General features: G+C 40.0%; 1 protein-coding gene across 2 annotated transcripts; it reads right to left on the reverse strand.

The window, feature by feature from the left end:
- Nucleotides 1-45,719: 45,719 nt before the first annotated feature.
- Nucleotides 45,720-243,552, reverse strand: fndc1 (fibronectin type III domain containing 1). 2 transcript variants are annotated; one of them, XM_063056027.1, is made up of 22 exons: nucleotides 243,394-243,552; nucleotides 198,413-198,604; nucleotides 198,149-198,235; nucleotides 140,209-140,397; nucleotides 139,841-139,939; nucleotides 137,653-137,776; nucleotides 123,575-123,765; nucleotides 115,878-115,985; nucleotides 114,301-114,489; nucleotides 108,378-110,177; nucleotides 104,383-104,501; nucleotides 104,118-104,229; nucleotides 103,394-103,813; nucleotides 100,409-100,492; nucleotides 86,821-86,946; nucleotides 83,192-83,422; nucleotides 73,591-73,702; nucleotides 70,604-70,683; nucleotides 65,703-65,732; nucleotides 58,811-58,972; nucleotides 48,606-48,728; nucleotides 45,720-47,776 (listed from the first exon to the last, which is right to left on the reverse strand). In XM_063056027.1, exons 1-22 carry the CDS (start codon nucleotides 243,455-243,457, stop codon nucleotides 47,646-47,648), a joined length of 4,773 nt encoding a protein of 1,590 aa, XP_062912097.1. In that variant the 5' UTR covers nucleotides 243,458-243,552; the 3' UTR covers nucleotides 45,720-47,645. The 2 variants fall into 2 exon arrangements, with proteins under 2 accessions (XP_062912097.1, XP_062912098.1); XM_063056028.1 differs by lacking the exons at nucleotides 198,149-198,235; nucleotides 198,413-198,604.
- Nucleotides 243,553-257,564: the final 14,012 nt, after the last annotated feature.

Raw genomic sequence — 257,564 nt, forward strand, 5'->3', positions numbered from 1 at the left:
GGAATTTTCATGGACTGTTGGAAAACACCAAAATTGTTACTCTTATTTCAGAGTTTACTCAAAATCCAGTAGAACTCTGCCTGTTTCTTTGGCACTAAGCTGGAATGTAATTATCTGGCATGATAAATGGGCCATGCGTGCTCACTACAAGTTGAAAAAGCATGTCATGTGGAATTGGACTAGTCTTTTGGCATTCATGGTATAGAGAGTTGTGCAGCATTAAAACAGGGTCTTCAGCCTAACTCACACATAGATAGACTATGATGCCTATCTATGCTAATGCTATTTGCTTGCATTAGGTTCATATACAGTACATCTACTCCTTTGCTACCAAGCTACATGTCCAAATGCTTTTTAAGCACTAGAGTAACACTCGCTTCTTCCATCTCCTCAGGCAGTGCATTCAATATAACCACACTCCAAAAAACACACCCTTAGGGCTTTAAAATTTCTCTCCAATCTTTCTAAACCTATGCCTTCTCATCTGAGAGACTCCACCTGAGGAAAAAGACTTTATCTACTATTCTATGTCCTTCATATTTCCATAATTCTCAGTAATGTCACACCTTGGCCTCCAATGATCCAGTAAGAATAAAGCCAGCCTATCCAATTCTCCTCTTAAATTAATCTCTCCCGGCATCCTGCTGAAGTGTTCTACACTGCTCGTTTTGGTGCCACATCTTTCCTGTAATGTGATGATCAGAACTGTACACAATTTTCAAAGTGAGGCCTGACCAATGTGACATCCTATCTCATTGCATCAGCCAGGAAAGGCAAGAATGCCGGCTGCCTTTTTCACTACACTATCTATCAGTGCTGCCATCTTCAGAGAGTTATGACCTTGCATCCCAATGTCCCTTTGTACATCTACACTCACGGTGTCCCTACCATTTACTGTGTATATCCTACTAATATTTGATGCCCCAAAATCCATTTTCTTACATGCATCTGGATTAAATTCCATCTGCCACTGCTCCAGCTGACTTTCCAACTGATCTACTGTATGTGCCTCTGTATACTTTCATAATCTTCTTCACTATAACCTGCTCGATCAACAAATTTACAACTCAGTCCAACATTTTCATCTAAGCCATTTATGTATATAACAATCAACAATGGACTGAGCAACATCCATGTGGTACAATACTGACTACAGACTTCCAGCAGGAAAACATGCTTTGATGACTTCCTCTGCCTCCTTTCAAGCCAATTTTGAATCCAGTTGACTCCCACGTGTTCTCATCATGAAATTCTGGAAAAATTTATCAGCTGTAACTTTGTCAAACCACATCTACTGTCCTACCTTCATGAATGGCAGCAATGCTTCACTACTAGATGAACTCAACGCCTTCTATGCATGCTTTGAAAGGGAGAAAGCAACTACAGCTGTGAAGATCCCTGCTGCACCTGATGACCCCGTGATCTCCATCTCAGAGGCCAATGTTAGACTGCTTTTAAAGAGAGTGAACCCTTGCAAGGTGGAAGGTCCCGATGGAGGCTCCGAAAACCTGTGCCAACCAACTAGCAGGAGTATTCAAGGACATTTTCAACTTCTCACTGCTATGGGCAGAAGCTCCCACTTGCTTCAAAAAGGCAACAATTATACCAGTGCCTAAGAATAATAATGTGGGCTGCCTTAATGACCATCGCTCGGTAGCACTCACATCAACAGTGATGAAATATTTTGAGAGGTTGGTCATGACTAGACTGAACTCCTGCCTCAGCAAGGACCTAGACCCATTGCAATTTGCCTATCGCCACAATAGGTCATCAGCAAATGCAGTCTCAATGGCTCTCCACACGGCTTTAGATTGGACATCACAAACACTTACGTCAGGATGCTGTTCATCAACTGTAGCTCAGCAATTAATACCATCGTTCACACAATCCTGATTGAGAAGTTGTGGAACCTGGTTCTCTGTACCTCCCTCTGCAATTGGATCCTCGACTTCCTAACTGGAAAACCACAATCTGTGCGGATTGGTGATAACATATCCTCCTTGCTGACAATCAACACTGGTACAATCAGGGGTGTGTGCTTAGCCCACTGCTCTACTCTCTATAGACACATGACTGGCATAGGCATAGCTCAAATACCATCTATAAATTTGCTGACGATACAAAACATTGTTGGTAGAATCTCAGGTGGTGACAAGAGGGTGTACAGGAGTGAGATATGCCAACTCGTGGAGTGGTGCCACAGCAACAACCTGGTACTGAACATCAGTAAGATGAAAGAGCTGATTGTGGACTTCAGGAAGGGAAAGACGAAGGAACACATACCAATCCTCATAGAGCGATCAGAAGTGGAGAGAGTCAGCAATTTCAAGTTCCTGGCTGTCAAGATCTCTGAGGATCTAACCTGGTCCCAACATATCAATGTATTTATAAAGAAGGCAAGACAGCGGCTATGCTTTATTAGGAGTTTAAAGAGATTTGGCATGTCAACAAATGCACTCAAAAACTTCTATCGTTGTACCGTGGAGAGCATTCTGACAGGCTGCATCACTGTCTGGTATGGAGGGGCTACTGCACAGGACCAAAAGAAGCTGCAGAAGGTTGTAAATCTAGTAAGCTCCATCTTGGGTACTTGCCTACAAAGTACCCAGGACATCTTCAGGGAGCGGTGTCTCAGAAAGGCAGCATCCATTATTAAGGACCTCCAGCACCCAGAGCATGCCCTTTTCTCACTGTTACCATCAGGTAGGAGGTACAGAAGCCTGAAGGCACACACTCAGCGATTCAGGAACAGCTTCTTCCCCTCTGCCATCCGATTCCTAAATGGACATTGAATCTTTGGATACTACCTCATTTTTTTTTAAATTTCTGTTTTTGTGCGTTTAAAAAAAATCTATTTAATATACGTAATTGATTTACTTGTTTATTATTTTATTTATTACTATTTTTCTCCTCTGCTAGATTACGTGTTGTATTGAACTGCTGCTGCTAAGTTAATAAATTTCACGTCATATAAATCTGATTCTGAAAACATTCTGAATATTTTTGTTATCTCTTCAAAAAAACTGAAGTGTGTGAGACAGTTTCCCCAGCACAAAACCATATTGACTCTTCCTAATCACTCCCTACCTTTCCAAGAGAATATAAATCCTGTTCCTTACCTTTTTTTCCCCCAATAGTTTCCTTACTTCTGATACAAGACTCACCTTGTCCCTTTGCAGTTTCCAATTGGTCATTCTGAATAAGGGGACAACATTATTTGTCCTTCAGTCTTCCGGTACCTCACACATGGCTCAGGAAGATGCAAAAATCTCTGCTAGAGAGCCAACAATCTTCTGCTTTGTTTACTCGTGGTACATGCCGAATACTCTGAATAAGGTATTTAAATTAGAAGCCCATGCTCATTGTTGGATTTCTCTAATTATTGCATTTGATATATGATAAACTAGGGTATAGCAATTTATGTTACAGACTATTTAAAAGGATTCATCCACCACTTGCATGGTTCATTTATACCTGATGAATTCTCTGTGCTGTCTTTGTTTCAACTACTTGGGCAGACCACAGGAGAACACTAAAAATAGGACAAAGCTAATGATTCCTAACACGGGCAAGGACAGAGAACAGCATTGGACAACATCTGTTCAAATCGGTTCCTCTACAGCATGTCCCATTACAGAGGACATGCCATGACCTGGACACAATGTGTAGAGGAACAAGATGTTAGGTAGTATCAGTTATTATTGAGCTTAGTTGCCAGAATAGCTCATGGATGAACATTTCACTGAGCATTTCATTTGAGAAAGATCTTGGATACAAAGACTCACCATTAGCATTGCTAACTGCAGGTAAAGCTAATAGTGTCTGAAGTGATACTAATCCTCTTCACCCATCCACCATATTCACTGACCAACATGTCCTCCGTTTTCAAGCAGCCTCAAGATTTTAAAATACTCACCAATGCTTTCCAAATACCTATGTTCATTCTACATCCTTTATCTTCCCATCTCTACAACTGCAAGAAATTTCTGCTCTTTCAGTTCTCGCCACATCCCTGATTTTTATTGCTCTGCAATTGGTCACCCTACCTTCAGCAACTAAGGTCCAAAGATCTAGAGTTTTCTCCACAAAACTCTCTGCTTGTTTTCCTTAAAATCCATCACTGCTCTGACCAAGTTTTGTTTCATTACACATCTGTGAAGTGTCATGATCTTTATATTAAATATGTGTTTTATGCACAAACTGTTCTCATATGAGCTAACATCATGTTTTCTCTCTGTTTCTCTCTCACACATACACACAGTCAGTCATATATGAGCGTATATTTAATCTGCAGTTGGAGAAGAAAGCAGAAACAGTGATTCAAGCAAAAGTGAAGTCCGTTAGTAAAATATTGATATATGGGAGAATATCTAATGGGTGTTTAGCTTTCTATGCATTACACATAGTGCAATACTTTAACTTAAATTTCAATTCTGTTGAATCCAGGATCTAATTAAGGAGTTGAAGTGAGAAGTACAAAGTGCTGAAAGATTCTGCTTGGCCTTTTGAAGGAACCTATTAATTAGGTAAGCTTGGTATCAGAGGCTCTTTTCTTCATCCTTAATCTGAAGGCTCAGCAGATGCAAAAAAAAGACATCAAAATATTGATGTTACATTGAAATAATATGACTTGTTTTGTAATAATTGATTGTGCATTGTTAGAAAAGATGCTGAATTTGTATACTAATTTAAAGTACTTGTAAATCCATAATTATCTGAAAAGTTGGTAAAGAACAAAACTGAGCTGTGAATTAATTGAGTAGCAGAAGGCCTGTGGGGAGCATAAGGAACAGGTCACACCAGCTCAATTGAAGGCCCATTTCTTTGCTGCAAATTTGTAATTTATTTCCAGTTCATCTATGTACTAAAACAATCTATAGTGACTGATACCAAATGAAAACCAGATGTTTCCCTTTCAGGGAGCTGGTGATTCATAGGTTGACCTATTTTTTGCAGCATTATATTGTTCTGACCGACACAACCAGACATGAAATGGAGGTAGAAGCTAACTGTGTTACCAGTTTTGTTGGCTATTGTGAGTTTGTGTGTACTACAGCTGAGTCATATATGAATTAATTCATTGTAGTCTCAGTTAACCTTAAATACAATGTTTTTTAAAGTACAAATAAATAGTTTAAACATCACTTTAAAAAAGTTATAAGCTCTAATATGGCAGACGAGAAACACAAGGCATGGCTGCCAATTACTGACATAAAACTGTGCTTGGGTCCTGCCAAAATCCAAGAGAAAGGAAATGGATGGTCTCATCTGGTGATCATAGTCTAGGTCTGTGAGCCATAATTCAGGCACCTGGAAAAGTATTTAGTTGTTAGGAGAAAAAAAATGCTTTTTAGCAACTTTTTCCCAGTTTAGGATTTTCCCTATACAGTAATCCAACAAAGCAGACTTCAACAGAAATTTACTTTCTCACTTCTCTTTATGGCACAGCTGTACCAGTGTTAACTCTTTTAATCTAGGCCTGGGGTTCATTTTCACTTCCTGGTTTTTAGCAGAAGTAAATGACTTATCTCAAACTATGTTCCTCTTATGTCTGAAACTCCAAAGGTACTTAGTCCATTATCTGTGCTAGAAACCTGCAAATGGCTATTCACATTTCAATACGGTGCTGAGGGAGTGTATCTCAAATAAATGCTAAACTTTCAGAACTCTAGAAAAGTTCTCAGGGCACTCAGCAAAGAGGGACTGAGTTCATCCCTTGCCCTGTCAACATTTATCTCACAAGTAAGAGAGCTTTTGCAAGTTCATGCTTCCAGCATTTATGGTGCAAAACAAAAATTTCCAAGAAGAATTTGGGGGAAAAAAGTCTTAATCACCACTCTCACCTGGTAATATCTCACTCAGGCAAATTGTAAACTGAAGTATAACACATATTTACTATGAAACACAAAAGATACCTTTCTTTGATGGCTCTGTTAGCTGGATGTGAAGTAAGTGCAATCAATTTGAATCTACGTCTAACCAGAAACTTGACTAGAAACCAAGAGTAGAACTTATAATCTCTTACTCATAGAGCCACAAAGGTGATTATAATGGAGAGTTTAATAAGACTTTACTTCTGAGACCAAAATTGAAAAGCATGATTGTATTTGATCAGATTATACAAAGTTTGGCCAATTTAGAGGTAGATGCTCATTCTAGAAAAATGGATCATAACTTTAAGTAGAAAGGAAAGTTAAACATTCATTTTGTTATCAACTGGTCCAGATAAAAGTGCCCTGTCCTTTTAAGTCAAGGAGATATTTAGTTTAACCCTTAATACAGGACTGGGATCACAACTTTGGACAATACTTCAGTGTGAGATTGGAAAAATTCAAAATGATTAAGAGGGACTATGGTTCTGGGGAAATTAAACTGAGGGTTCTACTTTCTTGATGGCAGAGAATTAAAAATCCACCAAAGGACAATATAAACAAGAATATGATACTCTCCCTCCAATAGCACCAATATTCCCGACACCAAGAGTACATTAATACCCAGAAACACTGTTAATTTGACCCATTGTGTCCTGTAATACAAAAAAAAATTACCAGGAAAATGGGGATTTTGGAGTAGTCTCTTGGAAATTGGCCCTCCAGGACTCACACTACCAGGTTCAAGAACAATTATTACCCTTCAACCATTAGGCTCTGAACCAATAGGGATAACTTCACTTGCCCCATCACTGAATTGTTCCCACAACCTACGGACTCACTTTCAAGGACTCTTAATATCATGTTCTTGATATTTATTGCTTATTTGTTTATTATAATTCATTTTGTTTTTGCACCGTTTGTTATCTTTTGCACAATTGGTTGTTTTGTCCACTCTGCTGGGTGTGGTATTTCGTTGATTCTATTATGGTTCTTGTATGCCTGCAAAGAAATAAATTTCAGGGTTGTATATGGTGATGTGTATTTGTATTTTGATAATACATTTACTTTGAATTTTGAACCAAAGAGTCCCTGCTCCTCTTCTACTGATGCATATTTAATGACATCCAAGGCCTCAGGCTAAACAGTCTCATGATCAGCTTAATAACATTTTCATTTTTGAAGTTATATCACCTTATGCACAAACTGGATGAGTTTCTCTCCAAGAACAACATCTACATTCAAGATGCCCATAAAGCATGCCTGGATTTCCTGTGAAATGAGATTGAATTATTCCAATTTAGGCTGATACAGATGAATGTTTTGTGTGATTTTAGGATAAATAATAAAAAGTGAATTTTCATGAGTGATCAAACTAATCTTTTCCTTTTAATTCTATGGGTCATTTTAGTAAATTTTCCATTTTGTTTCACAAGACTTCTGGTATTAATCAGTGCTGAAACGCCAGCAACTAATCTGGATGGAACTGGCACAACAAAGGATGCACATGGCGGGCTGCACAGTAAATGGACTGGTTGCTTTTCTAATTGAAAGTGCATGGGGTTTGCAGCTGAATCCTTCCATTGGAAGGTTTGCAAATTATAAATCAAGTCACAACAGGGTACTGGAAATGTTAAACTTCTTCTGTAGTATTGATCAGTTCTGGTAACTATTTGGAACATGGTTTGTCTCATACAGTATGTATTTTATGCTAAGTTTATGGCACAATTATGTTTTCAATCTGAAAACCCGATTAGAATAGCTAAAAATATCTCTCACTTGCATTGCAGAGTAGGCAAAATGATTTTTTTTTATGATCAAAGTAAAACTGATCAACAGTGGCTCAGCTGAATTTTGCTTCCAATGCATTTTCATTTACTTAAACAAAGTCGGAGTTTGCAAGGTGCAGTGAATGCCATTGATCAGATGAATGTGATGATGCAGACATTTGACAGAAGAGAGAGCACTGCAGAGAGTGAATCTTCATTGGCTCATTCTGCAGATGTCACATGGCCTTATTCGATTTACTGCTACAGAAGAGAAACTGTTCTGTTGTGGGCTCGTCCTTTGAGGCCATTGGTACTGGATTTAAACTTCCTCAGCTAGGTTTGAGGTTAGAACTGTGCAGCTATCAACTGAACTGTTGAAGAGGGCTCCAAGTTTTGAGCTATGACCTGATCTGAACCAGCATACATGTATGAAAGAGCCAGTGGACACCATTGGTGGCAGTTCAGGGTTTTATTCATTCTCAGGCGGATTGCTGCAAATGTTCCATCTGAAGCTGACTGGACCACACCTCCAACTGACTGTGCAAGGGCAGTGATTGTTCTCAAATCTGAAGATAAGACTTTGAAATCTTCAGACTGAATGGTGATTCCTTGCAGCAGATGCAAACCCCATGGAATTAACATGTGCTTACAAAAAACATCATGTGCAACACATCTTGCATTGGTAAAATATTTCTGTGAGAAAGGCACTAAGTGTCCCTGTAGCTTAGACTCTCATTGAACACGTAGTGCTCAAGAATATAAACAGATGGTTTATTTGAGGGTTGTTATCGAGCTATCCTTACTGTTGAGAATAAATTTCCAGGAGAATGTAATACTGCCAAGGAAATGTCCTTTCAGTTATGATTAATGTACATTGTCTATTCTTCTTGTGACCATTTGCACTGGAGTTCAAACTTGCTTCTCAATGCTGTGCACCTCTAACAGAGCCAGGCGGAGCTAGAACACCAAGATATGCATCCCATCAATGGCTTCAGCTGAGGACATGAAGACATACCATGCCACCACAAAGACAGTTTATGAAACACAGATCTAAACACCTACAAATGCAGCAAGGATTTCCTCACAATTTACACTTCTCATTAGGTGGCCACATCTATCTCAGTCCATTCTCAAATAGTTCAGGTGAAACAGCTTGTAGCTGTGATTCTGATCTATCGGAGCTTTTGATCAAAACAACATATCCTTTGCACATTCCGAAAAATATTGCAGAATGCATTAGATAGTAAGCACCTTAAGCCAATAACAAGATTTATTCAAGCACCATTCAGTTCTGACAAAAAGACAGAATGTTTACTTAAAAGAGGTAATAAATTTTGTTGCAAATACCAGACTTCCTAACAATTCAAATGATCCCCAGTGATATAGCTCTGTCTGCCTTAATTTGGGGTCGGGGGGAGGGCTGGTGTGTGACAAAAGGTTCTGATTAAAGATTTCTGCGGAGGAAAAAGTGGCAATTGCTGTTTACTTATGTCAGTCATTGTGAAAAGACATATTTGATTTTCCACTGTTCAAAAGGGATATGAAGTATTATTGCCACATCATACAACTGAACAGTACTGACCTTACATCTGTAGTTGAACTGGGAATTACCAATCCCTAAAGTGTTAGGGAACCATTCCAGATACTTCATTTCTGAAATCTGCATCATTTCCTACTTCTCATGGTATCTTTCCCACCCTCTCCTCCCCCCTCCCCCCCACACATACAGTCCTGGCTGTTTTAATAATCATTACAGTCTTTACAACCTGCAATGAGCCCTTCTATCACATTTTCAGCAGCAGCAATACTTCCTTTAGTAAGGCCCATGAAATCAGAGCCTTTTTGAAGAGAAGCATTACATTTAACGAGTAAAATGTTTCACTATGTTTTCCAATGAAAATTATATACTATTTCGGATAATACCGTATTGTATAAATGATATTACAGGTTAAATTTTTCACCTTGTTCTAATTGAGCAATTGCTATTCATTAGCATAGTGAAAATGAAAAAGACAAGACTCATTAGGCTCCCACAAATGCTGCAGAATTTCACGGGTCTTTCCTTTCAGTTGTAACTAGATCTTCAGACATACCTAAATTCAAAGTTGAAAGTAAGTTGATTATCAAAGTACATACTACCATGAGATCCTAACATGGGATTCATTTTCTTGCTGACATTCACAGTAGAAGAAAGTAATACAATGAAATCAATGAAAAACTACACACAAAGACCGACAAGCAATGCGCAAAAGGCACACTGTACAAATACAATAAATAAATTAATATTGAGAACATGCGTTGTAGATTCCTTGAAAGTGAGTCCACAGATAGTGTTCAGTGATCAGTTCAGTATTTTGGTGAGTCAAGTAATGCTGGTTCAAGAGCCTGATGGTTGAAGGGTAATACCTGCTCTTGAACCTGGTGGTATGGACCCAAGGCTCCTGCAACTCCCTCCCAATGGTAGTAGTGAGAAGAAAGCATGGCCTGGATGGTGGGAGTCTTGATGATGGATGCTGCTTTCTTGTGATAATGCACATTGTAGAAGTGCGTACCGGTGGGGAGGAAATTTCCTGTGATGGACTTGGCTGCATCCACCACTTTTTGAAGGCTTTCCCATTCTTGGGCATGCCAGTTTAATGAATTAGGATGAGGCTTCCCATGACATTGCTTTATTTTCCCTTAAGTTGGACATCTGAGTGCTATATTATAAGATTCACTTTAAGCAAAAGTCAAAGGTAGCTGCACAATTGGTCACTCTGAGAAGTATGCATCCAGCATGAGTGAAAAACCATGCAATTCTCAAATTCAAAGACTGACAGTTGCACTCCAGCCCACTTTGCTAAAAGAGCATCCACTGATGAGTCTCCTTGGCACATGCTCAGGTCAAGTGACCCAGGGCATTACAAAGCTGCATCATTATTACACCAAATACTTCAAGTACCATTTGCCTGTTGTGTATGTGGAATGAAAAATCGACTTTCATGCATTTACAAGGCAACCATATATTGTTAGTTAGACTATGAAATCACATAGTCTCAATGTTGTGGATTCAATAAAACTAAACTATGTACTAAATTTAAGTTGTGTTGTGGATTGTGTGCAGAAGATCCTAGGAATGTTGACACTTTAACAATTTTGTTTCAAATCATTGCCTCCTACCTGACTGTGGTTTACCATCAATAAAGAAAACATGGCTCTGCTTTAATAAATAGCAATAAAGAGCAAGATCTACAAATGTTACATTTGCATCTGGAAGAGGAATATTGAGGAGTTAGGAAGGAATAATGAGGGAAAAAGAAAAAGTGGATCCAGGTAGAAAGTTATGTTGGCAGGAGGTAGCAGAAATGATTATGTTGGTGAGCTGGATATACATGAGATATCGGAGCTCTGTTTTGCATATGGAGTAAGTGAAAATGTTGCTGAGACCAAAAGTCTGAGGGGACAGACAAAATAGAGGAAAGTGATAAGAGGAAGTTAATAAAACTTCAAGGAGGACCAGCGACAAACAGCAGCGAGTATATTAGAGCCATGAAAGACTTGAACATTTTAATCCATCATCTTCACAAATTTTTATCAATGTATGTAACTGACATGTGCATCCACGAATCAGAAGAGATGGTGGTCAGAAATGTAATCAGATGCAACTTTCAGAGTTTTCTGAATTGTGATCATTTGGTGTGTGGGTTGCCAGCAGGCTGCAAGTTACATAGGTGGCGCAAACAGGAGACCTTATTATGGTTATCACATGGAGTATCCACTTAAGCCAGTCCAAATTTTTACTTTGAATTGTTTACTTTATAGCATGTGGACATTGTTTGCAAGATCAGCACTTACAGCCATCCCTCACTGCTCGAGAGATAATGGTCAGTGATCTTCATTACCGCAGTACTTCTTGTGAAAGTACTCATAGAATGTTTTTGGGCAAAGTTTTAGGATTTAGTCCCAGCTGCGATGAAGGATCGGTAATATATTGACAAATTGGAATGCTGTATCAGTTGGGAGGGAACCGGTAGGCAGTGGCGTCTTCCTGTTCTTGTTGGTGAGGGAGGTGACTGTAGGAAGGCGTATTAGAGTAGCTGAGACAGGTAAGAGCAGTGCATCTTGTAGAATTTTGTTGCATCAGTTACATCAGTGTATAACTGCTAAGGACAGTTATTCCTGTTTGCTGTTGATGCAAAGGAGAAAAGTGGAGGACAACAAAGAGGTGGAGTTGTCAAAATTAAATGGATTCTATTGTTTTCTTCCAATGTGAATTACCTGCAAAATATCAGTTCAAGATGCAATCAACAAATTGCACTGTTAATAACAACAATCTGGTTGGTCTGTATTCAAAATATCTCAATTATTTTCACTTGTGCAGACTAAACTAGTGTTAAGCAAGAGGGACTCTTTCAAGTTCTAGTGAAGAGAGATTGTTGGGCTGCTAGAGGAGACATACGAGTGGAGTTACCTTTCCCAAGTGTGAGTCAAGCTCAGGGCATGTGATCATGTGTATTAATTGAATCAACCACTTAAGCAGCATTTTCCAAAGAACTGAACAGTCCTAGCACTATTCAAATGGGTCTGTGCACTTACATGTCCAAGATAATCAGTGTTCAGGAGGTCGACAGATGACCAGGCTTACAGATGTGTTAACACTGGGACTGTCAGCTACAAGTCAAGTAAGGTAACAATAGAGAATGAGAAGTCATAGTCACATTTTCATAATATGCCAAGATGAATAAAGGCATTCCTTTACAAGAGATCATGGTGATAACTCTTCCCATACTATTAAGCACAGTGAAAACTGTACAGGTTGCGGTGGACCAGCACAGGAGTCAACTGAGCCCATGTGAAGAGAAGTGCACAGCCTGGGTCAAGGTTGAGAGAAACTAACAAAGAGAAGACTTTCTAGAGAAGAGAAAGCTAAAAGATCCATTCAAATATGCAAATGCTGCAAGCACAAGAGATTGAAAGAAGATCCAACAGTGTGGAGCCAAGGAATAAAATCTGACAGCATTAGAACACTCACAGAGAGAAAGTTGTGGAACCAGTTGCCAGTCAGGAACTTTACTGAAAATGCAAATAAAGGAGGGATAAATAATCCCCGATGAGGAATTTGATACTAAAACAAGGTGGAGTGAATCAATTTTGTTGTCTGGAAAAATTGAATTTTCAGAGTCTTTTGCAGTGATCAGATTGGAAATGAATCTTTGTGGTCTGTTTCAGTAATACAACATTGTCAGTATGTTCAGAAGGCAGCAGTACCAATGTTAGAATGCACCAGAAAATGGAAGATGAAGAGCCACGTAAGGTGGTTACTTCAGGATTGAATGCATTTAGAAGGCAAGAGTCAAGGTGCAACAAGAAAAGCTGAAAACTATAATGACTGTGTTGTGGGTAGTAGAAATAATCGAGAGAGGGATGGTAAGAGCTAGTGATCTCCCATCTTTGAAAGAGCCAGAGAAAAGGGAGAGTTCCAATGTTCATGGAAAGCCAAAGGGAGATTTGTATATGAAGATGGGATGCACTAAGAAAAAAAATTAAGAGATTATTATAGTTGAGTCTGACATATTTTTGGAATATTTTAGAAATATATAATTGTGATTACTGTAGTCATTAAAAATCACTCTGTAGGCCTGTAGTTTACAAACATTTGGAAATATTCCTTATATATTGTCTTCATAGATATTCATTGGTACAGGATATGAGATTTGTTAGACATGACGCCCTTTCAAGAAGTCATCATTTGGGTTTGTTTCAGAGACATGATGTTAAAAGGTTTAGTTTTTATGGCACCAGAAACCAACGTGACTAACTGCGATGTCCTGTAAACAGTTCATGAAACAACTTCTTCTCATTCTTCTTTTAAATATACTTCTACTACTAATCTGTGTGTGATTGGAACCCATAATTTACATTTTGATAATGTGTTTTGGGGTCAACTGAGCTTTTACTGTCTCTAAGGGTATTTAATATGGTTGAGAGTGAGGTTGGGAACGAAGTGTGTGGCCTAATGGTGGAGCATGAACCCATGATTAGCTTAAATTCTCAACCAACTCATCAATTAAAGTGTCGAGCAAGATTGAAATCAACAAGGATGAGAGCAGAAGGCAATCATGTGTTCAGTGCCATCTGCCTGCATTTGATCAGTCTCCCTCTCCGCTGCCGGAGGAAAGGGCAGGAGTCTTGGGGGTCATGGGCAAAGTTTGATCGGCACTGTTTGTGGATTAGACTCATTTTTAGAGGACGCTGCAGTTCATGTTATATGTGCTTCTGATTTCTCATAAATCCTTTTCTAAAATTGCTGCTTTGTGTGTAGGGCAGACAAGCTCTGTGACCTGCAGTCAACCAACAACAGTGCTAAATTGAACTGAGCTGAACAAAACTGAACATTCCTAGACTGTTTCAAGGACTCTAAAGTTTGATGTTCTGTGTTATTCGCTCTTTTTATGCGCGTTGGGTGTTTGATGTTTCCTTCGAACAGATTTCACGATGTTTGTTTTGTGGCTGTCTGAGGGAAGACGAATGTATACTGCATTCATACTTTGACAATAAACATACGTTGAAACTTTGAATCTTTATTATGCTGTACTTGAGATCTACTTGGGTAACTTTAGAGTGATTGTCTATGTTTGTATGCATGTGAACAGTTAATCTCTTGTGCCATTTTACATTAGAAATAGCTAATAGAACACCTTAATGTACTTAGAGTTTGGTACTTCTGTTACTTTGGATAGGAAAAGCAAAGTAGTATATTGGTATGAACATACTTTATAAGAACTATGATTATTATAGATATGTAGTATGAGTTTTGATACACTGTTATGTAAACCATTTTTGTTAGTTAAGTGACATCAGCAAAGGATATCAGAAGCTCACTGCTTGTTATTTAAGAGCAATATCGAGGATCATCTATGGACATGCACTATCGATGAATGAATACATTTCTGATGAATCATCAATTCTCCCTCCAGCAGCTCTGACAAACTGAGTGATGCTAGCATTTTCTGAAGTTTCTCTACTTTTCATTTCTATATCTCTGAAAATGAATTGAAGTTTTTCATTTAATTTTTTTTCTAAACCCTTGCAAATTTTCATTATTGCTTATTTTGGGTTGCACAGATTAATTAAATGGCACTGAACCACACAGGCTCAACGTGTTTAACTAATACCGGTATTTCAAATTTTATTTGTTATTGCCAACTCACTTAATTTTATTCACAAAATACTCTGCAGATGCTGGGGTCAAAGCAACACTCACAACATGCTGGAGGAACTCAGCAGGTCAGGCAGCATCCGTGGAAACGATGAGTCGATGTTTCAGGCCAGAACCCTTCGTCAGAACTGCAGAGGGAAGGGGCAGAGGCCCTATAAAGAAGGTGGGGGGAGGGTGGGAAGGAGAAGGCTGGTAGGTTCCAGGTGAAAAACCAGTAAGGGGAGCAGGTCTGGGTCAGGATCTGGTCGAAGAGTTGAAGAGAGACGGAGATCACAGAAGGGGAGCAGTGAGAGAGGGTCTCACTGAACTCCCGTCGAAAGGAAAATTTAACTTCGTCTGGGTAGGCATACCTCGAAGAGACTTCACAGCAGAGTAGCGAATCATAAACACAAAATACTCTGCAGATGCTGGGGTCAAAGCAACACTCACAACACGCTGGAGGAACTCAGCAGGTCGGGCAGCATCCGTGGAAACGATGAGTCAACGTTTCGGGCTGGAAGCCTTCGTCAGGACTGCAGAGGGAAGCAAGGCATAATTTTATTTTATGCCTTGGATAAAGGACGGGAATTTAAGGAAGCAGCTTCTGTTATATGGAATCTGCACTAAAATTAACAAGAACAGCAGAAAACTGGAGCATATGAAGGCCACCTGGTTTCTCAATACAATCGTGACTGATCGGCCCCAGAACTCAAATTCACTTCTGTGCCAGTTCCACACATTTCAAAAAAATGCTCTTTCTCCTCTTCAAATATCTTAAATTCATCTTAATTTACCTTCAAGAATTCTTTAATGGCTGACATCCCATCCTTAAAGGCTCAACAGGAAGTTTATTACCTATATTTTTTGGGTGAGATAGCTTTCAGCGCTGTTTTGACAAAAATACACCCATTCTTCTGCTGCTGTGGATTTTGAGCTATGTGAGTAATGCACTAGCAGGGATCTCCAATCCAAACACACCTTCTCTGATGGAGAGATGACTCCTGCTGGTTGAATTGTTTAGCAGCTTTAAGGAACTTGGAAAGAAATAGTAATAATGCATCAAGTCTATCATCTGGAAATTCATGACAATCAGACAGAGAGGTTCATGACAAAATACTGCAAAAACAAATTGGCTTCCACATATACTTTACTGGACAACCACACAAACTTAAAAAAAGTCACTCAGTGAACACACCTGCAGTCTTTTCAATCAATTTTAACTCACCATATAAGGAAAAAGAGTACAGTTTTCCACCACACTCTAATATAACAGTCAACACCTCAAACAAATTCCCTAATATTACGCCTAAATTAATTTTTTGGAAGATCTGGCTCATGCCCACTTGTTTTGAACATAATGTTGTCATTTGAAGTTCTGTCTTGGAAGTCAGTCTCTCTTAACAGTTTTCTAATACAAAGATCAAGTGATCAGATATGTTAAATGCCCAATCTCTTAGCATTCTTCTCCCTAATCTAGTTGCATTCCAGTTATGCACCACACACAATTTTGTATTCAATGCCCAATTCCTGACATCTGCCAACATTAAATTCCTGTTGCGTTAAATTCCTTTTCCTATCCTTAGTTTACTTAGTCTGCAATATATCAAAATAAAAAATTTTAAAAGGCATCAACATAGCACATTCTAGATCTTCAAAATTAATAATAGATCACTTCACAGGCAATATTATTTGAATGTTGGGAAATGTGGCAGCAAATACGCACACATGGTGGGATATTAGCAACAAAATAAATTGCTCTTGCATCAGCCAGAGGGCAAGGAAACTGACATTATCTTTGAATTGCGGCATAGCTTCGTTTGCATTTTCCGATAGGGTCGGATGGTGTTTCAGTTAGGGTAGTATTCCATCAGGATCGCTCAGTAACTTTACTTTAAATGAAGTACACCAATTTCTACAGTGTGACTCAGCATAACCTTTTGCTCACATTGGCTGAGTTAAGAACACTCTCAACAGAATGAGCCGAGAAAAAAGCTGCCAATCGGGATGCTTGCAAATAGAGTCGGAAGGAACTATTTTCTGAACATCTGCTAAGTGACTTTGGGAAGAGTGTGTCTGATGATTATGCTGGACAAGATGTTACCTGTGGATATGAAATGCAACTGCTTGTTTACATTTGAGGTTTTATGGGTATGGTCTTGAACTTCACTGAGCTTCAGAGTAAAAGTACATTGTTTTAGCTTCGTATATTGACCAAATAGGCGAGGTGAAGTTAAAATGATGCTAAACTGCTACTCCTTCATGTTCATCTACGAAAACAGCTTAATTTCTACCTTTGATGTCTCTTCTTTTCCTTTGCAGGATGGATTGGATTCTGTTGAAGACCCTGACCTGGAGTTACACTTAGACTACAGGTTCTTTGCAGTGGTGGGACCCGCTCCTGAGGACTCATGGCCGGCTGCTTTTCAATATCCCAAGGACGTGGTCAAGAAGACGAGCGCGCCTTTGGGGTTCCGAAATTTCGTGACACTGTGGACGGGCTGATCCTAAGCCGATGTTGCCAACTGAAGCATCACGGGAGAGAACGGAACATCCGGAACAGTGGATTAGCTGTCGAGGGCTCTGTACTCAGCAAGTCACACACACTCTCTCTCTCTCTCTCTCCTGTTGATGGGTGAAAGAATGTTAATGATTCTCCAGGTGGAGAACTCAGGGGGAAAAAAAGCGGCGCAACAGACTTTTAACACCGTAAATCAGCGCGTTGTTTTGTTGTAAATCCCATCCTGTTGTGAAAATGGGCACCTGTTTTTCCCTTTATTAGGGAGAGAGAGAGAGCCCTGTGGCATGTCCATTTGTCAGGTGAATAATTAGTTTAGTTCTACTGCAGATCGTGATCTTTATTGGGGGCTTTGCTTTTGCATGCTTGGTGGGTGAAGGGTGCTGATGCTTTTTTGCGCAAGTGGGTTGGGGAGTCGTTACTTTGCTGCTGCTTGTGCATGGGAGGGGGGACTTCAGGGTTCTAATGTTTTAACTGTCACTTATTCTTTGGGGCACTTCTGTTTTCGTGGATGTCTGAGAAGAACAAAAATCTCAAGATGTATATTGCATATATTTCTCTGATATTAAATGGAACCATTGAACAAAACAAAGTAAATATTAACTGATCCATTAAAAAGAATTAGGTAATATCTGGCAGTAGAGAAATAAGCAACAGAGTAATCAAATAATTGTAATTTTGGGTTGGAACTACAAAATATAAAACTATTTTTTGTAGGGATTATTCTGTTAGTAATTCAATGCAGACATGAATCATCTCAACAAACCACCAAGAGCTACACCAGTTCCATCTACTTAAAGTGGTATTGTGGTTAATATTAATAAAAATAAACATTTTTAAGCTTCTGTGTTGGAGGTGCATACAAGCATTTTGTCTTATGGAAAGTGTGGTAAATGCCACCTTGCTAAAACCAGAATCAGGTCCATTACCACTGACAGTTGTTGACAGAGTTGTTGTTTTGTGGCAGCAGCGCAGTACAATATATTAAAAATTACTATCAGTTACAAAAATAATAGTGCAAAAGAGGAATGATGAGGTGGTGTTCATGGACCATTTAGAAAAATGATGGTAGAGGGGATGAAGCTGTCTCTAAAACACTTGGGTGTGCATCTTCAGACTCCTGTACCTCCTCCCTGATGGTATTAACAGAAAGAGGGCATGTCCTGGATGATGAGAGTCCTTTTTGATAGATGCACTTTATTGGCTAGAAAAGGACCAGAGAGCATGCCACAAACGGTTCACTGGCGGCTTTCAGAGTCTGTGGATTGTAAAATGCATGTGCAATGTTGATTTGACATTTGTACCAGCAACTGTGTATGCCAAACCCCAGCTTTCATCACCTTTTGAAACATTGCAGAACTGAATACTTTCTCATCTTGATCAGGATAAAGGACACTTCACATCTCCAACAACTCATTTACCTCACACCTCTTCTCTGCCAATGCGAGAATTTAAAATGATCAGGTAAAGCTCTCCGACTCATTGACACATCAATTATAGAAGTTTCTGGAGCCTCCTGTGGTCAACTGAAATTTCAACAAGTCCTAGGGAGCGAGATAGCTTGTAAAAATTTTCCCAGAAACAAAGTACATCTTCCTCTTGAATGTACATGTATGAAAATGGACAGAGCCCACATGTGGTTGTACAGACGGCAAGAAGAGGGAAGCAATGGAATGGAAAATCATTTTCAGTGGGAAACCATGGAGAGCTGAGAGTTTCAGGAAACAATTCTCTTCACTTTAATTTCAACCATGTCAAATGACTGATATGACTTAAAGTAACCAAAAACAGTTCACAGGATCCTTTTAAAACAACTACATGAGGAGGTAAGAGGAGAGTCATGGAGATGGTTTTAAGAAGCAACTTAAAGACAGGATATGTAGACTACCAGAGGGGAACAAACTCCAGAAATGGAAAACTCTAATGTTCATTGCACAGCTAACATAAGAGGAGTAATTACATTTGTGAATGATAAGACACCAAAATTAGGGCAGTGCAGATATATTAAGGGTATAGACCTGCAGAGTGATGGTTGATACAGCAAAAAGATATGTCTATGAAGGTTCTCAGTTATTCAGGTGATTGCACATCAAGCAGTAGTAAATCAAGGCAACTGGACTTGCTGTGTTGTCTAGAAGACATTTCACCACTCATCCAGTTGGCTTCTTCAGTTCTGATCCATGGTGGGTAGTTTTCCGGCTTATAAACCCTGTTTATGAGCCAATCACATGAGGGTCTCCTACACAACACAGCAAGTCCAGTTGCTTTGATTTACTACTGCTTGATAGCCAAGAGTTACATTGGCGGATGGGGTTTCGGTGAGGCAGATTTGAAATTTTTATGAATACAATAAAGTTAAGGTATTGGTAAATTGAGAGCAGTCTAGATACGACAGTAAGCACTACCTTCTCCCCGAAACCTCAGATGCTCTGATTAATCAAGAGTCTAACAACCCCGACCTTAAGTATACCTAATAACTTGGCCTACACAGCTATCTGTGGCAATGAATTCCACAGATTCACCACCCTCTGGCTAAAGAAATTTTTCCTCATCTCTGTTCTAAATGGACATCTCTCATTTCTGAGGCTGTGCCCTCTGGTCCTAAATTTTCCCACGATAGGAAACATTCTCCCCACATCCACTCTCTCCAAGTCTTTCAATATTTGATAGATTTCAATGACATTCCGCATTCCCCCCCCCCACCATTCTTTAAAACTCCAGCAAGTACAGGCCCACAGCCATCAAACACTCATTCCTGGCATCATTCTTGCAAACCTCTTCTGGCCCCTCTCCAATGCAAGGGCATCTTTTTTTATAGATAAGGGCCCCAAAATGCTCGCAATACTGCAAGTGTGGTCTGTCCAATGCCTTATAAAGCCACAACATTACATCCTTGCTTTTATATTATAGCCCTCTCATAATGAATGCGAACATCACATTTGCCTTCCTTACCACTGACTTAACCTGTAAGTTAACCTTTAGGGAATCCTGCATGAGCACTCCCAAGTCCCTTTGCACCTCAATTTTTTGAATTTTCTCCCCATTTCAAAAATAGTCCATGCCTTTATTCCTTCTACCAAAGTGCACAATCATGCACTTCCTTACACTATACTCCATCTGCCACTTCTTGACTATTCTCACCATCTTTCTAATCCTTCCGCAAAAACATTGCCTCCTCATCACTATATGCCCCTCCACATATCTTCATATTATCCACAAACCTGGCCATAAAGCCATCAATTCCTTCATTCAAATCGTTGACATACAATGTGAAAAGAAGTGGTCTCAATACAGATCCATGTGGCACAACCAGCAAAGGTCCCCTTCATTCCCATTCTTTGCCTCCTGCCAGTCATCCAATCTTCTATCCATGCTAATATCTTTCCTGTAATACCGTGGGCTCTTATCTTGTAAAGCAGGCTCATGTGCGGCACCTCAACTAACACCTTCCGAAAATCCAAATAAACAACATCCACTGACTCTTCTATGTCTAGCCTGCTTGTATTTCCTCAATGAACTCTGTCAGATTTGTCAGGCGAGATTTACTCCACAGGAAACCAGGCTACCTTTTCTCCTATTTTGTCATTAGCCTTCAAGTACCCCAGAAACTCATCTTTAATAATACTCTAATATCTTCCTAGCCACTGGGGTCAGGCTAACTGTCCCATTATTTCTTTTCTTCTATTCCCTCCCTTCTTAAAGAGTGGAGTGACATTTGCAATTTTCCAGTCCTCCAGAACCATTCCAGAATCCAGTGATTGTTGCAAGATCATTACTAATGCCTCCACAATCTCTTCAGCCACCTCTTTCAGAACCCTGAGGTGTAGACCATCTGGTCCAGGTGACTTATCTACCTTAGGACTTTCCAGCTTCCCAAGCACCTTCTCCTTAGTAATGGCAACGACACTCATTTCTGCCCTAGCACTCTCCCATTTCTAGTATTCTGTTGGTGTCTTCCACAGTGGAGACTGATTAAAAATATTGATTAAGCTCCCAGAAACTCCAGCCATTGCTGTTTGCCTTCATCCCTGTTGTTAGAAGACTGCTTCAATGCTGTGGAAGGGTTGAATGCCATTGTGGTGGTCAATTAGGGAACCACAAATAAAACAACAACAAGTTAAGAGTCCATAAGACATTCAATGTGTCTGCGAGTCCTGTGGAGGCTGGGGGCTCGGAGGTGGCCTGTACTGGGGTTGGAGGACTGACTCTATGTGTGAGCGGGTGGGTAGCTGGGAGGGAGGAAAGGGGCTTGATTCTCTGTTGTTGTTTTGTTGCTGTTGTTCTGCTGAACCATGTGGGCATGCTATGTTGGTGCCAGAATTATGGCAAAATTTGAGTGCAGCCCCCAGAGCATTCTTGGGCTGTGTTGGTTGTTAACATAAATGACACATTTTACTATGTTTTGATGAACTTGTGATAAATAAATGAATCGGAATTTGAATAATATTGAATCACATAAGGAGGTGGGAATATGAGGATAAAGGGTTAACAATGTTTTTTTTAAATGAGTAGGCAATGATATTTACTTATAGGGAAGGTTGACCATACCCAAGCACAGCATTGCAAATGTGAACCAGGAATGGAAAGGAAGCTGGGCAGTGAGAATCTTAGTGAGAATAGGGTGAAAGAAAAAGGAAAATGGGTTTCAAGGATAAGTTTGAAGAAGATGAGGACAGAACATTTTGAAAGATGTCTACTTAACATCAGGGTGGAGGAATATTAAGTTTATTTTGTGGGCAAGGAGGGTAAAGGAATATTGGACTTCAAATTGGGACTGGCAGTGAAGTTCTGAGGTTTAGTGATAGATTGTTGAAAAGAATTGGGTGTTAACCCTTGTTAGATTAGGGTCCAGATTGTTCTTTTTGACTGTGTTTTCCCTTGTAGCATTAGCTTTCTTTCTCGGTTACTGGTTCTATACTTGTGTAAATTTCTTTGTCTGTCAGTTTCTCAGACTGACCCTGTCTAACTTGTACTATGATGAACATCTAATAAAACAGCAGTAACCATTAGATTTTCACCTCATTCTTGACTTCCAAACAATCTTCTTCATAAAATCATCTCCAAATCTAACACCCTGCACTCTGATATAATCCTGGAAAAGGGAATGGTTTTAGCATATAGATGCAAGACCCTTTATGTCAAACCACATATCCACATTATCTATAACTTGGCATCCACTGATATAAAGGAGCAGAGAGGACTCTTCCAAAGGAAGGTTAACCTTCATGCATTGGCTGTTTAGAGTTAAAGCCAGAGAAATGAGCAACATCTTGTAGTTTGTAATACACTGCTGCATCAAGGATAACACCATAGCTTCTTTCTGAGAGGTGGCTTATCCTTATTCTTTTCCCTGGAGACAATAAAGATTTGCCTGCCCACGTAGTTTCTCCACAGTTCAAGCTTTGTATTTGCCTCGTGACCTCAGGAAATGTACAATATGATGCAAATAAATGAAAATATTGCAGAGAGTACCATATGGCGTCATTCTGTAGTAGTTCTTTGTACCAACTCACATGTTAAGACTGGACTGGCTATAGAGTGACCAATAATTTACCTCTCCTGACTTGGATCTGGAAACCCCACTTGTACAGTTGGTATGGAGAGACAGCAGTCTTACTTCAAGAACACATCATGGAACACATTGCCTAGTGCTGAGTAATTCTTCTGCATCAAGGAGAACCTGGCAACAACTTAGCTAAGTAAGTTGTCAAGATTGCTGTATAACCGCAACATTATGAGGAAACAGCCCTCGTCATCACTTATCAGAGGTGGACAGAGGAAAGAGGGGAGGGGTGGAGGACACAAAAAAAAACCCTTATGGAACACAAAGTTTAAGGATTGCACAAGTGCTCTTCCTTGCAGACATTATTATGTATTGCCTTTCCTCCCACTGTCTACCAAAGTGAACACTTCAATGCATTAAAGTTAATTTGCTGAGTGCCAGCCAAATCTATTGGCCTACATCCTACTGGAATCTGTTCTTTTCTTTCTTGCTTTTTAGTTCATTTCCAAGTTTGACTCATTTGCAACTTTTGAAATTATAAATATCCCAGTTATGAAACTTTGTTCCCAACACTGATCCAGGAAATAACATCTCAGTTCAGGCTCTTAAACAACTATTGTTTGCCAACATATTGTATCTTCCATCCCTCGGCCAATAATGTATCAATACAAGCATTAATTCCTTGGATGTCATTTTTTTAAATTTGAAACTCCATGTACGTACATCACATGCATACCCACATTATTGATGAATCAAGAATTCCATCAGTTTAAGCAAAGATGAATTCCCTTTGGCAAATTCAAGCAGGCTTTCATTAACCTGAAGCACTTGTTTATTTTGCTTCAGCTATCATTTTTAAATGTTATCTCCCCTCTCAGCATAAAACTGGCTAGGCTACAGATGCTAAGTGTGTTTGAGCAGAACTGGAACATTCCCAGTCTTAATCTGGCACAATTTCCATGAAGGTGGTTAAAAATTGGGGACAGGGCCTCTCCAGCTTAGGGTTCTTCCTATTAAGACTACATGAACCTTTTGAATAGATCTTAAGAGATAGGAGCAGAATTAGGCCATTTAGCCTATTGAGTCTACTCCACCCTTTCATCATGGCTAATCCATTTTCCACATCAACTCCGTTCTCCTGCTTTAACCTTATTCTCCTGCCTTCCATTTGCCACTTCTTTGCCCATTCTCCTACTCTGTCTCGGTCGTTCTGCAGCCACCCTGCTTCCTCAACACTACCTGTCCCTTCACCTATCTTCCTATCATGTGCAAACTTGATCAATAAGCCATTAATACTGCCATCCAAATCATTGACAAATAAGGTGAAAAGAAGTGGCCCCAACATCAACCCCAGTGGAGCACCACGTCGCTGGTATACAACCAGAAAAGGCTTCATTTATTCTCACTCTTTGCCTCCTGCCAATTAGCCAATGCTCTATTCATGCATCTCTCCTGTAATACTATGGGCTCTTACCTTGTTAAGCAGCCTCGTGTGTAGCTTCTGAAAATCCAGATACACAATATCCACCAATTCTCCTTGGTCTATCCTGCCTGTTATTTTCTCAAAGAATTCCAACAGATTTGCCAGGCAAGATTTTCCCTTAAGAAAACCATGTTGACTTTGGCCTATTTTATCATGAATCTCCCAGTACACTAAGAGCAGATCCTGATTAATTGACTCCAACATCTTCCACTCAGGTCAGCTAACTGACTTATGATTTCCTTTCTTCTTCCTCCCTCGATCCTTGAAGAGTGGAGTGACACTTGCAAGATTCCAGTCCTCCAGAACCATGCCAGACTCCACTGATTCATGAAAGATCATTACTAATGCCTCCACAATCACTTCAACTGCCTTTTTCAGAACACTGGGGTGTAGTCCATCTGGTCCAGGTGACTTATCTACCTTCAGAACTTTCAGCATCACAAGCACCTTCTCTCTAATAAGAGCAATTGCACTCACTTCTGCCCCGACACTCTCGAATTTCCAGCATTTTGCTAATGTCTTCCAGTGAAGATGGATGCGAAATACTTATTTAGTTCGTCTGCCATTTCCTGTTCCCTATTACTACCACTCCCATGTCATTTTCTAGCAGTCCGATATCTACTCTCAGCTCTCTTTTACTCTTTATATATTTGAAAAAACTTTTGGCAAAACTTCTAAATGGAGAGAAAACACAAAAAACTGAGGTGCATAGGAATTTTCAAGTCCTTGTGCAGGATTCTCTCAAGGTCAATTTGCTGTTTGAGTCTGTGATGAGGAAGGTAAATGCAATGTTAGCATTCATTTCAGGACTAAATTATAAAAACAAGGACGTAATGTTGAGACTTTATAAAGCACTAGTGAAGCCTCACATGGAGTATTGTGAGCAGTTTTGGTCATCCTTAGAAAGGATGTACTGAAACTGGAGAGGGTTTGAAGAAGGTTCATGGAAATTATTCCAGGATTAAAAGGCCTCATCTTAAGAGCATTTGAAGGCTCTGGGCCAATATTCACTGGAAATCAGAAGAATGAGGGGTGACCTAATGAAACCTATCAAATGGTGAAAGGCCTTGATAGAGTGGATGTGGAGAGAATGTTTCCTATGGTGAGAGAGTCTAAGACCAGAGGGCACAGCCTCAGAATAGAGGTCGTACCTTCCCCAGAAGAGATCCCAATGATACAGAAATCTGAACCCCTGTTGTGCCCCCTGCACCCATCTGTTCCTCAACCACACACACATCTGCCAAATCATCCTATTCTTTCCCTCACTGGCACGTGGCACAGGCTGCAATCCAGTGATTACTACCCTGAAACCTTTTCGGCTTTCTACTTAACTGCTTATATCTTCTCTTCAGGACCTCCTTCCTTTTCCTGTCTACGTCATTGGTGCCAATATCTTTGGTCTTGTGTCTACTCCTCTAGCTATGGAATCCCCCATTACTATTGCAGTCCTCTTCTCCTCCTTCCCTTCTGAGCCACAGCACCAGAGATCTGACTGCAGTTGCCCCCCCACCGGTATGTCATTTCCACACCCCCCCAACAGTATCCAAAATAGTATACCGGTAGTCATTACTGAGGAGAATAGCCATTTGGGTACTCTGCACTGGCTACCCATTCCTTTTCCCTCTCCTGCCAGTCACTCAGATACCTGTCTCCTTCAATTCAAAGGTTACTAACTCTCCATGTAGTTCCTATCTATATCACCTCCTCAGTTTCCCATATGAGCTGAAGGTCAACCTTTTAATTCTCCCTTCTTACATATGATGTTTAACATGTGCAGTATCTCCATTACCTCCTACTTTACTGGGATATTGCTTTCTGGTGGAAACTATTCACTTCATAACTCTGTTACTCCCTCTGCTTCGACAAACAGATATCATCGGTCATATCAATAACATCAAAGGATCTAACTGCTGCATTATTCACAGACATTTGAACTTTTCTCAAGGCCAAAGAACTGAACCCTACTCTACTTGGCCACAGTTGCAAATCATTACTGAGATGCCAAGCTCTTTTTTCAAGGCTAAATGTGTGTCTTTCTGGATTGTCATGTTTTATAGAATGAGTGCATCATAATAAAAGAAAGCATCCAATCAATCAAATCATTGTTTTAACAGTACCTCCTAAAATTCAGCCAAAAGGCATGTATAGTGTGGCTGGTTGTATTTCAGCTGAGGTGGAATTTGGAAGTGGTGCAAATAAACAAATCACAAACTGGATGCTGCCAGCCAAGAATTATAAATTTAAAGCGGCAAAAGAGAATGGCTTATGCTTTTGTATTTGAGCATAGCTTTTACATATTTTGCAGTTGGCCTGACCATCACACTCGTTACATTATCTACCATTTACCTAGTGCTTGCATAGGTAACCAAATATACTTCAAGTGCTAAGGAATCACGTGCTATATTCAGTATGATCCTGCAATCACATTTCCTTGAGGCCAATTGTTGCTGTGTGATTTTCAGGAAAATAGATAAATGTGCCAGGTCTCTAAATAGTGGAAAGTAAGAAGAAATAGTTTCACACAGAATGATTTTAGCCGCAAATGCCCACTGGGGAGGAGATTAAAACACCATGTTTTAAAAGGAAAATGGATGAGTATCATAAGAGTGTAGATGTAAATGAATCAGAGAAAGGTAATTAGATAAAATAACTTCAGTTGAATATTGACTATTACAACAAACCCAAGTGATCAAATGCATTGTACACATCTTCCATAACAAAACTGGGTTCCTAATTCACCTGTCATCCACTCAAATTAACTTGTATTAAATATTTTCATGAGGGTGAATACAGTCATTTCTACAACAGTTTTGCAGACTCCTCCAGACAACTTTAAAAAATCTTCAAAGATTATTTCTGGGGCAAACAGAGCAAGAAAACTGCTGAAACACTTTTCAAACTTCCAACAGGAATGGAGCATATTGTTAAAATTAACTGAATGATCAGTAAAAGCTTTCAGCACATTATTCCCCACATCATGTAATGCTCTTTATTCTTTGTTAACAGAGCATTTACTAGAGATTGCTTTCTTACAAACAGATTCCTTTTCTTATTTCCATGCTATTGTTCCATTGATATAATAAACACAACTAATTTACCTCTTATATCATCTGTCATCATTGCAGCTCTTGCATTGGTTGACAACCCTGTTCTCCAAACCATCGCCTCTCTGAAAGCCAATCAATTGAAATGACATTAAACAAATGAGTTACCAAATGCAATAACTGAGGCAACAATTGATTAGCGGTGAATAACTTGTCATCGGAGAAAAGGCTTTTTATTAAATGACCTGAATTTCATATTCAAAATTCCCACAATTCATGGCCTGATTTAATTCTTTTTTGGAATCAGTCATTTGCAATAGCTGATGGAGGTCCAATGAAGTAGATGTTATCAGATGTTATAAAATTTCACAGCATATTGGCACAGCTGCCTAGTAAAAGCAATGAAGGAAGAATAAAACAAAAGAAAACAGGAGAAAGAAATAGAAGGACAGAAGAGCCTCTTAGACTGCCCTGCCATATGATAACATAGCAGCAATTCTAAGTCTTGGCTTCAGTTCTACTTTCTTGTCTGATCTTCAAGGCGATTGATTTGTCTCTGCATCAAAGATCTGTGTCTAGGCAATGAATATATCAAATGATTTAATCCCCAGTACACTGTGGGTTAAGAATTCTAAGATTCATAATCCTAGTAAGGAAATGTCTCACCTCCTTTTTGAATGTACAGTTCCTTATTTTAATCTTTACCACCTAGTTTGAGCTTCACCTCCAGGAGGGGAAGTATTCTCTCAGCATCAAACTCAACAAATTCCCTCAGAACTATTTGTTTTCAATAACATTAGCTCTCATTCTTCCAAAGCCCAATGAGTAAAGAGTTAACCTGTTCAATTTTTCAACATAAGGCATCAAACTTGTAACTTTCTTTGAAATGTTTCTGAGGCAATTGAGACCAAACCTATACACAGTATTACAAGCGTGGTCCCTATCACTGCGACAGACTTTGCAATAAAATGATTTAATCTCCAATACACTGTGGGTACACTTCTTTCTTAATCAGTTGCACACAAACTGTGAGACAATGTGAAAACCATTCATCAGACAGCATACTGCAGGTAATTACATGTAACTGAATATCTTTTACAATAAATATAGAATTTCACTCTATAACTTTATTTAACCTCAAAAAATATTTTTGTTTTGGGCCCAGGTCATTAAGTGACAAAAGACTATAGTATCAAAGACCTTTCTTATAAATTGAAACAGCAGTCAATTTCCTCTGAGGAACAGATTAATGGTGTAGCCATCAGGGATTCCAGTTCTTCTCTGACTTTAAACTTATGCTTTTATCACAGTGAACATAGGAATTGTCTCTGTACCAATTACGTATTGGTCCAGGGCCACTGCAAAGTCCCTTGACACAATTTCTGCTGCTCATTTTGTTGGCCTGTTGCTGAGATCTGTTTGAAGTTTAAACTTGGTTTTCTTTAGCAGTGTTGTTTCAATGGTTGACAAACATTCCATCCCATTCCTGCTGTCAATTAGTGATTTTCTTCACTGCTCTCCTCATCTTTACTCTCTATCTTCTCCATAGTTCCCAGCAACAGACAACATGTTTTCTGGTTTCTGGTCTGAAAGGTTGCGGGGGGGGGAGTTGTGGTGGAATTGGGTAGCAGGGGCTAATTCACATTACTCCAAAGTCCTTTGGTATCCTTTCAGTTCGGAGCTGGACCTTGGGCACACTTCTATCAAGGCACACCAGGGCCAGACAAAGGATGCTAGGTTCTTGAAAGGGAAGGGTATTTTTCCGCATACAGTTGCTGGTCCTGTGCTGCATTAAGTGAAAATATAACGCATAGTGCTGTAAGGTTGGAAACACTGATGTAATTGCTCTCCACCCCAACTGCTTTTTGCTTCACTTAGAGCTAAGTATTCTCCATGGGGAGCAAAAAGGAAAATTTCCCCCAGTAAGAGGCCTTGGCCACAAAGTATGCATCGGTATGACTCACAGAGGCAGATACTGGTCAAGTAGCTCATAAATGTTCAGCGTTCTATGTAGAAAAAAAATTCCATGCATTGTTTCACTAAACGCAACTCATATTTCACTTGGACATTTTCCTTTTTAATAAAGATAAAGCAATAAAGCAGCAAAGCAGTCTGCAGCTTTTATTTGGGTCATGAACATTTAATAAAATTCTGCAGAAAGACTTTGTGAGTTGGCTTGAACATATTACAAGGCTCTTGATATACATAATTTTCTTATTAAATCTTGCCTGTATGATCTGAAAATCTCCTTAATCCCATTAATACATTTCTCTTGTGTTAAAATGAGGAGTTTCTGCAGATATGAATTTTTCTGTCTCAAAATGGTTTTCTGTAACAAAACCAAATGACTCTGGAGAAGTTTTGATGAAAATTCATACCTCGTTCCTTTCACAAAAGATTCTGACTGACCTGCTGAGTATTTTTATTATTGGAAAATTCAAAATAAATGCATAACGAACCTACTTCCCGCATTGTAATTGTTTATGAAAATTCATCTTTTGGAGCTCTGGTATCTTGCCCATGCCAAAGTAAGTTGAAGTTAAATTATTTTGATTTAAGTAGAAAATATCCAGTTTCAAAACACCAAAAATTTGTTTTACTTCATATTTGTCAAATTATTAACACTAAAGGAAACACTAAACAAAACCTTGCTCAAATCTCAAAAGTACAATTAAAACAGCTGCTTTGATCTTAAAGACCCCTTTCACATTCTGCTCCTTCAAATATTCAAACAATTCTTTCCAAATTACTCTATGTTCCTCTGATTGACAACCTCCTGGATTTAGCCCTATGATGTTTCCATCTAGTTTGCTTTGGGGTGTGGCAAACTTCTTGCTCTCTATTTCGTTCATATAGCTTTGGGCAAAATGCAGACAAGTTGTACTCTGCTACATATCTAAACTCCAGAGAGTCATTACAGGAAATTTCAATTAACAATGGCAATTAGCCCCCTAAAGCCAGCCCCTGATCAGCAAGGCAATGTGCATCATTGACAGACCGACTGCCTGCTTCCCAATAGCCAGTCAAAATTCACCCACGAACCCCTAGTGTTTGTCCTTGCCAAAGTAAATGAAGATTTCAATTATTAACTTAAAAAGAATACCTCCAGCTTCAATTCTCCACCAAGTTTCTCTCAAAGTAATAACTGAAGCAGCACAAAACAATGTTAACCCAAGCCATGCCTCCAGGCTCTTAATAATGTCACAAGACTTGAAATAACTGAACATCTTAAAATAATAAGGGTTACAAATCAACACGATAATGATTATTAAAAACTATATAATTAAAAATAATTGAACACAGGAAAACAGGAACAATTAAGGGCATTCAAACATATTGGTTTAAAAACTAAATACAATAAAATTAACTCAATTAACTCAAAAATCATTTCCTGAAACTTACCTCCCTTTGTCTCAGGAAAACATTGTCAGAGTGCAGCTGGTAAGATTGTGATGAATGCCCCTCAGGAAGTTTAAGACTTCCGTATTTACAGAAGTCTTCAATTGTTTTCTAATAGACACCCTGTGACAATCTTGACTTCTTTTCCACAAATAAGGGAAATTCACTTTTTATGGAATATACTCATAATTTTGGAAATCTTTATGGAGTTCCCCACAAATCTGAGTTTCAGTGAGAAAAAGTTTTGTTTACATCCCTCCATTTCAGTCACCACTGCATACTTTGCATAAGGTTAATATTGTTACAGATCAATAGATTAACAGTTAATGCCTTATCTTCATAACCCAGTCCATTTCTTCTGAACAGAACTCAGGTTGTCAACCATAGTTAACAGAGTTAAGTCAATGTGCTTTGTTCTTCATTTTTCACTTCTGGCTTTGACTTTAGTAGTATCTGTTTGACTGAGGAGTTATGTGTTCTTTTAACTCTCTTGTCATCAAAATACATTTCAGATTAATGTGGGAGGACCATATTTAGATTTCTTTAACTGTCCTACTTGCATTAGATTAATTTCACAGATAGGCAACTATGTTTTATATTTTATGAATCATGGGGTGAAATCATCTCATTTCAGAGTCCAAAGACCTGGGCAGCAGCTCTTCAACTACACCTGGAGATGGCTGGGGAGGGAAATGCCTCTGTATGAAATCATTGTCCCCTGACTGTAGTCTCCATTAAAGTCAAAGATATGTGTTTGGATCAGAAGGATTAAGTGGGACAACAAAGTTCGGGACAAAACTAGGTAGTTGGTTACAGAAGAAGCATATGTCAACACGTCTGCCACCCTTCAAAAATAGGTCATCATCTGGGATCAAATTCCAATTGGAAATAGTGGAAGTAATGGAGATTATTACATACCAACCATAGACTCCATGTCTGAAGTAATATTGTTGAGAATTGAATGTTCTCAATAATGCAGCACGTAAAATAAACCAGAACTCAAGAAATTAATGCTGGTATTACAGTCTCATTGGCAATATTTAGTCAGCTAGATGCTGTTTTTACCGTGTGAATATACTGTGCACCATCTGCCTTCACCAGAGATATTTTACCCAAATTGTTAGCGCAAGCCTTTAACCTGTAGAACGTGATGAGTGTGACATTACAACAATTAAATTATCAGATTAGCCATCTCAAAGTCAGACCTAACAATCTACAGATATAAATACAGCTGTGGAATTTAAAATCAGTCACTAGTCTGGAATTGCTGAAAAAGCAGCACCAAAGGTCTTCAAGGGAAGGGAAATTTTCAGCCTTACCTGACCTGCCATACTACAGCACCAGGGTCACTTATAAGATGGCAGAGATTCTCAAATACCTTGTGAACTCGTCTTGTAGGCCACTCACTTGAAGTGCAGAAAGGATTGCACAATAAATGCTGGTCTTGCCACAGATACCAAGATACTAAAAGATGATTAAATAAACACACTAAAATTTACAGTTCAGTTCTGACTTAAGATTTAAAATTCTGGTTTCCTAAATTTTCATTTGCAATTCAAATTAAAGCTTTGCTGTTTATGTGGCTGTTCCACCGGTCCACATTGCAGGTTCTTTTGCTGGACAATGGGCCTAGTACATCTGTGTTTTTGTGTTTGAATATTGATTACATGCCACAGATTAAGCATTCCAGAGTGAAGAACAGATGTTAGGACATGAGAGTCACCTTCCAGATGCAGATATATAATGGCACAGGACAGTGAACAAGAATGTTAATTTATATTGCATTCAAAATGTTGCATTCTTTCCAGGGTAGTGAAAAGATCCAAGTCCAAGGAAAACTCTCTATAGACTGGAGAAATACTATGCAAAAAGCTTGTTATAATTGGAGACCAATTTATCCACAACAGCTGCAGCTAGGCTTATATTACAATCCTAAATTCACAGTAGCCATGTATTTTGTTGTTTGCATAGCGTCGAGTTCTATTTGCAAAATATCAGTAAATGAAGGTGTCCACTTGCCACATGTGTCATCTCCAAGATGATTCTAATTCTTTTCATATATTATTGAATGTAACTGTCATTGCTACACCCTTCTTCATCAACGTTCTGGGTTCATGACCACAAACTAACTTGACCAGCACTTAAGCACTATGGTTTGGGCAATATAAGTGAGACTCACTTTCTGATTCCCCATACTGTTTCACCATACACAAGACAGAAAACAAGAACAATGAAGTGCCACTCATCTACCTGGGTGAATAAAGATGGAATGATAGTCAGGGAGATAGCACCTAGGACAAAATAGTCTATCATCCCATTAAATCACCTTGAATATTCACCCCTTCCACCATTCGCACACCATCAGCATGACCATCTACAAGACAATCCAGCAATTTACCAAGTTTTTTTTTTAGCAGAGGCTCACAGCCCCACAAACATGACCAATTGGAAGAGAAAGCTGCAGTGCGTGGGAACACCATAACTTGCAGGTCCCCTTCCAGAAAGCATACAATATCACCCTTCTTTTGCTGCTGGCTGGCAAATGTTAACACTTCTGAGCAAACAACACAAAGACTGCTGTTAAGAAAGTGGCTCACCTCCAAGTGCAGTTCTCGTTCAGCATTAATGCCAATCTCACCAGTGAATCCCATAGCCCATGAGTGAATAATTAGTATTCCATTTTAATGAGATATGGAGAAGCACTTTCCAGGTGCAGACTATTACTTTATTTGAGTGCTAACGTGCAGTCCTTAACAATTCTCTGATTAAAGCTATGAGAGGATGTAACATATTGAGATCTCCATAAATAAAATTAATCTTATGCAGCCCATTCACAAGTAAGAGCACTAACCCCCACCCCCCCACAAAGTATCTTAATTCATTTAAAAATCTTAAAGGTGAATTAAATTTACTACTTTAATTTAATTAAAAAAAACTGTCTCACCTGGTCCACGGTTGAAAGATAGCAATGGAAAACAAAAGACAATAAAGGATCATAAGTATCATTACATGCATTACGAAATGCCCTCATCAATAAAGCACATGACTGCTTTATGCTATCTTCTAACAGTGTTACTGTGCTATATCACACAATGCGGGGGGGTGTGTCTCAGATTCTTGATTGGTCAGGGCATGAGGGGATACGGAGAGAAGGTAGTAGATTGGGGCTGCGAAGAAAATTGGATCGGCCATGATGAAATGCCTGAGCAGACTTGATGGGCCAAATGGCCTAATTCTGCTCCTTTATCTTATGGTCTTAGGAAAGGAAATTCTCTGCAACAGTAAAACAGTGAAAAATTTACACAGCTGGGCCAACCAAAGCTTCTTAACTGATTTACAACATTTAATAATCTAATCCAAGTTTCTTATTCTATTTCCCACTTCTGAATATGGTCTTGAGCATCAGAAAGTTGAGGTCATTTTTTTCCCACTCTCTCACCCAAATTTCAGATGAAACAGAAGTATGTCTTTCACATTTATAAAATATCTGAGAATAATTGTACATTTAAAAACATGAATCATCAGAAATAAAAACAAGATGCATTACAGTACCTCTAAGAATAATTGAAGATATAAAACCATTTGGAATTCACAGATGGAAACAAAAGGATGGCCCGCTTTGTTCATAAAACATTACCACACAAAACAAGATTTTGTGGAATCTTTAACTCATTGGATTTTTACAATGATTATTTCTGTGAATGATGTGCTGAAGCTTTATAAGGCATTGGTCAGACTACATTCGGAGTATTATGATCAGTTTTGAGCCCCTTATCTAAGAAAGGAAGGGCTAGCATTGACGGCCCAGAGGAAGATCATGAGAATAACCCCATGAATGAAAGGGTTAACTTAAGAGGAGTGTTTGAAGGCTCTGGGCCTATACTCACTGAAGTTTAGAAGAATGAGGAGGAACCTCTTTGAAACCTATTGAATATTGAAAGGCCAAGATAGAGTGGCCGTGGAGAGGATGTTTCCTATAGTGGGGGAGTTTAGGATCAAAATGCACAGCCTCAGAACAGAAAAACGCCCCTTAGAACAGAGATGTGGAGGAATCTCTTTAACCAAAGGGTGGAGAATCATGGAGTTCATTGCCATAGATGGAGGCCAAGTCATTGAGTATATTTAAAGCAGAGTATGATAGTTTCTTGATTAATATTGGCATCAAAGGTTTTGGGGAGAAGGGAAAAGAATAGAATTGAGAGAGATAATAAATCAGCCATGATAGAATGGTGGAGCAAACTCGAGGGAATGAATGGCCCAATTCTGCTCCTAGAGCTGACTGACTAAATAGTATAAATGTAGCTGAAATAAAAGCAGCATTAAAAGTATGTATATGGAGACAAAATTCAGTGATCTCTTGTGACACATGGTGAACCAAGGTGCATGATATTTTATTATCATACTTTATTTTCAATAAAGGATAGTTTATGATCATAGATTATATTACTGAAATGGTGAGCCGGATGCCCAATAAAAGGGAGTAATTGGTGGGGATAAAAGAATGACCAGGAAGTTGTAAAGCGAACAGTCTCTTCTAAATGTTGAAAAGGGATGGGAGGAGAAAACACCTCTGGTAGCAAATGAAGAATTTTGAAATTGAAAGGGATGATCTATTGAACCTGAAGATTGGTAGAATGAAAGGAGAGGATCGGAGGACTTTTGTCCAAGAGCAGAGGTGTTAAAAATCAAAGGTATGGAAAATAGATGACATGTGGTCAAGGAGTCTTCAACGAGAAAAACTTCAATTAATTGTAGTAAAAATACACCTGTACCTGGATGGATACAAGATAATTTCCAAGTCACTGAATAGCCCTTGGAGTACAGTTAAGTCAATCATCAAGAATTGGAAAGAATATGGCACAGCTGTAAATCTGCCTAGAGCAGGTCGTCCTCAAAAACTGAGTGACCTCGTAAGAAGGGGACTAGTGAGGGAGGCCACTTAGAGACCTATGACAACTCTGGAGGAGTTACAAGCTTCAGTGGCTGAGATGGGAGACACTCCGCATACAGCAACTATTGTGTGGGTGCTTCACCAGTTGTAGCTTTATGGAAGAGAGGCAAAGAGAAAGCCACCACTGGAAACAAAACTCCCATGAAATCTTGGCTAGAGTTTGCCAGAAGGCATGTGGGAGACTCTGAAATCAGCTGAAAGAAGGTTCTATGGTCTAATGAAACCAAAATTGAGCTTTTTGGCCATCAGACTAAACACTATGTTTGGCATAAACCAAACACTACACATCATCAAAAACACAACATCCCAACCGTGAAGCATGGTGGTGGCTGCATACTGCTGTGGGGATGCTTCACTGCAGCAGACCCTGGAAGGCTTGTGTAGGTAGAGGGTAAAATAAATGCAGTAAACTACAGGGAAATCCGAGAGGAAAACCTGATGCAGTCTAAAAGAGAACTGTGACTTGGGAGAAGATTTGTTTTCCAGCAAGACAATGACCACTAGAATAAAGCCAAAGCTACACAGGAACAAATTAAAAACAACAAAGTTAATGTCCTGGAGTGGGCAAGTCAGAGTCTTGACGTCAATCCAATTGAGAATTTGTGGCTCGACTTGAAAAGGGCTGTTCACTCACAATCTCAATGCAATCTGATAGAGCTTGAGCAGTTTTGTAAAGAAAATTGGGGAAAAATTACAATGTCCAGATGTTCAAAGCTGATACAGAGACCTTTCTTTTCTTTTTTTTTCTTTTCAAATCTTTTTATTGTATATATAGGAAAAATAACATGAGTACATTGAAGTAACAACACTTACAATCCCTCAAAAAAAACCATCATCTTAAAGATTGAAAACAAAATTTTGTAGTAACAGAAAAAAAAACCTACTGAGCAGAAAAGTGAGAAAAAAAAAGAGAACCCATTAAGTGTACAACCCCAGAGCCATGTGTCATACAAAAAGCTTCTAAAAATAAACACCAAACCGCCAGCAAGAAAAGAAGATATACTAAAAAAATTTACAATTAGATCGTGGAAAAATTATATCAATTAACTCAAATGATAATAACGAGCAAATGAGCCCCATCTTTTCTCAAAATCAAATAAAGGTTCAAAGGTTGGACTTCTAATTTTCTCCAAACTAAGACCGAACCATTGTGACAAAGTGGGAGCTGATGTATCCCTCCACTTCAACAAAATGGCCCTCCTAGCTATCAATGTAACAAATGCAATAACATGTTGGTCAGACACAGATATACCATGAATATATTGAGGAACTATTCCAAAAAGCACAGTTAATTTATTAGGTTGTAAATTAATTTTAAGTGCTTTAGAAATTGTTGAGAAAACTGACTTCCAGAACTGTTCCAATATAGAACAAGACCAAAACATATGTGTCAGTGTAGCTATCTCAGTTTTACATCTATCACAATGACTAGCAACATTAGGAAAGATTTTAGAAAGTCTCACCTTTGTCAAATGATAATGATGTACAATTTTAAATTGAATCAATGAATGGCTAGCACAAATTGAAGAAGAGTTAACCAGCTTCAATATCCACATCCAATCCTCCGTCATAAAAGTCAAATTAAGTTCCTTTTCCCAATCCTGTTTAATCTTAGACAAAGGACGCTTATCCCATTGTGATAGTAAATTATAAATTCTTCCAATAGAATCCTTAATCAAAGGATTCATACTCATAATAGTATCTAACAAGTCAGCCTCCAATATGTAAGGGAAATTACGTAAATATATTTGTAAAAAATGTCTAACTTGAAGGTATTGCAGAAAGTATGAGTATGAAAGAGAATATTTATCAATTAATTGTTCAAAGAACATCAATCTATCTTCTTAAAATAAATCCAAAAAAGAATTAATACCTTTATTTTTCCAAGGTAGAAAAATGGATCACTCAAAGAAGGCTTAAAAAAGTAATTTCGGTAAATTAAACTACAAAGTTTAAATTTTTTAAGATTAAAAAAATTGCGGAACTGGAGCCAAATTTGTAAAGAATACTTAATCACAGGATATAGGTTTAAATTAACAACTTTACCTAATTGCATAGGTAAAGGAGCCCCCAATAATGAGGTTAAATAAAACTGTTTTACAACATTTTGTTCCAGGTCTACCCAAATTGCCCGATCACTCTTATCAACCCAGTATAACCAAAAAGACATATATCACAGATTAACAGCCCAATAATATATTCTAAAATTAGGCAAAGCAAGACCTCCATCCTTTTTCAAATTTTGTAAATAACATTTACTAAGTCTTGGTCTTTTATCATTCCAAATAAATGATAAGATAATAGAATCAATCCGATGAAAAAACTTACTAGTCAAAAAAACAGAAATATTTTGAAATAAATATAAAAATTTCAGTAGAATCATCATTTTAACTATATGAATACGACCAACAAGTGAAAACGTAAGTGGACTCCATCTACTAAATAAATATTTCATAGAGTCTACTAAGGGAACAAAATTAGCTTCATAAAGATCCTTATATTTTTTAGTAATTATAATACCTAAATATCTAAAGAGTCTGAAACTTTGAAAGGAGTATTATCATATATAGAAACAGAATCATTTAAAGGAAACAATTCACTTTTACTAAAATTAATTTTATACCCTGAAAAACCTCCGAATTCATTAAATAATTTTAGCAGGGCAGGAATGGATTTGTCAGGGTTAGATATATAAACCAATAAATCATCAGCATAAAGAGAGACCTTTTGCATGGTCTCATTCACAAATATCCCATGGATATTTTTAGCCTCACGAAGAGCAATAGCAAGGGGTTCTAATATTAAATTAAACAACAAAGGACTTAATGGACAGCCTTGCCTTGTCCCCCGTGAAAGCTGAAAAGAAGGAGACCTACAATTGTTAGTAACAACAGGAGCAATAGGGGCTTTATATATCATTTTAATCCAATTATTAAAATTAACACCAAAGCCAAATTTCTCTAAAACATTGAATAAATATTTCCATTTGACTCGGTCGAACGTTTTTTCAGCATCCAAAGATACAACACATTGTGGAATTTTAGAAGAGGATGAATATATAATGTTAAGTAGTCTCCGAACACATGAAAAGGAATAGCGACCCTTTATAAAGCCTGTTTGATCTTTACAAATAATTTTACCCAAAATATTCTCCAACCGATTGGCCATTATCTTTGACAAAATCTTAGCGTCAACATTCAGTAATGAAATAGGTCTATATGAAGCACAATCGGTAAGATCTTTATCTTTTTTAAGAATTAAAGAAATAGAGGCCTCATAAAAAGTAGAGGGTAAGTCACCTTTCACAAAAGAATCCTTAAACATTTCCAACATATACGGAGAGAGCAACTTCCCAAATTTTTTATAAAATTCTACGGGATAGCCATCAAGTCCTGGGGACTTACCAGATTGCATTGAAAAAATAGCTTTATGAATTTCGGCTTCAGTAATTTGAGCATCGAGAATCTTTTGATCCTCAGCTGAGATTTTAGGAAACACAATCTTTCGTAAAAAAAGCATTCATTTTAGAGAAATCTAACGGACATTGAGATTTATATAGCTCAGCATAAAAGTCTTGAAAAATCTTACTAATTTCCTCATATTCCTGAGCTAAGGTTCCATCTTTCCTACGAATTTTCATGACTTGCCTTTTGGCTGCAGCCATTTTTAATTGAGATGCAAGCAGTTTATTATTTTTATCTCCAGACATATAAAATTGGCTCTTTAACTTAAACAAATAACCTTCAACGGGATGAGTTAATAACAGGTTATATTGTAATTGAAGTTCCACCCTTTGTTTAAATAAATCAATATTGGGGGAAATTGCATAAATATTGTCTAAATCTTTAATATGTTTTGAAATTCTATCTAATTCTGCTTTAGTTTGTTTTTTAAGTTTAGCTGAATAAGAAATAATCTGACCGCATAAAAATGCTTTAAATGTATCCCATATAACTAATTTAGACATACCCCCTATATCATTAAAAAGAAAAAATTCTTTTATCTGGGTTTCAATGAAAGTGACAAAGTCAGAGTTTTGCAACTATGTCTGAGACATGTGCCAAGGTGGGCGGGCAAGAGTGACATCATGAAATTCAAAAGACAAACTCAGAGGGGCATGATCAGATATAGCAATAGCGTCATATTCGCAGCTTTTAACACTAGGCAAGAAGTGGGGATTGATTATAATATAATCGATCCTCAAATATCTTTTATAAACGTGTGAGAAGAAAGAATATTCTCTATTGTCGGGATGAAGATACCTCCACAAATCAATCAACCCAAAATCAATCAAAAAGGAATTAATAAATGACGCGGATCGATTTGGAAGTCGCTGATTGGTTGAGCTCTTATCAATCATAGGATTTAAACAACAATTAAAATCCCCACCCATTATAAGCATATATTCACTTAAGTCAGGCAGTAAAGCGAATAACTTTTTTTAAAAAAAGCATCACCTAAGGACCATACAAATTAACCAAAACAACTTTTCTGTTACAGATTGTTCCTTTAACAATTAAAAATCTACCATTAGAATCTGATTCAATATCCTCTTGAATAAATATATTTGGTTTAATGAAAATAGACACGCCTTTTGTTTTACTCTGAGAAGTAGAGCGGAATTGCAAACCATTCCACCATCTAAAAAATCTATTTTGATCTCCTGCCCTGATATGTGTCTCTTGAGCAAAAATTATATCAGGTTGGAATCGGTTAATAATTTTAAAAGTCTTCTTTCATTTAATAGGATGATTCCAGCTACGTACATTCCAACTTATTATATTAATCCGTTTGAACAGCATACTGTAATTTCATTCTACTTTATACATGCACAAAGCACATACCAATGCAGGATGATCAAAGATGGCGGCGATGAAGAATACAACCAAATAGAAAACATGCATGCTCCGGAACCACCCAATGGGAAAAAACTAACTCTAAACCCACCCACCCACACCGGGAAACCCGAAAAAAGGCAAGCGATCTACGATAGAATTCAAAGCTGCTGACTGCTCTGTCTATGTTTTCTTTCCCTCCCCCCAGTTAGTAAAAAAGTAGAGTGACCTTGTGAAAAAGACAATAAAGTCTCAGGAGAAAAGGTATTTACATTTCATCGACTGATAAACAAGAAAGAACCAAAATAATATTGTCTCTTAGAGAGAAAAACCAGCGCCATGTTTAAGTTTAATATTAATTCCCTAAAAAAGCTTTAAATTCAATTATAAAATGTTATAATAGAACAGAAAAATATATAAAAAGCCCTTTTAGTAGGAAAAACTACCAATTAGCTACGAAGTATTAAATTAAAGGAACAAATCGCCTTATCTTCTTCCCTCAGTCATAAAATGTCCAGAAATCATTTGAGCAGAGATACTTAAACCATAAATCTTTCCAAACGAAAACCAATAATATGCAATAAAGAACAACTCCCCGTGTTCTTTAATTAGTCTCTTGATGAAATATACAAGTGACCTTCATAAATCTTCTTTCCAAAATGCGAATAATATACAAATAGCCAAACAGCTTTTCAGATGGATCATTCAACAGCGGTGTTGGTGACAGTGGCAGGCAAAGCCTGAACAAAATCCAGTGCTGCTTTAGATCAAAAAAAAGTACGAGGAGGAGAATTAGGAGGGAAAATTTAAAGTTTTGTCGGATACCTCAAAGACGGGAAAAGATTCTTATCATATGCTTGTTTCATTACCAGGGCAAATTTTGATCTTTGTTCTATTATCTCTCTTGGATAATCTTCGTAGAAGCGGAGCTCAGATTCCATAAATCTAAAAACTCTTCTGTTTTCTTGCCTATCGTATTATTTGATCTTTAATTTTAAAGTGATGAAAGCAAACCAGAACAGATCTTGGTTTACTAGAGTCCTTCGATTTCGAGATAAACGCCCCGTGTGCCCTTTCTATAGCAGGCAGCTTTGATAGAATGGTAGGAAATAAAATTGGAAAAGCTTACCAAAGTAAGCCATTAGATCTCCATCTTCAGCTCCTTCCTGCAGCCCAACAATTCTTATATTCCTTCGTCAAAACCTAGTTTCCAGGTCTATAATCTTATTTTGATATCTTTCTAAACGAGTTGTATCTTCAGACAGCTTTTGCTTAGTTATCTTCAATTCCTCTTCGTGTGAAATAACTTGAGTTTCCAGGTCTTTAAGTTTTCCCAAAAATGACTTCATTTCATTACTATTCTTTTCCAGTTGGTCTTTAATTGATCCATTCTGATCCTTAATTGAATTTAGTATCCGAACGATATCTTCAGCCCACGATGGCATTTCATCAGATCTTTACTTTTGCACCTTTCCTTTCCCATTACCTTCATCACTAGGTTCAGGTAAATTCTTCCCACTTCTTGTAGACATAGACATATTGATCACCCTCAAGAATCAACAAGTAAAAATTTAAATTCAAAGCTTAAATTAGGGGGAAAGAAAGAAAACTAAGAGCAGCAGAAAAATACTGCTATTCCATTGGCAGACGGGGCGGTCCTCCGATACAGAGACCTATCCACACAGACTCAAGGTTGTAAATGCTGTCAAAGATGCATCTACTAAATACTGACTTGAAGGGGGTGGATACTTATGCAATCAATTATTGTGTATTTTATATTTGTATTTAATTTAGATCACTTTGTAGAGATCTGTTTTCAGTTTGACACGAGAGTCTTTTCTGTTAATTAGTGTTAAAAAGACAAATAAAATCTACTGTGATTCAACGCTGTAAAACTATAAAATACAAAAACTTCCAAGGGGAGTGAATACATTTTATAGACACTGTATGTTTCTCTTTTCTGCAGTTTTGTTTTGATTTTCATTAACTCAGCTTGTCCAGGCAGGAGCCCATGCTTACCTACCCTTGTTTACTGGTGTTCTCTCACCAACCACCCTCCTCTTGATCCCTCTCACTCTTAATCCCACACTGAATTTCAACTCCACTGCCATCCCACACCTTATCCTCTTCAGTCATGAGAAAATGCTCTCAAGTGCTCTGAACCTTACACAATTAACAAAAACTGCAAACCATGGCCAAAGAATTGAAAACAATCTAGGCACAGTCAGTCAACCCTGCAAAAAAAAAAACATTCTTATATCCATCAGAGTCATACCAAAATCAGGCACATAAAAAGCACTGCCTTTTGAACACTGGTGGGATCACTCTGCTACAAAGAGAGAAAGGCCTGCCGCTGGGCCCGGAGAATGTTACCCAGGTTTTCTGTGTTTTGGATATGGACTTGGACTTTAGAGTTTTTTTTCAATCTTATAGATTTTTTTCAGTCATATAGCTTTTTATATTGTATTTTCCCCAATCTTCCTCCTTTGTTGTGTGCGGGGAGGAGGATTTGGGGTCCATGTGCCTTTTCGTTTTTGTTCGTTTTTTTGTGCGAGGAGGAGGGACTTGGGGGTTGATGATCATGCTGCCATTCTTTTCTTTCTTGGCTGTGTGGAGAAGAAGAACTTCAGAGTTATATACTTTGATAATAAATGAACCTTTGAATCTTTGTACTAATCAAGCAAGTCTCAGACACTTTCACGCCAGAGTTCTACACTTCATTATTACCATCCCAGGATACATCATGCCCAGTTGGTAAAATAAACTCTCCTTAGCTGCCAGTATAGAGTACTCCTCCCAGCAATGACCTGTTATGTCCCCAGAAATATTTTGATGGATGGTTATGCCACACCTCAGGGTTTACAAGTGATTTAAGCTGTCAATTTCCAAAGATTGTTAATGAAAAATTTTTGATAGAAATGTAAACACTATCTAAATGTTTTGAAATCCAGATTTAGTAAGCAAAGAAGAAACATAAATAAAATTACGGTAACAAATATGTTCATTTTAAATCAACTTGTTTAAAAATTGAATGAGCTATAATAGGGGTCGGCAACCTTTTTGCCTCTGTGGGCTGGATCGCGTACTAATGAGCAGACGGTGGGCCAGATAAATGCCATAAAAAACTTGAAATATGGAAATTATCCATTTAAATACATCTAGTTATGTTTTGCCTCAAATTAATGACTAACACATGCTAGAAAATCATTTGTGCTTAACCAAGGATGCCAATTAGTAATCAAAGAACTCAGTTTAGTTTTTCTGTCCCACCATTGCTGGTGCCCCATCAGTTGTGATGCCAATTAGCTTCGACACATTAAGTTTCATTTCTGACATCATTTCAGCAAAGCTTCAAAAATGTCTGCTCCAGTAACCGTGTCCTTCATAGGAATTAATTGAATAAACTCTTCAAAAATTTGAAAAGTTGAGGTCACTCCTCGCACAAACACTGCAAGTTGAGCAGTGTCTCTCAAGTCTGTACTCTCATCAAGCGCAATTGAAAAACAAGCAATTCGTTGCAGGCAACCCTTAAACAACTTTTAACATCTGCTGACATTTCTTCAACTCGCAATGTGATCGTTCTTACTGACAGGCTGATAGATGCACATAAAGATTTCTTTTCAGGACAGTAAACATTCTACTACTGCCAGTAAACACTCTTTGACAAACTCTCCATTTGTAAAAGGCTTCATTTTTTCTGCAATACGTTTTGAGACTTCGTAGCTGGCACGAGTATTTCATTTTCACTGCTTTTTCGGCACTCAGTGACTACCTTCCTGCGTTTTGCATTCATTGCCATTGGAATTTTTTTCTTTGATTTTATTTCGAAACGCGAGTTATTCAACAAGTGTCATAGCACATGTAAATATCTGGATATTTAGCGTGGATTTCTTGTTAAAACCACCCAGAGCCACCTGCCAGCCTGGACCCTGGGCGCCCTCCCAAGACTATGGTCAACACACTCCTAGAAGACAGCAGCGCGGCTAATGTAGATGAAATGAACACATTGATGAGGGAGAGGGAGAAATGGAGAGTCCGTCATCGTGCCCGACGCCGGCCCCCTAGGCCTGAGTCAACATAGTAGTAGTCGTCTTGTTAAAACACAGTAACTCTGTTTCTGTTTATAAATTTGAACGATCCCATCTGAAAACCTGCGCGTGCACAGACAGTATCTAATACATATTAATAGGGTAGTCTGCCTTCCCAACATTTGTATATACTAGTGTTTGGTTTGGAACAAAACGGAACCTGGGGCCAGTGTAACAAGACACCATGCATGTCCATCAGTGTGGTCGCGTGAAACACTCAGAATAAGGAAAAATCGCTTGTGGGCCAGTTAAGCGTAGTATCCCAATATTTGCTCGCAGGCCATAAGTTGCCTACCCCTGAGCTATAACTTGCTCATATTCCCTGCAGACATTCCTCTCTACGACAACATATGACCTGTCACAGATCCAATCTGACACTTTTTCAGTGGACCAATTCCTCAGGGTCACAGCCAAGTTTGAAAAAGAGAGCTGAAAATCTGAGGGAATTTGGGGCTTCAGCATTTCTATGAATGGCAAAGTGCTAACCTTGGCAATTCAGGAAAACTGCACATCACATTGGATAATCCAAGAATTCCCTAGCCAATGTTAGAATGAAAGGTTTTGCAGACAGATTCCAATGGCTCAAGAAGGTGGCTTCCATCAACTTTTCAAAAGTAATTAGTGGCAAAACAAATACTGACCGACTGTAGGTCACATCCTGCAAACAAATAAAATTAGGGATTTAATAGGGAAATTAAATCTTGTTTCAGCGGCTATTCTCATATCACACAAAATACATTGTATGCTTTGTTTCTGATTTCATGACTTTAAGTGTATGTTCAATTGCAGCTTTACAACTGAGACCAAGATGATTAACTTGAACCTGACAGGACTGACCAATTCTCCATTGCTTTAACACCAGCCATGGTATTCTGCATGATTCCTGAGCAGAATATCCAAAAAGATAACTTCTTGGGATCAAATGCAACCAATCTCTTAAAATTGATTCTGTTAGTGCCATAAGCTGGGTTTAATTTCCAGGATCTTAGACATCAACTTCATGGGATACAACAGAAAATTGAATTAGCATTAAAGATGATTCCCAACGCTTTGGATTAAATGAAAGACAAGCTTGACACACAAAGTGTGATGCAAAATGAAGTTTAAATTGCAAGAAATCCATTCAACCATCACAGTCAAAAGGACAATATATATTTCTAAAAGAATACATGGGCTGCTTATTAAACACATCATAGACTGCATCCACGTAATGAGCTGATTTCCAAAGATTCATTGTCTTGATGCAGTTTATAATTGAAGCATTTATTTTGACCTAACATCCAAACTGCTATTTTAAGCAGATTTGCTCATTTTCAAAATATGTTTTTGTTTCAAGTGCAAAATCTAACAACATATTTGGCACATATCCTGGCCAAATGAATGCTTTTCTTCATTAATGCCTGAGATGCACAAATTGGAAAAGCAAAAAAGCCTGTGTGTAGATTTTCTGAATCCTATTTATAAATGTTTTCTAATTGGATTTTTAGCTATAAAATATACATATTTTAGAAGACTTCTCATTATTAAAGGTGTTTACTTTGCATATTAAATCTTCATAGAATGAAAGACATACAAGAGGCACATCAGGATTCAAGAAGCTAAATTCCCTGATCTAATGGTTCCCAAGTGGGAAGTTATGCTGGAAAAGCTTGTAAATGGTTGAATTCATTCTTCAGTGTTGACTACACTCTAACTGAATAAGGCTGCTTGTTGGGACAGTGAATTAAATTTTACACACAGCAATTTATTTTTGCGCCAGCGCAATGGTTTGCCATACAAGGAGCCATAGCTGATGTCATTTCACTATGTAGCTCCATTTTGTGCCATTTCAAAACAGCATAATTTCATTGCGCCTGCGCAAAAAACAGCCTCTTAAACTACTGTGCAACTATGAAAATATGCACCAGGAATAAAATATGCAAAGCTCCCTTTACACTGGTGCCACAGCTTGCAATTCAAGTCCTGTCTATCCAGCACATTTATTTCAGACAAGAATGGTAATTTGTTCTACAGATGTTAAAAACGTTTTAGTGAACGGCTAGTTTACTGTAAGGTGCAAACGAAAATGAGCATTGAGCAGATTGGTACAGTGATGTAGAAATTAATTTTCATTTCTGACTTTGTTCTCAAATTACTAAAGAAAGGAAGTGATGAAATGTCAAATTCAAGTGCTTCTGTAATAAGCTCATGACTTATGTGGATATGGACCTTACCTGCTGTGTGCATGCTTAATTTAGTTGTATTTTATGACAGTCTACCATAGACCTTCAATAAAATGCACTGCCTATCATATATGGAAAAACTGCATGAAAAAATCATGCAGGAAACAAAGCAATGCAAGATTTACCTTCGGGATTTGGCAATTCTAATTTGCTAACTTTCACACTAAAAACGTTATTAAAAGCATAGGTCACATAACAATGCTGAGTAATTGTATAAAGCGATGACAAAATCTGTTATAATTTTAAAGCACAGCAGTCTGTGACAATGAATAAAATCAAAAGATCAACAATTGTGACTGTCAAAAAATGAAATTCTATAAAGCACCATTTTTCTTTAATAGCTCAATAAAATTCTGTAATGCACTGACAGATTTATATAGAATAACGTATTAAACACTATTTGTCTTATAAGTGCAGTTCAATTAGGCTGCTCAAATGCCCAGCTGGAACATTGTTTTGTTTCACAATGACTAGATTTAGATTTGTTGATATGATCAGCAGTTGCTTACCTACTGGTAGAGAATGGAAGCACCAAAATTGAGTGTAATAGTGTTGGACACATTTTACTTAAAAGCCTGGATGCTCTATTTATATACAGATATAAAAGAGGGATATCTTATATATTCCAGTACATTACGGAAGAAACAGTGTTTGAAATTGTGGGAAAAAATCTTGAGTATTCGATGATTGCTCCATTTTCTTTGGAAGGAGCTCTCCCAGCTCTTAGTTAATTCACCTTATGCACGAGTTGCCCACTCCTTCATAAGCAGTTTCCATGAAGTTAGCTCATTACCATCTCCCTGGGATCGGTACTCCACATTCATACCAGCCTACATAGTAATTGGATGTCCCGCCATAATTCCCGACTCCACCAATGAGGCCAAATGACACCGGCTGTTGACGATAACTCCGATAATAACCTAAAAATCCACATCAAGAATTGGTCACTGAATGAGAAGATCAGTATCAATGGAAACATAAGTGTTATTTCCTCTTTGTTCATTGAAGTCAGCTTAAGAGCTGAGATAAAACTGAAATCAGTTTGGATGGATTTAATGAATTTCCACTTTAAATGTTAAGGGAATACTTAGGAGGTCAAGCAGCATCTGTAAGGAGAGAAACAGAATGGTGCAGGTCAATGATGCTTTGTCAAGGACCATTGATGTGAAATATTCACTGTTTCTTTCTTCACATTTGCTGCCCAACCTTGTGAGATGTTCTGACAATACATAGCAAACTGTTCTGGTTGGTTACAAGAAAAAAAAGTACAAATAAATAAAAGTCAATCTGTACATTCTAATGCAAGCAAAAATGAGAAATATACTGCACTGACACTAACACACACTATGTGTAAATTTCAGAAATCATCAGAACATAAAATTCCTTAAAATGCTTCATTCAGTTTTTCAGTTGTTACCTAAATCAGTGCCAACCAAGGATATTTCAATTAATAGATATCAACAATGGGCTTAAACAGTCTTGTTAAAAATACTTTTATAAAGTGGGTATGCTACTTCTGTTCCAGTTCACATCCTGTTGTATCTGGATACTGATACTGATTCTCCCTCATTTGAACAGAGCCCTGGGTATTTATACTCCAAGGCTGACCTTGGTTGATTAACAGACAGATCCTCTGCTTCATTTGAAACCAGTGCATTATCACAGGATACACGTTTCCCAGACCACATCCTAAATACGTACAATTTCTCCTCAGCTTTGGAATTTGCAAAGTAGAATTTGACTGATTACCTGGGATGATAGGCAAAGATGCAGGATATTCATGTGTCCCTGTCCTTCCCTCCAGGAAAGAATCAACAAACTGGCAGTGGTCCTCCCCTTTTCCCCAAGCATCACCAATGCTGTAAAACGTATCTGAGAAAGAATTGCAAATAATTCTGACAGTTAATTTGGCATTACAAAGTTTCCGCCCAATATTAGAGCACAGTGAAGCAATTATCAATGCTTTGTTAGTTTGGCACTGTCAAACCATGTGAACAAAATAGTCAAAATGCAGTCCTCTTAACTCTCAGAGCTGCTTGACATTTTATTTTAGTTATTAGTTGATAGATGGAATAATAAGTAGAAAATTCCCATATTATGGTGAACTGTTCTTGCTCTCAGACATCAGCACAAGTCAATGGAGTGTGGTGTTTCATTCAATTGCCTGTAAAGCAGCAAAACACCTTTAAATATTGGCTAACTTATATCAATTTTTTCTAACAGTATCTTTACAAGCTTCAAGCAGGAGATTATTTTTTATCCAACCAGTCCAACTATTCTTTGAATTAATTTGGTATATTTTTCATAAAATGAAATACTATTTGCCGACATGAACTATCCAGTTCCTTTCTGATATGCATAAAGATTTCTTGTTCCGTTGTGTGTGCCAGCAATATATTTGATCTTTGAGTGAAATGAGACTGCTATATTTCCTTTTTCTTAAAATGATGCCATTCTTGCAATTATAGAATCTTGGACATTTATAGAACAAAAATAATCTATTCAACATATCAAGGCTATGCTAGCATTTCATCCTAGTTCAGTAATACTGTAGCCTAGAACAGTCTTTCTTTCTGGAATGCAAAACTTCACTGAAGTACAGGACTGGAAATGGGGCATGAATGCTGTTCAAAGTACAACTCTTCAAAACCTGAATCTTGATTTGGCAGTAGTCAGCAACATTATTATTAACTTTTATGACTTCTTACCTCTACAGTTATTAAGTTTTCTTCCCTTTTACATATGATTTGCTAAAAAGTTCCTGTCTTTCCATGTACTCAATTCCCAGCTCAATTCTACTATTAAAAGATTATGAAGCAAAATTTGTAGTTACCTTAACCACACCACAATGTAAGCAAAAAAGACTAAATCCAAGAATGCTAACTTAATTTCAATAATGCTCCACATGTCCAAAGTAAGATCAAAAATCAAAGTTCAATGTATTATTAAAGTACATACATGTCACCATTTACAACCCTGAAATTCATTTGCTTGCAGCCATACACAGTAAAAACACAACAGAAACATATTAGAGTCAATGAAAGACCACACCCAAACAGGATAAATGAACAACTAATGTGCAAAAGATAACAAACTGTGCAAATACAAAAGAAAGAAATATACAAATGTTTGTAAATAAATAGCAATAAATATCAAGAACACAAGATGAAAAGTCCTTGAAAGTGAATCCACAGGTTGTTGGAACAGTTCACTGAAGGAGCCTGGAGGTGTGGTTCCTGGGGCTCCTGTACATTCTTCCTGATGGCAGTAGTCAGAAGAGAACATGGCCTAGGTGATAGGGATCTTTGATGATGGATGCTGCTTTCTTGTGACAGTGCTCCATGTAGATGCACTCAATGGTGGGGAGGGTTTCACCTATGATGGACTGGGCCATATCCACTACTTTTTAGAGGATTTTCCATTCAAGGCCATTGGTGTTTCCATATCAGGCCGCGATACAAACAGTCACTATACTCTCCACAACACATCTATAGAAGGTTGTCAATGGACTAATATGAAAGGCAAGCACCAGTTCTCAAAAAATCCTGGTTAACTTTCAATCACTGTTACCTCAAATAATTGTTATAACACCATGCAAGAAATTAAAATATCAAGGAAAGTCATTTGCTACAGGCAGCATTGATTTAAGAATAGGGTGATTTCATGGGAAAGATTTCATTAAATGAAATTTCAAAGGGAAAAGGGTTGGCAAAATACATCGTGGGAATTTGGCTACACTATAACCTTCAGCAACAGCTTTGTGTGCTATTTGCTATAGTATAAGACAGTTCTGTAAATCAAAATTTGGAGAGCCAACAATGTTTTAGTGAAAATACAAGTACCAGTAAATCAAGACCATTAATTAAGCACATGTCTTGATAGTCACAGGAGACATTTTTATGCATGAATTCATCTACATGGATATTCATCGACATGGACAAAAGGATGACAAAATGTCTGCATTCATCTATTCTTCAAGTGACCTCACTGCAATGTTATCCTATATTGTCAAGTCCTGGCTGCATCCTCCAAAATCACCTCTGAAAACTCTCTAGTAATATCATAAGCATGCTTTAATATTGAGGTATGGGAGTCTAGAATTAGAGGGCATAATGAGAAGGAAAAAATTTGAAGGAAATCTGAAGGTTAAGTTTTTCCACAAAGAGAATGGTGAATATTTGGAATGAGCTCCCAAGATAATGGCAGAGGCAGGTACAATTATAACATTTAAAAGGCAATTTGACAGGTACCTAGATAGGAAAGGGAGGTTAATGTGGGCAAAGAACATTTATGTAGAGAAATTATGGCAGGCATGGATGAGGTGGGGTAAAAGGGCCCATTTCTACAATTCTATAAATAGGCTCCAACATATCAATACAAACTCAAGGACCACTCTTAACACTGGCCCAACCCTTGCCTCTGGCCCTGATAGCCTGGCCTTTCCAATCTAGCCCTGTGCTTAAATCAGCTTAACCTTGGCTCATTCCTCACTCTTAGACCCAGGCCATGCAGCTTCAATATGGTCTCGTGCCTGAGCCCTGCCGCCTCGATTCAACCTTTCCAATCAGACCCGGCACTTAAATTGGTCAAACATCAGCTCATTTCTCACACTCGGGCATGGGCTTCACCGCTTCAACTCTGCCTCGCCTCATCTCAAATCATTACCAAGTCCACTGTAGCAATGGCCATATATTGGCTCATTCCTCACTCGCGGTCCCCACCACCTTGATTTCGCCCTTACAGGCCACGCTGCAACCATCCTGCACTTTCGAGACTTCAGTTCACACCGCAGAAATCCCAGGTCATGCAGGGAGGTTCAAAAGCTCAACTTCAAAAGGGAATTCACAGGCTATTGACCGGCGAGGTTTACTCGTCTCTGCACTGCACTGAGCTGAGGTCTGCAGCTAATGGGCTCTTGGATCATCTGTGACTGGCTTAGTGGCTGTGAACTCACTTTTGTGATCTTCAGTTCTAGATGTCATTTGCTTACTTTTCATTGTTTGCTTGGTTTGCTCCCTTTTTGTCTCATCCTTTTTAATGGGTTCTATTGTGTTTCTTTGTTTTGAGCCTGCCTATAAGGAGATGAATCTCAAGGTTGCATATAGTATACATACAGTGCCTATAAAAAGTAATCATCCCCTTTGGAAGTTTTCATGTTTTATTGGTTTACAACATTGAATCACAGCGGATTTAATTTGGTTTTTTTTGACACCGATCAACAGCATGTCAAAGTGAGAACAGACCTCTACAAAGTGATTTAAATTAATCACAAATATAAAACACAAAATAAATGATTGCAGAAGTATTCACCCCCTTTAATATGATACACCAAATCAACACTGGTGCAGCCAATTAGTTTCAGAAGTCACATAATTGGTTACATGGGAATCATCTGTGTGCAGTCAAGGTGTTTCAATCAATTATACTAAAAAAAAAGTTATCTGGAAGTAAACACGAGGAATTCTGCAGATGCTGGAAATTCAAGCAACACACATCAAGGTTGCTGGTAGCCTCCACCTGATGGCATGAACATTGACTTCTCTAACTTCCGCTAATGCCCCACCTCCCCCTCGTACCCCATCCGTTATTTATTTATATAAACACATTCTTCTTCTCTCCTGTCCAGCTCTCGGCTCTATCCCTCCCCCTCCTGTCTTCTCCTATCATTTTGCATCTCCCCCTCCCCCTCCAGCTTTCAAATCCCTTACTCACTCTTCCTTCAGTTAGTCATGACCAAGGGTCTCGGCCTGAAACGTCGACTGCGCCTCTTCCTATAAATGCTGCTTGGCCTGCTGCGTTCACCAGCAACTTTGATGTATGTTCCTTCTTCTCTCTCTCCTTTTTCTCCCTCTGTCCCTCTGACTATACACCTTGCCCATCCTCTGGGTTCCCCCCCCTTTTCCTTCTCCCTGGGCCTCCTGTCCCATGATCCTCTCATATCCCTTTTGCCAATCACCTGTCCAGCTCTTGGCTCCATCCCTCCCCCTCCCATCTTCTCTTATCATTTTGGATCTCCCCCTCCCCCTCCCACTTTCAAATCTCTTACTAGCTCTTCCTTCAGTTAGTCCTGACGAAGGGTCTTGGCCCGAAACGTCGACTGTACCTCTTCCTAGAGATGCTGCCTGGCCTGCTGTGTTCACCAGCAACTTTAATGTGTGTTAGTTATCTGGAAGGTCCAACTGCTGGTGAGTCAGTATCCTGGCAAAAACTACACCATGAAGACAAAAGAACGCTCCAAACAACTCCGCCAAAAGGTTATTGAAAAGTACAAGTCAAGAGGTAGATTCAAGAAAATTTCCAAGTCACTGAATATGCCTTGGAGTACAGTTAAGTCAATCATCAGGAAATGGAAAGAATACGGCACAGTGTAAATCTGCCTAGAGCAGGCCATCCTCAAAAACTGAGTGACTGTGTAAGAAGGGGACTAGTGAGGGAGGCCACCAACAGACCTATGACAACTCTGGAGAAATTACAAGCTTCAGTGGCTGAGATGGGAGAGACTGCACCTACATCAACCGTTCTCTGGGTGCGTCACCAGTCGCAGCTTTATGGGAGAGTGGCAAAGAGAAAGCCACTGTTGAAAAAAACTCACATGAAATCTCAGTTAGAGTTTGCCAGAAGGCATTTGGGAGAATCTGAAGTCAGATGGAAGAAGGTTCTGTGGTCTGATTAAACCAAAATTGAGCTTTTTGGCCATCAGACTAAACACTATGGTTGACATAAGCCAAACACCACACATCATCAAAAAATACACCACCCTTACCATGAAGCATGGTGGTGGCTGCATCCTGCTGTGGGGATGCTTCACTGCAGCAGCCCTGGAAGGCTTGTGAAGGTAGAGGGTAAAATACTGGGAATTCCTGGAGAAAATCCTGATGCAGTCTACAAGAGAACTGCAACTTGGGAGAAGACTTGTTTTGCAGCAAGACAATGACCCCGAGCATAAAGCTGAAGCTACACAGGAATGGCTTAAAAACACAAAGTTAATGTCCTGGAGTGGCCAAGTCAGAGTCCAGAGCTCAATCCAATTAAGAATTTGTGGCTGGGGAATTGAAAAGGGCTGTTCACTCATGATCCACATGCAGTCTGACTGAGCTTGAGCAGTTTTGTAAAGAAGAATGGGGAAAAATTGCAGTGTCCAGATGTGCAAAGCTGATAGGGACCTATCCACACAGACTCAAGGCTGTAATTGCTGCCAAAGGTGCATCTACTAAATACTGACTTGAAGGGGGTGAATACTTAAGCAGTCAATTATTTTGTATTTTACATATATCTGGCTAACATGAGAGGACACAGTTTTTAAGGTGCTTGAGAGTAGGTACAGAGGAGAAGTCAGGGGTAAGTTTTTTTAAGCAGAGAATAGTGAGTGCATGGAATGGGCTGCTGGCGATGGTGGTGGAGGCAGATACAATAGGGTCTTTTAAGAGACTCCCAGATAGGTACATGGAGCTTAGAAAAATAAATGGGTATCTGGAGGTCATTTCTAAAGTAAGTACACTTTTGGCACAGCATTGTGGGCTGAAGGACCTGTATTGTGCTGCAGGTTTTTTATGTTTCTATGCTTGTAATTAATTTAGATCACTTTGTAGTGATCTGTTTTCACTTTGACACGAAAGTGTCTTTTTCTGTTGATCAGTGTCAAAAAAAGCCCAACTGAATCACAGTGGATTTAATGCTTTAAAACAATAAAACATGAACATTTCCGGGGGGGGGGGAATACTTTTTCAGGCACTGTACTTTGATAATAAATGTACTTTGAACTTTCAAGTTGGAAAGGACTGCAATTAATCCCAGACGATGTTTACTCAGTGGGGGTTGGCCACATGGGTAGCTAGTGGGAAAAGGGATTGTTTTGCTGATGGTGTCTTGTTTTGTTTTATTGTTGTTGCTGCTTGTGTTGTTCTGCTGAACATTATGGGCATGCTTTGTTGGAGCTGGAATGTGTGACGATATTTGCAGACTCCCCCCAGTACATCCTTGGGTGTGTTGGTTGTTAAAGTAAGCAGTGCATTTCACTGTACATTTCAATATACATGTGATAAATACAGATAAATCTGAAGATCAAGCCACATGATATTTATTTTAAATCAATATAATGTCAAAATATGGGTAGGACCAAAGCAGATAAACATATTATTTGCAGAAAATATGTGGAAGTATTCAGATGAAAAGGTCATTGATCTAAGATGTTAACTTTGTTTACTCTGCATAGATTTTCCCTCAATCTTCTGGGTAGCCACAGCAATATCTGGATCTGAATTACTGATGATGCACAACTTACATAGAGAAACTCTGGGTAAAACTAACGAAAGAAATTAATTTGACCTTCAAATGGTATTCATCAATCAACTAAACTGTTGTGAACTCATTCTAATGATGGGCCATATTGCGTCTTTGGAGAAGGTCCAGGGAGAGTTAGAAGAAAATTCTTCATTTAAAGATTATTGGTTATTTATACAGGCCTTTTAGCTTACCTTAAAACAGTACAAAATAGGAGATATTAGAAATTTTAAAAGGGCAAAATAGCATAATAAATCCCAGTTTTACAGAAAACCAGAGACACCAAGGTTAAACATCGGAAGAATTAAATGCATTTTGACAACTCTTTTCCCCCATACAGTGATAACTGTTTAGAATATACTGAAGGTTCCAACTTGATGGTTACAAGTTTAGAAATCACATTATATAGGTGTGTGACATGAGAGATGACATTTGATTTTCCAGACACATTTATGTAAATTGAAAAACAGTGATTTCACTTTTTTCCCCCACTTGCTATCTGCCTCTGGTTTATTATCTCTCTTAGGAGATTAAATGAATACATGGGAGGGGATGAAGGGTGAATTGTTTGCTGAGTCTGTCATTCCTTTGCCTGTTTGTTAATTTCATATATTTGGACATATCACAAACTTTTGTTAACTGTCAACTCCAATCGTAAATTCCATTTGCAGGAAATACAGAATTACTGAGAACGTGCCAATTATTGTAACATATTGCTGAAGTCAGATATGAATCTCAGCATACAAGAGAGTGTTAAAACCATTTTCGAAGACTCACATAACTCTTTAGCTTTGCACAAATCACTTCATTTCACATTTCCACTGCAGCTGTGAACTCTGGATTTAAGGTCTCTGTCATCGGGCAGCGGATTAATATACAAACTGCAGCAAGAAAATGGGGGTGGGGGCAGAGGGTGCTGGCTGGGGAAGTCATCAGAAGAATCGTGTAACATACAAATACATACAAGATACCAGCAAAAAAAGGCAAAAGGACGAAGCTTTTTCCTGATTACATGACACTTGCTCCTACTTCATGACAAAGTACTTCAGAATTATTAATCTTTCTGCTCTGAAGGAGACTTGAACTTTTCTCCACCACTCTCTGCAACATTGTCTGCATATTTCTTGTTGCTTCATCTATTTAAGGAGATCATTTTTCTTAAGTTTATAATGCACCACCCCACATGTCATCTTTCAAAAAAAATGTGTTAGAGAATCAGTAGCATGGAAATAAACCATCTGGGAAAGCTTTCGGGTTCAATAGTGTCCTTTCCCACTTGTATCCAATTAATCACATCAACATTTTTTTTTTAACTCCTTTCCATCTGCAATTGCCTTATGTTCTTTTGACTGGCTTTCAGTAATTTTACCTATCTTTTCTTTTTTGGTAGCCAGTTCCACATTCTGAGCATTTTCAGAAGTGTAAGGAAACAGTAAGAACTTGGAGTACATATGCATAGATGCCTGAAAGTAGCAGGCATGTGGGCTGGAAAGAAAATGTGCGTCCTCAATGAAAATCTTTATGAATCAGAGAGGTTGTCAAAAACAGCAGCTATCAGCAGGAAAGTGGATAGTTTGGATATTATGCCTCAATATGCACTGCATATTTGCTTTGACAAATTCTGCACAGAACAGAGGTCCACCATTAAACACCACTTTTGGCTTTGCTTGAACCAATCAGGGATGGAAGACATTAGTTCTATGGACACACAGTTCAAATAGTCCTCAATCACTCCAGAGTCCCTCATGCCAATGCAGATGAGAATCCAAGATCACTTTGATGTGGACATGAAAACATTGTGGCCATAGGCTGTGCTTTTGCTCAATATGGGGCAAAAAATTATTCAAGTCACAGACTAGAATCTTATGAAACGTTACAATGCACAATTCTAACATTACAATGAGAACAAAAGAGATTAGAGCATATTTCCAGAGCTGAAGAATTTTCAGCTCTGCAGAAAAGAATTTCCTTGAAGAAGTAGGAGACTGACAGAGCATAAGCTGAGTTGAACAAAATTCTATGACAACTTGGGTGAAAATAATGAATTTATTTCCACAGTTGGAAGTTTAGTCATTTGGTGATGTAAATTTTAATTAGAGGAGGGTTTAACGGGGAGTTCAAGAAAAAATATCATGCGTAAGTGTTGGAGAGCTGTGGCCCCCTGCAAGTTGAAAGGGCACTGGAGGTTTTGGGTAGTCATCATGGGAAAGAAAAGTTTTTATTGTGCTGCATCCCCTGAACTCAGTTTTTCAGAATCTGAAGGCACATTACGCCTAACTGCCTCTTCCTTTTCCCGATGTTTCTATGACTCCTACCATCTTTTGGCTTGAGAAGAAATATGAATTTGATTTCTCTACTGCCATGAGGAGGCCAGACTCAGGTTAGAGAAGTAAAACCTCATATTCCTCTGAGTAGCCTCCAACCTGATAGCATGAACGTTGATTTCTCAAACTTCTGTTAATTTTTACCCGCCCACACATATATTTTTTTCCCATTTTCCATTCTGGTTACCACTCTCATTCCCTTCTCTTATCCTCACTTGCTTATCACTTTCCTCAGGTCCCCTTCATCCTTCCCTTTCTTCCATGGTCCACTGTCCACTCACATTAGACTGCTTATTCTTCAGCCTTTTATCTCTTCTACCTATGTTATCCCCTCCCTACCCAGCCATCTTCCCCTTCAACTGGTCTCACCTGCCAGCTTGTACTCCCCACCTCTTATCCTGGCTTCTTCCCCTTCCTTTCCAGTCCTGATGAAGACTTTGTTTGGTGTTTGGCACAGACCTTGTGGGCCGAATGGCCAGTTCCTCTCTATACTGTTCTATGTTCTATCTCAGGTTTTCTTGAAATTACTTTGCATTCGTTCTCATACTTTTATATTATTTTTGTAAATTGGTTAATCAAACAATGCAGCCTACACGAAATAAATTGACAGCAATGAATTGCTATGTCTTTCAGACTGGGCAATGCATTAATCATGACATCTACCTTTCAAGGACTTTTCCCATAATGTTATCCTCAAAACTGAATAATCAAAGGAGGATGAGCAACTTTTACTTTTTAACTTTACTATTATCCTAATGCTATTACTTTTCTGCTTCATTCCTGCATATCTTGCTGGCAGGGAATGGAGCAATAAAAATCATGTGCATGTAGAAGGGATTAGTTTAATTGGTCTACACAGTCGTTGTGGGCCTTGCTCCATGTTCTATTCTCTGCAAAGACAAGAAATCTATTTTCCACTTCCACTGCTTGCCAGACTTGCAGAATTCTGATGTTAATTGGTTTAACCAAACAACCACTATATTCAAAGAGACTTAACCAAGCATCTGATATAGACCAATCTATATGAACATCCAGGGTCGAGCTACAAGCATACATATACAAATGCTAAACTATATCTATATTTCTGATAAATATGGATATACTTTACATACTCAACATCTTCTTTGATATGCAAGCATCAGTGTAATCACACAAAGCCAGCTGTTTCTGGATATGAAACATTATATGCCTACATCATATTTATTTATATATATATATATTATAGATAGATAGGTAGAAAGATAGATAGACACACACACACACCTGGATTTCTGAGTATGCTTGTTTTTCTGGAGAATAAAGAAATTACACTCAGAGACAAGCTTTGAAAATGCTCCATTGTTTGGTTACCTCTCAGTCCTTCAGACAGGAAGATCTTGTATCGCAGAGAGTTGCAAAGTACCACACCAACGAACTTGCGATACCAAGTGCGCTTCACATACTGCTTTCCCATGCATTCGCTGGAAGATGCCTCATACTTGAATGTATAAGGAATCCAGATTGGTTCGCCTCCTGTAAAGAAGAAACACGTGGTGCAATGTTTCTCATATTACTGGAATCTGGCACAAGTCACTGCCTTATCTTGGTGAAGGGATAAGCTTTCACTATCCATTCCTTTTATGAACCAATTACAATAATGGAAAAAAATCACCATTTGTTGTGTTATCTTGGAAATTAGATATAGATTGGTTCCTTGTACTTTGAGGGATGATTTGACCAAAACAATTTCTAGGACACAGCCAACTCAAAATTATACAAACTAAACATATGCTAGCCTGTCCTCATATCCACAACAGCTGGCATGCTGAACTGAAATAAAATGGCAAGCTTGATTTAATTTTCTACCAACTGACAGTGACCAAAATCAGCACAAATTACTTGGACGTATTTGCATAGAAAGCTGTTTCTCTTTGTATTTCTTCATGGTTCATTTTGGTAAACCAACATGTTTCTGTTAAATGTCCATCGATGGCCTCTTTCACATGCTTTTGCAAACTGGATGAAGAACCAGCTGGGTTCTGCCATAATGCAGACTGACCAGTTTACTCTGCAGCAAACTAACTTTCCTGAAGAGACTATGAATATGCACAAGAAATGATTGCAGCTTTATTTTGTATCCCCTTCTGTGGATCCCGCAGGTCGAGATATGCTTTCACTTACCTCAATCCTCATCCATGAACCCACTGCAGTAAAAAGTGATGAATACACATGAATGACTTATTATAATATGGGGAAGCCATTTCACACAAACTGGTGTTGGTAGAGTAAAACTTCGATCCTACAGCAAGAGGTCTAAGATAAATGGATTGAAACCACGGCTTTCTTCAGCCCTCCTCTCTCATCCCTTCACAGTGAAGTAATTTATGGTCAGTTAAGTGATAGCAAGAGTCATAATATGAAACTGATTATTCAATATGCAAGGAAGAAATACAATGCCTACATCAAAAATATAATTACAAAAATGCTTGGTCCATGGTACAATGGGGTTCTTCATGAAATGAATATTGAAATCACCAAGTTGTCTGTTGTGCAGCAGACAGAACAGGCTTGTGTTTCATTTGCAGTGAGTCACCCAAATGAGTTCCCACCAGCATACCCTCTCTGCTGGGCTTCTGAGTTTGTCTGCAATTCACTGACAGACTTTTTCTGCTATTTCAAAAAAGCATGGATTTAGATCAGTGAATGGAAAATTGCATTCAAGTGCCCATTGATAAAGTAAGATCTTCTGATTTTGTCTAAATTTAAACATGATATAGTTTGGGAAAACCACTGAAATGTAGTAGGGGGATTGGTCTCTTTCCAATTCAATAAAGTGGATCTTCTAGCCATTAATGTAACAAATGTATCATCTGACTAGCTGAAGAGGATAACAAACTGTATTCCATCATTGGTAAACCAAAAATTGCAGTAATAGGATGAGGTCGTAAATCAATATGCAAAACTGTTGAAATAATATCAAAAATATCTTTCCAAAATGTTTTCAAAAGAGGGCAAGACCAGAACATATGAGTCAAAGAAGCTACCTCAGAATGACATCTGTCACAAACAAGATTTATATGAGAGTGAAAACGAGCTAGTTTATCTTTAGACATGTGGGCCCTATGTACCACCTTAAATTGTATCAACATATGTTTAGCACATATAGAGGAAAAGTTAACTAATTGAAAGATTTTCTCCCATTTCTCTATAGGTAAGTGAAGTTGAAGTTCCCTTTCCCATTCATTCTTTATTTATCAGATGTACCTGGCTGTATTTTCATAATTATATCATAAATAGTTGCTATTAAACCCTTCTGACAAGGATTTAAACCTAAAATTTTTCCCATGATATCAGTTGGATATGAAGTCGGAAAGGTAGGTAGCGTAGTATTTTAAAAGTTTCTAATTTGTAAATATCTAAAAAAAAAGGATCTGGGCAAATTATATTTATTAGACAACTGTTCAAAAGACATGAAACAGTTATCCAAGAATAAATCATAAAAACATATTATACCCTTCATTTTCCATATCAAAAAGGTTTGATCCATAACAGAGGGTGGGAAAAAATAGATATAATAGGGCTTGATAAAATAAATTTGTTCAAACCAAAAAATTTACGAAATGTTTAAATTTAGAAAAAAATCAGAAGTGTCACTTTTGATCCTTTGGTTAAATTTGAAGAGACCTGGAGGCCATTTATTCAACACTTCCATATGACGTAGCTTGCCCTTTCCAAATCCTTTTTATTAACCTAGGATATATGGATAGAGGAGCAGAGTTAATGACATTAATGATTGTATTCGATGTAATATATTAGTCCAGCCTTGTTCTGTTTTGTTTAGATCAGTTTTCGGTTCAGTTTAGTTTAGTTTTTTTTACTTTGGGGTCTTTTTCCTTGATATTTTTTCATTTTTCTTTTTATCATGGTTAATTATATTAAGAGTTTGAGAGGTCTAATATACTTGTATTATCTGTAGTTTTTACTTGCATATGTCAATTACCAATAATGTAATCCCAAACTCTTTGTATTAGGACTGTTACTATATTTATGAATTTGAAAATTAATAAAAAGATTAAAAAAGAAAGATAAAGTAAGATCTGTCGGTGATCAGTAGCAATGCAAGGAACTAATACAATTCCAAATAAAAGCTCATTCTGAAACAGAGTAACAAAGGAAGAACAGCTGGACAGGTTAGCAAAGGAAGTTGTTGGAGAAGGGCTTTCTTGAGGTCCCATGGAAAACTTAGGAGAGGTCATGACAAAAGACAAATCTGTCCATTTAGGAAATAATAAACAAAATGAAAGAGGAAAGATACCATCAGAAGGGATGCTGTTTGAGGCCATTAATTTGTTAGTATACCAGAGAAAAGACTGCCTTTGATTGTTGCTTGGAGGATTAGAGCAGAATATGCTAATACAAGGCAACAAAAAAATACTGTGGGACAATGGCCCTATCAGAGAATGAGGAGGATTTTTCTGTAGCTCATAAAGAGAAAAGATCCTCAACCGTGTGTTTGAAGATCAGAAAGGTCTTGGCAATACATTTAGAGAAAATTTATAGGATTTCTTCCAACTTCCAGCAGGATAAATAAATATTGCCTGGTTCTTGTGGTTAACTTCACAAACTGAGTCAAGGCTTTTCAATGCAAAGCAGTTCCTGCTCTAACTCCTGCAAAAATCTTGGGGTTGTGAAGGTATTCTACAATGGACTTTGATGAGGGAAGCCACTTTATTGGACAGGTAATGCAAGGACTTGAAACAATTGGGAATTGAAGGGAAATACACTCAATCACAACCCAGTACACTTCGCAAACTATGTACACTGTTGCCACTTTATTCGGTACAGTAGTGGAATCAGTGTGGTCTTCTGCTATGTAGCCTATCTACTTCAAGGTTTGACATGTTGTGCATTCAGAGATGCTCTTCTGCACACCACCGTTGTAACAGATGGTTATTTGAGTTACTGTTCCTTTCCTGTCAATTAGACCATAAGACAAAGGAGCAGAAGTTGGCCATTCGGCCCATTGAGTCTGCTCCGCCATTTTATTGAATTGAAACCCACCGAATGTTGCAAGGACTAGATAGGGTGGATTGGAGAGGATGTTACCTGTGGTGGGGGTATCCAGAGCTAAAGGCCACAGCCTCAAAATTGAGGGATGACCTTTTAGAAAAGAGGTAAGGAAGAATTTTTTTTAGCCAGAGAGTAGTGAACCTGTGGAATGCTCTACCACACACTGCGGCGAAGGCCAAGTCCGTGGGTATATTTAAGGCGGAAGTTGATAGTTTCCTGATTGGTCAGGGCATCAAAGGTTATGGCGAGAAGGCAGGTGTATCGGGTTGAGTGGGATCCAGTATCAGCCATGATAGCATGGTGGAGCAGACTTGATGGGCTGAATGGCTTATGGTCTTATGGAGACAAATCAGTGTCATAACACAGATAGATGACACAGTGTGAAGAAGGCATATGGTGTGCTCTAGTACAAGGGAGGGAATGTCATGCTAAGTGGTACAAAACATTGGTTAGGCAGCACTGGGAAAGCCCTAATGAAGGGACTCTGCCCAAAACATTAACTGTTTATTTCCCTCCATAGATGCTGTTGCACCTGTTGAGTGCCTCCAGCGTTTTGTGTCTAATGCTCTAGATTTCCAGCATCTGCAGAATCTCTTGTTTTATGAGTGTGTTAACAGTTTTTCTGGAAGTCTGCTATTGTTAGCAGGTTGGCTATATCAACAGTGACTCATCGGGATATTTCCTGGAACTGACACATCTCCATTTGTTAGAAATAGGAATCTCTTTCTTCATTTAACTTTATCCAACTGTCCTAGTCCAACCACGTTGATGCTAATGGCCAAGAAAGTATACCAGCTCCTTTACTTCCTCAGAGGCTAAGGGAATTCAGTGGTGTCTCTAATGACTAACATCAATTTTTACAGGTGCCCAGTAGAAAGCATGCTCTCTGGATGGTTCACAGTATGGCAAGTGCTCTGGCCAGGACCACAAGAAACTACAGATCGTTATGAAAGCAGCCCATCATAAAAACCAGCTTTCCCCCCATTGACTGTCTACACTTCCCATTTCTTTGTCCACATACACGCAATTCCTTCAGGCTGTGTGTTCCGTTTTTATGATTTTAATTTGGAGTAGAGCTTCCACCAAACTGTTTCAGGTCCAAAGTCAGATTCCAGTTATAATTTAGCAAGCTGGTACTGACAAAGGTAGTTATCCAAGAAACTATATTTAAGTGGAGAGAGTTATGCTGAATGGGTTTATACAGAGGTCAGCACATCACGTATGGTGTTAAAATTAATGGACAGAAAATTGCAGAGAAAACACTAGTTCTGCACTATGATGATGGAGCTCAGCATATGAGTACAAGGACTAGGCTGGAATATTTGGAAACATCTTCAACTTAAAGTGCTAAGATGAATCATTTTGACTTTCTCTTGAGAAGCCCAGCATGACAAATACATTCCTTGGCCAAGTAAATTCACTTCATGCACTATCAAGAAACAGCTGAGTACACAGGATACAGACAAAGCTAGGGGCCACAATAATCTCGAGGCTGCAGCATTAATGTTTGTGCTCCAGAACCAACAGAGTTTCAAGCCAGGCTGCTTCAGATAAAACCATGACAGCCACTTGGCAGCACGAAATATTGAGCATAGAACAGCACAGCACAGAAAATGCCATTTGGCCAATAATGTAATGCCAACCTTTTAACCTGCTTTGAAATCAATCTAACCTTTCCCTACCCAGAGCGCACAATTTTTCTATCATCCATATACCTATCTGAGAGTCTCTGAAATGTGCCTAATGTATCTGCCTCTACCACCACCCCTGGCAACACATTCCACACAGACACTGCTCTGTGTAAAAAAAATTACCTCTGACATCCCTCCTATACTTTCCGCCAATTACCTAAAAATGATGTCCTTTTATAATAATCACTTCCACCGTGGGAAAGTCTCTTTGATCTACGACTCTTATCATCTTGAACAGTGTTTCTCTTCCCCTTTCTCCTGCCCACATCCACACACAAACACTAATTCTGCATTATGATGATGGAGTTCAGCACGCAAATGTTAAATACTAAACTGGAAGATTTGGAAACATCCAAAAAAAAACGAATTCAATACACCAATTAACACCCATCAGCTTGCACTCAATCATTGGCAGAGTGATTGGTTTCATCAGGAGTATCATCCATTAATTGCCTTCAGTTCAAACCACAGGCCATGAATGAACAAAGCAGCTGCATGCCAGAGATGGGAGTGAGTATGTCTGTCCTCAATATGAAGATCAGATGTGACATCACACAAGCTGATAAAGACGGGAAACAAAGGAAATCAGCAGTTAAAATTCTGCCCTGGTTGAATCCATAGCTTGGATGACTGTCATTTCTGGTGACTATTAATTTCAGCATCAAGTATTACTAAAGGAGTCCTTGGGGCATTGTCCATCTTCACCTGCTGTATTGTACCTCCTTCCATCCTACGATCAGGAAATCAATGATTAGTGTTTGCTGCAGGGTGTTTTACTTCTACTGGAAATTTCCATTTGGAATGAAGCAGAAGCAATACCTCAGAAAATTTATGTTGAAACTAACAAGAGGTAACTAACAAACACACCAAGAATGCTGGTAAGTGACCATCACCTTCAATATAAGTTAATTAATTCTCCTTGAGAAGCAAAGGCAGCATCATCACCATTAACATCCTTGATTACTGCTCACCGGGCATTTCAGAACAAACATACTGCATAAGCACAAGGGCAACAAGTCTGGGTATTCTGCAGTCAGATTTCACCTTCAAAGCCTTTTCATCACCTTAAACACAATTCAGCAACATTATGAGAACTCTTTAGTTGTCTGCACAAGTGCAAGCAAAACAATATTTCACATGCTTTATCTCTTTGATAAGTATCCATCCACAATCCTTCACACACCACCAGGAGCATTCCTGAAGCCTTTGAATTCTACCAGCTGGAAGGACAAGTGCAGAAAGAACATTGCCAACTACTTGTGCACGGACCGATATGACCTGGAAATATATTGCAGCTCCTTCATGGTCACTGATCAAATTCCTCCAACTCTCTTGCGCTACAGCAAGTACAAGAGCTGAAGTGGTTCAAGATGTTCAACATTAATGCTGAAAGGCAAGTGATGCCCATTTACTGTGAATGATTAAAACAGAAATTGCTGTGACACAAATGCACAAAACAACTAATTCAATAGTTTGGAATTTTCATGCTTAGGGGCACTCACCAGGTGGTCTGACAATGATCAGTGGGTCATCTGTGGGAAATAGAAGAAACGTATTTAGTCAAAAACAAAGCAGCAATTTAGTTTCATGAATGAAATAACTGTAAAGAAACAAATCATGCATGAAAATGTGGGAGTTGATAAAATAAAAACCTTAAAATTTACATCAGTCACTTTCTTGTCCTATCTCTATACCCCGATTCCCGAATACAGAAGAATATTTTGACCTCTTTCTTTCACATCAGTTAAGTTCCATTAGAATATGTTGTTGTTGTTGCTTTTTGCACCTTGTGGCATATCGGGTGGGATGTTTTTGCTGTTTCCTTAGCATTTATCTGGTTTTTATGAGGCCGAGTTGCTAGCTCGATGTTCAACCCCACATGGATGGAAAGCGAGTAAGGAGCCAACCGGACTCGAACCCGGAACCACTCTCCTCCAAGTGCAGTGCAGTTGCCACCACATCACCAGACGGCTTACTAAGCTGCCTAAACATGACATAATCTTATGAATACTTTGAAAAGTATGTACAGTACTATGTTAAAGTCTTAGGCTAGAGGGCCTAAGACTTTTGCACAGTACTGTACTAATTTTATGTACTTCACTGTATTGCTGCCACAAAATAAAAATTTCATGATATATGTGAGCGATGAAAAACTTGATTTTGACATGGGTCTCTGTGAGTTGGAAAGGGGGAGGGAGGAGGGAATCATTGTTGGGAAAAGGGGAAGAGAGCGGGAGGGAGCAGGAAGTATCAGAGAGACATTCTGTAATGATCATTAAACCAATTGCTTGACATTAAGTGACCTTACCGAGTGTCACAGGGCTAGGTATATCTGCGCTTGCACCACCACCACCCATTCCCAGCACTCCTTCTCTGCCATCTGTCCCACACCCCTCCCATGGCACACCACCCTTACCATTCCCAATATCCTTTGCTCCTGCTGGATTTACAACCTCTCTCTCCACTCCACATTGTTAAATACAAAGGTCTTACACACACTAGCTATATCTATGTGTCTAAAACTTTTGCACTTTACTGTACCCTTTGATATTTTATACTTTAATTAGTTTTTGATTATTTTATACATAATGTAAATAACACAAGCTTTTCTGCCACTGAATTTTCAGATGTAATAATTCTAAATATATGATTTAGAATCAAAGGGGAGATTGCTGGATCCTGCTGTTTATTCCAGCACTGGACTTTGAGGCGAGTGGTCTCAGGTTCAAATCTGGCCAGCAATTTGCATAGTTTCCATTACCACATACTGGAGAGTTACAACGATACCCTACAGAGTGACACAAATAGTTTATTTTCACTTAAATGATAGACTCCTTATCCTCAAGGACTTCTGGCAGGGGTAGGCAACTATGACTGATAAGGGAAGGTAAGGACTGCATAAAAGCCAAGGAAAGGGCTTATAAGGTAGCAAAAGTGAGTGGAAAGTTGGATGATTGAGAAGTTCTTAAAATCCAACAAAAGGCAACTAAAAAAGTCATAAGAAGGGAAAAGATGAAATATGAGGGCAAACTAGCCATTAATATAAAGTGGGATACTGAAAGTTTTTTCAGTTATATAGAGAGTAAAAGGGAGGTGAGAGTTGATATTGAACCACTGGAAAATGATGCTGGTGAGGTAGTAATGGGGGACAAATAAATGTTGGATGAACTTAATAAGTACTTTGTATCAGCCTTCACTTTTGAAGATACTAGCAGTGTGCCAGTGGCCTGTGAGTGTCAGGGAACAGGAGTGAGTGCTATTGCTATTATAAAGGATGTGTCATTGCTATTATAAAAGATAAGTGCCAGGCAAACTGAAAGGTCTTAAGATGGATAAGTTATCTGGACCAGATGGACTACATCCCAGAGTTCTGGAAGAGGTTGCTGAAGAGATAACAGATGCATTGGTCATGATGCTTCAAGAATCACTTGATTCTGGCATGGTTCTGGAGGACTGGGAAATTGTACATTTCACTCCACACTTTAAGAAGGGTGGAAGGCAAAAGAAAGGAAATTATAGGCCAGTTAGCCTAACCTCAGTGGTTGGTAAAGTGTTGGAGTCTATTTTTAAGGATGAGATTTTGAGGTACTTGGAGACTAATGATAAAATAAGTCAAAGTCAGCATGGGTTCTATAAACGGAAATCTGGTCTGTCAAATCTTCCTCAATAGAGTTATTTGAGGAACTAACAAGCAGAGTGGACAAAGGAGAGGCAGTGGATGTCATTTACGTGAATTTTCAGAAGGCATTTGATAAGGTGCCACACATGAGACTGCTTCACAAGACAAAATCTTCTGGTGTTACAGGAAAGATACTGGCATGGATAGAAGAATGTTTGAAAGGCAGAAGGCAGCAAGTGGGAATAAAGGGGTGCCTTTTCTGGTTGGCTACCAGTGACTAGTGGTGTTCTTCAGGGGTCAGTATTGGGACTTCTACTTTTCACTTCGTTTGTCAGTAACTTAGATAATGGAAATAATGGCTTTGTGGCATTTTTGCAGATAATACGAAGATAGGTGAAGAGGATAGGTAGTGCTGAGGAAGCAAAGGGATTGCAGCAGGACTTAGACAAATTGGAAGAGGGAGCAAAACAGTGGCAGATGCAATACAGTGTTGGGAAATATATGATAATGCATTTTGGTAAAAGGAACAAAAGTGCAGACTATTGTCTAAATGGGGAGAAAATTCAAACATCAGAGGTGCAGAGGGACTTGTGCAAGACTACCAGCAAGTTAATTTACAGCTTGAGTCTGTGGTAAAGAAGGTAAATACAATGTTGACATTTATTTCAAGGGGAATAAAATATAAAAGTCAAAGAGATAATGCTGAGGCTTTATGAGACACTAGTCAGGCTGCACTTGGAGTATTGTCAAAAATGGCCACACATCTCAGAAAGAATGTGTCATCATTGGAGAGAGGGCAGAGGAGGTTCACAAGGATAATTTAGAGAATGAAGGGGTTAACATATGAGGAGCGTTTGGCAGCTTTGGGCTCACTGGAATTTAGAAGAATGTGGGGGAATCTCATTGAAACCTATCAAATGTTGAAAGGACTAGATAAGGTGCATGTGGAGAGGATGTTTCCTATGGTGGGGGTAACCAGAACTAAAGGGCACAGCCTGAAAATTGAGGGGCAACCTTTAGAACAGAGGTAAGGAGGAATTTATTTAGCCAGAGTGGTGAATCTGTAGAATGTTCCGCCACAAACAGCTGTGGAAACCAAGACTGTGGGTGTATTTAAAATGAAAACTGATGGTTTCCGGATTGGTCAGGGCATCAAAGGTTATGTCAAGAAGGTAGGTGTATGGGGTTGAGTGGGATCTGGGATCAGCCATGATGAAATGGTAGAGCAGACTCGATGGGCTGAATGGCCTAATTCTGCTCCTATGTCTTATGGTCTTAAATTCACTTCTTCGCTCTCCAGCATCTCAACAGCCCTCATGTTCAAACTTCTACAAATATAAATTTCAACAAGATTATCCCTTGCTTTCATCTCAGGACTCAGTCTGTTGAACTTTTGTGCTGCTGCTCAAAGATGTTGAAAATTGTCCAGACGTCAAATTTTGTGATCAGTGCTTTCAGAGCCCATACCTTGCAGCAGGTGCATACATTTAGCAAATCCACCAAGTCCAAAGATGGCCAGATAAGTTGTAGAATTTTTAGAATTTGACAGGGTGATTTCATCAATCCTGCCAATGCTGCGAGGACAGAACAAGCAGGGTGCATGAAGTAAATACTGTGCAAGGATCTTGAAATTGCTTCATTTATCCAAATGATAATATAACTTGAACTGTTATGTGGCATTTAGTGCAACGTTATTACAGCACCATCCACCCAGGTTCAATTCCACCATGGTCTCTAAAGAGTTTGTACGTTGTCCCTATGACCATGTGGGTTTCCTCCGGGTGCTCGGATTTCCTCCCACATTCCAGATAAATACAGGTTGGTAAATTAGTTGGTCACATGGGTATAACTAGGCAGCAAGGAATTGGGCCAGAAGGGCCTGTAACAGTGCTTTATGTCTTAAAAAAAACCCTAAAAATTCATGTTTTTAAATTCCGTCTTTCCTCAACCCAGGGAATAGCATATTGGCCACAGTTATTGCTTATTTCCGATTGACTTAACAAAAGGCTGCCTCCTCACTGCTTAATCTTGTGACTTTGCAGCTTGCACTTCAGCCTAGGTTTTTCTGCTCCTACTCAAAGGGTCAGAGTTGCTTTCCTTGTGTCATATTCAATTATGTAAAGAAGATCCGACTGGTGAGACACTTTGCAATGGAAAATATACTCTGCAGAGGAAGGCTGGCATTGCTAATTTGATGCTACTGCAGGTGCACTCATGATGCACCAAATTTCAGTGGGGGGGGTGGGGGGGGAAGTGGCTAAATAAGAACTTCCATTTCCAGTAGTAGTTGCAGGGAAAAGAAAGAAAGATAGCCAACTTACGTTTCTTTTAATGAGTTATTAATAATAACTTAAATAACACATCCAATCCATTTCACACATGGACAGAACAGGCAGGTGGCAAACATACAATCAAGTGGAGAGGGAGGAGGTAGCAGGGAAAAGCAATGTCCAGAGCTAGTCGAAGTTTCATTAGACTAAGTGCTAGTCGCAGACATCCCTGTAGCCATCCTACTTAATAACCAGTTCCAGGAAGAAAATTCAAGCGAAGTGTCAACTTCACAAGCTGGGTTTTGCATAGACCAAAATGGAGAGGATAACTGGATCATGTGCATCACACAATTTAATCAGAAGGTTCTATACAGTTTTCATAATTTGCTTCATTAATGTTAATCAATAAATTCAAGGCATTAACTTGATTTCATAGCTTGTCCGGTTTGATTTGAATGAAATTTTGGTGGCAAATATCTATTACATTAACCAAACAAGAAATGTCATACATTACCTGATTCAGTAACAAAAGACAAGGCTTCACTAATGGGACCATAACCATATGGATTTTTTGCTTGAATTTTAAAATAATACCTGAAAAATAGCAAATATCAGCAATTATTTTGCTTGCAAAGCTAGGCTACATTCTACACCAGCTCAAACTGATAGCATATTGTATAGCATCATTCCAAACTCTAATTTTAATTTGGCAGAAATGATGCAAGTTAAAAATTCCACCAGAAGCACACGATGCACTTTATTTTCCAGAATGTGTCAGTAGCAGGCAAAACCCACTAACATAAGTAAACATTTAGAAAATGCAGGCATTTAACTTCAGACAAAATTCTTTGAGCACAAAATTCAAAGCATTTCTCTTTCCTTCACCTCCAACATAATGTTGCTCTGTGATGGCTCCAAGTGAAAACCCTATTTGAATCACTCACTCCATCCTTCCCATTCTTTCTGACCTCCAATCACAGCCCTACCTCCTAACTTAGTATGAGATAGTTGCTCATTTAAAGTAATACTGTTGCATGCTACATTTCGGAATTTCAGCCTAACCTGTTTGGTTAGTACAAGATCAAAAACTGAAAATGAAGCTACCCTCTTAGACTAAATTGAGGCCTGCTTCAGTGTTAGTAAAGGGGTCCAACCTTACTTAGCCACAGTTTTCAACCCCAGTGCAGTTGTCGTCTTGCAGAAATATTCTTTGCATTGCTGACTGCAGACCTATACTCATGTCCCCCATTGGTCAAGCTGTTACCCAATCCATCAAATCATTTGAAATCTACAGTTCCCCAATTCAAATCCATAGTTCCATGAAAGAGACAACACGGTTAGATGGGCTGCTGAAGAAAGCATTTGACATGTTTACTTTCTTAACTTGGGGCACAGAATATAAAGTTGAGATGTTTCATTGTAACTTTGCAAAGCATTGGTTAGATCACACTAACAGATCTGGTCAACACACTATAGCAGGGGTTCCCAACCTGGGTCCATGGACTTCTTGCTTAATGGTATTGGTTCATGGCATAAAAATGTTGGGAACCCCTGCATTATAGGAATGATGAGATTACAATGGACAGAGTTAGGTTAGAACAGGATGTTGACTGAATTGGAGGACTTCAGATATGGGGACAAATTCGAGTGTGGGTTTACTTTCCCTGAAGTTGAGGAGGCTGGGAGGTGATCTGATAGATGTATATAAAATTATGAGGTATAGAGGGTAGATAGACAAACTCTATCCCATTGTAAAGGTATAAAAAAGAGGCTATTGGTTTATGGTGATGGGAAGAAATTTTAAAGGGATACGAGAGTATTTTTTTTAATGTTATGAACATTGACTATGATAGCTAATCTCAATGCCAGAGGAAATGATGGAATTAGATATAATCACTACATGAATGGACATTTAGGCAAGACAAAAATGAGATCTTGCAGCTGAGATACATTATTTGATCCACACTTGTTTCATTGACCTTGAAATCCTTCCATGATTAATAAAGCATCCATATTGAGCTCAAAACTGTGAAAATTTCATAGTGAATCAATCGTAAAGTACAAATGCAAATCACAAAAATCCATATTAAATTAACATACAATTTAAAATCTGAGGTTCATTGTAGACCATAATATACAGCAACTTTCATCATAAAGATCATGCTAAACCAAGTCAGCATCAAACACTGGATGGTAAATCAAAAAAAAGCTTTGTCAATGTTGCACTTTCTAAGAGTAAAATGTTTTTTTAATTCCGAGTTTTTTTGTGCATTTTACTCCGAGTAAATGGCCAAAGGTCTTTGATAATGCTTCATGCATTAGATTCCATGGGAAGTCAGATTGCATGGGATCCAGGGAGAACAAACTAATTACTGGATATACACACTTGACTTGATGGTCGGAATCATAGGGTGAAGGTGGAAGATGGTGGATGATTGTTGTTTTCATACTGGAGGCTCACGACTGGAGGTGTTCCTCTAGGTTCGGTGCCAGACCATTGCTATTTGTCATTTGTATCAATAATTTGGATGAGAATGTGTTTAGTAGGTTTCCAGAGGATAGTAAAATAGATGGTGTCAGAGACGATGAAGATTGTTGTCAGGATTTTGAGAGTTCTTGATTAGCTACGTAAGTGGGTGAAGGAATGGCAAATAGAGTTTTATTTGGATAGTGCAAAGTGCTGCATTTTGGGAAAACAAGTGATAACAGATCCTTTCACTGTAAATGATAGGGCCTGAAAATGGTCTTGTAAGCAATTAGGGTGCTGAAGGCAACTTTTGCCATGCTGCTCATCATCAGCCAATGCACTAAGTACAGAAAGTGAGTGGAATAGGATGTTGTACAAGACATTGGAGAGACGACATTTGGAATATCGTGTTCAGTTCTGGTCACTCTATGAAATGAACGAAGCCGTTAAGCTGAAAAGATTGTAGAAGTGATTTACAAGGATGTTGTTGGGACTCAAGGACCTGAGTTACAGAGAGAGAATAAACAGGTTGGCATTTTATTCATTGGAGCATAACATACACCTGTACAAGATCAATCCTCATTGGGTGATCTTATGGAGCTGTATTGAAACATGAGGGACATAGAGAATGTGAATACGAACAGTCCTCACCCCCATAGTTGGTGTATCACAAACTAGAGGACATAGGTTTAGGATGAGGGAAGAAAGATTTAATAGGAACCTGAGAGACAGTAATTTCACCCAGAGATGATCAGTACATGGAATTAGCTGACAGAAGAAGTGGTTGAGGACACTTAAAAGACAATTGGACAGGTATGTGGATAGGAACGTAGGCAAAGGGACTGGCTTTGGTGAGAATCTTGGTCCGCGTGGAACAGTTAGTGCGCAACTAAATATGATGGGAGGTGGTTCTTGTGGTGTGAGAGTAAATGAGCCAAATGATCCATACGACAAATGTTCATAGGAATACAGGAAAATGATCAAAATTATAAAATAATGTTTTCTTATTGATCGCATGCCCTCTTTAACCTTACCTTGTGTTTGGCTTCAGATTTTCAATAGCTAAATGTGTGCTTCCTACTGTAGGCTTTGCTGACCAATTGTCCTGCAAGATGTCATCATAAGAGGCACTATAAACAAGGTAACCTGCAATTGAAATTACAGGCAGAAGTAAATGCAACAGAATTTTCTCTATTGTAGCCAAACATTTCCATTTAATTAAAGATATTTTCCATACAACTCTGAGCTCAAGGTCCCAAGTTAACGTTTTCTGGGTTAGATTAGCAATAACTGTGTGAATTATTGTCATTTTAGAATATACTAAAATAAAACACATACTACGATAGCTTAATTAATTCAGTCAACTATTCATCCTGTTGTTAATACAGCAGACACCACATTAGACATCTATTGTATCCATGGTGGATTAAGTCCAACGTATTTACTTTTGTGAAAGGAGAGAAAAATCTGCATCTGTCAGCATGATAATCTTCAAAAAAAAAGATGCCTACCTGATTTATGCAATGCTCTTTCCAATCAGAAAAATCAACAAGTTTTAATTTTGTTTATTTATTTAGCTATACGGCACAGAGTACGCCTTTCCAGCCCTTCAAGCCACGCCACCCCAGTAACCACTGACAAACACGATTAACTGTAATCTAATGACAGGACAATTTACAATGACCAATTAACCTACCCAGTACGTTTTTGGGCAATGGAGGAAATTGGAGGACCTGGAAAAAACTCACACAGTCCACGTGAAGGACGTACAGAGACTCTTTACAGAATGGCGCCAGAAATGAACTCTGAAATATCCTAAGTTGTTATAGCGTCATGCAAATCACTATGTTAACCGTGGTCTTTTTGAGACTCACAACATTGTTTGTGCACTTATCTAGTAGTTATCATAGAAATTACATATTTTGACAATCTGACTTTCTTTGTAAGCATTGCCTGTTGTTCTCATTGCCTATTGGTCAAATAGACTTAGAAATTGGCTTTTAAAACAAAGACCTTTAAATTGCATTTGCATTCCAGCTGGCTAAGTATTTTAAAGGAAATAATGCTAACTCTGAAAATGAATGACAGACCAGAGAAAATGTGATTAATTAACACATGGAAAATAAAAAGTAAAAAAAAAGTTTATTTTATGACATCCTCAAAATACTTCTGACCAGAGTGTGATGAATTAATTCACTCTGAAATGCAGTCACTTACTAATTAAAACAGAAGAATAAATTTCATCAAAAAAATCTCAGTAACTCCAGCTGCAGTAAACCTGATTATCACTAGATTCCTATCAAATACTATTTTTAAAGATGTTTTCACCTCACCTTTGGAGCCTTTTATGCATGTCTGCTATAATATTGGCCAGCCCACAATGAGTAACATTGAGCCGATTGCTAGTGAATGAGAACTTCCCTCTGTTTATTCATGATTGGGATACAATAACAGAATATTAATTGCCATCACTGGATAGCCCTGTTTTTTGTGGATAGGACATAGGACATACTCAAGCAATGTCAGAGGTGAGAATGGTCAGAGTTTATCCTTTAACATAATGCTACCATTAAAGCACATTCTCCCATTGCAAAACTCAATTTGAAGATATGAACCTTGCAAAACGTTCACAATAAAATTTGTTAACTTTTGACTTTGAATATGAATGAAGTTTAAGTTGGGCAACGTTTCAAAAACAACTTCAGGGCACATTACAATTCTAATCCAGGCTGATTCATCAATTCTTACGAGTAATCAACTAACTTCAGTCAGCCTTGGTAAACTTGGGAATCACAAACAGAACATTCAAAATTCCCAAATGTGCTGTGATGCCAGAGGAACTAACACTGCACTCCAATTCCACCGGTTATGTTAAGAAATCAAGGGATTTTCTTCTTCTTCTTCAGCCCATCACCCCTACTGGGGCACAGGCCACCAACAGCAGCTCGGCAGATTCCTATGTCCTAGGCCAGTAGAACATTGATCGGCCCTGTGGCTACCACTTTCCCTACACAACTTCATGCATCTTAGAGGTAAAGATTCTTCCTCTCCCTGGGTTGAGGTCTCTGGAGTTTCTGTTGGCATTTCTGTAGTTCTGGGTTTTTACAAGTTTGCTAGCCCTATGCCTGACCTTCCTCCTTTCACAACCAGGGAAAAGCCAGAGGTCATACATACAAGCCTCCAACGCCTAAATAAAAATGTTTGATTTAAATTCTTCTATTAGTAGAGTTACAGATCACGACAATACAAAAACAGGCCCTTTGCCCCATCTGGCCTGCACCAAACTGTTATTCTGCCTAGTTCCATCGATCCGCATCTGGACCAAGCCACTACATATGCATCCCGTTCATGCACTTATGCAAATTTCTCTTAAATGTTGCAATTGAACCTGCATCCACCACTTACAGTAGCAGCACCTTCTGCAGTTGCACCACCTTCTGAGTGAAAAAGATTCCCCTCAGGTTCCCCTTAAGTATTTCACCTTTCACCCTTCATCTATGACCGCTAGTTCCAGTCTCACGCAACCTCAGTGAAAAAAACCTTCTTGCATTTACCCTATCTATACCCCTCAATTTTGTATATCCCAATTATATCTCATTTCCATGCTTCAGGGAATGAAGTCCTAACCGATTCAATCTTTCACAGTATCTCAGGTCCTCAAATCCCAGCAAAATCCTTAGAAATTTTCTTTGTACTTCTTCAATCTCATTGACTTTTTTCCAGTAGGTAGGTGATGAGAACCACACACAATACTCCAGATTAGGCCTCACCAATGTCTTTTAACAACTTCAGTATAACATTCAAACTCATGTATTCAATACTTTGATCTCTAAAAGCCAATATGCAAAGGGACTATTTATGACCCTGACTACCTGTGACAACACTTTCAAGGAATTCTGGATCCATATTCCCAGCTGCCTCTGTTCAAGGACACTCCTCAGTACCCTATCATTTACTGTGCAAACCTACCCTGTTTTGCCTTTCCAAAGTGCAACACCTCACATTTGTTTATATAAAATTTTATCTGGTACTTTTGAACACATTTTTCCGCTGGTGTTGATCCCACTGCAAGCTTTGATAGCTTTCCTCGCTACCCACTATCCACAATCCTGGTGTCATCCGCAAATTTGCTGATTCAGTTTACCACATTAGTATCCACATTGATATACCACATATGTTTACCACATATACCACACTGATATAAGTGACAAACAACAACAGACCCAGTACTGAGACCTTTCCTTGAACAACATTATTTGTCCTCCAGTACCTCACCTGTGGTGAAGGATGTTTTAAATGCCTCTGCCAAGGCTCTGTAATTTCTGCACTGGCTTCTCACAGGGTCCAAGGCAACACTTTGTCAGGCCCTGCGGAATGATGCACACTAATTTTCCTTAGGACAGCAAGCACCTCCTCTTCTGTAATCCAGATACAGTCCATGACCTCACAATCACTTTGCCTCAGTTCTATAGACACTGTGTCTGTATGCAGAGGTAAAAAAAATCAATTTAAGATCTCCCTCAATCATCTCTTTCAGCTCCCTGCATAGATGACCATGCTGATCTTCAGGTGGACCAAATATGTCCCTTGCTATCGCTTTGCCCCTATTGTCTCTGTAGAAGCCTTTGGGATCCTCCTTCACCTTGTCTGCCACAGCAACCACATGCCTTCTTTTAGCCCTCCTGAATTCCCTCTCATTGCTTTTGAAACACACCATATTCTAATAGAAAGTAGACACCAGTACAAGGCAAAGATGAAGCTGCTCCTATTTTTTGTCCAACTAATTAAAAGGTGGAAATCAAGAAACTCAAGGAACTTGCATAGTCAGTGTCTACTTCTCTACATTCATTCACTTGATAATTTATAGCACTAGAAACCTGGTCAAACATTCATTTTCATTCTAAACTAATGCTCCAAATTAATGGCAGCAAATTGTTCACTTCCACTGAGAATATTGACACACTGGTATTTCCATAAGGTCATAAGTCATGAGAACAGAATGAGGTCATTTGGCCATTAAGTCTGCTCCACCATTCTATCATGCCTGATTTATTATCCCTATCTATGCAAATGACCTACTTTCTCCCCATAACCTTTGACACCCATTGATTTCCTTTCACCTCTGGCTGAAAAGTTAAATGCAAAATCAATATACAACATTATTATGAGATTTCCTTCACCTGAATCCAACCTGTGATAGATAAACTTGGAACTTTCTCTTATGCTTGGTATTAATTCCAAACATGCAAAGAAAACTCAGGGTGTAACAGAATTTGTCAATAAAACACATAAAAAATTTTAAGAAAGCAAGATGTACTGTAGGAGGATGTGCTCAGGTAAAATGATCGATGCCAGTTTAAAAATTACTACACTTCAAATAAAACTTTTTATGGTGATGAACAATTTTGGTTTGGAATCGGAATCAGAATCAGGTTTACTATCATCGGTATCTGTCGTGAAATTTGTTAACTTTTGCAGCTGGAAGAAAAATAAATACATAAAAGATCAATTACAGTATATGTAAATTGAATAGATTAAAAATCGTGCAATAACAGAAATAATATATATTTAAAAATTGAGGTAGTGTTCATGGGTTCAATGTCCATTTAGGAAACAGATGGCAGAGGGGAAGAAGCTGTTCCTGAATCGCTGAATGTGTGCCTTCAGGGCATGCCCTAGGTGCTGGGGGTTCTTAATAATGGATGCTGCGTTTCTGAGACACCGCTCTTTGAAGATGTCCTTTGTAGGTGAGTACCCGAGTTGAAGCCGACTAAATTTACCACCTTCTGCAGCTTCTTTCGGTCCTGTGCAGTAGCTCCCCTATACCTGACAGTGATGCAGCCTGTCAGAATGCTCTCCACAGTACAACTATAGAAGTCTCTGAGTGTATTTGTTGACATACCAAACCTCTTCAAACTCCAAATGAAGTATTGTCGCTGTCTTGCCTTCTTTATAGCTGTATCGATATGTTGGGACCAGGTTAGGTCCTCAGAGATCTTGACATCCAGGAACTTGAAACTGCTCACTCTCTCCACATCTGATCCTTCTATGAGAATTGGTATGTGTTCCTTCATCTTACCCATCCTGAAGTCCACAGTCAGCTCTTTTGTCTTACTGATGTTGAGTGCAAGGTTGTTGCTGCGACACCACTCCACTAGTTGGCTTATCTCACTCCTGTACGCCCTCTCATCTCCACCTGAGATTTTACCAACAGTGGTTGTATCATCAGCAAATTTATAGACGGTGTTTGAACCATGCCTAGCCACACAGTCACATGTATATGGAGAGTAGAACAGTGGGCTAAGCATGCACTCCTGAAGTGCACCAGTGTTGATCATCAGCGAGGTGGAGATACTATCACCAATCTGCACAGATCGTGGTCTTCCAGTTAGTAATCGAGGATCCAAGTGCAGGGAGAGGTACAGAGGCCCAGGTTCTGTAACTTATCAATCAGGATTGTGAGAATGATGGTGTTGAATGCTGAGCAAGAGTCGATGAACAGCATCCTGACGTAGGTGTTTGTATTGTCTAAGTGGTCCAAGGCCATGTGAAGATCTATTGAGATTGCGTCTGCCATTGACCTACTGTGGTGACAGGCAAATTGCAGTGGGTCCAGGTCCATGCTGAGGCAGGAGTTCAGTCGAGCCATGACCAACCTCTTGAAGCATTTCAGCACTGTAGATGTGAGTGCCACTGGGCGATAGTAATTACAACAGTAACGGAGGAAAACTCTGATAAATGTAAATGGGGAAACATGGGAAGAGACTTCAATAAAGCAAAAACAGCTGTGCAATCAAGTTGGGTTGACACTAGACATTAAAGCTGCTCAGTGGATTGATCTATGTAATTCTTACCATTTTCTTGATAAAACAATATTGTTGATTATAAGTAACATTTATTTAATAAGCTTTAAAAAAATCAACACCTTTTTTTAAAATTTTCAAAGGCACTGTTGGTTTCTTAATTCACATGAAAAGACTTATTACCTTGCATTTGTGAGGCTGAATATATATGACATTATTTTCCAAAAAGTATTGGGGAAAAGGTCTTAATTGAAGATCAAAGAAAACAAATAATAGACCTAACCTATTGTTTTCATTCAGGGCCCCAAACAGTCCTTCTATGGTGAAACAACACTTTATCTGCAAATCCTTTGAGGTCATCTACTGTATCCGGTGCTCCCTCCTCTACAGTGGTGAGACCTGACACGGATTAGAGGACTATGGAAGACCTGGTGATCAGCCATTTTAATTTTAATGGAGGCTATTTTTCAACTGACCATGTGAACATTGTGCACTATTTTGAAACTTAAAGATCCTTTACAGATGTGTGTTTGGGATGAGTAACATTCGTCAGTGCAGAATTGCAAGTTAACTGAAGAAAAATATCAGCAGCATTAGGTAATATCTTCTAAGATTAAGCAGAAGTAGTACTTATTACTGTCAATTTGACTTGATCTAAGTTTCATGTTTGCTGGATCACTTTTTATCCAGAGGCAAGAATGTATCAAATTAATGAATAATCCCTGGATTGTGGTAGTTTGAGAAAGAAAAAGAATGACAAAGCAAGAACTTAGACCAAGAACCAACTAATTCAGAAGACAAAACTTTTGCCTGTTTTAATTACTTCCCTTACTGTCAAATCCAAAAGTGAATGATTACTTAAGCTGTAATGACATAAGTAATGTTAGCCATCTGGAAAAACTTTAAAGATTTAACCAAATCTGTTCTGGAAAAACTTACAGAAAATTAATAGAGCTCTTATTAACTTCAAAAGCATAAATATTTTTCACAAATTTGTTAACTTTTTCAACTTGCCAAGGTCAACAGACTTCTTAGGGTTGTTGGCTGAACTTTTGGCACCTCTAAACAGCAATATATATTACTGACAGCCCTATGATCTGATTTTATGATTTAACCTTGTTTAAATTTCCCTTTCTCCAATGGTCTCATTTCCGTATGGGGTCTCCATTTTATTATAGAAACATGTGGCAATGTTTCTTCCATGAACTTCAAAACAACTAGGAAATTGCCAATTCTGGGAAACTGAAATAGAAACAGAAAATGCTGGAGATACTCAGCAGGGTTGGTCAGGATCAATGAAGGGAGAAACAGAGTCACTGTTTCAAGTCAATGACCCCTCATCAGAACCGGAAAAGTAAAAAGACAAATGTATTTTCAGAGCAAGGAAGGGGTTGAGGGAACAACTTGCATGTTTGTGATTGTGTGAAAACCATGTTTTGTGGCCATTTTCAAAATTGTTCATGGGATCCATGTGAGAACAAAACACTTCTTATCCATGAATAAGTTTTAAACTGATTTTATTGTTTAGAATTTTCCGGTTTTTGGAGCTTTTCCTAAAATTAACATTTTTATTTTTTCCTCATAAATTGTGATGTATATTCACTTTCCAGAGTCAGAAGGTATTTTGCTAAACTCATATTTTTAGCACAGCAGAAGAAAATACTTATGGTTCAAGATGTTCTTTGTTAATTTTTAACAAGTATAATTTAGCCATCTTCTAAAGGAACAACGCCATCCAGACTCTTAGGAAACCTATTGTTAACCTAGTCAATTAAAAACAAATCATTATTCTGTAACTCAAGGTTCCTGTCCTTTAACCTGATCAATGTGGTTGTGAAAATATCACATGAAGACGAGGTTATCACTAGACAAATGACAAAAACAAATGATGTAAATATTAGAAGGCAGTGAGGGTGGGGAAGAGATACAGAGATTAAGTCAGAGTCCACTCCTCAGACCCGACCCAAGAAAGATCTCTTCCCAGAGCCTTCTTTCTGCATCAGACATGTTCATTTGCAACTCTCTCACTTTATTCCTTACCATCATTCAGGGCCTCAGTCAGTCCTTTTACTATGTGTGAGGCGACACTTTATCTACAAGTCTCTCGGGGTTATCTACTGTACCTGGTGCTCCTAGTGCCTCCCATTCTCATTATGACATTGTTGTCATGGTCTCCTCTACTGCCACAATGAGACCTCTCTCAGATTGGAGGAGCAACAATGCATATTGCATTTGGGCAGCCTCCAACAGCTTCATGAACACTGATTTCTCTAACCCAGTAATTTCTCCCTTTCCACCTCACTTTTCATTCCACTTTCTGGCTCCCCCATCATCCTATCTCTTCTCCTCACCTGTCCATCACATTCTTTTGCTCTCTTCTCCTCCTTCCCTTTCTTCCTTGGTCTACTGTCCTCTCCCATTCCATTTCTTCTTCATCCTTTTACCTCTTTCACATATCTCCTCCCAGCTACTTACTTCATCCTTCTCCTCCACCAGTCAGCTACATCCCCCGTCCCCATCCCAACCTTGTCTGACCTGCCAGCTTTCCCTCCCCCACCTCCTTATTCTGGCATCCCCCATCTTCCTTTCCAGTCTTGATGAAGGGTTTCAGCCCAAAACATCAAATGATCATTTATTCATCCCTCTCTATAGATGCAGATTTCCAGCATTTACAGAATCTCTCAAGTTTATGATTAGCAGTACATTCCGACAGAGAAACAAGAGGCTGTAGATGTTGGAACCTGGAGCAAAAACTGAGCAGCATCTGTTTGAGATGATGGAGGGGAGGGTTGGTAGGAATTGTCAACATTTCAGGTCAAGACTCCCCATTAGTCCTGATGCAGATTCCTCGCCTGAAACTTTGATATTCCCTTACTCCCAACCACAATCTTGACACTGACAAAAACCATGAGCTACCAAGAGTTGGAGAATTTGAATTGAGTTTGAAGGTTTTCCATCTTATGGCACCTTCTCATTCAATTTCAAGAGATACAATATCTACTCTTTCCACTCCTCTGCTCCTGCTGTTGTGGAACTCAGCAATGTCTTCCAGGTAATACATCCATTTACTTGTATTTCTTCTATTTCAATGTGCTGCATTCATGATGTGCTGGGGGAAGATGAGATGAAATAAGAAGCTGAGACATAATAGGTGGAAAAGGTGAAGAAGGAGGAATCTGATAGGAGAGGGGATTGTACCATGGAGAAAGGGGAGGATGAGGGGCACCAAAGGGAGGTGATGGGCAGGTAAGGTGCTCAATCATTCATCTTTGCCTTGTTTCCTCTAGAGTTACAGTATGTATCTCAATGCTTTCCTGATCAACTTTCCATCTTCATCTTCATTCTTAAGTTACACCCCGATCTTAAATCCATCTTTTCCATAACCAAGTTTTTCTTCTCATTTTTGAAGAATGCTCCAGTCTTCAATTCAAACTGTTCAACAATGGCAGCTGTGCCTTGAGTTGCTCGACTCAAGGCACAATGAATCAATGGAATTTTCTCTCTTAAACCTTTCTGCCTTTCTCTTCTCTTTTAAATATTCATGAAAACATATTTTGCCAAGTCCATTGCTACCTTTTGTAAACATGACATATGATTCAGTCAAATTTTTTCCTGATAAACCCACCCAGTTCCTCAGAACCAGATGAAATAGGAATGCAAGTTGTTTTGATAATGTCTCTCATGTTAAAAAAACTATTATTCTACCTACCCAATGACTCCAGTTCTATTTTTATGTCTCACTCCATTATCCCAACTGGGATATTTGTTTGGGAAATAAAAGCTTCTATTTTCTCGAAGTACAAAAATAAATTTAGGAATAGTTAATCTATACCTGTCACATATTCATTCTTCTGCGGTTTCGCCCAGTCAAGGATTATAAAGGAATGGCAGCTTTCTACAGCCACAACAGTAATGTTGCGTGGAGGTTGTTCAGGTGGCAAGTTCTTTCCCTTCAGGTCTTCTGGAATAATATCCACCAATGAATCCACTTGGAAGTGTTCCAGTGCCTCCGTCAATGAGCAGGGAGCTTCTGGATCTTTGCTGATATAATTCACATGAGCAGCTGCAAGAAGGTTAAATAAATGAATAACGATCACTCAAAAGAAAGCTCGTCCTCTCAATAATATCATATATACACAAGGTAGCTATTATTTATAATTTCACAAACAGTATTTATGGTTGAACCCTCTTATAACAACTTCCAAATGTCATTTTCTGTTGGACTTCAACTTTTGAAGAAAACATGATATACTGGAACTTATTGAATTGACTTAATGTCCAAATTCACCACAATAATCAAAGGCTTTTGATGGATCTTGGATGAGAAGCCATTAAAAGGCAAAACTCTGGATTCAAACCAAGAAGGCTCAGTGTGACAACACGGCTTTGAACATAAAACTGCCTCTGCATGAATAACCAGAACAAGCTTTGTGTAAAGACTCTGTGAACCAGCAAGCAAAACTATACATTTTTATTTGTTCTGAATTGCACAAGAATTTTGAAACCAATTAAGCACTTAACACTTAAAACACAGCTAATTAAAAACATTCAGCTTGCCTAATTAACTGAAAAGATAAAATTTACCTTGTACTTGTCTTACAATTTATCTTTACTTAAAAATTAGGATATTCAGCTGATTTGTATTCCTTCACTGGACTTCATACTCAAACACAATTTAAAGAACCCAAGCAACTGTTCAAAAGTCTGATGGTGGAGGGGAAGAAGCTGTTCCTAAATTGCCAAACGTGGGTCTCAGGCTCCTATACCACCTTCTCAATGGTAGTAATGAGAAAAGGGTATGCCCTGGGTGGTTTGGTACCCAATAACAGATCCCATCTTCTTTTGAAGATCTCCTCAATAGTGGGGAGAGTGGTGCCCATGATGAAACTGGTTGAGACTGTAATACTCCATAGTGTCTTGTGACCTTATGTACCAAAGCCTCCAAACCAGGCAGTAAAGCAACCAGTCAGAATGCTTTCCAACATACATGAATAGAAATTTGCAAGAGTGTTTGGTGACACTCTTCAAAATCTCCTCAAAATCCTAACAAAGTAGAGCCTTTAGTGTGCCTTCTTTGTGACTACATCAATATGTTTTGCCCAGAACAGATCCTCCAAGATGTTGATACCCAGGAACTTGAAGGTGCTCACCCTTTTCACTGCTGACCCCTCAATGAAGACTTCCCCTTCCTAAAGTCCACAATCAATTACATGGTCTTGCTGGCATTGAATGCAAACTTCTTGTTGCAAACTCACTCAGCCAGCTGATTTATCTCACCCCTGTATGCTTCCTCTTCATTATCTGTAATTCTAGCAATGAGAGATGTCACTGGCAAATTTACAGATAGAGCTTAAGCTGTGTTTAGCCACACAGACATCAATGTAGGGAGTGTAGAACAGTGGGCTAAGCACACATCCTTGAGGTGCACCTGTATTGACTGTCAATGAGGAAGAGAGGTCATTACAAATCTGCACTGATTGGTCTCCCTAGATAACTCCCTAGGTATCTAGACAGGTAACTCCCTAGATATCTAGACACTACAACGCAGAGCAGAGAGGCAGTGAGTTTGCATCTGCCATAGACCTGTTGTAGCAGAAGGCAAACTGCAGCAAAACCAGGTCCCTGCTCAGGCAGGAGTCAATTTTAGCGATGACCGACCTCTCATAGCACTTCATCACAGAAGGTGAGAATGCTACTGGGTGATAGTCATTAAGGCAGTTCAGCTTATTCTTCTGGGGCACTGGTACGACTGCTTCCATTTTGATGCAGGTTGGAACCTCAGGCCACAGCAGTGAGGTTCAAGATGACTTTGAACATTCCAGCCAATTGGTCAGCCCATGTTTCCAATGCTTAGCCAGGTACATCATTGGGGTCTGACGCCTTATGAGCGTTCACCTCTTGAAGAATGTTCCTCTTAAAAACTAAAAATGTGAAATACAAACGTTTGTAAATACATATAACCATATAACAATTACAGCATGGAAACGGGCCATCTTGACCCTTCTAGTCCGTGCCGAACTCTTACCCTATCCTATTCCCGCCGACCTGCACTCAGCCCATAACCCTCCATTCCTTTCCTGTCCATATATCTATCCAATTTAACTTTAAACAACAACATAGAACCTACCTCAACCACTTCTGCTGGAAGCTCATTCCACACAGCTACCACTCTCTAAGTAAAGAAGTTCCTCCTCATGTTACCCCTAAACTTTTGTCCTCTAATTCTCAACCTATGCCCTCTTGTTTGAATCTTCTCCACCCTCAATGGAAAAAGTCTAACCACGTCAACTCTATCAATCCCCCTCATAATTTTAAACACCTCTATCAAGTCTCCCCTCAACCTTCTACACTCCAAAGAATAAAGATTTTATGAGAGTGGAAGCAGATGGAGTGCAATACATATTAAATATGCCTTCTCTCACAGTTGCCTTTACATGATTAAAACTGAGATCACAGATAATTTAGTTTTAGGCTAGATTACTTATTTTTTCATCCATTATTTTTCACACCCTTAGAAGATTCCAAAGCACATGGATGCAAATTAGTATTGTTCAAGTGTTGTCATTGTTCTAATGCACACAAATATATACTGTGAATGAAGCAGATTCAAAATATATAAAGGCAGTCTTTCACTTCCTAAGTATATATCAATTAGAAGCCCTTGGATAATCAGTTGTTCATCACCTCGTAAAGGACATTCCAGAAGACTGAATTTAATGATGACAATGTGTTTTGGTCAAATGGAAAATTTCTGCGGGCTGGTTAAAATTGATTACATATGTTTATGGATGAAAAAACCATGTCTTTATCATAGCAATCTTACTGTCAACCCTATAAGTTCTGATCCACTCAAACTTTATGAACTGATGCACTTTTGACTTGTCACGGGTATATTTATATAATTTTATCACACTTATTAAGAACAGGGCAAGAATGGGGGTGGAGGGGAGGGGACTAGGAGAGACAGACAAAAGGCACAAAATAGTATAGAATGTAGAAAGAAGCAGGGGGAAGAGCTGGGGAGAGGAGTGTTAAGAAAGTGGAGGAAGAAAGTGAGAGGCTTAATTGCTTAAGCCTTGATTACTGCTCTGCTTTTATTAAAAGTTTTATGTATATTTCAAAACATTTCAATAATAGAGAATTATGTAACATTAGCAATTTTGATTGTTGCAGAACATGGTGTGAAGAGCTAGTAAGGGTTTTTTCCCTATTTCGTGCTGACTTGTTTTGAAGACAGGCCTCCCACAAAAACCACACTGGTGAGAATGGTTCTGCTGCCAATCAAGACCTCATTTCCAGAAATCACCCAAGTGGTTTTAAGAAATTCCCAAACAGATCAGCATAAATTAGGTCATCAACAAGCACAGATGGTTCACAGGTGAACACAATTTAATACAGGTGAGTAAATGTGAAAAACATTCACGCACATTAAAACAAACCTTTAAAAGTTATACTACACACCTGTGAATCGTCTTTTTCCTGCCACATCAAACTCGGATTGTGGAATTGCACTGAATGGCCTAGCAAACTCTGTTTCTGTTGGAGACTCAGCTGTTGTAGGTGTTGCCGTTGTAAATAGCTGAAATCCTAGGAAAATGCAATAAAAATGTTAAACTGTTTATGACATCAAATCATCTAACACCTGATAAATTTATCAAGAATATTAGACCATGTTGTAGGTGGTATAATTTATAAGTATGCAAATTACCCAAAAGTTGATGGTTTTAAGGATAACACAGAAGGTTGTCTCAAGCTACAGCAGTATATAGATCAGATACAAAATTAGGCAGAACACTGGCAGATGGAATATAATTCCAACAAGTGTGAGGTGAGGTATTTTGTAAAGTCAAATTAGAGTAGATATATACAATGATGCTAGAAAGTTTGTGAACCCTGTAGAATATTCTCTGTTTCTGCAAAAATATGACCAAAAATGTGATCAAATCTTCACGCAAGTCCTAAAACTATATGAAGAAAACCTAATTTAAAAAATAACACAAAAAACATTATACATGTTCACTTATTGAGAAAAATGATCCCATATTACATGTATTTGTTGGAAAAAGTATGTGAACCTTTGCTTTCAGTAACTGGTGTGACCCCCTTATACAGTATAAACTCAACCAAACATTTCCGCTAACTGTTGATCAGTCCTGTACATCGGCTTGGAGGAATTTTAGGCCATTCCTCCTGACAAAACTGCTTCAACTCTGGGATGTTGGTGGGCTTCCTTGCAGGAATTGCTTGCTTCTAGTCTTTCCACAACGTTTCTATAGGACTAAGGCCAGGACTCGGCCATTCCAAAAAAAATTTTTTTCTTTTCAAACCTTTCTGCTATTGATTTACTCTTGTCTTTTGGATCATTGTCCTATTGCATTATCCAACTTCAATTAAGCTTTAGGTAACAAACTGCTACCCTGACATTCCCCTGCAAAAGGTCTTGATACAATTTTGCATTCAATGTTCCATCAACCATTGTAAGCTGTCCAGGCACTGAAGCAGCAAAGCAGCCCCAAACCATGATGCTCCTTTCACCATGTTTCACAGTTGGGACAAGGTCTTGGTATTGCAGACATCCCACCCTGCAAAAACTCATTTCAGGGAGGTAGCACCACCATTCCAGGGAGGTAGCACCCCTGCCCCCTGCAACCCCATATCAGCACCCCCCCATGACCTCCAACGGTGTATGTAATACTTTGTTTAGTGATTTTGTCTAATCTGTAAACCAAGTTGGGTATATGCAGAAAATGTGACATTAAATTATGTACTTATATTATATTATCATGTTTATTCTATTACAACTTATGTCCAGTCTATTCCGCAATTTAGTTTTCGTTGTATTCATTGCAGAAAACTCCGCTTCGCAGCGATACGATATTAGAAATGTAAGCAACGTTTTCAGTGCTTCCGTGGCTACCTCAGGATATTTAGTCTTGACTTTGAACCAGAATGCCCGCAGAGATGTTATGTCAAACATACTTTTCAGCCCACCGTCATTTGCAAGCTCGAGGAGTTGATCTTCCCGCGCTGACATGAACGACGCACGGGTGATGACCTCACATGCGTTCAAGTTCAACAGTGCATGACAGGGAATGAGGAAAGGTGCAGCTGACTAATATGGTTTCATATCGCCAAATCATATCGTTTCCTCGTGGCCCGGTGGCTGGGGACAACTCTTAGCACGAAGAGAGACCAATCAGGATGCTTGCTCTCCCTCTCAAAAAATCGATTTCCGTGATATTGTATATAATTTCCGGGCATCAGGGAGCCACTATCGATATGCGGGAGACTCCCGCAACCTCCGGGAGAGGTGGGATGTCAGCTATTGGTGTGCAGTGCCCTTTTTCCTCCAAACACAGCAATGTGCATTTCTGCCCTAAAGTTCAATTTTTGTCTCATCTGTCTACAGAACATTATCCCAGAAATGTTGTAGAACATCCAGGTGGTGTTTTTCAAACTTCAGATGTGCAGCAATGTTTGATTTTGGAGAACAGTAGTTTCCTCCATGGTGTCCTTCCATGAGCACCATTCTTGTTCAGAGTTTTCTTATAGTGGAGACCCGAACAGAGATTTTAGTAATTTCTAGAGATTTCTGCAGGTCTTTTGCTATTGCCCTTGGGTTCTTTTTCACCTCCTTCACCATTGCTCTTGATATGATCTTTGCAGGATGCCCACTCCTAGTGAGAGCAGCAGCAGTACTGAGTTGCCTCCATTGGTAGATAGTTTCTCTTACTGTGTACTAATGAACACTCACGTTTTTAGAAATGCTTTTGTAGCCTTTTCCAGCTTCATGCATCTCTACAATTCTTCTGCTGAGGTCCTCTGAAAGTAGTTTTAATCAAGGCATGGTGTACATAAAGAGATCTTTCTTGAGAAGAGCAGGCTCTGTCAATAACCTGATTCTGTGTGCCTTTTGTTTTTAATATAGGGCAAGGCACCTGTACAACCCACACCTCCAATCTCATCTCATTGATTGGAACACATGACTCCAAATAGTGTTTGTAGAAGGCATTACCCCAGAGGTTCCTATACATTTTCCAACAAATACTTGTAATATTGGATCATTTTTCTCAATATATAAATGAACAAGTATAACGTTTTTTGTTGTATTTATTTAATTGGGTTTTCTTTATCTAGCTTTAGGACGTGTGAAGATTTGATCACATTTTGGGTTATATTTATGCAAAAATATAGAAAATTCTGCAACATTCACAAACTTTCTAGCACCACTGTATAATGTCAGGCAGCTACTGAAAAGGCAGGTTGATGGAAAGGAGGAGCTTGGGGCGGAAGTCCAAATTTCCCTGAAAGTGGCAACGTAGATACGTAATACCCCGGTTCATATTTTTTACTGTTATGCTGTTCTGTGCAAGCTGCTTGTTTGGGTTACTCTCGAAGATAAGAGATAGGAGAATTGTGTGCCATCCAATTAGGATGGCCAGATTAATGGAAGGCTTCTCTGATGAGGGACACTAAGTTTGTGCTTGGGGCTTTGGTTCAAGAGGAGGAAGAGAGAAGATGCCGGAGAGAAGAGGTCATAGGATTCGACCCGGAAGAGGGTCATGATTTGACGAAGCCCAGGGTGAGATCAAAGGAGGATCGGTGAAGGGGAAACTGTGAGCTCCAACTTGTGCACATTAGACTGCTTCATTAAAATGGGCCCTTTCCCTTTTTTGTTGTTCTCTCTTTACCAACCCTTTAGTCAAATTAAGAATTATAAAGCTAAATGTTTTAATTTTAATCACCTCACTATAGGAAGGATGTGGAAGCATTGGAAAGGGTACAGAGGAGATTTACCAGGATGCTGCCTGGTTTAGAGAGTAGGCATTATGATCAGAGATTAAGGGAGCTAGGGCTTTACTCTCTGGAGAGAAGCAGGATGAGAGGAGACATGATAGAGGTATATAAGATATTAAGAGGAATAGACAGATTGGACAGCCAGCGCCTCTTTCCCAATGCTCAATACAAGAGGACATGGCTTTAAGGTAAGGGGTGGGAAGTTCAAGGGGGATACTAGTTTTTTACTCAGATAGTGGTTGGTGTGTGGAACGCACTGCCTGAGTCAGTGGTGGAGGCACATACACCAGTAAAATTTAAGAGACTACCAGACAGGTATAAGGAGGAATTTAAGGTGGGGTGTTATATGGGAGGCAGGGTTTAAGGGCCAGCACAACATTGTGGGCCGAAGGGCCTGTACGGTACTGTACTGTTCTATGTTCTAATTGTATGTGGTGTGCTGTCTGTTTTATCGTGATACTTATTTGTAACAAGAGTACGAATCACGCAGCATCTACACAAAACGGGGTCTCGGGGTGGACTCATATCTCAACCTCACACGTCTGGCGGGGCCAGAATTGTCTTCCCTGGACTTGCACAGCCGATGGAACCAGAGTGTTTCAGATAGATAAGAGGAAGGAGGAGAATGGCGTGTTTGCACTCATAAGTTTGGGTACAGAATATAAAGGTTAGGGCATTATGTTCCACCCTTATGAAACACTGGATATTTCTGTTTCCCACACTACATAAAGGATGCGTTGCGCTGGAGAGCATGCAGAGAAGATTCACAAGGATGGTTCCTTCACTCAGCAATTTTGGTCATATGGATTGTATATGGTGTGCTAGTTTTCACTGAAATAAAGGAGGGTGAGAGGTGACCTGTATACAAGCTCATGAACGCTGCCAATAAGGTGAATTGTCAGCTTTTTTTTCATAGTCGAGATATCAAAAATACAAGGGGAGAGATTGGAAGTAAGAAGGAGAATCTTTAAAGGGCACTTGAGGGGTAAGTTTTTATCTTACACAGAGAACAGTTGGTATCAGGAATTTGCCTCCAGAGGTAAACTGTCTCTACATTTAGACCATAAGATATAGGAGCAGAATTAGGGCATTTCATCAAGGCTGATCCAATTTCACTCTCAGCCTCAATATCCTGTCTTCTCCTTGTATCTATTTGTGCCCTGACCAAACAAGAATCTATCAACCTCTGTCTTAAATGTACACACAGGCTTTACATCCACAGCTGCCTGTGGCAAAGAGTTTCACAGATTCAACACTCTCTGGCTAAAGAAATTCCTCCTCATCTCCATTCTAAAATGACACCCCTCTATTCTGATGATGTGTCCTCTGGTCTTAAGACTCTCTCACCTGAGGCACCTTAGGAAATATCCTCTCCACATCCACTCTATCAAGTGATCCTCAACTGATTCTCCTGTTTGCTATCTCCTCAAAGAATTCCAACAGATATGTCAGGCAAGATTATCCCTGGAGGAACCATGCTGATTTTGGCCTATTTTATCATTAGCCTCCAAATACTCTGAGTCCTCATCTTTAATAAACAACTCGAAGATCTTCCCAACCACTGAGTTCAGACTAACTGGCTTCCTTTCTTTTGCCTCTCTCCCTTCTTGAAAAGTGGAGTGACATTTGCAATTTCCAGTTTTCCGGAACCATTCTAGAATCTAGTGATTTTTGAAAGATCATTACTAATGCCTCCACAATCTTTTTAGCCACCTTTTTCAGAACCCTGGTGTGTAAACCATGTGGTCCAAGTGACTTATCTATGTTCAGACCTTTCAGTGTTCCAAGAACTTTCTCCCTAGTAATGGTAACTTCACAGACTTCATAACCTCTGACTCCTGGAACTTCCACCACACTGCTGGTGTCTTCTACAGTGAAGACTGATGCAAAATACTTATTCAATTCATCCGCCATTTCCTTATTCCCCCCCCCCCCCATTACTACCTCTCCAGCATCGTTTTCCAGCGGTCCAATATCCACTCTTGCCTCTCTTTTACATTTCATGTATTTGAAGAAACTTATAGTATCCTTTTTAATATTATTGGTTAGCTTACTTTTGTGTTCCATCTTTACCTTCTTAATGACTTTTTTAAGTTTCCTTCTGTTGGTATTTTAAAGCTTCCCAATCCTCTAACTTCCCACTAATTTTTGTTCTATTATATGCCCTTTCCTTGGCCTTTATATTGGACCTGACCTCTCTTGTTAGTCATAGTTCTGTCATCTTGCCTTTAAAATACTTCTGCCTCATTGGGATGAATATCCTATGCCTTCCAAATTGCTTCCAGAAATTTCAGCCACTGTCACTCTACCATCATCCCTGCCAGTGTCTTTTCCAATCAATTCTGGGCAATCCCTCTCTAATGCCTTTGTAATTCCCTTTACTCCACTGTAATATTCATACATCCGACTTTAGCTTCTCCTTCTGAAAACTCGGTGAATTTGATTATATTATCATTACTTTCCCCTAAGGGTTTCTTTACCTTAAGTCCTATAATCAATTCCAGTTCATTGTGCAACACCCTATCCAGAATAGCCAGCACCCTAGTGGGCGCAACCACAAGCTGCTCTAAAAACCCATCTCGTAGGCATTCTAGAAATTCCCTTTTCGATTCTAGCACCATCCTGATTTTCCCATTCTACCTGCATATTGAAATCTCCCATGTAACATTGCCCTTTTGGCATGCATTTTCTACCTCCCATGGTAATTTGTAGGCCACATCCTTACTACTATTGGGGGTCCGTATACAACTCCTATCAGGGACTTTTTACCCTTGCAGTTCCTTAGCTCCATCCACAATGATTCAACACCTTCCAACCCTATGTTACTTCTTTCTACTTATTTGATTTCACTTTTTACCAACAGAGCAAGCCACCCACTCTGCCTTCCTGCCTGCCCTTTCAATATAATATGTATCCTTGGACATCAAGCTCCCAGCTTTAATCTTCTTTTAACCACGATTTAGTGATGCCCACAATGTCATACTTGCCAATCTGTGACTGTGCTACAAGCTCGTCTACCTTATTCCGTATACTGCACGCATTCAAATACAACTCCTTGAGTGCTGTATTCAGCCTTTTAAATTTTGTCCGCCTTTGACATTCCAGCTCATCCTGTTGACTGCAATTTTGCCCGATCATCAGCCTCTCCTTGCTGGGAGTTTCACTACACACTGCCTCTGTTTATAAACCAATTACCTCATCATCAGCACTATCACTCTGGTTCCCATCACCCTGCAAAATTAGTTTAAACCCTCCTGAACAACTCGAGCTAACCTGCCTGCAAGGATATTGGACCTCCTCAGGTTCAGGTGTAATCCATCTCTTTTGTCAGGTCATACCGTCCCCAGAAGAGATCCCAACGACACATAAATCTGAAATCTTGCCTCTTGCATCAGTTCCTCAGCCACGCATTCACCTGCCAAATTGTCCAATTCTTACCCTCACTAGCACGTGGCATAGGCAGCAATTCAGAGCTTATTACCCTAGAGGTCCCATTTCTCAGCTTTCTACCTAGCTCCCTAAAATCTCTCTTCAGGACCTCCTCACCTTGTCTACCAATGTCAATGGTGCCAATGTGCATCAAGACTTCTGGCTGCTCACTATTGCCCTTGAGAATGTCATGGACACGATCCAAGACATCCCTGATCCTGGCACCAGGGAGGCAAGATACCATCCAGGTGTCTCTATCACACCCGCAGAACCTCATCTCTGCTCCTCTGACAAGGGAATCTCCTATCAACACTGCAGTCCTCTTAAACTCTATGCTCTTTTGAGCCTCACCAACAGACTCAGTGTCAGAGACCCAGTCACTGTGACTCCCCCCGATGGGTTGTCCCTCATAATGGTATACATATTTTTGAGGGGAACAGCCACAGGTGTACTCTGCACTGGCTGTGCATTTCCCCATTTCCCCTCCTTCTCCTGACAATTACCCAGTTACCTGTCTCCTGAAATCTAGGGGTGACTACCTCTCTGTAGCTCCTGCTAGTACTTACTCATTCTCTGAAAAAGACCATAAGATATAGAAGCAGAAGTAGGGCATTCGGCCTATCAAGTCTGCTCTGCCATTCAATCATGGGCTGATCCAATTCTTCCAGTCATTCCCACTCTCCTGCTTTCACCCCATACCCTTTGATGCCCTAGCTAATCAAGAACCTATCTACCTCTGCCTTAAATGCACCCAATAACTTAGCCTCCACAGCCACTCGTGGCAAAAAATTCCACAGATTTACCATCCTCTGATTAAAGTAATTTCTCCACATCTCTGTTCTAAATGGATGTCCTTCAATCCTAAAGCCGTGCCCTCTTGTCCTAGACTCCCTTACCATGGGAAATAACTTTGCCATATCTAAACTGTTCAGGCCTTTTAACATTCAGAACATTTCTATGAGATCCCCCCTTATTCTCCTGAACTCCAGGGAATACAGCCCTAGAGCTGTCAGATGTTCCTCATATGGTAACCCTTTCATTCCTGGAATCATTCTCGTGTATCTTCTCTGAACCCTCTCCATTGTCAGTATATCCTTCCTAAAATAAGAAACTGCAGACAATACTCCAAGTGCAGTCTCACGAGTGCCTTATAGAGCCTCAACATCACATCCCTGCTTTTGTATTCTATACAGTACCTCTAGAAATGAATGCTAACATTGCATTTGTCTTCTTCACAACCAACTCAACCTGGAGGTTAACCTTTAGGGTATCCTGCACAAGGACTCCCAAGTCTCCGCATTTTGAATGAGTCAAAGGGTGTTGAACTGCAGCTCCATTTCCTTAATATATTCTCTCAGGAGCTGCAATTCTGTGTACCTGATGCAGATGTATTTATCTGGGAGACTGGATGTCTCCCACACTTCTCATATCCCACATACAGTATAGATTCTATACTATAGAACACTGTCCCTGCAGCTACTCTCACTCATTTACTATGCCTTAATAAATGAGGAATGATGGGGGGGGAGGGGGGGGAGAGAGAGGGGGGAGAGAGAGAGGGGGGGAGAGGGGGAGGGGGGGAGAGGGAGGGGGGAAGAGAGGGGGAGAGAGAGAGGGGGAGAGAGAGAGGGGAGAGAGGGGGGAGAGAGAGGGGGAGAGAGGGGGAGAGGGGGGGAGAGAGGGGGGGAGGGGGGAAGAGGGGGGGAGGGGGGAAGAGAGGGGGAGAGAGGGGGAGAGAGGAGGGAGAGGGAGGGGGAGAGAGGGGGAGAGAGGGGGAGAGAGAGAGGGGGAGAGAGAGGGGAGAGAGAGGGGGGAGAGAGAGGGAGAGAGAGAGGGGAGAGAGAGAGGGGGAGAGAGAGGGGGAGAGAGAGAGGGAGAGAGAGGGGGAGAGGGGGGGAGGGGGGAGAGGGGGGGAGGGGGGGAGAGAGGGGGGAGAGAGAGGGGGGAGGGAGGGGGAGAGAGAGGGGGGAGAGAGGGGGGAGAGAGGGCAACTTACAAGACAATGCACGTCACCTGAACCTGATCTCCCCTAAGCCTGAAGACCCAGAGCCCCTCCAAAGACAGGTACACTTCAAAAGAATGGCCACCACTCCATCCGCACCCAAACCACTCTTACTGGCCCTCTCCAATGAATCCCTCCTGCTGATTGGTCGCACCTCAAATCAGAAAAACCACCACAAAACTCTGCCTTCAAAATCTCAATTGCTGCCCTGATTAAAAAGCAGCTCCCTTCTTGCACCCCTGATGTGGATTGTCTGTCCAACTCAGAGAAAACTGGTTCAAAGCTCTGCTTTTTATATCATGAATATGGACCTGACTGAAAGATAACTCTTTTTACGCATTGCCACTTGCTGATTCGTTGCTCCTCAAATCAGAAAAAGTGCCACGAAATGCTGCCTCCAAGATCTGTCCCTGATTAAAAAGTAGCCCTTTTCACAAACCCCTGGTGTGGATTGGCCAATTTAATAAGCTCACAGTCCTAATGCAGGTAAACGGGATGGGATCTTTCTGATAGATGTAGATGAACATAGGTGGCTAAAGAGTCAGTTTCTATGCTGTACAAATCAATGAATCTAAACTATTGACCATTAAAATAATAAATGGAAATAACCTTCCACTGCAGTAGAACATAAAATAAATGGACTTACTACTTTAAAAATTTGGCCACGTTTTTCTTATTAATATATTTTTTCCAATTCCATAAACCTCCAAAATGCTAAATATTCCCATGTAACTGAGTGATAAGCTCTCATTCCTCTTGCTTCATGTTGACCTACTGAGATACTATCAGTTTGGTAATAAAGATAGCTCATTCTTTTTTCCAATAAAAGCCTCTTTGTTCAAGAATCCGATGCTCTATTTCTGTTTGCATTAAACATACTTCAAGGAGACCAAGTGTAAAACAATCATCAATAATTAAAACATTCAAATATGGCAACATTCATGGAACTATGACATAAGCAACACACATCAAAGTTGCTGGTGAACACAGCAGGCCAGGCAGCATCTCTAGGAAGAGGTACAGTCAACGTTTCAGGCCGAGACCCTTCGTCAGGACTAACTGAAGGAAGAGTGAGTAAGATTTGAAAGTTGGAGGGGGAGGGGGAGATCCAAAATGATAGGAGAAGACAGGAGGGGGAAGGATGGAGCCAAGAGCTGGACAGGTGATTGGCAAAAGGGATACGAGAGGATCATGGGACAGGAGGCCCAGGGAGAAGGAAACGGGGGAGGGGGGAAAACCCACAGGATGAGCAAGGGGTATAGTCAGAGGGAGAAAAAGGAGAGTGAGAGAAAGAATGTGTGTATGAAAATAGATAACAGATGGGGTACGAGGGGGAGGTGGGGCATTAGCAGAAGTTAGAGAAGTCGATGTTCAGGCCATCAGGTTGGAGGCTACCCATATGGAATATAAGGTGTTGTTCCTCCAACCTGAGTGTGGCTTCATCTTTACAGTAGAGGAGGCCGTGGATAGACATGTCAGAATGGGAATGGGATGTGGAATTAAAATGTGCGGCCACTGGGAGATCCTGCTTTCTCTGGCAGACAGAGCATAGGTGTTCAGCAAAGCGGTCTCCCAGTCTGCGTCGGGTCTCGCCAACATATAAAAGGCCATATCGGGAGTACCGGACGCAGTATATCACCCCAGCCGACTCACAGGTGAAGTGTCGCCTCACCTGGAAGGACTGTTTGGGGCCCTGAATGGTGGTAAAGGAGGAAGTGTAAGGGCATGTGTAGCACTTGTTCCGCTTACAAGGATAAGTGCCAGGAGGGAGATCAGTGGGGAGGGATGGGGGGGACGAATGGACAAGGGAGTCGCGTAGGGAGCGATCCCTGCGGAAAGCGGGGGGGTGGGAGGGAAAGATGTGCTTAGTGGTGGGATCCCGTTGGAGGTGGCGGAAGTTACGGAGAATAATATGTTGGACCCGGAGGCTGGTGGGGTGGTAGGTGAGGACCAGGGGAACTCTATTCCTAGTGAGGTGGCGGGAGGATGGAGTGAGAGCAGATGTACGTGAAATGGGGGAGATGCGTTTAAGAGCAGAGTTGATAGTGGCGGAAGGGAAGCCCCTTTCTTTAAAAAAGGAGGACATCTCCCTCGTCCTAGAATGAAAAGCCTCATCCTGAGAGCAGATGCGGCGGAGAGGGAGGAATTGCGAGAAGAGGATGGCGTTTTTGCAAGAGACAGGGTGAGAAGAGGAATAGTCCAGATAGCTGTGAGAGTCAGTAGGCTTATAGCAGACATCAGTGGATAAGCTGTCTCCAGAGACAGAGACAGAGACAGAAAGATCTAGAAAGGGGAGGGAGGTGTCGGAAATGGACCAGGTAAACTTGAGGGCAGGGTGAAAGTTGGAGGCAAAGTTAATAAAGTCAACGAGCTCTGCATGCGTGCAGGAAGCAGCGCCAATGCAGTCGTCGATGTAGCGAAGGAAAAGTGGGGGACAGATACCAGAATAGGCACGGAACATAGATTGTTCCACAAAGCCAACAAAAAGGCAGGCATAGCTAGGACCCATACTGGTGCCCATAGCTACACCTTTAGTTTGGAGGAAGTGGGAGGAGCCAAAGGAGAAATTATTAAGAGTAAGGACTAATTCCGCTAGACGGAGCAGAGTGGTGGTAGAGGGGAACTGATTAGGTCTGGAATCCAAAAAGAAGCGTAGAGCTTTGAGACCTTCCTGATGGGGGATGGAAGTATATAAGGACTGGACATCCATGGTGAAAATAAAGCGGTGGGGGCCAGGGAACTTAAAATCATCGAAAAGTTTAAGAGTGTGAGAAGTGTCACGAACATAGGTAGGAAGGGATTGAACAAGGGGGGATAAAACCGTGTCGAGGTATGCAGAAACGAGTTCAGTGGGGCAGGAGCAAGCTGAGACAATAGGTCTGCCAGGACAGGCAGGTTTGTGGATCTTGGGTAGGAGGTAGAAACGGGAAGTGCGGGGTGTGGAAACTATAAGGTTGGTAGCAGTGGATGGGAGATCCCCTGAGCGGATAAAGTTGGTGATGGTGTGGGAGACAATGGCCTGGTGCTCCTTAGTGGGGTCACGATCGAGGGGTAAATAAGAGGAGGTATCCGCGAGTTGTCGCTGTGCCTCGGCAAGGTAGAGGTCAGTACGCCAGACTACAACAGCAGCCCCCTTATCGGCGGGTTTAATAATAAGGTTAGGATTAGTGCGGAGGGAGTGGAGAGCAGAGCGTTCCGAAGGAGTGAGGTTGGAATGGGGACGAGGTGTGCGGTGAAGTTGAGACGGTTGATGTCCCGCACTGGGACTCCTGGAGGTGGCAGCAGAGGGAGATAAGGTGAAGACAGAATAATGAATGCTTGCAATCATTAGCCAAGGCACAGACCATAAGAGTAAGAGGTTTCTTCATAACTTTAAAATACATTGCTTAAGCCACAGCTGGACTAGTGTTTACAGTTCTGGTTACCACACTACAGGAAGGATTGCCCCGGAGAGGGTGCAGAGGAGACTGAGAGAATGTTGTCTGGGTGGAGTAAATCACATACAACATCTGGATAGGCCGAGTTTGTTTTCCTTAGATTGCAGGAATCCGAAGGGGGGAAATCTGATAGAAGGTGTACAAAATTATAAAGAGCATTGATAGTGTAGATAATAAGAAACATCATTGCTTTTGGAAAGTAGTAAGAGGTTTAAAGTGAAGTAGAATGTCCTGAGGAAGAACATTTTTACCCAGTGGATGGTTGGAATTAGAAACTGATTGCTTGTACAAATGTAGTGATTCCCTGACATGGCAAGACTCCATTTTTCTCAGCTCTCTTGAAGATAGCAATGCTTAAAGTATATGAGTTTGTGGTGAACTAGAACTCAATTTCTCCTCTTTGCTAAAAGAATTGTTGCTTCTGACAAGTAATTGCTGAATGAATTGTGAAACAGCATTGTTTTCGCAACCACTATACCACATGTCAATTTGCCAGATTAGAAATCTGAATCAGGAACAAAACACCCAACAAAGCCTTTGTACTTGATCTTTGAAGGCATTCGATTGGAACTCATTTCCACCTGATCTTATCCCTGATTTCATTTGTGCCACAATTCTTTAACCTAAGTAAGAGAATAATTCAAGATTTCAGCAGAAACATGGAAACAAGCTTGAACATATCCAAGTTGTTTCTACAATGCAACATGAAACGAAATTAAGAACTGATGAGAACTATTTCAGCAAGTAAAGTAAAATTTATGAAGGTGCAAATCCAACAAAATAGTCATTTAAAGACTTAAAATTTGGTAGAAGTTTTATTATATTATTATATTTCTTTGCTTTAATGCTTATTATTGACAAAATGATCCTAATCTCATTCTCTCTATTTTATTCCAATCTACTACAAAAGCAATTTCTTACCAGGCACACTAAGTTAGCAGATAATTCCTTCAGCTACTTGCACCACGTCAGAAGGACACTGATTTCTTCTGATTGACATACAACTTGCATCTCCAGAAGTACAGAAATTCCAGAAGGAAAGGAAGATCAAACAAACTCAGCAAAGGAAATTGAGTAGTTAAAAGTTCTAAGCATGAACCAATCCCCTGTTGATCCTAAAGCCAGCAGGGATTTCAAATTTGTGATCTTGTCCTAGTGGATCACTTCAATCATGTTCTGCAACAGTTTCTCAGAACAAGCCTGTCCTGATAAATGTGTTTGAAACACTGAAACTAAAAGAGAGGCATTTTTAAAATAAGCAAATACTACATTTGGACTCCTAATTTAAGTACATATTCTTGGTAGCAATGTCGAAGAAAACATACAGAAATTTTAGTACAGTAAGTGCAGCACAAAACGAGAAATACCCACACCCAGGCAGTACCTTCAATAATGTCTAAAGAATCCAGAAATTTATCTTCCATGGAAGCTGTTGTCATCAGATCAGGTCCCATCCCTGAAGATTCTTCTATTGAAGTTGTGCAAATATACAAAAAAAATTGAAGTGACAATTTGTATTGCTGTAGGCCAGTACAAGAATTTAAGACTCATTGTAAACTTCTGTATGGTATCAGTTACATGTTCTAATTAAATTATTCTATATACAGTACTATGTAAAAGTCATGTCTGTCTGTCTGTCTCTCTCTCCCCTAAAACCTTTGCACAGTACAATAGTAATTTCATGCATTGCACTGCCAAAAAAACAAATTTCATAACATACGTGAGTGATGATAAACCTGATCCAGATATGGGTCTCTATCGTAGATTGAGAGTGGGAAGAAGGCAGGGAGAGGGGAATCATAGTTGGGAAAAGTGGAAGGGAGAGGGATGGGAACGGGAAGCACCAGAGAGATATCCTGTAATAACTAATAAACCTATTGTTTTGAATCAAATGACTTTGCCTAGTATTCTGTAATGATCGACAAACAAATTGTTTTGAATCACGTAACCTTGCCTGTTGTGTTTGCAGCTGCACTACAAGTTACCCCTGGCACTCCTCTGCCACTTATCCAACACCCCTCCTATGGCACTCCACCCTCGCTATTCCCAGCAATCTTTGCACCTGCCAGGTTTACAAATTCACTCTCCACCCCACGTTGACAAATACAGTATTGTTCCAAAGTCTTAGGCACCCTAGCTATATATATGTGCCTAAGACGTTTGCACAGTACCGTATTTTTAACAGAAACGTAACTATTTTGAATAAGCCAGTTATGATTTTCATAGAAGTATATATTTACTGCTTTTGCAGCACATTTTTGATTTTACAGACTAGATAGTTTCAGTGGACAGCTCATTTAACTAGAAACAGTTTATTCACCACCAGAAATCCTGCAAAATACTCTTATGATAATCTTCAAAAACAGAGAATGATTTTATTCAGATTTTACTCTCAGGAGTTACAAATACATACCCAGTACTTCTCCGTACTTGTAAGAACAGCTGGAATATTCTTTCCAGGTGAATATTTCATCAGAACAATTGATAACTTAACTCTTTACAAATGCTGATTGACCTACTCCATTATATTAAATACATCCTGCTTTGATTCAAACTAGAGATTTATTTTCTTGTAATTAGGATTTATGAATTCAATTCTGAAGGAACCTAGTTGATATATTGAACTACGTTGATTGTTTCAAGGAAACTCCTTTGAGCTGATTAATGAATGTAACATGGATGGTCAGCCTAACAAATTCTGTATTTCCACTAATTAAAACCAATAAGAAACAATTACATTGTATGGTATTAATAAATTTTCCTCTTTGGAAAATCTAATGAGCGAAAATATCATGCAGCTGTCAAACTATATTTGGGAACTTCTTAACTAATGTTTATTGATCTCCTGAACAGAATGTTAATTCTCTGTTGGCAATGTACTCACTAAGGAATAATTGTCAATCAGTTCAGATGGCCTGCAGCCCTGGACTGCCCATGTATGAATTTTAATTTAAGAAACTGAGTCTTAAATATTGTATTTGAACTGGATATCTTCCATTTCTCCTTGCAAGACATGCATTCCATCACCTTCTTGCCCATTCACTTAACCTTTCTATATCACTTTTTAGATTTTTAGTATCCTCCTTATACTTTGCCAATCCATCTAAATTTGCATCATCAGCAAAGAGAGCAAAAGTACACTTGTCAAATAAGTCATTAAAATAGGCTGAAAATTGTTGAGTTGCCAGCCTTGATCTCTGCTACACAGCACTATTCTGATTCTGTTTTCCATTAGCCATTTCCATATTCAAGCCAACTTGTAGAGTTCTTTGTCAGTTACATGGCATCTTATCTAACACTATCTGAAAAGTGAAATACTTCATAGTGATAATGTGTGCATGTCCAAGCCAAGAGCAAAGTTTATCAGAATGCTTTAAAACAGAAACAGCCTGGAGATATTTGCCATTGTACTGCTGGAATGCCAGATCTTGTAACTACAATTACAGCACATTAAAATTGTTTGTATTTTTAAATATTACCATTCACAGGCTTTAATTAACAAGTGTCTTCTGGCATCACTGTGTTTCAGAGTTGAACACAGGAAGCAATAAATGTGTAGCAATTCTACAAACTCTTTGTGTGAAGAAGACACACAGAGTGCTAAAGTAATATCTTTTCAATATTTGGACCAGCCAAATAATAGTTGGACTTTTGTCTGAGAAAGGAGTGGTGTGCCGTTACACTGGAAATCCCTCCTTATTTTGTTACATTTACAAAAGTATCTTCCATCCCCCAGTCTTCTTCTGTAATTCATGAATTAAATCACTTAAAATTAAATGAGATCATACCAAAACAAGTGTTCAGTTCAAACAACAATTGTCTCAGGTAATGAAAAAAACATAAATGCTCAGCTTTCACCACCATGTGTGAAAAGAGAAGTGAACATTTCAGGCCTATGACCCCTTCATTAGAAATGCCAGAAAATTTTTTATCTCAGACTGCCTACACCTGCATTAAAAAAAAATTTAATGTCTACGGCATCTATGTTGCTTAACATCAGTTTCTTGAATACCTGTGCAAGATTATACTGATTGAAACAATCATGACAAATTATGAGGCTCTTCTTATTGGGTACCAGTTGCAGCAATGGAGTGATTTTGCTGTTATTCGCCTTGGAGAATGCCTCACTGAATTCTAATCTGCTTCACTGACTTACTGAACTTAATTCAATAAGGTTCTGAGATGGGAGAAATCACATAAAAATTCATATTGGCCTGAGATTAACCTGGACAGCTAGATGCTGAAAGGACAGATAAACACAGTACTGAAAATAAAGTATTTGCAACCATTGTAAGAATGAGGGAATGCTCAGGAAACAGGGGAACAAATTACAAGACTGATTATACTTTTGACTTTCACAATTTCTCACCTTCAGTGTCACATTCAATTTTTCCAGCAGGTCCCAGAACAGGATAACCATTTTCATCCAGTCTCAAAATACTGCCTGGTGGGCATGTTGGAACTACAGTTGTGGGTTCAGTTATTAACTCAGTTGTAGTTGGTTCTGGTGTGGTGGTTGTAGTCAATGCTGTAGTGGTTGTAGTTGTTGCTGCAGTGGTTGTGGTTGTTGCTGCGGTGGTTGTAGTTGTTGCTGTGGTGGTTGTCGTCGTCGCTGCGGTGGTTGTAGTCGGAACAACTGTTGTTTCTGAATGCCAAACAAATCCAACGACAGGTTTGCCTCCAACAGATAAAACTGGCTTATCTTTTGGGCCATCTAAAGGCTTACTATCTCGCCCATGTCCAAACAGAGCTAATCCGTCTGGACTCAAAATTGGGGTTCCTTCCTCATCTGTAATAGAAGACAGAAAATGCGCTGGTCATTATAATGCAAGATCTTGATTAGCTACAAACTAGAATATTTGCATGTAGCCTATACAATATCCCAATATTGAACACACCCGATGAACCATATAAGGATATATTTTCCAATAAAAATGACCTGAATTTATCACAAAACCAAACAGCAGAAAACACCAAATCTTATAATTCTACAAAAAAAGTCCATCAGCAATGTTTGCTGCTCGCATTCAGTATTGACATATTAAATATCAAGGTAGGATTTATTCAAAGACCTGGAATGAAACTGCACAAACCTAATACTGTACGCCCATCTGATCCCAATTGTACTCGAAGTGGATTTCCCTCTGTATCTTGGAGGATTTTTCCTTCAGGATTCATCAAAATTCCACGATCAAGGTCCACAATCTGTTTTGAAGTTATTAACCAGTTAGTCACAGTAGCAGCTTTTGCCTAACGAGCCTGATGACAGCATGCGTTATAAATTGACCAGCCCTTTATTTGACTCACATCATTGGTGACTTGATATTTGCAAAATCAATTGTGCATGAAATACTCAACCCATTTAGTATCTTGAGGGCCTGTGATGACCCGCCGCCCCGCTGCCTTTTCATTACTGGCTTTGCTTGACGAAACTTTACTCTCTCTTTCAGCAGTCAAGTTTGGCCTCCTATTTTTCCCTGTGTAAAATCAAATACGACAAATATTTTAATTTCATATATCAGCAATTCAATGTTTATTAAGCAGTCATTTAGAATTTTACTTGATTTATCAAAGAAAACATTAAAAAAAAACCTCACTGCAATATTAGACCCTCACTGTGTGCTTAGACTGGAAAAGCATCAAAATATCTTCAAAAATGGGGACTGTTCCCAAGACTATCTGCAGTGAAATCGCCAGCTGAGGAAAGTTGTGATGACATAGGAACAGAAGTGAGCCTTTCAAAACAAAATGGGAGAAAGGAGGATGGATAGTTATATCAGAGGAAGAATGGACAATAATATGGAGGTATTAATGGAAGTGCAACCGTTCACAGAAATGGAGGGAGTTCGGATGGAAATCTTGACAAGATACTTTATTACACCCTCTCAGAAATCCCATTATGATAGTAATCTCCCTGTTTGCTGGAGAAATTGTGGAAATCAAAATGCAAACTATTATCATATTTTCTGGGATTGTCCCATTATCAAAGACTATTGGAGTGGGATACATAATGCCCTACAAGACATTTTTAAATGTAAAATACCCTTAGAAAGTAAGACCATATATTTTGCGTATGTACCTCAAGAATAGTTGACAAGAGATAAGTATTTAATGCATATTCTGCTGATGGCTGGTAAAAAGACCCTTACCGGGAAATGGTTATCACAGGACAGCCCAACTTTAAACGCATGGATGGAAATTACAATGGACATTTACAAAATGGAGAAAATAACAGCATCTGTTAATCATAAGTTGGAACAATTTAATTCATACTGGGAAAAAAGGTTCAACTACATAACACCTCATAGACCAGATTTTATTCTCACAAATCAATGAATATGTTGTAAAAAAAAATTACTCCCTACTTGTACATAGTTTTCTCCTTTTTCTTGTTCTTTCTTTCCTCTCTTTTCTATAGGTGTATACCTCAGATAAATATTATGTGGAAGTTTGTGGCAAATATGATTATATGATATATATGTACAATATCTGAAATACATCTTATGGAAATGTTTGTTTGATGATAAACTTCAATAAAAAAATAAATTGCAAAAAAAAAATGTTAGACTTTCACCTCCTCAAGTCATTCTATTAGTTCTTGGCTGATCTGTATATTAACTCCATTTACCAACCTTGAGTCAGTGATTTTTCATAATCCTGCCTCTGAAATATCCATCAAACTTGCTCTGAAAAATTTCAATTGCCTATTTTGGAATTGAACTCCAGATACTTTACATGAAGCTGTTCCTCATCACCACAACATTCTTCAATTGTTTTGCTCTACATTTTAGCTGCGCTTTCTACTGGACTGTCCAAAAAGACATTTCTATTTTTCCTTTCAAGATGACTAATTAATCTAATTATCTCAACAACAATTGTCAACACTTGGGATAATGGCTACTTGTCATTTATGTTTAATGCATCTTTTGTTTAAAGTGCCTACAACGAGAACTGCACGGCAACTTTATCAGGTCATGGAGCTGCAGTCAATTGGCTAAGTGTAGCTATTCCAGTTGGCAGCAGTTTACCTCCCCAAAATGACAATATTGTGCATTTTAATCATAAAACACAACAACCAGCATTTCAAACTGCTGTAAAGTCTCATAACTGAAGAACACCACTTCACATCCACTCTCCTTTCATCATCTTCATGTTCAGATGAGTTTTTGCAAATGTTTCAGTTACAATGCCTTCCCCAACAAAAAAAAGGGACTGCATTTCAAATCGAACCACAGAGATGGCAATAAAATATTTACAAGTAACTAAACGATGACGAGTGGAAATCCCAATTAAAAAAGGAAAACAAAATCAAATCTGGCAGCTTCTCTGGACAGAAATGGTTAATATTCCATGATGTTGTCTCCTCTACAACAAAATAGCTGAAGAGCAATTCAGCCATTACTTTTACTGAATGTTTTAGTTTAATCCAGGCTACTTCACCACTTTAATTCCCCATACACTCCAAACTCATTGGAACAGTGAAGGAGGTGGAGGCCAATGAAAATGAGCCTATGTGTGAGGTCCAGCAAGTTTATATTAGGTTCTTTGCAGTTTTGACACTCAAACAATTTCAAAAGAAATAACTACATGGGAAATAGCAGAACAGGGTATTTGGTCCTTTGGGCCTACTCTTCCTTTGAGTCCCAGTGCTGATCCTTACCTCAGTGTCACTTATCTGCATAAATAATAATTCCCTCAATATCTAAAAAATGTGTGAATCACTTTTCTGGAGATATTCAGTGACTGAGTTTTCACAGCCAGGGTAGAGATTCTCAAATTTCATACAAATGCCTGGCGCAAGAAATTTCTTCTTATTTGTTTTCTGAATAGTTGAACCCATTATTTCTGAACTATGACCCCTGGATCTAGACATCCCAGCAACAAAGATATCAATGCACCACCCTGTCAAGCCCCTTCAGAATTTTGTATACTTAAATGGGATCACTTGCCTACTTCTAACTCGAGAACCCAATGGCCCAGTCTGCTTAATCTCTCCTCAAGCAACAAATCTGCAATCTGAGGACTAAACCTTTGCTGCACTACCTCAATTTGTTGGGAAAAGAAACAGACCTGTGTACAATATTTCAAATCTTGTCTGCACAGGGCCATATATGATCTGGATCAAGACTTCTCTATTACTATATTCACGTCTTCTTGTGATAAAGCCCCACATTCAACAGGCTTTGTTAACTGCTTTCTACACTTGTAAACTTTGTGCTTTGTGTACAAGTGCACCCAGATCACTCTGCACACCAGCAGCTTTCAACTTCGCACCATTTACAAGATAGTTCAACGATTTTTTTTGCCGAAGTCGGTGACCTCACATTTTTCCACTCTGTATTCCAATTAATAAGTCCTTGCCTTTTCACTTCACCTTTGGCCTTCCAAAAATCCATCTACAACATACTCACTTGCTTTCCTCTATCCATTCTGCAAGGTGTAACCTCACAAATTCACAAGGCAATGCCTCAAAAAGGTGGCATCCATCATTAAAGATCCCCTCTGCTCATGCTATCAACAGGGAGGAGGATACAGGAGCCCGAAGACACATACTTAATGTTTTAGTGACAGTTTCCTCCCCTCTGCCATCAGATTTCTGAACAGGCAATAAACAAACCCATGTACACCAACTCTCTATTTTGCTCTCTATTTGCATTACTTAATTAATTTATATATTATATATTTCTTATTGTAATTTATGGTTTTTATGTAATGCATTGTACTGTTGTTTCAAAATAACAAAACCATAACATATGTCAGTGACATTAAACCTGACTCTGAAATATGATTTCTCTTTCAAAGATCTATATTGACTCTGCTTAAACATGCTTGTATTTTCCAAGTGCCCTGTTATTACTTCCTTTACTTCTTCCAGCATTTTTTCTACTATTCATTTAAGTCTTTAATTTCTTGTTCCACTCACCTTCTTTCTTAAACAATGAGGTTACATTTTTTTATTTCTAATCTTTATAAACCATTTGGAACATGCTAGATGTTGGAAGATAAAAAGCAGTGTATCAATTACCTCCAAAGCAACTTCCTTCAAAACCCAAGGTTCTGGAGCATCAGGTACCAGGGATTTACTGCTTTTCAGTCCCATAAATGTCAGGAATACTCTATTTTCACATTATTTCAGCCTGTCCTCATCTATAACCCTGTTCTTTAGTCTACCACTGAGATCTTTCCTCCTCAATCACTCTCAACCTTTCCACAAAACTAAATAACCTGTTAATATTTTCCAATTTTGACAATAGATCATCGACTAGAAGTAGCAACAGCTGCTTCCTCTCTTGATGTTGTCTGAACTATTAGGTACTTCCAATGTTGCCTTGCTTTATCTTACAAACACTTACATTGATCAGGGTTGGTCTTCCGAAACTGCCGAAACCTTCCTGCACGCACAAGTTCTCCAATGTTATTTGTTCTTGAAGGAAGCCGTGTCCGTGACCCTGGGGAAAGCTGTCGATTTGAAGATGTAGAAGGTGGGGAATGGGAACGTGATACCGAAAGGTGTGATGAGGATGGAGGTACGGGCTGTCGTCCTCCGGTCCTTTTGGAGCCTGATAGAAGTGAAGATGGCCGTTGTCTGGAGTTTCTTGAAGATGACGAAGGAGGGATAAACTGAGATATTAAAGGTGAAACTGATTGTGTTGTAGGAATTGCTACAATTTTCTCATTGGGAATTGAGGAATACATTTGTTCAACTGAATGAGAATGAGTGGAAGACGACAGTGATGATGAAGCGGGAGATCGCGAGTGTGCCAAAGAGGAAAGTGCCCTACGTTTACCATCAGGCACTCTAGCATTAGTAAATGGGGAAGCAGGAAGGCGATTCATTGGCAAAACCGAGCGTGAGCCTTCTAAAATGGAAGACTGGACTGATGAAGAACCTTGGGACCGAGTGGAAGCACTAGAGGAAAATGGTTTTCTCTCGGTCTCAGATGACAGTTTGGTAGTAGGGGAATGAGAATCCAACAGTGAAAATTGACCTGAATTTCCTGAAGATAACCTAGTTGATGAAGATGGAAAATGCTGAGAGGAACTGCTGGATGAGGTTGATTTGAAGTCAGAAGCAGAATTGGAAATTTGTTTTCTATCATCTCTAGACAATACCTTGCTAGAACTGGAATGGACCACAGGATCTGTCTGTGAAGATCTGTGATTACTTCCTGAGGATGTAGAAGAAGAGGATGAGGCAGGAGAAACAGAAGGAACAAATGAGCTCTTATTAGCCCCAGAAGTATGTCTGGTATTAAGAAAATTAAATCCAGAGACAAGATTTCTCTGTGTGGATGAACGTGAAGATGCTGTAGAAATGGGCTTTTTATTTGGATCAGGACCAACTTTTCTCAACGGTAGAGTAGGCCATGTCAAAGAGATTGTAGGTCCCTTTTTGCGAGACGAACGTGAATTTGAACTTGTTCCTGATATTGCCCGTTTCAGAGTAGCATCAGTTTCAGAGAATGACCTCGGTGACTGTAAATGTAAAGCTTGTCTGTTTGGCATGGATTTATGGGAGGATTGCTGCAATTTGATTAAAATTGGACTCTCTTCCTTTTCATTTTCCTCTTCAGCTTTTTCTTCTTCAACACTGAACTCTTCTTCCTCTTCCTCTGAATACAGAGAAGATTTGGAAGAGGGAAGAGTGGACGAAGTCCAAAGTCTGTACTCATCATGACTTGGCTCTTTTGCTTCATTTTGTATCAGAGCAGCTGAAGAGCGCAAACTAATTTCTGTTTTGGAACTTGCTTTGGAATTTAGAGTTCTTTGCTGAATTTGACTTCTGTCGGATGAGGATTCAGAAGAGATAGACTTTGTTCTGCTTAACATTTGACCATGGCTTCTCGGGTTTGTTGCTGAATATTTTAACGGTGTTGAAGGGGGAGACGTAGAGATTAATGAAGAAGCTGAATGCATGGTTTGAACTGGTTCACTATCAAAACCAGACGAATGAGAAGATGACGATTTTGAGTCAGGAAGAGGATCAGAAGATTTTCTCATGTTTGATCTGAAGACGGATATGTGTTTAGAAGCTGGCACATATGATGAAGGCATTTTAGATGAGGATTTGGAAGCTGAAGACGATTCAGAAACAAGGGAAATATGAAATTTGCTTTGGGTCCTGCGAGGTGAAGTTGCAGCAACGTTGTCAGCTATCAAGAAAACCAGAACAAGCTGTTTAGTTGAGATACAATATATCCGTAAGAATGTAATTAATAAATTCATACAATTAAAATACTGTTTAAATTAAAAATCAATCATCTGATTGTGCTCTTCCACATCACTTTGGCAACAAAGACAAATGACCAAGAGGGAACCCCAGGGTCTCTAAGATCCAACATTTAGTAGGCATGCAGCAACTGGTGGATGAGTGCTTTTATGTACACTTCATAAGGTGGAATGTTAGCAATAAAAATGCATGTATCAAAGACGTGTGTGCCTGCAACCCAAAGGCTTGTAGGTTTGGCCAACATTGTAATAGAATCAAAGCAAAATTCAGCTCCAGCCATGTGGTATAAATTATGTTTCCCGGATAATAACTGATTCTTCTGCATCAACCTGGCTTATTTAGTACTATTACTTCGATTTGTCAGTCCAAATTTAAAATGCAAGGGAAAAATGCTAATGTTTTATAATACTTCACATTATTTGGCTATAAATAGTGTAAGGTATCAGAGCAAAACAATTTCTATAATTTCTAGCAACACACATCAAAGTCGCTGGTGAACGCAGCAGGCCAAGCAGCATCTATAGGAAGAGGCGCAGTCAACGTTTCAGGCCGAGACCTCGCCTGAAACGTCGACTGCACCTCTTCCTATAGATGCTGCTTGGCCTGCTGGGTTCACCAGCAACTTTGATGTGTGTTGCTTGAATTTCCAGCATCTGCAGAATTCCTGTTGTTTGTCTATAATTTCTAGCTAAAATTCAGCATCTTTCCAATGCTCCACAAAACATTGAAAGAACTCAGCAGGTCAGGCAGTGTCTATGCAAGAAACAAATAGTGGACATTTTGGCTGAGACTCTTCATCAGGCCTGGAAAGAGAGGATAGAAGCTAGAATAAAGGATGGAAGGAGGTGGAAGAGGAGCACGAACTGGCAGGTGATAGGTGAATGCAGGTGAGGGAGGCAAGAAGGTGGGAGATGGAGGTTAAGGGAATGATATAAGACGCTGAGAGATGATAGATGGAAGCACCAGAGGACTTGAGGAAAACGAATTTGACTGGAGAAGGACAGCAGATCACAAAAATAAAGGAGACCAGGGGAGGATGATGTACATGATAGGCAGGTTGTGAGGGTGGAGAAGGGGAAAGAGGAAGAAAAAGGGGACCACATGGATACATGAAAACAAATGGCTGGGGGTGGGGAATAGGCAGTTCAAAGTAAATTTCTTATCAAAGTATGTAAAATATGTCACCATATATTACCCTGAGATTCATTTTTATCCTGAGAGGTGAGTAGTTACCATAAGTTAGAGAAATTGAATGGTGATGCCATCAGGTTGGAGGGAATATAAGGTGTTGCTTCTCCAACCTGCATCTGTAATACCTTTTAAATATTGCTTTACCTCAAAGACCCATTAAAACTCAAGGAGATCAAAGTGGGATTGCTCAATAATTTCTCACCTTCCATCTGTTATATCTTCCTGATTTGGATTGTTATTTTATTTCTAATTACTAGATCTCACTTGCTTCCTTGTGGGTTGACAGCTGTTGTTAATTGCTCATTAGCATAGTCATATTCATACTTTATTGATCCCGGAGGAAATTGGTTTTCGTTACAGTTGCACCATAAATAATAAATAGTAATAGAACCATAAATAGTTAAATAGTAATATGTAAATTACGCCAGTAAATGATGAACTAAGTCCAGGACCAGCCTATTGGCTTCAGGGTGTCTGACCCTCCAAGGGAGGAGTTGTAAAGTTTGATGGCCACAGGCAGGAATGACTTCCTATGACGCTCTGTGCTGCATCTCGGTGGAATGAGTCTCTGACTGAATGTACTCCTGTGCCCAACCAGTACATTATGTAGTGGATGGGAGACATTGACCAAGATGGCATGCAACTCAGACAGCATCCTCTTTTTAGACACCATCGTGAGAGAGTCCATTTCCATCCCCACAACATCACTGGCCTTTATTGTGTTGTTAAGCAAATTGTTTTTCTCATCAGATCACCATTTTTTTTTATCTTTGTACATTTCATTTAGTAGTTAGAAGCAACTTACTAGAAGTTCAAGGAATTTCAATCAATATTTGAATCTGCCTTTCCTTAGAATGCCAAGAAGTACTGTCTTTTTTTACACTTACTCTTTGCATATCATAACGCATTAGTGAATAGCAAAACTGCCTTCCACTACAACCACACTGGGACTGGAGTTACCCATCTGTCTAGCTTAAGAAAATGGGGAAAAATCTTGAGTTAAGGCAGAATACCATCATATACTTCCTAAAGAAAAAATACTGTTTGCAGTCAAGCATTTCTAGACTGCTCTCGCTGCAAACACTTATGGACTCTTAACTCCTTACTCTATTTTCACAGTAGGTTTGCTTCAATAAGGGATATAAGGGTACTTATAGTACATATAGAACAATCAGATTACCTATTTTACTGCAACAGTTCTTTAGTTTCCTAAAAAAAAAAGGCAGATATCTAATTCTCAAAGTGATGCCTTCATTAGTTGGGGCATGGAACAGAAGAGCATAGTCAGCGAAGCGGTCTCTCAATCTGCATTAGGTCTCACTGATATACTGAAGGCCACACTGGGAGCACCAGACACAGTATACCACACCAGCAGACTCACAGGTGAAGTGTTGCCTCACTTGGAAAGACTGTCTGGGGCCCTGAATGGTGGTGAGGGAGGAAGTGTAAGGGAAGGTGTAGCACATGTTCCGCTTACAAGGATAAGTGCCAGGAGGGAGATCGGTGGGAAGAGATGGGGAGGTACAAATGGGTAAGGGAGTCGCGTAGGGAGCGATCGCTGTGGAAAGCAAAAAGTTGGGGGGGGGGGGAGGGAGAAAAAGATGTGCTTGGTGGTGGGCTCCCGTTGGAGCTGGCAGAAGTTACAGAGAATTATATGTTGGACACCGAGGCTGGTGGGGTGGTAGGTGAGGACAAGAGGAACCCTATCCCTAGTGGGGTGGCGGGAGGATGGGGTGAAAGCAGATGTGCGTAAAATAGGAGAGATGAGTGTGAGGGCAGAATTGTTGGTGGAGGAAGGGAAGCCCCTTTCTTTAAAAAAGGAAGACATCTCCTTCGTCCTGGAATGAAAAGCCACATTCTAACAGCAAATGCAGCGGAGACAGAGGAATTGAGAGAAGGGGATGGCATTTTTACAAGTAACAGGGTGGGAAGAGGAATAGTCCAGGCAGCTGTGAGAGTCCGTGGGCTTATAGTAGACATCAGTAGATATAAGCTGCCTCCACAGATAGAGACAGACAGATCAAGGAAGGGGAGGGAGGTGTCGGAAATGGACCAGGTAAATTTGAGGGCAGGGTGGAAGTTGAAGGCAAAGTTGATGAAGTCAATGAGCTCAGCATGCGTGCAGGAAGCAGCGCAATGCAGTCGATGTAGCGAAGAGAAAGTGGAGGTTCCGTGGGCTTATAGTAGACATCAGTAGATATTGAGCACATTGGTTAGAGTGATATGTAACTACAGAGGGTGAAATGGAGATTCACCAGGATGTTTCTGGTGTGGCAAACTTTCAGTTATGACTGAAACTGGAATTCACAAAATCTGGCATCTGGTTTCTCAAGCACTATTCACTGCAATGTATATCAAATCTACTGCAAGTCTTGGAAAGGCAACAAAAGACAAAAGTTCCTCACCATGTATATGAATTTGCATTCTTGGGTAAACTGTTATCCGTCTTCAGTTGCCCCTCATTGAATATTTCAAATAACAGATCAAGTATTTACGATACTTGTAACACTAGCTGCCAACCTAATTTTTTGTCACAAATTCCATCTTGCATCAAAGTCTTATTCAGGATGCAGAAATAAATAATTCTAGTGTGTTCACCCAGCACTACCTTAGGAATGCCTTTGTCTTCAGTGGAGGCACAAACCTAGTAGCAAATACAGTTATCATTCATAAAGTGTGATCCATGGAATAAGTGAACAGTCCAAGTAAATTCTAATTGTGAATGGGCCCTATAATCTTGCATACAATATTAACTGTGATTGTGCACGTTCAGAATTTATGAAAGAATCCTAGCATATCCAGTAACAAACATAAGAAAAATAAAAACCTTCATTGCAAATAAGTGCAATACTTACATTTTGGCAGAACAACACTGAGGGCCTTAGACTGAGGACCTGGCCCTTTCCGGTTTACGGCTCTAATTTTGAAAACGTAGCGCTCCCCAGGCTGTAGGTTCTCAATTATTGCAGTTGTAACATCCCCAGTAAAAGTAACCGTCTTTGCTCCAAATGGTTTGAGAGCCGGGGCATATGAAACAACGTATTCTGAAATGATTTGACAAATGGTTGGAAGGAGGAAACTGAAAACAATTCTGCTTTTCCATTGGAGTGACTACAGGAAAGATGATAACAAAGTGCCTTGCAAACATATACTGATTAGCAGCGTTCTGAATAACAATATGCCTCTTACAAAATGAGATGATAAACAAGTTCCCTACTTTTTTTGTAAACCACAGCCATCTAGACAGGCAACACACATAAATTATATTTTAAAAGCTAATAAAACATGAAAGCTTAATTAATGTCATAAGCCAATGAATTAAAACTATTGCTCAAACTTGTGCTGAAATTTGTTTCGACCTGGATTCTGGCCTTAGCTACACAAGCCTGTCAGCCTTATGTGTTGGCAATGACACAAATGGATTTAATTAGAAAGTTACAAAAAAACATTCATATTTAATGGCTTACAGTTCAATCAAATTATAGCAAAGTACAGATCAAATGCAACTAAATTCAAATTCTATCCAAATAATAAGCGATGGCTATATTTTCTGTTTAATCTTTATCCTGCAAATTCTTTTCTAAAATGTTCTCCTCTTATTTTGTTAAAGCTTTAGTGGTATGTCCTTCAGTCATCAGGCACAAAGATTATGCTTCCCATTGGCTAAAATTGACGCACACACATTGATTGGGATGGTTGGCAGACGAATAATTAACAGAGGCAAGAAAAATACCTCATCATAAGCTCAGACCTACTATTATCACCCTGATACATACAAGCAGAATATACAAATACTGAGTAATGGTTTAAATTGTTTCAGAATGAGATGAAATAACCAGCTGAGATCAACATATTCATGACAGATCATGAATCAGTTATCTTTACCCTTTGCATCACTGATTAATATCACTTCTTGGCTTGTAGCCCTTGCTTCTACTGATATGTTTGGATGGATTTTAAACCATATTTTGATGTGTTGATTGCAGACATGCAGTAAAAGGTCAGCTACCCAATTTTGCTTGCCAAAAGCTAAAGTACACTGAGATGGTCAAGGGCTTTGATAAAATGATATCTGGGATATCAATGCAAACAAAACTATTTTAGCTTTGATACTCTCTGATACTACTTGAAATTATACTGTTCAGGTGAACTTTGTGGAATTTTGTAGCCCTCAGGTACATTTTCTTTCACTTAACTTTGTAAAAAAAAAGTTCCAACATTCTTTTTGGATGATACATCAAACATTCATGTGTTTTCCTGAAACATTAATATCAAATGTGAAACTAAGAAACGGAGTAGACAGCTTGACTCCATTGAGAGCATTCTACTCAGTGTCCAGTGAATTTAGCATAATTTGAATCTCATCTTGTAAAGGAAAACAAGCATAAAATACCGTTCACAGAATTTAACACCAGTAATGATAATCTCCTACCTGTGACCTTTCCCTTGTGATCACTTGGAGGGTCCCAGGATGCAGTAACAGCTGTTCCTGTTTCACCCAGTGGCTTCACCTCAAAGTTCTCAGGATTGGAAGAAGGAGCTGTATTTGGAAGTCAATAGGATTCATAGTTTCCATAAAGGGTAACGGAGAAAACATCAATTCAGGCTTATTAAAAGAATAGGGTTCACAAACTAATACGCATTTATAACTTAATACAATCTATATTCAGAGATTTTCCTCAGTTTTCTTTTGATTTAAGGTATTTTTCCACTTCTACAATTTCTTTTGGATTAACTACATAGAGTGGAAGGAATATACAGACCCTTTCTGACTATTTGACCCTCCCTATTTGCATTCCTCTATTAATTGCATTCAATGGTGTGAAGGGTTTTCGTGTGCTGTTTATTTATTAGGTCCACCATCCACTATCAAACAAATTTTCAGTTTACGACTTCTTCATTTCAAATTGGGAAATCTAAAAATCTTGTCTCCCATTTCTAAGAACATATTAGCCAACTTTAACAATGAATGCAATTATAGACTTGGAATCCTGATATTAAACTGAGGACAGATTCAGCTGAAGACACTGGATCTAGTCACTTCACCTCAAAGTTCTTCTAACTTTTACTTCTATGTTTGCATTATTCATGTTGTGCCTACATTTATTTAATGTTTTAACTACTCTGTGACATACTAACAGATTAATAGCTACAAGCAAAGTATGTACTGTACTTGCATCCAGTAGGGAGGTGAAAATTGATCAATGATTCGGATAATGAGTTAAATTATTTCTAGGTATAAATCATATAAAGCCACACTGGAGACTTTAAAGATAATCAACTAAATTAACATAGAAATATAGAAAATAGTAGAATGCCATTCAGTCCTTCAAGCTGGCTTCATCATTTTATGATCATAGCTGATCCTCGACTTCAAGATTATTCTCCTCGTATACCTTCAAGTCCTTTGTGTACAGAAATCCATCAATCTCCCGCAATATATTCAACAACTTGGCCTCCACTATATTCTATGAGTTAATATATCTAAGGAGGAAACAGACACATTTCCGAACATAAAAGATGATCAGTGGTGTGGGGAGAGCATGGAAACAAGACAGAGGATCGGCCATGATCGTATTGAGTAGTGGAGAAGGCTTGTAAGCCTGACAAATGTATTCCTGCATTTGGATTTCAATTTTAAAACATTTGGTCAATTTAAAATGAAAAATCTAGTCTCCAGAATACTATACTTTTTACCTTACACACTGTTCTATGCCTAGAATTCTGCTTCACAGAGTCATAGAGAAGTATGACTTTTCCATCTAGACCATCCCAAAACCATTTAAGCTGCCTACTCCTAACAATCTGCACCGGGACCACAGCCCTCCATATCTCTACTATCCATGTACCTATCCAAACTTCTCTTAAACTTTGAAATCAAGCTCGCATTGACACTTGTGCTGGCAGCTCACTCTACACCCACATGACCCTCCGAGTGAAGAAGTTTCCCCTCAGGTTCCCTTAAACTTCTCATCTTTCACACTTATGCCATGAGCTCTGGTTGTTGTTCCACCAACCTCAGTGGAAAAGCCTGCTTGCATTTACCTCTCTATACCCCTCATAATTTTGTATACCTTTATCAGATCTCCTCTCAGTCTTCTAAGTTCTAAAGAGTACAGTCTTAACCTGTTCAATCTTTCCTTCTAACTCTGGTCCTCCAGACCCAGCAACATCCTTGTAAATTTTCTCTGCACTCTTTCAACCTGCTTGCATCTTTCCTGGAGGTAGGTGACCAGAACTGCACACAATTCTCCAAATTAGGCCTCACCAACGTCTTATAGAACTTCAACATACCATCCCACCTTCTGTATACATTGATTCATACAGACCAATGTGCCAAAAGCTTTCTTTATGACCCTTATCTACCTCTGATGACACTTTCAACAAATTGTGTACCTGCATTCCCAGATCCATATGTTCCACCACATTCCTCAGTGCACATATGTTCACAGTGTAAGACCTACTCTGGTTGGTCCTACCAAAGTGCAACACCTCCCACTTGACTGTATTAAATTCTATCTGCCATTTTTTAGCCCATTTTTCCAAGCCATGATAGCCTTCCCCACTGTCCACTACACCCCCAATCTTGGTGTCATCATCAAATTTACTGATCCAGTTAACTATATCATCCAGATCATTGATTAAAAACAAAGAACAACGGACCCAGCACCGATTACTGTGGCACACAACTAGTCACAGCCTCCAGTCAGAAAGTCAACCCTCTACTACCACTCCCTGGCTTCTCCCACAAAGCCAATGTCTAATCCAATTTTCTAGCTCATCCTGAATGCCAGGTAACTGGATGCGGGACCTTGTCAAATTCCTTACTGAGGTCCATGTAGACAATATCCATTGCCTTGCCTTTATCTACTTTCCTGGTAACTACCTCAAAAATCTCTATAGGATTGGTAACATGACCTATCATAAATTAAGCCATTCTGACCATCCATAATCAGTCCATGTTTATCCAATACTTACATATCCAGTTCCTTAGAATACCTTCCATTAACTTTCCCACATCTAATAAACAATAGAACAATACTGGCTATCCTCCAGTCCTCTGGTACCTCCCCTGTTGCCAAGGATGTTTTAAGTATCTCTGCTAGGGCCCCAGCAATTTCTGCACTTGCCTCCTATTGTGTCCAAGGGACACCTTGTCAGGTCCTGGGAAGTTATCAACCTTGATTCACCTCAGGGTAGAAAAGGTCTCCTCCTCTGTAATCTGTACAGGGTCCATGAAGTTTATGCCTCTTTGCTTTACTTCTACAGACTCTGTATCCGTCTCCCGATTAAATACAGATGCAAAGAACGCATTGAAAATCTCCCCCATCTATTTTGGCACCACACATGGATTATCATTCTGGTCTTCCAGAGGACCAATTTTGTCCCTTGCAATCCTTCTGCTCTCAGCATATCAAGTCAAGTCAAGTCACTTTTTTATTGTCATTTCAACCATAACTGCTGGTACAGAACATAGTAAAAATGAGACAACGTTTTCCAGGATCATGGTGCTACATGAAACAATACAAAAACTACACTGAACTATGTAAGAAAAAAAACCCACAAAAACTATACTAGACTGCAGACCTATCCAGGACTGCACAAAGTGCATAAAACAGTGCAGGCACTACAATAAATAATAAGCAAGATAGTAGGCACAGTAGAGGGTATAGTAGGTTGGTGTCAAGCCAGGCTCTGGGTATTGAGGAGTCTAATGGCTTGGGGGAAGAAACTGTTACATAGTCTGGTCATGAGAGCCCGAATGCTTCGGTGCCTTTTTCTAGATGGCAGGAGGGAGAAGAGTTTATATGAGGGGTGTGTGGGATCCTTCATAATGCTGTTTGCTTTGCGGATACCTCTGCAGGGTGCCTCAGTATACTCCTTCACCTTGTCTGCTAGAGCAACTTCATGCTTTCTTTTAGCCTTCCTGATTGTTTTCTTAAATGCTCTTGTACATTTTCTGTACTTCCATAAGCACTTCATTTGTTCCTACTTGTCAATACCTGCTATGCACCTTCTTCTTTTTCTTAACCAAGGCCTCAATATCTCTTGAAAACCAAGATTCCCCACACTTATTATCTTTACCTTTTATTCTGACAGGCACATAGAAGCTTTGTACCCTTAAAATTTCATTTTTGAAGGCCTTACATTTTCCACCTTTGGCAGAACAGAGTCTGTCCCAATCCACAAATGCCAGATCATTTCTGATACTATCAAAATGGGCTTCTTCCAATTTCAAATTTCAACCTGCAGACCAGACCTATCTCTTTGTATATTTACTTTGAATCTAATAGCAATGTGGTCACCTAATGCAAGGTGTTCCCCTATACAAATTTCTGTCATGTGCCCTGTCTCATTCCCTAACAGCAGATCCAGTATTGCGTGCTCTTCAGTGAGACTTCTACAAACTGATAAAGGAAACTTCCCTGAACACATTTGACAAACTCTATCCCATCTCGTCCTCTTGCAGTATGGGATTCCCAGTCAATACATGGAAAATAAAATTCACCTACTGTAACAATCTTAATTATCTTGAAACAGTTTGCAATCTCTTTACAAAGACTCTGACAGTCACATACAAACCTTGTACTCTTAAAATTTCATTTTTGAAAGCCTCCCACTTTCCAAGGCCACCTTTGCCAGAAAACAGCCTGTCCCAATCCACACTTGCCAGATCATTTCTGATACCATCACAATTAGCCTTTTGCCAATTTATAATCTCAATCCGCAGAGCACATTTGTCTCTTTGCATATTTACTTTGAAACTAATGGCATTGTGGTCATTGGATGCAAAATGTTCCCCAACACTAGTGATTCCCAACTGGGGTGCTTACATGGTCTAAGAGGATGTTAGGGGAAATAGAAATTGTCATGGGGCATTCAAGATACTTGGGGGGGGAGGCAGTGAGCAGCACCTGAACTTGAGGCATGAGACCTGACCAGCATTAGTAGAGCAGGCACCTCCAAAAAAAAAAGAATGAGGCATTGAAACACAGGAAGAACTCATCATCCAATGCATTTGAAAATTGGCAATCTCATCCAACCTTACAAACCAAACAGACATTACTGAGGATGCATAAATTAGCAACCAGGGTGCCCAACAATTCCCCTTGACTTGCAGCACAAAATGAGTCCATGCAATTTAACAGTTGGTAAGTCAAGTACACCCTCTCAACTTTCTCTACAGATCAATAGAAAACAGGTCGCGCAACGATACTGCACTGGCCGGAACTAAACGGAGAAATAGAGCCAATTAGCGAACTTTCCAGCTTGAGGTGTTCAAAGTGATGTTGGCTTCATATGTATGGCCAAGAATCATCTTTGGGGATTATGAGACATTACGTGATTGGTTAATTGTGCTAACTGGAAGAGCATAAAGGAAGCTTGCCGAACACCAACTCTATCCCGACTAACATTCAGATTCCATTCTGAATTCTCAGCAACATAATTTTCGCTGTTGTGATCATCTTCCTTTTCACCTTGCCATTCTCTTGCGTGCTGCTACCATTGTTCCGTCCATGTCAACTTGCTGCCATCGTCAACATCTGATAGACATTCCCAGTTTGTATTAAATTTTTTATTTCAATTTAGCCCCACTAGTAATGGATAAATACGTATGGCCCAAACTCTACGAGGAAGCCTTGAGTTCCAATCCTGCTAAGAAACAGAAACTACAGAATGTGTGTCAATACAATATTACGTACCTGGAGTTTGGTTTTATTCCATTCCCGTCAGATCAGCAACACCCCATGTGTCTTATTTGTAATATTGTACTGTCTAATGAAGCCATGAAATGATCAAGATTGCAGGAACACTTCCATAAAAGACACTCTGAAAAGGCTACTTATGGTACTTCTCAGTTCCAGAAGATGAAAGAAACATTTGAAAAGTGTTGCATACTCAAGTCATTTGCCAAGAAAGCTAAACAGTGGTCACCTTGATAGTGGTCTCATTGTTTCTTATAACATTTCCAAAATGATAGCAAAGTGTGGAAAATCTTTTACAATTGGTGAAAAATTAATCATGCCTGCTGTATCAGAAGTGCTCACCACTGTTCTCAAAATGGATAACAATATTTTAAAATCAGATCTCGAGAAGTAACTCTGTAGCTTGTCATATTGACGAAATGAGTGAAGACATTGAGTATCAAATATGAACTTCAAAAACAGAATTTGGGATACAACTGGATGAGTCAATTGGGTGAGAGAATGAATCATTACTAATGGCATATGTACTGTTTATTAAAAATGGAAAAGCTTATGAAGAAATTATCTTTTGTAAAAAGTTAAAAATAAATAATCAATGGAGAATCAATCTACGATGAGCTCAAAATGTACATCTAGGATAAAAGTATTCTGATTAGGAACATGATTTCTTGTGCAACAGATGGAGCACCATATATGACAGATCACCATGCCGATTCAGTAGCATTTATGAAAAAAGAAATTCCAAGTTCTCAGAGTCAAACACCTCAACCAGCAACTTTTTTCAAGCATGACTTGTAATATCGGCTATCAACAAAATTAGAGCTCATCTATTAAATAGCAGAATATTTCACAAGTTATGCCAAGATAACGATGAAGAGTATGAACGTTTCCTTCTTCACACTGAAGTGCATTGGAGGTCAAAGGGCTGCTGCTTAAATCATTTCTTTGATCTTTCTAACAACGTGATTGAATTTTTGCTCAAAGTCGACAAGAGCTTGGGAAACAAGATTGAACTTCGAAGTGGAGACGTGTCATACCTCGCCGATCTGTATGACAAAATGAACATTCTTGAATATTAAACTGCAGGGTGAGAACTTCAATTCAATCCAAGCAAAAAGTGCAGCATTCACTTTTATTGGAAAAATAGAAATATATACGCAAAACATTGGGAGAAGAACGTTCTCACAGCTTTCCTGGAAAGTATGTCACTCTCTTCGACAGACAGTGATTTGCAAGAGCACTATTTATACCTGCAGTTACTGAAGGAGGATTTTCAGAATCCATTCAAGCATTTCAATGATCTGAAATTCCAGACTGGGTAATCAACCTATTTCTTTGCAAGGTGGAAGAACAGGAAGAAAGCTTGCAAGATGAAATTATCAAAATTCAGAATGATGACGAAACAAAAATACTTTTCAAAATTGTCAGATTTTGTGATATGTGACTACTCTGTCATATGAAGTTTCCCAGTCTTTGGAGAAGAGCTCAATGCAGTGAACCGTATATTCACAAAAAACAGAACCACTTGGGCATCGTTTTACATGGGACTTGAGGCTTTTGCTGTCACAACTTGAATCAGATATTTCAACTCTTGCCAAAAACCATCAATCTCAAGGATCGCATTGATACTTCCATGAACATATTGAAAAACTTTATCCCATCTAGTCCTTCTACAGTATGGGATTCCCAGTCAATATGTGGGAAGTTAAAATCACATACCATAATAACTGTATTCAAGATATTCATTATCCGAATCATTGAACAACCTATACCTTCCAAACACCTGGAAATAGATAGGTTTATTGTGCAGCTAGTAACATCAGAGCTATACAATTAGTTGCTTGGCTCCACAAAGAATTTTAGCAATGCAGTTGGTTGTGATGGTGACAGTTTATAAGGTTTCAAATTACCTGGATTACACAAATATATTAAAATTTCAACCTAGGATCATTTTGCAAAAAGCTTGTAAGCTGACATTTGTCTGCACACTTGCCCTACAAAATAACACACAATAGTCACATTGATACAACTTGTACAGATGTGCAGAGTGTTTTGCCATTCACAAGTTCTTCATGTAACCATTTGACATTCCAAAGTTGGTAATTAAACTTTTAATCAAAAAGGATAATAAACTATCTCCTGAGGAAACATGGAAAAAATCAAGTAGCCAAGTATACAGATATCAGATGCCAGGTTAACCAAAGAATAAAATTATATTTTTTCTAAACTAGAAATATATTTGAATTCCGTAGCTTTACAATTTTGGAATCATGGTCTCTTTCTGAAACCTGATTTGGGCAGTTTCAATTGTTGTTTGATTTAGTCTTTTATTAAGAAAACAATATTCAGCAATTAGTACAGTTAGTCACAGTTTACTGCTGAATTCAGAGTGCTCTTGCAGTACTGAGCTTGAAAAGCATACCAGACTCAGGGGTTCTTTGGAAAACTGAAACACTCCATTTGCCATCTATGTCTCCTTGAGAAGTGCGAACAGAGAATTCATGTATGGAATCTGATGTCAGCTTGTCAATCAGAACTCGCCTGTATATCTTGGATATCTTGTATTCCCATTTAGCAGATTCTCCTCTTTCTCTGTACCTAACGGTGTAATATCTGAAAGATCAGATGAAGCAAACCACGTTAATAAATTTTTTAACCAAGTACACCTACAGATAATCCATGGTAGATTCAAGTCGAACATTAAAGAACAATCTCAGTCCAGAATTGCAATCTTTCCGGATTCTCTTCCTTCAACTCTTTTATTTTACCTCAATACCACATATACATAGTAATTCTCAGTCATAAATATGATTCCTCTCGCTGCAACTCTTTTTGAACTGATACAAAGAAAGCAACAGATCAAGTCTGTACTTGTCCAGATTGCATAGCTGAGATCATAAAATGGAATTTAATAATGAATTCTCTGTCCATATTATGAACTGTATCCTCATCTTTCAAATTACATTACTTTATCAGTACCTGAAAAGTGACTTGATAATTTAGGCTTGACACATCACCGCTTGAACTAAAGTGCCCACACCATCTTCAAATTTGCAACCTTGAAAATTCAATGATAGCCTTCAGGAAGCACAACAAATGGGATCAAATAATGCCAGTATATAGCAAGTTTTCACAATGTGAGTGCATATTCAGTATACTAGGCAATTTTGAGGGCCCAACATTAGAAACCTATTGGTCAATACTATGGATCTGCAATCCATTGGTAAGGAGTATACTACAACATGTGGCTCTAAATAATGGAGATAGCAGCACAGAAATTATATATGTAAACAGGAAATGCTGGAAGCACTCATTAGGTCTAGCAGCATCTGTGCAAAGAGAGCTTAATATTTCAATCTACCTTCGTCAGAACTTTGATCAAAGCATGATGTAGAACATGAAATGTTAGCTCTGCTTTTCTTTCCATGAATGCTGCATGTCCTGCTGAGTTTTCCAAGCAATTTAGTTTTCTCTTAAAAGGGTTCCAGCATATCAATCATTTTTCCAATTTCCTTAAAAAAGTTAGGACAGGATAAGTGGAGAAATGACATGACGAAATAGCTAACACTCTTAAAAATAAAATTGAAAAGCATCAAGAAAGACTTTAAGATTAGAATTACAGATCATGTTCAATTAAGATGCATTACAATAAGATCAAATGAACTGAATTGAATTGACTTTATTGCTTACATCCTTCATATACACGAGGAGTATAAATCTTTACATCTTCATCTAAAGATGGTGTACACCTCTTCTTCTTAGAGGTGTACAAGATGATAAGAGGCATTGATCGTGTGGATAGACAGAAGTTTTTTTTTCCCAGGGCTGAGATGGCTAGCATGAGAGGGCACAGTTTTAAGGTGCTTGGAAGTAGGTACAGATGAGATGTCAGGGGTAAGTTTTTTTTTTCTGCAGAGAGTGGTGAGTGCATGGAATGGGCTGCTGGCAACAGCGGTGGAGGCGGATACAATAGGGTCTTTTAAGAGACTCCTAGATAGGTTCATGGAGCTTAGAAAAATAGAGGGCTATGGGTAACACTAGGTAATTTCTAAGGTAAGGACATGTTCAGCACAGCTTTGTGGGCTGAAAGGCCTGTATTGTGCTGTAGGTTTTCTATGTTCTGTTCTAAATGTGCCATTTACAATAAATAGTATGTACAGCAGGATAGTCAATATAAGCATAGAAATACAGTTGCGTCAGCATGAATTAAGCACTCTGATGGCCTGGTGGAAGAAGCTGTTCCGGAGCCTGTTGGTCCTGGCTTTTAGGCTGGATTTCCTGGATGGTAGCAGTTGGAACAGTTTGTGGTTGGGGTGACTCGGGTCCCCAATGATCCTCCGGGTCCTTTTTACACACCTCTCTTTGTAAATATCTTGAATAGCGGGAAGTTCACATCTACAGATGTGCTGGGCTGTCCGCACCACTCTCTGCAGAGTCCTATGATTGAGGGAAATACAGTTCCCATACCAGGCAGTGATACAGCCAGTCAGGATGCTCTCAATTGTGCCAATATAGAAAGTTTAGGATTCAGGGGCCCACAACAACCATCAGCCATCTGAGATAAAAGAGGCGCTGTTGTGCCTTTTTCACCACAAAGCCAGTATGTACAAACTACATGAGACCTTCAGTGATGTTTATGCTGAAGAACTTAAAGCTGTTCACCCTCTCAACCCCAGATCTATTGATGTCAATAGGGGCTAGCCTGTCTCCATTCCTCCTGTAGTCCGCAGCCAGCTCCTTTATTTTTGCGACATTGAGGTAGAGGTTGTTTTCTTGACACCACTGTGTCAGGGTGATGACTTCTTCTCTGTAGGCTGACTCATTATTATTTGAGATCAGGCCAATCAATGTAGTATCATCAGAAAGTTTAATTAGCAGATTGGCGCTGGGGGTGACAACACAGTCATGGGTATACAGAGAGTAAAGGAGGGAGCTTAGTACACAGTCCTGAGGGGCACCTGTGTTGAGGGTCAGAGGGGCAGAGGTGAAGGAGCCCACTCTTACCACCTACCAGCGATCTGACAGGAAGTCCAGGACCCAGCTGTACAAGGCAGGGTGAAGGTTGAAGTCTCTGAGTTTCTTGTCAAGCCTGGAGGGAATCATGGTGTTGAATGCTGAACAGTAGTCCAAGAACAGCATTCTCACATATTATTTCAGTGTTTCATGTGATTCCTTTTTGACTGTGTCCAGTATGTTGTTTTTATCTCAAAACAAATCTGATGACTGTCCATAATAGATCATACTACCACCCAGTTTATGTTGGTGGTGGTGAGAAAAGATTTGGACAAAGGGGTTTAGCACCAAAGAGCAAACCCAGTCGATTATAGCTGGAGAACTGACCAGGAAATTTAACTAGTTGTTGTAAAAACAAACCTATTCTTTTTCAGAAAAAAAATTCTCTGCCCATTTCACATTCTGCATCAGAAGAATTAATATGCTTCCACACTGAACAACACGTTGGAAGCAGCAATAAGGGAGGAAAATGTTGTTGGCAGGAGTTCAGTATCCAAAACCAAGTGGGTTTGCTACATAACAATACAAACAATAGCAGAAGACCATTTGATCCTTCATGCCTGCTTTGCCATTCATTGAGACCATGGATGTGTGACAGCACCACAGTACAGTCTATGTACTGGAAATGCAGAACAGAGATAACAGATAGAAACTTTTCAACAATGGTTCAGTCTGCAGAATCAAGACAGAAGAAACAATGTCCCAATCAATCTAGCAAAGGGACAAAATAACTTCATTCAGCCATACTGAATTAAGCCATACTGACTGCACAAATGCATTCTTACAGGGTGAATTCCCATAATCTGTGAGTGTTTTCATGTGTACCCAAAACTGCAACCTCAACAAACAAGAGAAGGCATAATTATAAGGTTGCTGGAGGAAAGTATTGTGTTAAGATTTCTTTGTTTTTTTTAAACACAGTAGTGGATGCATAGAATGCCCCGCCATGGGTGGGGAAGAAAGCAGATGTATTAGCAACATTTAAAAAACTCTTAGGCACATGGATGATAAAAAAAAATAGACTGATATGTAGGAAGGAAGAGTTAGATTGATTGTAGAGAAGTTTAATAGGTCAGCACAACCTGACAGGCTGAAAGGGCTGTACTATGCTGTAATGTTCAATATTCTATGTTGACAGAGGATTATAGTTACTATAAGACATAGGAGCAGAACAGGCCATTTGGTTCATTGAGTCCGCTCTGCTAGTCCATTGTTGCTGATTTATTTTCCCTCTAAACCCTGTTCTCCCCCCTTCTTCCGGTAACATTTGATACTCTTACTAATGAAGAATTTATCATCCTCCATTTCAGATATACCCAATGACTTGGCCTCCGCTTCCATGTATGGGAATGAATTCCAGAGCTTCACCACCTTCTGGCTAAAGAAATTCTTGCTCATCTGTTCTGAAGGGATGTCCTTCTCTTGGAAGTAGGTACAGAAGAGATGTCAGGGGTAAGTTTTTTAATGCAGAGAGTGGTGAGTGCGTGGAATGGGCTGCCGGTGGCGGTGGAGGCAGAAACAATAGGGTCTTTTAAGAGACACCTGGATGGCTACATGGAGCTTAGTAAAATAGAGGGCTATGGGTAAAGCCTAGGTAGTTCTAAGGTAGGGACATGTTTGGCAAAGGGCCAAAGAGCCTGTATTGTGCTATAGATTTTCTATGTTTCTATTCTGAGGCAATGCCCACTAATCAACTCCTCCACTACAGGAAATATCCTCCCCATGTCCACTCTTTATAGGCCTTTCAATATTCAATAGGTTTCAATGAGATCCCCCTCTCGTTCTTCTAAACTCCAGCAATTACAGGCCCAGAGCTGACAAACACTGCTCATATTGATCCTTTCATTCCTGGGATCATTCTAATGAACCTCCTCTGGACCATCTCCAAAGTCAGTACATCCTTTCTTAGATAAGGGGCCCAAAACTGCTCACAATACTCCAAGATGGCACCAGCGACCAACAGTGACATCTTGCAGACAGCTTACAAAATAACTAGATGATTTTCTTCTAAATATACTTCTTCTTCTTAACTGTGATTAATTTCAGCCTGTAATTTCCCTTGTAAGAATGCATTCTTGACCCAACTAAATGAAATGGCACTTCTGCAATCTCCCAGGGGATTTGGCATTGATTTAAGTAGAGAATGCTGCTATGGCCATCACTGGGGATGTATGCTTCAACAATTCCGAACGGTGGAACATGAACCCATGGTCAGCTCCATTACTCCACAATGATAAATCATCAAGCAAGATTAAAATCGTCAAGAACAAGAGCAGAAAATGAAGAGGTGTTCAGTGCCATCTGCCTGCGTTTGACCTGTCTTGCCGGTGGGGGAAAGGTGGAGGAGTCTTGGACGGCTTCTGGACAGGCTCCACCCGCCTCAGCACTGTACACACTCCACAGTTGTGGACTCACTTTCAGGGATTCTGCAGTTCATACTCCACTTGTGTTTGTTCACTTATTTTTAATATTTGCATGATTTGATCAGGTTGCTTGAGCACTGAATGGACTCTGCAGTTGTGGCCTACAGCCATCCACACAGTGCTGAGGACTCGCTTTTCCAGGACCCTGCAGTTAACGTTATTTCTTTACTTTTTATTGTTTGCACGATTGTTTGCACAATTCCTGCACATTGGATGTTTGATGGTATTGTTGTGTAGGGTTTTTGTTTAAATGGATTCTATTGTTTTCTTTGCTTTGAGGATGCCTGCAAGAAGATGAATCTTAAAGTTGTATACTGTATACATACTTTAATAATAAATGCACTTTGAACTCTGAAGCGTGTTCTGACCAATGCTTTATATGGCCTCAGCATTACAAGGGGTGATTGATCAGTTCATGGCCTAGAGTAGAAGGAGTCAATTTTAGAAAACCTAGCACATTTATTTTTTAACATAGTCCCCTCCTACATGTACACACTTAGTCCAGTGGTTGTGGAGCATACGGATCCCTTCTTTGTAGAAGTGGCCCACAGCAGGGGTGATTGATAAGTTTGTGGCCTAAGGTAGAAGGAGATGAGTTATTAACTTCAAACTTTCTGCATTACCACTCAAAGAGTTGAACTGCACGTGCATGTAACGAGAGCGTCTTGGACCTCCAGGTGGTCCACAGCGGGTGATTGATAAGTTCGTGGCCTAAGAAGAAGATGAATTATACAGCTCTCGTTACATGCACGTGCAGTTCAACTCTAGAGTGAAAATGCAGAAAGTTTGAAGTTTCTCCTCATCTCCTTCTACCTTAGGCCACGAACTTATCCATCACCCCTGCAGTGGACTATTTTCTGAAGGTCCAAGACGCCGACTTCTACAAAGAAGGGATCTGTATGCTCCACAACTGCTGAACTAAGTGTATAAATGTAGGAAAATTAAATGTGCTAGGTTTTCTAAAATTGACTCCTTCTACCTTAGGCCACGAACTTAGCAATCACCCCTCATACATCCTTTTTTCAATATTGTGGTTCTCTCAAAATGAATGCTTGCATTGCATTTGTCTTCCTTACCACTGACTCAACCTGCAAGTTAACCTGTAGGGAATCATGCACGAGGACTCTCAAATGCCTTTGTTCTTCTAATTTCTGAATTTGCTCCCCATTTAGAAAATAATCTATGCTTTTATTCCTTCTACCAAAGTGCAAGACCATTAACTTCCATGTACCGTATTCCACCTGCCACTTCTTTGCCCATTCTCGTTGAAGTCCTTCTGCAGATTCCCTGCTTCCTCAATACTACCTGCCCTCTATCTAACTTCCTTTCATCTGTAAACTTGACCACAAATCCATCAATTCTGTCACCTAAATTATTGACATAATGTGAAGAAGTAATCTCAACACTACTATTCACCAGCAGCCAACCAGAAAAGACTTCCTTTATTCCCAATGTTTCCTCTGGTCAGTCAGCCAATTTTCTATCCATGTTAGTATCTCTCTTGTGATAATCTTATCTTCCTGTTCTTACCTTGTTTAGCAGCCTCATGTATGGCATCTTGTCAAAGGCCTTCTGAAAATTCAAGTAAACACTATCAACCGACTCTCCTTTTTATATTCTGTCCGCTAGTTCCTCAGAGAATTCCAACAGATTTGTCAGGCAAGATATTTCCCTTTAAGGAAACGATGCTAACTTTGGCCTATTTTGTCATGTGCCTCTAATACCCCAAAAACACATCCTCAGTAATGGACTCCAACATCTTTTCAATCACTGAAGTCAACCTAACTGGCTTATAACTTTCTACTTTTGCCTACCTCACTTCTTAAAGAGTGGAGTGGCATTTACAATTTTCCAGTCCATTCCTGAATCTTGTTATTCTTGAAAGATCACCACTAACACCTGCACAAATCCTTCAGCTACCTCCTTCAAAACCCTGGTCCAAGTGACTTATCAAACTTCAGACTTTTCAGTTTCCCAAGCAATTGTCCTTAGTTTATGCAACACACTTACTTCTGCCCCTGACACTCTTGAATTTCTGGTGTACTGCTCACGGATTCCACAGTGATAGCAGCAATAAAATCCTTATTGAGATCTTTTCTGTCCCCCATTATTAACTTTCCAATATCATTTTCCAGCTTCCTCTCAAACTACATGGTGAATTCTATCATATCGTGATCACTGTCTCCGAACAGGTCCTTCACCTTAAGCCCCCTAATCAAATCATCTCATTACACAACTGCAAATCCAGAATTGGCTTTTCCCCAATAGGGATCAACCTCAAGCTGCTTTAAAAAGGTATCATGTAGGCATGCTACAAATTCCTTCTCTTGGGATCCAGTACCAACCTGATTTTCCCAATCTACCTGCATAATGAAATTTCTCATTACAATTGTAAAATTGTCTTTTTTTCCATGCCTTTTCTATCTCCTATTGCAATTTGTACCCCACATCCTGGCTACTGTTTGGAGGCCTGTGTATAACTCGCATCAGAGTTTTTTTTTATCCTCACAGTTTCTCAACTCTAACCACAAGGATTCTACATCTTCAGATCCTTTGTCCTTTCTTTCTTAGGATTTGATTTGAATTTTTACCAAAGTAGCCTTACTATCCCTCTGTCCAACTCCCTGTCCTTCTGACAAAATGTGTATCCTTGGATGCTGAGCTCCCAAATGTGAATATCCCTTCTGACAAAATGGATCATCAAATATAACAGTTCACTGAAACTCCCCACATTTCTGTGACTGCACCCAGTTACAAAAATGTGTATAAGGTTGTTAGATATATTTCTGTCTTGTTCATTTTCAAGATTTAATCTATTTCCTTTGATTTCTTGGTTCTGTCAAAGTATTCCTGCTTTTAAGAATAGGCTTAATTGTATAATTTTGCACTTTCAGCTGCCTCTTTGTCACTGCACATCTTTAATAAGTCTGTTTTCAGTATATGCAATAAGACATGACTCTGTGCCTGCATAAGTAGCAAATCAGCAATAAAAATTGCAGAGGAACAATAAAAAAAAACCACTTCCAAATTTTACAGCAATACGATGATCTTTGCATTAAAAAAATCAATTTAATCTGTTGCAATGACTATCAAGAGAAGCATTTTAATTTCAAGCCCAAAGACACCAGTGCAGCTTCCAGAATCTCGTGATATACGAAATTACCATTGTGCAAAAATACCAAAATGCACTCTCACCAGAAAAATAAGTAAGCATTCAACATCACAGCTATGTGCAAAAGCAGAGAAATCGTGACAAGTTATTGCACCCTTTAGATCTATTTCAACTTTCAATAACATCACAACGCATTGGTGCTGTAACTTCAAAACATTAAGCTAATTCAAAGAAAAACATGGGAGTCCGAAATGTGAGCCTAATTTTGTACTTACCTTAAGCAAGGTGCGCACGATCATGTGACATATGCAATCATGTACTTTTACATACAACCATAATAAATTATACAAACAAAATGCTCAATAAAACAATATATCAGAATCACGTTCAATGTCACTGGCATATGTCCTTGTGGCAGCAGTACAATGCATTACACAATAGAGAAAAACAAACTGTGAATTACAGTAAATATACAATAGTTAAAGTCATGCAGTATCATGGTTCAATGTCCATTCCGAAATCAGATGGCAGAGGGGAAGAAGCTATTCTTGAGTTGTTGAGTGTTTGCTTTCAGGCTCCTGTACTAGAGCCTGTATGGCCTCTCGTCACCATCTGAAATTCTGCCAACAATACTTGTGTCATCAGCAAGTGCATAGATGCCATTTGAACCGTGCCTAGCCGCATAGTCTTGGGCACTTCACAAGATTACTTCAATATTACTGAAATATTAAATACACAACACTCCTTCCGGCTTAACAACAAATTTCAACTCAATAGAGAATGCTTCTCAACGATATACATAGTATACAATATAATGCAGTATATACAGAAATCCACAACATAGTAAATTTTAAATTGTCCCATTTGGCCAAAAGACTTAATTGCTGTAGAGGATTTCTTACTCTTGTGGGAAAATGTTTTTCCTGACAAGGGGGATCACTCTGTTTAGCAGATGAGACTGGTGGCTGTGTAACAATCTCAGGTTCTGGGGTCTCCTCTGTAGTGGCTTTAGGAGTTGACTCTGAGATGGCTGAAAGTGTGATAGCTCTGGAGCCTTTCTCTTTTACAACTTCTTGTCTTTCTTTTTCTTGTTTCTAGGATGTACATCTTGATCTTGGGAAGGTCCATTCAGTTCACTGGAGTATTCTCTCATTATTCCTTCTATTACACCATTTATAACTTGATCTCTCCTATTTCCTTATCCACATCATCATCTGAGGAATCCTGTTTTCATATCTCCATTGACTCCTTTCTTTTTGGCCTTCCATTCATCCAGCTGGGCTTTGGTCTTTGTATCACATTTACAAGCAGCTTTTTGTCTCCCACATGAAGTTCATGTAATAACCTTAATGCACACAGAGTAGGTTCTGGTTCTTTATATATACAAAAGCCAAATGCTTGCATCTTTCCTGAAGCTCCTTGAACTCTCTTTCAGCTTAAAACCAAGAAACATTTCACAAGTAACTGCCTGATTAACAGATCAGAAGCTTTTTCAGATATGTCACCGACAAGAATTGTGGCAGTCGAACCACTGCATTTGCTGCTTTCTTGCTTCCTCTGAGCAGCATTGTCATTCCTTGGCCCAATATGCTTTCCAACCAGAGGCATATAGGTTGGCACCACACCCATTGTTCTCTGTTGAGCAAAGGTCCACGGTGTTCAGCATGGGGACAGTTGTAGCATCATCCAGTACCTTCCTTAATTCGCTTTCTGTCGACTTTATTGGAGGGGATGTGGCATGAAAATTGTGCATGGATCTCCAATCAAGTTGTTGTTGTTTCAGCCGATCACTCTCCCACAGTGCTGATCCCCCTGTTTTACCACATACAAACCCAACGTGGCTTGTTGGTTGTTCTATTTCACTGTTACGAATGTCATTCCCACAGGCATTATATTTTCTCCACTATAAGTTCTTAGTTGGATATCTACAGGCTTCAGTTTAGTATCCTTGAAAAGCCTCTCTCAAACTCATTTTGTGGAATGACTGAAACAGCTGAGCCAGTGTCCAAATCCATTTTAACTAATTTGACATTCACTTCTGGCGTAAGCCCCATTGCTGGTCTATTGTCAGTTCAATGATGGGCTTAATGATGCACCAGGAGATTGTTTAGTTTGTGGAATCTTACAAGAAAGCATTTAAAGACAGCTCCTAATTGAAGAACAACTTACATTTACAAGAGCAGTTGAAATAGCCATATCAATGGAAGCAGCATACAGAGTCACAATTGAGAAAAAGACAAAAAGAATCTACCAATTATTATTTGTCTCTGTGATGCACTTTCTCTATAACAGTGAATCTATATTCTACATTGTTTTCTTTTCACTACAATATAATTATGTATGTCATAAGTCTGAATGCCACACAAAACAAAGCTTTTCCCTGTTTCATGATTCATGTAGCAATGATAAATCAACAGGAATATGAGCCTCATGTGTTAAATTAACATCCTTTGCTGTTGTACAGAGTTCCAAATTTTCATCACCATATCAATGTAGAATCATGCAACTTCACTCTTGGAAAAGCTAGCTCTCATTTTTCAGACCATATCCCTTCGTCCTTGATTTCACTACCATTGAAACTAGTTTCTCTCCACGAACCTTATCACTGACTTTCACAGAACTTTGCCAACCTCGATCAAATCATCACTCAATATTGTACTAGAAATTTAACCTATGGCAAATCTCATGTTTGAATGCAAGGTAATATTTTGGTGAATGTGCACTGCACTCTTTTCAAGATTAACAGATCTTTTCAAAAGTGTGTTATCAAAAACCAAATATAATTTAAAGTTTAGTCCAACAAGGGTCTCAACATTGCAATATAAATTTTACCCACCCTTTATTCTAGTCCTCAAGAATCAAAAAACAGCCTTTTCTGAACCTTCGTTTCCTGTACTTGGTCATGGCATTTTAACTTTCATTATCAGTGCAAAGGTCACTTCGAACTTCCTGAGGTGTAGAAGCTCTTGGTTTAGCTAATTACCCAGATTCCAATCTTGCCAGGCATTAGATTTACTTTACCCTGGTACTTTTTTCCACAGGAACCGGAATACATGAGGTCGAGACGGCAAAATTAGACCTGACCTTGAGCTTCCTGGTGCTTAGGAGCCAATATGCATCTGGAAAGACAGCGTGGTTGATGGAATGTAACATGCTGAGTTAGAACACTCATGACAGATTTGATCACAGGATAATTACTACAGATGCTAAAAAATCTGAAATTAAAAACAGAATGTTCTAAAAATATCAAGTTAGTCAGGCAGCTACCGAGAGAAACAGAGATCATGTCCCTAGTCTCTTGATCTTTAATCAACAAAGTTTTATATGGGTGAATTTACTGTGTTTGAAATGTCAAAGATTAGCAAACAAAAGAACAGAAAATTTGTGTTCAAGTTCTATTTTAGATACAGTGCCTATAAAAAGTATCCTCCCCCCCCCAGAAGTTTGCATGTTTTTTTTGTCTTACAACATTGAATCACAGTGGATTTAACTTGGCTTTTTTTGACAATGACCAACAAAAAAAGACTCTTTCATGTCAAAGTGAAAACAAATCCCAACTAAGTGATTACAAAAATAAAAATCACAATAATTGATTGCATTAACTCCCTTTAATATGACACACCAAATCATCATTGGTGCAGCCAATTGGTTTTAGAAGTCACATAATTAGTTAAATGAAGATCAGTGTGTGCAATCACGGTGTTTCAATTGACTATAGTAAAAAATATACCTGTACCTGGAAGGTCCAATAGCTGGTGAGTCAGTATCCTGGAATAAACTACACCACAAAGACAAAAAAACACTCCAAACAACTCAGCAAAAATGTTCTACAGTTAAGTTAATCATCAAGTTATATTAAGTCCTCTGTGATTCAATGTTGTAAAACAATAAAACATGAAAACTTTCTTTCAAGTGGTTAAATACTTTTTCTAAGTACTGCATTTGACATTTTTAAATTTTTAAGTTGAATAATACAGTGGATTCCAGTTAATTGGTACAACTGCTATTTTGGGACAACCCTTAAAGAACAAATACCAATTGACAAAATAGCCAGGATTCTCTTCACTTATTTGGGACACTATGCCACTTAATTAGTACAGGAGACTGTTGCCAGTTTCTAACTAGCATCAGTTGCATGCACTTGTGTGGGCGTTAGACACCACATGCCACACTCAGGATGATCAGTTTTTAAACAGCTTCAGTTGCATGTGTTTGCCTTCAAAAATCTGCGATTTTTTCATTGATAGATGGTGAGAAGTAAGCCGTAAGAAAATTCAAAGCTGTTTTTCTCACTGCAATTTCAAGCATTCAGGTTTGGAGATGCCAGAAATGGCTATGAGTGAAAATGAAATGATTTCACAACTTCAATAAGTTAGAAACCATGAAAAATTTGAAGGTATTGGCTATTATCTTGAATATTACAAGGAAAATGAAGATTTGAAAGATGCAATTGTCAAAAGCATTCTATGAAGGTATAACATTATTCAGGTGTCTATGCCAATTTTGTTAATTTACAGTCAAAAGAACAAGGTGTAAACACAAAATAATCTGCAGATGCTGGGGTCAAAGCAACACTCACAACATGCTGGAGGAACTCAGCAGGTCGGGCAGCATCAGTGGAAAAGATCGGTCGATGTTTCAGGCTGGAACCCTTCATCAGGACTGGGAAGGGTTCCGGCTCGAAACGTCGACCGATCTTTTCCATGGATGCTGCCTGACCTGCTGAGTTCCTCCAGCGTGCTGTGAGTGTTGCAAAAAAAAAGGCAGTGTACACTGGGATGAATTCCCGCAATGATAACTATTAGGAACTAATACACAGCTTGATAGTACTATAGTAGTATTGGTAATGTTCTAATTTGTTCTGTATTTTACATAAATACATAATTTGTTTCTCAGTTAAACAGCAGTTTGTCTTTTTTATACCTTTTTAACTATTTCCATGAATTTTTGACTATTTAGGGAAGTCACTTAATTGGGCCAAAACGTACTGATCCCAATGTGTCCCAATTAATCGGAGACCACTGTAGAGGAAAGTAAACTGCTGAAAGTAAAAGAGTAGAAAAATGACAAGCTCATGAATATCATTAAAGGAAGGAAATCAAGTTTCATTCAGTGTGCATGCATAGTATACATCATGCATGGTATTTATCTAACACGGCCCTGCAGACCACAGATGCATCACATTGATATGACATGACAGGGTAGTTGGCCACCTTACAATGAGAATGTGGAAAAAGTAACAAAGCAGCATAGTGGCTGAGTCTAGGAGTGCCAACAGCACAGTTGACACATTAGTTTGCCTCAGTGAATAGCAGGGAAGGAAGCAAAGAGCACCATGGTAGCGTAACGGTTAGCGTGATGCAATTACAGCTTGGGGCATTCCAAAGTTCAGAGTTCAATTCTAGCGCCATCTGTAAAGGAGTTTTATGTTCTCCACAGGGGTGTGTGGGTTTCCTCCAGGTGTTCCAGTTTCCTCCAAAGATGTACTAATTAGTAGGCTAATCGGTTATTGTAAATTGTCCTGTGATTAAACTGGTGTTAAGTGGATAGATTACCCTGGACAGCGAGACTGGCCGTAAGGGCCTGTTTCAAACTGTATCTCTTAACAAAATTAATTACAAAGGTGGCAATAGAAGTTCTTATAAAGCAGCCACAGAGACACAGTAGATCAGTACAGCATTGCATAAGTTATCCACGTTGCAACAAAAGAACTCTCTGTAGGTCTGCTAGACTTTGGTTTTAAGGCATTGTTTTTAGTCACCTTGATCATCAAAAACTCACACAAAGTAAAGAAATATTAATTAGGTACTCACTTCAATAGTTTTCTTTTAATAACCAACTGAGAGTTAAATAGAAGGTGACTTCTTTCATCCAGCACAGACAGAGAAGCCAACAATAAATCCACATAATGCAATCAAACTAAATATTGCAATTTATTATGCAAAGACATACCTGTCTGTGGCCATGCCAGGATTCTTTTCTCTTTCAAGGTCAGGATCAACCCACATAACAAGCACAGACTGTGGACTCATAACTCGAACTGTTATGTCTTTGGGCTCAGACAAATTAATTGTTTCTAAAACAGGAACAGTAAGAATCACCCAGTCAATACTGTGACTTCTCAATGTTTCAAACTTTTGAGAGGATGCAGTCAAATTCAATTCTCTGAAAAAAAAAAGATATTGCAAGAAACAAAAAAATTGTACCACTGCAATTATTTGGGAATTATGACCCCATCTAAACTATATAATGAACTTCTAAACAGAGCTTCCAAGTTGTGGAAATGAATGGCAAAACTGTGTTGGAGTAATATTGATCATTTTATTATTAACAATGATGTGAAGTTCAGCTGGTACATTGATTTCTGCAGGAGGTAAGGTTTTGGAAAAAGCAGATTAACTTACATAACTACTCCTTTAATTTTTTAAAAATATTATGCACCCACATTTAATGTATATGTCAGCCATAGGCTCACACAACATGGAAACAAATCTTTCAGTCCAGCATATCCATGAGGAATATTCACAATTATCCTACATTAATCCCATTTTATTTTCCCCCATTCTCATCAACTCGCTCCACGCTCTACCACTCACTTTGACATGAGAGGAAATGTACAATAATTAATGTACCGTACTGCATGGCTTTGGTATGCGGGTGACAATTGGAACACCTGGAGGAATCTCACACAGTCACAAAGAGAACAAGCTCCATATGTGGAACATTCCAGACTGGGATTAAATCTGAATCACTGGAGTTGTGGAAAGCAATTCCATTATGGTTCTACCATACAGTCCTTACCTTGTTGCTCAAGTACAGAAAGAGCTGAATTTCTTCCTTAGCTATCAGTTCTTCAGTGAGGAAAGGGAATTGTGTGTGTGACTACTCAGCACAGATGGCCAGAGGGTGGGGCTGCCTTGCTCCTCGCAAAACTGAGTGGAGGATTTCAGTGGGTAAAAGGAATGAGCAAGGTGTGGTCACCAGGATTCACTTGGGGTTTCAACTTTGATAAAAGTTCTGCATCATAACTACTCCTCCTATTTTTTTTCCCAACATGTGTTGACAACGGTTCTGTTGTTGCCACTTATAATTCATCTTTATTTCTTTATCTTCACCTCATCTTGGCCTTTCTGACCACATCTCTTTAATGTTAATCCCAGCACATGGACTGCTGCTGAAAATCGAGAAACCAGTCAAGGGGACCATCACAGGAATAACATCATGAAGGATTCCACTCTTCCTGCTCATAGACTGTTTGTTCCAATTCCATCAGGGAGGAGGTTACATAGCATCCACACCAGGACCACCAGACCCCAAAACAATTACTTTCCCCAAGCACTAAGACTAACCAACACCTCCACCCACAAACTCCATCACTATTTTTTATTTCCCGTCAGTCGCTCAGCATCACTTTATGGACATACAATCAATCTGTGTTTTTTATTATTATTGTTGTGTTCATTATCTTCTGTGTTTTTGTGTTGTATTGAATCCAGAGTAACAATTATTTTGTACTTCTTACACTTACGTAGAGGAAACAATTTTAAACCACAATTACATCCATTTGTAATCACTCCTGCCCTTCCCTTCCTTATTGACATCACCACATATCAAATACAGTCCAGTTTGCCCAGGGTCTTCCCTGTATAAAACTGTTAAAACTGCTAACTTCCCAACTCTGATTACAGATCAGTGATAAGAAATGATAATTCAAGTTCTCATTGAAAGTTTCTCAAAGTTGCCAGCTAATAAATGTTGCTCACAAAGTAAGTAACCAGCCTCGGCAGTATGCCACAAATTCAAGTGAGAACAATATATGAATAGAAAAATACCAGGCTAACTTCACTGCGTGAAGAAATGCTTGAAAGAAAGAAACACATTTTGTAATCTGTTTCCATGTGGAAGCCTCAAAAAATGTCAGAATAGGCAATACTACTTTCTGTTTTGGCAATATATAATCAGTTTTGCAAGACTATAATTTTAGAGCAACATACTAACATTTAAATTAGATCAGTCTTTCTTCCAGCTCTCTTCCCAACAAAACCAATATATCTATTCATTTTCACAAATCACTCTGTCATTGCAGTTTTTAGTATCAATGTTACTTAACTTTCCACTTACAATGAATAACCAAACCTACCTGGCACTTTGCGTTTTGCTGGGGCTGCTCTGTAAATAGTTTCCCGCTGTCCCAGGGCACCCCTTGCACGTGAAGGTATTCTAGACTCTGGATCAGGAACTGTTGAAATACAGGCACAGAAGTACATAAAATAAACTCCATGGGAAAGAAGAAACTTCATTTGATTTTTTTTTTGAAGTACAATGGTTTCATATATACAACTGAGAAGCAACTTTCAAAACTGAAGCTCATTGTTACAAGTACATACTTCAGCAGCTTTTGCAGCATCAAAGCTGAATTTCTACTCCAAAATGCAAAATTACAATGCCCAAGGTATCATGTTGAATCATCACGAGCCACATTATGAAAATAATACAACAAAGACCTACCAAATCTCTGAATTGCATGTCGTCTTTGTTCTTGTGGATATGGTGCATATTTCATTCTCCTGCCACTGCTCCTATAACCAGGCAAATAGCTTCTTACTTGAGGGTTACGGGGTGATCTCAACTGACGTGAAAACTTATCATCAGAAGTTCCCATGAGCGGATTCTTTGGTCTTACTGGTAATCTCCTCCCTTCAAAAAGAGATGTTTGACATTGTTCAGATGAATTACTTCTTGATGAAATCTGTTAGTTTTGAGTTAAATTATAATCGTCAGTATTAATTGCATTCTGTAAGGTTAAACAAGCTGAAATCAGACAAGTCTTTCAGGAAGCAAGCAAGAACTTAAACAGGAAAGCAAGAAGGCCATGAAATGTCTTCAGCAAATAGGATTAAAAAGAATCCCAAGGTGTTTTATGTATATATTAAAAATAAGAGGGTAATTAAGGAGAGAATAGGACCACTTAAAGACAAAAGAGAAAATTTATGCCTAGAGTCATACGAAATGGGCCACATACAAAATGAATACTTCACATTGGTACTCACCAATGAAAAAGACAGTGAGGATAGCAAGATCGGGAAAAGAGAATGCTGGTATTTTAGGGTGCACTGACATCAAGTAGGTGTTGGGCTTCTCCAAGCAAATTAAGGTGGATAAGTCCAAGGCTATTGAGAGAATTGAGACTGTAGATTGCCAGGCCATGACAAGAGACGTCCTAATCAAGTAAAAGGCCCAGAAGACAAGAGAAGGGCAAGCGTGACAAAACAGGAAATTATAAATCATGAGTCTTACAACAGTGGTAGGGACAATATTAGATAAGATTCTGAGGGATAGGACCTATCCACATCTGGAAAAGTATAAGATTATTAGGGACAGTCATAGCTTTGTTGGGGATGGGGGGAGTTCACATATAACCATATAACAATTACAGCACGGAAACAGGCCATCTCGGCCCTTCTAGTCCGTGCTGACTGCTTACTCTCACCTAGTCCCACTGACCTGCACTCAGCCCACAAGCCTCCATTCCTTTCCTGTCCATATAGCTATCCAATTTTACTTTAAATGACAATATCGAACCTGCCTCTATCACTTCTGCTGGAAGCTTGTTCCACACAGCTACCACTCTCTGAGTAAAGAAGTTCCCCCTCATGTTACCCCTAAACTTTTGCCCCCTAACTCTCATCTCTTGTCCTCTTGTTTGAATCTCCCCTACTCTCAATGGAAAAAGCCCATCCATGTCAACTCTATCTATCCCCCTCATAATTTTAAATACCTCTATCAAGTCCCCCCCCCCAACCTCCTATGCTCCAAAGAATAAAGACCCAACTTGTTCAACCTTTCTCTGTAACTTAGGTGCTGAAACCCAGGTAAGATTATAGTAAATCTTCTCTGTACTTTCTCTATTTTGTTGACATCTTTCCTATAATTCGGTGACCAGAACTGTACACAATACTCCAAATTTGGCCTTACCAATGCCTTGTACAATTTTAACTTTACATCCCAACTCCTATACTCTCACAAACTTGATTGAGTATTTTGTGGAGATAACTAAGATGATGAAATAAATGTACATGGTACCTTTAGTTTAGATGGTAGACTAATCCATGAAATTAAGACAAATAAAATCTATAGAAAACGCATAGGATTTAGTGGTACAAAGCATTTGTGAGTCTGAATATATCAAACTAAGCTAGCTTTCAGGTGTAGAAAACAATTTGGAAGGTGAAGCAATGTTGACTAATGTTGCAGGTGTCTTGGGTATAAAAGTAGGTGAGTTTCAAGGACAAGACTTGGAGTACAACATGCAGGTTTGATCTCCACATTTAACAACAGTTGTGCTCGCAGTGGAAACAGTGCAGAGAGGTTCACTTACTTGCTTTCTGGAATGAAGGGGCAGATGTATGAAGAAAGATTGAACAAGTTGAGGCAAAACTCATGGGAGTTAAGAAGAATCTGAGATGATCTTATTAAAATATTGATGATTCTGTGAGGGACTGATGGAGAGACCGCTGAGAGGGACTGGCAGAGCTAACAACAGGTACAGTTGCCGAGAGGCTATTTGCCCTTGTGGGGGTATCTGAGCGTTTTGCTTCAGATTAAGGGTTGTCTATTTAAGATGGACACGTGAAAGAATTTCTTCTCCAAGGGCCATAAACTTTCAGGATTCCCTTCATCAAGAAATCACTGGATATATCCAAGGCAGATATATTCCATAAACTGCAGAAGAGTAAGCAGGTTTGGGGAGGGTGATAACTGAGGCCTGGAGTGATCAGACAAAATGGCAGAGCAGGCTCAAGGGTCTGACTGTTTTATTCCTGCTTCTGCCTCTATGTCCTTAGCTATATCACATAGGCAAATTACAAAGCTGACAGACTGGAGATCGCATTTAACAGAGGTTTTTTTTGCAAATGGACATCCTACAGAACATCCCCCAAGCATATTAACTTCAGCTTCTGCAATTGGTGGTAATCAGTTATCGGAGACAAAGCTGAAGTACATCTTTCAATGTAGCTATGTGTGTATGCATAAACAATGTGTATGAGAGAGAGAGGGTACAAAGTCAAACATATTTGCATCAGTCTCTATATAAATTGCTGGCAGTGGGCAGATGCATTCAAGAGATAAAAGCATTTCCTCAATTACAATGACAACACTCTTTATGTTCCACTAAGCATATGGTGAGAATTAGTGTTTTTCTTTGATATGGTAAAATAACTCAATGAATTTTTGATGCATTTTCCCACCAAATAACCACAATTTTCTGAATGTCCTTATCTATCAAAAAAAAGCATTGGTCAGAGTCAAAACTAAGGAAGGAGACACAAAAACTGCAGGTGGTGGAATCTGGAACAAAACACAAACTTCAGGAGGCACTCTGCAGACAAGATACCATCTGTGAAGGCAAAGGGTTGGTCGACGATTCAGGCTGAGATCTTGCGTCAGGACAGAGACTGTGGACAGCCACGAGCCATCATAAAGAGGTGAGGGGAAGCAATGAGATGGGCTGCTAGATGAGAAGTGAAACCAGGTGAGGTGGAAGATGAAGGGAAAATGGAATCAGGTGGGGAAGCAGAGGCTGGTGATAAGTGAAAATTGATATGGAGGTAAAGAAAACACAAATGGTAAAAAATTTAAAAGATAGATTTTTGCTCAAAACTCTGAGGATTCTGGGGAATGAATGGAAAACAAATTGTTGAGGGGAATTGAGAGGAATTATGCCATGGTGAGAAATAGCATGGGATGTTCAAAGCTCAGCATTCACTTAGCCATGGTGCCTCATGCATATCAATGAATTGGCCTATCCATTACCGATTCACTGTGGCTGGATCCCAACTACCTGGAAAAAGCAATGTAGCAACAAACCAAGGCTTTTCTCAAAGCACCTCACAAATCTGTGACACTACACTGCTGTTATCACATTTCTGCTGGGCCAAGTCATGGCTCATTTTGGTTCGGAAATACATCAAGCTTGTATCATCACTGAATGAGAATCCTGGAGTTGCCTTCCAGCATTGTATAAGTACATTCATCTCAATGACTCCAAAACCACTGCTCACTGCAAGGATGGTTGCAATGGGCATTAACAAAAGCCCTGGCTGCAATATCTGTGAATAAATAAAACACTTACACTCAACTATAACCTGAATGACAGGAGATTGCACTAATTTAATAACCAAATCTGTGCCTTCAAAGAATTCATTACTTGAGGGATGAAATTTAAGAGCAGGGAGGTTAAGCTGGAACTGCACAAGGTACTGATGAGGCCGTATCTGGAATATAGAGCATGCAGTTCTGGTCTCCTTACTTGAGCAAAGACATATTGGCTTTGGAGGTGGTGCAGAAGAGGCTCCAGAGATGAGGAGGTTAACCTATGAGGAGAGATCAATCGTCTAAGACTATACTCATTGGAAGTCAGATGAATGAGAGGGGATCTTATACAAACAATTAAAACTGTGAGGGGGATAGATAAGATAGAGGTAGGAAAGTTGTTTCCACTGGTAAGGGAGCATAGAACTAGGGGCCATAGTTTGTAGATTCAGAGGAATAGAATCAGGATAAAGATGAAGAGAAACTGCTTTTCCCAGATGGCAGTGAAGCTGTGGAATTCTCTGTCCAGGGAAGCAATAGAGGCTATCTCATTGAATATATTTAAGACCCAATTAGAATAGCAAAAGAAATAAGAGTTATGGGAGAAAGGCAGGTTGGCGGAACTGAGTCAAGATGTTATTGAATGGCTGAGCAGACTCGACAGACCAGATGGCTTGCACCTACTTCAATTTTTTAAGTTTTTTGTATGATTCAATTCAAACATATAGAAAGGTATATGTGGCATTAGCAAAATTATCAACAGATTAATTTGATATTAATTTGACCTTAAAGTATCTCTTCCCACTTTAGCCAATTATTCATTCAAAATTGTTATATACAGTTTCTATACTGGCACTTAAAATATAATGGTATTAAATAATGTGGCATAACTGGGAAAAACATTTCAATACTAACCTTTCAAAAAATTCTTTGTATGTGCGAAAAGAGTTTTGGATAACCCAAATACTTAGGTTGGAAATCTTTCAGTTCCACATTATCAGCAATGGCTGGGAGGGGCAGGGAGTAAATAAGAACTATGTGGAGCAAAATCATGAACACATTTTTGACAAATGTGTTTATGATTAAAATACATAATGCAGAGTAAACGTTTCCCTTAAAATACAAAAGATAAAAACAGATGAGCAACTTCTGGCTTGATACTTTTACAAATCTAAAATGTACAAGGATGGTGATTTTTGTATAGCATTGAACGGTAGTGTACAACATAAAACATCCTAAAGAGTGGTGTATTATTTTGAATATTAAATCACTTTTCTATGTAACGTGCATTTTACATATTTCAATTACTTTCTACACAAGGTGAGTAAAATGACCAATCATGTATAATTAAACAAAATTACACTCATGAATTTCACAGAAAAATACTCAATTTGACAAAAAAAGCAGTAGTTAGTTTACTTGTGTATTTTTTTAAAAAACTTGGTTCTTCTCTCTTCTCTAATGGTTTAGCATCCAAAACAGCAATTCATCCTCTCTCAAATACAGGCTCCAACTTCCAATTTCACATTTCCTCTCATTACAATGTTGCCCCGTTGGCAACTGTGACATCTGCTGCCAAGGCCCAAAGCTCCAGCACGTTATCCCCAAATCTTACTGCTTCTCTATTTTCATAGAACGCTACCGTATAGGACAGGCCCTTCAGCCACGATGAAGTGCAGACCAAATTAAGCGAATGATGCCTAATTACCTCTATTCTTTCTGCCTCCACATAGCCCACAGTCTCTGCATACTCGTGTGTCTAACTGCTTCTTAAACTCCTCTTTTATACCCATTTCCATCAACACTTCTGGCAGTACATTCCAAGCACCTCCATGTTCTGTGTAGAAAAAGGTTTGCCCTGCACCTATCTTTTGAACTCCACCCCCCCCATGCTCTGTGTAGAAAAAAGTTTGCCCTGCACCTATCTTTTGAACTCCACCCCGCACCCCCCCCCCCTTCACCTTGAATGCATGCCCTCTAGTATTAGATATTTTGACACTGGGATAAGGATACCAGCTGCCTATATCTGTGCCCCCACAATTTTACAAATGTTTATCAAGTCTCCTGCCAAAGAAAACAACCCTAGTTTGCCCAACCTCTCTGTATAGCACATACCCTATTATCCAGAACTGGTAAACCTCTTCTGCACCCTCTAGTTTGTTTCACGTCCTTCCTGTAATGGGGCAACTAGAAATGAATGCAATTCTCCTGATGCGGCCAAAGTTTTATAAAGGTGCAACATAATTTCCTAATTTTTGAACTGTGTCTCAACCAAAAGCAAACATACCATCTGTTTTCTTTACAACACTATGAACTTGTGCAGCCACTTTCAGGGAGTTATGGACTTACACTCAAGATCCCTTTTCTTTTCAAGATGCTCCACAAAAGCCTGTTTGTCAGACACAGCTCACAGTTATCTACTCTAATGTCTCCTGATATAGAACATTAGATTTTATTTCAAAATGCTCCTGTTAAGATCTTTAGGATGAAGTTGTGAGCCAAGAGGGAGAAGTGTCCATTCCAGCATAATTCCAGAGGACCAGAGCAGAATATTATGTGGAAATGTACTGAAATAGTACCAATATGGATTTTCTTCACTAGAAAGGAAATAAACTAGGACAGTTATTAAAGCAAGCCTATGGATCACTTACAGAATGTTTCTCCATTGTCAGACTTTAACGTGCTGCCTCGTTTCCCCATCCTCCAACCAAAAAAATGCCATATTTATGCACAACCGGGATACAATATTGAATTGTAAATATACGTACACAAAGGAGTTAAAATTTGAATCAGGATAGGCTGCTACAATAATGAAGCTGATGTACCTCCAATAAATGTAGAGTATCAGTGAATGTAAATCAGTAACTACGAGGGGTGATTTGATAGGTTTGTGGCCTAAGGTAGAAGGAGTCAATTTTAGAAAACCTAACACATGTATTTTTCAACATAGTCCCCTCATACGTCTACACACTTAGTCCAGTGGTCGTGGAGCATACGGATCCCTTCTTTGTAGAAGTGGTCCATAGCTGGAGTGATTGATAAGTTTGTGGCCTAAGGTAGTAGGCGATGAGTTATTAACTTCAAACTTTCTGCATCATCAAAGAATTGAAATGCATGTGCATGTAACGAGAGCGTCTTGGACCTCCAGGTGGTCCATAGCAGGGGTGATTGGTAAGTTCAGGGCCTAAGGTGGAAGGAGATGAGTTATACCGCTCTCATTACATGCACATGCAGTTCAACTCTGTGAAAATGAAGAAAGTTTGAAGTTAATAATTCAGCTCCTTCTACCTTAAGCCACGAACCTATCAATCACCCCTGCTGTGAACCACTTTCTGGAGGTCCAAGACACCGACTTCTACAAAGAAAGGATCCGTATCCTCCACGACCACTGGACTAAGTGTGTAAATGTAGGAAAAATAAATGTGCCAGGTTTTCTAAAGTTCACTCCTTCTACCTTAGGCCATGAACTTATCAATCACCCCTCGTATGCCAAGTGGCAATTTGGGACCAAACTTGAATCACTGAAGGATGCTCGACAGCGGTGGCAGGGCTTGAATACTATCACCTCCTATAAAGTGAAACCAAGCGACAGAGGTGTCAACAAGGTTTCACACCCAGGTGAGCTCAGTTCTTTTTATGCTCGCTTTGACTGTCAAAACATCGAGGCACCTTCACAAACTCCCACAGGTCCTGATGACCCTGTGATCTCAGTCTCAGAGCCCAACATGAGAGCATCCTTCAGAAGGGTGAACCCACAGAAAACATATGGCCCAGCCAGGGTACCTGGCCGAGTCCTAAAGACCTGTGCTGTTCAACGGGCCAGGGTGTTTACTTAACCTCTCACTCTGGCAGTCTGAGAAAGCCACCTGCTTCAAGCAGGTTTCAGTTATACCGGTGCCGAAGAAGAACATGGTAGCCTGCCTCAATGACTATCGCCCAGTAGCACTTACATCCACTGTGGTGAAGTGTTTTGAGAGGCTGGCGATGAAGCACATCGACTCACACCTAAGAAGTGACAAGGATCCACTCCAATTTGCCTACCGTCACAACAGGTCAACAGCAGATGATATTTCATTGGCTCAGTACTCAACCCTAGGATATCTGGACAGTGAAGGTGCATGCATCAGGATGATCTTCATTGACCTCAGCTCTTCACCCCTCCAAACTAATCCTTAAGCTCCAAGTCCTCAAACTCAATACCTCCTTTGCAGCTGGATCCTCTACTTCCTCACTTGCAGACCCCAGTCAGTTCTATAAGGCACTCATGAGACCAAGCTTGAAGTATTGTGTGCAGTTTTGGGCTCCTTATTTTAGAAAGGATATACTGACATTGCAGAAGATTCATGAGAATGATTCCAGGAATGACAGGATTACCGTATGAGGAAAATCTGGCAGCTCCTGGGCTGTATTCCCTGGAGTTCAGGAGAATGAGGGGGGATCTCATAGAAACATTCCAAATGTTAAAAGGCCTGAACAAATTAGATAAGGCAAAGTTATCTCCCATTGTAGGGAATTCTAGGACAAGAGGGCACGACTTCAGGATTGAAGGACGTCCTGTTAGAACTGAGATGCGGAGAAATTACTTTAGTCAGAGGGTGGTAAATCTGTGGAATGTGTTGCCACGAGCGGCTGTGGAAACCAAGTCATTGGGTGTATTTAAGGCAGAGATAGATAGGTTCTTATTTAGCCAGGGCATCAAAGGGTATGGGGTGAAAGCAGGGGAGTGAAGATGACTGGATGAAGTGGATCAGTCCATGATTGAATGGTGGAGCAGACTCAATGGGCTGTATGGCCTAATTCTGCTCCTGTATCTTATGGTTTTATGGTCTTATGATTGGCAACAACATCTCCTCAATAATCACAATCAGCACAAATGCACCAGAAGGCTCTGTACTTAACCATTTACTCTACTCGCTTTATGCTTGTGACTGTGAGACTAAGTACAGCTCCAATACCATGTCTAAGCTTGCTGACGACACTGCAGTCTTTGACCGAATTAAAGGTGATGATGTATCAGCATATAGGAGGGAGACTGAAGATCTGCGCGGTGCCACAACAGCAACTCAATATCAGCAAGACCAAGGAGCTGATTTTGACTACAGGAGAAGGAAACTGAAGGTCCATGAGCCAGTCCTCACCAGGGGATCAGGGGTAGAGAGGGTCAGCAACTTTAAATTCATCAGTATTGTGATGTCAGAGGATCAGTCCTGTGTCCAGCACAAGAGTGCCATTACAAAGAAAGCACGGCAACATCTCTACTTCCTTAGACATTTGCATAGATTCGGCATGTCACCTAAAACTTTGATAAACTTACATAGATACAGTGGCATGCAAAATTTTGAGCACCCCAGTCAAAATTTCTGTTACTGTGAATAGCTAAGTGAGTAAAAGATAACCTGATTTCCAAAAGGCATAAAGTTAAAGATGACACATTTCTTTAATATTTTAAGCAAGAAAACTTCATTTCCATCTTTTAGAGTTTCAAAATAACAAAAAAGGAAAACCGCCCGAAACAAAAGTTTGGGCACCCTGCATGGTCAGTACTTAGTAACACTCCCTTTGGCAAGTATCACAGCTTGTAAACGCTTTCTTTAGCCAGCGAAGAGTCTTTCAATTCTTGTTTGGGGGATTTTCACCCATTCTTCCTTGCAAAAGGCTTCTATTTCTGTGAGATTCTTGGACCGTCTTGCATGTACTGTTCTTTTGAGGTCTATCCACAGATTTTCGATGATGTTTAGGTCAGGGGACTGTGAGGGCCATGGCAAAACCTTCAACTTGTGCCTCTTGAGGTAATCCATTGTGGATTTTGAGGTGTGTTTAGGATCATTATCCTGATGTAGAAGCCATCCTCTTTTCATCTTCAGCTTTTTTTACAGGCAGTGTGGTGTTTGCTTCCAGAATTTGCTGATATTTAATTGAATTCATTCTTCCCTCTACCAGTGAAATGTTCCCCGTGCCACTGGCTGCAACACAAGCCCAAAGCATGATCGACCCACCTCCGTGCTTAACAGTTGGAGAGGTGTTCTTTTCATGAAATTCTGCACCCTTTTTTCTCCAAACATACCTTTGCTCATTGCAGCCAAAAAGTTCTATTTTAACTTCATCAGTCCACAGGACTTGTTTCCAAAATGCATCAGGCTTGTTTCGATGTTCCTTTGCAAACTTCTGATGCTGAATTTTGTGGTGAGGACTCAGGAAAGGTTTTCTTCTGATGACTCTTCCACAAAGGTTATATTTGTGCAGGTGTCACCGCACAGTAGAACAGAGCACCACCACTCCAGAGTCTGCTAAATCTTCCTGAAGGCCTTTTGCAGTCAAGCTGGGGTTTTGATTTGCCTTTCTAGCAATCCTATGAGCAGTTCTCTGAGAAAGTTTTCTTTTTTTAAAATATAATTTTTATTGAGTTTTCAAAAAGAATACATGAAAAGATAATATCTACCCTCCCCCCTCCCCTTAATCCTCCCCCCGCCCCATATAAAGTCCTACCTAAAAAAGAAAAGAAGAAAAAAAAAGAAGAGCCGCCTGGGTATTAGAAGGTTTCCACATGCTCCATGGAATTCAAAATAAATTTGGTATACTTATTCGTTACTTTCCCCAAGGGACCAAGATCTTTATCGGAGCACTTAAATATGCCATCCTATCTTTTGTAAATAAGGGCACCAAATATTCAAAAATGTTACATATTTATCTCTTAAATTATAAGTAATTTTTTCGAGTGGAATAGAACTAGCCATTTCATTATTCCAACGATTCATACTTAAATACGAATCAGATTTCCAAGTAACTGCTATAGTCTTCTTAGCTACTGCCAATGCAATTTTTATAAATTCTTTCTGATATTTATTCAATTTAAGTTTCGGTTTTATCCCTTCAATATCACCTAATAGAAATAATACAGGGTTATGTGGAAGTTGAATTCCAGTAATTTGTTCCAATAAGACTCTTAAATTTATCCAAAAGGGTTGAATTTTAAAACAAGACCAAGTAGAATGTAAGAAAGTACCAATTTCTTGATTACACCGAAAGCATTTATCGGATAGATTTGAATTTAATCTATTTATTTTTTATATATATAATTGGTGTAAAAAATTATATTGTACTAATCTAAGTCGAACATTTATTGTATTTGTCATACTGTCAAGACAGAGTCTTGACCAATTTGTTTCATCAATATTAATATTCAGATCTGTTTCCCATTTTTGTTTTGACTTATGGATTCCTTGTTTAATCGTCTGTTTTTGAATCAAATTATACATACAAGAAATAAATTTTTTACTTTTCCCTTTTGAATTAAAGTTTCAATTTCATTAGGTTTTGGCAAAAACATTGTTTGACCCAGCTTACCTTTTAAGTAAGCCCTTAATTGAAGGTAACAAAAGAAAGTGTTATTTGATATTTTATATTTATCCTTTAGTTGTTCAAATGACATCAATATACCTCGTTCATAACAATCTCCTATAAATTTAATCTCTTTTTGGTACTAATTATATAAAAGTTGATTGTCCATTGTAAAAGGAATAAGTCTGTTTTGGAACAAAGGTCTCCTTGCTAATAAAGATTTCTGTATTTCATTATCAACATTTATCTTATTCCATAGATCAATCAAATGTATTAATATAGGAGATTCTTTCTTTTCCCGTATCCATTTAGATTCCCATTTATATATAAAATCTTCAGGTCTATTTTCTCCTATCTTGACTAATTCTATTTTAATCCATGCTGGTTTTCGATCATCGAAGAAGGATGCAATAAATCTAAGTTGATTTGCTTTATAATAATTCTTAAAGTTTGGAAGTTGTAACCCTCCTAATTCAAATTTACATGTCAATTTTTCCAATGATATTCTTGACATTTTACCTTTCCAAAGAAATTTTCTCACACATTTATTTAACTCTTGAAAAAATTTCTGTGGCAATTGTATTGGTAATGTTTGAAACAAATACTGTAATCTAGGAAATATGTTCATTTTTACAACATTGACTCTACCTACTAATGTTATTGGTAGTATCATCCATTTGTCAAGATCTTCTTGAATTTTTTTCAATAGTGATGAATAATTAAATTTATATAAATTCTTTACATCATTATCAAGTCTTATACCTAAATACTTTATACCATTTACCGGCCATCTAAATTGGGTTGCTAACCGACATTGACTATAGTCTCCTTTAGTAAGAGGTAAAATTTCACTTTTATCCCAATTTATTTTGTAACCTGATACCTTCCGATATTCATCCAATCTAGAAGATAATTTATGTAACGAATGTTGTGGGTTTGTTAAGTAAATCAAAACATCATCGGCAAAAAGATTAATTTTATATTCCTCCTGATTAACTCTAAAACCCATAATATCTGGATCAATTCTGATTAGTTCTGCTAATGGCTCTATTGCCAGTACAAATAAAGCAGGTGATAATGGACAACCTTGTCTAGTTGACCTTTTTAACTGGAATGGTGTTGAAATTTGAGAGTTTGTCACTACTTTAGCCTTAGGGTTAGAATTTAAAATTTTAATCCAATTTATAAAAGATGTTCCTAACCCATATTTTTCTAATACTTTAAATAAAAAATCCCATTCTAATCTATCAAATGCTTTTTCTGCATCCAAGGCTACTACTATACTCTTCTCGTCCCTTTTTTGTGCCAAATGAATTATACTGAGTAGCCGAGATACATTATCTGCCAATTGTCTATTTTTAATAAATCCTGTTTGATCCATATGTATTAATTTTGGTAAGTATTTAGATAATCTATTCGATAAAGTTTTTGCTATTATTTTATAATCAGTATTCAATAAAGAAATAGGCCTGTATGATGTTGGTTTCATAGGGTCTCTGTCTTTTTTTGGCAATACTATTACAATCGCTGTTGAAAAAGATTCTGGGAGTTTATGTGTTTTTTCTGCTTGACGTATTAACTCCATAAAGAGAGGAAATAATAAATCTTTAAACTTTTTATAAAATTCAGGTGGAAAACCATCTTCTCCTGGAGATTTATTACTTTGAAGTGATCCTAAAGCTTCTTCAACTTCTTTTAGTGTAAAAGGCACATCTAATCCCTTCTGCCGAGTTCAATTTTGGAAGAGTCACTTGTGATAAAAACCTTTCTATCTCATTAACATCATTTTGTGATTCTGATTGATATAATTCAGAACAGAAACTTTTAAAGGTTTCATTTATTTCAAGAGGTTTATAAGATATTTTATTTGCACTTGTTCTAATTGCATTTATTGTTTTGGAAGCTTGTTCTGTTTTCAACTGCCAGGCAAGAATTTTATGTGCTCTCTCACCTAACTCATAATACCTTTGTTTAGTTCTTATAATTGCTTTTTCCATTCTATATGTCTGAAGCGTATTATATTGTAACTTCTTATTGACAAGTTGCCTTCGTTTTTCTTCCGACATATATCTTTGAGATTCTTTTTCTAATTTTGTAATCTCTTTTTCCAATTGATCTAGTCTACCATATATTCTTTCTTAATTTTAGACGTATAACTTATTATCTGGCCCCTCAGATATGCTTTCATCGCATCCCATAATATAAATTTATCATCCACTGAATGAAAATTTGTATCCAAAAAAAATTGGATCTGCTTTTTCATAAAATCACAAAAATCTTGACGTTTTAATAATGTTGAATTAAATCTCCATCTATAAGCCACTTCTTCCTTATCAGTCATTATTATTGTCATTAATAAAGGAGAATGATCTGACAATATTCTTGCTTTATATTCCATATTTTTCACTCTGTGTTGAATATGCATTGATAACAGGAAAAAATCTATCCTTGAATAAGTTTTATGTCTATGAGAATAGAACGAATAGCCTCTTTCTTTAGGATTGATTCTTCTCCATATATCAATCAAATTTAAATCTTTCATCAATGATAAAGTTAGATTTACTACCTCCGATTTTATAACAGCCTTAGTTGATCTATCTAAGATTGGGTCTAAGCAAAAATTAAAGTCTCCTCCAATTAATATTTTTTCATGTGCATCCGCCAAATTCAAAAAAGCTTCTTGTATGAATTTTGCATCGTTTTCATTTGGTGCATAAATATTCACAAATGTCCATAATTCAGAGAAAAGTTGACAATGTATAATCACGTATCTCCCCGCAGAATCGGTTATTACATTTTGTATTTTAATTGGTAACATTTTATTGATCAAAATTGCTACTCCCCTCACTTTTGAATTAAATGAAGCCGCAACAACACTACCCACCCAATCTCTCTTTAGTTTCTGATGTTCTGTTTCTGTTAAATGCGTTTCCTGTAAAAAGGCTAAATCTATCTTCATTTTCTTAATATGTGTTAAGATTCTTTTTCTTTTCACTGGTCTATTAAGCCCATTAACATTAAAACTCAAAAAATTCAATAAATTAGTCATTATTCTTAACAAAGTTACTCAAAACTAAAACATTACTTATCTTCTCAACTCTCATAGTTCCTTGGGGAATCTCTTTGAACTTCACCATGTTGCTATGTGTTCCCCTCCCAACCCTCCAGGCAAAAAGAAAGAAAAAGATAGAAAAGATACAGAAAAAGAAAAAACAAAATACCCCCCCCCACTAATGTTGTGAATGAAAAGATACACAACACTACCCCCCTCCATTTTGCGGGTCGTGGCTAAAGCCACGCTTGCACACATGATTAGCGTAGCAATTGGTCAGTGCTTCTTCCAGCTCCCCCACAACAAAAAAAATTTTATATATATATAAACAAAATTAATGTTACTATTCCCAATTAGTATTCTTCAAATTTTAATCTTTCTTCCCCCCTCGTATAATTAATAATATATTTATATATTCATCCGTCCAAAAATCCAAGAAGTCCATTCTTGACCCAGTCTTCATCTTCAATCTATCTCGCTCCCCTGGATTTGTTCTTGTATCTGGTGAATATTCAAAGAATCTCGCACAAACTGCTCCGCTTTCTGGTAGTCATCAAAAAAATCTTTTTTCTCCACCAGGCAAAAAAATCTTCAAGGTTGCAAGATAACGCAATATAAATTGATAACCGTGATCCCATAGGATTTTTTTCACTGGATTAAATTTCTTCCTTCTCTTCAAAAGTTCATAACTTATAACAGGGTAGAAAAAAAATTTTGTTCCCTCGAATCATCAATGGCCCTTTTCTATTCTTGGCAGCTTGGGCAGTTGCCTGTAGAATCCCTTCCTTGTCTTGAAATCTTAAGAATTTTATTAAGATCAATCGTGGATATTGGTCATCTTGTGGCTTTGGTCTTAAGAGCTCTATGTGCCCGCTCAATTTCAATTGATCGAACCTCCTCTTTCATTTGCAAAACTTCCAGGATCCATCTTTGAAAAAATTCTATTGGATTTTCTCCCTCCATACCTTCTTTAAGACCCACAATTTTGATATTATTACGTCTACTGAAATTTTCCAGCATGTCCACTTTCTCCAAGAGTTGATTTCTTTCCGAGTTCCAGACAAGCAGATCATTTTCTGTTTTTTCCACTCTATCATTCATATGCCCCATTGCTCTTTCCATCTTCTGAAGCTTCTTATCCATTTTATCCTGTCTTTTCATAGCTTTATTATAGCACACCTTCATATCTCTAAGCTCTGCTCTTACTTTTCTTAGTTCAGCCACTAGTTGCAATAAAGCCTCTTTTATGTCTCCATCATCTCCTTTACTTCCAATCTCTTCCAGTTCTTCCTCCTCCTCTTCATCTGTGTTCTCTGCGGAATCCAATTCTGACTCTTGAGTCACTTTCAGTTGCAGTGGCCGTCGGTTCTTGTAGTTTGAGTTGTATCGATTTGCGCATGCGCTCTTCTTTGCGCATGCGCATTTCCGGCATCTTCTTCCAAGAGACCGCTACCGCCGCCATTGCTCCCTGTTCTACGCCGGAGATAGAATGCATCTCCTCCGAAGGAGATCCAACCTGAGTCCGAGGCTCCATCGTTGCAGTAGGCCCTTTTTTCTTCCCATCTCGCAGCGGCTTCGCAACAACAGACTTCTTCTGTTGCGGTTTATGAGGCATATCGTAAAGTAGTCTTGCAAAGTTTATAAATAGTTTTCGGAAAGTATTTATTAACTTTGTTTTGTTTAACCGGTACTTTGCTGATTTTTTACAGGAGAGCTGGATTTACACGTCTCAATCCCACATCATCACGTGACGCCCCCTGAGAAAGTTTTCTTGGTCTTCCAGACCTCAACGTGACCTCCACCGTTCCTGCTAACTGCCATTTCTTAATTACATTACAAACTGCGGAAATGGCTACCTGAAAACGCTTTGCTATCTTCTTATAGCCCTCTCCTGCTTTTTGGGCATCATTTATTTTAATTTTCAGAGTGCCAGGGAGCTGCTTAGAGGAGCCCTTGGCTGCTGATTGTTGGGACAAGGTTTGAGGAGTCGAGACATTTATAAAGCTTTGAAATTTGCATCACCAGGCCTTTCCTAATGATGATTGTGAACAAGCCATAGCCCTAACAAGCTAATTAAGGTCTGAGACTTTGGTAAAAGTTATCTAAGAGCTCAAATTTCTTGGGCTGCCCAAACTTTTGCATGGTGCTCCTTTCCTTTTTTCCACTCTAAAATTGTACAAGACAAAAATAATACACTAACCTTGCTTAAAATGTTGAAAAGAATGTTTCATCTTTAACTTTATGACTATTGGAGATCAGTTCATCTTCTACTCACTTAACTATTCACAGTAACAGAAATTTTGACCAGGGGTGCCCAAACTCTTGCATGCCACTGTATGTGGTGGAGAGTATATTGACTGGTTGCATCATGGCCTGGTATGGAAACAACCAATGCCCTTGAACAGAAAAGCTCACAAAAAGTAGTGGATACATCATAGGTAAAGCCCTCCTACCAATGAGCACATCTACAAGGAACCATCATCAAGCATCCATCATCAGGGACTCCCCACCATCTCTCTTTTCACTGTTGCTATCAGGAACATGGTACAGGTGCCTCAGGACTCATACCACCAAGCTCAGGAACAGTTATTACATCTCATCCATCAGGCTCTTGAACCAGAGGTGATAACTTCACTCAACCTCACTCATGCCAACACTGAACTATTCCCCCAACCTATGGACTCACTTTCAAGGATTCTTCATCTCATGTTCTCGATATTTATTGGTAATTTATTTACTATTTTGTCCTTTTTGTATTTGCACAATTTGTTGTCTTTTGCACATGGGCTGTTTGTCCATCTTGTTCTGTGTGGTCTTTCATTGAATTCTATTGTGTTTCTTTGTACTAACTGTGAATGCCCACAAGAAAAAGATTCTCCTGGTTGTATATGGTGACATATATGTACTTTGATAATAAATATACTTTGAACATTGAGACAGTAAGGTCTGGGGTGTTTGTGAATTGTCCAGTCTCTGCAAACTTTAATAGTAAATCCACAAGCTTGCAGAGATGCACTCTGGCCTTTCATCATTCACCTCCATTTCTTCTTCCATCTTACTAATCACTATTAAGTTAACTTTTAAAGGAATTGCGATGTTTGAAATGAAAGAGGAAAGCTGCTACTGAATTATTGAAAGAAACGAGATGGATAAATTTTGAACATAAGGAAAATAATTATTTAGACACTTTTAAGAGAAGACTAACTTCTAGATCTGGCATGCAAAAATCTAATGTCTTTGTCATAGCTTGAGTCTCGACAGACCATCCAACTAGACACTCAATCTATCACACTTGGAGTACTGGCTTAGATTATCACTTCATCCAACATAAATATCTGATTTTCATCAAGAGAAATCTCTGCCTTCAAACCACAAACAAAGAAACCACAGAAAAGCAACCTAGATATTACTTTGTAACTCAGGCCTCTCACGTAAGGAGCAACAGACATAAAACAAGTCAATTGAACTGCTAAACTCACTTTCAAAGTACTTTCAGAAGTCAGCAGCGGGAAAACATTTGCACATATTTACCTTTTCAAATAGTTTCAAAATTGTTCAGATGCCAGGCCACTCATCAGTTTTCTCTTCCCTTCAGAATGAAGTTTCAAACCATTTTTCCTGACAGTTGCAATTTTTATGCTACTCCTCTAGAAATGATGGCATCACCAATTTTTATGGCTTTGATAATTTGCTTTGTTTCTGTTAATGATTTGGTAAAAATCTCTAACAATCTTCCTTGCTCCTCTGAACGCATCTAGAATTCAATTTTCCATATAATTCCTGTAAAAATGCAGCATCCCATATTTTATCTCTAATGAAATAAATTTGTTATTTTCACACCATTGAGGTAACCAATTTGTATTTCCTTAAGTATTGTCACATTGTTCCCTAAACCAACAGTGGGCCAATTTAAAATGTTTTCTTCTAATATGCATATTCCAAGTACTTAAATAAACAATAAACTATGGTCTTAGCTCTTTGTCTGAGAACACTGCTTCCCATCTTCCCCTAGTCCAACTTGATAGGTAATATGGTGACACGAGACACTACAGATGCTGGAGTCGAGAGCAACAAACAAGAAGCTGATTGAACTCAATGGGACAGGCAACATCTGTAGAGGAAAATGTTCGAAGTTCAAAGTAAATTTCATGATCAAAGTACGTGCATGTCACCATATACAGTACCACCCTTTTCTTGTGGGCATACTCAGCAAATCTATAGAATAGTAACTGTAACAGGATCAATGAAAGATTAACCTGAGTACAGAAGACAACAAATTGTGCAAATGCAAATATAACTAAATAGCAAAAAACAACAAGAACATGAAATAAACAGATAGAGTCCTTAAAGTGAGATCATCGGTTGTAGGGGCAAGTCAGTGTGGTTATCCCCTTTTGTTCAAGAGCCTAGTAGTTTAGGGGTAGCAACTGTTCCTGAACATGGTGGTGTGAGTCCCGAGGCTCTTGTACTTTCTATCGGATGGCAGCAGCGAGAAGTTAGCATGATCTGGGCGGTGGGGATTTCTGATGAAGGATGATGCATTGCTATGAGCGTTTCATGTAGATGTGTTCAATGGTTGAGAGGGCTTTATCCGTGATGTACTGGGGCTAATTCACTACGTTTTGTAGGACTCTCTATTCAAAGGCATTGCTGTTTCCATACCAGACCATGATGCAGCCAGTCAATACACTCTCTACTGCACATCTATAGAAGTTTGTCAAAGTTTTATATGTCATGCTGAATCTTCACAGACTCCTAAGGAAATAGAGGCACTGCCATACATTCTTCACAATTGCGCTTATGTGCTGGGCCCAGGACAGGTCCTCAGAAATAGTAACACACAGGAACTTAAAGTTGCAAACCCAAAATGTTGACTGTCCATTACCCGCCCTGACCCACTGAGTTTCTACAGCTTCTTCTTCCTTGATAGGCATTAAGTGCTATTGCTTCTACTTATCCTAATATCATATGTACATTGCTCAAGTTTATGACAGGGTATCAATGCCATTCTGAAATCCCATATTTATTATCTCTATTAAACTCCACACAAATTCTGTTACTGATCAAATCTGACTGGCTAATGATTCATATTCAATCAACATCAATGACCCAAAACAAAAAGGAAATAAAAATGGTGAGGTCTGAGCACATTTCCAACCTCACAATGGCAGAGTCCATCTTACCTATATGAATACTGAAGGCTTTGTAATGACAGAACAATTCTGAAGAGAGCCTTTGACCTGAAATATTAATTCTTTCTATAGATGGAATGTTATTATGAGTGTGTATAATAAAGAACTTTAGCTCCCAGTGGACAATCCAGAACCAGAAGCTACAATGGTGAGCTGGTCAGTGTTGAACACAGTTGAGTGATGAAATGTTTTAGCATTTACCCACACCAAATTTGTCTTTATTAAAAACTAACATAACATGGTGTCAGAAGTCAGCGTGAAGTCTAAACACAGAGTAAATGAATACCATGTATGACTGAGAGAAACACTAGTGACAAAGAGAAGTGACTGTTCCAGAAGTTCACTGGATTCACCAAGAAATTCAGGTGACAGGCTGAGAGTTTCTGCCATGGATAAGCTAAGTACCCCCGAACCTATGCAGTTTTTCAGCAATCTAATAAATAATTGGAAATACTTCTAACAGCAATTCAATATATATTTAGCGGTTAGTGGAGCAAGAGGGGATGATGAAAAATTAAAAGCGTGTGTTTTCCTGCACATATTTGAAGAAGATGCTTTAGACGTCTATGATAGCTTTCAAATTGATGAGACAGGTTTTACATTGGACACTCTGATGACCAAACTTGAGGAGTTTTTTCCATGTTCAGAAACAAGGTGCTAGCTTTGACCACTGCTTAGCTGAGCTTCACACACTGAGTAAGTCCTGTGAGTTTGGATATTTGAAAGACTCACTAGTTAAAGACAGAACAGCTTGCAGAATTTCAGATGATGGACTTGGAGAAAGCCTGTTCCATGAAAAAGATTTGATGCTGGAAAAGGCTGTAGATATGTGTAGGGCAGTAGAGACCACACAAGTACAAGCTAAGGAGCTGCACAGGGCAGACACAACAGTGAATGTTGTCAAAACAGCGGAGTAACACACAAGGCATTTCCCAAAGCAACAGCAAAGCCAAAAGGAAGGCTCAGTCAGTAAATGCAGCAAATGTGGAGGTAGTCACATTCCAAAGATGTGTCCTGCTTATGAAAGTCCTGCAATAATTGTGGGAAGAAAAATCATTTTGCAAAGTGCTGCGATGCTTGGGCTACCAAGAGAAAGGTGCATATGGTTGATGAAGAAATGGAGGAATTTTTGTGGATTCTCTGCTGGGAAAACAAAATGGATTGTTCCAGTGACTGTGGATGAGACAGTAATTCCATTCAAGTTTGACACTGGAGCCTAGGTAAATCTGTTATCCATGGATGATTTTAAGACTCTCAAAGTAAAAAAGAAAAAAACAAGATATACCAGTGAAGTTAAAAGTGACAGGCTCTACTGGAGGGTACATTCCAGTAAAGGAAGTTGTATAGTGACTTTCAAGCACAAGGGGCAGCACCTAAAGGCACAGCTACTGGTTATAGAAGAGAGAGTTCAACAAATACTAGGTCTGAGTGCATGTGAAAAGCTCAACCTGGTGAAAGGAGTTTTTGTAGTGGTTTCACAAACCATAGGTGACCACCCAACATGCATGGAAGAGCAAACACGAGGAATTCTGCAGATGCTGGAAATTCAAGCAACACACATCAAAGTTGCTGGTGAACACAGCAGGCCAGGCAGCATCTCTAGGAAGGGGTACAGTCGATGTTTCGGGCCAAGACGACTGTACCTCTTCCTAGAGATGCTGCCTGGCCTGTTGCGTTGACCAGCAACTTTGATGTGTGTTACATGCATGGAAGAGGACACAGATGTCTTTGAGGGGCTCAGATGCTTACCTGATGTAACTTGAGAAACTCATAACAGCATCCATGAGGGCCTCTCTGGAGTAGCACAAGAATTCCGCTTTCCATAGATATCCGTACCAGCTACACCAATATGACAGTCAGGATGTCAGTGCGAAATAGAGTGATCATGATGAAGTCACCAGTCTTGTTTCCACATCATGCAGCTGTGGTTCAAAATCTGTCTCTCCACAAAATCAAAAATATCTCCACAATCCTCTCTGAAGCTGAACAGGAAAAATAAAGAAGATGGGGAGACTACACAGTCCCCAAGGCCAGGAACAATAGCACCAGTTCAACACAAACCAACACGAGGAGTTCCTATCAATGATAAAATGACAGAAGTTCCTATGAACTGAGACAGAACCAGTCGGAACTTGCACAAAGACTCACTGATCACATGGATGCAGTTCAGGGCTCCATTATGGGACACACAGAGCGAATTACGGTCACACAGCAAGAACATGAACAGAGACAGACAGATAGGATCTTGGCAGAAGCATGAGGAATAAATTAACATGTTGATCAGAGTTCTCAGAAAGACACAAATATTCACACACCAAATGCAAAAAAAACACTTGTGGAAACATATCAGACCAAAAAGGATCATTAAACCACCACAGAGACTGATTCAAAGTTCGTGAGTGAAAATGGATTGGTTACAGAATATAAATATCTTTGTTGAAAAGGATTATTGTTCCTCGCAGACTTATGAGGACATAATATTCTTTGTTTTTCTTTCAAGGGAAAAGATGTGTTATTATATGTGCATACAAGAAAGAACTTCAATTTCCAGTGGTTCACCTGCATGCGCTTAATGTTGAAAACAGTTAAGTAATAAAATATTTTAGCATTTACCCACACCATGATAGTTTTTATTAAGAAAAAATCTTATAGACAGTGCCTGAACCTAATAATGAAATAGTAACTTCATATTTTTAAAGAAAAGGAGGAAGAATGGTTTCCTCAGGGTCAAACTGCAAGCAGAGAAACTAAGGAAGCTCATAACTGCCATGGCATTGACATAAGATGCTAAAAGGACAGGTCAGATGACACAATTTTTCAACTGGGTACCAGAAAAATACATTGTGCTTTCCACAGGGTAACATAATGTAACAAGCAAGATTTTGCTCACAGGTCAAATCAGTCCTAGAGTTATATTTACAATCTAATAATTTAAAACAACAGATAATAACTAACAAACAAAATAGGTTTCTTTCTGAAGGAATAGATTTAAAATCAGAAATTCAACTTGCAATGCCAAAGCAAATTCACCAATTTTACATGACAAATATATCAAAAACATGTAACATTGAATTTAAATGCACAAGAAATACCCAGAATGAAACTGATACTTGAAGTTTTAAATTCACCTCTGTGTTCACATTTATCATCATCAAATGCCAAATAATAGCTTCACACCTAAACTGAATAATCTTTCCTATATTTCAGTAGTAAAACCAGCAAACAATTCCCATGTTGCTAACATTTTCCTCCCATAAGCTCCCCTTACCATACTGTCTAGCCATGCTAATTGGAATTATTTGCCCTATTCTTCCCCTGGTAATGTAGGTCCTTGAATTTCAAATTCTATCACAAAAATTAAACTGGCTGGAACTGAATTGTTCACAGTTAAAATAACAAATGGTGGAATGCATGCAGTGGCTCAATAATTATTTGAAGAGGAAGATCAATGTTTTGTTTTCTGTAATTTATTTTTTATTGAATTTCATCAATCATTTCCATAAGATGTATTTCAGATACTATATTTATAAAATCATATAATCATATTTGTCACAAATCTCCACATAATATTTATCTGAAGTATACTTTAATAGAAAGAAGAGGAAAGAAAGAACAATCGAAAGAAGAAAACTATGTACAGAGTAGGGAGTGATTTTTTTAAACAACATATTCCTTGATTGTGAGAATAAAATCAGGCTTATAAGATGTTATGTAGTTAAACCATTTTTCCAGTATGAATAAAATTGTTCCAACTTATGATTAACAGATGTTGTTATCTTCACCATTCTGTAAATGTCCATTGTAATTTCCATCCATACACTTCAAGTTGGGCTCTCCTGAGATAACCATTTCCTGGTAAGGGTCTTTTTACCAGTCACCAGCAGTACATTCATTAAATATTTATATTTATCTCTTTTCAACCATTCTTGAGGTATATACCCAAAATATATGGTCTTACTAAGTTCGTACATCATTGAAATTTGCAGAATATAACTTAATCGATCTACTCCCTGAACAATTAAGAACCAAGAAAAGTAACTAATAAAAAGAAAGGTAAGGAAGGTATGGTTCCAAGGCTGGGGTCTCTAGATGACCCTGGGTTGGGCTAGAAGAAAAGTCTAGCCATAGGGGGTAGCCCCCTCCTACCTGTAGGTTGAGGGCCCCCATTGCAGTACCTATAAAAGTAAGTAAAAAAAAACTATCTCCATTACACAGAAATGATTTCCCTGTGTATTCCTCCCATGTATATATTCTCATCTAGGTGGGGAAAAAGGAATGAATAAATGATTTTTTTTTAATTGAGTAATATAAAAACCACATTATAACACGTATTTCTCCAGATAGGTATACCACTGTCTATTTTTGCTTCCGTTTAGTTTATCAGCACTTTTAAAGTTAGCCAAACCTTATGGCTCTTCTGGAGGAGGTGAAGGTTGTCTTCGGAGAACTCAGTCTCTTCCTAATATCCTTCTCTCGTCCTGTTCCCATCCCCTGCTTTCTCAGTTCTCTCACTATTTCCCAAGCAGATCGGGATAACTGCTCACCCAGACTTTCCCTTGGTTTGACCACGTTAATGGACAAGTCCTCTGTTATTCATGTCTGCAGTCGCCTCTTCCATCGTCTGGTATAGTCATATCCCTTCTTGGTAAAATACCCTCAGTTTAGCAGGGTACAGGATTTGAATTTTAATCTTTTCTTCCTTTAATATTCGTTTTGCTTCGGAATACTCCTTCCGTTTCTACAGGACCGCTGGGGGGGTAATCATGATCAAAAGTATATTATCTACCCGTTCCAAAAAACCCTCTTCTTACCCCAGGCCCTTTGTAGAATCTCTGCCTTGCTCTTGAATCGGAGAAATTTAAGTACAATGGATCGTGGGTTACCTTGTCTGTCTCTGGCAGGCCGCTGGGCGAGAGAACGGTGCGCGCTTTCTATTTCCGTCCCCATATTCGGGGGAATCTCCAGCGCCTCCCGCAGCAGCTTGTCTACAAACTCCATCATCGACACTCCCTCCGCTTCTTCGGGAACATTATAAATCCTGATACTTTTCCGTCGTGATCTTCCCTCCTGGTCAAGCAATTTACTTTCCTGTTGATTTAATATTTTTATCGTCTTACTTAGTATCTGTTCCATGTATTGCACGCGGTCTTCCGCCTTCTCAATTCGAGTCTCTGCCATCGCTATTTCCTGATTGACGTTGGCGAGCTCTGAGTTTATATCATTGAGTTTTTGTTTTATATCTTTTTGGACTTCCCTTATCTCTTCCAGAATCTTCATCATATTTGCCACTTCTCCTGCACAAGGCCCAGCGTCAGCCTTGCCGCCACGCGCACGTGTAGGAGAGCCACGCGCTGCACCTCTCTCTTCCATGGGCTCCGCAGTGATGCTTTTTTTTATCTCCATCCTTTCTCCCCATTCTTGCCCCCCTTATCAATTCAGATATGTTCAAAAGATCTTAGATTTGATGCATTAATGGGGCAAAATATCCGTTTTTCCGGAGGACCTGTTGATTTAAGCTGCAATTCTGAACGATGACATCAGCAGAACCTCCGAAGATCAATGTTTTGAATGGAAACTTCACTGAGATTCCTTTCCTCAGATTCTGATGTAGATCTGATTCAGAACTCATTGAATTTCCAGCCAATTTTCATTGGCTTATTGCTACAATCATAGGTAAAGAAAAAAGTCAAATTGCAGACGGACCTCCAGGGACACAAGCAGCAGCAAAGTTCGCAAGCCCCAAGTATACAAAAGCATGGAGCTAATGTGCAGTTAGGGACCATTTTTACGCGTCCATTTCAGCAGTGGAGATAACACCAATAGGCATTTAAAAAACCTCAGTTCTGGAATCCCTACTTTTGCAAGGCTTAAAAGCAAATTAAGTTATGCTATTAGAGAAGGCTAATAGTAGTGTAATGTTGATTCTCCAGCCTGAAATTATATTAAGCATTACTTCAGAAAAGAAAATCCATCATTCAAGGCTAAATGTTCTGCTGGAGGGTCTTGGCCCGAAATGTCGACTGTACTCTTTTCCATAGATGCTGCCTGGCCTGTTGAGTTCCTCCAGCATTTTGTGTGTGTTCTTTTATTCAAGACTAAACTATGTTTCAAACTTTCCTTAGCACTATCCGCATTTGTCAAAGAGCTTGTTGCAAAAAAAAGTTTCTGCCTCAGTAAGTAGTTTGAATTTAAAATCTAAATTCTCAATGGGAACAATTAAACCAGATAACATTTTATTTACCTCACTGGACACTAAAACACTAAAATTTACAGTAACATTAGTGCATTTCAATCATAGAGTCATTCAGCATGGAAGCAAGCTGTCTGGACTGACTGATCAAGATACTCATTGAAGAAACACACTTCCACCATCACACTCTGCTTTCTGTGATTAAGTCAATTTTGAATCCAGGGTTCCCATGTGCCTTAATCATCTGATTAGGACCTTGAGGAATACGTCATCAGGGACTTTGATGAATATATTACTGCAATCCATCAATACACTATCCAGTACTCTGCACTTAATCATCTTCATCACCTCCTTAAAAAAAAAAATAAAATTGAGACAGCACCTTCCAAGCACAAAACCATGCTGACTACCCCTAGAAGGTTTATACTTTTTCAAATGCAAGTTGTAACCAGCCGGCGGTGTCATGGCATCTGCGCCAGACTTCCATGCGAGTGGTCCCAAGTTTGAATCCGGCCAACTAGTTGCATATTTTCCATTAGTGCTGGATTAAGCATTGAGCTAGAAACGCGACCGCATTAAAAAAAAGAGAAACGCTAAAGAAACAGCAAGGTTGCTGCCTGATGCACGACAAGGCACGGATAGGAAAAACAACAACAAATGCAAGTTAATCACATCCCTAAGAAACTTGCCCAATAACTTCCCTCCCATTATAGGCTCACAGGCCTATAATTTCCTGGTTTATTTCTATTTCTTTTCATAAATAAAGGAACAACATTGGCTATTCTCCAGTCTGCTGCAATTTTGCCTGTGGGTAATGAAATATTGGCAGTCCCCGGGTTATGGCAAGGACTCTGCTTCAAAGGACTGTCTATAAACTGATTTTTCCACTGTGCAGAAATAAACATTTACAAAGAGGGCCATTAATATGAACATCTGTTATCATTCCTTGTGTAATTGCAATGCTACATAATCAGAAATTCTACATTAAGTTGCTTTAGAGTATCAACAGACATTATTACCGTTTGACAAAGTATTTTACAAGTGTCAAGAGAAGAGATTGCATGTCTGTTTCCAAAGCATATCTCTTCAGTGGCCTCCTGTTCTGCACAGGCAGACTCTGTTTTTAACAAATAGTCTCAGTTTGATTACTGCAAAATTCAAAGTAAATTATTGTCAAACTATATTACATGTCACCATATACAACCCTGAGACTTGTTTTCATACCAGTAAATCCAGGAAACATTATAGAATCAATAGAAGACTGCACCAACAAGATGGACAAACAGCCAATGTGCAAAAGACAACAAAATTGTGCAAATACAAAAGAAAATAAATAATAATAAACAAATAAGCAATAAATATTGAGAAAATGAGATACAAAGAGTCCTTGAATGCAAGTCCATAGGTTCTGGGAACAGTTCATTGATGCAGTGAGTTCAGCTGAGTGAAGTTATTCCCACTGATTCAAGAACCTGATGGTTGGGGAGGTAATAACAATTCCTGAGCTTGGTGGTATGGATCTTGAGGCTCCTGTAACTTCTTCCCGATGGTAGCAGCGAGTAAAGAACATGACCTGGGTGGTGGGGTCCTTGATGATAGATGCTGCTTTCCTGCAGCAGAGCTCTGTGTTTATATGCTTAATGGTGGAGAGGGCTTTACCCATGATGGACTGAGCCAAATGCACTACTTTTTGGAAGGCTTTCTGTTCAAGGGCTTTGGGGTTTCCATACCAGGCCATGATGCAATCTGACCACCACACATCTATAGAAGCTTGTCAAAGTTTTAAGATTCATGTCGAATCTTTGCAAAATTTTAAGGAAGTAAAGGTACTGCCGCGCTTTCGATGTAATTACACTTAATGTGCTGGACCCAGAACAGGTCCTCTGCAATGATAATACTGAGAAATTTAAAGTTGCTGACCCTCTCCACCTCTGATCCCCCAGTGAAGACTGGTTTATGGACTCCCAGTTTCCTCGTCATTAAGTCAATAACTATCTCCTCGGTCTTGCTGGCATTGTGTGAGAGGATGTTACTGTGACACAACTCAGCTAGATCTTCAATCTCCCTCCTATTTGCCTATTTGTCACCACCTTTGAATTGGCCAATCACAGTGGTATTGTCAGCAAACTTAAATATGGCATTGGAGGTGTGCATAGCCTCACAGTCATAAGTATAAATCAAGTAGAGCAGAGAGCTCAGCTGACAGCCTTGTGGTGCATCAGGTTACTGAAACTGCCTTTATTTTGTGAAGACTGTCTTTTGAATTAATGACCTGCTACTGCTATGCTGTAATCCCCTAAAGATGCTTTCCTAGCTTGAAAAATACTTTAAAATTTTCTGGGAAAGTCTGCATAAAGCCTGACTTTGATCAGTCAGGTCATCCATCGTACTGGGGGCTCCTGTACAAATGTCACTATTAAGGCCTCAATATTTGCTTCTCTTAATAAGCAGGGATAGTTCCCACCAGATCCTAGAGACTTATCCAATTTAATGTTTTTCCAAAGACCCATCACCATCTCCTCTTTAATACCAACATCCTAGAACAAAACACCTCTCTAATCTCACCATCCCCAATGTCCTCCTTGATGAATATTGCAATGAAATATTCATTTACTACCTCATCCATTTCCTCTGGCTCAGGCCATAAATTCCCACTTTGACATTAAAATGAATCTAACTCCTGAAAGACACTTCACAAAAACAGCCAAATGCAAGAGTGTTCAAATATAAACTGAGATAAGTGACAACCCCCAAGATTAAGGTAAAATTGCACCTGCCAGGATTGACAACACGAAACTCTGTTCAGTGCATTTTCAGAAATAAAGTGCATTCAGATTGCAAATAATATCTGACCTATCTGACCTTACTCATTGCTAATTTTGTCACTAACAAATTAAAAGCATAATGACCAGGGGTATTCCAAATCAATTACCACCTGGCTCTCAAAACTTAAACAATAAAATTAACAATTCTTCCAATAAGGGTATCAAGTGACCTGGTCTGGTCTGAAGTAACAACAGAGTCTCAGATCCAACCATCACCCTAAGCAGTGATAACTTTGCCAATATTAGACTTAGCCTCCCTGAGAAGGAAGAAGTTAAAAATCAACAAGCGGTCCACATCCTGGCCACCATTCAGTGGCCATGATACTTTGGCAACACTTGAAGAAGCTGAAGACACCATTCCTTAAGGCTGAGTAATAAGAACAGGAGGAAAGTAAAGTTTGAGGTGGATGGCATGAATCACTTGGGTAAAACATTTGATAAATTTCATCATATTCTTAACAAAACTGATTGACATGTATTACAAAGAGCGCATTGATGTGTTCTGTTAGTGTTAAAACAATGATGGGAATTTTATAATACAATTCAATGCATCACCTCAGAGTTTTAAAGAGAAAACTAAGAGACTCCATTTCCAATTCTATTCAATGCTCATCAAAAGCTACATGAGGATTTAATTTGCAACACAGAATGATAGCATGAGCAGAATTATATCATAGGCCACTGAGAATAAAGTGATCAACAGAAATCATGTATTCCAGTATGGATGTTAACAAATTCTATTGAAAAATAATGAAACATTTTTACATGAGCTGTGTATATCATTTCATTCCATTATTTGAGATACAATATATAACTGTGTAAAATACAGTAGTTTTTGCATGTCTGAAACTCCATTCTAAAGTAATATTTATTTTAGAAGTTTGAACCACTTTCAAATATGGAAAGATCCTCAATTCCACTTCACCCAATGCTAAAAGAGTTTTTGTGCAAAAAAATGTCCTAAATGTGAAAACGGGTGGAGCATCATTTTGCATTTCGGCCCAGGTTAGAAAATTTGTCAATTTCTTTAATGATTGTTGGACTCCTGCTAAAAGTTCAATACCTAAAAGTATAACATAGTGCAGGCCTTTGTTACTAAACAAAGAAGGAGATAGCATCCTGAAGCTACCTCAATTTGCCATTGTTTTCACCTTCTTCTTCTTGTGCTTTCTCGCACTATCACAGTGATCAGGCAAAAAAACATAACTGGCTGATGTAACCTAATTCTGCTGTTACCTACAAATTGAATATCCCACTGCCATGTTTAATTTCTACATCTATGCTATTTACCTCTTCAATCTCCACCCTCTCCTCAGTCACACCAGCTCCTCATTCTTAGCACACAATTCCTCCAAGGTGACATAAGGCGGTAATTATCTGTACCCTTGTACCACACAGGAAAATAAAAGGACAAGATTTTCACTTCATCTGTTTTGAAATGTGAACAAATCTGGAACGTGAAATTAATATTGGATTGTCTAAAAATATCAATGCTGAACAAAGATTTTAAAGATCACATATAATAACAGTAGTGGATATACAATTAATATAGAAATAAAATAATGAATACAGTAAAACCCTCTTCTAACTCAATTTGGAGCTCACGAGTCCCAGGAGCTATCTACTTCATGATCCACAAGCTAGAGTTCTACTGCCAGATCCTGGAGATTTTCTACTTTGGCATACCACAATGTTTATGATTTTTTGCTATTCCCAAATGCCAAGCTCTGTATTGCAGTTATTAATGAGCTTTTCAGAGTTCACAGGTACTTGAGTTTCTTTGGAAACTTAGCTGATTTTTCTGGCAATAACTGTCTAACCTCATCAATGTCCCTTCAGTATGAACAGTTTAAATTTTGTGCCTCATTATATATCTCTGATGTGTTGTTTAAATACATTTATGAAAGTGTGAAGGACTTACCTTTCACCACAATGCTTCTGTAGATAAATTTCACTGCCATGGAGAGTAGAAAATATCACCTCAATTGAAGTGCTATTATTGACTGGCTGAATGACAGACTGACAGGAACTGATCAGCTTCTGGCACTACTGGGCTCATTTTTACAGTACAGATCCTTCACTTAAACATGAATGGATTTAAGAGGGTTTAACTGTGTTGTGAGGGATAGGTTATGCCTGGCTGATGTCTTCTAATAAAAGTAAATATCAGGATGGTGGACTAAGAAACGGATAGCACTAAGCATGTAAATACTAGATAAGGTTGTATCCTCAACTGTGTGGGAGAAAACATGTTTAAAGAACAACACTGTTCCTTAAAAAACTGTGTTGTTGCACATAATTCAATAAAAGGTCCATAACAATTTATATCAGGACCAGAATGTTAAACTGACTCAAATATGAAATTTTATTATTTGGACACTTAAATACAGAGAAAGAAAACCTAGTTTTTTTCTTTCCTAAGGGTCTCCTTTCAACGCTGTGCCCAGTTTTATTCTCCTTGTATGAGAAAATATTTCACTTGGCAAATGATGTGGAACAAATTGCCTGAAAGCTTGGTGGATGCAAATTCAGTAGTAACTTTCAAAACAGTAGTGGATCTGTGGTGAAAACAAACTGCAAAACAAAGGAGTGGAACTAATTCTTCAGCTCTTTCTAGGACAGAAGTGAGCATAATGGCCAGCTGGATTCTCCTGGGCTTTATGATTCCAACTATTTGGATTATACTTCAGAAGCATATGCTGGAAAAGAAGCTAAGACAAATGAGTCTTACCCCAAAGGGAACATCATCTGCAAGATTGGGGAAATTTAATTTCTGCCTACAATTAATACAACTATTCATTAAACTACTTTAACATAACAAAATGATCCAAAGGTGTTAAGATTTTAAATTGGAAAAAGACTGATTTTGACGGTATCAGAAAGGATCTGGCATGTGTGGATTGGGACAGGCTATTTTCTGACAAAGCTGTACTTAGTAATTGGGGGGCCTTCAAAAGTGAAGTTTTGAGACTACAAAGCTTGTACTTGCCCATTAGAACAAAAGATAAAGAGGTAGCAGGTGTAGGGAACCTTGGTTATCAAGAGATATCGAGGCCCTGGTTCAGAAAATAAAAGAGGTGCATAGCAGGTATAGGCAGGCAGGAACAAATGAGATGTTTAGAAAGAAATGCAAGGGAATACTTAAGAATGAAATCAAGAGGGCTAAAAGACATGAGGTTGCCCCAGCAGACAAGGTGAAGGAAAATCCTACGGGATTCTACAGATATGTTAGGGGCAAAAGGATTGCAAGGGGCAAAATACCTCCTCTGGAAGATCAGAATGGTAACCCATGTATGGAGACAACAGAAATGGGAAAAATCTTAAATGAATTTTTTTTGCATCTGCATTTACTCAAGAGATGGACAGAGTTTATAGAAGTGAGGCAAAGCGGCATCAACTTCATGGATCCTATACAGATTGCAGAGGAGGAGGTGTTTGCTGTCCTGAGGCAAATCAAGTGGATAAATCCCTAGGGCTTGACAAGGTGTTCCCTCAGACCCTACAGGAGGCAAATGCAGAAACTGCCAGGGCCCTAGCAGAGATATTGTATTGACATCTTCCTTAGCGACAGGTGAGGTACCACAGGATTGCAGGAAAGTGAATGAAGGCAAGGCAGTGGATGTTGTCTACATAGACTTTAGCAAGGCATTGACAAGGTCCCACATGGAAGGTTGATCAAGAAGGTTCGGATGCTCAGCATTCAATATGAGGTAGTAAATAGGATAAGACATTGGCTTTGTGGGAGAAGCCAGAGAGTGGTAGTAGATGGTTTCCTCTCTGACTGGAGGTCTGTGACTAGTGGAGTGCTGCAGGGATCAGTGCTGGGTCCATTGTTGTTTGTCATCTATATCAACGATCTGGATGACAATGTGGTTAACTGGACCAGCAAATTTGCAGATGACACCAAGATTGGGGGTGTAGTGGACAGCAAGGAAGACTATCATGGCTTGCAGCAGGTTCTGGACCAGCTGGAAAAATGAGCTGAAAAATAGCAGATGGAATTTAATGCAGACAAGTGTGAGGTGTTGCACTTCAGTATGACCAACCCGGGTAGGTCTTACACAGTGAACAGTAGGGCACTGAGGAGTGATGTAGAGTAAAGGGATTTGGAAATATAGGTCCATAATTTATTGAACATGGTGTCACAGACAGGGTCATAAAGAATTTGGCATACTGGCCTTCATATATGTAAGTATTAAGTACAGGAGATGGGATGTTATGTTGAAGTTGTACAAGACGTTAGTGAAGTAATTTGGAGTATCGTGTGCAGTTTTGGTCACCTACCTACAGGAAAGATGTCAATAAGGTTGAAAGAGTGTAGAGAAAATTTATAAATATGTTGCTGAGACTGGAGGATCTCAGCTATAAGGAAAGATTGAGGAGAGATTTGATAGAGGTATACAAAATTATGAGGTGTACAGATTAGAGTAAATGCAAGCTGGCTTTTTCCACTGAGGTTGGGTGGGACTCAAACTAGAGGTTGTGGGTTAAGCGTGAAAGCAGAAAAATTTAAGGGGAACGTGAGAGGAAATTTCTTCACTCAGAGGGTCATGAGAGTGTGAACATAAGAAGTGGGAGCAGGAGCAGGCGATCAGACCCACTGGGTCTGCTCTTCCATTCAATAAGACCATGACTGATCTTGCCTTGGGCTCATCTCCACCTACCTGCCTTTTCCCCACAATCCCTAATTCCCCTACAATGCAAAAATCTATCCAACCTTGTCTTAAATACATATACTGAGGTAGCCTCCACGGCTTCATTGAGCAGAGAATTCCACAGGTTCACCACTCCCTGGGAAAAGCAGTTCCTCCTCATTTCTGTCCTAAATCTACTACCCCAAATCTTGAGGCTACGCCCCCTAGTTTTAGTCTCACCTACCAGTGGAAACAACTTTCTTTTCCACTATCTTATCTATCCCTTTCATAATTGTATATGTTTCTATAAGATCTCCTCTCATTCTTCTGAATTCCAGCGAGTGCAATCCCAGGCAACTTAATCTCTCTTCATAGTCTAATCCCCTCATCTCTGGAGTCAACCTGGTGAAACTCCTCTACACTGCCTCCAAAGCCAGTATATCCTTCCTCAAGTAAGGAGATCAGAACTGTATGCCGTACTCCAGGTGCGTCCTCACCAGTCTGTACAGTTGCAGCATAACCTCCCTGCTCTTAAATTCAATCTATCCAGCAATAAAGGCCAGCATCCCATTTGCCTTCTTGATAGCCTGCTGCACATGCAACCCAACTTTTTGTGATTCATGCACAAGCACTCCCAAGTCCCTCTGCACAGCAGCTTGCTGCAATTTTTTACCATTTAAATAATCTGCTCTTTCATTTTTCCTTCCAAAGTGGATGACCTCACATTTACCAACATTATACTCTATCTGTCATACCCTTGCCCACTCACTTAATCTATCTATATCTCTGTGCAGACTCTCCCCATCTTCTACACAATTTGCTTTTCCACTCAAGTTAGTATCATCAGCAAACTTAGATACACTACACTCAGTCCCCTCTTCCAGATTGTTAATGTTGTGAGCAGTTGCAGGCCCAGCACACCGCTCACCACTGATTACCAACCAGAGTAACATCCATGTATCCCAACTCGCTGCTTTCTATTAGTTAAACCATCCTCTATCCATGCTAATACATCACCCCCAACTCCAAGCATCCTTAGCTAATGGATAAGTCTTTTATGTGGCACCTCATCGAATGCCTTCTGGAAATCTAAGTAAATGACATCCATCTGTTCCCCTTTATCCACTGGGCTTGTTATATCCTCAAAGAACTCCAGTAAGTTTGTCAAACAAGACCTGCCTTTGCTGAATCCATGCTCTGTCGGCCTGATGGATCCATTTCTTTCCAGATGCCTCACTATTTCTTCGATAATGATAGCTTCAAGCATTTTCCCAACTACAGATGTTAAACTAACTGGCCTATAGTTACCTGCCTTTTGCCTACATCCTTTTTTGAACAGTGGCATGACATTCACCGTCTTCCAATCTGCCGGGACCTGTCCAGAGTCCAGAGAATTTTGGTAAATCATCACCAAATCCTCTACTATAACTTCTACCATTTCTTTCAGTACCCTGGGATGCATTCCATCAGAACCAGGGGACTTACCTATCTTCAGGACCACAAGTTTCCTCAGCACTACCTCTTTAGTGATAGCTATTGTATCGAGGTCATCCCCTCCCATTGCATCCATAACATCTCTCTTTGGCATGTTAGATGTGTCCTCCACTGTGAAGACTGACACCAAATAGTCATTCAAAGCCTCGGCCATTTCCTCATTACCCAATGTCAAGTCCCCCTTCTCGTCCTCCAAGGGACCTTTAGCCACCCTTTTTCACTTTATATAATTGTAAAAACTTTTACCATCCGTTTTTGTACTTTGTGCTAGTTTATTTTCATAATCTAGCTTCCCATTCTTTATTGCTCGCTGAGTGGTACTTTGTTGCTTTTTAAAGTTTTCCCAATCTTCCAATTTCCCACTACTCTTGGCAGCTTTGTTCGCATGAGCTTTAAGTTTGATGCCTTATGTTATTAGCCTAGTTATTGAAGGCTGTCTCTCCCCACCCTTACTGTCCTTGCTTTTAACTGGAATATACTTCTGTTGAGCACCGTGAAAAATCCCTTTGTAAGTCCTCCACTGTTCCTCAACAGTCCCACCATATAGCCTGTGCTCCCAGTCACAACTAGCCAAATTCTCCCTCATCCCATTGCAGTCTCCATTGTTTAGGCATAATACACTGGTTTTAGATTGAACTATTGCACCCACCATTATTTGTATGAGAAACGAGCTGCCAGTGCGAGTGGTGCATGCAAGCTCGATTTCAATGTTTAAGAGAAGTTTGGATAGGTACATTGATGTTAAGGGTATGAATGGCAGATCGATTGGAGTAGTTATTTTAAGTGGTTCGGCATGGACTAGTTTGGGCTGAAAGGTCTGTTTCCGTGTTGTACTTTTCTATGACTCTAAAATAAAGTTATTAAATGAACACTGTCATCAAGATATGTAAGGACGTATTAAGGAACATAATGTAAGGCTTGTCAAAGAGACAGCTTTGAAGAAGAGTCCCTGAGAAAGAAAGTAAAAATGACTAAGAAACTCAAGGAAAAAATTCTGAGGCTAGGGCCCACTGCAGTTGAAAGTGTGATCACTGGAAGAGTGGTTAAATTCAGGGGTGATAGAGGTCAGAATTGATGCAGATACACTAAATGAAGATAGGATTACCATAGATTTCAGAGTCAAAAGGGTGGCACCATGAAGATATTTGAAAGGAATGTAGGGAATATTAATACATAGTAATAAAGAAGAGATTAGAGTGTTTAAACCCGGCTGAGAAACATTTATTGACTTAAATAACCAAGGATAATTCATTTAAGCATCATGATTTGCTTACATTTCTTCTCATAATTCATTAGAACTGAGGAATTGACATGCTTTGCTGGCACTTACTGAGGAAAAATGCACATTGAAACATTGATCAGCATAGTTGTTGCTTTCAGGGCAGAGGAAACATGGAATTTTGCTGAGAGAACTGTGTCTAACAGCCACACATCAGATTTATGAAGTTAAATAGATGTTTCAAATCCGAAAGAAGACAATCAGGTTAACTAACACTTGCAAGAACCTGTGCCACCTCAACTTTGAAGGAAAAAGCACAATAAAAAATGTGGATGACGACTGTCAGTGTCTCACCTCACCCAACAACCTTCCCCAAATCTCCAATGAAAATTGTGAAAAACATAGACAAAAATATTTTAATGCTCTCTAGTATGGTTAATGGCTCTACATAGGATAGAAGAGATTGGCTAAAGAGAGTGTTTCTGTACATGTGGGTTTTGGTTCAGTTCAATAGACCTTTGATTTAAAGTTATGGTAGAAATGCTCCATGAAATTTCAGCAACAAAGAATTCACGCCAATATTTTTGAGGCATTTGTACAATGGATTAAATTGCAGCATTTTTCTGAAGGATAAAAATTGGAACAAATGCAAGCAAAACCTAGTCAGTGCCAATAGAAATTATATGTTGCAGTAGCTATAACAGTAGCTATGTAAGGAATGACAAGAAATATGCTACACCGGCTCCTGGGTATTGAGAATCATCAGGGTGTCTAAGAGGCACTGTATGTGAAGACCTTTCTTTGCAGAATCCATTGTTTTGAGGGCAATCTAATTGAGATAACAGTGCAGCTCCAACAGTCATTGGGACCTGTCATGGCACGAGTGATGTGTATTGATCATCCTTATACACTGATCATCTAACAGCTTGAGTAAGGGTTATACAGCAATGAGGTATGTTGGCAAGGGTGAGGGGAAGAATGGTGAAGGTAGTGTTACCACGAAGGCTTGGCTACGACAAGATCAGGATTTAAACAAATTGTCTGGAGGACAATTCTGTTGGAGCTTTATCCCACTTATTCTTTTTTAATCACATTTTTCAGAGGATTGCATCCTTTCCATCTGTGGCACTGAAGCTACCCATGAGGATCAGTTTGTCTCCACCTTGCACACAGGCCAGGTTTTTCCCCTAATGGTTAGACAGAGGAAAGAAAAAGAGGAAGAAGAGAACAAAAGAGGGCAAAGAGAGTCATAGAGTCACAGAAGAGTACAGCACAGAAACAGGCCCTTCAGCCCATCTAGTCCATGCTGAACCATTTAAACTGCCTACTCCCATCGACCTGCAAGTGAACCATAGCACTTCATATATCTCCCATTCATGTACCTACTCAAACTTCTCTTAAATGTTGAAATTGAGCTCACATGAACCACTCCTGCTGGCAGCTCGTTCCACACTCTTACCACCCTCTGAGTAAAGATGTTTCCCCTCATGTTCCCCTTAAACTTTCGTCTTTCTTCCTTGACCCATGACCTCTAGTTGTAGTCCCACCCAACCTCAGGGTTTTCTCCGGGTGCTCCAGCTTCCTCCCACATCCACCCCAAAAGATGTACAGCTTAGCAAGTTACTTAAGAGAGAAAAAGGAGGGCAGAGAGAGAAAGGGAAGAGAGGTACAGGAGAGAGAAAAAGATGAGAAGGGGGGCAAAGAGGGAGGGAGGGTTAGAGGATGGAGGGAAAGGAGGAGGGAGAGTAAAAGAGGGGAGTGGGAGGTAAAAAGACACAGAAAGGCAGACAGACGGAGAGGGAGAGGGGCGCGGAGGGAAAGAGACATTGAGAGAAAGAAGTGGAGAGACAGAGACAGGAGAGAGACAGTCAGATGCAGAGAAGGAGAGACGAAGGGGGAGACAGATAGAAAACAGAGTGAGCAAAAGAGGAGAGTGAATGAAGGAGAGTGAGCAAAAGAGCATAGAGAGCAACAGGAAAGAAAATGGGGAGAGAGGGAGGAGGGGGAGAGAGGGAAAGAGTGAAAGAACATGTGAAAGTGAGGAAGCAGAGGGAGGGAGGGGAGAGAGAAGAGGATAGAGAAAGAAGATAAAGAATGAGAAAGAGAAATAAGAGAATGAGAGAAAGGAAGAGAGGAGAGAAAGAGGAGAGACAGTGAACAAAAAAGAGTGAAAAAGAGAAAAAAGAGGAAAGAGGAGACAGAAAGGGGAGAGAGAGAGCATGCACACAAAGGCAAGAGAGCGTGACAGCACACAAGAGCGTGCAAGAAGGTGTGAGAGACAGAGAAAAGAAGGAAAGATACAGAGAAAGCAAAAGAGTTGATAGCTGCAACATAATTTGTGACAGGAACATAATATAATGTTTCTTGGATAAAATTTCTGATTGTTTTGTATTACATACTATATAAGTAATCGATAATTCAGGTACCGAACAAAGAGGCAAAGCTGGAATTAGAAACAACTGGAAACTGACTGCATATTCAAATTCTATATCTTGCCAAGTATTTAAGGTTAGAAACATGAGGTACAACAGAGTGCAGGAAAAGATATCGTTGCTGGCAATCTCATTGCTATGACTCAATAGGTAAGAATGGAAAACTACTAAAGCAGTCAGAACCTAAAAGAAAATGATGAGAGACCTTGGAGGATGAGGTGTGGTCAACCATGTCAGAGGTTGCAGATAGATTGCGAATGAAGCCATGGATTATCTTAAATAAAAATCACATGGGATGTCACTGGTGAATTTGATCCAGGCTATTTTGTTACTTATTTAAGTACAAATATCTGATTGAAGTGATTCAAGAAAGGACTTTTAGGCAAAATGGGGTTAATTTTGTGAGAGTTAACATTCAAAGACTACAGGAAAAGTAGACTTGAGGTGAGGCAATGGTTTAAGAGGACTGAAAGAAAAATGATTAGCTATTTTGAGGGGGGTGGAAGTGGTGAAGACAGATTTGAAGATGATGGGAAATAGTACCAGAGAAGAGAGATCATGTTTGATGCAACGTGAGGATCAGTAAGGAATATTAAGCTGTCAAATATATTGTGGGTAAAGAGCAGAAGAAAGTAAGATTGAACCATGGACTTTGATTTTTTAAAAATATAATGATGGGCAACAAAACAAGGAATCAAAGAGTAAAGGAGTCACACAGCACAGAAGCAGACCCTCTGGCCCAAATATCCATGCAAAGCAAGATGCCAATCTATGCCAGTCCCATTTGTCTGCATTTGGCACATATTCTTCTAAACTTTTCCCATCTGTAGATTTGAGATAACTAGAGAAAAATCACAAAATCATGTCAAGATCAGAAATACTATCAGAAATTTGGTTCAGTGGATTTGAGTATTAAGATAAAATGTAAAAGACTCCGTCTTCATGACTGAGAAATTGTTGTGCTCTTTGTATTAATCATTGAAAAGTAGGCAGAGGAAAGGGCCCGAGGCAATGGTTCTACTAAATAAGCAGTATTTTCTTGGTTTTACAGGATGATCATTAAATACCATACAGTTTGGTCAGATGAATCCAGGCTGCATGTGCCAAAATAAAATCTGATAGTAAGGTTTAAGCAAAGATGCAGATGGATCAGAGATGAGTGCAATCAATAGAACATTACTCCCCAGTAATCAAGTGGAGTGGTAGTGGGGGTATCTTGGATTAGGGACCACCATGATCAAGAACTTATTTTATAAGAACACTAACATACTTTTTAAACTGTTCCGAGCTCAATTATATGAACCACAAGGTAGCCATGGTAGTGATTTTAAATGCTAAACAAGAGAAAATCTGCAGATGCTGGAAATCCAAGCAACACACACAAAATGCTGGAGGAACAAGCAGGTCCGGCAGTATCTATGGAAAAGAGTACAGTCGATGCTTTGGGCTGAGACCCTTTGGCAGGACTCAGCAGAGAATTTAATATGCAGTCTCTTTCCAATTGTTTCCAATTCCAGCTTTGCCTCAGGACAAGAATCATCAGCTACAGATAAATGCAAATAAAATGAAATAAAAACACTTGATCACCAACTACTTTTAATTGGGCATAAACTACAAATTCATCATAATTAATGCAGATTCCAGAAAAACATTTGCAGTTCAAATGCAACAGAAGCATACTGTGTTAAGGAATTCCTCATACACACTTATAACCAAGAAATAACAACAAAAATATTCAAAAAATGTTTAGTCAACAATTATAATTATCAAATTTTATTGTACAGTCACCAGACAATATTATATGCTTCATATTTATGATCAAAGTCATTGTTTATTGCCTATAGGAATTTTTTGATTCAGGTGCAATTTTTCTTTTGAGCATTTATAATTTTATGTGCAAATTTCTTTTTGAGAACAGAAATTTGCATCAAAACCCAAATTTTATTCTTTTTGACTGTTTCTTCAATTTTATGCACATTATTAACAGTACAAGACTTCCTGGTGACTAACGTAACTGTACTAAGATAATGAAATTGCTCCTGCATGGTTTTCTCAATTCATTGCTGTTTGCAAAATGGTGATTAGATGAGAATGAATGGTCCTATACTTCTAAAGATGCAGTGCATCGCTGAAGACTGAGTCCTGTAATTTTAACATGCAAAAGAAATGAGTGGGAATCAAGCAAGTACAATCACTTTCAGTGATAGTTAATGTTCAATAAAAGGAAATCATTCAATATAATTAACGCTCTAAGAACTGTGTAACAACTAGATTTGTATGGTTCCAACCACAACTGGATTTGTAGTGCCCATCAGCTGGTTTATTAGGCAAGCTCTTTCACATAAAACCCATCCACTTTCCCCATAGAAGTGCTTGAATGAGATAACCCAAGGCATTGCTTGCCAGCACACAGATTCAGAGCTTCACAACGAGGATCAAAGATGAATCTAAATTCACGTCCCAATTTAAAGGACTCAGCTTGTATAATTTCCTGCCACATGAGTTCTTAGCATTGATAGTGTTGGATATGGTTGCAAACTTCCTCTACAAAGGGTACAGAGAAACAGATAAGGCTAAGACAAACCCACACTTCCACAGCACTTTTAATATTGCAGATGTCCAAAAAATTTCACCATAGAAGTTTTAGTACTGAGGAGTCACTAAAAGATAGTAAGTTAGGGTGAGGTTGAATGAATTTTACCAAGTAATTTCAAGAAGCAGAGAGAAATAGAGGTTTATGGAGCAAATTACAGAGCAGTGGTCTACAGCAACTCAGGAGAGAACTTCCTTGAAAGACACAAGAAAATCAAAGGTGTTTAAACTGTCAGAGATGGGGAAGAGCAGAGATCATATACAGCTGAAGGGATTTACAGATATGTTGAGAAGCAAAGTCATAGTAGGATTTTTAAACAATGAAATTTTATTTTGAAAAGCCTCTGCTTTATTGGCAACCTGAATAAACATTGAACTTATGTGAGAATTAGACTTGGATGATCAGGGTTTCAGTAGCAGAGTTTTGAATCAACTCAAGGCAAAGGTGATGAAAAGCCAGCTATTTTAACATGTAATAGATGGGTGTGGGGGTTAAAAAAAAAGCTCAAGATGAGGGTTTCATGAAAGAAAAGTTGTTGCAGATGGCATTCTAAAAGGTTACAGATGTAAAAGTTTTTGTAACTTTAAAAAGAAATAAACCATAAAATTGTTTTATTGAACATTCACTAGCTGTGAACTGGGAATAATTGGTTGAAAGTTTCTGATTCTAGCCTGATTCTTTGATTAAACACTGAAATTACTGGATCCTTGTCATGAAGACGATTCAAATTGGAACAGCAGCTTAGGTCAAATTAGATGCTGATGTGGCAAAAGTTTAGTTTCATCTTGGAGCTGAATATCTGGAAAGCAAAATTACTTAGTATGTCTTTAGCTGTTCGCTCACATGTTCTTTCATAAAGATAAAACTATGAGAAACTTGACATGATACTTAGAGCAAATCATTACCTAGACACAGGGTACAAGAAGCGGTAGAGTCAGATGCAACCATCATGTTTAAGACACAATTAGACAGGTGCTTGAACAGTCCGGGTATTAAAGATCGACATAGTAGGTGTAAATAGCGATAAAATACTGGGAAAAAGATTGGCATGGATGTGGTGCTCTGAATTGCCCACTTCTGTGCTGGATACCTCTGTTACTGTGAGTCTGAAATTGTAATGGCATGGTGTTCTGGACCAATTCTCTAAAATAACTTCTGTTTACTCATAATTGAGCCAAGCATACCTGATCATAATTTGAACACATTAAATAATTTGTTCTTTCTGCAGGCTGCATGCAACTTTGTAATTTGCCATTTCTGCCTTTTATGTTGGCAATGAAAATGATCCTAATTTTTTTCCATTATTCCTTGTAAAATTGTAAGTTCTGCATTCATACAATAAAAAGCTATCAGTGTTTCAGTGCCAGCCAAAGAAGTGCAGTAATTAACACTTCAGTTATTAGGTGTCACATGAAGAAATCATTAGTGTTTTATAGTCTCAGTGGAAATCCACTTTCTTACGCTTCAATTGTATCTCTTATTCTGCGGGGGAAGGTAGTGTGAAGAAAGCAGATATAGGTTCGATCCAACAATTGTTCCTTCCTTCCTGCACGAAGAGCTTACTCAGCTCCTTTCTGGGCTAAACATGACATATGAACATCTTCACGGAATAGTGTGAGATGTTACACACCAAAACATTGTCTCATATGTTATTATTCTAATCTACGGTGGCATTTTTCCATTTAAAAAAACACATTTCAGTCAGCTGCCTATAATTAAGTTCCCAACAACTTCATGAATTTCTGTGGCCAGAGGAAGACATTCTGCCTCCTGCTTTCAATCTCAGGACACATTAGAGGGTCTAGAAGAAAACTCCACGAGGTTATTCAACATCCCATCTCTCCAGTGCAAGAATCCTTCTTTCATATTACTCTGAAATGGCAATGGCAGGCCATGAGATATAAAAGGAGAATTAGACATCAGGCACATCAAGTCTGTTTCTCCATTTAATCATGACAGACAAGAGAAAATCTGCAGATGCTGGAAATCTGAGCAATACACACAAAATTCTGGAGGAGCTCAGCAGGCCAGGCAGCATCTATGGAAAAGAGTACAGTCAACATTTTGGGCCAAGACCTTTTGGCAGGACGAGAGAGAAAAAAAAAGCTGAGGAGGAGGTTTAAAACATGGGGAGAGGAGGAGGAAGAAACACAAGGTGATAGATGAAAACTAAAGAGGGAGGGATGAAGTAAAGAACTGGGAACTTGATTGGTAAAAGAAATACAGGGCCAGAGAAGGGGAGACTAGTAGAAGAAGACAAAAGACCATGGAAGAAAGAAAAGGGGTGGAGCAGCAGAGGGAGGCAATGAGTGGGCAAGGAGTTAAGATAAGAGAGGGAAAAGGAATAGGGAATGGTGAAGGGGTGGGGGGCATTACTGAAGTTCAAGAAATAAATGTTCATGCCATCAGGTTGGAGGCTACCCAGACGGAATACAAGGCATTGTTCCTCCATCCCAAGCATGGTTTTTCCCGATAGTGGAGGAGGCCATGGATAGACATATGGGAATGGGAAGTGGAATTAAAATAGGTGGCCATTAAGAGATCCCACTTTTTCTGGTGGATGGAGTGTAGGTGCTCCATGAAGTGGTCTCCCAATCTATGTTGGGTCTCACCTATATACAGGAGGCCACAATTAGTGACCCTAACAGACTCACAGGTGAAGTGTCGCCTCACCTGGAAGGACTTTAGGGCCCTGAATGGTAGTGAGGGAGGAGGAGGTGTAGCACTTGCTCCACTAGCAAGGTTAAGTGCCAGGAGGAAGATCAGTGGGGAGGGATGAATGGACAAAGGAGCCACGTAGGGGGCAATCCCTGTGGAAAGCTGAAAGTGGGGGGGGGGGTGGAGGGAAAGATGTGCTTGGTGGTGGGATCCTGTTGAAGATGAAAGAAGTTGTGGAGAATTATATGCTGGACGCAAAGGCTGGTGGGATGGTAGGTGAGGACAAGAGGAACATTATACCTGGTCAGGAAGCAGGAGGATGGGGTGGGAACAGACGTGCATGAAATGGAAGAGATGCAGTTGAGGACAATGTTGATGGTGAAGGAAGGGAAACCCCTTTCTTTGAAGGAGGAGCACATTTCCTTCAGTCTGGAATGAAAAGCCTCATCCTGGCAGCAGGTGCAGTGGAGACAGCGGAATTGAGAGAAGGGGGTGATTTATTTTTCCTCTCAACCCCATACTCCTGCCTTCTCCCTGCAAATTCTGACACCCTTATTAATCAACAACCTATCAACCTCTGCTTTAAATTGGAACCATAGAAACTCATGAAATTGGTGGAGACTCAATTAGAGTTAGGGATGCCTATGCCTTGTTTAATCTTGTGGAAAACATGCTAATGAAGAAAAGTGATGAGGATCATAGCAGAACTGAAATTTCTGTTCCTTTCCTTCCAGAAAATCTTGAAGGAAATTCAACTTTAAGTGTCTGATAATTTTCAATGAGATTACTTTTGAAAGTCAGAAGTAATATTAGTTAATAAGCTTTTAAAGGCGAAACTTTCATGGAGTTTTTATTGACTGGAAGAAAAGCACAATCTGCTGGAAGAACCCAGCGGGTCAAACAGCAACAGTGAAAGGAAAGAAACTGTTCATGTTTTGGATTGAAACCCTGCACCAGGACCAAGAGTGGAAAGGTGTAATGCCCAGCATAGAGAAGAGAAGGGGAGTGGAAAGAAAGTCTTCCAAGGTGATTGGTGGACTGAGGAAGAGTGTAAGATGACAGGCAAGTAGTACTTGGTAGGGGAGGTGAGTGAGTGGAGTTGGAAGACAGGGGTAGGTGAATGATAAATGGAGGCAGACAAAGAGAGAGAGGAAGAAGCACATATGGAGCAAGGTGAGGGAGGGAGTGTAAAGATGGGAGACAGCAGCTGGAGGGAGATGAACAGGAGCACAAAGCACTACAAGAGATAGATTCCATTAAGGAGTTAAGTCACTACCTGCCTGTCATCCTACGCCCCTCAGTCCGCCAACTGCCTCAGCATCCTTTTCTGCCACTCGCATCAATGCTGTTCACCCTGCAGAGTTCCTCTTGAAGATTGTATGTTGCTCCAGATCCAGCACCTGCAGTCTTTTGTGTCTCCACAGCAGTGATAGAGTCTGATTTAATTTGATGTAAACCACTGCACCACTTTTTAAGGTGATGGTAACATTCCTGATGCTATTAGGAATTAATATTAGGCAGATCTGATATCTAAAAACGTAGCATAATCTGCACCTCTTGCAAAAATAAAGGGAGTTCTTTCTTGTTGAAACAGTGTAATAGTTTTTAAAAAGCTATGAACAGTCAGGTTGAAATTCAGCAAACACAGGAAAAGAAACCTGACATTCAGGTGTACAATCAACAATTATCTTGTGTTTTCTGGCTCCTATTTCTAAGTAGCGTTATTTTCTTTTGCAAAAAACAAAAATCCTTGTGTTGCGTACTTAATATTTCAGTAACTTTGCAAATATATTGTTTAATTAAGGTTTCTTGTTCATTTAAATAATTCATTATGGGTTTTATATAAAAATACGTGAACTGAATACGTCATGATGCTACCATGTGATATGTGCGCACCTCTCTTAAAGTAAAAAAACAAAAGTAAGATGTTACTCCTGGCTCCCTTGTTTTCCTTTCAGTCTTTATGTTTTGGAGTTACAAAACATAACAGTGGTGATGAGGTACTTTTAAAATGAACTTGAGATGACCACCTACCTGTTGAAGCGCAGCAAGAACTTTGAGTTTTAAAACAGCAGTGAGAAACAGTCAAGTTTTTTTAAAAAGTACAGCAACTTTTTTTTCTTCAGAGTAATACATTTTCTTCAGAAAAAGAAAGATGTCTGAGTTTGAAATAAAGGCAGAAAACAGACTAAATTCATGGGTTCATAAACAGTGAGTACCAGGTGATAATATTCAGAAATTTTTAAAGAAGTGGAAATGGCAGGCTACATAATGTAGCCAGATGTGTTCGATTGCTCAATGGATAACCGGCTCGTGTATACTGAACTAATTGCACAGTATATTGAACCAAATGAAATAGTCAATGAGAAGCAAGTGACAGTTTCGCTAAGTGCATTGGGTTAAAAAGCATACAGTTTGCTTAGAATTTTAACTGCAGCAACAAAAGTCAAGTTGCAGTTTCAAAAAGAGCACTGAACTGCACACTGCTGTTGAAAAGTCTGATACAGATGAGAGTGACACAGGACTGAGTAGCCTTGAGATTTACAATGTGAAGACTAACAACAGACAAACGATACGGCTTATAGCAGAAGTGAACAAAAAACTAATTAAAATGGAATTGGACACTGGCTCAGCTGTTTCAGTCATTCCACAAAATAAGTTTGAACAGCATTTCAAAGACACTAAACTGAAACCTTCAGATATCCAACTAAGAATTTACACTGGAGAAAAGATAATTCCTGGGAATGACACTCGTAAAAATGAAATACAACAAGCCACATTGGGCTTGTATGTGGGGGTCAGCACTGCGGGGCATGATTGGCTGGCACAACTACAACATGATTGGAGATCCATCTACTGTTTGCATGCCACATTCCCTATAATAGACTCAACTGAAAGCAATTTAAGAAAGGTAGTAGATGATGCCACAACCCTCTCCGTGAAGTACATAATGAACCGTCACCAACAGAAGACAGACAGGTGTTGGTGCCAACCTCTGTGCCTCTGGTTGGAAAGCACACTGAACCAAGGAAGGACCATGCTGCTCAGATGAAGCATGATAGTGAAAAAAGCAGTTGTCCGACTACAACCATTTTTATAAGCAACCGTTTCTACAATTGCTTTTATAAGAAAGCTTTCGATATGTTAATCAGGCAGTTACTTGCGAAATGTGGCTTAGTTTTAAAATGGAAGAGAGTTCAAGGAGCTTTGGGAAAGTTGCAGATATTTGGCTTTTGTGAGTTTAAACAAACAGAATCTACTCTGCTTGCATTAAGATTATTACCTGAATTTCAAGTGCAACACAAAAAGCTGCTTGTAGTATTGATGCAAAGACCAAAGCCCAGCTGGGTGAATGGAAGGGCAAAAAGAAAGGAGTAAATGGAGGATTCATCAGATGATATTGTGGATGAGGAAACCAAGAAGAGAGATCAGATCATAAAGGGAGTAATAGAAGGATGAACAAGAGAGTACTCCAGTGAACTAAATATACCTTCCCAAGATCAAAATGAACAAACTAGAATAGAAAGGAACCAGAAAGGAACTAGAATAGAAAGGTCCAGAGCTGTCAGAACCACTTTCTGCAGTCTCAGAATCAATTCTTACAACCAATATGGAGGAGGCTCCAGAACCTGAAATTTTTTTCACAGCTACATCTCACCTCCATTGTCAAGAAAGTCATAATCCCACAAGAGTAAAAAATCCTCCACAGCAATTAAATCTTTAGGCCTGAATTGGACAATTTAAAATATACTCTGCTGTAGGTGTCTGCATAGAAGCTATATATCATATAATATGTATATAGTTGAGATGCATTCTATATTGAGTTGGAGTTTATTGCAAAGTAGATAGGAGTGTTGTGTGTTTAATATCTCAGTAATATTTGAGAATATTATGAATATATTGTTTAATTAAGCATTCTTGTTCATTTAAATAATTCATTATGTGTTAAATGTAAATATACATGAATTGCATACTTCATGACACCACCACATGATAAGTGCATGCCTCGCTTAAAGTGAAAACCAAAACTGAAACATTACTCCTGGCTCCCTTGTTTCCCTTTCAATTAGATTTTGTATTTTGGAATTACAAAACATAACACTTTGTATTAGCTGAAATGCAACCTTTGCATCAGAGATGCAGATGGAGGAAAGATTCCAGAACCAGGTACATTCCTTGGCCCATACTTGAAATCTCTGTCAACTAAATTCACTATGAGCTATAAACAGACTGAATTTACAAGCCCAGTCTGCAAAGCCTAACTTTGAAAACACCCATACTTCAAGCCTGGTATTAATTACACCAATCATTTCATATGCCAAGGGCAAACGCAATTGCATTTCACACTGTAGGAAGGCAGTCCAACCAGTGGCTTTCTCATTGCAACTATCAAGAGTGAAAAGTACAGATTCTCTTTGACTGTCAAATTAATCAAGACTGTCATCAGGAAACAAAGGAGCAATATGCTTACAATATCCTTTGATGACTTTGGCATAATTGCCATGAACATTATTTCATCAAGTGAATCTTTTACGCATGATTGGAAAGGAAGAATAAAACTACACCTGTGTGAATCGCTACAACATCTGGTGGCCCTGTGATCTTTGTCTCGGAAACAGATGTAAGTACAATTTTCAAGTGGGTGAACTCTAGCAAGGTGTCAGACCCTGATATTGTACCTGGTAGGACTCTGAAGACCTGTGGCAATCAACTGGAGTGAGAATTCAAGGATATCTTCAATCTCTCCCTGCTGCAGTCTGAGCTTCCTACCTGCTTTAAAGGGTGATAATTATGCCAGTACCCAAGAAGTGAAGGGTGAGTTGCCTCAACAACTATTGCCCAGTTGCACTCACATCTACTGTGATGAAATGCTTTGAAAGGTTAGTCATGACTAGGACCAACTCCTGCCGAAGCAGGAATCTGGATCTGCTTCAACTTGCCTGTCAATGCAATGTCTTCCGGTTTAAGATGGTGCTAGTGATACCCAGCATCTACTCACCGTGGCAGAATGCAAAATAAACAAAACTACTAAACACCTTATTAATAATACTTTATTAATAAGTTCATTGCTAACAATGGAGGGGTATGCAGGGGTGAGCCTAAGCAAGTGGAGGTGAGGCATGGCACAGGCAAGCAGAGGTGGGAGCGAAGAAAGTCCTGATGTCTGATCGGTTTAAATGCCAGGCTGAATTGGAAAGGTCGGGGCAGCTGGATCCAAGCTGTCTAAGAGCGAGGAACAACCTGATGTCTGATCCAAGATGTCTGAGAGTGAGGAACAACCCGACATCTGATCCAAGCTGTCTAAGAGCGAGGAACAACCTGATATCTAATCCAAGCTGTCTGAGAGCGAGGAACAATCTGATGTCTGATCCAAGCTGTCTAAGAGCGAGGAACAATCTGATGTCTGATCCAAGCTGTCTAAGAGCGAGGAACAACCTGATGTCTGATCCAAGCTGTCTAAGAGCGAGGAACAATCTGATGTCTGATCCAAGCTGTCTGAGAGCAAGGAACAATCTGATGTCTGATCCAAGCTGTCTAAGAGCGAGGAACAATCTGATGTCTGATCCAAGTTGTCTAAGAGCGAGGAACAACCTGATGTCTGATCCAAGCTGTCTAAGAGCGAGGAACAATCTGATGTCTGATCCAAGCTGTCTAAGAGCGAAGAACAATCTGATATCTGATCCAAAATGTCTGAGAGTGAAGAACAACCTGATGTCTGATCCAAGTTGTCTGAGAGTGAGGAACAATCTGATGTCTGATCCAAGCTGTCTGAGAGCGAGGAACAACCTGATATCTGATCCAAGCTGTCTAAGAGCGAGGAACAATCTGATGTCTGATCCAAGCTGTCTGAGAGCGAGGAACAACCTGATGTCTGATCCAAGCTGTCTAAGAGCGAGGAACAATCTGATGTCTGATCCAAGCTGTCTAAGAGCGAAGAACAATCTGATATCTGATCCAAAATGTCTGAGAGTGAAGAACAACCTGATGTCTGATCCAAGTTGTCTGAGAGCGAGGAACAATCTGATGTCTGATCCAAGCTGTCTAAGAACGAAGAACAATCTGATATCTGATCCAAAATGTCTGAGAGTGAAGAACAATCTGATGTCTGTCCAAGTTGTCTGAGAGCGAGGAACAATCTGATGTCTGATCCAAGTTGTCTGAAAGTGAAGAACAATCTGATGTCTGATCCAAGTTGTCTGAGAGCGAGGAACAACCTGATGTCTGATCCAAGCTGTCTGAGAGTGAGGAACAATCTGATGTCTGATCCAAGTTGTCTGAGAGTGAAGAACAATCTGATGTCTGATCCAAGTTGTCTGAGAGCGAGGAACAACCTGATATCTGATCCAAGTTGTCTGAGAGCGAGGAACAATCTGATGTCTGATCCAAGCTGTCTAAGAGCGAGGAACAACCTGATGTCTGATCCAAGCTGTCTAAGAGCGAGGAACAATCTGATGTCTGATCCAAGCTGTCTGAAAGCGAGGAACAATCTGATGTCTGATCCAAGTTGTCTGAGAGCGAGGAACAATCTGATGTCTGATCCAAGCTGTCTAAGAGCGAGGAACAACCTGATGTCTGATCCAAGCTGTCTGAGAGCGAGGAACAATCTGATGTCTGATCCAAGCTGTCTAAGAGCGAGGAACAACCTGATGTCTGATCCAAGCTGTCTAAGAGCGAGGAACAATCTGATGTCTGATCCAAGCTGTCTGAGAGCGAGGAACAACCTGATGTCTGATCCAAGCTGTCTGAGAGCGAGGAACAATCTGATGTCTGATCCAAGTTGTCTGAGAGCGAGGAACAATCTGATGTCTGATCCAAGTTGTCTAAGAGCGAGGAACAATCTGATGTCTGATCCAAGTTGTCTGAGAGCGAGGAACAACCTGATGTCTGATCCAAGCTGTCTGAGAGCGAGGAACAATCTGATGTCTGATCCAAGCTGTCTGAGAGTGAGGAACAATCTGATGTCTGATCCAAGCTGTCTGAGAGCGAGGAACAATCTGATGTCTGATCCAAGTTGTCTAAGAGCGAGGAACAACCTGATGTCTGATCCAAGTTGTCTAAGAGCGAGGAACAATCTGATGTCTGATCCAAGCTGTCTGAGAGTGAAGAACAATCTGATGTCTGATCCAAGCTGTCTGAGAGCGAGGAACAATCTGATGTCTGATCCAAGCTGTCTAAGAGCGAGGAACAATCTGATGTCTGATCCAAGCTGTCTGAAAGCGAGGAACAATCTGATGTCTGATCCAAGTTGTCTAAGAGTGAGGAACAATCTGATGTCTGATCCAAGATGTCTGAGACTGAAGAACAACCTGATGTCTGATCCAAGTTGTCTGAGAGCGAGGAACAATCTGATGTCTGATCCAAGTTGTCTGAGAGCGAGGAACAACCTGATGTCTGGTTGATTTAAGCGCCGGTACAGATTGAAAAGATCAAAGTGTCGGGACCGGAAGTGAGGGACTGGCCTGTTCTGCTCGCTGCCCCGCAGTGTTTAATCAGATTTGCACTGAATGGACGCTGCAACCTGCTTTGGCTGCAGTGATGCCTGGTTTTCCATCAACGGTCCCACGATATTCACTCGACTCTACAATAAGCTGAGGTTGTGGCCTAGTCAATAGACAATAGGTGCAGGAGTAGGCCATTCGGCCCTTCAAGCCAGCACCGCCATTCACTGTGATCATGGCTGATCATCCACAACCAGTATCCAGTTCCTGCCTAATCCCCATAACCTTTGATTCCACTATCTTTAAGAGCCCTATCTATCTCCTTCTTGAAAGCATCCAGAGACTTGGCCTCCACAGCCTTCTGGGGCAGAGCATTCCATATATCCACCACTCTCTGGGTGGAAAAAGTTTGTCCTCAACTCCATTCTAAATTGCCTACCCCTTATTCTTAAACTGTGGCCTCTGGTTCTGGACTCACCCATCAGCGGGAACATGCTTCCTGCCTCCAGCGTGTGCAATCCCTTAATAATCTTATGTTTCAATAAGAGTCCTTCTCAGCCTTCTAAATTCCAGAGCATACAAGCCCAGTCGCTCCCAGCTTTCGACATATGACAGTCCCACCATCCCGGGAATTAACCTTGTGAACCTACGCTGCACTCCCTCAATAGCAAGTATGTCCTTCCTCAAATTTGGAAACCAAAACTGCACACAATACTCCAGGTGTGGTCTCACCAGGGCCCTGTACAGCTGCAGAAGGACCTTTTTGCTCTTATACTCAATTCCCCTTGTTATGAAGGCCAGCATGCCATTAGCTTTCTTCACTGCCTGCTGTACCTGCATGCTTGCTTTCAGTGACTGATGTACAAGAACACCTAGATCTCGTTGTACTTCCCCTTTTCCTAACTTGACTCCATTTAGATAATAATCTGCCTTCCTGTTCTTACTACCAAAGTGGATAACCTCACATTTGTCCACATTAAACTGCATCTGCTATGCATCTGCCCACTTACCCAGCCTGTCCAAGTCACCCTGCATTCTCATAACATCTTCCTCACATTTCACACTGCAACCCAGCTTTGTGTCATCGGCAGATTTGCTGTTACTTTTAATTCCCTCATCTAAATCATTAATATATAGTGTAAACAGCTGCGGTCCCAGCACTGAACCTTGGGGTGCCCCACTGGTCACTGCCTGCCATTCTGAAAGGAACCCGTTAATCGCTACTCTTTGTTTTCTGTCAGCTAGGCAATTTTCAATCCATGTCAGTACTCTGCCCCCAATACCATGTGCCCTAATTTTGCCCACTAATCTCCTATGTGGGACTTTATCAAAGGCTTTCTGAAAGTCCGGGTACACTACATCCACTGGCTCTCCCTTGTCCATTTTCATAGTTACATCCTCAAAAAATTCCAGATGATTAGTCAAGCACGATTTCTCCTTCGTAAATCCATGCTGACTCGGACTGATCCTGTTACTGCTATCCAGATGTGTCGTAATTTCATCTTTTATAATTGACTCCAGCATCTTTCCCACCACCGATGTCAGGCTAACGGGTCCATAATTCCCTGTTTTCTCTCTTCCTCCCTTCTTGAAGAGAGGGACAACGTTAGTCACCCTCCAATCCACAGGAACCGATCCCTAATCTATAGAACATTGGAAAATGATTACCAATGTGTCCACGATTTCTAAAGCCACCTCCTTAAGTACCCTGGGATGCAGACCATCAGGTCCCGGGGACTTATCAGCCTTCAGACCCAACAGTCTATCCAACACCATTTCCTGCCTAATATAAAATTCCTTCAGTTCATCCATTACCCTAGGTCCTTTGGCCACTATTATATCTGGGAGATTGTTTGTGTCTTCCCTAGTGAAGACAGATCCAAAGTACCTGTTCAACTCGTCTGCCATTTCCTTGTTCCCCATAATAAATTCACCCTTGCAGTGATGTCAGGCTTTTGTCTTTTGTTAAACTCCAGTTCTGAATGCTATTTGCTTACTTTTATTATTTGCCTTTGTTGTCTCTGCACAATGGGCGTGTGACAGCAACACACATCAAAGTTGCTGGTGAACGCAGCAGGCCAGGCAGCATCTATAGGAAGAGGTACAGTCGACGTTTCAGGCCGAGACCCTTCGTCAGGACGACTGTACCTCTTCCTATAGATGCTGCCTGGCCTGCTGCGTTCACCAGCAACTTTGATGTGTGTTGCTTGAATTTCCAGCATCTGCAGAATTCCTGTTGTTTGTTGTTGGGTGTGTGACAGACTTTTTTTCAAATGGGTTCTTTTGGGGTTTCTTTGTTTTGTGGTTTCCTGTAAGGAGATGAATCTCAAGGTTGTACACTGTATACATAACAGATAATAAATGTACTTTGAATAAGTCTACAGCAGATGCAACCTCACTGGCTCTCCACTCAGCTCTGGATCACATGGACAATAATAATATCCATGTCAGACTACTGTTTATTGATTACATCTCACCGTTCAACACAACCACACCCTCAGTTCTGATCAACTAGCTTCTCTGTACCTCCCTCTGCAACTGGATCCTTCACTTCCTCAACATCTCCTCCTCACTGACAATCAACACTGGTACACATCAAGGATGCCTGCTTAGCCTATTGCTTTGGTCTCTCTACACCCGCAACTGTGTGGCTAGGTAAGGCTTAAGTGCCACCTATAAATTTGCCAATGGTACAACTATTATTGGCAGAACTTTAGATGGTGACAAAGAGGCATAGAGGAGCAAGATAGATCAGCTGGTTAAGTAGTGTCACAACAACAACCTTGCACTCAATGGCAGTAAGACCGAGGAATTTCAGAAAAGGGAAGTTGAGGGAAACAAACCAATCCTCATCGAAGGATCAGCAGTGGAAAGGGTGAGAGCTTCAAGTTCCTGGGTGTCGACATCTCTTAAGACCTATCCTGGGCCCAACATATTGATGCAACGGCAAAGAAGTCACAATAGCATCTATACTTCATTGGGAGTTTAAGGAGAATTGGTAGTTCATCAAAGACACTCACAAATTTCTACAAACGTACCTTGGAGAGCATTCTAACCAGTTGCATCACCATCTGGTATGGAGAGGCCACGGCGCAGGATCAGAAAAAGCTACAGAAAGTTACAAAATCTGCTAGCTCCATCATGGACATTAGCCTCCCCAGCAATGAGAACACCTTCAAAAAACAATGCCTCAAAAAGGCAGCATCCATCGTTAAGGACCACCATCAACCAGGACATGCCCTCTTCTCATTGCTACCATCAAGGAGGTGGTACTGTAGCCTGAAGACACAAACATAATGTTTCAGAAACAGTGTCTTCCCCTCCGTCATCAGATTTCTGAATGGACAACAAGCCCATGAACACTACCTCTCTCTTTTCACTACTATTTTTTAAAACAATTCATCATTGTAATTTAAAGTTCTTTATTTTTCTGTAATGCAATGTACTTCTGCCACAAAACAACAAATTTTAAAGCAAATACTAGTGATATTAAACCTGATTCTGACTCTGAGTCTATGAGGAAAGGCATTCAAAAGTTTGACTCCATGATTTTTAAGTGCTTGAAAGCACAGAAGGTTTACTCTCGTTTATTTAGTACTTTGAAACTTATAACATGACTGGATTCTGATTAGCCTTTTACTTTTTTTAATCTCCATTCTGCCAGACAACTTATTTTTTGACCAAATTAGCAAGTTCTTCAGAGGATGCCATAATGAGACTTCAGGCGAGAGGAATTTGTTTTGAGCAAAACATTTATGTGAAGGTTTGTGGATTAAAAGAAAGCCTAAATTATTAAGATCAATTGTCTCAAAATGTTTAACTGAACCAGAATTCAGCAGGTTAACTACAAAAATTGGCCATTAGGATTGGACAAAAGACATCCAATAGAGGATGAATTAGAATGATAACACAAGTTGTCAAGGATAAGCAGATTTCTATTATGTACAATGGATACAAGTACTTCAAAGGTCATATCCATATAGCTCCAAAAATCACATTGCTAAGGATCTTATCTCAATGTATACCTAATCACATGTTTAGGACAAACATTAAATGGATTATAAACAATACAACATTTCTGATTACACAGGTAAGTATACCCATCAATCAGCATACAGGATTCTTCAAGTTATGAGTGATTATGTTTTTAGTCTACACATCGGATGGCAGACAGGAAAGAATGCTTATTCTAGTAGTTCAATATGTTATTCTTGGATTGCGTCCCAATGATGTACCAGTTCCAAACAGTAAAACCAAGAAAAAAAATCACGAAAATAACAACCAGCTGCATTTATATAGAACTAAGCAACTTCCACAAAAATATCAAAGAACTACACAAGTTATTAGGATAAGTGTTGAAAAAGCTTGGTCAAAAAGGTAGGTTTCCAAGGAGCGTTTGAAAGGAGGAGAGTAAGACAGAGGTGTTTTGAAAACCAATTCCGAAACTTAGTTCAGCAGAAAACGAAGGCACAACCACCAAAGGTGAAGTAATTAAAATCAGTACAATAGGTAAAGCAGGAGGCAAGCAGAGACGTGGCAGGGATTTACAGCTGGATGACGTTAGAAGATAACATTAGGATGAGTCAGTCTAGGATTTGAAAATGAGGATGATTTTAATACACAGAATTCCCCAGTCAAGAGCCCTTGTGGGCCACCAAGTAGATAAGATTAAATGCTGAAAGAAACTTAGTTCAAAAGAATTAAATTTTCCCACAAGACATAGAAGCAGAATTAGGCTATTCAGCTTATGAGACTGCCTTGTTATTCATTCACGGCTGATTTATTTTTCCCTCTCAACCCCATATACCTGCCTTCTCCTCAATCTTTGATGCACTCACTAATCAAGAACCCACCAACCACGGCTTTAAATATACCGAATGACTTGGCTTCCAGACGTCTGCGGCAATAAATTCCACAGATTCATCACCATGCCATAAAAGAAATTACTCTTCATCTGTTCTAAAGGGTCATTCTTCTACACTGAGGCTGTGCCCTCTATTCACAGCTGTCCATAGCAATGAATTTCATAGATTCACCATTCTTTGGCTGTGGAAATTCCTTCTCAACTCTGCCCTAAAATGACATCCCTCTATTCTGAGGCTGTGCAGTCCAGTCCTAGACTCACCCACTATAGGAAACATCCTCTCCACATCTACTCTATCTGGGCCGTTTAATATTCAATAGGTTTTAATGATATCCCCCCTCATTCTTCTAAATTCAATGGCCCAGAGCCATCAAATGCTCCTCTGACATTAATCCTTTCAGTTCTTGGATCATTCTCATAAACCTCTTCTACAGCACATCTTTTATTAGATAAGGGGTCCAAAACTGCTCATAATACTCCAAGTGTAGCCTGACCAATGACTTATAAAGACTCAGCATTACATCCATGTTCTTGTATTGTAGTCTTCTCAAAATGAATGCTAACATTGCATTTGCTTTATTATCACTGACTCAACCTGTAAGTTAACCTTTTGGAATCCTGCACAAGGACTCTAAAGTCCCTTTACACCTCTGATTTTTGAATTTAGAAAATAGCCTACAGCTTATTCCTTCTACCAAAAGTGTATACAGGAAGATACACTTCCCTACACTATATGCCACCTGCTACTTCTTTGCCAGTTCTCTCAATCTGTCCAAGTCCTCTGCAGTCTCAATAATACCTGCCCCTCCACCTATCATTGTATCATCTATAAACTTGGCCACAAAGCCATCAAATTGGTCATCCAAATCATAGACAAAAACGTGAAAAGAAGCAGTCCTAATACTGACCACTGCTGAACACCACTAGTGATCAGCAGCCAACTAGAATAGGCCATTTTTATTCCGACACTCTGCCTCCTGCCAGTCAGCCAATCTTCTACCCATGCTAGTGTCTTTCCTGTAATACCATGAGCTTTTATCTTGTTACGCAGCTTCATGTGCAGCAACTTATCAAAGGCCTTCTGAAAATCTAAGTAAACAACATCCATTGACTCTCCTTTGTCTATCCTAACTGTTATTTCCTCAAAGAATTTCAACTGATTTTTCAAGCAACAGTTCCTCTTAAGGAAACCATGCTAACTTTGGCCGATTTTATCACATGCCTCCAAGTGCCCTGAAATCTCATCCTTAATAATGAACTCCAACACCTTGCCAACCACTGAAGTCAGACAAACTGGCGTATAATTGCCCTTCTTCTGCCTCCCTCCCTTCTTAAAGAGTGAAGCGACATTTGCAGTTTTCCAGTCCTCCAGAACTATTTAAGAATCTAGTAATTCCTGAAAGATCATTACTAATGCTTCCACAATCTCTTCAGCTACCTCTTTCAGAGGTTTTACCATCTATCTTCATCTCTCACCTAATAATAGTATCCATTTCAACTTCCTTAGTTATCAGGTTCCAACACTTGTAGCCTTTGTTCATCTGTTTATCGCCCTCTTACCATCTGTTTTCTTTGTTTCTTTTTCACCTAATATCCTGCCACCTGTGTACCAACTCTACCTTCACCCCGCAATTAAATTCCATTTGTCCATAATCTTCCACCCTTCTTCAGCTTATCTATTACCTACTAGTCCCTGTCTCAATCCTCTCCCCATATACTCAATACCTTTCTGCTCCACTCCCAGTCCTGATCCAAGGTCTTGGCCTGAAATGCTGATGATTTCTTTCCCCTAAGATGCTGCTGAATCCTTTGAGTTTCTCTGGCGATTTGTCCTGATGCCACGACCTGCAGTCTTGAGTCTCCAGTCTAGATAACATAGTCTGGAACTTAATTGGGGTGGTAAAATAGAATGAGTTTTGTTAGAGGTACTGTGTTCCAGATCATTAGAAGCTGTTTAATTATGAATCATTCCACAGAACTATTAGAATAAGCACAACATGCTTACCCACCACTAAGGATTTTATTGCATGAATATGTGCCTGCAATTTGTAAAATTTCATTGTGTGCTGAATTGATTTGTACATTTTGTGTTCGTGATTCATTGGTTATAATCCATTCAAAGTTTCTCCCAAGGATATGATTTTGTATGCACAAATTTAAGTTGTAGAATATGGTTTACAAGGTTCTAAGATTTTCAAGCATCTAAGTACCTCAGGAATTTCATAACCAAAGCCTCAATAGCTTAAATGTCTACAGTCTAACTGGGGGGGGGCTATTCAAAAATATAAAAACAAACATCAGATGAATTCAGAGACGTGCTATTGAAATAGTACTAGATGTGTTTAGCATCTGGCGTGTATTCTTTGGCAAAAAGGTGACGATTTGTTTTCCTATATTTCATGGATCAGCATATTTTGCAACTTACCAGTGGCACTCTGTGCTTTGTACACTGGATATTTCCCTCTGATGCGGCCTTCTGCTGTCACCAGCAAAAAATGCAATTCCCCTGGCTCTGGAACACATGGCTTACATCAGTGAATTATCATAACTTCTGGAAGTTGACAGGCAGACTTAGAAGCCACATTATTTCAATTACAATGCTAATAAAACTTATAGATCTGAGGAAATCTAAATTAAATCTGGCTGGTCTCATTAACTCATATAACAAGGATGCCAGTGACATACTTACCAATATCCTCCACAATATAAGAATGTTCATTTTTCCCCACTTTGATGAACTTGATGTTTTCCAATGTTTGACCATAACCAATTTTGTAATGATCCACAGGTCTCTTGGACACATCCTGTGGTGATTCCCAGAGGATTTTCAAGCCCTTTTCAAGAGGCAGAACCTTTACATTCTTCAATATCAAGGTGGAACCTACAGTTAACATAAGAACAAAATACAGCTAAACAAAACAACATTCCTCTGGGACAATGGTGCAAAACAGTACATATATAACATACAACACATAAAATAATATTAAAAGAGAGTAAAAAATATTCTATAGATACACAAGCTGACATTAACTGCAGATACTATATTTAAATTTATCATGATATGATGCTACTGGTGCTGTCATACTATCTGCCAGCTTTCAAGCACAAAATAGATTAAAACTTGAAAAAATACTTGAAATGTTGTAAATTTGTCTGAGACATCTATATTTTCTAATTTTTAATGAGGTCAGCAGCTAAAGAACCTAACTTTGGAGAATGCTTGCACCAGAATCATCTCACACAATTTCCATTCCTAGCAGAACTCCTGGAAATTAACGCATCCAGGACTTAATGCTATTACATAATATGCTGGGCCAAGTCAATGGTAAGCTGGCATCCAATTCTGGTTTTGGTGGAGAGGGATCAATGGTGAAGTAGGGGAAACAACACAATTAAAAGGCTTTCTAGCAGATCCATGTAATACACACAAAATGCTGGAGGAACCTAGCAGGCCAGGCAGCATCTTATGGAAAAGAGTAAACAGTAGATGTTTCAGGCTGAGACCCTTCATCAGGACTTGCGTACTCTTTTTTACTGATCCTGCCCGGCCTGCTGAGTTCCTCTAGCATTTTGTGTGTGTTGCCTGGATTTCCAGGATCTGCAAATGTTCTATTGTTTGGCAGATCCATGTGTCCATTTCCAACATAAAGATGGACTTTTACTTCTTGGTATTTTGAATATACTTAAGATATGAACCTGGAATATCACTATATAAAAATCTAACTACAAACATAACTTGGAAGTTCAGCATCAGGGAGGCCAACATTTAAACATATAATGAGATGGCACTAGAACCAGCTTTGGTGAACTAAAGAAGGGCTGCACTGCCACCAAAACTTGCACTAAAGCAAAATTAGAAAGCAGTGGCAGAAATTAAACATTTTATTTCTGGGTATGGTAAGTAGATAAGGCTAGAACAAAGGAGATGTAGCTGACAAAGGTGGCTAGAGATGGTCACAGAGATAGCAAGGAAGATCATAATATGCACCATTTAGTAGACCTATCTTGTAAAGCAAGTTCCATTTCTTTCTTTGGCAATGAACACAATGAAATGCATTGACTTAGTCCAACTAGTTCCATATACCATATGACCATAGGATGTAGGAACAGTATTAGGCCACTCAGCCCATCGCATCTTCTCTGCCATTTCATCACGGCTGATTTAATATCCTTCTCAAACCCATTCTCCTGCCTTCTCCCAGTAACCTTTGATGCCCTGACTAATCAAGAACCTATCAACCTCCACTTTAAATACACTGAATCACTTGGCCTCCACAGCAGTCCATGGCAACAAATTCCATAGATTCAACATTGTTAAAGAAATTCCTTCTCATCCCTGTTCTAAAAGGATGTCCCTCTATTCTGAGGCTGTGCCCTCTGATCCTAGATTCATCCACCATAGGAAACATCCTCTCCACATCCACTCTATCTAGGACTTCCAATATTCAATAGGTTTCAATGAGATCCCCATACTTGCTGAGGTTCTTCTCAAATCCAGCGAGTACAGGCCCAGAGCCAACAGATATTCCTCATATGTTAACCGTTTCTTTCCAGGAATCATTCTTGTCAACCTCCTCTAAACTGTCTCCAATGCCAGCATACTTTTTCTTAGATAAGAGGCCCAAAACTGCTCATAATACTCCAAGTGTAGTCTGACCATTACATCCTTGTTCCTATAGTCTAGTACTCTCAAAATGAATGCTAACATTGCATATGCCTTCCTTACTACCAACTCAACATGCAAGTTAACCTTTAGAGGATCCTGCACAAGGACTCCCAAGTCCTGTGCACCTCTGCTTTTTGAATTTTCTCCTTATTTTGAAAATAGTCCATGCCTTTATTCCTTCTAAAAAAGTGATTGACCATACACTTCACTATATTCTGTCTGGCCACTTCTTTGCCCATTCTCCCAATCTGCCCAAGGCCTTCTGCAGACTTCCTGCTTCCTCAACACTTCCTGCCCCTCTTATCATCTGCAAATAGCCATAAAGCTATCAATTCAATCATCCAAACTATTGACATATAATATGAAAAGAGTGGTCCCAAAATAGATACCTGTGGAACACAAGTCTCCAGCAGCCAACCAGAATAGGCCTCCTTTATTCTGACTTTTTGTCCCCTGCCAGTCAGCCAATTTTCTATCCATGCTAGTATCTTTCCCATAATACCACTGGCTCTTATCTTGTTAATCAGCCTCATGTGCAACACTTTGTTAAAGGCCTTTTGAAAATCCAAGTAAACAGCATCCACAGACTCTCCTTTGTCTATACTGCCTGTTATTTCCTCAAAGAATTCCAACAGATTTGTCAGGCAACATTTCCCTTTAAGAAAGTCATGCTGACTTCAGCATTGATCCCAGAAACTTCAGTCATTGTTCTTTTGCCATACTCCCTGCTAGTGTCCGCTTCCAATAACTTTGGCCAGTTCCTCTCTCATGCTTCTGTAATTCCCTTTACTCCACTGTAATACCGATACATCTGAGTTCATCTAATCCCTCTCAAGTTGCAGGGTGAAATCCATCATATTTGATTATTGCCTCCGAAAGAGTTCCTTCACCCTCAGTTCCCTAATCAAGTCTGGTTCATTACACAACACCCAATCCAGAATTGCCTTTATCCCAGTGGGCTCAACCTTAAACTTCTCCTAAAAACACAACTCATAAGCTTTCTACAAATCCCCCCTCTTGGAATCCAGCAACAACCTGACTTTCCCAATCTACCTGCATATTGAAATCTCCTGTGACTATCCTAACATTGCCCTTATTACATGCCTTTTTCTATTTCCTGATGAAATTTATATCCCACATCCTGGCAAATGTTTGGGAGACTGTATATAAGTCACATCAGGGACTTTCCACTGTTACTGTTTCTTAACTCTATCCACCTTCCAAGGATTCTATATCTTCCAGTCCTACATCATCTCTTACTAATGATATCATTTCATTTTTTACCAATAGAGCCACCCCACCCCCTCAGCCTACCTGCCTGCCCTTTCAATACAATGTGTATCCTGGGACGTTAAGCTTCCAACTATGATCTTTTTTCAGCCATGACTCAGTGATGCCCACGCTGCGCTACGAGATCATCTACCTTATTCAGTATACTGCACGCATTCAAGTAAAACACCTTCACCATCCTTTTCAATTTTACCTCCATTTTACACCTCAGCTCATCCCACTAACTACAATTTTGCCCTATCATCTGCTTGATTTTCCTCACTGTACCTACTTGTATATCAGCCCTATCACTCCGGTTCTGGCAAACCTGGCCACTAGGATGTTGGAACACCTTGGATTTGTGTGCTGCCCATCCTTTTTATATAGGTCATACCTTCCACAGCAGAGATCCCAAAAATCCAGTAATCTGAAAACCTGCCCCCTGCACCACTTCCTCAGCCACTCATTTATCTGCACTATCACCCTATTGCTACCCTGATTAGCACATGGTACTGGGAGTAATCCAGGGATCACCGTCTTGGAGGTCCTGTTCTTCAGTCTTTTGCCCAAATCCCTATACTCACTGCACAGGAACTCTTCCCCCTCTCTACCTACATCATTGGTACTAAAATGCACCACAACTCTGACTGCTCACCTTTCCTCTTGAGGACCTCCTGCAGCCGCTCTGAGACATCCTGGACCCTAGCATCTGGCAGGAAACACATCATTCTAGCTTCCCTTTCACAGTCACAGAATCTGCTGTCCGTTCCCCTAACTACTGAGCCTCCCATCACCATCGCTTTTGCCTGACTTTACCCTTCCCTGCTGAGCTTCAAAGCTGGCCACAGTACCACTGGCCTGGTGAGTGCTGCTGTACCCTAACAGTCCACTAATCACACCCCGACATTGCAGTATCCAAAGGAGTATATTTGTTGCTGAGGGGAGTTGCCACAGAGGAACCCTGCACTGACTCCTTATTCCTCTTACTTCTCTTGGTAATCACCCATCTACTGTCTGAAGCCTGCACTCTGGGTGTTACCACTTCAGTAAAAAATCCCATTTATGAAATTTTCACCCTCCTGGATGGTCCTGAACACATCCAGCTCCAGCTTCTTGATCTTGTCAGTCAGGAGCTGAAGTTGGGTGCAATTCTTGGAGATGTATTCATCGGAGAAACTGGTAGGTACCCTGAAATCCTACGTCTCACAGGAAGAGCATTCTACTGCTAGAACCACCATCATCTGACTTCTCAAGCTTGGGTTCTAGCCTGTGCCTGTTCTCACCCAAGTCTATTGAGCCAAAGCCTGACCACTCTAACACCATCCACTCCAACAATGACCATTCTGCTTAAACCTCAATACATTTTAATGACCCTTGCTAAGTTACTATTAAACCAAGCAATTTCCAGCTCGGGAATGTCCACAGGAAACCGTCTCCAACTCACTTCATAATCCCCTGTTCCACAGACGCTGTCGATGGCTGATTTCAGGATTTTACTGTAAACAGATTGGGAGTAGTTGACATTATTGTTCTTTGGTTATGGGAATTGACCAATTTAACCTGTGACCCAGCAGAACAGCAATGCACCCAGAGCAAAGAAATACCCTGCTTGTTCATAACTTCCTCACAACCTTTAAGAATCCCAAGGACGCAGTGATGAGCATCTTAATTCCCCATCATCTATGATTCTCACTGAACACTGTCATGCAACAAAGCAGGACAATTTCCTGACTTTAGCTGGACACAATGTGATTGTCCTGCCCAAGGGTCTGAAGCTATATTTGATCATGTTCATGGCACGGACATGCTCAAATTCAAAGGCAATAAATACAAGGTTAAAAGGTATACTCAGGAGAAGATCATTTTCTACATGGCTGGAGATGTCCAAGACTACTTGATGTGACAATAGCAGCCTTCAGAAGACCTATTCTTCTGACAGAGCTACAGTATGTCTATCAAACCAGTATGTGGATTGTGCCTCCAGCAACTTTGAAAACCCTATGTTTCCCTGCTAAAGCACCTCCAAAGCACATTTTGTCTTCTCAGTGTTCCGAATCTAAAATCAAAGCAAAAATAGCTATTGAGCCATCCAGCCTGAAATTTATGTAAACACCTCAGAGCAGAATAGTAACAGGACCTTCAGCCCACTATTTCTGCACTAAACATGATGCCAATCCAAACTAATCCTAACCTGCCTGTACTTGGTCTATATACTTTTACTCACTGCCTGTTCATGTGCTTGTATAAATTCCTATTAAAGTACCTCTAACCACCTTCACCACCAATCCTGGCAGCTTTTACTCTTGGTGTAAAATAAAGTTCGTCTTGTTCATCTCCTTTATACTTTACTCCTCTCACTTTAACCCTATGCCCTCGCTTGTATTTGATCTTTCCACCCTGAGAAAAAGACTCTGATTACTCTATTGATGCCTCTCATAATTTTATATACTTGCATCAGATCGCTCCTCAGCCTCCAATGCGCCAGCAAAAAATAATCCAACCTGCAAACAGTGCAAACAACTTTTCCAAAAGCACCATTAGTGAATCTACTATCTGAAGGGAAAGAGGAAGCATTTGCAAAATTTAAAACTTCATTTGTAATCAGCTTCCTCACAATTAGCAATCTCTGTGAAGCACTACTTAAGCTTGCCTCTGTTTCACAGCTAATCTTGGCAAACAGTGGGAGGTGCAGAGTCGCTCCAGAGTTGAGTGCTCATGAGGTGTATGCCTCATAATCAACTCCTTGTGGTGTACTAGTATGTTGGTGACATCCCAATATTGTTCGCCAGACCTGGAATTCCTCGCAAATAAATGCCTGTCAATTAACCTGCCATGGGAGATTTCAGTGATCTTTTGGGTAGCAGTGTATATTCCATCTCAGGCTAATGTCAAACAGGCTCTAGACAAACTGAGCGATATAATCAACAGGCATGAAATAGCACATCATGATACTTTCCCCATCATCTTGGGGGATTTTAACCAAGCTAGCTTAATAAAGTCCCTAAATAATTATTATCAACAAATCATCTGTATTACCAGTGGAAATAACCCACAGGACTACTGTTACACTAAGTTCAAGAGTGCCTACTAGGCTTCCCATGCCCTCACTTCGGGACATCTGATCACCTGGCAATATTTCTGCTCCCTGTGTACAGGCAAAGACCAAAGACTGTAGCACCAGTAGTAAGGATCAAGAAGGTATGGAGCAAAGAGGCACACAACTGCTTTGAATTAGTGGATTGGACTGTTTCAGGAAGTCATCTTTGAGTCCAGAAGGGTATGCTGCAAGTTTTTACTGATTTCACTAAAACCTGTGTGGATGAGTGTGTAACTATGAAAACTTACTGTACATTCCCAAACCAAAATCCGTGGATGAATCAGGAGGTTTGTAGTTTGCTGGAGGCTAGCTCTGTGGCACTTAAGTCTGGTGATCCCATCTGTATAACAAAACCAGGTATGGCTTGCGGAGGGCTATTTCAAGAGTCAAAAAACAATTCCAGGAGAGGTTAGAGGTGACATCAGGTGTTTGTCAATGGGCAATGGGGGAGAGGGGGAGCTACTGCACAAGATTAAAATAAATTGCAGAAACTTGTAAAATTAGCCAGCTCTATCATGAATACCAAACATCTTCAAGGTGCGGTGCCTTAGGAAGGTGGCAACCATCATTCAGGATCCCCACCATGCAGGACACGCCCTCTTCTCACTGTTACCATCAGGAAGGAGTTACAGAAGCCTGAAGGCACATACTCAGCAATTCAGGAACAGCTTCTTCCCTTCTGCCTCTGATTTGAATCCACCTCACTATTTTTCTTTAGTTGTTATTTTAACTTAACTATTTAATTGATCTATATATACTTAATGTAACTCAGCTTTTTTCCTCTGTATTTACCATGTACTTCATTGTACTGCTGCTGTAAAGTAAATAAATTTCTTGACATGCTGGTGATATTAAATCGATTCTGATGCACCAATAGTAGTATGGGTAAAGGTGTCAATGGCTCCATGTAGCAGGGATCAGGGATTTACAATGCAAATTTAATACCAACATCTTTTGGGAAGTTAAAAACTGAATTCTACTTCTAAACAAAGAAAAATTCCATATTATTCTTGATTATTGCATTTACCTAACAAAATGGTCAGTGCTATTAACATGGAAATGAAAAATTACTCACTCTGGTACTTGCTGCTACTTTAGGAATGTACATACTCGTTAGCCACGACACCACTCATCGTTTCAGGATAACAATTCCTGACGTTGGCAACATTAGTAAGATACCTATATTAATAACTGTAGTCTCTGCAACTATAAGGCACATCTGACTTAGATTATAAGCGTATGCTGTTGTATTCACCACTTAAAGCAAATTTCCAAGTCAAAGATCAATCAAGAGTTAGTGCTAAAACTTTATAATTAATAACTCAGGAAGCCTCCATGGTTGGTAGTTAGAAGAGGGATTCACCAGTAGCCGTCACCAATATTGTACTCTGTGGTCAAGCAGGAAATAATCAGCCAAGTTCAGCTACATAAAGAAAATGCTTGATATCACCGTCTTGCAACATCTTTAATGCCAGTGGAGTTTTCCGACAATAAATAACTCATTAAGTGCTGATCTAATTTCAGATAAATGCACAACAGCTGCACACTCCAGAGTTCAGTGTCTCCAGTATATCACAAAAATTATTTTGGGCTCCAGTAATCTGTGGATAATTTTTCTATCAATCATACAGTATGGAAACAGGCCCTTTAGGCCATCGAATTTGCACTAAACATCTTATTGTCCACACATTCCCATTAACTCCCACCCATAACTCTAACCACTCTGCTCCTCCAGGTACTATCACTCCAAATAACTGCCAAGTGAAGTACACAAAGGGCGATCCAGTAGCGATGAGGTTAGCATAATGCTTTACAGACCCAGTGATCAGAAGTTAGGGGTTCAATTCCCTCTGCTGTCTATAAGGAGTATGTACATTCTTCCTGTGACTGCTTGGGCTTCATCTGGGTGCTCTGGTTCCACACGCACCCCCCCCCACCCCCACATTCTAAAGATATACAAGTTAGGGTTATTAAATTGTGGGCATGCGATGTTGGCGCCAGAAGTGCGGCAACACTTGTGGACTGCCCCCAGCACAACCTCAGACTGCGGTGGTCGTTGCTGCAAATGGTGCATTTTACTGTACATGCTTCAGTGTATTTGTGACAAATAAAGCTAATCTTCTAAAAAGAAAAGGAACGTTCTGCCAAGCACAGAATAGTGAGGCTTCTATGAACTAGTGACATTCTGCCACAGGAAATTATAACAGTTCATTCCTCAGCTCTGAATTTCAATCTAAGGTACTGGCACATTATTGTACAAGATATGTGCCAATCTGCATGCACATATGCCCATGCTTTTGGAATCTGAACCTTATCTTACTCCCTGACTCAAAGTTCAAATGTTAATGGTAAATTTGTTATTAAAATACCTATATGTTACCATATACAACCTTGAGATTCTTTTATTTTTCAGGGATTTACAAGAAAAAATACAATAGAATTCTATGAAAGACTATACATAAACAAAGACTGACAATCAGTGTGCAACAGACAACAAACTATGCAAATAAAAATTATGCCGAGAACAAGTTGCAAGGGGTCCTTGAAAGTGAGTTTGTAGGTTGTAGAAACAGTTCAGAGTAGCGGTGAAAGAAGTTATCCACGCTGGTTCAGGAGCGTGACCCTGGTGGTGGGGATCCAAGGCTTCCGTACTGCCTGCCTGATGGTAGATACAAACACCAAACTTGTGAACACACACACACATCCAAAAAAGCTCCCATAAATTCAAAAGCCTCACATATAGGTTAATTCCTACCAATGGCAGAACTAGTTTCCTTCGTGTACTGGGCAAATGAGAACACTTAATGGCAACACAATCTGAGCCTCCCGCATGAACACCAGCCAACTTTAGAGCAATTTTTATTTTATTTTTATTTATTCAGAGATGTAGTGTGGAATTGGCTCTTTCAAGCCTTCGAGCCGCACCTCCCAGCAAACTCCAACAACCCCTGATTTAACCTTAACCTAATCATGAGAAAATTTACAATGACCAGTTAACCTACCCGGCACGTCTTTGGACTGTGGGAGGAAACCAGATGATCCGGAGAAAACCCACGCATTCCACAGGGAGGATGTACAGACTCCTTACAGAGGACACAGGCATTGAACTCCAAACTCCAAGGCACAGAGCTATAATAGTGTTGTGCTAACTGCTATGCTACAGTGGTGCCCTGGTATTATATACATAGGATAGCAGTGCTTTTGATTATTTGTAAATGCCATCATGTATAATTCTGATAGCATTTTATAATAATCATACCTCCCAGAAGCACAAAAAATAAACTTAACATAGGAAAGGAAAACAATCACAAAGGAAGTTAGAATGGATCTAATAAAGTGATTTCAAAAAGGAGAAGTGCCAATAAGGTAAGTATTGTGCTTCAGCTACTCAACACTCGGTACCATCATAAAAGACAAAGTGTGCATTCAAGAATTGCTCCTGATACAGAAAACTATCATTACAAAAGAGCCAAGTAAGTGGTTTGATAATTGAGGTGGAAAAGAAAAACTGTTGGTGATTTGGCTTGAAGATAAAAATGAATGTAAAACTGCTGTTAGTCTGATGATTATTCAACAACAATAAACAACAACCTTTTCAAAGATGTGAAGAAAAAGCATGGCAATGAAAGTGAAGAATTAGTTGCCAAATCTCATTTATCACTGACATATGTCATAAAATTTGTTGTTTCCTGCAGCAGTGCAAAACATAAAAATTACTCAGTTACAAATAAATAGCACAAAATGGGAATAATAAGTATTCATGGACAGTGCAGAAATCCAATGGCAGAAGGGAAGAAGCTGTTCCTAAAACTTTTAGTGTGGGTCTTTAAGCTTCTATTCCTTCTCCTCCTCAATGGCAAGCCTCTTTAATGATGGATGCCATCTCCTTGCAGCACCACCTCTTGGAGATGTTGTTGATAGTGGGAGGGTTGTGTCCATGAAAGACCATCAGCAAACTTATTGATGGTGTTTCAGCTGTGCCTAACCATTCAGTTATGAGTAGACAGTGGCCTAAACACACATCCTACAGGTGCATCAGTACTGCTCGTCAGTGAGGAGATGACATTATCATTGAGCCACATTGACTATGGCTTCCTAATAAGGAAGTCAAGGATCCAGTTGCAGAGGGAAGTACAGAAGCCTCAGCTTAGACGTTTGTTCATTAGGTGCTCCAAAGTAAAATAGATAACCAGTGAGACTGCATTTGCAGATAGGCCTGTTGTGGTGGAGGGCACATTGCAGCAGGTTCAGGTCCTTGTTCAGGCAAGGGTTAATTCTAGCCATACTGACATCTCGAAATACTTCATCACAGTAGATCGAGAACTAGTCATTGGAACAGCTTACCTTACTTTTCTTGTGCACTGGTATGACTAATGCACTTTTAAAGCAGGTGGGAACTTCTTACTGAGCAGTGAGAAGTTAAAGATGTCCTTGAACACTCCAGATAGTCAGTTGGTGTACATTTGCAGCAACCAAGCTCTAATTCCTGATCCCTTAGACCAGAAACCTATAATAAATAGGAGCAGAATTTGGGTAATTGGGTCTGCTCCACCATTCTATCTCAACCTCAGTCTCCTGCCTTCTCCTCATAACCTTTGACACCTTGACACACTCACTTCTGCCCCAATGCTCTCAAATTTCTAACATACTGATAATGTGACAAGCTCTCCTCTACAATCACTCTGAGCACTGGTGCCCCACAAGGCTGTGTACTCAGCCCCCTGCTGTACTCACTGTACACCCATGATTGTGTAGTCAAGTTTCCATCAAACTCAATATATAAGTTTACTGATGACACAACAATTGTAGGCCGTATCTTGGGTAATGATGAGTTTGAGTACAGAGGGGAAATTAAGAACCTGGTGGCATGGTGCGAAGACAATAACCTATCCCTCAACGTCAGCAAGACGAAGGAATTGGTTGTTGACTTCAGAAAGAGTAGCGGACTGCACGACCCCATTTACATTGGTGGTGCACAAGTGGAACAGGTCAAAAGCTTTAAGTTCCCCGGGGTTAATATCACAAGTGACCTGACTTGGTCCAACCAAGCAGAGTTCACTGCCAAGAAGGCCCATCAACGCCTTTACTTCCTGAGAAAACTAAAGAAATTTGGCCTATCCCTGAAACCCTCACTAATTTTTATAGATGCACCGTAGAAAGCATTCTCCTAGGGTGCATCACAACCTGGTACGGAAGTTGTCCTGTCCAAGACCGAAAGAAGCTGCAGAAGATCGTAAACACGGCTCAGCACATCACATAAACCAATCTTCCGTCCTTGGACTCACTTTACACCGCACGCTGTCGGAGCAGTGCTGCCAGGATAATCAAGGACACGACCCACCCAGTCAATGCACTTTTCCTCTCTCTTCCCTCCGGGAGAAGGCTCAGGAGCTTGAAGACTCGTCGGCCAGATTTGGGAACAGCTTCTTTCCAACTGTGATAAGACTGCTGAACGGATCCTGACCCGGATCTGGGCCGTACCCTCCAAATATCCGGACCTGCCTCTCGGTTGTTTTTGCACTACCTTACTTTCCATTTTCCTATTTTCTATTCATGATTTATAATTTAAAATTTTAATATTTACTAATTTTTATTATTTTTAATATTTTTAGTATTTAATATTTGTAATCCAGGGAGTGGGAAGCGCAGAATCAAATATCACTGTGATGATTGTACGTTCTCGTATCAATTGTTTGGTGACAATAAAGTATGTCTTTCAGTGAAGACTAATGCAAAATACTTTTTGGTTTTGCCCACCATTTCTTTGCTCCCCAATACTAACTCTCCAACATCATTTTCCAGTGATCCAATATCCACTCTTGCCTCTCTTTTACTCTTCTACATAGCTGCAAAAACTTGTGGTATTCCTTTTTATATTATTTAGCTTAACTTCATAATTTACCTGTTCTTGTCTTTCTTAGTTGCCTTCTGTTGGTTTTTAAAAGCTGCCCAATCCTCTAATTTCCCAATAATTTTTGCTGTATTATATGCCCTCTCTTTTCCTTTTATGCTGCCTTTGACTTCTCTTGTCAGCTATAGTTGCCTCATCTTCCCTTTAGAATACCTTCATCTTAGGGATATATCTATCCTGTGCCTTCCGAATTTCTCCTAGAAATTCCAGCCATTACTGTTCTGCCGTCATTCCTGCTAGTGACTCCTTCTAATCAACTTTGGCTAGCTCCTCACTCGTGCCTCTGTAATCTGCTTTACTCCACTGTAATGCTGATCTGCCTTTATCTTCTCCCTCTCAAACTGAAGGATGAAATCTATCAAATTGTGATTAGTGCCTCCAAAGGGTTCCTTTGGCCCTAGACCCTTCAGCAGGACTGGAGAAAAAAGATGAAAAGAAAATTTTAAAGGTGGGGGAAGGGAAAGAGAAACACAAGGTGATTGGTGAAACCGGGAGGGGGACGGATGAAATAAAGAGCTGGGAAATTGATTTGAGAAAGAGATACAGGGCTGGAGAAGGGGGAGTCAGATAAGACAGAACAGAAGGCCATGGAAGAAAGAAGAGGGGAGGAGCACCACAGGGAGACGATGGGCAGGCAAGGAGATAAGGTGAGGGGGGTAGAGGGGATGGGGACTTGTGAAGGATGTGGGGGGGGTCCATTACAGGAAGTTCGAGAAATCGATGCTCATGCCATTACGTTGGAGGCTACCCAGACAGAATATAAGGTATGCCTCCAACCTGAGTGTGGCCCATCGCAACAGCAGAGGCAGCCATGGATTGACGTATCAGAATGGGAAGTGGAATTAAAATTAAAATGGGTATGCCATCAGGTTACAGGCTACCTAGATGGAATTTTCATTCCACTCCCCATTCCCATTCTGATATGTCAATCCATGGCTTCCTCTACTGCCATGACGAGACCACACTCAGACTGGAGGAACACCACCCTTATATTCCTTCTGGGTAGCCTTCAACCTGGTGGCATGAACATCGATTTCTTGAACTTCTGGTAATGGACACCCCCCACCATCTTTCATCCTCTTTTCCCTCTCTCACCTTATCTCCTTGCCTGCCCATTGCCTCCCTCTGGTGCTCCTCCTCCATTTTCTTTCTTCCATGGCCTTCTGTTCTCTCCGATTGGACTCCCCCTTCTCCAGTCCCAAATCTCTTTCACCAATGAACTTCACAGCTCTTTACTTCATCCCTCTCCCTCCCCCTCCCAGTTTCACAATCGCCTTGTGTTTCTCTCTCCACTCCATCTTTTAAATCTATTTTTCTTTTTTTCCCTCCAGTCCTGCTGAAGGGTCTCGGCCCAAAATGTTAACTGTACTTTTTCCATAGATGCTGCCTGGCCTGCTGAGTTCCTCCAGCATTTTGTATCTTAATCTTTTGTGCCATCCTTAATGGGAAAGTAGCAGACAAACATTCCACATTTGTCACAGGCAAAGCCCTCCCCACCATTGAGCACATCTACAAGGAGCATCGTGGCAGGAAAGCAGCATCCATCATCAAGGACCCCATCCATCCAGGCCATGCTCTTTTCTCACTCTGACCATCAGGAAGGAGGTACAAGAACCTAAGGTCCCACACCGCCAGTTTCAGCAACAGTTATTACCCCTCAAACAACAACCGCTTGAAACAAAGTAGATTAACTTCACTCGCCCCAATGCTGAATTGATTCCACAATCTATGGACTCGCGTTCACAGACTACAACTCAAATTCTCAATATTTATTACTTATTTGTTACAATTTTTTTGGCTTCTGCTTCTTTTCGTATTTGCACAATTGTTGTGTTTTGCACATTGATTTTTTGTCCATTTTTGCTATGTGAAGAATCTCAGGGTAGTTTGTTGTGACGTATGTGTACTCTTGTAATAAATTTGCTTTGTTCATGCATGTTATTCAGTGCCAAGTATTTATTACAAGGTACCGTGCAGAAGAGCAACTATGCACTTCAGTAACTTGAGTCCTGCTGAGTTTAAATTTGCATTCACAGTCACCAGAAGTTGCTATCAAATGATACTTAATAATAACTAAGATAAAGATAGTTATTCACTCAAAATACAGGGTCCAGTAAGTGTTACAATATGAGTGAAGCATGCTCATACAATGTACTGTTGGCTAATTGCTGACAGGAGGATACAAGAAGCCAGGTATCTCTTGCAAATGAACACAGGATACATCATCCGAACTGACTGGGGGTAAAGGGGGAAAGACACAAATACAGCACATTTTTATTTTGCAACAGTTCAGATCGTTTCATTGTTGGATAGTCAAAGGAAGCATTGAGGAAGTTTATTGTATTATTAAATAAACAGACATGATTGCAGCTATAGTGTAGCCTTTAATATCACATTTCAACAACAAAAGGTACAGATGAATTGAAGTGAATTGACTTTATTTCTTACATCTTTCATACATATGAGTAAAAATCTTTGTTACATATCTATTTAAACGTGCAATGTGAAATGTATAGTAATTTATAATAAATAGTATGTACAACAGGACAGTCAATATAACATAAAAATACAACTGTATCAGCATGAATTAATCGGTCTGATGGCCTGGTGGAAGAAGCTGTCCCAGAGCCTGTTGGTCCTGGCTTTTACGCGGCGGTACGGCTTCCCGGAAGGTAGCAACTGGAACAGTTTGTGGTTGGGTGACTAGAGTCCGCAATGATCCTTTGAGCCCTTTTTACACTTGTCTTTATAAGTGACCTAAAAATAGTGGGAAGTTCACATCTACAGATGCACTGGGATGTCCGCATCACTCTCTACAGAGTCGTGCGATTGAGGGAAGTACAGTTCCCGTACCAGTCAGTGATGCAGCCAGTCAGAATGCTCTCCATTGTGCCCCTGTAGAAGCTTGCATGGCAAAAATTCAGATCCTTGAACAATCTTGTGACACAGACAAAATACAACAGTCTTATAAAAGATGTAAATATAAAAGATTATCATGCAACAGTACTTAATACAAATGAATTAAACATATCTCATGAGCTATAATTGCAGTCTGTTTATCTTTTAACCTTGTGAGAACATTCTCACTTCTAGTCAAGAGTTCTGGGCTCTGTTTCAGTATGCAATCCAAACTGAAGTATCTTTCAATAATTTGTTACCTTTGTAATGTTTTAAGGAATTTACGTATCTACAAAACAACAATATCTGCACTTTGGAGGAACTTACTGGGAGTTACTTGAGCATTCAAATACGCAATTGTTTGAAAGCCACTGAATTGAAAAGGCTGCACATGAAACAGTCAATTAAGTATGAAGACAAAGTACAAAAGGAAAAGAAATTCATAAAACATTAAATGAATCTCATTTAGATTAATGTGTTCAATTTGGAGAACAGATTTTCCAAGGGTGTCAAACATTTTAGTCAGAGAAGAGTTTTTTCAAAATTGTTCCAGAAGTGATGGATTTCATCCAAACCACTTCAGACTAAAATGACTGAATAATAATGGCCAACAAAATGAATGCATTTCTATTCACTTTGGGGAAACTAAACCACTTGCAATAAACTAAAATATATAATGCACCTCAATATCATTTTGATACTTCCATGAAAGCATCTTATAAGAAAGGAGAAAGGGAAGTTAAAGATAAAGTACGTTAAAGAAGTTAAAGATATGACTCATACTTACGTTCCCAAGTTCTTTATTTCCAGATGATTGACTTTGAATCATTCTTCAACAATCTGAACATATCCAATATTGAATCGAGCAGGTCAAACCTGTAGACTCTTCTCACCCCACACACAAAATACTAGAGGGATTTAGCAGGTCAGGCAGAAAATATGAAAAAGAGTAAAACTGTTAACATTTTGGTCCAAAACTCTTCTTTAGGTCTGAAGGGAAAGTTGCCAGAATAAAAAGCTGGGGGGAGGGGAAAGGAAGCTAGCTGGAAGGTGAAGCCAGGTGGGTAGGAAAGGAAAAGGCTTGAGAAGAAATAATCTGATAGGAGAGGAGAGTGGACAAAAGGAGAAAAGGAAGGAGGAGGAGATCCAGGGGAAGTAAAAGGCAAGTGAGAAGTGAAAGGTCAGAGTGGAGATTAGAGAAAGTGGGGGTGGAATTTGTTCACTGGAAGGAGAAATCGATATCCATGACATCAGGTTGAAGGGTACCCAAGACGGAATATAAGGTGTTGCTCCTCCACCCTAAGGCTGTCCTCATGGCACTCTCCTCAGATTCTTTCTTCTCCAGCCCTTGACTAATCCCACTCACCTGGCTTCACCTAAACAACAGGAATTCTGCAGATGCTGGAAATTCAAGCAACACACATCAAAGTTGCTGGTGAACGCAGCAGGCCAGGCAGCATCTCTAAGAAGAGGTGCAGTCGACGTTTCAGGCCGAGACCCTTCGTCAGCACTAACTGAAGGAAGAGTGAGTAAGAGATTTGAAAGTTGGAGGGGGAGGGGGAGATCCAAAATGATAGGAGAAGACAGGAGGGAGAGGGATGGAGCCAAGAGCTGGACAGGTGATTGTCAAAAGGGATACGAGAGGATCATGGGACAGGAGGTCCGGGAAGAAAGACGGGGGGGGGGGGGACCCAGAGGATGGGCAAGGGGTATATTCAGAGGGACAGAGGGAGAAAAAGGAGAATGAGAGAAAGAATGTGTGTATAAAAATAAGTAACAGATGGGGTACGAGGGGGAGGTGGGGCTTTAGTGGAAGTTGGAGAAGTCGATGTTCATGCCATCAGGTTGGAGGCTACCCATACAGAATATAAGGTGTTGTTCCTCTAACCTGAGTGTGGCTTCATCTTTACAGTAGAGGAGGCCGTGGATAGACATGTCGGAATGGGAATGGGATGTGGAATTAAAATGTGTGGCCACTGGGAGATCCTGCTTTCTCTGAGATCCAGCCTCTGGGTCCAAATTATTATTCTCCGTAACTTCCGCCACCTCCAACGGGATCCCACCACTGAGCACATCTTTCCCTCCCCCCATCTCTCTGCTTTCTGCAGGGATCACTCCCTACGCGACTCCCTTGTCCATTCGTCCCCCCCATCTCTCCCCACTGATCTCCCTCCTGGCACTTATCCGTGTAAGCGGAACAAGTGCTACACATGCCCTTACACTTCCTCCCTTACCACCATTCAGGGCCCCAAACAATCCTTCCAGGTGAGGCGACACTTCACCTGTGAGTCGGCTGGGGTGATATACTGCGTCCGGTGCTCCCGATGTGGCCTTTTATATATTGGCGAGACCCGATGCAGACCGGGAGACCGCTTTGCTGAACACCTACGCTCTATCTGCCAGAGAAAGCAGGATCTCCCAGTGGCCACACATTTTAATTCCACATCCCATTCCCATTCTGACATGTCTATCCACGGCCTCCTCTACTGTAAAGATGAAGCCACACTCAGGTTAGAGGAACAACACCTTATATTCTGTATGGGTAGCCTCCAACCTGATGGCATGAACATCGACTTCTCCAACTTCCGCTAAAGCCCCACCTCCCCCTCGTACCCCATCTGTTACTTATTTTTATACACACATTCTTTCTCTCACTCTCCTTTTTCTCCCTCTGTCCCTCTGAATATACCCCTTGCCCATCCTCTGGGCTCCCCCCCCCTTGTCTTTCTTCCCGGACCTCCTGTCTCATGATCCTCTCGTATCCCTTTTGCCAATCACCTGTCCAGCTCTTGGCTCCATCCCTCCCCCTCCTGTCTTCTCCTATCATTTTGGATCTCCCCCTCCCCCTCCAACTTTCAAATCTCTTACTCACTCTTCCTTCAGTTAGTCCTGACGAAGGGTCTCGGCCTGAAACGTCGACTGCACCTCTTCCTAGAGATGCTGCCTGGCCTGCTGCGTTCACCAGCAACTTTGATGTGTGGCTTCACCTATCACCTTCCAGCAAGCTTCTTTGCCCTCCCCTCACTTTGCATTTTGGCATCTTCCACCTTCCTTCTCAGTCCTGAAGAAGGATCTTGGCCCAACATATCAACTGTTTTCTCTGTTCCATAGATGTTGCTTGAACTGCTGAGTTCCTCCAGCATTTTGTGTGTGTTGCTTTGGATTTCCAGCATCTGTAGTCTTTCTCTTGTTTGTGACTGACTCTTATAGCCCCAGTTTCTAATACCACATACCCTTGAGCATTTTACTTGAAGAATTAACTTATAAGGAGAGCTCCAACAATAAAAATCTACATTCCTGCTACATGTAAGAAGTATGTTCATCCTGCACTCTTTCAGGATTAAACATTTACCTTCACATTAACAAGTCAACGTCAAGTTTATTGTCCTCTGCGCAAGTACATGTATGCATAGGTGCATTGAAAATCCTACTTGCAGCATCATCACAGGGGTATGGCATCATATAAGCAGCATTCACACAAAAAAACAAGCAAAGATTATACACAATTTTTTCAAGAAAACACAATTTTTAAAAAATCCATTTTAGTGCAAAGTAATCAAAGTAAACAGTGTTGTTAAATGCTTGTGATTAGTGCCGTGCTGGTTGGTTCAAGTACCAAATGATCAAATGGAAGTGGCTGCTCTTGACCCTGATGACGTGGAACTTCAGGCTTTTGTATCTTCTGCCTGATGGTAACAGAAAGCAGGTGACATGGCTCAGAGAGTGGCAATCTTTGATGTTGGATATTGCCTTCTTGAGACATGGGCTCCAATAGATACAGCAATGGCAGGGAAGAATATGCCCGCGATCTATTGGGCAGAGTCCACTGCTCTCTACAACTTCTTGAATTGCCGTACGAGAGCAGAGTCCACAAACCACAAGTCTATCCCAGTAAGGAGACTTTCAATAGTACAATTGGTTTATAAGAGTGTTCCATGATAACCTTGTAAGTAAAGACGCTAGCAGCACTTTCCCTGTGTTTGTTATCTTTGTGCTGGGCCCAGGACAGATCATCTGATATGCTAGTGTCCAGGAATTTCAATCTGTTGACTCTTTCCAATTCCAATTTCCCAATGTCAGCAGACACGTTTACCGTCCTTCTCCTTCCTAAAGTCAACAATCAACTCTTACATTTTACTGACAGTAAGTGAGAGGTTGTTGTTGTGGCACCTCTCAAGGTGTCCATTCTCACTATAATGCTGACTTAACATCATTTGAGATTGACCTAGAAACAGTGTGGCTGTTGGTGAATCTGAACACAGCACTGGAGCTGTGCCTAGCCATACAGTCATGTGTGTATTCAGAGTAGAAGCTAATCATGCATCCTCGAGGTGCACCTGTGCTGATGGTCAGCGAGGATCTGATTGGATTGGATGATTGCACTGAACGCCGAGCTGTAGTTAATAAACAACAGTTTGAGGTACGAGTTCTTGTTCAAGATGACCCAGAACAGAATGAACAGCCAGAGAGCACCTTCACTGTTGACTTGTTGTGGCAGTTGGCAAACCAAAGCAGCAGATGGTCTGAGGCAAGTGTTGATCCATATCTTAACCAACCTCATGAAGCTCTTCTTTACGATTGATCTAAGCGTGACCAGACCGAACAGTAGTCAGTGAGGCATGATGTAATCATTATTGCCATGAAGTGGAGAAGAAGAAATAAGGTATCCTTAATATACTCTGAACATACCCTTCCATCATTTTGAAAAAAATATACTTGCTTCCTTTATAACCTCCAATGAATAAAGCAATATCACCAAATCTCAACTTGTAATTGTCACAGAGTCTATCAAACCTGTATACACCTGGAAGGTGAAAATGAAATCAAGAGCTTTATGGTGACAGAGAAGGGAGTTAAATGATATTCTGTCAAGAAGGTATTTCAAACCTTGAAAATAACATGGCATTTGATGATTCAACAACGATGTTAAATTCAGTCTTGTAATTTTACACTATAGCCCTCTAGTGGTATAGCAGGATAATGAGCAGATTTAGCAAGAGCACGACTAAAAATGATACTTCTCATATAACTGTCAAAAATGTGATGGAATGCCTTTGTTTTCTACTATCCATGTTGTAGGACTGTGTTATAGATTTTCAGATGTATTACACACATATGTTGCTTCACACACAGTTTGAGAAGATGAGTAGATCAGGGGAAATGAGAAGGAAATTGCAGACAAAGTGAGAGAAAAATTTTTACTCAAATATTTAAACCCAGAAGGGTTATTTGAGGAATTGGGACATTCTGTGCAAAAGCCTGCAATTATAGTTGGATAAGATGAGGAGACTGGTAAAAGGAAAACCAGTTGTCGCAAAAGCAAATTCCAATTCCAGGTCTACTGACGATTTTAATTAAGTAAAAAGATGAGGAAATTTGTAAACTAAGTTTCATATAAGGCATTTCATACATTTTCCTAATGTATTAATTGACTCATTTCTAGTCTTTTTAGTCTGCAGTATATCATTATTGACAGCAACAAATAGCTTCTTACAAGGTCATATCTTTCCACTGACATGAGGAACATGTTATGTTCTTAAAAATATATATACAGACTGACGTACATCTAAATGCTTTCCAAACAGCTACAAACTTTAAGAAACTGGCAAAGAAAAAGCCAGAGAGAATTACTATGAAAAAGCAAGGAAAAGAGAGCAATGATATCTGCTCCAAAACAAGTTCAAGCCCAGCAGACATTGTACCTCTGCTGCAGTAGTTACTTACATTCACTTCAGAAGGCTGTTCATAATTTCATCTGGCAGTATTTTCTTTGTGAGGCTTTACTCAAATGGTTTTCTCAGCTCAGTACTTAGAAATTAATAACATAAATTGGGTAGAGGAACAACAGGGTGTGACAATACAAAATAGCAACACAGGACAGAATTATGAAGCAGCTATGTTTTATTGTACTTGCATTAGGGTTAGGGTTTGAGAGTTTGGACACAGTGGCAGTTGCCAAACCTTTAAAAAGGGCATAGAGATATTAGAACGAATGCCAAGAAATTTTACAATGACCAGTCATCCACTGAAGCAAGCCCAGGCAATGACAACAGCTTTCAGCATGGTTCCTCAAGCAAGGGACATATACACATAGCCAAGAAGTGAAGATACTAGAGAGTCCACAAGGTTACCATAGATATGCTGTGTAAAACCTCACAGGTACTTCACCTTTCCAATATGAATCTTGTCGGTTCCAATAGCACTCTCTCCAGTATTTCTTCATTTAATATTGTGTCTTCACAATTACTCCCTTCTTTTTCATAGCCAGTCTAAATCCTACCCATACCTTGGGACTCTTTGTAAAGTAATCCTGGCCATCCCAGACTCAGCATATTCCCAATGAAACAATCATTGGACTGTTCCTCAGTTTGCACAATCTATGTGTAAATATACCTTTGTTTATTGAACATTTATAAAGTCTTGATCACAAGAGCAATGAGTTATGAAGAAAAGGCCTGGCCCAATCCAAAATGAGTAAGTCACTTTGAAAAACTTTGTTTTCCAAAGCCAACCTAACCCTGAATCCGAATTTCTGATTCTTTCTCTAATGGGATTTTCATTTATCTCTTTCCTGTCATTTGTTTGCCTTTATTCTCTCCACCCATCCCTCTTCTTTGTAATGAAATATACAAATATTTTCTATTTTCAGTACTGATAAAATGCCAGGACCAAAACTCTGCTTCTGCCTCTACATATGCCACCCTAACGAACTGTTCATTTTCAGCACTCTTTCACTTGTAATTTACAACTACAGTTGCAGAATTTTGCTTGTTTTTTCTCTCTCTCTTGTGTTTTCATTTATTGCCTGCTGTTGACACCAACTCCAGTGAGATCATCTACAGAAGATAACCCATTACCACCCTCCCAGCCAAGACCAACATCACCCATGCATCTGGATTCTCTTCATCTTCACAGGCATTCCATTGTTTAGTCCACCACCATCACCATTCTTGTCTCTTCAACTTAATACATGATTGTTTTCGTTGAAATCAATTTCTATCCGGTAATTTCTCCCCCTCCCCTTCCTCTTTTTCTATTCCTTATTCAGATTACCCTCTCACCACCTCTTCCTCTTCTGCCAATCATTTCCTTTCAGTTCCTCCCCTCCTTCCTTTCTTCCAAGGTTCACTGTTCTCTCCTGTTAGATTCCTTCTTCTTCAGCCATTTACCTCTTCCACCTATCACTCCCAGCTTCTTACTTCAGCCCCCCATTTCCCCCTCCATCCATCTTCCCAGAGGATGTTGGAATACTCCTCTTGCAGGATGTGGGAAGTCAGGGAGCCCTCCGGTGCCCCTGACAATGACACCTGCAAGAAGTGCATCCAGCTGCAGCTCCTGACAAACCGCGTTAGGGAACTGGAGCAGGAGCTGGATGACCTGCGGATCATTCGGGAGAATGAGGAGATTATAGATAGTAGCTACAGGGAGGTAGTTACGCCAAAGGAGCAGAGGATGAGAAATTGGGTCACTGTCAGGTGAGGGAAGAGGAAAGGGCAGGCAGAGCAGGGTTCCCCTGCGGCCATTCCCTTCAATAACAAGTATACCGCATTGGATACTGTTGGGGGGGATGACTTACCTGGGACAAGCTGCAGCAGCCAGATCTCTGGCACTGAGTCTGGTTCTGCAGTGCAGAAGAGAGGGTGGAAAAAGAGGACAGCGGTAATGATAGGGGACTCGATAGTTCGAGGTACAGATAGGAGGTTCTGTGGTCGTGACAGAGAATCCAGGATGGTTTGTTGCCTCCCGGGTGCCAGGGTCAAGGATGTCTCTGATCGCTTCCATGACATTCTGAAGTGGGAGGGTGACCAGCCAGATGTCGTGGTGCACATCGGTACCAATGGCTAGCAAGGAAGAGTGAGGAGGTCCTGGAGAGTGAGTATAGAGAGTTTGGTAGGAAGTTGAAAAGCAGGACCTCGAGGGTGGTAATTTCAGGATTGCTACCTGTGCTACGTGCCAGTGAGGGTAAGAATAGGATGCTCTGGAGGATGAACAAGTGGCTGAGGAACTGGTGTAGGGGGCAGGGTTTCAGATTTCAGGATCATTGGGACCTCTTCTGGGGCAGGTGGGACCTGTACAAGAGAGACGGGTTACACTTGAACTACAAGGGGACCAATATCCTTTCAGGGAGGTTTGTTAGTGCTATTGGGGAGGCTTTAAACTAGATTTGCAGGGGGATGGGAACCAGAGTGCCAGAGCTGACAGTGGGGCTGGGCTGAAAATAAATGATGTTAGAAGTTCAAGCAAAGCCGCAAATAGAAAGGCTGTGAGTGGTGGTAATAATCTTCTGAGGTGTATATATTTCAATGCTAGGAGTATTGCAGGGGAAGGCAGACGAGTTGAGGGCGTGGATTGACACATGGAATTAAGATGTCATAGCAATTAGTGAAACTTGGCTACAGGAGGGGCAGGACTGGCAGCTTAATATTCCAGGGTTCCGATGTTTCAGATGTGATCGAGGCAGAGGAATGAAGGGTGGGGGAGTAGCATTGCTTGTTAGGGAAAATATTACAGCAGTGCTCAGGCAGGACAGATTAGAGGGCTTGTCTACTGAGTCCTTATGGGTGGAGCTGAGAAACAGGAAAGGTATGGCCACATTAGTGGGGTTGTATTATACCAATAGTCAGCGAGAATTGGAGGAGCAAATCTGCAGAGAGATAGTAGGCAACTGCAGAAACAAAGTTGTGCTGGTAGGGGATTTTAATTTTACATATATTGATTGGGACTCCCATACTGTTAGGGGTCTGGATGGGTTAGAGTTTGTAAAATGTGTTCAGGAAAGTTTTCCAAATCAATATATAGAGGTACCAACTAGAGGGGATGCAATATTAGATCTCCTGTTAGGAAACGAGTTAGGACAAGTAACGGGTGTAGGGGAGTGTAGTGTGTAGGGGAGCACTTTGGTTCCAGTAATCATAACACCATTAGTTTCAACTTGATCATGGATAAAGATAGACCTGGTCTTAGGGTTAAGGTTCTAAACTGGAAGAAGGCCAAATATGAAGAAATGAAAAAAGGTCTAAAAAGCGTGGATTGGGACAGGTTGTTCTCTGGTAAGGATGTGATTGGTAAGTGGGAGACCTTCAAAGGAGAAATTTTGAGAGTGCAGAGCTTGTATGTTCCTGTCAGGATTAAAGGCAAAGTGAATAGGAATAAGGAACCTTGGTTCTCAAGGGATATTGCAACTCTGATAAAGAAGAAGAGAGAGTTGTATGACATGTATAGGAAACAGGGAATAAATAAGGTGCTTGAGGAGTATAAAAAGTGCAAGAAAATACTTAAGAAGGTAATCAGGAGGGCAAAAAGAAGAGATGAGGTTGCCTTGGCAGTCAAAGTGAAGGATAATCCAAAGAGCTTTTACAGGTATATTAAGAGTAAAAGGATTGTAAGGGATAAAATTGGTCCTTTTGAAGATCAGAGTGGTCGGCTATGTGCGAAACCAAAAAAAAATGGGGGAGATCTTAAATGGGTTTTTTGCATCTGTATTTACTAAGGAAACTGGCATGAAGTCTATGGAATTAAGGGAAACAAGTAGTGAGATCATGGAAACTGTACAGATTGAAAAGGAGGAGGTGCTTACTATCTTGAGGCAAATTAAAGTGGATAAATCCCCAGGACCTGACAGGGTATTCTCTCGGACCTTGAAGGAGACTAGTGTTGAAATTGCAGGGGCCCTAGCAGATATATTTAAAATGTCGGCGTCTATGGGTGAGGTGACGGAGGATTGGAGAATGGCTCATGTTGTTCCGTTGTTTAAAAAAGGATCGAAAAGTAATCCGGGAAATTATAGGCCGGTAAATTTGACGTCGGTAGTGGGTAAGTTATTGGAGGGAGTACTAAGAGACAGAATCTACAAGCATTTGGATAGCCAGGGACTTGGACAGAAAGAGTCAACATGGCTTTGTGCGTGGTAGGTCACGTTTGACCAATCTATTGGAGTTTTTCGAGGAGGTTACCAGGAAAGTGGATGAAGGGAACGCAGTGGATGTTGTCTACGTGGACTTCAGTAAGGCCTTTGACAAGGTCCCATATGGGAGGTTAGTTAGGAAAATGCAGTCGCTCGGTATACATAGAGAGGTGGTAAATTGGATTAGACATTGGCTCAATGGAAGAAGCCAAAGAATGGTAGTAGAGAATTGCTTCTCGGAGTGGAGGCCGGTGACTAGTGGTATGCCACAGGGATCAGTGCTGGGTCCATTGTTATTTGTCATCTATATCAATGATCTGGATGATAATGTGGTAAATTGGATCAGCAAATTTGCTGATGATACAAAGATTGGAGGTGTAGTAGACAGTGAGGAAGGTTTTCAAAGCTTGCAGAGGGATTTGGACCAGCTGGAAAAATGGGCTGAAAAAAGGCAGATGGAGTTTAATACAGACAAGTGTGAGGTATTACACTTTGGAAGGACAAGCCAAGGTAGAACATACAGGGTAAATGGTAAGGCACTGAGGAGTACAGTAGAACAGAGGGATCTGGGAATACAGATACAAAATCCCTTAAAGGTGGTGTCACAGGTAGATTATGTACCCCTGGGGTTCCTTTTCGCTGTGGACTGTCACTTTAAAGCACAAGAAAAAACTGAGACTAACTTTTGGATTTCTGCTGAGAGAGAGAGAGGGGCAGAGTCTGTCTTTCAGCTCGTGTTTACACTTTTACAAGGACACTGACTGCTGCTGTCAGCTTTTGGGTTGCCATGGAAAGAGGGAGTGGAGTTATTTGATGGACAATCAATGTTATGGTTTCTCTGCAGCTTGTTTACACTTTTGCAAGGACAATGGCAGCTTCTAACTCCTTACAGAGAGAGAAGGGAGGAGCTACTTGATGGACAGCTGGTGTTCAGCATGGTGAGAGAAATAGAAGGTCAGCTGATAGACACAGAGACACATGGTTTTGGACACTGACTGAGCTTTGTTGTGCCCACAGAAAAGGTGGGTTTTTGGAAGATCGATCAGGAAAATCGATCAGTGGTACTCGCAGTGTGAAAAAAGTGTGACCGGCAGGGAGTTATTAACGTGTCCAACCCTCGCCTGGGTTGATAACTCACCCCCACAGAAGACGGTCTCCTTTTTTTTGTGGTCACATTCAGTGACTTTAAAGGAAGAGAAGAGGGGAGAGGAAGGTTTGAAACAGAAGAAACCTAGTGACAAAGAGGTCACTGTTTGGACTCTCTCTGTAAGTAGCCCGTAAGGGTGAGTTTGAGTTCCATTCGAATACGAAGGTGTGACTGTAACGTAGTTAATACACAGGAGTGGGTTCTCTGGTGAGGGGAGTACCTTTGTGAATACCTCTTGTGTGTTACCCTTGTTTGGGTGTGGTAGTTCACTGAAGAAAAGCACCCCTGTGGCAAATCACTGTTGGAGTTATTTTGTCTGTCGTGGAATTGGATAAGTGGCTGTCACAGTTGTGTGTTTGGGGTAACCTTGTGTGGAAACTACCTGAGCATGATAATCCTTGCCTGGGTTGGTAGTTTTACCACTGGAAGACGGTACCTCAGTGATAAGCTACTGTTGGCGATAATCCATGTGTGGATTCTGTTCGAGCATCCTGTGGCCACCACTTTGGAATGACCTGTAGCTGAATTCGGGTGTGGTACCACTTGTGTTGAAACGATATTCGTTGACGATCACTGTCGGTGATATTTTGTGTGTGGAGTGGAACAACTTCAAAAATAAAACCTACTACTGTTGTTATTTTGTATTGCCGTTGTGGAATCTGTGGAATATTGACGTAATTGCCTTCTCTCGACACTTACCCTGGATTACAAATATCTCTCTCTATTCACCTATTCCGTGAATGAACTCATACTTTACCATCTCAAGACTCTAAGCCTTGCTTCCCCCAGGCTCAATAGTTTGGGAGTTATATTTGCACACATATATACATGTAACATTGTTAACCTGTTCGATTTATCTGGTTACATATTACTGTTTGGCATAGTTACTAATAAATACCATTAGTTAATAGCAATACCAGACTCCAAAGTGTTTTCTATTTCTACTGGTTCTTTAACCGGCCACAGGGTACGTGACAGCATATTATATTAATACCACCAATTATCTATGCAGTAACTAATTTTATGACTTTGTTTGCAACAGGCAGTTTATTTTTCCACAATTTTGGGGTTTTGACATTTTGGTTTAAAAGCAAAAACAAAAATAGGATCTATTTTGATATGCATTGCTAGCCAATGCCACATTAACTAGTATTCAGTCACAGAAACTTGCAACAGTCTCGGTTCCAGATTTCTTTGCCGTACTGCCAACTCCACAAATCTGGGCTCAAGTATTATGGGGGCCTTGAGTCTATTTCCCTTGAAGTCACGCAGTGTATATTGATTTCTGACAATGGAAGTTGGCCAATTAGTAAGTAAGAATGTTATTTTAAAAATCCAGAAATGAATTGACTTTCTTTCTAATCTTAACTGTTGGCTACACCCCCACCCCCAAACAAATGTTATCTGGGCCTTTCATATACCTAAACATCTCTCCTCCAATTGCTGCCTATATACCTAAAACAAAGCTAAAAGCTCCCACTAAATTTCCAGTAAACACAAATCTCTGCATGTGCTCAAAGTACAAATGTACAGAGATCCATCAAGCACAGAAGATTCTGCCTGCTCATGAAGTGCCAAGACAGGGAGCTGGGCAGGCATATGCATATACAAGCTGGGGAGGGGCCAAGGTGACCTCTGCCAACACTGAAAATAAAATACAGGTGCAATAGCACTGCGGTTAGTTTACTGAACTGGCAACTGCAATTAAGCATCAATGTTCCAAAAGAAGTTTTAATCCTGCAATGGTAATTGGACAATTTAAATTCAAGTTGATATATAAATCTACTGTTTCAAAAAGGTCAGTTTCAGTAACACTAGAAATTAATAATGTCCTAAAACCTCATTTAGTTCACTAATACTCATCAAGAAATCAGCCTGGCTTAACCCATGTGTGACCCTAGACCCACCCTCTGTGGTTCATCTTCAACTGCTTCTTCAGTTTTCTTTCAGGTGAGGAGACACAATGAATAGCACCACTTCAAAATACCTGGAGACTGAATCGTTGCCAGGATGCAATTAGTGCTACTGGTCTTGAAAGAGAGAGACCTTCGTCGGTTGCGAAGGATGTCCAAGACAATCAGGCTGGGTACTTTTGCACAGGCTTAGCAAAAAGTACATGTATGAACATGCATGCATGCATGCATACAAAGTATACACAGGGGCATACCATGCCTCCAGCCTTGAGATTGTTCCCCCTCCTTTGCCCCTTCATTTAGTCTCCCTAATTTTAATATGATTCAAAATAAAATGTTCTCAACTGTGCCATTGTTCAATCTATGAAATGGCATTTCAAACAAAGCACTTTCAATCTCCTTTTCTTGCCTTCCACTTTCCAGGGGGGTGAGGGAAATCTTTTGTACACCAAGTTGTACAAACCCACATTTATCTTTTGGAATGCCTGTGGCCAATATCCACAATATTGAAGACAAGCCCATTCGCACCAATTCTCCATATATTAAATTGAGAATTGGAATTGGTTTAGTGAAAAGCTTGTCTTGCATACTGTTCATAAAGATCAAATCATTACACAAGTGCAGTGACGTGGAACAAGGTCAAACAATAACAATTCAAAATTAAGTGCCACAGCGAAAATCCAGTACAGGGTAACAGTAACATTCAAGATTATAGTGTGGTAGATTGTGAGGTGAAGATCTATCTGATCTAAGGAAGCATTTAATAGTCACAACAGTGAGGCAGAAGCTGTCCCTGAGCCTGCTGGTGCATGCTTACAGGTTTCTTCTCTCTGTCCAACAGAAAAGGGAAGATGACAGAATGCTCGGGGTGGATGGGGTCATTGATTCTGCTGGCTGCTTTACTGAGGTAGGGAGAACAACTGACAGAGTTCATTGAGGGGAAGTTCGTCTCTGTGATGTGCTGATCTGTATCCACAAATCTTTGCATTTTCTTTCAGTCATGTGCAGAGCATTTGTCACATCAAGACGTGATGCATCCGGATTGGATGCTTTCTATGATGCATTGATAAAAATTGGTAAGGGTCCACAGAGACATGTCAACTTTCCTTAGCCTCCTGAGGAAGTAGAGGCATTGGTGAGCTTTCTTGACCACAATGTCTAAAATGGTTGGACCATTCAGGTTATTAGTGATGTTCATACCAAAGGACATAATGCTCTCAACTTGAACATTATTAATGTAGACAGGAGCATATGCTGCACCTCCATTCCTGAAGTCAATGACCAGCTCTTCTGTTTTTCTGTTATTGAGGGAAAGTTTGTCACGACAACATATTACCTTGCAGTCTATCTCCTTCACGTACTCTGACTCATGATCATTTGAGATACAGTCAGCTATGGTGGTGCCATCTCCATGAAGGAGTTAGAGCAGAATCTGACTATGCAGTCATGAACATACAACAAGTAGGGGACAGAGGATGCAATCTTGTAGAGCACCAGTGTAATAGTGGCAGGTCTATCCTTACTGTCTAGCTTCTCAAAGTACTTCATGATGGTAGATGTTAGAGCCACTGGTTGTAGTATTACCTCGTTTTCCTTAGGCTACCATGATGATAATGATCTTCTAAAACCAGGTGGGAACCATAGATTGCAACACGGAGAGGTTAAAAATGTCTGCAAATACCCCCACCAACTGATCTGCACAGGATCTAAGGATACGGTCAAAGGCACTATCCAAACCACCTGCTGAATGTGGGTTCACTCTCCAGAACACTGATCTTATGTCCACAATGGTGACTGCGGGTTCAGGTACACTGGAGATTGGCAAGGTGGGCGTGACGTATCCATTCTATTCTGTTCAAAATGTGCACAGAATGCATTAAGTTCATTGGGAGGGGATGTGCTGTTGTCAGCAACCGGGCACAACTTTGTTTTGAAATCTGATATCACACATCAGTCCTGCCATATAAGGGACTCAGTTTTGGACTGGCACTGTCTCTTTGCATCTCTGAGAGCTTTACGGAGGTCATAGCTCAAATTCTTGTACAGATCAGGATGCTGCAGATCTCGGCTTCAATAAGGAGTGGATTTCCAGTGCATCTATGGTTTCCAATTTGGGAACATCTGTATTGTCCTCTTTGGTATAAAGTTCTCAACACCCTGCACACCGTAATGGTAGTGACAAACTCATTGAGGCTGGCATTTCAATCTCTGAACATGAACCAGTCAACCAATTTAAAGCATGGTATGACTTTCTGCACTGGATCCTCCCGTTTCAGCTTTTGTTTGGATGCAGGGAGTAGAAGTTCAGCACAGTGACCTGATTTACCAAAGTGTCGTGGGGTGGTGGGGGGAGGGCAGTTATTGGCTCAGTAGGCGTCTTTGATGGCTACATAGCAATGGTAGAGGGTAGTTGAGCCCATGGGACAGAAGACATGCTGGTAGATTTTTGGTAACACATTTTTTGCAGTTGGCCTGGATAAAGTCACCAGCAATGATGAAAGGCCTCATGTCCTCCTGCGGTGGGATGTAGACTACCATCACACAACTGAATGCTGTGGCAGGTAGTGTGGGCAGCAATTCACCGTTAGGTACTGTAGCGGTGTGCTACACACAGTGCTAGAATAACCGCACGGAGTCAGTGAGTTAGAGTTGCAATGAAAGAGATTTATTCAAACTTCGCGGCCTGCTTTAAAGCCTTCCTGTTCCCGCCCTCCCTGGGGCGGGACTGCTGTGGGGAATGCATATTCCCAGACCCTTTCTGCACGCGGGACTTTCCCCCTGTTGGTGAAGATGTTGGGGCCGGCCCTCTGCCTGCGCGCTCTGCTGTGAGCCGGTTCGTGGGTGCCAGAAAGTGGGTCGCCACATAACACCCCCCCCCCCCAGAACCGGTGATACCTCCCCCAATGTTCACAGTCTGGATCGGCCTCTGTTTGGGAGGTCTGCCCCTGCGCCGCGGTGCCTGAGCCTGGACCGGCTGCGCCAAGTCCACATGGGCCGGTTTGAGTCGGTCCACCATGAAAACCTCCTCTCTCCCCCAAATGTCCAGCACGAACGTAGACCCGTTGTTCCTGATCACCTTAAACGGCCCCTCGTAGGGCCGCTGTAGTGCTGCCCGGTGTCCGCCCCGTCGTACAAAAAGAAACTTACAGTTCTGCAGGTCTTTGGGTACGCAGGTCGGGCTCTATCCGTGCTGTGAAGTGGGGATGGCGGCCAGGTTACCGAGCCTCTCCCGTAGTCTATCCAGGACTGCTGTGGGTTCTTCCTCTTGCCCCCTTGGGGCTGGTATGAACTCTCCTGGGACGACCAGGGGCGTGCCGTACACCAACTCAGCTGACGAGGTGTGCAGATCCTCTTTGGGCGCCGTGCAGATTCCGAGCAGGACCCAGGGAAGCTCGTCCACCCAGTTAGGCCCCTCCAGGCGGGCCATGAGAGCCGATTTCAGGTGTCGGTGGAAGCGCTCCACTAGTCCATTCGACTGTGGGTGGTAGGCAGTTGTGTAGTGTAGCTGAGATCCTAAAAGGTTGGCCATAGCCGACCACAGGCTGGAGGTGAACTGAGCGCCCCTGTCGGAGGTAATGTGGGCCGGTACCCCGAAGCGGGCTACCCAGGTTGCGATCAGTGCTCGGGCGCAGGATTCGGAGGTGGTGTCGCTGAGCGGGACTGCCTCTGGCCATCTGGTGAACCAGTCTATCATAGTTAGGAGGTACCGCGCTCCTCGTGACACTGGCAGGGGCCCCACGATATCCACATGGATGTGGTCGAACCTCCAGCGGGTGGGTTCGAACTGCTGTGGCGGAGCCTTGGTGTGCCGCTGCACCTTGGCCGTTTGGCACTGCATGCACGTTTTGGCCCATTCACTGACCTGCTTACGAAGTCCATGCCACACGAACCTGTTGGCGACCAGCCAGACGGTTGTCCTGATGGAGGGGTGCGCTAAGTTGTGAATGGACTCGAAAACCCGCCGGCGCCAGGCTGCTGGGACGACGGGGCGGGGTTGGCCGGTAGCTATGTCACATAGTAGGGTCCTCTCACCTGGGCCTACGGGGAGGTCTTGGAGCTGCAAACCGGAGACTGCAGTCCTATAACTGGGGATCTCAGCGTCTGCCTGCTGTGCCTCTGCCAGTGCTGTACAGTCCACCCCCTAGGACAGGGCCTGTATGGTAGGTCTGGAAAGTGCGTCCGCCACAACGTTGTCCTTTCCAGAGACATGTCGGATGTCCGTCGTGTACTCAGAGATGTAGGACAGATGTCACTGCTAGCGGGACGACCAGGGGTCGGACACCTTCATGAACACAAAGGTAAGCGGTTTGTGGCCTGTGAACGCGGTGAAGGGCCTACCTTCTAAGAAGTACCTGAAATGCCGGATTGCCAGGTATAGTGCCAATAGCTCCCGGTCGAAAGCACTGTATTTGAGTTCAGGTGGTCGTAGGTGTTTGCTGAAGAACGCCAGGGGTTGCCAGCGACCCTTGATGAGTTGTTCCAGCACTCCACCGACCGCTGTGTTGGATGCGTCCACCATGCGGGCAGTAGGAACGTCCGTTCTGGGGTGCACTAGCGTCGCGACGTCTGCCAAGGCTTCTTTGGTTTTAACGAAAGCGGTTGCGGCCTCTTCGTCCCAGGTAATGTCCTTGCCCTTACCCGACATTAGAGTGAACAGGGGTCGCATGGTTCGGGCTGCTGAGGGGAGGAAACGGTGGTAGAAATTCACCATACCCACGAATTCCTGCAGGCCTTTGATTGTGTTGGGTCGGGGGAAGTTGCGGACTGCATCTACCTTGGCGGGCAGCGGGGTTGCCCCGTCTTTAGTAATCCTGTGGCCCAGGAAGTCGATGGTGTCGAGTCCGAACTGGCATTTGGCTGGGTTGATTGCAAGGCCGAATTCGCTCAGGCGGGAGTAGAGCTGGCGGAGGTGGGACAGATGCTCCTGCCGACTACTGCTGACTATGAGGATGTCGTCCAAATAGATGAATGCAAAGTCCAGGTCGCGTCCCAGCGCGTCTATTAGCCACTGGAAAGTCTGTGCGGCATTCTTTAGACCAGACGGCATTCGGAGGAATTCGAAAAGTCCGAACGGGGTGATAAGTGCTGTTTTGGGGATGTCGTCTGGATGTACAGGGATTTGATGGTATCCCCGGACGAGGTCTACCTTGGAAAAGATCCTTGCGCCGTGTAGGTTTGCTGCGAAGTCTTGAATGTGCGGCACAGGGTAGCGGTCTGGCGTTGTAGCCTCATTCAGTCTGCGGTAGTCACCGCATGGTCTCCAGCCCCCCGTTGCCTTGGGCACCATGTGAAGGGGGGAAGCCCATGGGCTGTCGGACCGTCGTATGATCCCCAATTCCTCCATCTTCTTGAACTCCTCCTTCGCCAGTCAGAGCTTGTCCGGGGGAAGCCTTCGAGCACGGGCGTGGAGGGGTGGTCCCTGGGTCGGGATGTGGTGCTGTACTCTGTGTCTGGGCATGGCTGCCGTGAACTGCGGTATCAGTACTGATGGGAAATCCGCCAGGACCCTGGTGAATTCGTCGTCGGACAGTGTGATGGAGTCCAGGTGTGGGGTTGGCAACTGTGCTTCACCCAGGGAGAACATTTGAAAAGTCTTGGCGTGGACTAATCAATTCCCTTGCAGGTCGATCAGCAGGCTGTGGGCTCGTAGAAAATCTGCCCCCAGGAGTGGTTGGGCCATGGCGGCTAGTGTGAAGTCCCACGTGAACCGGCTGGAGCTGAACTGTAGCTACACCGTGCGGGTGCCGTAGGTTCGTATTGTGCTGCCATTAGCGGCCCTCAGGGTGGGTCCCGGTTCTCTGTTGCGGGTGTCGTAACTCGTTGGAGGTAAGACGCTGATCTCCGCTCCAGTGTCGACCAAAAATCGGCGTCCCGACTGCTTGTCTCAGACGTACAGGAGGCTGTCCTGATGGCCAGCTGCCGTAGCCATCAGCGGCGGCTGGCCCTGGCGTTTCCCGGGAATTTGCAGGGTGGTCTGCAGCGGTGGGCCTCTGTGCCCCACCGCTGGTGGTAGAAGCACCATTGTTCGTTGGGCTCTGCTGCTGGGCCTGGTCTGCTCTGTCGTTGGGCATGCGGCTTGGTGATCTGTGCGACAGGCACCCCTCTCTCTTTCCTGGCATTCCACAGCACATCTGCTCAGGCCGCCACCTCCCGGGGGTTGCTGAAATCTGCGTCGGACAGCAGCAGGCATATGTCCTCGGGCAGTTGCTCTAGACATGAGGCAGGGCTTGTGTCCTTCAGCCAGGGCCAGCATTTCGTTCATTAATGCCGACGGCGGCCTGTCTCCCAAACCATCCAGGTGCATTAAGTGGCGTGCTCGTTCGCGCCGTGAGAGTCCGAAAGTCCTTATGAGCAGGGCTTTGAATGCTGTATATTTGCCGTCCTCCAGGGGCAACTGTATAAACTCCTCAACTTGTGCAGCTGTCTCCTGGTCGAGTGAGCTCAGCACGTAGTAGTAACGAGTGGACTCCGAGGTTATCTGCCGAATATGGAATTGTGCTTCTGCTTGTTCGAATCATAATTGGTGTCGCAGCGTCCAAAAGCTTGGCATTTTTAATGAAACTGCGTGAACAGATGCAGCGTCAGTCACCTCTGGTCCAAACATCGTTTGGGCCGTCGGGGTCACCAATTGTAGCAGTGTGCTACACACAGCGCTAGAATAACCACACAGAGTCGGTGAGTTAGAGTTGCAATAAAAGAGATTTATTCAAACTTCGTGGCCTGCTTTAAAGCCTTCCCGTTCCCGCCCTCCCTGGGGGCGGGACTGCTATGGGGAATGCATATTCCCAGACCCTTTCTGCACGTGGGATTTTCCCCCTGCTGGTGAAGATGGCCCGGTGCCCTTTTTGGGGCCGGCCCTCTGCCTGCGCGCACTGTTGTGAGCCGGTTCGTGGGTGCCAGAAAGTGGGTCGCCACAGTACTCTGAAATGTCACATCCAAGCACCATCAGCTTCTAACTTTGCACAAGGACACTATATGTTCCAACCAGTGGATTGAGGAGCCTTCAAATCATATGCTGCAGTCAGGCGATGTAGATGTAAGCCACATTTTGGTGAGATACAGCACATAGCAGTCTACCCGCGCCCCCCCCCCCCACATTCTTTCTGGCAGGCCAGTTTTGCCCTTAGTTCATTGACTTTGTTCTCAGTGGCCAATTTCAAGTCCCTTTAAACGTTCCTGTTTGCTTATTTTTCCAATATGGAGGAGTACTTGGACAAGATCAAAAGTAAACTTCCTGATGATACTGAAGAGTCATATCCACAATGATGAGCTATGCTGAAGTTATGATTTTTCAAGGATTCTGACGATGGGACGATCCAAAACATCAACTCCAGTTCTCTTTCCACAAATGGTACATGACCTTTTAAGTATTTCCAGCATATTTTGTTAGAAATATCCTGCATCCAGGGAGCTTTACTTTCTTCATGATTTCCTGTATAATTTTAGAATGCACCAGCTGAGCCAGAAGTGTTCTGTGATAGAACAAAGGGACTGGAGAAGTGATATTCAACTGCCACTGCACAAGAACAAACTTACACAGTTGTCCTGCAGGAAATTTAAAGTGATCTGTCAAGAGCATAGACATGAATTTTCAAATACTGCTCTGAACATGCCTTGTGGTGACATAATGAACTGCCACCTTTATCATGAAGTCTGACTGAATTTCAGATATTAAACTAAATACAGCAAGATTGAATTAATAATGGAAAAGTTTTGTCACCACAGGAATGTTCTTAGCCAAGGCTGCTCAAATATAGCATTATAGATGTACAAGATGCACAAAATGCTGGAGGAACTCAGCAAATCTGGCATCATCCATGTTGAGGAGGGAGGAATTTAAAAAGAATCAATGTTTCAAGCTGAGACCTTTCCAAAACATCGACCCTCTACGTACATGCTACCTGATTTGCCGAGTTCCTCCAGTATTTTGTGCGTTGCTCAAGGTTTCCAGTATCTATGAAACCTAGTGTTTATCAGATCTATGAACTGATTCACCATTGACAGTGAATCATTTGGAAACTTAACTCCACAAAGCAACTCTCCTCCCCACACAGGTTAAACAAGTGCTTTGTGCTGGTTCTTGCACATTTGTTTTCTTAAAATCTAAATCTAAAAGGAACTGCTTGGAAGAGAAAAACCACAGAAAACAGGAATAAGCACAACCAATCATGAGGAGTGTCTCACATTTTGTATCTTTCCTTTAAGATAAAGAACTTTTCCTCTCCTTGATAGAAATGAAAATATACAGAGTGGAGCCACAGGGAAACTGATGGTTGCTCTAAATTTCAGACATGACTTCAGACTTACGCTATTTTTCCATGTTTCCTGACACGTAAATTTAGATTTTGACACCTTCAAGACCTGGGCTTCTGTATCTCCCTCTGCAACAGGATACTTGACTTCCTCATCAGCACTCCTCAATCAGTGAAGACTGGTAACAAAATCTCCTTCTTGCTGATCATCAGCATGGCTTTACCTCGAGGCTGTATGCCTAGTCCCCTGCTCTACTCTCGATACACGTGACTCTGCAGCTAGCCCCAGTTCTGATGCCATCTTCAAATTTGCCAGTGACACTAACGATGTTGGACAAATTACAAGCAATGAGGAGTCAGCTTACCAGAGTGAAGTAGGACACAAGGTTGTGTGGTGCCACAACAACAAACTCACATCAACTGTTCAAGAACAATAAACTTCCCTTCAACCATCTGGTTATTGAACCAACTGGCAAAATTCTAATTACTATAGTTTAGCAACACCATGACCATTTTGATCACTGCACTAAAATGGACTTGGATATGATAGATTTTGCAATGCTAGAAATGTGTTTTGACTGCATCACTGTGACTGAATTATGAAAAAAAAATCTAATTTTTAATTTAAAAATTACAATCGTATGAAATGCTATGATACTGAATTGCAAACATGTGAAAATGCTACATTATCTCACACTGAGGTCAGTAAAATAAGCAAAGCTTCAAAAATCTTGACTGGTTAAAAACCCAAAAGGGTTTCATAATTCTAAAAGTTTAAAATACTCTTAGGCGATCTAAATCAGAATGGATTGAACTCATTTTACTAAAGCTACATGCAAAACCCACATTTCTTTAAAAAATATTTATGCAGCTTTGAAGCAGTGATAAATATACATAAAGTCAGCAATCAGATGGGACAGCCTGATGTTCAACTCTAAAATAAACACCTGTGCCCTCCAAGTGCCTTACGATAATATTACTCCAGAAAGAAAACAGCCAAACCTTTATTAAAATTTTTCACAAAGTTCAAACTAAACCACCTTCCCATATATAGACCTTAATTTGCCCTATAACTGCATAAGAAATCGAAGTGGAATGAGGTAATTTAAGGCTAAGTATTATGGCTAATCTGAACATCGGCCTCAGTTCCACTTTCATTTATATTCCTCTTAACCCTCAACGCTGTTGAAATCTTTTTTTAGAATATACCATTCACAGAACAAGTCCATTGCCTGTTGCGTCAGATTAGTCTCACACTCATCACATTTCCCCATTTTCTCTCCACAGTCCTGTACCTTTCTTGTTTTCAAATACACTCAGTGGCCACTTCATTCGATGCATCTAATCAGCCAATCATGCAGCAGCAACTCAATGCATAAAAGCAAGCAGACATGGTCAACAGACTCAGTTCTTGTTCAGATCAAACATCAGAACGGCGAAGACGTGATCTAAGTCAGTGGTCCCCAACCACCGGGCCGCGGACCGGTACCAGGCCGCAAAGCATGTGCTACTGGGCCACGAGGAAACGATATGAGTCAGCTACACCTTTCCTTATTCCCTGTCATGCACTGTTGAACTTAAACATAGGGTTGCCAACTGGCCCGTATTTGCCAGGACATCCCGTACACCGGACTAAATTGGTTTGTCCCGTATTTCCCCCGCTAAGGTAGAGCATTCCTATGAAACCTTTTGTGCCGAAATGCCATGAAGTGCAGAAGCAATTACCATTAATTTACATGGGAAAATTTTTTGAGTGTTCCCAAACCCAAAAAATAACCTAACAAATCATACCAAATACATAAAACCGAAAATAAATAACACTAACATATAGTAAAAGCAGGAATGATATAATACACAGCCCATGTAAAGTAGAAATAATGTATGTACAGTATAGTCAGGAAGATGAAGGCAAAACTGATTGGTGGGGGAAAAAATTGGCACGTACGCGCATGTGCACATCACACGTGCACATCACGCATGCGCACACAGGTGCCTGTGCAAGGCTTCATGGTCATTGTAGTCTCCTGGGGCAAAGTGTCCCGGGATTTGATTACTACTTTTGTCCCTTATTCGGGAGTGAGACAGTTGGCAATCCTAACTGTAAAAGACATGTTGAGGTGAGTTTAACCCTACTTGAACACTCCCTCCCTCCACCCCCCTGGTCGGCCGGTCTGCAAGAATATTGTCAATATTAAACCTGTCCGCGGTGCAAAAGAGGTTGGGGACCCCTGATCTAAGTGATTTTGACTGCAGAATAATTATTGGTGCCAGATGGTGTGGTTTGAATGTCTCAGAAACTGCTCCTGGGATTATCAGGCACAACGGTCTCCAGAGTTTACAGAGAGAATGATGCAAAACAACAAGAAAAAATATTCAGTGAGCAGCAGCTCTGTGGGCAAAAATGCCTTGTTGATGAGAGAGGTCAGAGGAGAATGGCCAGACTGGTTCAAACTGACAGGAAGGCAACACTAAACCAAATAACCACACATTACAACAGTGGTGTGCAGAAGAGCACCTCTGAATGCACAACCCGTCAAACCTTGCAGTGGATGGACTTCAGCAGCAGGGTACTACAAACATACAGAAATATACTCAGTGTTCACTTTATTGGGTATCTCCTGTACCTAACAAAGTGGGCACTGAGTGGATTTGCCCACCTTTGCATTAACAAGGTGTACAGGTGGCCAGAGTATATATAAATTAAATAAGTAATGCAAAGAGAGAACAAAAATAGTGAGGTAGTGTCAGTGTTGTTCATGGACCATTCAGAATTCTGATGGCAAAGTGGAAGAAGCTGTTTCCAAGTTGTTGAGTATGCGTCTTCATGCTCCTGTAAATCTTCTCTGATGGTAGTACTGATAAAAGGGCATATCCTGGGTGATGGGGGTCTTTAATGATGAATGCCACCTTTTTGAGGCATCACGTTTTGAAGATGACCTCAACGGTGGGGAGGCTAGTGCCAATGATGGAGCTGGATGAGCTTACAACCTTGGCTGCAGCTTTTTCTGATCCTGTGCAGTGGCCGCTCAATTCTATTCAGAAATACAACCAGTTAGAATGTGCTCCACGGTCACTCGTATAAATTTGATTGAGTCCTTGGTAACACATTAAAGCTCCTTAAACTCAAATGAACTATAACCACTGGTGTGCCTTCTCTGTAATTGCATCAATATGTTATGTCCAGGACAGGACTTCAGAGATGTTGACACCAAGGAGTTTGATACTGCTCACCCTTTCTACTCATGAGCACTGTTGTGTGCTCCCTCGACTTGCTCTTCCTGAAATAAGCAGTGAACACCTCCTCAATATTTTTGCTCTCTTTTTGCATTATTTATTAAATTTATATCAATTCCTTGGTCTCACTGACATTCATTGAGTGCAAGGTTGTCATTGGGACATCATTCAAACAGATGATCTATCTCACTCCAGTCACCACCTGAGATTCTCCTGACAACAGCTATGCCATCAGTGAATTTATAGATGGTGTTACTCTGTGCCTACCCGCATAGTCGTGGATGTAGACAGAGTAGAGCAGCAAGCTATGTTGTCATCTTTGAGGTGCACTGGTGGTGTCAGCAAGGAGATGTTATTTCCAATCCACACTGACTGTGGTCTCCTGATAAGAAAGTCAAGGATCTAATTGCAGAGGGAGTGACACAGGCCCAGGTTTTGAAGTTTATTGATTAGTACTGAGATGGTGATGGTGTTGAACACCAAGGTGTAATGAATTAACAGGAGCCTGAAGTAGATACTGCTGTTGTCCAGGTGGTTCAAGGCCAAAAGAGAGCCAGTGAGATTCTATCCGCTGTAGACCTATTGTAGCGGTAGGCAAATTGCAGCGGGGGGGTCGTCGTTAAGACAAAAGTTAAATTGGGCTACGATCAACATCAAAAAGCACTTCATCACAGTAGATGTGAATGCAACTGGGTGATAGTCATTGAGGTGGCTCACCCTGCTCTTCTTAGACATTGGTGTGATTGATGCCCTTTAGAAGTAGGTGGAAACCGCCAATTGCAGCAGTGAGAGACTGAAGATGTCCTTGAACACTCCAACCAGTTGGTTTGCACAGGTTTCCTGTGCCCTACCAGATACTGTGCACTATCAGGGAATGATGCCTTGTGAGGGTTCACCCTCATGAAAGATGTTGGAAAGTCAGCCTCTGAGACAAGATATCACATAATTCAGTGTTTCAAGCTTACAAGGAAAATCCCACACCATTATTCACAGAGCAGTAAATTCAGTTAGTGCCGAGGCCAATATTTATCTCTTAAATAAACATAAAACAAATTAGCTGGTCATTGATGTCTGTGGGATCATGTGGGGAACATATTATCTCTCTCACTTTTAACTGTACTTACACTTACAGTCCATCTAAAAAGGAACTAAGAAAAGGGGAGTTTATTGTACTGACAAAATAAATGTTAAGTTCAGCACCTTTTTATTGTAATATGGCAAATCCAGGAGTACATTGCTTCTTGTAGAGGTGATGTCACCTGAACAAGCAATGTACTAAGATACCAATTAATCAGTTCATGCTTAAAATTATTATCTAAAAATTTACTATCAGTTTTGGCACAGAGACAAACCTTGCACAATGTCACTACTGCATCTAAATTGTCAGCTTTTTGCTTGACATGCAATACCAGATGAGCAGAAATTCCTATCAAATGAATACTGCACTGCTAAAATTATTATCTTTATTTCCATTCATAAAATCCATTTATCTCCATTGCAACATGCAACAACTAAACCAGACCACACAGTTTAGTGTCACTTTACCCCCAGGATTACCTCCCGGCCAAGAACCCATGCATTGTATAGCTGACCTGCTTAAGCTCTGAACCATTTCCTAAACCTATCCATGACTCAGTCCACAGTTATCAAGACAAAATCAACCCAGCTAATTACTGCCCAATCAGTCTACACTATCCTCAATCATTTGCAAAGTGAGGGAGGTGCCTTTGTCAGTGCTGTCAAGTAGCAGTCACAAATAACCTGTTCAATGACGGCCATTTTGGGCCCCACTAGAATCATCTGCTTCAAAGTTCACACCCTTAATCCAAATGTAGACCAAAGAGCTGAATTCCAGGGATTGGTTATGTATTTAATATTTCAGTACTATTATCAATACGTTGTTTGGTTAAGTATTCTTTAAACAATTCATTATGGTTATGTACAAAGTATGTGAATGACATATATCATTACACCGGCACATGATAAGTAAAACGAAGTTACATACGCATTCCAGACTCCTTTGTTTTTCTTCCAATTAGTTTTGTGTTTTAAAGTTACAAAATATAACATAATTCATCCACAATTCCTTTCCATCATAATATCAGAGGGAATGCTCACTGATCATTGTACAATGTTTTAATTCTATTTACAACTCAGCAAATGAAATACATGTCTGTTAGACCTGAACAACATTACAAGGGAAGTCACAAGTAATATTCATGCTGCAGAACTGCTGGCAAAAAAAATATCTCCAACAACGTAAAGTCTAATCATCTGCACTTGGTATTCACTCTCATAACTATCTCATCCTAGGGTTCACTATTGACCAGAAACTCAAATGAACCAGCCATGTTAACAGCACTGGGTATCCTTTGCTGTGTCTAACCTGCTGATAACCAAAGCCTTTCTATTAGTACCTTCACTGGAAGTACTGCAGCAGTTCAGGGTAGCAATTCATTACCAACTTCTCAAGAGCAATTGTGATAATCAATAAATGCTGGCTTTGCTGCCAATGCAGTAACAAAAATAAACAATTCCACTGTAATCCTGGCTGTTGTACCGCACTGTTCTCCATTTCAGATCATCAAAAGCACTGTTGCTTAGATCCAAACTCAGATGGTTTGTGCTCACTGACCTGAACTGGCACCCATCAAGATGAGCACTTCTTTTAAGAAACCCCATACTTCATTTTAAAATCCCTCTATAACCTCATTCATTGTCTTTCCAAATAATCTCCAGCCAGGTTCCCAAATTCAGGACAGGAGAGACCTAACTATATGTATAGATTCCTATTGAATCAGATTGATATTTTGCCAAAACTTTCAGGCTCAAGTTGGATTAGACTATGCCATAACAACCTGGCTCTGCATTTTATCCAAGTCAATTGGACTCTGTGTCAGCAGCTGTATTAGGCACACAGGCAGGAAGCAGATGAGATTTAACTTCATACAGTGAGGCTCTTGCCTCAGTGCCACAGCGAAGCAGTATCACGCATTCATGGTGGAGATGCAGAGGACTAATTCAATCCAGACTTCAATGTTTTTTTTCATGCATGAACATAAGGACTCATTTTGCATCAGTGTCTATCAATAAAATGAAATGAATCCTTGCATCAAGAAAAAATATTGTAAGGGCTTGACTTCAGAGTGAACACAGTCTGTTTGGGTTTGATTTGGGTTTAGTTTAATTTAAATCTTTACAAGGGCAGATTTCCACTTAGGAAATTTCTGTGCTATTTTAATTCTGTCCTTCAAAGATTTAATCCGTCCAGAACAAGTGCATTTTTGGTCAGAAAACTAGAATGTAAAGTACTTCAGTGTGTCTTCCTGCACGATAAAGAAAAACAAATCCTTCCATGGACTTCCATAATCTCAAGAACATTCTGATTTCCCTCAATGAATCAAGTATCAATAAGTAATAGTAACTAATACTTTGTTCAGAAATATGAAATGAAGGTAAAAATACCAGGGTTCTATGATAACTCTCCTGCTCAAAGCAGTGTCACCTGGCCTACAGCACCCACCTAAAGACCATATTGCTCTTCGTTTATTATCTCACCCAAAAGGTGTAAATCCCTCAGTGCCGCAATGGAGCTTCAGCCTAGATTTTTGTTTACTTAAATCAGTCTCTGAGTTTGACCTCAGTTCCTCCCTGTGTGGCTAGTGAGCCAATGGAACTTCAGCTGCCAGGCAAATATGTGGTTACTTCTGTTGTCCTAGCTGTTCTACACCAGGATCCACATTGTATGAACCATAAAACTCCAAGTCAGACTGAGTTAAGGGTTAGTGAATTCCAACTTTTCTGGCAATCCGCCTGTGCTGTTAACCAAAAACCAGCCCATCATGATTCCAACTAAGCTGAATGTGACAGAACAAGACTTCCATGCATTTTCTCCCTTTTGAGAAAAAGCTGGACCCAACCCAATCTGCCGTTTTCATGTTCAAAAATATTAATATGTGCTGTAATCTCCACTTTTTTTGTTAATTTGAAACTTATCCCTAAAACAAATCTGATCAGGCTTCAGCAGTAATTATTCAATTTTTTAAAATGTTTCAAATTGATTACTTTCTAAACTAAATTCCCATTGAAATATTAAGTTTGAATTAGTTACAAAATATGCAGCATAACATCTGCATCTTGAATGTATGTACAAAATAAAGTTATTCAAAAACAGATTTTAACAAATTATTTGAATAAACAGCAATACAATTGTTTACATATTTCTGGCAAATTTGAATTGCCCAAAATCTGACCTGTACAGTAATACAAATCCCACTGCAGAGACTTTTCATATCCAAGTGCCCTCCATCTTATTTGAATTTTGAATTGGAATTAAACCTTATTATTGTATCAAATTTAAAGTTTGTTATTCCAAATTAGCCACCTTCAATGAGACAGGTGTTAGAAATTTACACATTATTAGATTCCGTTTGGCAAACAAATCAATAAGTAACAGTTTAGATGAATGCAACAACATTAGTGTATCCGTATAGCATTTTTAAAATTATCCTTAGGGAAGCATTTTTATTGCTAATTGTTTATAAACATCGATTCTCCAGCATTGTCGCACCCCACTATAATTTATAAATCGAACTAAACAACAATCAATCTCCAGCCACTAGATAATTCAACTTTAAAAGAAACTGAATTAAATTTGTACTGCGTCCAGCAAATTTTCTACGTACACTTTCCAAAGGTCAACCCCCGTGAACTCAGTATTATACAATTGCCCAAGTCTGAGCAAAAGCAGCCGTGCGACACCCACCATTTTGGCCGCACTTACCTCAACAACCAACCAATATTCATCAAAAAGAACTCAAGTTACTTTAAACATTACGGACCGGTAAAATCTATTCTCAGAACTGTTTCTCATAGATTTTTTTAAACAATGTTAAGTCTAACAATGAACGTTTTTACTTAAGTGTTTTGACAACTCTCTTTTCCGCCTGATTCACAAAATCAGAAACAATCCCAAATTACCACTAGAACCATAATTCTCCTGAAAAGATTGACAATTCCAGGAATACACGGACGATACAAAAGAACGACAGCAAGCAGTGTAATGGGGCAAATAAGCTCATCAAACTGCTTTTTAAAAATAAACTTTTATCTGGTGCCATGATGACTGTTAAACCAGATCTAACACACTCTCAAAAGCACAACAGGCAAAGTGTCATTAACAGAAAATAAATTTTCTTTAAATTTCAGGGAAAAAAAGTCAAACGATGATAAACCTCGAATTACTTTAACTATTCATAAAGAAAACGATTTTTCCATTGCCCACCCCTATCTTATGCATTAGTTATCTGATGAGTTTTTGAAACTTTCCTCGCAAATTGTCCTTCAAACTACTGAGCTTTAATTTGCAGTCGCTCTGACCTTTGTGCGGTTCAGCAGAGAAGATGATGGTGAGGAGGACGAGGCAGGTTGCCGCTGTGGACATCTTTGAGTCTGGGTGCTCCGGGCTGCAGCAGGCGCGCTCCAAACCCGCGCGGAACGGCAGCTCTCCCCGTCCGCCCGCCCGCGCTCCGCAGCTGCTCCTACAGCAACATGTCCCACGCCACGCCAACCCCGCTGTCTCCCCCCTCCGACGGGCTGTGGGAGCGCCGGCCTCCCTCCTCACGCCCCTTCCCCGACACGCGCAACTCTCAGCCCTGGCGCATTGACCACTCTGTGGACTAAAGGAAGGTCCACAAAATTAACCAATTTCCCCCGGGATCAATAAAGTATGACTATGACTAAAATAATGCCCTTGGACAGTGGGGGAGCGGATAGATTACAGTATGGTTTACTAGTGTGGGAACTGCATTGACAAGTATCAGACATACCTATCTATGGCTAAATACTCATTATTTTAAACCCTTCTTGCAAACTATAATTATACCATATTTTTAGTAACTTGATTTTCCAAGTAAAATATACAGCTGACTTGGTAATATAGGTATTCTAATGATTTGATTTCCACCCTTGCCTGTAAGGAGTTCCTACTGTGATGGATATTCAATTTCCAGGGCCAAAGAGGCTTATTGTTAACCTCAGCTTTTTAGCACAGCATCATGACCTTTCCAAAGAGTCAGAGTTGTTTGTGAAAAAGTTAAACTTCTACCCAATATTCCTTGTTCAGCTTTTTGTTGTATACAAGAACCAGTCTTCAGTTCTTCGTGTAAGTTGCAAGCAATTGTTTGAAGTTAAAAGGATAGCTTTGCAAACAAACAGCTCTAGTCACTCAAGAGACAGGGCTTGCAAAGTGAAGTGACCATGAGATGTTCTCATCTGCATCATCCAAACGAAAGACAATGAGGCAATGTTAACTGGCCTACATCAAACCAAGTAACTACAGCTAAGTTAATTGGATCATTGTGTTAGAGATCAAAGAAGGTTCCAAGCCAGCCTTATTTTGTCATTTAGCACAACAAATATGGTTACGGGTATGATCAATCAATAGTTGGAATATTCATGTACTCAGAGAGTCAGCCCCCACAGCACTACTTTTGGGAGCCTTGCACCTCTGTCACAGAAGCTTTTTAGAACATTTGTTTGAATTAGTTTGTCCCAGCAAAGGTATCTGAAAAATACCAAATGCAAATAATGTCAACAATTAGCAAGACAGTATAAATGTTAGAAAGCACTGGGGCTTTTCAGTAATTAAATACAGGGTTACAGAAAGAAGAACTAGAGTTCATTCCTCCACCTTTGCTTTCTATGACAAACAACTCATTCGTCTTCAACTCATTGGTATATTCTTTAGTTCATAAGAATTGTACCTGTGTTTGGAAATTCTTTGCAGTTTATAAATCTTTTGGAATTTGGCAATCTTTTATAAATCAGAAATCCTCTGTGAGGCTTAAATGTGTGTTAAGAACTATTTGTCTAAAATTAAATTTGTATCATTAAACATAAAGTAAACTGTGTTTAAACTACTTTGTTATGTGGAAGTATCTCCTCCTTGGAAGGGAGGGAGAACCCACTACTCAGATAGTGGGTACTGGCAGATTAGACCTCAGTGCAGAGCCTAGACTGGGAAGGAAGCTAGTCTTTGAATAATAGGTTAATACTGAAATAACCTCTCTATAGTGAGGATAGGGCTTAAAATCTCCTTTCAAGTTTAGGGCTTTGTGGTCAGTGAACCCAATATCATGACTGTACATTCTCCGTGTGACTATATGGGCTTCTTCCGGTTTCCTCACATATTCCAAAGACATATGGTTAGGATTTGATTAGAAAGATGTGGGCATGCTATGTTGGTACCAGAAGCATAACAACACTTGCAGGCTGCTTCTGGCACAATCCACGCTGACTTAATTTGTTACAAATGATGCATTTCACTTTATGTTTCATGTTTCAATGTACATGTGACAAATAAAGCTAATCTTTCTTTCTTTCGAAACTCCTGGTAATCAGTTGCTCAATTCTTCCCGTTATCTTACGTCCAACCTTAATGTCTAATGCAGTTGTTCAGTTCTCCATTGGTGAAAGGCCCTATTCTACCACACACGAGATTCTGGACATTATATATAGCAGGGTATCAGAGTTTGTCTTCATAATTATTTCCCTTCAGGTGAGTTCAGCCAAGACGTGCCACAGGACTAATCTGGTCTGCAGGCCATAGTGTGAATGTTCATTCTCTCTGCAATTCTCCAGTAAACTCTTATATCTCCACCAACCATTCCCCTTCTTGTGGAACTTTCCCAGACAATTGTAGGATCATTTACTTCATCATCCTCCAGAGACACAACCAGTCCCTCAGGAGCTGAAGCAACTCACTTGCATTTCTAACAATTTGAATGTGCAGATGATGGGTCATAACGAAGGGTCTCAGCCCAAATCGTCAACCCTTTACTTCTTTCCATAGATGTTACCTGGCCTGCTGAGTTCCTCCAGCATTTTGTGTGTGTTTCTCTGGAGTTCCAGCAACTGCAGACTCCCTTATGGCAATAATTCCAAATATTCAACATTCTACATTTTGCAATCACTGGTTCTACCACAAGAATGTCACAACTGAATATTGAAAAAAAAAATTAAAAGGAGAATTCAAAGACTTTTCAGATTCTTCCGAACAGGTTCCATCAAGATTTCCACAGATTTTGTAGTTCTCTTTTCAAACTTGTGCCTTTGCAATAGTTGCTAATATCATTCTAAAAAGATACCAACATTCAGTCAAGATCATTTGGTGGAAGATATCAAATATCGCAAACATAATATCTGAGTTAACTGCATCAAATGCTGGTTTGCACTGTATGGAAACAATTTGTATTTGACCTTCGCAGGGTAATTAGCCCTGGCTTAGCCTTGTGGTCCATTCATGATCTGAGGTGGTGCTGCCATCTGGTGTACAAATTCTGACAAAGCAAGAACCCCTTACTAGAAAAGATATTGGTAATTGATTCCTATGGCTTCCTTCTTAGGATGTAAGATTAACAAGTCAGACTCATATACTTATTCTTAATATCAAAGAGAAAGTGTGAAAAGAAAGCATTCTATTTTGTCTCAGAGCAGCTTTTCACTTGAAGAGCCATTTAGTGTCAACTACACTGCTTAGAACGAGAATACTGTCAAGTGAAAATGACAGAGATGAAACAATAAGATTGACAGCTATGTCACAGCTTGTTCCTGAGTGAAGATACACAGGACTGAAGATGAAATCATTGATAATCAATGTATTGAGAAGCTAATGCCAGACCCATCAACCATTGATCAACTACTCAACGATCTACTGAAGTGCTCAGACAACCCTGTGACTGTTAATGAAGAACAACTGAAAGTGGTTCAAACTTTAAAGGCAACATTGTGTATTAAGTATCCTTGATGCAGGTAAACCATTTACATCTGTATGTCCATGAGAAGCACATAATGGTAGTGTTAGCTCAAGAACGTAGAGGCCAACAACATCCTGTTACTTATTACTCTGTTAAAGATCTGATTCTGTGCACTGATGGCTCCTCAGTGACTGAGAGAGGAACTTGAATGCTTGTTTCCGGAGCAGAAGTGCTGCCATCAGAAAGCATAGCTGCTGGTACCTCTGTACAATAGGCAGATCTAAAAGCTTTGATTGAAGCCTGTAGGTTGGTAGAAGGAAGGTCACCTAATATCTGCACTAACTGTCGATATGCTTTCAGAGTTGTTCATGATTTTGGAAACGTATGGAGACGAAGAGGATTTCTTACGACCGTAGGAACCCCATTCAAGAGTGGTGAACTAGTACAAGAACTTCTGGATGTCATAAAACTGCTGTCAGAAGTTGCTGTATTAAAGTGTAAAAACCTTTCCACAATGACTACAATGGAAAGCTGTGGAAATGTATTTGCTGATGAAATTGCAAAAACGCAGCATGGGAAGGAGTTAAAGAACATATATAGTAAACCCAACAACTGGAATCATGGAAGCAAAGTTGAACGCTGTATCAGATGAACATGGAAGACATTCAAGAGATGCAAGCTCAATGCTCTAACCAGAAAAAGTTGGAGAATGCTGGGAGGTTAAGCAGTGATGGAGTATGAACATATGGCAAGAGTCATAGACTGGTAGCTCCAACAACATATGTTGCTTCCTTATCTGGCACAGCAAATCCACTCTCTAAGACACGTTGGAGTACCAAAGATAATCAACAGATTCTCCCAATGGTGTTGAAATCCAAAGTTCAGGGCACAAGCTCGACAAACACTTGAAAGATGCATGACATGCCAGAAAACAGCAGGATAGGTCCGAATCAGTATGGATTTACGATGCTTGACTAATCTTCTGGAATTTTTTGAGAATGTAACTATGAAAATGGACATGGAAAAGCCAGTGAATGTAGTGTACCTGGACTTTCAGGAAGCCTTTGATAAGGTCCCACATAGGAGGTTAGTGGGCAAAATTAGAGCAAATAGTATTGGGGGTAGGGTACTGACATGGATAGAAAATTGGTTGGCAGACAGGAAACAAAGAGTAGGGATTAATGGGTCCTTCTCAGAATGGCAGGCAGTGACTAGTAGGGTACCGCAAGGCTCAGTGCTGGGACCGCAGCTATTTACAATATACATTAATGATTTAGATGAAGGGATTAAAAGTAACATTAGCAAATTTGCAGATGACACAAAACTGGGTGGCAGTGTGAAATGTGAGGAGGATGTTATGAGAATGGAGGGTGACTTGGACAGGTTGGGTGAGTGGGCAGATGCATGGCAGATGCAGTTTAATGTGGATAAATGTGAGGTTATCCACTTTGGTGGCAAGAACAGGAAGGCTGATTACTGTCTGAATGGTGTCAAGTTAGGAAAAGGGGAAGTACAATGAGATCTAGCTGTCCTTGTTCATCAGTCACTGAAAGTAAGCATGCAGGTACAACAGGCAGTGAAGAAAGCTAATGGCATGTTGGCCTTCATAACAAGGGGAGTTGAGTATAGGAGCAAAGAGGTCCTTCTGCAGTTGTACAGGGCCCTGGTGAGACCACACCAGGAGTATTGTGTACAGTTTTGGTCTCCAAATTTGAGGAAGGACATTCTAGCTATTGAGAGAGTGCAGCATAGGTTCACGAGGTTAATTCCCGGGATGGCGGGACTGTCATATGTTGAAAGATTGGAGCGACTAGGCTTGTATACACTGGAATTTGGAAGGATGAGGGGGGATCTGATTGAAACATATAAGATTATTAAGGGATTGGACACGTTAGAGGCAGGAAACATGTTCCCGATGTTGAGGGAGTCCAGAACCAGAGGCCACAGTTTAAGAATAAGTGGTAGGCCATTTAGAACGGAGTTGAGGAAAAACTTTTTCACACAGAGGGTTGTGGATCTGTGGAATGCTTTGCCTCAGAAGGCAGTGGAGGCCAATTCTCTGGATTCTTTCAAGAAAGAGTTAGATAGAGCTCTTAAAGATAGCGGAGTCAAGGGATATGGGGAGAAGGCAGGAAAAAGGTACTGATTGTGGATGATCAGCCATGATCACAGTGAACGGAGGTGCTGGCTCAAAGGGCTGAATGGCCTACTCCTGCACCTATTGTCTATTGTCTAAAATGATTCTTGGAGCAGCAAAAAGCTACCACAACTAAGTGCTCCTGCCCCACCTGATCCATTCTTAGATCTATATTTCTTTACCAAGGTGACAAGATACTCAGACACACTGGGAATAGTGGGCATGTTTTCAAGATGGGCAGAAGCAATTCTATTAAGGAAAGCCACTGCCACAAACACAGCAAAAACTCTGTTCAAAATCTCTGTCCTTAAATGGGGATTGTCATGTCATTATCAACTCTGACCAAGGAACGCATTTCACAGGGAGTGTTTGTCAGGAATTATGTCGACTGATGAACATTTAAATGTCCTTTCACTGTCCACATCACCCAGAGTCATCAGGACAAGTTGAGCAATTGAATGGAATCATCAAACAATGAATGACTTAGTATCTTGAGGGAGATGTACCATAGCCTTTGTTCTTTCTGTGGTCTTATGTTCCATCAGAGCAACACCAAACAAGAAAACTAAATTAACTCCATTCAAGGTGGTAACAAGTTGCCCCATGCCATGGCCAGGATCCCTCGATCTCAGAGAGAATTCTGCAGCTGTTAGTGATTCCAACAAAAGGAGGACACGCCCTGATTCCTGGTGAGTGGGTCCTGCTTAAGAAACTGCATGAAGGACCACAGTGAGCTTGATGAGAAGGTCCTTATCAAGTGCTGTAATTAAAATCTCAGCAGAGAAGGTAGAAAATAGAAGTAAGTGGATGCACACCAGTAACTGCAAGTGAGTTAAAGTGGTATCCAATGAGGACAACCAGCACTGTGGTTAATGTGCTGGTAACCTCTTGACCCAGTGCCTGCACTGCTGAGCTGTAGTGAGCAAATCTCTAACCAGCCAGAAGACTTCAAGTAAGTTGATAACTAGTGGACATTATGAAGTTTATTCTAATATTAGTTGTTGTTATATTTTTGCCAATTTTCCCTACTTTCAATGAGTACAAATATTCATACCAATATTCCTTTTCATAATTTACATATTTTTCTTTGTGTGTGGGCCATAGTTCAAACTCACATAAGTGTGTGTAGAAATCCGCCTTGTTTTCCTTCTCCATGCCTTGTGATGCATCGGGTAGTAACCTTTGCCATTTCCTTAGCCTTTGTCTGTTTTTATGAGGCCAAATTGCTGGTTCAACGCTCAACCCAGCACGGACAGAAAACATGCAAGGAGCTGGCCACATTCATACCCAGGACCACTTGCCACAAAATCCAGTGCAGATGTCACTAAACCAATGGCCAGCATACTAATCTGCCTAACTGTGACATAATCTTTTGTGGTCTGAAAGTGGGAATCATTGTTGGGAAAAAGGAAAGAGGAGTGGGGGGAGCAATAAGCACCAGAAAGACATTCTGTAATAGTCAATTAACAAATTGCTTGGAATCAAACGGTCTTACCTGGTGTCACAGGGCTGGGTGTGTCTGTACACGCACCACCACCTACCCCTGGCATTCCTTCTCTGCCACCTGTCCCACAACCCTCCCATGGCACTTCACCCTTGCCATTCCAAACATCTTTTGCTCCCACCAGATTTACAAACTCACTTTCTTCTCCACATTGACAAATACAGTACTGTACAAAAATCTTAAACACCCTCACTGTATCTATGTGCCTGAGACTTTTGCGCAGTACTGCACCTTTTGCTCTTTCATAATTTAAGTAGTTTTTGATAATTTTATGCTTAATGTAGGTAACATTAGTTTTTCTGCCTCTGAATTTTCAGATGTAATGATTCTAAACATGTGATTTAGAATCAAAGGGGAGATTGCTGGATCCACATATTTAATCTGTAAATTAGACTGTTTAATTGATATTTTCTTTACAGTTTAACAGTTAGTTGTGTGTTTGTATTTCATACAATTACTGCCTAGTACGCTTCTTAGTGGTAGAAGTATGTCTATGCAAGCTCAATGTATTCCCCTAGTGGTTGCACTGTTGTGATTCTGGAAGCTTTGAATAAGAGTCAACCAATGAGATAGCTCTTATCTACAAATTTGAATGAATTTTCTTATCTATTGGCATAAAAGAGCTGCAAAATGAGGTCAGCACCATCTTAGTATCTTAGTTTTTTGTCTCTCCCTATCTTTAGTAGACCTCTAACACTGTTCAGACTATTAACGCTTAATAAAACAATCATGAAGTAACTAGTTTTATACTTTTTTCCTGACTTCTGAAAGAACCATGTATTAATACATCAAAATCCTACATCATCCATCTGAGTTGGTAAAGAAATTTGACTGAACCCTGAGACTTTTGCTTTCCAATTAGAGAAAGCGCATTAGGGAATGAGGAGGTAAGCTATTTATCACAAAATAGCCAACCTCTGACCTTTGAAAACAGATATGACATTTAAGCAGGTGGTTCAGATGATCAAATATGACCATTCTTTAAACAGATGTTTAAGGCAAATTGAGTGGTATCTGAGAGAGAAAGAAGAACACGTCGGTTTTCATGCTGAGAAACAGACTGCCACATTAATTCACACTGATTTATTCACAAGTCAGACTCTGTCTGTAAATCATTCACACCACATTATACAATATTTGCAGTGTTACTTTTTGGCATCACCTTGCATTATTTCATATTTATTCATGCCATCCAATAGGAAACTGTGCACTTTCAATGTCTTTCCAAATACCTTTATGCACTGTCTGTCTTTAAAATTACTAAGGAGTTTACAAAGAAACAGAGATATTTTCACAATCCTTTATTTCTTGATCATTCAAGAAGATAAGTCAACTTCTATCTGGAGTGATGCAGAAAGAATAATTTTGCAAGGTTTTCTGCACAATGCAATATCAAAGGTCCTGTTAGAGTTCAAACAATGCTCTCATTTACACTGTTGATATCGAGGCAATGCAATTAAATCCTAATTACTTCAAACGAAAGAAAATAATGTCAATTAGAAAGTCTAACTTCATGGCATTTATTTCCAATGCAAACTTTTTTTAATGGTCTGCCATTATTTTCAGTGTTTCCAATTATGTTTTACCAGCATAATTTCAATGATACAGTTGGACTTAAACTATCATTAGACAATTATCTGGGGCAAATGATTTTACCTTTTAGCAATGGGATCAGCACACATCCCTGGGGAGGAGGGGCACATATGCTAAGGATGAAGGAGAGGGAGGAACAGTTGGGCATCCTGACTATCTGAGGTCTGTTGGTCTGGTTGCATGATAGCATATTTAGACTGAGGAGTTGGAGTTTGTTCACCAAGGTCTGTGGGACAATAGTATTGAATGCCAAACTGAAATCCAGGAACAGCAGCCTGACTCCACACTAACACAAAGAGATCAACCAGAATTCATTATCTTTGATTTCACTACCAAGTTTAGTCACGCCATACACTTTTCCAGCTTAATTTTATTCAAATTTTAGATTGATTTCCTTTGGCAAGATTCTATGCTACAGAAACAGAACGATCTCCAGTCTTCCTTGCAAATAATAGTTTCCTCTCCTCTTATTTTCATAATTAAAGTTAAAGGCTTGATCATGAACACTTGTTCTATATCATGTAGCATTTGAAACATAAATACACACTCAGTGGTCACTTTATTAGGTACCCCATATACCTAATAAAATAGCCATTAAGTGTATGTTTGTGGTCTTTGCTGCGATAGCCCATCCATTTCAAAGTTCAATGTGTTGAGCATTTAGAAATGCTTTCCTGCACACTGCTGTTGTAACACATGGTTATCTGAGTTACTGTCACCTTCCTGTTAGCTTGAACCTGTCTGGCCTTTCTCCTCTCACCTCTCCTAATAAGGCATTTTCACCCACAGAACTGCCACTCATTGGATGTTTTTTGGGTTTTTTTGTAGCATTCTCTCTGAGACTGTTGTGCCTGAAAATCTCAGGATTCAGCTGTTTCTCAGACACTCAAACCACACCACCTGCCATCCCATGGTCAAAGTCACTTAGATCGCATTTACCCCCCACTATGAACAACAACTGAAACCCTCGAGCATGTCTGCATGCTTTTATGCATCGAGTTGCTGCCAAATGATTGGCTGATTGGATATTTGCATTAACGAGGTGTACAGGTATACCTAATGAAGTAGCCACTGAGTATATACGTTATTTCATTATATATATCAAGTCCTATCAACCGAGCCATACAGAGTATTCCTCTCTGAATCCTTCCAAAAGTAGGAGTGCCCTCAGAAGATACACAATCAACCAAAATATTTTAAATACCTGTCTATCACTTAGAGACTGAAACCACTCATCTTTGTCAAAAATTCATGTGCATCTCAGTGTAATGGAAAAATTTCCTGCTGACAGATTGAACCACTGCACACATGGAAAAAATCTCCTTCAAGGAATTGCCAAAAAGTTAAAAACAAAGTCATTGGAGCAAAAGACCACTGAATGATAAATAAATAATTGCACTAAAAAATAAAACATGTTGAAAATACTTGGCATAAGATAAGCATGTAAAATCTGAAAAATGGGAGTCCAAGAAAGACTGTAAGCATTTAAGGCAAAAACATTATCATCATCATTATGCTCCATGTCATATGATGTGGCCGATCATGGTCTTCCATCTGCCCTTTGACCCTCTTCCCGCTGTTGTTTTTACTCTTTTCTCTAGCCGTGACCATGATTGTTTTTAGCAATTCTTTTTACAGAATTAGTTTGCCATTGCCTTCTTCTGGGCAGTGTCTTTTCAAGATGGGTTACCACTGCCATTATCAATACTCTTCAGAGATTGTCTGGCGGGTGTCAGTGGTCACATAACCAGGACTCATGATATGCACTAGCTGCTCATACGACCATCCACCACTTGCTCCCACTGTTTCACGTGACCCTAATCGCGGGGGGTGGGGGGAGGTTAAACAGGTGTTGCACTTTGTCCAAGAGAGACCAGCAGGCTAGCAGAGGAAAGGAGAGCCTTACATCTCCTCTGGCAGAGATGTATCTCCACTCCGCCACCCAAAAATACATTACCAGATTTAAATAAGATACATCAAGAAAATAAGATGCATCTAAGTGAATAAGGATCAAAACTGTGGAAGTATCAGCCGTAGCTTTCCATTTTGTGGATGGACAAGTGCAAATACATGGCACTTTTCAAAAATGTAAATGGTAACAGTAGGCAATGAGTACAACAGATAGTTTAATGGTATTATCAAATCTTGAAAGATCAACAAACAACTCATCCGCAAATGTTGTGCACATACAGTCACTCTATTCTTGATCAGTACTCCACAACCAAATGAGGAACCTCTTTCTCTGCCTCAAATTCCCATTTGTCCAGCCACCATTACATTTGATCTCACCTTTACAGAGCTGCTCTCCAGCAATCTCTCAATTTTCATCACATCAGATAGCAACCAAAAGGATAACTGGCATCTTCAACTGAGGATCTGCCATAAGGAAGAGGATGACTTCTGTGGGATCTGAGGTGACTGACAAGGCCAAGGTGGGAACCACAGATGCAATCTTGAATGAGACAAGAGGTGCCTGATGGTTCAAGCTGGTAGCTGGCATGTGCCTTCTATTTACAGTGGACTTTGTGTTCCTGATCCATGGAAATTAGATTTCCAGTGCCATCCTGAATGGTTTTTCTCCACTGTCATAGACTGGGATTCTCAGGAATCCATAAGAATCTTGTCTAGTAATCTCTCAGAAATTGGCATCCTTGCTCAGATAATGTTAGTGGACATCACACAGCAGCATTCCACGCATAAACATGAAAATAAACTGTCAAGCAACACACACAAAATGCTGGAGGAACTCAGCAGGTTCATCTGACTCTGTGATTATCCCTCAGGCCAACAAGTGGTCTGAGCCAAGCTCAAATTCTTTCTCTTAAAAGTACCCATCAAAACCAGGAGTTTGTGTCCTGGTCCTGTGCTTTGTGCCCGAAGAGAACTGTTGAACCAGCTACAGTGCTGTGTAGCTTGGGGAGAACACCATGGTTGGTTTGCTTATCCTTCTGATGGACTTCAAGGATTTTGCATTAGTAGGATCTTTCCAGTGTCTTGTAGAATCTGCTACAACTAAATCCAGGACTCAGAGACAATTGGGGGACAGAGATCATTGATGCCCATTAGGACAAGAATATTGTAATATGTTTGAGATATTGATTTTCAAACACTCTTTTCCTCAGATGACCAAAGGATGTGTTGATGCACAAACAGTAGTGTTGTTTTTCATCATTAGCATGGCTTGAGAACTAATTAAATTATTTTTTCTCAGTTGGCTCTTCCTCACAGCTGAGGTGTGACAAAGAATCAGTAGCTCACCTTAATCTATTTACAGCCTCCATTTATGATAGAGACTATTAATAGATAAGGGACTTATATATCTATACATATGTACTGTAGGTTTTCTGAGAAAGAAGGAGAAGTAAATTTAGAGTAACATGTAAAAGTTTGTAAATGGCCAGGGACAGATTAATTGAGTGGCCAAGAATGTGGCAAATGGAATACAATGTGGGGAACTATGGATTTATTGATCTTGGAGCAAAAACCAGAAGCAATGTAATCTTCAAGGTTTCAAGATTGGGAAATGGCTTCATCTATAAAAATAGCATGCAAGCAGAAGAAGTAATTAGGAAAGCAAATGCTACACTGGCCTTCATTGAAAAGCAACAGAAGTACAAGATAAGTTTTCAATTACTTTTGGGCCTTGGTGAAACCACACTTTGAGTACTTAGTGCAGGCTTGGTCTCTTCGCTCAAAGTAAGATATACTGTACCTACCATAGATGGAGTGCAAAAATGATTCTGTTAGGAAAGCATTGTCCTATGAGGAATAATGGATTAGATTTATACGAAACTTCTTAGAGTTTTTTCTGAACTCTATTTTTCAGAGGTTTAGAAAAGTAATGTAATTGAAACATATAAGATTTCTCACGGTTTGACAGATCAGATGTTGGGAGTATGCTTCAGCTGCTGGAGGAATTAAGAAGCAGAGGTCAGCAAAGGCCTGCTTTCATCACAGTTGTGAACTATCAGATTTTCTGGAAACACGTAAGATGCTGAAAGAACTCAGCAGGTCTGGTAGCATCAATGGGAAATGGACTGTCAATATTTTGGGGTTAAGACCCATCATCTGGACTGAAAGGTGAGAAGAGATAGCCAGTCCTAAAAAGTGGAGGGAGGGGAGAGGGGCAAGAACTGGCAGATGACAGGTGATAGGCACATGGAAGAAGGGAGAGTGAAAATCATAATATTTCTATCTCATAGGTTGTGGAAGGTTGAGTTATTCATCTCAGAGAGCGAGATAGATCTTAAATACACAGGGATCTGGAGAAAGATCGAGTTGAAATACAAAACCAACTTTGAATTTTTTTCAAAGGTGGAAAAGGCTCAAAATCATTTCAAACAAACATTTTGTTGTTATTTTTATGCTTTGGATATTCATCAGGGAAGCAATCTGTCATTTATCAAGTCTCTTATATTTCACATTCATTCTTTCAGTCAGAACATTTTCCCTGCGACATTATGTCACGTTTAAATTTAGAGAAGACTCGTTGTTCAATTTCTGATTCTGATCAAGATTTTCAAACGCAATAGGAACCCTTTTTGAACTATTTCGAAAATCTTTGAATTGTTATTGTTATTAAAATATAGATCTGGGCTATTATTATAAAACACTATATGGTAAAGTACTCTTTTATTTTCTTTTTTTTTACCCACCAGCTTTGTCTTGGTAGTGGGTGTAGATTGTTTTATAATATAATTAACTATACTATTGTATTTCATAATTCAATTTATTTTATTTGATTGATCATGAATATGGGACACCATGATTGTATCAGTGTGATTTATATATAGTGCATTTTGTGCTACCTTATTTTGATTTATAATAAGTCTTCTTATGAATTCTGTATTTGTGTATATGAAATTTAATAAAAATATTGGAAAAGAAAAAGAGAACATTTTCCCTTCAGTTTCACCACATCCACTGTAAATTGGTTCTCTCCACATCATTTTTAAACATGAAGAAACTGCATTTGTCTTTAAGCTAAACGTCTAAAATAGTTCATTCATGTTTAACATTAACTTAGTGATAGTCGTTTAAAATTTTTTATTCAAGTAAGTATTGACAACTGTACTAATTCTCTCACAGGCAGACTAAAGCCGGTGGTGCTAGCTCAGTGCACATTTTCAAAGTACAAAACTGAAGCTCTGTGGTGACAGTAATGCTGGGCTGACTGACAAAGGTTCCGTAAGGTTGTTATATCCAGGAGTGGTAGCAAGGTTAAGCTCCTGCTATCTATTAAATGCTCCCAATGGCATGTGTCTCAAATATCTTCTGACAACCATGTCCAGCTCCTGGCCTTTCTCATGTGGCTTGGCTACTAAGCCCAGCGGAACCATTTTTTCCAACAGGAGAAGGGGCAAAGAAAAGCACTCACTTCAGGCAGATGGAGCTCATCAGCCGTGGCTGGCAGCTCATTCAGGAGAAGGAATACTCTGACCACAAGCCTCCGCTGCCTTGTGCCTATTCCCATTCATAGAGAAGACTTGGGGAGTAAACTTTGAGGAAAAACTGCAGAGCTGGAGTCTCTCTGGCAGACTTACATTGAGGTCAATCCTGA

Source organism: Mobula hypostoma, chromosome 8, assembly GCF_963921235.1.
Source record: "Mobula hypostoma chromosome 8, sMobHyp1.1, whole genome shotgun sequence".
Classification (NCBI taxonomy): Eukaryota; Metazoa; Chordata; class Chondrichthyes; order Myliobatiformes; family Myliobatidae; genus Mobula; species Mobula hypostoma.

Coding starts and splice junctions, on each gene's coding strand:
- fndc1 (XM_063056027.1), bottom strand. CDS start 243,457: ATGTCCACAGCGGCAACCTGCCTCGTCCTCCTCACCATCATCTTCTCT. Junction 198,236..198,412: donor TTATATTGTGGAGGATATTG/GTAAGTATGTCA, acceptor CATGTGTTCCAG/AGCCAGGGGAATTGCATTTT. Junction 48,729..58,810: donor CCTGTCTGAAGGACTGAGAG/GTAACCAAACAA, acceptor ATTCTTTCTCAG/ATACGTTTTACAGCATTGGT.